At 41.1% G+C, this 238,211-nt stretch overlaps 4 protein-coding genes and 1 long non-coding RNA gene across 12 annotated transcripts; 3 read left to right on the plus strand and 2 right to left on the minus strand.

The window, feature by feature from the left end:
* The first annotated feature begins 44,602 nt into the window (after nucleotides 1-44,602).
* EDNRA (endothelin receptor type A) lies at nucleotides 44,603-74,078 on the plus strand. Its single transcript, XM_083520099.1, has 8 exons — nucleotides 44,603-45,094; nucleotides 48,683-49,132; nucleotides 57,631-57,755; nucleotides 59,302-59,500; nucleotides 64,181-64,333; nucleotides 65,977-66,110; nucleotides 68,346-68,454; nucleotides 70,413-74,078. Exons 2-8 carry the CDS (start codon nucleotides 48,746-48,748, stop codon nucleotides 70,551-70,553), a joined length of 1,248 nt encoding a protein of 415 aa, XP_083376225.1. The 5' UTR covers nucleotides 44,603-45,094; nucleotides 48,683-48,745; the 3' UTR covers nucleotides 70,554-74,078.
* Nucleotides 74,079-95,262: 21,184 nt separating this feature from the next.
* Nucleotides 95,263-108,061, plus strand: TMEM184C (transmembrane protein 184C). Of its 2 annotated transcripts, none has more exons than XM_083520089.1 (10): nucleotides 95,263-95,629; nucleotides 98,173-98,303; nucleotides 98,390-98,426; nucleotides 99,410-99,615; nucleotides 100,991-101,065; nucleotides 103,118-103,211; nucleotides 103,934-104,046; nucleotides 105,020-105,119; nucleotides 106,093-106,264; nucleotides 106,422-108,061. In XM_083520089.1, exons 1-10 carry the CDS (start codon nucleotides 95,513-95,515, stop codon nucleotides 106,682-106,684), a joined length of 1,308 nt encoding a protein of 435 aa, XP_083376215.1. In that variant the 5' UTR covers nucleotides 95,263-95,512; the 3' UTR covers nucleotides 106,685-108,061. The 2 variants fall into 2 exon arrangements, with proteins under 2 accessions (XP_083376215.1, XP_083376216.1); XM_083520090.1 differs by lacking the exon at nucleotides 95,263-95,629 and adding an exon at nucleotides 96,339-96,460.
* On the minus strand, nucleotides 105,019-106,086 carry LOC310714667. The gene is made up of 2 exons (XR_014529945.1): nucleotides 105,627-106,086; nucleotides 105,019-105,270 (listed from the first exon to the last, which is right to left on the minus strand). It is a non-coding gene; the product is annotated as an uncharacterized lncRNA (long non-coding RNA).
* A 1,934-nt stretch (nucleotides 108,062-109,995) lies between the features above and the next one.
* On the minus strand, nucleotides 109,996-128,046 carry PRMT9 (protein arginine methyltransferase 9). 5 transcript variants are annotated; one of them, XM_083519981.1, is made up of 14 exons: nucleotides 127,864-128,046; nucleotides 125,260-125,375; nucleotides 123,628-123,819; nucleotides 123,298-123,446; nucleotides 122,281-122,517; nucleotides 121,769-121,936; nucleotides 120,384-120,486; nucleotides 118,323-118,429; nucleotides 117,060-117,252; nucleotides 114,670-114,853; nucleotides 112,641-113,325; nucleotides 111,883-112,036; nucleotides 111,196-111,318; nucleotides 109,996-110,533 (listed from the first exon to the last, which is right to left on the minus strand). In XM_083519981.1, the coding sequence occupies exons 3-14, from the start codon at nucleotides 123,811-123,813 to the stop codon at nucleotides 110,318-110,320; spliced, it is 2,505 nt and encodes an 834-aa protein (XP_083376107.1). In that variant the 5' UTR covers nucleotides 123,814-123,819; nucleotides 125,260-125,375; nucleotides 127,864-128,046; the 3' UTR covers nucleotides 109,996-110,317. The 5 variants fall into 5 exon arrangements, with proteins under 5 accessions (XP_083376107.1, XP_083376105.1, XP_083376109.1 ...); XM_083519979.1 differs by lacking the exon at nucleotides 127,864-128,046 and adding an exon at nucleotides 125,611-125,793; XM_083519983.1 differs by lacking the exon at nucleotides 127,864-128,046 and adding an exon at nucleotides 125,611-125,780 and having other exon boundaries at nucleotides 120,384-121,033; nucleotides 121,625-121,936.
* On the plus strand, nucleotides 126,016-235,775 carry ARHGAP10 (Rho GTPase activating protein 10). 3 transcript variants are annotated; one of them, XM_083519986.1, is made up of 23 exons: nucleotides 126,016-127,981; nucleotides 160,296-160,391; nucleotides 160,489-160,550; nucleotides 166,076-166,147; nucleotides 167,791-167,892; nucleotides 168,257-168,367; nucleotides 169,001-169,105; nucleotides 170,566-170,695; nucleotides 172,061-172,167; nucleotides 173,694-173,788; nucleotides 175,641-175,722; nucleotides 176,672-176,714; nucleotides 176,890-176,955; nucleotides 183,467-183,541; nucleotides 187,518-187,605; nucleotides 188,166-188,224; nucleotides 189,902-190,007; nucleotides 190,520-190,679; nucleotides 203,976-204,126; nucleotides 211,980-212,139; nucleotides 222,440-222,574; nucleotides 223,623-223,702; nucleotides 234,391-235,775. In XM_083519986.1, the coding sequence occupies exons 1-23, from the start codon at nucleotides 127,828-127,830 to the stop codon at nucleotides 234,477-234,479; spliced, it is 2,328 nt and encodes a 775-aa protein (XP_083376112.1). In that variant the 5' UTR covers nucleotides 126,016-127,827; the 3' UTR covers nucleotides 234,480-235,775. The 3 variants fall into 3 exon arrangements, 2 of the variants coding, with proteins under 2 accessions (XP_083376112.1, XP_083376111.1); XM_083519985.1 differs by having other exon boundaries at nucleotides 234,396-235,775; XR_014529899.1 differs by lacking the exons at nucleotides 211,980-212,139; nucleotides 222,440-222,574; nucleotides 223,623-223,702; nucleotides 234,391-235,775 and adding an exon at nucleotides 206,566-209,712 and having other exon boundaries at nucleotides 203,976-204,585.
* Nucleotides 235,776-238,211: the final 2,436 nt, after the last annotated feature.

Raw genomic sequence — 238,211 nt, forward strand, 5'->3', positions numbered from 1 at the left:
CCTTTTACCAGCTTTGGTTGGTTGTGCAATTTTTTTGTAGTTTTCTTTTTATCGTGAAACTGTTATGAGGTATTTTATGGGAACCAATTCATAAATGGAATTGAATGGATAGAAAGATAGATACATTCTGTAAAAGGAACACCGTTGCAGATAAGCCTCTCTCTCTCTCTCTCTCTCTCTCTCTCTCTCTCTCTCTCTCCCTCTCTCCTCTGGTCACCATTTAACTATTCTCCTCTTGAAAGTGGTACCCAGAAAAGAAGAGGCTCCTTGGAAGACCTCAGAGCACAGGCAGACTGTGACATTGAGAGAAGCTCTCCTTCAGACATTTGGGTCACAAGCCGTTTCAGGCTTTAAAAGTTCAACACATTTTCAACAGTGTCCCCTTTAGAGTTCAATAAATCCATTTTTTAATACAGTTCCATGCTTCTTAACATCACTTTCCCCCTACGAGTATAAAAATAATGTCACATTTCCTCCCTAATGATTGGTGGCTTAGGATTTATTAATATTTTATTCATTAAATAGGCGGCTGCTTTGTGAATTAGGTTTGAGTAATAGCTTCCATTTCATCCACACAAATGTTTTTTGATGTGAGCTTCCCTGCCCCTTTTCAAGTTCTTAAGGGTGACTAATGAATCATGCTTGGAAAACAGGAGTTAGAGCAGAATGATAATTTTCTGTAGCCAGCCTCCCTCTAATTTCATTCTGTGCAGTCCATTCATCCCCATCCCTACATACAAACCCGGGTTACAGCTCTTGGTTAATCTGGGGATAGCTAAACCATGAGCCCAGGTCCAGGCAGCCCCTCAAGCCAAGTCATGGGTCAACAGCTTAGAGACCAGGGGCGGCACAACTCTGCAGGCAAGGGGTGACATAACTGGGTTCATGAGCCCCACAAGGGTGCTGCAGAAAGAATGTAGTTGGTCAAGGGAGCCGTGGACTCAAAAAGGTTGAAAACCTCTGTATTAGGTGATTCACAGTGTTACCACAAACCCCCGAAGCCCTATCCTGATAGTCCTTTTCTTTCTCTTCTTCCAAACTTACCTGGTGTCAGGGCCAGGGTAGCAACTGTGGCAGCAAGCTCTCTCATTATAGGCCTCTGTCTCTTTTTTGCTCTCTCCCTCTCTCTACAGTGCTTAGAATGCCACAACAGCAATGCTCCAAGGACAAGGAACCATGGGAAATGGTTCCTCACAAGGACTGCTGCATTCTGCTGCCCAGGAGGACTCTCCTGTGTGAGTGTCTGAGGGCCCTGCTCCTTCCTGCCACTTACCATCTGGCCCGGGGCGGGGCCTGAAGCCTCAGAAGGACTGCTGCGCTCTGCTGCCCAGGACGACTCTCCTGTGTGAGTGTCTGAGGGCCCTGCTCTTGCCACTTACCACCTGGCCCGGGGCGGGGCCTGAAGTCTCACAAGGACTGCTGCGTTCTGCTGCCCAGGAGGACTCTCCTGTGTGAGTGTCTGGGGGCCCTGCTCCTTCCTGCCACTTACCATCTGGCCCAGGGCGGGGCCTGAAGCCTCACAAGGACTGCTGTGCTCTGCTGCCCAGGAGGACTCTCCTGTGTGAGTGTCTGAGGGCCCTGCTCTTGCCACTTACCACCTGGCCCGGGGCGGGGCCTGAAGCCTCACAAGGACTGCTGCGTTCTGCTGCCCAGGAGGACTCTCCTGTGTGAGTGTCTGGGGGCCCTGCTCCTTCCTGCCACTTACCACCTGGCCCATGGCAGGGCCTGACGGACCTCACTAGGACAGTTGCTGTTACTGCTGGAGGGGTGCAGAGTGCTTTTAAAATGTTTTTTTAAAAAATTCTTTTGAATTTTTTGTAAGTGGGGGGTGGGATGGATGCTTATTGGGCCTGGGAATTTGTTTGATATTATGTTTTTGTAATTTTTACTGTTTTTTGTTTGTATTGTTTTATTGGTGTGTTTTTTAAGGTGTTATTTTGTTCTTAAGGGGAGGGGTCAGGGCTACCGGGGAGTGGGTCCCAGCCAACAAAATGGCTGGGGCATGTTCCACAGGGGGGGATGCACTGGGACAACCGATCTCAGTGATCATGGGTAGGAGGAGGAGTTACGCTAAGACCAGACCATGTCATTACAGAGGAGGCAGGTTTAGTCGTTGTCTGAGGACTATCCCTGCCTCTGGGTCTGGTCCTGACCGGATGGATACTAGAATCAGCAAGGGATACCCACATGACCTGAAGGTGCTGCTGTGCAATGCCAGGTCAATGATTCATAAGACCACTGTCATCCATGACTTGATCATGGATGGAGGACTTGACCTGGCATGTGTGACAGAGACTTGGTTGGATGAAGCAGATGGGCCTGTCCTTGCCGCTGTTTGTCCACCAGGTTTCTCTTACGCACAGCAACCCAGGTCATGTGGGCGGGGAGGGGGGGTTGCAGTGATTTTTAGGAAGTCATTAGTTTGCACCAGGCATCCTATTGGGAAGACCCAGTTTTCCGAGTGCATGTTCTGGAAGTTGGGCAATAGGGGCAGTACAGGATTCATTTTGGTGTACCGACCTCCCCGCTGCACCAAGGATTCCCTGCCTGAGCTGCTTCAGGTCGTGGCGGATGTTCTCCTGGAGACACCTAGTTTGGTTGTCCTAGGGGATTTTAACATCCATGCCGCACGACCTTACAAGGGGCTGCTCGGGACTTCGTGGAAAGCATGGCCTCCATGGGGCTGTCCCTGAATAAGTCTGGCCCAACCCATAGCCACAGGCATGCCTTAGACCTGGTGTTCACCTCTATGGATGTTGGTGATCTGACACTAAGTAAAAGCGAAACGAAAGAAGTGCCATGGTCAGATCACTTCCTGGTGCAACTGGACTTCTCTGCGACCCATCCCCTCTGCAGGGAGGTGGGACCAATTCGGATGGTCTGCCCCCACCACTTAATGGATCCAAATGGTTTCCAGAGAGTGGTAGGGGATGCTTTATCCCATGTTGATGGCCTTTCAGCCGATTCCCTGGTGGCCCGCTGGAATGTGGAGTTAACCAGGGCTATTGACTGTTTGGCTCTGAAGCGCCCTCTCCGATTGCATGGAGCCCGGACAGCCCCGTGGTTTTCCACGGATCTGAGGGCAATGAAACAATCGTTGAGACGGCTAGAGCGCCAGTGGCGGATAACTCATTCCGAATCTGACCGGACACAGGTTAGAGCTCAACGTCGAGCCTACCAAGTGGCGATAGCGACGGCGAAGAAGACTTTCTTCGCCGCCTCTATTGCATCTGCAGAAAACAGCAGCAGGAGACTTTTTCAGGTGGTTCACAATTTAGCGGAACCACCTGCGACATCTGGGCCCAGTACGGGCCACATGATCTCCTGCAATGATTTTGCAAAGTTTTTTGCAGATAAAATCGCTCAGATTCGGGAAGAAGTAGACTCCACCGTGGGAGCAGGGCCAGGGCAGGAGAGTGCTAGAGTCCTGTCTAGTCAAGTTGTGTGGGATCAATTCCAATCTGTTACCTCCGAGGATGTGGACAGGCTGCTTGGACGAGTGAAGCCAACCACCTGTCTCCTGGATCCTTGCCCATCCTGGCTTATAAAAGCTAGCCGGGAAGGACTGGGCGATGGGCTTCGTGGGGTGGTGAATGCTTCCCTCCGTGAGGGAGCCTTCCCAGACCCGCTGAAAGAGGCGATTATTAAACCGCTTCTTAAAAAACCATCTTTAGATGCGGCCACAATGGCCAATTATCGCCCAGTCTCAAATCTTCCATTCTTGGGCAAGGTGATTGAGCGAGTGGTTGCTGAACAACTCCAGGTACGCCTGGAAGAAGCGGACCATTTGGATCCCTTCCAGTCGGGATTCAGGTCTCATCATGGGACTGAAACTGCCTTGGTCGCACTGGTTGATGATCTCCGGCGGGCTAGGGACAAAGGTGAGAGCTGTTTCCTAGTTCTGCTGGATCTCTCAGCGGCGTTTGATACCATCGACCATAACATCCTTCTGGACCGTCTTGAGGGGCTGGGAGCTGGGGGCACTGTCATACAGTGGTTCCGCTCCTTCCTCCTGGGCCGTGTTCAGAAAGTGGTGGTGGGGGATTAGTGTTCAGACCCCTGGGCTCTCACTTGTGGGGTGCCTCAGGGTTCTGTTCTCTCCCCCATGCTTTTCAACATTTACATGCAGCCACTGGGAGAGATCATCAGGAGGTTTGGGCTGGGTGTTCATCAGTATGCGGATGATACCCAGCTCTACCTCTCTTTTAAATCAGAACCAGTGAAGGCGGTGAAGGTCCTGTGTGAGTGCCTGGAGGCGGTTGGAGGATGGATGGCGGCTAACAGATTGAGGTTGAATCCTGACAAGACAGAAGTGCTGTTTTGGGGGGACAGGAGGCGGGCAGGTGTGGAGGATTCCCTGGTCCTGAATGGGGTAACTGTGCCCCTGAAGGACCAGGTGCGCAGTCTGGGAGTCATTTTGGACTCACAGCTGTCCATGGAGGCACAGGTCAAATCTGTATCCAGGGCAGCTGTTTACCAGCTCCATCTGGTACGTAGGCTGAGACCCTATCTGCCTGCAGACTGTCTCGCCAGAGTGGTGCATGCTCTGGTTATCTCCCGCTTGTACTATTGCAATGCGCTCTACGTGGGGCTACCTTTGAAGGTGACCCGGAAACTACAACTAATCCAGAATGCGGCAGCTAGACTGGTGACTGGGAGCGGCCGCCGAGACCATATAACACCGGTCTTGAAAGACCTACATTGGCTCCCAGTATGTTTCCGAGCACAATTCAAAGTGTTGGTGCTGACCTTTAAAGCCCTAAACGGCCTCGGTCCAGTATATCTGAAGGAGCGTCTCCACCCCCATCGTTCTGCCCGGACACTGAGGTCCAGCGCCGAGGGCCTTCTGGTGGTTCCCTCACTGCGAGAGGCCAAGTTACAGGGAACCAGGCAGAGGGCCTTCTCGGTAGTGGCGCCCGCCCTGTGGAACGCCATCCCATCAGATCTCAAAGCGATAAACAACTACCTGACATTCAGAAGACATCTGAAGGCAGCCCTGTTCAGGGAAGTTTTTTATATGTGACATTTTAGTGTATTTTTCATCTTTGTTGGAAGCCGCCCAGAGTGGCTGGGGAAACCCAGCCAGATGGGCGGGGTACAAATAATAAATTGTTGTTGTTGTTGTTGTTGTTGTTGTTGTTGTTGTTGTTGTTGTTGTTGTTTTTCAGGCTCATAAGACTCGGGCTGGATCTAGACACACCAAAGAAGTGTTTCAGTTAAACACTTTGCAAACTTTGTATGATAAATCGGGTTGGCAAAAATGGAACTCCACAGCGCCATCTGGTGTCACAGTGTTAGAATGCATAAACAATGCATATAAAGTGCTTTTTCTTTGCTGATGTAGCTGAGTCCCTGGTGAATGGTATGTAAGGTTAGACTAGAACATCTATGTCCATGGACAGCTCTCCACCATACATGGCTAATTTCTGGAATGCATGATCTTCTCAAACATGAGGAAGCTGAATGCATTTTATAAGTGCTAAAAATGGAGCATAATTATGTGACTGCAACATAATGAACGCTCACTGATCAAGATCATTATCATTACACAATATGAAGAGCTGGTAACGTTATTCTGGGATCATCCAGCACAAATATCTGGCCAAGATAAGATAAAGGCAGGACAGGAATGGCAATGAGAATCACTACCTGAGTCTTACCAATCACTACCAAAGAGTACATTTAAGGCCCTGGAGTGTATGACACATGGCACAATCTGTTATAATTGCATTGAACCTGGCATGAAACATAGAAGGAAGAACTGGTGCAATTTGCTAGAAATACATTGATTCGTGCCCCTTTGTATATCACTGAAACTATATAAATATTTAAGGACAAAGTGCCCTTCAATTATTTTTCTTATTAATTAAGCAGGGTAGATAGGATCAACCCCCCTCCCAAGTCTTTGCATGAATTTGGATGAATGCTGTAGTATAGAATTTAGAAGTATAGCTCCTGCTAAAAAGACAGGAATAAGGCCTCTTCCTTCTATTTTTTCTACAGATATAGAGATGTGTTGATTTATCAGAATAATTGTTCCCAGGCTTTCATAGTCAACAGTGGTCTAAGCTGGCTCTTCTGTTCACTCATTACTGAAGTCAGAGCTCATGAGTGAATTTATTGGGGCTTGGAAGATAACTCATTTATCCATAGTTAATAATTTTTAAAAAGATTCTGTGGGGAAAAAGAGCTTATGATTAAATGATTTGTAACCAAAGTTATTGAATAGGCATGCCAGTCAACACAAACAATTTGTCTTCTATCATAGAACATGTTAGGTCTGCTCAGGAGTCATCCCACTGAAATCCATAGTATGATGAAACCAGAGTCAAAATTCACTGGATATCTGTCAACACTTACTCATCATAAGTAATGCAATTTTAATATGTTGTTGGAAGCCACCCAGAGTGGCTGGGGAAACCCAGCCAGATGGGAGGGGTATAAATAAATTATTATTATTATTATTATTATTATTATTATTATTATTATCACAAAGGAATACAATGCACACATCACTTTTTTATTCCTGATTGTGGTCTTACTTCTCACACTAGGTTAAAACTCAAGTAACAATAAGAGCTCCAGTTTCACTTCCATGATTTGATTTCCCAACCATCCTGTGGTTTGCCACAGTACAGATGGAGTAGTTATCTTCCACCTAGCCTGTCTAGTTCACAAATCACTGCAAAATAATCTTTTCACACACTATCGCTGACTCTGAGTCTTAACTATAAATGCAAAAGTTTTGGCAGAAACCTAGCCTGGCCCTAAAGTCCTTGTTGAGTTATGTTGTCAAAACAACCTCTAGTTTAGAGGAGATTTGTTCTTCCAATAAAACTATTTACTATTGGACAAAGTCCAGAAAATACAAAAAAAGGCCATCTATTTCCACAGAATAAAATAATGAAATGTTTCAATGAATTTATTGAAGTACTCCAGTGATAAAGACCTTTGCAAACAGAGTCAAGGGCACCAGCTATAGGAGTTGTATGTAGCCATAGAATGTGCTGCCATGTTTTATTTACCGTATTTTTCGCTCTATAACACGCACCCGACCATAACACGCACATAGTTTTTAGAGGAGGAAAATCCGTAGGCATGCCACCCGTAGGCATTTCCTCCATAACACGCACAGACATTTCCCCTTACTTTTTAGGAGGAAAAAAGTGAGTGTTATGGTGCAAAAAATACGGTACTTTACGCCAGCGTATCTTTGGCTGGAACAGGGTTGGCGACTTAACACCATCTGAGTCTGCCTGAGCCTGGAATAAGCTGGCTGAGCCAGAGATCTGTTGCATTCTGAACTGCTCGTCACAGCAGATCTTGCCATAGGATTTCCCCCTTTATCATGTAAATGGCCTTGCATGACTTGGCAGAAAAGTGGTTTATGAATGCAATAATCAGCCAAAGCAGACCATAACCCAGACTCTTAATAACCAAGCTGTCCTCCGTCTACAAAACCAACAGGGACATTGGCAACGTTATTTTGACAGCAATGGCCAAGTCAGTTAGCAACTAACAGTTTCCCATATATTTAAGCATTAGACATCATTCGGAGAAGAACTGGGGTAGAATTAGACTGTATAAATGGACTTGATCAAAAGTCTTTTTAAAAGCAAACAAATATCCCAAATGCAAACTAAACTGAAATAAAGAACAACCACATAGGAAGCAGCTGTGTCAGCCACCTCAACAAGGCCCTTTTGTGTGTGTGTTTTTGTCTATTATTTTCTTTGTGAGAAGCTGCCCTGGGAAACCAACTTACAGAATGATGAACATCAGAACCCATACATCAGGTTCAGCCAAGTTGGAAGGGGAAGAGGTAGATCAGAGACAGACTAATTCTTTCTCTATTTTGAATGGGAAGAGGGATGGCAAAGGGGAAAGGGATACTTTTTGGATTGAAAGAGGCGTCAAGTTCTTGCCATTCAACTGATACTGAAGAGTCTGCCAAATGTAGGCAAGGACGAAAAAACCACAGCATCTACAGATGTATCTCTCACTAGCCCAAATTCTGGTCCCCAGCTATTACAGAATTGATAGCACAATTGTGGAGGAGACCAACTTGGGGAGAAAATGTTAGGCAAGATGCTGGCATAGAGGAGACACTGCTGTCCCTCCTCACCACCTCCTGCAACGTAAAGTTGAGCGAATCTGTCAATTTCAGTTTCTCTCATTTTCACAATCTTAAGTTCAATTTCTCTGTCAGTTTGTGAATTCTTTTTGAAGTCCTCATGAAAGCTCTCCAGCATTCTTAAATACATTTCTCCTAAAATACAGATTTTTAATGCAATGCTGGCTAATATACATTTTTTTTGCAAGTCAATTTCCCCTAATATAAAGATATTTTTTGTATGTCACTGCCACTAAAATATGCATTTTACGCACACTTCCCCGTGTATATTCATTTTTGTACACAATACTGAGCTGGAGAACTGCATTGCAAAATTCAGAGACATTTCAAAAGATGGCTTTGTTTTGTTTTGTGTCTTGTTTTGGGAAATGTGAACTAGGTAGATCCAACTTTAAATGCTGACTGAATCTAATCCCCCCCCCCCTCCATGCAAGTGTAGTTTTCTTCTCTCCCCATTTCTTGGGAAGCGGGGGGGGGGGTGCTTTGTTGCTTGTGAAGCTTCTTAAGGGGTGCAGTAACGCTGAAAAGTGTGTGTGTGTGTGTGTGTGTGTGTGTGTGTGTGTGTGTGTTGGGTTTTCCATCATGTGGAAAGGCACTTAATTGAGGAACAATATGAGACAAACCTTAGATGGATGCAGTAAATTGGCATATATAAGGAAGCACATATGGTTTTAATACACCAATGCAATGTAAGATTAAACTAGTGATAAAGAATCTAACATTCAGCAATTTTGTATCTGCCACAGACCTGCTTATAGAGAAATTTCTTCTGTTTCAGACATAACTATAAACAGATGCCTGGTGATGGATGGAGGGGAAGAAAGACTAGCCTTTAACCCTTCACTACTACATTTTTTTACAGGAGCTAAAGAAAGAGGCGGATGGGGGGGGAAGTGCAACGGAAGATAAAAGCAAGCAAAAAAGTTGTATAGGTTTTTGAGGGTTTTGTGATTCAGGAAGAGAGTATAAGCACAAAGATACACATCGAAACTCTCTAACTGGAAATCCTATATGATTCAATGAGAGCATTGTTAGGTAAATTAGATTTCTACTGTATGTTATTCTGTGATCTTAGATGTGGGGTCTAAGAACATAAGGTCTGAAGCATAGAAGGTCTTTAAGGGGTGGCAACTAGAGTGCTACCAATGATGGAATCAACTAAATAATCCAAGAAACAACCCAGACGGATCAAGTGTCATTTGTGTTAGGCCAGAAGAATAAATCCACAACGGCAAAAAAATAAAAATAAAATCCTGATGGGGAAAGGATAAGGGCAGGAGTTGGGCTAGATCAGGTGTGGGGAACCTCTAGGTAAAGGTAAAGGGACCGCTGACCATTAGGTCAAATCGTGGCCAACTCTGGGGTTGCGGCCCTCATCTCGCTTTATTGGCCGAGGGAGCCGGTGTACAGCTTCCGGGTCATGTGGCCAGCATGACTCAGCCGTTTCTGGAGAACCAGAGCAGCGCACAGAAGTGCCATTTACCTTCCCGCTGGAGCGGTACCTATTTATCTACTTGCACTTTGATGTGCTTTCAAACTGCTAGGTTGACAGGAGCAGGGACTGAGCAACGGGAGCTCACCCCGTCGTGGGGATTCGGACCGCCAACCTTCTGATCAGCAAGTCCTAGGTTCTGTGGTTTAACCCACAGCGCCACCCACGTCCCCTGTGGGGAACTTCTAGGGGTTGCTAAACTGCAACTACCATCAGCCAGCAAAGGTGGCCAATGACACATTCCTGCCAGGCCAAAACACTTGAGGGGATCTTGGAGCAAGACAGGTGAAGTGTGTGGTTTGAGAAGGCAGGGTATGACCTAGGGAGGGCCCGATACAGCCCTTCAAGCCTCCCCATTTGAGCCATGGCATTGTCCCCACACTGCATCCCCTCCACAACCACCCATCTCTCCCTAGGCCACACCCTTTACCGGCCATGTTTGCACTCACCTTGAGTCCAGGTTGTGATGTGTCCTTGAGCTCTGATAATGCTCACCTAGATGGAAGACAGAGGGGAGTGAGTGAGTGAGTGAGTGAGTGAGTGAGTGAGAACTAGCCTATTGCACCAGGAGTGGAGGATCTCAATCCTGGGGGCCAAATGTGCCCACCCCAAACCTCTCTGCAGGCCATACCTCTCCCCAGTCACACACCTTGCTAGCCCTGCCTCACACCACCCTTGATTGATTGTCCCTGGCTGTCCTTGAACTCTGACAATGCTGCTTACTTCCCTGGATGGAGAAAACACAGGCGGAGGTGTATGGCTACTAACCTGTTGTACAAAGGTAAACTTTACAGCCCACTTTTGCCTCTGGGAACACCCAAAGTGGGTCCTGAAAAAGATTCCTCGCCCCTTTAAAATAGCAGCCATCAATAACCAACCCAACTTTAAATATCCCCCACAACTGTCTATGAGTCAAGAATATCTATTTGTCTTGTGGTCAAGTTCTCAGAATCACCATTTGGCTTTTGTCTGCACTTTTCCTTCTCATTTACTACCACAGAACAATATTCCATTGTTTTACTGACCAGGAATTAAGAGACTTGGACCTACCACCAACATTTCATTTCAACTACATTTGTTGGGAAAGTTCTTTAATGAAAGCAATGCGAGGGGGGAGCAGGGAGAAAAAGTAAACAAGAATACGGCCTCTCACCAGATGATAGGCATAGAGTAAATTAAAACCAACCTTAACCCAAAAGGATCCAGTTACATCAGCAGCAACATTGAAAAACCAAAAGTCAGTATACAGTTTCCTAGGGGTGGGTGTGGGTGTTTTCTAGGGGAAAGGTTATATCTGAAATGAACTTCAGATGAGGTTGCCTAAACTATAAATTATTTGCAGCAAAATAAATTTCTCAAAGTGGACTGTGATTTTTGTTGTAAGTAAATCAGATAGAAAAAGATTACTCTTTTGCTCCACCATGCAGCTCAAAATACGCTTATGTGCCATGCAGTGGGTCTGTGGCATCTTAAAGAAGAACAACATAGTACTTGTAGTTTCTTGATTCTTTTTGTTCCTTATACAAATTGCTGAACCTGCAATTTGAAGTGACAGATTAGGGGAAGAGGGACTTCTTGTCCACTTTCTTCTCACGCCACTTTTCTACTGCAACTCTAGCTCACTGAGGAAGAGATGTTAAGTAGCAACTTATTCTGATGACAACTTCTACAGTAAAGTGCTTCATTTCTGTACTGTCTACACTGCTCAACTTACTTTGCTCTGAGTTTGCAGTGCTAAGAAAACAGTGATGGAAAACTTTGGTACAGTCATACCTTAGTTCTTGAATGCCCCAGAACTCATACGTTTCGGCTCCCGAACAATCAAAAACCAGAGCGCGTGTTCCGGTTTTCAAATGATTTTCGGAAGCTGAACATCTGGTGCAGATTCTGATTGGCTGCAGGATGCTCCTGCAGCCAATTGGAAGCCGTGTCTTGGTTTTCAAACAGTTCTGGAAGTCAAACAGACTCCTGGAATGCATTCTGTTCTCGACTGTACTAGAAAAGACTACTGTTGTTTGATAGTGTATGTGCAAACATAAGGCTACCCCAAGTGTGGGAAAGTTTCAGATTGTAAAATACAAGGTGGGACAAGCACAGGCAAGATATCTTAATCATATGGAGCAAAGCAAAATACACAAAGCGAATTTTTACTTAGGGAGATGTACATGTTTGCTTTAAGGAGAAATGGTTACTGAGATGCTAGAATTATCACTTGCAGTGTGCTTCCACCATTATGCAATAGGCAAAGTGATAAGAGATTGCCTATTCTTACTCATCACATGATAACTGATAGCTGCAACTATCATATGGACATTTTGGGAAGTCACTTTGGCCTCTTCACTACATCACTTTGTTTACATGAATTTTTACATAAATATTTACCGGTATCTAGTCATACTTATGCACCGGTCACAAAGTCAGAAAGCAATTTCCCCAAAGCCATGTTTTGCTTCCCTGGAGCCCAGTTGTGTTCCTTAGTAGCAAAGACATGTTGGGGCAGGAGATGGCATATGGTCTTCAGTACCAAATCATAGAACCTTTGACAATCAACCGGAGTGTTTAAAAATTTGCTATTTCAATTATCCTACTTTCAGCTTTTATTTTACCTTCAGGCAGTTGCCAGAAATACAAAGATCAAGGTTCTCTCTCTCTCTCTCTCTCTCTCTCTCTCTCTCTCTCTCTCACACACACACACACACACACACACACACACACTCCCCCACACCCACCCATACCCACAGAAACTTCTCTTCTTCTTTTAGATCAACATCTTAGATGAACTTACATATTTTACTATGCACTTTCCCCATGCACCCACCAAATTTCCCCGAGTTCCAACAGCAGACCTCATCTCAGTACCCAAATTCTGGATTTTGACAACTTTCTTTCAGTCTGGTAGGGATGGATGAATCTGTTCAATATTGGTTTCTCTTGGTTTCTCATTTTCCAAGTTTTCAATTCAGCATGCCACATTTCCACAGCAATTTGTGAAATTTTCAAAAAGCAATTCCAGCATGTGCACGCTTTCCACACTTTCCCCTAGTATAGCCACGCTTGCACTCCTTGTTTTGGTCAGAAAACTGCATCACAAAGTTTGGAGAAGTGTGAATTTCAAATGACACGTGTGTATCGGTTCAAGAAGAATGAATTAGGCAGTTTCTTATCTAAATGCATATAAATTTAATTCTTCCCCTGTTCCTAGCTTCAGAGACTTACTGACTTTTAGCAATGCTAGAATTTCACATTCTGAGGTTGTGTTGTGTGAAATGCCAGCAAATCAGAGCAGCTAATGTTTTCACTCTCAACTACAACAGCAGCTTTTAAGGCTGAAATACAGGGTCTCAAGCCAATCTATACTGAGTTCAGCACATTTTCATCTGTCACATTGGAAGGCTCAGTCTCTAACAATGAAGCAAAATATTACCCTGAGCTCATGAAAACAAACACCACAGAAGGTATAACTCAATGAGTTGTGAGTAGGCTCATGGGAGAATAACAGCCAATGCAAAATAATTAATGTTATTATTTCCAGGTTTATCTTGTTTTACAGGATTATTCTATTACTTCCATATTTCAGTAAGTGTATAAAAATTATTTGACCTTGTCTTATACCAAATTTGGCTTCAGGGGATGATTTATTTATTTTTTTTAATCCAGGAAATGAAGGTCCTCTGTAATGATGAGAGAGTGCAAGAAGCCATTGACGGTCAGTGATAGCTTTGGGTTAAATCCACATCTCACTGTGTCCAGATGTGATTTCAATTATGAATATTTATCTAAGCTCAGATAGAATGACCATGTGATAATGGATAGATAAATATGTTCCTAAATCAGTTCTGAGAAGAGTTCTGGGACGTTTACTAAAAAAGCAATTGTTCTGTGGCTTTACAACCCCAGATTCTTTTCTAAAGGGATTATTCCCCTGAACTCTGGTTTCTTAAGAAAACTTAAATAATTATTTACCATCTAAATCTGTGATAATGTATTAGTGCATTGTGCAAGCTTTCTTGGTTCCATATCGAGCATGTGAACTACAGGAGCATAATCTTACCTGTGCCTTCTAGAATTGGTGCTTACGGTCACTTCACCACAAGTGCACCGGCAGCCAACACTTTGGGCAAAGGTCTTTTGTCAAAAAGTCACTGCAGTGCACTGTGGAGAAGATCCCGTGGTTCCCAGGGGTGCTGGTAGGACAATGGTGGGCGTGGGAAGACAAGCACTAGCTTACGTGTGGATTCATGTTGTTGAAATATCTGAAAGCGGGATTTTGCAACCACAGTTTGTTTGTGTTTTCTTAAATCCTCTCTTGAGATGTACTGGTTAAGGAATGGTTATTGTGCAGAGGTCACAGAGCTCTCTCTGTATTGCCTTTTAAATCACACTGAATCAGGCTGCCCCCAGCTGCCCCCATAGCAGAGCTGGTCTGGGGATTCACAATGTTTCTGACTTGGGTAATAACCTCACTGGTTTAAGGGGGGAAAACAGTTTGGGGTCACAAGAGGGGTTCAAGTGCATTACTGTGGCAAACAGGGCAGTGACTGAGAATCTGGGTGCCTCAATCTCATTTTTTTAAGAGGCCCATTTTTCAGAATCCCATGACCCTTGACAGTGAGAGAGGCAGGCAAAATATATCAAATATAATTAGGACAACAATTGATTAGTAAACATATTGCACACTTCCTCTGTAGACATTATGCAAATACATACACACAAACTTTATAGGGCCTACTGCAAGATTCTGTGAAATACAAAATTTCAGCATCAGCAAAAAAATAAATATATCATTTGATATATACTTCCTGCACAGATGTATTTGTGGCTATAAAATTTGTTATTGTATGCAATCTTACTTTGGGACTAGGTTCCATTGAACCAACTGGAACTTACTAGGTAGAGACATATTGTAGGGATTCCTAAAGATCCTTAGCCATAGCTGAAATGTTTTGTCTTGATAACGAATCTTGGAAGATGGGCATTACAAAATATTGCAGCAAAGACCATGTCTGCCTTTTGACATAAGTAATGAAAACCACAAAGTAGGAGTTTACACGCAACCCTGCTTATTGCAAAACTACAAAAGCCTGGGACTTTCGTTTCTGTGTTGAATTACGGTGCTTAACTAGCTCCAAATGTGTAGGAGTCATGACTCAGTTCTCACTAATGTTTCACACACAGACACAAACCAAAGGAAAGCAGTATGAATCCTGAAAGCTAAAAAGTGAAGGAGAGGCTATTGTAAAGCAGATGTATTTGACATTATACCTTGAGGTCCTATTCTTTATCAGTGATAAAAGAAGCATGAAGGTTTTACAGATCTCATCAAAGACTGTACTTTTGATTACTATGCATGGAAGTATGGCAAAGCACAATGTACTGTTTATGTTGTTGGCATCTGTGTGTCTCAAGAGACAATGGAGTGTTAGAACACACTTTTTAAACATAGAAATCTCTGCAAGATGAATCCGTTCTTGGGAAGTCAGACTGGAACAAAGACTTAGGTCGTAACTAAAGTTCATGTAGCATTAAAGAACTGAAAGGGAGTCTGAGTCATCTATATAAAAATCCCATTGAAAGGAAGGATCATCTTACCATAGGCAGTCTCACAGATTAAGTTTCTCTATCTAGACCACAAGTGTGGCATATGTGGCAATCCAATGTGCGACAGACAGATATTGGTAGAGTAAGGAATTTGAGTTGACATGAGCATGAGGGTTATGAATGAAGATAAATTCATTCAGGAAAGCAAACCATCTAAGTCCAGTTCTACCTAAGAGGTGGTGGTGGTATTCAGTCAAGTTATCTGTCAAGACCTCATAATGAGTAAAATCTGCCCTCCCCATCAATACAAGGAATATTATACTGTGTGCAACTGCATGCTTTCTAAAAGTCCCTTATGTTGTAGAAAGGAAGGGAGCGGAAATTGGAAAGTGTGTGTGTGTACTTTTGCATGCATACTCAAGCAGCAGAGTCACCCTATTCTTCCTGTAATCCAGATTCTACTAGAAGTACAAATCCTTCTGGAAGATTGTCACAAACCATGACCTTATACCTGCATTACAGGAGCGTGATAACAATATTATAACTGGAAATACCAATGCAGCTGATTAGGATTAAGGTGCAAGGGTGAACTGGCCCTTCTTCACATTCATTTTAAGGGCTGCTTATATAATAAGATTTACCAAAAGGATCAGAATAGTTATAAACATTTGACATTTTATTAGATAAGCATCCTAATCAGGACTTTTTGTGCTCACCCCATTAACATTCATTGAAAGTTTCCATTTCATCAGGACTTTGATTTCTATTACAGTGGTACCTCAGGTTACATACACTTCAGGTGACATACGCTTCAGGTTACAGACTCCGCTAACCCAGAAATAGTGCTTCAGGTTAAGAACTTTGCTTCAGGATGAGAACAGAAATCGTGCTCCGGCAGTACGGCGGCAGCAGGAGGCCCCATTAGCTAAAGTGGTGCTTCAGGTTAAGAACAGTTCCAGGTTAAGAACGGACCTCTGGAACGAATTAAGTACTTAACCTGAGGTACCACTGTAGTTGATTTTTTTTTTACTTTGCATTTTTATGTAGACTTTTAACCAATATCTAACTTTTCAACTTAAAATGATATTGAGGAAATGCATTTTGCCATTACGTGATATGTTGAGAGGTAGTTTTCACATTTCTGTTAATTTCCATTAGAATGAATATGGCCAATTAATTCTCATGATCCCGGCTTAAATCAAATAAACATTGCACCTTATAAAATTAGTAACACATGACCTACCAATCAATATTGGGGTTGTACTGTGTGTGTGTGTGGGGGGGGGCTTTAGATAAAGTCCCAAATCCTTCAGTCTTATTGTCCCTGAGAGAGCCATGCTTAGCAAACAAAATCTTAGCATTGCAATATTGGGGGAAGGATCATTAACATCCAGAGATAAATCTCTCAAAGCTAAAGTCTGAAAGGAAATTAGGCAGGAAGCTCCTAAGGAAAGATCAAGAAATGAGGGTTATATGTTCCCAGGACCTAGGGTGACTCTGAAATCTGACAGCTAAATTGTAAATAGCTATGTTAAATGTGAACAGAGTGGCTATAGAAGAACAGGAGACAGATAGTGCAGTTGCCCTGGCAAGAAAAAGAAAAGCACTGTTTCAGTGCCATTATAAAGAAGAGCTAAACTGGCTATCTTCAAGTTAAAAAGAAGATTGTTTATGAAGACAGACAAGAAGAAATTATGGTCTGAGATCCGTATCAACAGTACTCCCCATTTTTCACTGATTGATGAGTTAATGTTACAGACTCCCATCATTTCTCTTCTCTATGGACTTTTAGATGTGTATTCCATCTTTCCAATCCCCTCAGAAATATGGTATGCAAGTACAAAGGGTAGATCAAAAGGGATTTATGGAAGCTTTGCCATGCCTGGAAACCTCATTAGTGCCCTGTGTGAGAATCGTTTATAAATGGTCATAAACCTTTGAAGACACCTTCCATTCTTCATCAAGATGGGAAGATCAGAGCACTGCCTGTCCACGTCACTTTTGCATGTGCCCATTCTTAAGACTCTTCCATCCTGTTCTGCATTAATCTGCAAAAATAAATATATAGCATTTAATCTACACACAAAAATAGCATTTAAATACATATTGAGTGTATTTTATCCAAAAAGAGACATTTTAAAAGACATTTTGATATGTTTTTTGAGCCAAGAAGTGCATTGCAAAGTTCAAAAGTAGTAAGAAATCAAAGGAATAACTACATTACAATCTGCACATTGGTTTGGAAAATATAGCTTAGTACATATTGGAAAACACAAATTCCAAATTCCTCAGGCATCCCTAATAATGTTGAACTTATGTACTTATGTGTGGAATTATGATGATGATGATGAAATGTGTTTTATTACCTTCACCGAGTGCTCTCAGGTGTAATTGACATAAAATATTAACAGTATTTCCTGCTCTTCTTCCCATAAGAGCCTAGGGCAGGCTTCCTCAACCCTGGCCCTCCAGATGTTTTGAGACTACAATTCCCATCATCCCTGACCACTGGTCCTGCTAGCTAGGGATCATGGGAGTTGTAAGCCAAAAACATCTGGAGGGCCGAGGTTGAGGAAGCCTGGCCTAGGGCATCTAACAGTAGCCAAATATAAAATCTACATAAGACAGTTATTAAAACCAATATAATAGTAAAAATGTAGTTGAGCAGATAGCAGGAGGAGGATCTATTTTGCATGCAGAAAGTTTTGAGAGAGAACTTCATGTGAAGGCAGCCCTGTTTAGGGAAGTTTTTAATGATTGATGTTTTAATGTATTTTTAATCTTTTATTGGAAGCCGCCCAGAGTGGCTGGGGAAACCCCGCCAGATGGGCGGGGTAGAAATAATAAATTACTAGTAGTAGTAGTAGTAGTAGTAATCATCATAGTAGTACTGCTTTGTTTTTTTATTTGAAATTTGCATTGTATTTCTTATGTTGATTCCTTTTCGTTGGTTTGCAAAATGTTGAAATATCAAGCAGTATATAAGTTAACCAAACAATAAAATATATATATATTTTTTACCAATGGCAACTAAAGCAGTTACTCCACCATATTTGTACTGTTCTGCACATCCCCCAAAATAAACAAATACGGTAACAAAGATGGATGAAAAGGTATGATATCCATTGTTAGTCATACTAGAAGCAGACACAAATCTATCAGCCTCTTAAATCCATTCATTTCAATGGATCTGCCTTGAGTATGACTTAGTAGGCTATCACCCAATGAGTCTAAAATATAGTAAGAGGCCTTTACAATTCAGTGCAAGATTATAAAGAATAAAATAATAGTAAAAAGAGCAAATAAGAAGGTAGTTTTGCAGCCCAGTATTCTGTAAGATTAAATCCTTTCCTTTTGGAAAAAAAATGCATGCATGCTGCTGCTTGTTTTATAGGCCGTTTTATGGTTACTTGGGGCGCTGTGGGTTGTACCACAGAGCCTAGGACTTGCTGATCAGAAGGTCGGCGGTCCGAATCCTCACGACAGGGTGAGCTCCCATTGCTCGGTCCCTGATCCTGCCAACCTGGCAGTTTGAAAGCACATCAAAGTGCAAGTGGATAAATAGGTACCCCTCTGGCGGGAAGGTAAACGGCATTTCCGTGCGCTGCTCTGGTTCGCCAGAAGCGGCTTAGTCATGCTGGCCACATGACTAAGCGGCTTAGTCATGCTGGCCACATGTACGCTAACCTATGTACATTACAGGATTATGGTAAGAATTACTAAGATGGTACCCACAGAATAGGGAGGGGGAGTAAGTTCTATAAATTCTACACATTATTACACATGCTCAACCCTTTGAGGAAAATATTGGGAGAGCTAGTACATCTTTTGTTTATCTTTATGTAAGTCGTATATTTATATTAGAAAATGTCTTTCGTGAAGTTCTCAGACTTAAAGTGCCAATTGGAAACCTGAAAAGCAGTGAATGGGGGAAAATATAAATGGGCCATTTCCCACATAGCACTAGAATTTCCCAAAGGAGTCTTAAACATGTGTTGGCTATAGTAAATTATGTGTCAAGTTACAGGCCAGAGATTTTCACAAAGCGTTCCTATGGACCACCAGCTGCAAAAATTACTGTGTTCATCGGATTCACAATTAACTAATAAAAGCACTGGCCATTCCCAGAAATCCAATAAGAGAAAATTACTTTGGTTGTTGTTTTTAAAGTAAAAAACCCGAACATCAAAATCTAAGGAACCATTTGCAAAATGTGTTTTAAGGCACATAGCAAGCAGACTTGCACTGAGTCAAACCATTCTCCCCTCTAGCTCAGTCATACCTGTCACTCTCAAGGATTTCAGATGGGACCCTTTCCCAGAGCTTCATGGTGATGCCAGATTGGGATCTTTTTCATGTAGTGAGTTACAGCTCTTCCCACAGTGCTCTATGTGTTGCGTATTTACATTGAGGAATGGAGAAAATAGAATCTATCATGCCTCAGCAGCCCCCAAACCAGCCTGCAAGCAGTCTGACTTTCTGAGATCGCCCCTCATGCCTTCCCAGAGGATGTAGGAGTCAGCAGAAAGGGAAGAGAAACTGTTGCGATGGAAATCTTCATAATCTGCTTCCTTGCAAAATTGTGCAATTATGATTTGCACATGCTCTTATACCATGGAAGTTGTTTGTCACATAGTATAAAAAGTGGCTCTGATCTGAAATGAGGGAAGGGACACATACTATCTATCAGCTCCAACAACATCCCCCCCCCCCACAGAGAGCTGTGGAAAGTGCATCACAAGTCACCTATACCCCTGACAGATAGACATCAGAAACAGATTGCGTGACTTATCAGAAGTACAGAAGTCAGCTGTTGGAGGCTGGGGGCAGTTGGAGGAAGGAGTGCAGAAGATAGTGGGGGTGGGGTGGAGGATGCTGAAGAGGGAAGTTTTTGAAATTTGCTGGTGTAAATCACGTTTCTGCATATGCCTTTGCAATGTGAGGCTGTTTATCGCGCATTATAAAAGTGAAGCCCCAAACGGCACTCGGGACTCAGCCTTTGACAGCTATCTCGCTGAGACACTGTGCAGTTAAAAAAACAAATTCTGACTTTCCTCAGAAGAACCCATCTGCCAGTGGTGTCGCAAAGGGGGGACGGGGGGCGCCCCATGTGCCATGTGCCATGTCTGGGGGGGGTGACAGGAAGGCACCCCGCGGGGGCGCGCCCCGCCGCGGCAACACAAGCAGCCATCACGCCGCCACAGCCGCATGTGGAGAATCCTCTGTTCACAGCTGCTGCTGAAAGTAGAGGATCCTGGCGCCAGCAGCAAACCGCTATGTACAGTACATGTGCGGTGTCGCACGCATGCGCTGTATGTAACGACGCTGCACATGTGCTGTACATAGTGGTTTTACGCCGGCGCCACTCGAGCGCCGTACGGATGGTGGTGGGATCCCTCCGTCGCCACTACAGCCACATGTAGAGGATTGTCCGTTCGTGACTGCAGCTGCGAGCAGAGGGTCCCGGCACCGTCCATACAGCGCATGACCCGCCTGGCGGCAAACCGCTATGTACAGCTCATGTGCGGCAGTGCTATGTACGGCGCATGCATCATACGTAGCAGCGCTGCACATGTGCCCTACATAGTGACACCCCACCCCGGGTGTCACGACGCCTTCGTTCGCCCCTGTGTCTGTCGTTACAGACTAGGGAAAATCTGCAACAACATAATTGTGATGCTATTGAGCACAAATTAAGATAACTTTCAGGACTCAAAATATCCAGGAAGAGGCAGAACTTCCAGGTATCCATGGAACCTTGGAAGAATATAGTATATAGGAAAAGGTCAGACTTCAGTGATGACAGCAAAGCAGTGGCTTTTAGTCTGAAGATAGACAGTAGTTGTTTAAGAGGTGGGATGAGCCATCATTTCCTGGGGTGTACGCATTATATTAGAAGGATGTTGGTGGCGCTGTGGTCTAAAACCACTGAGCTTAGGGTTTGCTGATCAGAAGGTCAGCGGTTCGAATCCCCACAACGGGGTGAACTCCCATTGCTTGGTCCCAGCTCCTGCCAACCTAGCAGTTTGAAAGCATACCAGTGCGAGTAAATAAATAGGTACTGCTCCGGTGGGAAGGTAAACAGCGTTTCCGGGCGCTGCTCTGGTTTGCCAGAAGCGGCTTAGTCATGCTGGCCACATGACCCGAAAGCTGTCTGCGGACAAAACGCCAGCTCCCTCGGCCAGTAAAGCGAGATAAGCGCCGCAATCCCAGAGTTGCCCACGACTGGACTTAACGGTCAGGGTCCCTTTACCTTACACATTATATTATAAACCTTCAGCCTGTAATATTTTTCTTTTAAAAGTGGTGCCTGAATTCACCATGAATATCTCCCTCGTTCTCTTAGAATGGCAATGGCGCCCACTTGAGAGGTGCCAGAACTGAGTTCCGGAGAGTTCCGGCTGAAAAAAAGCCCTGTCTTCAGCTATCTGAAAAAAACATGGCCTCTCTCCAGCTGCAGTTATATGTCTTCAGTGCTTTTTTGCCCACTAGTCTTTCTTTACAATCCGTCAAATCACGCCATGGTCCTATTTTAGCTTTTATGATAATTCCGTAAGTTTATTTTTCAATGGAATGGCACACTATCCCAACTCCATTTATAAAAGGTTGTGGTTGTGATGTGTGACTTTACCTTTAAAAAGCCCACTCTCCCTCCTGAATCTTTCTGGCTTTGTTTCTCTCCTTGTTGACTTGTTGGCTTTCAACTTTCAACCATGTTCTGATATTGCCTCCAGACTGTCAGCATTTTGCAGCAGAGATTCAAGTGCATAGCAGAAATTCAGGCTTCTGTAATTAGGGTGGGTCAAAGAACTCACTTGTCCTGGTGGAACAAATCCACTTAAAAAGAAAAAGGACTTATCATGGTTAGGAAAGTGGAGGGGAAATGTGTGGGAAGAATGAATGATTAAGAGGAATATGAATAAACACCTCAGAAGAAATTAAAATGAATTAGGGATGAATTCTCATTGTTTTATAACTTCCCTGCAAACAAATCAGAAAAAATGTCCAGTAAAGACCACATAGAGTCAAACCTGTGATGTTATCAGAATCTGCTACTTCCACCCCAGTTCCTCCAATCTAACTCTCCAAGCTCTTCCCACTTCTCATCTGAGTCTAGCCTCCACCCATGACTCCTGTCGAAAACTCGTAACAGGAGGTGATGATCAAGTGTGCTCAAGATGTCGGACACCCCATCCAGATGGATGAATGGGGGAAATTGTGGGAAAAGGATATAAGGTTCACAGCTTGCTACACAATAAGGGAAAACTTATTGAAGATGATGTATAGGTGGTACATGACCCCAAGTAAGCTATCTAAAATCTATAAATTAAAATCTAATACTTGCTGGAGATGCAACATAGGGGAAGGAACAATGTTTCACATGTGGTGGGGATGTGAGAAAATCAAAACGTTTTGGAACACCGTATATGATGAACTCAAAAAGATGCTTAAGATCACATCTGAGAAAAAACCAGAAACATTCTTATTAGGAATATTGTCAGAATGTTAATTGCCAGGAATTGGAAAGAGGACATAGTCCCTGTTGATTTAAAGCAGAGTCTCGTGCCCAGCGGAAGGATGAGGAGTACGTGCTGCATACTCTATATTGCTTTATTTACAGTTCAAAGCTGGTATATTACAGAAAGACATCTTGCCTCTGCCGGAGCAGATAATTGCATCCTCTCTCCTCAACAGCTCGGAGAGAATCACACAGTGAAAAACAGGAAACCAGTGTACGTCACATCCAGCCTCCCTTTCCCGTGAGAAAACTCCAACAGTACAGACTGTGGAATGTAAACACCTGTCTCGTGACAAGCCCTTTCGCTGCACAGTGAAGGAAAGCAGAAACCAACATCCTCCCCCTTTCTGTGAACATCACTGGGCAGCGTGTTCGTACATTATCAGTACAAACCCAATTTCTGCACATAGGTACAGTGTTGATCCCTTGATACAATCTTGGACAATATATCAGCAGGAATTTCATTACCTGGCATATAGGACACCGTTACGAGTCCCTTCTGAATACATTCCCTAGCATGCTGCAACTTTAATTGCAAGTGCTTCGTGCTTTGCTTACAACCTTCAGACTTCAGCAAAGCCAAACATGCTTTGTTGTCCTGGTAAACCTGGATTGGACATTTGACAGGAATTTTCATATCTTTGCACAATTGTACTAACCATTCACAATCCTTAAGTGAATAAGACAGTGCATTCAGTTCAGCTTCACAAGTACTTAAGCTAACTGTTGTTTGCTTCTTGCATGACCAATCAAACAGACCCTGATTGTACATGTAGCAAACTCCAGACGTACTTTTCCTGTCTGTAGTGTCACTTCCAAAACTTGCATCTGCAAATATTTCAAGACCACCAGACTTCTGATTGTTAAATCTCAGTCTGTAATGCATAGTGCCTTTCAAATACCGCGCTATGCGTTTCAGAGCTTTCCAATCCTTGACACTAGGATTGTTGACTTGTCTGCTTAGCAAATTACAGCTAACAGCAATGTCTGGTCTTGAACATCTGGCAATGAAGTTTAGCTTGCCTAGCACACTTCTGTACAGTGTAGTGTCAGAAAATGCTTCTTCACTGTCATCTACCTGATAACCTGTTGTCATCGGTGTGTCTACAGGGTTAGCATCCATCAGGTTTAGTTTGCTTAACACATCAGCAATTTTCCGTGACTGGTGTACTAGAATGTTACCATCTTGATCTTTCTCTATTTCCAGAGATAGGTAGTTGTTTACCTCACCAAGATCTTTCATGTCAAAGTGCTCTTTCAGTTGAGCTAGGGCGCTATTGTACATTGCGACATCTTTCCAAAAGAATAATAAATCATCAACATAAAACAAACAGTACAGTTTCTTTTGCCCCTCCTCTTTGACAAATACACATGGATCAGCTTTCCCTTGCTGAAAACCTAGAGAAAACAATACTTCAGTGAGTTTTGTGCGCCAACACCGTGCACTTTGTTTGAGACCATAAAGGGATTTCTTCAGAGCACAAACAAATCCCTGTTTTACCTGTACGCCATCAGGTGGAAGCATATAAAGTGATTCATCTAGAGATCCGTACAGAAAAGCTGTATTAATATCATGGTGACTAATGTGTAGATTTTCCTCTGCAGCTAGCTTGAGCATAAGCCTAATGCTCTCATATCTCACTGTGGGTGAGTAGGTCTCGTGATAGTCTTCACCTGGTACCTGTGCAAAACCTCTGGCTACCAATCTGGCTTTGTGTCTGACTATCTTGCCATTTTGATCTGTCTTCGCTTTGAAGACCCATTTACTTCCAAGCAGTTTCATTCCTGGAACTACTGGAACTAGTTCCCATGTTTTGTTCCTTTCTAAGGAATCAAGCTCAGCCTTCATGGCATTTAACCATGGCTCAGCTTCCTTTGAATCCAAACCCTGGATTTCTTGGAAACTTGAAGGTTCAAATACCTTCTTGGAGCTTTTAACAGCTGTTACTGCTATCGTGGCAAACTCATCAGCAAATCTCTTTGGAGGTTTGCCTTTTGTGGCTCTTTGTGACCTACGAATTAGCCTTAAGTCTTCAACACTCTCCTCTTCCTTCTTAGGAGAAAAACGACCTATTGTGAACAATGGTTCCTCCAATTCCTGATCAGAGCTTTCAGAGGGTCGCATAGAGGCTTTCGCACTCTTGAAATCCTCTGAATCACCCGATTCAATTTCAGATTCAGACTCAGAACCTTCATCAGTGGGTGTGGGTTGTTGTGGTTGCTTTTGACTATCCTCAGTCTCATCACCGTCATCAGGATAACATTGGAAAATTCCCACATTCTCCCCCCACTTTGCATTGTACTCAACACTTCTCGTGAGCTTAATTGTCTTAGAGTCAGTCATCATTATTCTGTAAGACCCTTTCTGATAACCTAGAAAGATACCATGCAATCCACGCTTGTCTAACTTGGAGTTTTGTGGTGAGTGAACCCACATGTCAGAACCAAAAATCTTCATGTGTTTGATGTATGGCTTCTTGCCAAACATCTTCTCATAGGGGGTACAACCAATCGCTGAAGATAACCTGCGATTATAACTGTAAACAAAACACGAGAGAGCTTCGGCCCAATAACTCTCTGGAAGATTGGCATCATGCAGCAAGGTTTTTAACCCTTGAAGCAATGTCTGATTTGCCCGTTCCGCAAGTCCATTCTGCCATGGCGAGCGAGGACTAGACAAATCGTGTTGAATTCCTTTCTCAGTCAGAAAAGCTTCAAACTGCTGAGAAGTGAATTCTCCCCCGCGATCACTGAAAAGAGTCTTTATCTTCTTACCATGCACATTTTCCAACCAAGCACAGAATTCCTTGAACCTAGGAAAAGCCTCTGATTTCTGCTTGAGATTGTACACAAAAATATATCTAGAAAATGCATCAATGAGAACCATGAAGTACCTATTTCCACCCAAAGAGGGCGCTAGTGGTCCAACCAAATCAGCATGAACAACCTGGTATGGTTCTGTAGTTTGCCTACTAGACACCTTACCTTTCGCAGCCATTTTCACCTTGTTTGCTGCGCATGCTTTGCACTTCATGTGGTACCTGCAGGGTTTAATAGTCATACCTTCAACCAAGGCAGGCATTTTAGATACTGCCTCAAAATGCAAATGACCAAATTTTCGGTGAAAATCATGAATACATTCTGCATGCAAACTTTTGTTAGAACCTGCAATGCAACAAGTGTCATCCTGCACAACATCATCATAATACAAAACAAACAAACGACCAACATATTCAGCATGCAATACATAATCATTTTTCTTTGTGATGATGCACTTCTTGTTCCTGAAGGACACGTCAATGTTCCGCTCATTCAGCTGTCCAACGCTGAGCAGATTATGTTTGGCGTCTGGCACGTAAAGCACATTCTGTATCGATAAGTCCAAACTGTGAAGAACAACAGTTCCGTAGCCTTTACTCGGAATAGTGTGGTCATCCGCCTGGTGAATCGCACCTTCCTGCGGTGTAAAAGACACAAACAGTCTCTTATCGTTGCACATGTGGTGAGTTGCCGCTGAATCAACAACGAAGAAAGATCTAGACGTCTTCTGGACCTCTGCAACCTTTGGAGTGAAGCGTGAAACCATAGCCTTGTGCTGCGTTGTCCTAGACACCGGACCTTTGCCTTTACCTCGGCCTTTTCCGCGCGATGAGCTTTCGCTGCGCTGCTCTGTCTTGGCCCTGGGATATCTGCATTCCCTCTTCATATGGCCTAGACGTCCACACGAGTAGCATTTCACTGCCTTCAAAGCTTTGGCGCCATCTGGTGGTTCCACTGCACTATGGGACGACGTCTGTGAAGACTCCCCCTTGCCCATGCAGCTAGCACCCCGGCGATCTGCTTCATTTAATATCACGGCAGTTACAAAGTCCACTGTCAGCTGAGCGGTTGGCTGCACAGCAATCTGGGTTGCAACAGACTCCCAACCTGAACCCAAAGATTGTAGTACCATGAAAGAATACACAGCCTCTGGAAAGTTGAGTCCTCTCTGTTGCAGCTCATGTCTCAGATTTTGCATCTCCATCAGATGTAAACGCACATCTCCACCTTCAGCAAGAACCATATTATGCAGCTTGTTAAAGTAAAACATAGTAGATCCAGCTTCTGTCCTTAAGTGAGCCTCTCTCAAAGCGTCCCAAATTTCTCTGGCTGAGGTCTTATCACGCAATAGACAGAGCTCTTCCGGGGATACTATCAATGTAAGAGTTCCCCTTGCTTTGGAATCTTTAGCTTCCCATGCATCTGTAACTGGAACTGGGGGGGTGTCTGTAATCACCTCAAACAAACCCTCTTTCCGCAGAATTGCCTCTGCATACAGAACCCAGTCGGCATAGTTTTTCTTGTTGAGCTTAGGAATCCCACAAGCATCCTGAAGGGCCATCATGACTCTGGCATTAGCCTTCAGCGTCATATATGCTGCTTTAAATCTTGCTGCGTCACTGCTGCAGCTGCTTTATTCCAAAAGCGCACTTAAAAGTTACTTTCGATTTCCCCAGCATAGTGACTTGTGCCTGGGAGCCTTTTGCCTGTTCCCGGCAAAACGGCTTTAAAAGTTCAAAGACCAGCCATAAAGCAATTAACTAGAAGCTGGCAGGCTGCCCGGAGCAGTAGCACATACCTCATCAATCACTTTTACGCGCAGAGCAGATTCCGTTCCGATCTGTCCCTCTGCATTCCGATCCTTTGCCGGCACTCCGATTCGACTTCTGGGCCCATAACCACGTGTTGATTTAAAGCAGAGTCTCGTGCCCAGCGGAAGGATGAGGAGTACGTGCTGCATACTCTATATTGCTTTATTTACAGTTCAAAGCTGGTATATTACAGAAAGACATCTTGCCTCTGCCGGAGCAGATAATTGCATCCTCTCTCCTCAACAGCTCGGAGAGAATCACACAGTGAAAAACAGGAAACCAGTGTACGTCACATCCAGCCTCCCTTTCCCATGAGAAAACTCCAACAGTACAGACTGTGGAATGTAAACACCTGTCTCGTGACAAGCCCTTTCGCTGCACAGTGAAGGAAAGCAGAAACCAACAGTCCCCTCTAAGGTAGGCTGGCAAAACAAGGTATGTGAGCACGTTGAACTGGCTAAGATGACAGAGGTAATTAGAAAACAATCAAACCAGAAACTTAGAAAAGAATGGGAAAATGTAGAAGAATATATGATAAAACATTTTTCCAAATTTAAACCCTTGGTATGTATTGCCTAAACTTCGCAAAGTAAGTTATTTATTTGGTACAAAAATGATAACAAGATATACAACACAATAGAAAATGAAATGTAAATACAAGAAGCTGCAATGTGGTGGTGGGAAGTCACTGGGGAAGAAAAGGTAAACAGGATATGGATTAAATATACATTAAATATACATTAAATATAAGTGAAAATATGGATGTGAATTTGTAATTGTATAATGAAAGAAAACTTAGTTAAAAAATAAAATAAACTAAAACTCATAACAGACAGTCCCATTTAAACTTTCTGTCTGCAGGTGTGTTTTGGATTCAATTTGTCGCTCTGCATCAATGAGGCACTTACTGCTTTCATAATTTCCATAACATAGACCCCAAGGAACATTAGCTGTGGGGTCATCTGCTCCCAAGTGGGAGGTCTTCAACTTGCCGTAGCAGTGGGCAAGCTGAAGTCCTCCTTCTCATTAATAGTTCACTGGTAGGGGGTGGGGAAATGTCTCTCAGCAACCATTTAGCAATACGGGGTCATAATTATTTTGACCCTAATGAGACAACAACAAAGGCCTCTTTAATGGTAGGCATGTTTGTTTCTTGTCTTTTTAAAAACCTCTTTGAAATAAGGGATACTCCCCTTCCAGCTGTGTAAAATTCTGTGTGCATCTGTACAGGAAACCTTTGAAATATTAAAATATTACCACATGGAATAAATAACACTTGTTTCTTTCCCAGTGTCTAAATATTTGTCTTCTATCTCTCAGAAAAATTAGGGAGGATTGCCTTCTGAATGCTTAGGTAATTCTAACAGTGTCTTACTTAATTCCATGTTTCCTAGATTCATCTTAATACGACGACTACTACTACTAACAATAGTAGTAATATTAACCACATTTTAAACCCTCTCAACTGAAGAGGTTATCTGCATGGTTCAAGCCTCTCAGTTCAATCAGCTATTACAAATTATAAAAGTGGAGGAATTGCTATATAATTAAGATGGCTGTTTATGGTTGCTGCTGCTTGGTTTTTTGTTTGTTTTCTTCCATTATGAAGACTGAAAATTCAGATCTTCCTAAATCAGGGGTCTGCAACCCGCGGCTCTGGAGCCGCATGCGGCTCTTTTACATCTTTGCTGTGGCTCCGGGGTGGATACTAGCGAGGGGAGGAGGCGCATTGTGCGCCCCGACACTCCTCACTGTGGCGGGCGCTGTACTGGCTGTGACGTCGCATGGAGGCGGTGTGTGCGTTAGTCACGCACCGTCCCGACATCACCTTTCCGCCCGCTGTCAGATTGTGGCTCCGGAGATATACCGTATTTTTTGCACCATAACACTCACTTTTTTCCTCCTAAAAAGTAAGGGGAAATGTCTGTGCGTGTTATGGAGGGAATGCCTACGGGTGGCATGCCTATGGATTTTCCTCCTCTAAAAACTACGTGCGTGTTATGGTCGGGTGCGTGTTATAGAGCGAAAAATATGGTATTTGTTTTAAATGTCGCAATGGTTTTGCGGCTCCCAGGTGTTGTTTTTTCTTCGGAAACGGGTCCAAGTGGCTCTTTTTGTCTTAAAGGTTGCAGACCCCTGTCCTAAATCAAGAAGATCTGTATTGTCGGTATAAAATCTGGGCAGGAGAATGTGCTTGGTGCAAGGTATGATCTGGACAAATTCCAGAAAAATCTGATAAAGTATGCTTGAGAACCATGAAGAAGCGATGTATGAATTTTTTGCTCTGAGGTGCAGAAGTCTCTTATTGTAATCCATTGTGTGCCTACTTTTTAAGATTATGTTTAAAAATAAATAAATCAAGGATATTGCAGAAGTCTAGAAGCCAGCCAGCCAGCCAGTCTTAATTGTTTCAACCATGAGTCACAAATGAGAATAAGGAAATCAAATAGTAAATGACTAGTAATAATTGCAAAACAAAATATTCACAATAGCAATACGATCTAATTAATTAATCATACTACTCCTGTTGAAATAGGTAGTAGAAGAAATTAAGGGGGGCACTTTAATTTTCATGCTTTTTTGTGCATGAGTGAACAAGCAAGCTCCTTCGGCCTTCACTTAACCCCAAGGGGTTTTGACCATTGAGTATTTGTTTTAAGAGCTTTTACACGCACTGCCCCCCCCCCAACTCATGTTGTTCTCTCGGAGATTTATTTTCTGTTTGAAAGCCAGACAAATTAAATTGTACCGAGTCCAAAGCACAATAAATTGTGGGAGAGTACAGGATACACATGGGTGAGCACTGCAAATTTACCCACCATTAATGGTCACTGTCAGGCCCATGCCCCTTCACAGGCCCTCTACAGCGCACTGACAGTGTGAGTTTTATTTTGCTTGACTGTCTGCCAGAATAACAAAAATAGCAGTGCGCAAAATGTTTTTACTGCTGTCAAGAAGACAGGGTTAGGGAGGTGATGAAGCCAAAGAAGAAGCTTGTCCAAAACAGATATTTGTCCTGAATCTTGATCAGAGGATTGAAGGAACAAAGAGTCAACAGGCAAATACAATGGTACCTCTGGTTAAGAACTTAATTCGTTCTGGAGGTCCGTTCTTAACCTGAAACTGTTCTTAACCTGAGGTACCACTTCAGCTTATGGGGCCTCCCACTGCTGCTGCACCGTCATCTTGTGATTTCTGTTCTCATCCTGAAGCAAAGTTCTTAACCTGAAGCACTATTTCTGGGTTAGCGGAGTCTGTATCCTGAAGCGTCTTTAACCTAAAGCGTCTGTAACCCGAGGTTACAGTTGCCTGTATACAGTTGCCTCTTGATGGCTTTTCTTTCCCAGTTTCCCCAAAGCATCTCTAGGAAACCTGGCATCATGTCAGGCCCCCTCAATCAACAAGAGAAGATGGTGCCTCTGGTTGCCAGTCAAAGTAGACCACGCTGAGCTGTATAGAGCAAGAGTGCAATTTAGTACAAAGCCATGTGTGAGCTTCTGTTTGTCTCATGACAAACGGTGGTGGGGTGTGCTTCTTATATCAAACTACAATATGGTCATACCCAGGTGGGTCACATGGGCAGGCAAGTATCTATAGTCAGAGCTTTTATCCCCAGCCAGAACCTCTCAGGTGGGCGCCATTACCATTATAAGGGAACAAGGGAGGCGTTCATGGGGAGTTCCAGCACTTCTTTTTTCTAGAAAAACAGCACTGCAGCCATGTATGTATAGTAAGGAGTTCCCCCAGAGACAATTTCAGAGTTGGTTATCTTCTCCTTCTTTCACAATCACTCGTAGCTGAGTGATCACTTGTAGCTGAGTAAGTGTGATGCCTAGGATTCGAACTCGGATGCTGAACCTGAGGGACCCCAGCCTGCACAGGATTCCCCGCCTCCAGAACCAGCTGAGCCGGGGCTGGGGCATGAGCCTGAAGGGTCCTCACCTGTGCTGGATCCACAGGTGCAGGCATCAGCTGAGTCTGCTCTGGCTCCCGAGGTGATGGAGGACCCATTGCCTGCAGGTGCTCCACTCTCAGCCCCGTCAGAGGAAGCTGAGGTTGCCTCTGGGTCTGGTAACCCTCCAGCCTCTCCTGACCTGCAGAGGCTCAGGGCAGAGAGGCGGAGGGAACTAAGTTCCTGCAAGAGGAGTGCTCATCTCCGGGCCAGGAGAGGAGAGTCATCAGAGGATCGGGGCCGCCCTATGCCTCGTGGCAGATAAAAGCCGGCCAGCCCCAGTCCCAAGTTGCGGACACAACATTGTTGGTTGCTAGTTCCTGCCTGAGCACCTGACCTGGCTCCCTGCCTGCAAGCCTGTTTCTGACTTCACCCGTCTCCCTGCCCTGCACCCAGCTTCAGCTACTATGGACTGCCTCCACGTTGCACCTTTGACCATGGACCAGACTTGGACCTCGCCTCTTGGGTAACCAACAGGACCAGCACAGTAAGATTGTCTTCCACAAGCATGGTTTTTACAATGAGTCTGTAAGTGACTGTGGAGGCCAATTCTGGATCCACACGTCCTTACACATTGGGGACATTGGTTTCTGGGCAGGAGTTGATCATGGTGTATATTTGCCAAGCGTGCCTTCCTCTTAGCATGTTTCTCCCTTGTGTCCTGAGTTCGAGTGTCTTCAAAGCCCATGACACCTTTGGTAAAGGGTGTTCTCCAGTTGGAGCGCTTGCAGGCAAATGTTTCCCAATTGTTGGTGTTTATACTATATTTTTAAAAAATTGCCTCTGACAGACTTTAAACCTCTTTTGTTGACCACCAGCATTACATTTTCCATTTTTAAGTTCAGAATAGAGTAGTTGCTTTGGAAGACGATCATCAGGCATCTGCACAACATGATCAGTCCAACAAAGTTGAAGTGGAGGAATCATTGCTTCAGCACTGGTGATCTTTGCTTCTCCCAGTACACTGGTATTAATTTGCCTATCTTCCCAAGTGATGTATAAAATATTTTTGGAGACATTGTTGGTGGAATCTTTCAAGGAGTTGGAGATGGTGTTTATAAGTGGTCTCTGTTTCACAAGTATACAGTAAGGTTGGTAGTACAATAGCTTTGTAAACAAGCATTTTGGTTTCCCTGCGAATGTCCCAGTCCTCAAACACTCTGCACTTCAATTGGGAGAAAGCTGCACTCGCAGAGTTCAGGCGGTGCTGGATTTCGGCATCAATGTCGGTCCTTGTGCAAAGATAACTGCCCCATCATAAGGACGGTGCATAAGGGACAAGATAAGATTTATAGCAGGCTGTGGTCAAGAATTCTTGGGACACCCTTTAAAATACAAATGCTCTGTAAAAAAAGAGAAGATGCTCTGTTAATGTCGAAGATGGCAGAACTTTTAGCCTCTCTGAACCAAAGCTGGACTTCCTCATCCTCCCACTGAGTCTGCATGTATGTCTGTTGGTGGGCTATCGCAGGTGACTAATAACACAAAACCACAGACAACCTTCTTTATTTAAAGCAGCCTGACTAAGATTAAATGAGCCTGCTGAGGGATATCATAAGCCCCAACCACTTAGTCACTTTGGGTGGATTGTCTCAACATGTATGAAAAAAAGCAGAGTATATCCATTGTAGTCAACATTTAATGGGGACGTTAACAGTAGTAATAATTTCTGGCCACTCAAAGCTATATACTTCCCAGAAGTGTGTTCACATCCTGAATGATAACATTATTTGTTGTTACTCTCTATTTGTCTTTAAAAAAATACTTGTCCTATTAAAGTCTAGCTCTCTTAATACAAGCACAAGGGAAAGGGTCATGAGCCAGCATAGAGGAGGGCAAAAGCATGTTTATTCTCATTCCAGACCATCATATGTACAGTTTACAAGTGTAAAGGAGAGAAAGCTTCATTTGACATGAGTTTGAGCTGCAGCCTGTAGCTGGGCAAAGCAAATCAAACTTCCTATTTTGAAATAAAGGTGGATTGTTCACACTGACACCAGTAGTCTGTTCATTATAGAACATTATTGAACTCATTTATGCATATGAGAGTTCATAAACTTATGATCAAGTTAATCCATGCAAACTATTCTGAATAAAATACCCCCCCCCCCAGACCTATGCCTGGTTTTTAAAACTAACCAAAACTTCTGAAAAGGAGCTGTGAAATGGCTAGGAAAGTGTCCAGGGCTGGGTCATGGTTGGGCTCAAAACTCTGTGGGAAAACGCGTCTGGATTCAAATAAATATACAAATACAAATTGCAAAGCTTGAGAGCTTCCCCCATGAGAAGGAAATCCAGGTCAATGTCAAGTAAAATGAATGAGTGAATGTGCTTAGGAGAAGTATCAAAATCCTGAAATGCATTTAAATCCATTCCAAGGTTGTTCTACTGATCTAATGTAAGGAAAGATGTAAAATAAGGATGAAGACATGACATGGTGACAATAGAACGATTCTTCCCAAGCCTACTATGTGTATGTGTGTGGGGAGGTGGATTTTGGAGGGTTGAAGAGCATTGTTGTTGTTGTTGTTGTTCCACCTTTTCCCCAGTTTGGGAATCAAGACTGCTTACAGATAAATATACATAAGCACAGATAAAATAGAAAAAGCTAAAAACATAGGAAAGATAACCATTAAAAAGTAATTAAGCACCAATAGAATTTAAACAATATTTTTTAAAATATATTAAAAATACAGGTCATAACAATAAAACTTAACAATACCAGCCTTTTCCTTTAAAAAGTTAGTTTCTAAAGGCAGTGGCGTAGCGTGGGAGGTGCAGGGGGGGCTGGCCGCACCAGGCGCAGCATCTGGGGGTTAGGGTTAGGGGGCGCAAATCCACGGGTTAGGGGGTGCAAATCCATGGGTTAGGGGGCGCAAATTACTTGCCTTGCCCCGGGTGCTGACAACCCACGCTACACCACTGTCTAAAGGCCAGTTGGAATAAAAAGGTCTTCACCTGCCAGCAGAAAGACACAAAGGAGGGACCAGCCCAACTTCTCTAGGGAGGGAGTTCCGAAGTCTGGGAACAGCCACTTGAGAAGGCCATTTTCCACATCCCCACCAAGCGTACCTGTGAGGGCTGGAGAACCAAGATCTTCCCCGAAGATCTCAAAGCCTGGTCAGGTTTGTATGAGTGAATGCAGTCTTTCAGATAGCCTAGACCTAAGCCATATAGGGCTTTATAGATTATAACCAGCACTTTGAATTGTGCCTGGAAACAAAATGGTAGCCAATGGAGCTGTTGGAACAAGGAAGTTGTATGCTCCCTATAACCAGCCCCATTCAACAGTCTGGCTGCAGCTCTTTGAGCCAGTTGAATTTTCTGATAACTTTTCATAGGCTGCCCCACGTAGAGTATGTTATCGTAATCCAAATAGCATTTGTCTCACAGAGACAAGCACCACCTGACTTACTGGAATATTTCATTCCAAGTAAACATAGATAGGTTTACGGAGCCTAGGACAAAAACAGAATTAAGGTGCCAGATTTTGCAATCCAAAAATGCAACTTATCTGGGATGTAAGTTTTGAATTCTGGGTTCTATGACAGCTATGGCAAGTCTATCTAGGTAAGAAATTAACAAAATCGGTGAGAAATGCAAAGGTCTGTGTAGAGTTATGACTTTGTTCATTTAACACATATACATGCCTGCTGGATGAAAAAGTAAAAAAAAATAATTAATCAGAGCACAATTCAGCCAAGAAGACTGGAACGCTTATGTTTTGTCTGAGAATTTAAGGATAAAGATATTGCACTACTCATGCCATACATCTGTAGCAATAAGCAGGCCCAAAGGTCAAACAACACAGCCAACTTTTAATATGCATTATATTCATCAGAGTTGTGGTCTGTTTTGTATTTCTCTAGCACACCAATCCAAAATGTTGAACTATATATCACAATGCAGATACGTAAACACTTTTCTTTCATTTTAATTTCCCCCATCAAAAAACAGTTAATGGAAGAGAGGACAATCAGGACTGAGATCACAGCAGAGGGATGGAGTTAACCTTTTTCTCTGTATCTTTATCCCAATAAAAATTGTGTATGCGTTGCTTTTATTTTTCCCAGCAAGAAAATGAACATGCATATACTTTTGCTGCGCTGGGGTGTGTGTGTCTGATTTTAACCAGGAAAATAGTGTGAGGGTGGCTACTCCTCACTGTGCATTATGGTCCTGATCAGGGATCCCAGTGGATATTGTATTGCATTGTATTTTTGAGAGAGAGATACGTTTAAACGTATTTGTTTTGTGTTATTTGGCTTTAAGTACAACTACTCTGAAGTAAACTCCATGAGAACTTCCTTCAACTAAATGTGTTTTGGATGAGGGCGTAAAACTGGGAGTCTGAAGACAGATACAGTTTCAGACCTGCTTAAGTGTTAATCTTAAAAGCAAATTACATAACCCTTAAGACTGCGAGTCTTTCTTGAAACTTGGCTGGTCCTGTGGGACACTATGCTTTTTACAAAAACCACAAGCTTGAACTGGTAACGAATGACAAGAAAATGCAATGATAATCTCCAGGGAGAGTGTGACTGTTATCCTCCTTCTCCTGGTTCCTGGAATATGAAATTCTCTCCACCAGTCCAGACACATGAAATCAGACAGAAATTGCACAATTAATGTGAAATTTAACAGGAAGAGGCAAACTTTTCTGATACAGGATTGGAAAGCTTGAATCAAAATGTAACACGCCTCTATCGCCATTGTTTTAAACCTCATAAAGTGAAAACCACATAGGTAATTCAGGCTGGTTATATGACATCTGTTGTGTGCATTACTAAAAAGGCTACTCAATACTGGACAATGGAGTCCCAAACATAAGTTTTTTATTCTCCAAGCTATATGGCCACTATCTTAAATCACCTTATGAAGCCATGTGCAATAATATTGGTTTCCTGTAGGGCTGTACAAATTTCATTTTCTCAATTTTCCAGTTTCCATTTACACATCAAATAATATACATGTTATACAATATCAGGAAAGCTGCTGATGAAAATTTAATGGAGCTAGAGTCCACTATCCCCACCACCTGAGGAAAGTCTGTTCCACTGTCTAACAGCTTGGTACCATCAGGAAGTTATTCCAACTGCGAAGTGGAAATCCCCTTTCTGGGAATTTGAGTCAATTTGTTTGGATTCTGCCATCTGGAGCAGTAGAAAACAATTTGTTTTGTTATCTGTTTTGAAATGTTTAAATTAATTTAAATGGCCGCAATTAATTTTTAAAAAATTAATTACACTGCCTGAAGAGCTTTAGGATTTAGTGTAAGAAAGCCTGTGCTGGTTGGGTCTTGGAGCTATCCTGCTGCCAAGATCTTGACACTGAGATCAGAGATACCCTGACGGAATGTTTTCTCAGTGAATTACTGCTACTGAACCATTTCACCAGCACAAGAGTGGTAGAAACGGGCATGATCAAGAGTGTATCTGGGGAAGAGCAGCGTTAGTCTGAATCCTGTACTCTCTTGCACTTGACTCCTGACACTTCTGCTGATATAAAATTATTCTGGAAAAAGAGGTGGTGTAAGTTACACTCAATAGGGAGTCAAAACATGCTGTGAAGCAGGAAGAGTCTAGCTAACTCTGTACCCAACAACACCATCCCCCCCCCCCTCCACAGAATATAAACCCATGCCAGGGAGCCCTTTATGTATATGACACGTAGGGCTGGATTTAGGTTTGATGAGGCCCTAAGCTACTGAAGGTAATGGGGCCCTTTATATGTCCAGCGGTCCTTTGTCAACAACAACTTGTCGCTGTTTTTGTGTTAAATATATGCTATATGGTAATTTATGGACCTAATAGGTATCTAAAGCCATTTGCACGTAACAAAATACAGTGGTACCTCGCAAGACGAATACTTCTCAAGACGAAAAACTCGCAAGACGAAAGAGTTTTTCATTTTTTAAGTTGCTTCGCGAGACGAATTTCCCTATGGGCTTGCTTGGCAAGACGGAAACGTCTCGCAAGTTTGTTTCCTTTTTCTTAAAACCATTACAGTAATACAGGGTGCATTGCTTGAAGAGGTGCAGTTGCGACTTGACTTTGGGGAGCAACTCATAGCACGCGGTGTGGTAGCCCTTTTTGAGGTTTTTGAAGATTTTTTTTGAAAAAATTGAAACCGTGCTTCGCAAGACGAAAAAACTCGCAGAATGAATTAATTTCATCTTGCGAGGCACCACTGTATGTACATCATAGGAGCCTACACAACACAAAACAATCGCTGTATGTAGTTTTTATTTTGTTTATTTTTTATCTTATATTTGGAAATGTACATCCAGTTGTTTTTTCCTTTAATTTTTGGGGGGCCCCCAAGAAAGTGGGGCCCTAAGCTATAGCTTGTTTAGCTTATACGTAAATCCGGCACTAATGACAGGGTGCATGGCATGAGGCTATTTCTCTTTTGTCTCATGCCACAGAAAGTACTTACGTGGTGCAAATTGTGGAGAAATGAGACTTTGCATAAGAAGAGGGCACTTTGCATGAACAGCCCGGCCTCAAAACATGTTCATAACAGCCATCTTCTCAGAACTTTCCCAGTCACTCTTTCTCTGACTCCACATGCATGCTTGTGCACACAGCTTTCTGCTTTTGCATATGTTACAGCATGCCTCCCTGTGAAAAGCAACAGAGGAGAGCACACAATCCAGGGGTTGCAGAGCAATGCACTTCCTACATGAGAAAATGCCTCATTTAAGGCAGCGCCCACCAGGAGAGGGTCCTTCACTAATCTTAATGTGCAGGCAGGTTGATACTTTAAAAAGACTACTTCTGTTCACCCAACAGTCTTCAGTTATATCCAGGCATGAGTTGATCAAGCTTGGAAGAAAGGAAGACAAGCTTTTATAGAGAAATTCCTGGAGGATAAGACTAATGGGGACCATTAGTCATTGTGCCCCTGAATACTAGCTGCTGAGCATCCTGAGGAGGAGAATGTTATTTCATTCAGGTCCTGCTTGCCTCTGCCCTTTGGCATCTGGTTCACAGTGTGAGAACAGGATGCTGCAGGCCTTTGGTCTGGTACAGGAAGGCTCTTTTTATGCATCTTTAAAAAACCACATTGGAATAATTGGTCTGAAAAAGACCTTTTCTGCTCTTCAAATGTTTGCTTTTTCTCAAGACAACCAGCTCACTATTGAATAAAGAGGTTTTGACTTTTTCCATCAGTTCATGCCAGGAGCCAGTTGTAGAACATATCCTAATAATAGCAATTGTAAGGCTGCTGGTGTGTGTGTGTGTGGTCATTTTGCATTTCTAAGAAAACAAAGCTATTTTCCCAATGTTATAAATATTTGATGTCAATTCAGTATATCTATATTTTGGGCAATGTGCTGCGAAGCATGCCAACCCTGGTCACGAAATATGAAAATCCTTATGATGATGAGGGGGAGGAGAAGAAGAGGAAAACCCATAAAGACAACATCGAGGAGAGAGGGGCCTGATCTTGCATGTGATACAAAATGTTTCTTACAGTTTTATAATTCATTTCCCCCAGGGTTTCTTTGTTGTTGTTTTTTTAAGTAACCAAGAGAAAGAGATTATTCCCGTTCCCCACTTTTCATTTAAAAATGTGGTTGATATTAACAGGAGATGCCAACCCCTGATTTCTACAAAACAAAAAGTAATTTGTTTTGTTGAAATCAGGGGTTGGCATCTCCTGTTAATATTTGGTTTTGTTGATACTGTACTTTCTCCAAGGACTTCAGGATAGTATATGTGATTCTCTTCTTCCCACCCACAACCCTGTAGGATATGATAGGCTGAGAGATAATGGCTGATTGGTTCAAGGTTACTAACTCATGGCTAGATGAGATTATTTGCCTTGTGTATATGGGACAACAGGAGGAAAGCAACCCTTGCAAACCCATATGATGGGTTCCATATGACTTGGATTTCAGAATGTATTTGGAAGTGGGGGGAGGGAGTTGCTTCCCTCTGTGTGTGCTGAAAGGGGACTCCTCTGCAAGGTGACAGACACACATAAGCAGCTTTGATTTTAGTTTTCTTCTGTTTTATTTGAATCTATCAAACCCACACTTTCTGAAGCAATAGGTTAACTAAAACTCCAGCTGTCCTTCAACTGTTGCAGCTTATCTGAATTTTTGTATTGTCGTTCCCCAACTAACTTTGTTTGCAAAATACACATATTAGGGGAAAGTGTGCATAAAAATGAAGATATTAGCGAAAATAACATACAAAAATTCTAAGGGGAAATTGCTTGCAACAATGCACACATTGCTCAAAACTACATATATAAAAATGTGCTTATTAAGATAAATGTGAGTTAAAAATTGTAAATTGCTGTAAAATGGGGAGAACTGAATTTAAGTTTGCGAAAATAAGAAACCAAGAGAACCAAAATGGACAGGTTCTTTCTTCCCTAGTGACCACATATGCATGTCCAAAAGAGAGAGTTGTAACTAGCATCTCGTAGGTAGGGATGGGACAGTTCAACCTGGAGAGCTGCTACCAGTCAGTGTAAACAATACTGAGCTGGATGGACTATAGATTGTCTTATGTTAGCTCATAAGACAAAGAAGAGACTTTAAGATATAAGTAATTTAAGTACTCTTGGGAGAAAAGCAATGACAAACGTAGACAGCATGTTAAAAAGCAGAGACATCACCTTGCCAACAAAGGTCCGTATAGTTAAAGCTATGGTTTTCCCAGTAGTGATGTATGGAACCATAAAGAAGGCTGATCGCCGAAGAATTGATGCTTTTGAATGATGGTGCTGGAGGAGACTCTTGAGAGTCCCATGGACTGCAAGAAGATCAAACCTATCCATTCTTAAGGAAATCAGCCCTGAGTGCCCACTGGAAGGACAGATCCTGAAGCTGAGGCTCTCATGAGGCCACCTCATGAGAAGAGAAGACTCCCTGGAAAAGACCCTGATGTTGGGAAAGATGGAGGGCACAAGGAGAAGGGGACAACAGAGGACGAGATGGTTGGACAGTGTTCTCGAAGCTACCAACATGAGTTTGACCAAACTGTGGGAGGCAGTGGAAGACAGAAGTGCCTGGCATGCTCTGGTCCATGGAGTCACGAAGAGTTGGACACGACTAAACGACTAAACAACAACAAAATTTAAGTACTTGTGTGTTACCTTAACAATTGGCTACATGGAAATGAGCGGTAACAAGAATCAACATCAGATTTCTACACTCCAGTCTTTGATCGCTGAAAATAAAAAGTGTATACCACATGGAATTCACTTTAAAACCCATGCCAGAATATGAACCGTGATCTGCCAACAAAAACTGAGTGGGGGAAAAAATATGTAGAGGAAGCAATAAAAATAACAGCGTCTTCTGCCCAGATGGTTGCTCCCCCACCCCACCAACTCTTTAACACAAAGGAATTAAGATGTTATTAATTGAAGCAAATTTTATCTCCCTGTCTCATAGAGAGTGAAGGCACGCTTTCAAGTTTCAACAAACCATTAGGGTCAGAGGCAGGGAACCTGTGGCCCTCCAGATGCTGTTAGACTACAACTCCCATCATCCCTGGCCATTAGCCATGGTGGCTGTGGTTGATGGCAGTTCTGGTCCAACAACATCTGAAGGGGCACAGGTTCCCCATCCCTTCTTTAGACCATATCCTGGGGCCTTCAAGTGAATGAGCAGTTTAAGGAAAATATATGTGGAGCTTCAGCACAACCAGCAGCAAAAATGACAGCAGTTAAAAAGTATCAGCAGCACTTACAGCACAATGTCAGCAACAGATGGGTGGAGCTGAAGCCAGATACGGCAACTGCTGGTCCATCTTAATGATAATCAGACTAGTACCATCACTTGGCACATGTGAAATTCTGCGATGTATTTTGCCCAAGCTTCTGTTTGCTGCCCCCTCACATCAGTTAAAGTGGAAGCTAAAATATAGCCCCCTCTTTCCTTTCTCTCCTGCTGTAACCCACAGGCCACATGCTTCTAGGCAATTCAATTAAAGCCCCAATTAAATTCATAAGGCAATTGTAAAATGACTTTTGTGTGGTTCGTGACTCACTTCTTCTCTGACATGAAAATGTTTTATAATATCCACTTTTTAAAAAAAAATCAGGCACAAACTATGGAAAATGTTTTACAATACCTTTTTTATTTCTTTATTTCAGGCTGCCTGGTTTTAACCAGTTGAAGGACAGTGCTAATGTGGAAAATTGCTTAACAAGCCATTCCATCCACATACTTCTACCTTCACCTTATATTTAATCACATCTGTCCTTTAAATGCTGTGAAACAGTGTTTTAAGACCATACGATTAGCTGTGCAAGATCAATACAGTGACGCTGTCCAGTCTAGCCTCCAGTTCTCATAATGGCCAAGCGGATGCCCATGGGAAGCCTTGGAAAACCAGCCTATAAATATTTTGAATAAATAAATAGAATTTCAAAAGGCATTTATTGTGTGTGAAAACTATTAACATCAATCACTCGCAAATATTGTGTTGTTTACATGGCTCTTGATGGGTGACATGTTTAGTCACATTTTAACAGCTCGGAATTAACGTATGTCACTAAATTGCTGCTGGAACACGGGTGGCGCTGTGGGTAAAACCTCAGTGCCTAGGACTTGCCGATCGCATGGTCGGCGGTTCGAATCCCCGCGGCGGGGTGCGCTCCCGTCATTCGGTCCCAGCGCCTGCCAACCTAGCAGTTCAAAAGCACCTCCGGGTGCAAGTAGATAAATAGGGACCGCTTACCAGCGGGAAGATAAACGGCGTTCCGTGTGCTGCGCTGGCTCACCAGATGCAGCTTGTCACGCTAGCCACGTGACCCGGAAGTGTCTGCGGACAGCGCTGGCTCCCACCCTATAGAGTGAGATGAGCGCACAACCCTAGAGTCTGGCAAGACTGGCCTGTATGGGCAGGGGTACCTTTACCTTTACTAAATTGCTGGAAAATTCCAAGTCATAGCTTGGAAAAAAGCCGTGTTTTGTTTTTGAACTAAACCACATTACTCATCTCTGAGCATTCCACGTGGACAAAAAGACAACATACATTTCAGGCACCACAGACAGGCCTTATGCAGAGAGGCAGTACACTTTCCCTTGCTTTCCTAATTCTACATTTAATATTTGCACTCTATAGAAGTTCCAAGATGATAGTTTCATTAATGGCTTGGGAAAAATCTATCCCCTGGAAGAAAGAAGGACAGCTCAAATTTTATCGTGAGAAAAATATTAGAATACATCTATCCTTCAGCAGGTTTGTAACGTAATTTACACTGCAGCCCCAACCAACAGAAACAGGATCGTTAACTTTCGATGTAATGTATGACCTACTGAAGATTTATTTTCATTTAGAGATGGATTAAGGAAGCAGTTTATGAGGAACTTGAAATGTCCCCCCTCCCCCCATTTCTCTTTAAGGAAGTGCAATGTGATGTATAAACCAAGTCCTTCAAAGAACATATACCCATTCTTATTTATGGAGCATCTAGTGCAGGCACCCCCAGACTCAGCCCTTCAGATGTTTTGGGACTACAACTCCCATCATCCCTAGCTAGCAGGACCAGTGGTCAGGGATGATGGGAATTGTAGTCCCAAAACATCTGGAGGGCCGAGTTTGGGGTGCCTGATCTAGTGCATACCCATACTAAGTACTGCATCAGAGAACAAATGGCCTCTGGACATTTCCTGAAAACACTGAAGTTGCTGACTGAGCACCACCTGCCATTATTATGCCTGACAATGTAAGAAGTTGAAAGAAGTGAACAATCAACAGAGGTGGTGGTGGTGGTGCCATTCCTTTCCCAACTCATTTTAGTGAAAATGTTTCTGAGAGTTCTTCAGATTAGAAAATGGATGCAGAAGATTCTGCAGGATCATTCTTATGAAGGGTGACTCAGGCACCAAAAAGATGCAAACAAAACATCATTCTACTTCCAGGGTCATCATTCCAGTTTCTCAAGGTCTTCTATTGCTATTCCCCATCACTTGTTGTCTCTGTTAATGTGGTCTATCTCTTTTAGATCACAGTATTGCTTTTTGTATTCATAGGCAGGGCCTGGATCGGGTAAATTCATGTTGGCTGGTGTGGGAAACAAAGGATTCTGATTGGCTGGAGAGCCTAGTCAGTGGGCAGTCAACTGTGTTAGAATAATGTCACTTGGGAAAACCGGTGATACAGTTGTCCTTGTCATAGGCGCCAACTAGGGGCTTTGCTCCCCCCCCATAAAATACTTGAGGGGACCCCCGCCTGGTTGATGAGCATTGTCATTCAAATGGCATACTTGCACTGTGTCATGTGATCAATTACAGTGGTACCTCGGGTTAAGTACTTAATTCGTTCCGGAGGTCTGTACTTAACCTGAAACTGTGCTTAACCTGAAGCACCACGTTAGCTAATGGGGCCTCCCGCTGCCACCGCGCCGCCAGAGCACGATTTCTGTTCTCAACCTGAAGCAAAGTTCTTAACCTGAAGCACTATTTCTGGGTTAGTGGAGTCTGTAAGCTGAAGCATATGTAACCTGAAGCGTATGTAACCCGAGGTACCACTGTACGTGGTGCAGGGCTTACCTGCCTCCTTCCAATATTTTATTCAAGTTGGCACCCCTGATCCTTGGTGTGACAACTTTAATTCCTGGTGAAGGTCAGAAGAAGGAAGCCGGCGACTGTGTTCGGCTAGGAGGCTGCCCTGTGTAAAAGTCTTACAGCAAGGTTACATGAGCAAGTTTTTAAAATCGTCTTAGTACAACTGGGAGAGCTTTGGAATCAAAGGCAGATTCTACCAAGTAGCTGGACCACGTTGTAGCGCGAATAAATTTGGTCCGGGTGGCAGTTTAAGGAATTTGGCCTGAGGTAAAAACCACTTAGCAGTTGGTGTCAGAGGCTCTTGAGTCCTTACAAAGGGTTTGTCAAGCACATGTTGGACCCCAAAGTAAATTTCAGTGTTCCTTTAATCAACAAAACCTAATCTTTAATGAACAGTCTTTGTTAATAGTTCATGCTGTCTCTCCGGTGTGGGTGTCAATCTGATACCTAAGTCTTATTACTGAAAGCTACAGTACTAGGCTTTAAAAGCATTCTTGGGGGGGGGGGCTGCGAAAGAAGGTCACATTGCAGAACTGCTGTGGCAGGGAGCCCCACAGACCCTGAAACATAACTAAAGAAGTACAACTATGAACACTTGTATTTATAATTCCCTCTATTTCCCTTTCCCACTCAGGATCCACTCCTTGCTTTTTATTTCTAGTGCATTTGCGGCTCACTTTTGTTTCAGTGAAGCCCATTCACAGCTCCCAAGCTTTCCTCATGGGCAGATCCCTAAAGTGGTGGGATGCCTCATCCTGGTTTCTCAAGAGAAGCAGCCCCAGCCCCTCCTCCTGTCCAGGGAGGAACCGCTTAAAAAAAACACCACCCTTAGCGTCCCCCCCCCCACTGATTATTTTCCTTTTCTTTTTGCTGGGGGCGGAGGAGGCTGTCTTTGAGGTTGCATGCTCTTCTTCTGAACATTACAAGCGTCTGGCTTTGGGGGAGAGAGAGAGAGAGAGAAAGTCGTCCCCCCTCCTCGGAAACGGGGGGGGGGTGGGTAAAGGAGGGGGCTGATCCGACTTCCCTCTGCCCGGAGGTGGAGAGTCGGAATCCCACCCAACCAGACGGAGCCTGGAGGATTTGGGAAGCCTTCTCTAGGAAAGGGATCTCAGAGAGGGAAAGCAGCCAGGGAGCCGCTTCCTTCCAACTTTCGCTGCGCGGCTCTTACAAAGAGCTTCCCATGCGCCCCGCTGGACTCGCGGCGGCGGCGTGTTCCTCGCCTCGTCCTTCTTCTCCCGGGCGGGAGCCACGCCAGACGTCGCGGGCGCGCAGATTCCGCGGGACAAAACGGTGGGTGGACCGACGCCGCGTGGCTCACCGTCGGGGATACTGTACTTTTTTGTTGTCTCTCTCTGCGAGGGAAGAAGGGAGTTTGGAAAACCCGGCGTCCGGGGACGGGGAGGAGGGTTGAGAGTTGGCCTCGGGTTCTTGGGTGTAGGAAGCAAGCGGTGCTCGTCTGTTCCGCTCCCTCCTCTCTCGTGTGCGCGCCCTCTCTCTTTCTCTATGTGTAGGGGAAAGCTCCCCTACACAAGCAAGTGCGGGGTCTTTGCCCGAAATAAGGCAGGGAACCGGCGGCTTCCTGGCCAAACTCAAGGGACGCGCGATTAATCTCTCCCCCCGACGGTGAAATGAAAAGCAACAGCTCGTGGGAAGCTGCTGTTTTGCAGGATGAACAGACACGGAAAAGGGGAGGGGGCTGCTGCTGCGGCTGAACCCTTCTCCCTTCTCCCTCCTGCTGCTTTTCTTTTTAAAACATCGCTCCCTGCCAAGGGTGCCAACTGGAATAAAATATGGGGAGGGCAGGTAAGCCCCGCTCCGCATAGTCGATCACATGATCACACTATTTGAATGCCAGTGCCCATCAACTTCTTTTGGAGGGGATCCAGTTCCCTCAAATATTTGGGGGGGGCGAAGGGACCTCAACCCCTAAGAGTTGGCTCCTACGCTCCCTGCTGCTTTCTCACCTGCAGGTGTGCGATCCCGGGTCCCGTCTGCTATCGGCGGACACCGCCATCGCTTGGAAAAATCTCCACGTAAATCCTTCCAAGTAAATCCAAGTTTAGCACGAGTAGATCATAAATTCTCGTGTGTGTGTGTGTGTTCCATTCAGGGCACATACTGTGGCAGAAACTTCGGTTCCTTTGAACTCAATGTTGGATGTGTCTAGGCTTGGTTGTATCACTGATGTCAGTGTTAGTCATGTCAAAAGTAATGCTGTGATCCTAACACACTTAATAATAATAGTAATGCTGAATTCTGTTAATAGGGTTTGTTTCTGATTTGCAGAAAGCTTACAAGGGGATTATATAACGTCAGCTACTTGTTGAGCTTTCATCCTAATATGTTTTCTAGGAAGTTGGTGTTATTGTTATCTTACACGTTTCAGTGCATTTTCCTATAACTTTCCTTATTGCAAAAGTTTAAAAAAAGAAGATAAAGGAATCAAGTTTGTTGTGCGAGAGCACCAAATCCAGTTTAATCGCACAGCCTGCATTTGCTGATATGTGATTGAATCTCACCCTCAAAATAGCAACAATCTGAAGTCCCCTTTGCCATAATGTACCCAGACCTGTAGTGCTATCCATTTTTACTTAGAAGTGAGTTTCATTCAGCTTGCAGGTACCTGTCCTCCTCCTCACTGCCTGCTTTGTGTACAGTCTGCCTGGTGAAAAGTTCTGCAGAACTTGAAAACTTGCCCAACTTTTGGGACATTCCAGTTGGTCCTAATAAAAGTATTGCCTAACTGTAAATTTGGGGGAGTCTTTTTTTTTTTAAATGAGTCAATAGATGTAGTTTCACTTTGAGCTAGTTGAAATTCTAAAACTTTCATAAAATCACAGAATTGAAAGGGGCCTGGGAGGTATCCAGTCCGCCACCTGCTCTGTGTGAGTATGCAGCGCAGAATACAACTACACGATCTCTGAGAAGCGGCTATCCAGACTCTACTTATACCCATCAAGTGAATGAGAGATCATCACCTCCCAAGGCAGCCTTTTCCATTGCCAAACAGCTGTTAACAATTAGGAAGTTTATCTCCATGTTGAGATGAAATCTGCCTCCTCGCCATTTCCAGCAATTTCAGCTATGACCCTGATCTGGATTGGGGTCCTACTCTGACTGTTTGTGAAAGAAAAACACAATTAGTGCAAAGTGTAGTTTTGAGCCACAGTCTAGCGGAAATTTAGCACTTAACGTCCCCCAGCTCCTTAATACTTTTTTAAAAAGGTAATTAAAAGACTATTGAAATGAAGGCAATGTGGAGAGTGAACCTATGTATGTTTACATGTTAGTAAGCCCTGCTAAATTCAGTGGGACTCAATTTCAAGTAAACGTGGCTGACCTGGTTAGATTGGACACTGAGCTTCTCCCCTCCATATTATATTCTGCGTTAGTTACAGAGGCAGTTCTAGTTCTACTGGTAGATCTTACAGACTGGTGGCAGTGGCGGTGAGATTTGAAGTAGATTAGCAAAGATTTTGATTCCCAATTTTTTAACAATGGCAGCAAGAAATTACCACCACCACCCCGCTGAATATGTTGCCACTGCTGCTGTTGTTATTCATACTCTTACTGCCTTCATCATATAGTCTCAGGATGGGCTATAGTAATAATAGGTGGCGGGAATGGATGCCTCCAAGGCCCCTTTCAATTCTGTGATTTTATCAGAGTAATAATAAAAATCCATTAAAGTCATAAAATTAAAACCACAATGCCCATCAATAATAACATTAACAGAATAGCAGTACTGTACAGAGAAAATGAAGAAAGTGGGTGTGGATGTGTTTTTTGTGTTGGAGGACTGTGAGTTCAGTTCAGTTCTGGGTCTCAGGGGCAGAATCCTGGGCTCCAAAGTCCTCAATTTGAAGACTATATCAATTGCACCATTCTCCAGCTGGAAGAGCTTGGGGTTCTATTAACAAACAAAGTCATTCCTAGAAGCCTAAATTCCCAGAGGCTGGAGAGTCCTGTCACTACTTCCCCCAGATGAGGCATCATGACACATAGGATGGGAATTACTTGGTTTACGTGCTTCTGATCAGGACTTTGCAGCAGCCTTTATGGCTTGCAGTAGCTTTATTGCTTTGGTGATTGTTGACCCTGTAGAAAAGAGACTTGGGTATTTCCAATAATAATAATAATAAAGTAGTAGTAGTCATTTTAAATTTTAAGGAAAGTAGTCTTGCTTATGTTCCAACGACCAAACATTTTTCAGCATCCAGTATACACTCTATTAATTTTATAGCTGCAAGTTCTCTAAAAATCTCTAATCATACATATTTGGATTTTCCTTACTGATATCAAAGCAATTTATTTCCAAAGAAATATGCTTAGGGTTTAGCAAAAGCAAATGGAAGTTGTGTAAATAAACAGAGACTGATTTTAAAGGAACAGAATTTACCTTCACAAACCTTTGTTTAAAATCAACCATTTAAATAATAAACAACCCCCCGTTCTGAATGTATTGAGCTGGATCCAAAAGTGGTACGATTAAGATAGATCTGTCTGCTTCTGCTTTTTATTTTTTAATACCTTTCAATACTATTTTATGTCACTGTATTTTATTGTACATTTGTTGCCCTTTCTCCTTCTTTGCTGCTTTGCTTATAGTTTTATAGGCTGGATATAAGTTTGCAAATGAATGAATAAATTTAAAAGTTTAATTTGGATTTCTGTCTAGAATTAAAAGTTCATGAGGCTCTTAATCTCAGGGTTGTGGGTTTCAAGCCCCACCTTGGGCAAAAGATTCCTGCATTGCAGAGAGTTGTACTAGACGACGCTTGTGGTTCCTTCCAGCTCTGCAATTCTATGAAAATATACAAATAAATGTTTCAGTTTGCCAATATTGCAACATAAATATTGCCTTCTTTTTTATTGTAGGTGAAATAAGTCCATCAGCTACTATTGAAATACAGAAGATTTCCCAATACAGAAGATTTGAAGATGGAAGTGTTTCATTTTGAGATGGTCTTGGTGCTTCTCATAACTGGATTTGTCATCATTGATGGTTCTGACATCTACCAGTCAAACCTGACTAACCCTGTCACAACTTCCTCTGAAACAGAATCTAAGCTGTCCTTCCCTACCCATAAACCCAACCGCACCTATATCTATTGTTCACAACGTCCTAAAATTATGGACACTTTCAAATACATCAATACTGCAATATCCTGTGCAGTGTTCATCATTGGGCTTGTTGGCAATGCAACCCTGCTGCGGATTATCTACCAGAACAAGTGTATGAGGAATGGCCCCAATGCATTGATAGCTAGCCTGGCCCTGGGAGACCTCATCTATATCATCATAGATATCCCTATCAACATATATAAGGTAAAACACCACAATGTTTACAGTTTGTGCACTCATTTTACAGTATGCAGAAGCTGACTTGTGGAGGGCAGCTGAAACACTGATGTGTAGGAAGGGGTGGGCCAGACAGATGATGCCCCTCACTCCTTGCAGCATATAAATATGTTCTTGTTGTTGTAATCCATTAACTGTAATGGCTTGGGGAGGACAGGTGAGCATCGACAGCTAAGCTCCAGGCATTCATAGATAATATAAATCACCCAAAACTATGGAGCTAGACAGTGGAAGCATGTTTCTCCTGGATCTCTGTGGGTGATCATCTGTACACAGTAGGGGATGGAGGCATTGTTTAATGGTCAACCCATTCCCCCCCCCCCACACACAACTTGGCAATCAGATTCTAGAAGGTGTTGCTGAGGGGCTGCTATTGTTGTGCCATTTGTGTTGCAGTATTCGCTTGCTGTTGCATTTCTCCCTTGTGCTATTTAAAAACCTTTGTCAGATGGCATCTGTAGTGTTGAAGTTGAGTGCTGTCATTATGTGGATGACATTCAGCTCTGTCTTACCAGATCCAGATGCAGTTGTGGACATCACAAACCAGTGCTTAAAACCAGTGATGGACTAGCTAAGGGAGGCCGTCCTACTCTCTTTCTCTCACACAAGGCACACAACCCCTCTATTCAGCTGATCTTCCCAGAGTAGCTGAAGAGGGTTATTGCCCAGCTTTAATTTTGTTTTCCTCTTTGCTGTCACTGTCAAAGCTGGTCTTTGGGCCAGAACAGTGCTGTTTTTCCAGAAAAAAAGGTGCCGGAGCTCACCATAAACACCTCCCTCTTTCTATTAGAATGGTAATGGCGCCCACCTGAGAAATGCTGGAACTCACCTGAGAGGTGCTGAACTGAGTTCCAGCGAGTTCTGGCTGAAAAAAAAGTCCTGGGCCAAAACAAAATGGCTGCCACACTGGAGGCTAGCTGCTTCTGCTCTACAGAATTTGAGGTGGAGGTCTTCCACATCAGATGTTCCCTGACCCTTTTAACTAGAGATGTTAAAATATCTAGAGATGTTTTAGCCAGAATCTGGGACCTTATGCTATTTGCCCTCACACTAAATGTTAGCATTTAGGCACTTTGTGAATTCTGTCCTGCTCTCCTGAGTGTTTAATGGCTCTTTACTTCCTCATTTTATCTGCTATTTTTATGTTTTTATTTGCCTCTTTATCTTTTTCATCTGAATTGTATTTAGTATAGTAAATTATTGTAAGCTGCCTCCTTGATCTTTTATGGTGAAAACCGGGGAAGAAATGCCACCAACAAATAAATAAAATTCCTGCATGGTGCCTATTTAAGAAACATCACATCTATGTGGAGAGCAAACCTGCTCTGTTTTCTATGCTGGGCTACTATGAGATCCCACACTAAATGAGAACATAGTGAGAACACAGGGGGGAAACCAGCATACTCCCACTTGTGTAAAGCAATGTAAAAACTGGGATAACGAGAAGATTTAGCCTCTCGCTATACTGGGCCAAATTTTCGAGATGGGGATCAATTGTATTTCTGCGGATAAGGGAGACTATATAGTGTGCCACTGAGGTTGAAAATACCATGATGGTCAAAACAACAACAATAAATGAAGAGTGGTTTAGAAATATTATTATTATTATTATTATTATTATTATTATTATTATTATTATTAATACCACCGCTGGGAGATTCATTTCATGGTATCTTTTTCAGACACTTGGCCAAGTAAACTATAGCTATGCATGATGAGAATATTCTCCACAAGACAAAGTAACACTTCCAGACTGTCAGAATGAATGTGTTGGAGTTCTGATTTATGATGTGGTGTTGGCCATGACTCAAGTTTAAAACTGTAGGGAGTGCTGGGATCAGTCTTAGTCACTTTGGATTATGTGACAGAATAATAAACCCGAATAAACCACTTTCCCCACTCCTTTTAGTCTTCACTGAAGTTCATGAACCTAATGGTTTTCCTACCAACCTTCCCAGTATTGCAAAATGATGGTTATATCTGTGTGTAATATGGTGTCTGTTCTTGATGAGCTTTTAGTTGAAATGAAACTACAGTTTCTATACATGGTGTGCAGATGCCTGGCAATAATCAATCTCCGGGCTTTTTTAACTTGGTTATGAGTGTGACATCTTGAACTCCTTTAAAGGCATGTTACAGTTATGGCACTGTATACCATTGTTTAAGTTTCTTTTGCCCCATATGCAGAACATCAGAGGTAGTAGCCTCAGGGCCCTGCTCATACACACATGCTGACAAGTAGATAATTGAATGTGTGAATTGACTCCACTGAAAAACAGTGTGCGCTTGGGTTATGTGAGATGCCACGTTCAAACATGCCAATTGTCTCTCAACAGTGTGGTCAGCATGCTTGTGTGAACCAGCCTGTGGGACGAAAATAGATGTGATAGGGGGAGCCACATGTGTTTTATGCATGTGTCTGATCCATTCATATATGAGTGGGAGGGTGGCAATCTTTAAGAGAACAAAACACACACACACACACTTTCCTTGCCTTATCTCACTGCACTCCATTGCTTTAAGCAATTTCCTCCCTGCCTGGCTTATGTCCAGTTATCAGAGATGGGCTGAGAGAAAGCTGCTGAAAGCAGCAGAGTGCAATAAAGTAAAGCAGGGGAGAGGGGTGGAGTGGGGTTCACTTCTCTCCTACCCATGTTCCTGCCCATAGAAAAAGGAACCTTTCATACCCTTGCTCTAAATGTCCCATGTTGCATGCAGGGATGAGGGAACTGAAAATAAAACTGCCAATATAATAATGCAATTATACAATGCTATTGTAGAGTTGGAAAAAAAGTTCATAAAAGGGCAACCAAAATTATCAAAGGGATGGAGCAACTCCCCTGTGAAGAAAGATGGACGCAGAAGAGGCCCAGGTTCAGTTCTTGGCTTTCCAAGTAGGGCTTTGAAAGCCCTTGCCTGAATTCATGGAGCAGCCCTGCTGCTCAGTGCCATATTGAGCTTGATGAACCAACGGTCTGACTTGGTACAGGCAACTTCCCCTGTTTCCCTAATTTACCACAGTATCATATACATGTTTATTTGGAAGTAAGTCTCACTGTGTTAAGTGAGACTTTCTCCCTAGCAAGTGTGTTTTGGAGCCTTTTCTCCTTAAAGCATTCAAGTTTTAGAGGCTGGTGTATGCATTTTATGAGCTGCTTTGCAAGTTGTCCAGCAATCGAAAGATTGACACGTTAGCCAGGAACAATCAGCCCATGCGTGATGCTGCCTTATATATATTCCCAATTTAGCCCAGTATGGACTACTCTCATCAGCAACACCTCTTGAAAGATTCAGATAAAAAAAATATTTCTAGCCCAGCAGACTTTTTTGTTTTTAAGTGGAGTTGTGAAGAATTAAATCTAGGAGCTTCTGCTGGAGAAGCATATGCTCTATCACTGTCCTCTTGCCTCTTAAACGCAGGACTCTTTGGGTGGTGGAAGCATTTTTTAAAAAACAAAAAAACTATGAACTTTCACATTTTAGTTGAGATTTTATGTTGGAAAAACAGACTTGTCTTTCCTAAAAACTGGATTAAAATCTTTCTGTCATTATTCCAGAATTGTTTCTCTCTTCAGTCCAATGGATCTGGTTATAAAACCATTTTTTTTGCTTAGCGTTCTTTGAAGATGAATTGAGTCCTAACAGACGGATGCTCTGGCATTAGTACAAAGTTTTGGTTTTGTTTTGAATAAAATTTAGCTGTAAATGGTTTGGGCCAGACTTCCTCCCACACGGTCTCAACCACAAGCCATGCCGATCGCTCACAGATCACTCCCTGTCACTTTCTCTGAAGTTGTGAGAGATAGAGATTGTCTGCATGTACATACACATAGTGCACATGTATGCCCAAGCCTTAATTTTCTTTAGTTAGTTTAGTTTAGTTTGTGTGTACATATATACATTTAAAAAAAAAATAAACAGGATTCTAAGAAAACAAATTGTGGGCCCTATTTATCTTCTAAAGAAATAAGGCACAGAATAGAGCTCTGTAAGTGGAACCTGAAACAAAATTTTGTTCAGCCAGCCATGCGGTTTTCCATGATACTTCATTCTGTGTCCCACTTCTATGGTTTTCCATTTTTTCACACTCAGCATTCTACAACCACTGACTATTCTTGTGCCTCAATGGGGTTTTTGGAGGTTTTTTCATTCCCCCCTCCATACAGTATTTTCCTCCTAAAGCTTACTTGTACTTTTGCAAACCCTGGAGTTCCTCCAAGCTTACTGAAACCCCCTCTTTGGAAGTTGTATGTGGATGATGTTGTTTTGGCTACATAAAGATAAGCACTTGATTAATCTGCTATTAGTATATAGGAAGACCATATCGGTCAAGCGTCAGCCATCATGCATCACTATTAGTATACAGGGTTGCTGCTATCAATCAGCTTGTTCTTTCAATGTAACATTTGCATGTTCCTTTAATCCAGCCAGTATGTGAGCTACTATGAATGTATAATTCATTAATCAGTATCTCTGCTTCCATGCAAGGGTTATATGGCCCCTTCATAGTTACACAGTGCTGTTCAACTGGGGTGGGGTGGGAAATTGGATAAATGCAAGAATGTTAATTGCTTAGCCTCTACTACAAAATGCAGGTGGGGACAGAAGCTGTGCCAAGACAGCCATAGCTAGTAGCACTGCAGAGTCTGCAATATACACTTTTAGGATGTTTGCATTTCCTGTTGAAACATTCCCCTGATCACTTCCTCCAGCTCTCAAATTGCTGGTCAGCCATAAATTCCACTTGGGAATATTTTAACTGATTCCAAGAACAAGATATAGTCCACCTTTACACCAGCTGATAAACATATCGGGAAGAAGGATGGATTTGCAATCATTCTAAATACGTGTGTGTGTGTGTGTGTGTGTGCGTGCGCGCGTGCACAAGTGTAATGTTGCATGAGCAGAATCATTAGTCAGTGGGGTAGAGTAGACATTTGGATCCCAGCCCAAAAACAGTTACATGGAAACAATACAAATCCAGGTGAATTCCTTGGTTGAATGTGCCTGTTTCCATTGCCACATGGCTAGAAATGTGCTCCCTGGTCCACACTATGTACCACCAGTTTGGTTTGTGCATTCGAAATGTACACTGTTGTTATGCCTTCCACGCAAATCACCCATGTTGGATCATTGCCAGTAGCTACCTCATATAAAAGCCTCCTGAGTGGGTCGGGGCATAATCGTTACATTTTTTGTAATATATTCCAAGGGAATCGAGATTGCCATGATTGGGAACTGAATCCAGGACTAAGTGGTTCAGTCCAGCGAGAGAACTCCTATGTTCCTTAAATCCATACCATCTTAATACCAGCAGAGTTTGGAAGGTGGCTGTGTTCCAAAGCCAGAAGCTCCCCCCCCTTTCCCCCCCAAATTTTTAATTGATTTTCCAGAATTTTAGACAAACAAACAAACAAACAAACATACATCTTAACTATACTTAGTCCAACCTTAGTAACATTGTTAAAAGACTTCCTCAAACCCCCCTGGCTGAGTTTCATTGTATATCATTGTAACAGTTTTCCAAAACAAATTTTCTCATAAAATTAACTTAATCACTTAACATCTTTTTTCCTTTTCATTTTAACTTTAAACATATTATTCTCTAACATCACATATTTAAATCCTAAGCCTATCTGGTATTTGTAAGTTTTTCCAATTAATATATCTTAGCATTTTTAACTAAATAGTCTTTGAATTTCATCCAATCGTCCTGGTACTCCTCCTCCTCCTGGTTGCGGACTCTTCCAGTCAGGTTAGCTAGCTCCGAAAAGTCCATCATCTTCATCTGCCATTCCTCCACTGTTGGGACTTCTTGTGTTTTCCAAAGCCAGAAGCCTTAACCGACCATGTTCAAAAGTAGCATGCACCTTCCAAAGCATGGTTGGAAATTGATTTCCCTCCTCTGGATCTTACGGTTCATTTTTAATCAGCATGCTTGCATAGATGTTAAAAGCATCTTCCACAAAAGCATCTTCTATATAGCAGTGCAAGAACGGTGCCAAAAAAAATTATAAATACCACCAAGTAAACTGAAGCCCACTTGGTGACATTTAGAAATCATCCAAATGGAATGTTCTGTCTTGTTTATTACGGCTTCACAGGGTTGAGGCGTGGAAAACACAAGATTAGAGGGAGGGGATATTCAGGAAGTTGTGGCTGTCTGGTTAGTTTTCTTGGATTCCAGCAGCAGCGTATTGAAATCTTTCAAAAGTTTCTGATTTTAGCATACAAATATGTGGACAGAATTCCACTCTTGTCAGACATTGCACTGCAGATTTGCCTTGAAAGAGAATAGCTTTGAAATCACAGTAAGGCTGGACAGTACTGGTCAGTAAACCTTCCTCCCTTGTGAAGCTTTTGAAAGACCAGGCCCCAAGGAGCTGTTCACAAGAGAACTCTGCATCCATTTCGCATACACATGGAGTGTGCAGCTGAACTGGCCCTGTATCTGCCATCTGCACAAGGAATATTTGGGAAGAAGAAGAGCGTATACATGTACAGCTGTAAGCATAGAGCTCCTTGCCCTGTTGTGAATCCTGCACATTCACAGAATCACAGAATTGTAGAGTTGGAAGGGACCCTAAGGATCACCTAGTCCAGACCCCTGCAATCTTGGAATATTCAGCTGTCCCACCTGGGGATCGAACCTACAACCTTGGCATTATCAGCACCACGCTCTAACCAACTGAGCTATCCAGTGAGCTCAGTTAAGGCTTCCCTTCCCAAGGTTCCACTCAGTGAGTGAACAAAGCAGGTTGAGCCAGAAGGTGCACTCATATAATTAGCTGGGAGCCTGGCATAAATATACTGTACTGCCTTGTATACATGGGCAATGTCTTCTATACCAGGGTTTAGGATGACTGTAACCACACAGGCTGCGGAATGTATCATCTGTAAAATGTCTTTGATACATCCAACAATTCAAATGTGACATCTGGATGGATCTAGAAAGCCAACAGTTTGAAGGCATAGGATCTGACATCTGTTTGAGGACTAAATCAGATGTTATCATTGAATGAATGGAAAAGCAGACTACAGAAATGTATGTGATCTCTGTTGTCAAAAAGAACCAAATCAGATGTTTCTTTAATAGTGGGATTAGTAACCCTATCTGTATTTTATAAAAATTAAATTCCAGGACTGAGAGGGCACATTTTTCATTAGAACTGCAACCTACAAGCATCTTTCAAATTATTTCTTTGTGCCAGTCGTGGTGCCCATATTGTTCCAGCAGGGGCCCCTTCGTGGCAGATCTATCTATGGTGGGATTACAGTCAAATTTAACATTGTCTCCCAGCATGGTATGTCACTCTGCAAATCAATGCAGTATATGTGTGTGTGTGATTTTTAACATTTTAGCCACAAATGTATGTTGCCCCACATTGGAGCGTTATATTGAGGCCAAGGTGCACTGTTTGAGCTTCATCCCAAAGTACTGGAAGTTCAGGAGAAAGAGGACGTGTGCTGCCTTCTTTGTCACTGCTCTGTGTAATATGCCATCTCCATTTTCTAATGATATTGGATCCTTTTAGCCTGCATAAGCATATCTGTTGACATCTGGGAGCAATTCTTCCCACCTTTAAGAAACTGATCATATCCTTCCCATCAACAGATTTTTTTCCAGACCTCTTATGCAAATATTCCTTCTTTGCCTGTCTTTCCAAATAATAAAACTGAAGCTCCGTTACTTTGTAAGCTTTGATCACTGTTTACACTTATCTCTAAGGATACAATAACTTTAGAATCCATTTCCCCCACTTCATTATTGAAGGTGCTGATGTGAGCTTCTAATTTTTTTAAGCCCCCTGCCTTTTTTTAATAGCAGAGCCCTCAATGACTGTTTATGTGTGTGGGGGGGGGGTCATTTCCTTCAGTTTCTCTATGGTGAAGCAGGCAGCATCAAACCTGGCAACTTTTGAGTGTCTTTGCAGCTGTCATTGTGGAGGCCAGATTTAAAACTGTTTCCTTGCTCACTGAAAGTAATCAGTGAGGTTGTGTTCCTTAGCTGGCTGCACTTCCTCCGTCATTCCCTGTCTACCAACTCCTGGACACCTGATTGGTGGTACAGGGTTTCAGTAGCTAAGACTTAATAGAGTGAGAGACAGAGCAGCTAGATTATTCAGCCATTCTCTGCTGCACACACTTATGTGTGCCCCAGTTTTACATGATTTCACACTGTTTCTCTTAAAGCAATTAAGCTGTTTTTAATGTCACTTTTTATATGATGAATTCTTAATGTTAAATAGAAAAGTATATACACGTTTCAAATCAATAAATGTAGGTGAATCCCCCTTTTTATTGGCACAATCTGGGATCACCTGATGACTTTGGAAAAATGTACACTTTGATATGGAGAATGTTAACTGGTTGCGAGGACAGGCAAGGTGAGATTCAGGTATATGTTCATTTTTTTCTACACTGCCATTTAACATTTCCCATTATTTTTCTTATCCATCCTTTAGCTTCATGGTCAGTGGCCCTTTGGGATGTCTCCTTTTGGGCAGTTTCTTTGCAGCTGTTTTCCCTTTCTTCAGAAAGCATCAGTGGGGATCACAGTCCTTAACCTCTGTGCTCTAAGCGTGGACAGGTAAATAGTTCTACAATTTCATTCTATGAACAATTTCTCCTAGAACAAGAACGAAGAGAGTCAAAAAGTAGTGTAATGACTCTGGATTTTGAAAGCTACAGAACTAATGGCTGTTTATGATATTAAGGCTGGATTGCTAATCCCATGTACCTGGGAGAAAGCTCCATTGAATTCAGTAGGACTTACTTCTGAGTAGACAGGATTGCACTGTGGCTGCTTGGTTTTATTTTAAGGTTAAAGCTTTCATCCTGTGTTGTAATCGCATGTGATAATTTTCTTAATAGCTTCTAGACAAAGTAATAGTGTGGAAATGATCAGGTCCTCTTAATTGAGTGAAGCATTTTTAAGATGACATGATATCTAGACTTCTTAAACCAAGCGTCAAAGATGTCCTGCCTGAAGGCAGCATGCACCAGAGTCTCAAATGCCCATACCAATCCTATGTATGGGTCTCTCCCTTGATTGGACCCCAATGGGCTGATGGGCAGCCTCTTTCCATATGATCTTTGGATTAAGAGCAGAGTATACATTTCATAAATAATAATGATGTTTGGCAAAGGAATGGAGCAAAGCCATTAGCCAAGGCCTGCATTGTTGGGCACCTGTCAAGACCCCTGCCCCGTGAGGTTGCCCCAATGGTTCTGCTCCTCCTTTTCTTCTTTTCATTGCTGCCGGCTTGCCTGGTCTCTCCTTTTTGCTTCTTTGGGGGGGGCATACCTTCTGAAATTAGACATTGGGGGAAAATGTGGCACCTCAGCTGCGGAACACTCTCTACAGAACACTCTCATCTGATCTACTTACACTTCTGCCTTTTGTATCCCAGACACAAGCTTTTTTTAAAAAAATCCTTAGGACTGAAAAACATCCGTTGAGTCATTTCCAAACAGCATTGATTATTATTATTATTATTATTCTGATGCAGCTGCTGGTTTCTTGTCCTATCGTTTTATCAAATTGCTTAATTTTATTGTTAAATTGCTTTGTTTTGTTTTTAAAATGTTAGTAATTGCTCCCCTGGGAAAACTGTACCATAAACAAACAAACAAATTAACCCACATCATGTGAATTAATTCCTCTTGTTTATCTTGCTGTGGTGTGGGATTATGTCCACAATTGTCTGTATATTATAGAAAGTTGTCTATTCACTATGCATTTGGACACCTTAAGAAATTGTAACCAAACATTGATTGCATAATGGTCTTGAGATCAAGTAGCAGTTTTTTTCAATATGATTGGATTCCATTTTAAATCAAGATGCACTGATTCAAAACTGATTTTTATTATGAGACGCCAAATAATGCTGTTAAGCGAAAACCATTCAAATCTAATGATTAGATGGAGACCCTTTCTTCCACAAACTTGCATGATGATAATACCAAGATTACAAAACATGAATCCACTCATTTATTGCCATTTTATGGGTAATTAAGTATCTCATATTGTAAAGAATCATGAGATGCGCCTATTATGTTAAGCTTTCCTTTAAAACTCCACCTTTTAATAAAGAATTGAAGCTTGCAATTAATGCCTCTGTGTTTTATTTTAGGTACCGGGCAGTTGCCTCCTGGAGTCGTGTTCAAGGAATTGGAGTCCCCTTGATCACCGCTATTGAAATCATTACAATTTGGATTCTTTCATTTGTCCTGGCTATCCCAGAAGCAATTGGTTTTACCACTGTTGAATTTGAATACAACGGCAACTTCTACGTTTCCTGTATGCTCCTAACTAATACCACATTTTTGTCCGTATGTATCAAAATACAGCCACAGTTGTTATCTTTCCATTTGCAATGGGGCAGTCTGGAGTGGTGGGATAAAAGGACTAAGAACGGGAGAAGAGGCAAGAGCTGAGTGGGTGGAGGGAAACATTGGCTCAAATGGAGATGGAAATATGGGAAAGGTTAGGACAACACCCCAGGTGCCCAAGCATAGCACAGTGGGAGAAATCCAGAATGTTCCCATCATTTTTTAATAAAATTATTCAAAACCCTTTAAATGTTAGCTGGTTTGCATCAGCTGGTTCCTGACCATGGTTTAGCCACTAGAGATGTCCTTCCAGCTCATAGACAGCCATGAAAGGTTATAGCGGCCTCACTCTGTTTACCTCTTTCTACTAAAATCATGTTAATGACACCATTCTCTTTCCTGAACACTTTCCCCTGGTTCCTGAAAATGTTCACATCTAGGGACTGCAAGTTTCAGTGGAAGGAAGGGCTGTTTATAACTTTGTTTTCTTACCTTTCCCCTCCCTCAAGCCTGTTTGTTTCTACAGGGATCCAGTATCTTTTTCCCTGCAGAAGGAATAACATTGTGTGTGGCGGGGAGGGGGAAAGGTTTTGAGTGGGGGCAAATGTAGGTAGGGAAAGTGTTAAATAGCCTCTTCCTCTGTTATCCCTCTGCTGAAACTCATGGCCAGTGAAACTCAGAGGCTGCTATTGTTTAGCCGAATAAAACACTGTGCAAAAGACATGTGCAACTGCTTATAATCTGTTTTTATTAAATACATAAGGAAATCCCACCCCACCCCCTTTCTCCCTAAGAAAAATAGTCTGCCATTCTGCCTTTCCAAAACATTATAAAAGCAAACTTTCAATTGCAACAGGGTTCCTCCCCCTTGTATTTTGGTGACGTCCAATACCAGAATGTTAATTTTTGTGTAGCTGAAGAAGTTAATGTAGAGCAGAGAGAAGACATAGTCACGTAAGCTCCAAATAAATGAATGGAGGATTAAAAGGGAAAGCCTCTCCTTAAGTCTAGTAGCAAATGTTACCATAAATCATGTCAGCTGACTTTAGTAGAACTTTATGGTTATCTCATTTTGAGTGGTCTTAGAAACCTCTTAGCTATTATTGTTTTTGATAGCCCTTCTTTCAAATATTTGTGCTAGGATGTAAATCCCAAAAGGCCAAGTGCTTTAGGGAACATGTGAAAGAGCACGTTTCCTGTAGAAGACTAGTTCCATGTGTACTCGTACGGCAAACAAAAGAATGCCTGTGTCACTTACATCAAAGTACAAAACTTGATGGAAGATCCGTGTAAGCTTAATTGCCATAATTAATCATTTGCAGACATCTTAGTTTAGCTTTTACAGCTTTAAAATGCCCAAAGTGTCACCCCTTTAAAATTCTAAATTGGTTGGATGCAGCCTTTGGTATTCTCTCAAGCATTGCTCCCCCCCCCGCCCCCCCCCCCATAGCACAGCAATTTAGCATTAGTGGGAGAAGATAGATTTGTTGTATCTACATGAGGTGTACTGTTTTGATAGAACCAAGGAAAATTCCTTCTTCCTATGAATTTTCATGCTTTGTATGATGACGAAGGTCCCAGGTCCAATTCCCTGCTGGCTTCTCCTGTTTAGAGGACTAGGAAAGTAAATGTAAGCAGTTGTGGTTTGGAAAGACCAATTGCCTGATTTATTGTAAAGCATTTTCATATGTTCATATGAAGTCAAGTGGGAAAGGATCCAACAGCATAAAAATATGGAGGGTGGGGCTATTGATGGCTACTAGACAAAATGTCTGTGTTCTACTTTCCATTGTTGGATGCAGTAAGCCTCTGAATACCAGTTTCTGGGAAGTCCATGTGAAGAGATTGCTGTTGCCCTCAGGTCCTGCTTGCTGGCTTCTCACAGGCATCTGGTTGGCCACTGTGATAACACGATGCTGGACTAGCCAAGCCACTGGCCCGATTCAGCATGCTTTTCTTTTATTCACTGGAACACAGGAAGAAGCCGCCTTATATCCAGTTAGGCCACTGGTCCATCTAGCTCAGTATTGTCCACTTTGACTGGCAACAGCTCTCTAGAGTCCCTGACTTCTTCTCAGCTTGCAAGCTTACATTGAATATCGCATGTACTAGGCACTTGCCAACAAAGGTCCGTATAGTTAAAGCTATGGTTTTCCCAGTAGTGATGTATGGAACCATAAAGAAGGCTGATCGCCGAAGAATGGATGCTTCTGAATTATGGTGCTGGAGGAGACCCTTGAGAGTCCCATGGACTGCAAGAAGATCAAACCTATTCATTCTGAAGGAAATCAGCCCTGAGTGCTCACTGGAAGGACAGATCCTGAAGCTGAGGCTCTCATGAGGCCACCTCCATGGAAAAGACCCTGATGTTGGGAAAGATTGAGGGCACAAGGAGAAGGGGACATTAGAGGACGAGATGGTTGGACAGTGTTCTCGAAGCTACCAGCATGAGTTTGACCAAACTGTGGGAGGCAGTGGAAGACAGGAGTGCCTGGCGTGCTCTGGTCCATGGGGTCACAAGGAGTCGGACATGACTAAACGACTAAACAACAACAACAACAAAAGGCACTTGTAGATGATTGCATGGGCAGATGTTTTATACATGGTTGCTGTATTATCGGTGGCTGTGTGAAGAGGCCTTGAAACGTGCAAAAGAGCCAGAAGGTTTGAAGTTTTTTTGTTGCATAGAGAAAGAGAAATAGTGACCAAGCCAACAAACTCAGACCAGTTCCTAGAGCCCTCTCAAGAGTAATAAAAAGATCTGGTGTAGTTACACCTTTAGGAATCCACAAAAGCACAGTGACCACTTTCCTGCTTTGTAGTGCAGAAATACATTTAATCCTGGCCTTGCAAGGTGGTTGTCACCTCCAACTTCTTCAAGCACCTTATAACAGCGTTCCATGAAACAACATGAAAGCGAGAGGAGGACAGTTTTAAGGAAGGAGTTGTCTGGACAATAGAGGTCTAAACTGAGGCAATTCCCTCTTCTCTGAGGCTAAATTTGACCTGACAATCTTTCGGTGTTATTGTTTCTAATTTGCTATTTTTATTGTTTTGATTCCATCTAAATAGCTGAAAGAAGCAAACAGATAAGAATCCATTTTGGTCTAAACTTTGCCCTACTTTAACGTGAAATATCTCAAGGGAAGCATTTCCTTCAGTTCCATGGCTGCCAACAGTTAGCTAACTAGCACTTTCTCACAGCGTTGCCATTGATTCAGTGGCATCATCTGTGAAAGATCTTTGAAATGAGAAAGTTTTACATTCAGGCCCCAGGCTAAAGGGCCTGAAGTAAATTGCTCTCCTGTGCAACTCCCTCCTTCCCTCACCCCCCCCGTCCCTCTTTTTCTCTCCTCCCCCCTCCATATAGCCAAAGCCTGCAATTATAAAATGGCTAAAAATATTGCTTCATTAAGAATATATTAATTTGTGGTAAAAGCTTTAATCTTCCTCTTCCAAAGCTAGCTCTGCCGTTGAAATATGCATAAACAGAACGGCAGACTTCTGACTCCTTTGAACAGTAGCAAAGAACCACATGTAATCCTCAGCTATTAACATCATCATATTCCAGTGTGGGAACAAGGAAAATGACATCTGCTAAGAATTAACAACCGATGGGAAAATATTGTGAGAAAACAAGGATTCCCCTTTATACACATACCTTCCAGTGACCAATAATCAAGAGATAGGATTATGTTTGTGCATGTGTGTTATCTCTAGAAATGGCAAATAAATGTTTATAGTTATTAGCAAAACTGTGAAGTGTTTTGTGAAAGATACTCGCCCAAAATCTCCAGCAGCCTTTAACTTTAATTGGGAAATGTACTGGGATGTCCCAGCCACCCGCTGCTTCTTGTCACATAGTAAACATACCATGGAAAGGGTTACATTCTGGCCAGGGGGGTTAGAGAAACCGTACATTGAAAGTCACTGGAAACAGCAATCTGGACTCCACATTTTCCAGACTAGTGCATGCTTAAGTGGCCTCTTTCTGCCTGGTACATGAGCAAGACAGTTAATCTTGCTACTGATAGCAGAGCACGATTACACTTACAAGACATTCTTAACCTGGACCTTTTGGAATCAAAGCCATTCGCAAAAGCCTTAAAAGGTAACAAAGCAGAGTTTTCACTGGGACAAGCTATTTAGCAAGACTTCTATTGCCCTTTGATTTTAGCACAAATGTTAGTAACCATGTCACGGTTCCCTGGGATTCGAAAGTTGAGATTTGGGTCAGTTTTGCCTAGTTGCTTTCTTTCTGCACATGCTTTCACGTCTACAAAGGGTCCCAAGTCCCAAGCCAAAACAGATTGGAAGGTGCCTTGACCTGAGTAAACAGGGCTGCCTCTAGTCTTAGGCAGAGCACTTCAGGGGAGATGTTAGGGAGCAAAAGTAGCTTTCCTAAGCCCCCCTCTAGATATTCTTTTCTGGGACCACATGGCCTATTTTAGAGGACCTAATCTTGTCTGCTGCCTCAGGTACGGTAGAAGACACTATCTTGTCACAACTGGCAGTTGTATTTGTGTGTACCCACATACATGTAAACAGGGCAGTCGAACTGTAATGAAACAGAACGTTCTCCTACCGCTTGATTTCTGAATGTTGCCCTTGGCGGGTGTCAATGCAAGAAGGCATTGCATTGAGCAATAAGTTGTTTCGTTTTGGGTCTCTCCTCTGCAGTTTTATGCCAAAGCAAAGGACTGGTGGCTCTTTGGTTTCTACTTTTGCATGCCGCTTGCGTGCACTGCCTTCTTCTACACCCTCATGACCTGTGAAATGCTGAACAGGAGGAAGAGCAATCTGAGAATAGCTCTCAGTGAACATCTGAAGCAGGTAAGGAAGGGAGGGAAATGCCTAGGAAGCATTTTCTGACGTGTATTTTCCGTGCGTTATCTTTCCAAACTTTTTAGAGCGAGCTGTAATCAAAGGCATTCCCAAAATAGAAGCTATGGCGAAAGATGAGTTTTGACCCAGAGGTATTCAGGCAAACTCAGAACAGAAGGGTAATCTCAAGTGCAAGCAGCTGATGCAGACGCAATGCTTCAGAGGCCAGACAGGGTTGCTGGCTTTTTTATAACAAGTGTGACAGCTTTGCTCACTCACTTTCTAACCTCAAAATCCTGCTTTCTGGATTCCTTGAACTCTAGTTAACAATGTGCCAAAGATACATTCCTACATTTTTGCTTCTCAACATATTATCATTTCTACTTTAGCCAAGTCTGAGTAACAATACATTTCTAGCAGTGATAGGGGATGATTAATGTAGTTATGAGCGTTTTGCAAATCCTGTTTGGAACTTTTTTTAATGTTCACCTGGCTCCTGAGATTGATGTACATCAGAAATCCACTGATGACCGTTCTGAAGCTGTACACAATAAGAAGAGTTGTTGAGAAGGCTGCAGCAGCTGGCCATTAGAATGAGAGTGTTTCCAAACAGTTTATTGTGGACTCAGCTTTGGTCAAGCGTGCATGTTTTGTGCAGAGTCCACACAATTCCATCCTCAACAAAATGCAGCCCCATACTATTTCCCCACTTAAACTGGATGCATAATTTCTGCAGAAAATCCAATAAATTGCCGCTGCTAGCACTATCAGAGAAATGGTAAATCCTGAATGGGGGGGGGGAGGGGACATAATATGGGACGCAGGAAAAACATGAGGTCTCATTTTACTTTTATTGTTTATCATTACCTTTATATCCCACCTTTACATAAAGGAGCTCAAAGATGTGTTTTATCACAATAACCCTGCAAGGAAGGTTAAGTTGAAAGACAGTCGCTGGCCCAATATTGCTCAGGGAGTTTCATGACTTGAATGAGGATATGAACTTGGGTACTAAGCCCAGCTTGGATGAGTATGACATCATGTGGATGCTGTGAAAATCCTACATGCATGAGCTGCACCAAGTCCACAGTAATCTGTGGTGTGGAAGGGCCCTGAGTGAAAGCTCCCCATGCATATGGCTATTTCCCCTAAGTAATCATTGAAATATCAGTCACTAGCTGCATGCCTTCATAAAGGTAAAGGGACTCCTGACCATTAGGTCCAGTCGTGGCCGACTCTGGGGTTGCGGCGCTCATCTCGCTTTATTGGCCGAGGCAGCCGGTGTACAGCTTCCAGGTCATGTGGCCAGCATGACCAAGCCGCTTCTGGCAAACTAGAGCAGTGCACAGATACGCCGTTTACCTTCCCATTGGAGCGGCACCTATTTATCTACTTGCACTTTGACGTGCTTTCGAACTGCTAGGTGGGCAGGAGCTGAGACCGAGCAACAGGAGCTCACCCCGTCGCAGGGATTCGAACCACCGACCTTCTGATCGGCAAGTCCTAGGCTCTGCAGTTTAACCCACAGCACCACCCACGTCCTTCATAGTCAAGCTTTTCTTATATTTGGACAGCTTCCATTTTATTCCCAGTAGTTTTGCACTTTGCTTGTCCCACATCTGTGAATTCATACATGTCCTTTCGTCCTCCAGAGACGAGAAGTTGCAAAGACGGTTTTCTGCTTAGTTGTCATCTTTGCCCTTTGCTGGTTTCCTCTCCATTTGAGCCGGATCTTGAAGCAAATGTTGTATTCCGAAAAAGACCCTAAAAGATGTGAATTGCTCAGGTATGGTTTTAAATTTGGGTTGTATATAATGTGCCGAGGGGTCAGGTGAACAGAGTAGCCAGAGAAGCCAATTGGCATCAGCGCATGTGCAACTGTGGAAATGGGTATTTGAAAGCTACTTGTTTTACATTTTATGCAAGATGGCTGGTGGGGCATTATTGGTTCGGCTCCATATTGCTTGCCCACTTGTCTCTACTTCTTTATTGCTTCTAGTCAAACAATTGAATCGATTCCTCCCTGATTAGCTATGTCAGCAGGATTTAGTGCAGACTGTAAAAAAGCAGACATCTCTTTTCCACAGATCATTATCCAGGTCACACAGAAGCATTTCTTATTATTCCTAGTATTATTTATAGAGCCATCAGTGTACATCGCGCTTTGTAATGTGGCACATTTGGATGTCAAAATGCCGCTGTGTGTAGCCGAACCTGAAGCTCATCATATCCAGGAAAAAATGTGGAAAGCGCTCCATCTATGAAGTGCTTGAAGACACGCACAATATTGTGGCTCTAGACACACATTTCGTGAAAGGAAACATAAAAGCACATAATAATATTACATCGCAATTGGCCTTCAACTACTTGCAGTCAGACACTGAAAAATAAAGGCACACCCAAGGGATCACTGCATTCCTTTGCAGTCGCCAAGATGCTTGCATGAACTTGTCCTGTTCAAATAGTTTATTTTAAAATACCCTCTTTTTATCTTATAATAATGGTGATTAAAAGGCTAGGTCAGGTTTTCACATCCCAGAGCATACTTTATCTGGCCCTGTTTTATTTCTTAATTATTTCACGTATTTATATACAACTTGATATTCAGGATTTCTAAGTGGTATACAGATTTAAAAAACCCAGCCCCAAACTCTGAGCTCTTGCTGTTGCCGATGCTCCATCTTTCTCTTCTAACCCCTTACTGTGGTTAGCACAGGGTTACAGTGGTACCTTGGGGTACATACACTTCAGGTTACATACGCTTCAGGTTACAGACTCTGCTAACCCAGAAATAGTACCTCGGGTTAAGATCTTTGCTTCAGGATGAGAACAGAAATCGCGCGGCAGCAGTGGGAGGCCCCATTAGCTAAAGTGGTGCTTCAGGTTAAGAACAGTTTCAGGTTAAGGACTGACCTCCGGAATGAATTAAGTGCGTAATCAGAAGTACCACTGTATTTATCTAATGAGGGTTGTAGCCAATAGTTATGCACAGAAAAGGCAACTTGCACAAGCTTTCCCTTCTCTTCCCCTTTTGTAGGCCTGAAAAGCCTCTCCAGGGTGTTGGGTTACCTGCTGAAGAGCATGGACTGTTTTACATGGCGCTGTGGACCGGGGGCATGCCTGAGTGGGCTCTACTAGTGCATGATCCCTCTACTTGGTTTTGTACAACAAGACCCGCTTGTTTATTTATTTATTTATTATCTGACTTATTTGTTGCTACGAAAACATCTCCGAGTGACTTTAAAAATATCATAACATAACATAACATAATGACATTACATAAGACATTAGGTACCCCATAACAAAGGGTACGCGGGGGGCGCTGTGGCTTAAACCACAGAGTCTAGGGCTTGCCGATAAGGTTGGCGGTTCGAATCCCCGCGACGGGGTGAGCTCCCATTGCTCGGTCCCTGCTCCTGCCAACCTAGCAGTTTGAAAGCACATCAAAGTGCAAGTAGATAAATAGGGAAGGTAAACCTTCTCCAATGGGAAGGTAAACAGCGTTTCCGTGTGCTGCTATGGTTCGCCAGAAGTGGCTTAGTCATGCTGGCCACATGACCCAGAAGCTGTACGCCAGCTCCCTCGGCCAATAAAGCGAGATGAGCACCGCAACCCCAGAGTCGGTTACAACTGGACCTAATGGTCAGGGGTCCCTTTACCTTTACCCCATAACAGGCCCAGAAAAACTGCAATAAAACTTTCATAGCACATTGCATTTCACCAATACACAGCAACCTTTATTATAGTCCACCAAATGCCTGGGAGAAGAAATATGCTTTTACCTAGTACTGAAAGGTTTTAAATGCTGGCACCAAGCTCTGTGCAAGTTCTCCACAGCTGACAGACACTTCTTAATACTAATTTATGCATGTGTCACAGTCTAATTTCAAACAGTACACATATTCTGTATGATCATATTTTTTGCTAGGTAGGTACCCAAGAACGGATTTCACAAAGCTATATGTAATATGCTCCCAGAATGAAAAAGATTGTAATGTTTTGCTTTCTTTTTTAACCCTAGCTTTTTGTTGACACTCGATTATATCGGCATGAATTTAGCGACCATAAATTCCTGCATAAACCCTATAGCACTCTATTTTGTCAGCAAGAAGTTCAAAAACTGTTTCCAGGTAAGGATTGTGATTATAAAAAAGGAAATTAAGCTGTCAAAATATGCATCTAAGGGAGAAAATGTGAAAGAGTAGCATTATTTCTTCCCACCCACTGATTGGTCACATCACCAATGGGAGACCCATGAGAATCTTTTAGTCATAACGCATGAAACGATCCACTCATGCAACATTCAGCAACATTGGCCCATACTTGTTATTGTTTGCCTATATGTTATTCCTGAAAGACATTTAGCAAAATTTAGAATACCGTGTCTCCCTTTTAGGCATTTGATTGGGGAGGGGAGTGTATTTATTCCACAGGGCAATAGAATTTTGTGGTTTTATGAATTCTGTGCTCACTTCATAGATTATTACTTCTGGTGCAGAAATTTATGGTAAAAAAAGTTGTTGCATGGCTCTCAGTTGGCTCTTCAGTAAATGAGCAGGAGTTAAGAACTTGAGCTTCTTGATTCCACACTACAGATTTTGACCTCAGCTTTACACTGGAGGGTTGTAAATTCACCCACATCCTTTCCTTTGTAAGATACAGCTTCCCATAGAGAAAATCCACTCCCGAGCTTTTCATAAAGAGCTAAAGCGAAGGAGACCCCAGGAATGTTGCACTATCATGTCCAGACTGTGCCCAGTGTAATCAAGTCAGTCTTTGCCTATTTCTTCTGCAATTTAGTCCGCTTGACTTGTCCGCCTGATTCCTTCTGCTGTCAGATTTCATAACAAAGAGGATAATCCTCTTTTCACCAACCACTTACTTCTGTTCAAATAAGCCAGCCTCCTCAATCTTGAGGAACCTGTTTCATTTGGTGGGGAGAGAATTAGCTGAAATGCTAATCACATTTGTGCATGTTGTTGTTTGTGAAAGTATCCCTTGTGCTTTGATTGGTAGTTAACTGTTCACAAGGGCCATATTTTCACATCTTCCCACTACAACAAAGCCATAGCTGTCAACTTTTTCCTTTTTTTAAGGGAAATTATCTTATTCCGAATAGGATTCCTCGCAAGAAAAGGGAAAAGTTGACAGCTATGAACAAAGCTCTCTAGGATGAACAGCAACAGGGGTTGATATAGAAGTATAGGAAGGATGAGTAAATAACAGCATGCATGTTTTATATCTATATGAATATGGTGAAACAGATAAGATACAAAGTTAGGTGGACTAAAGCTCACTGAAACCAATGAGCTTAAATGTGGCCTAATCTCTATTCAGTTTATGGCATTAATTCTTTGGTATGCTTATTTGGAGATCTTTTAATAGTAAACGAATAAATATTGGTCCAGCTGGTATGCAGGAATGTCTTGAACAGCTTACTCAGGAAAAACTAATATTGAATTCAATACTTTGATCAAATTGGGACTGTAGAATCCAGGCCCTGATGTACTTACAGAGAGACTCAATTCAGACATTGCACCAAACCATGTCTAAGGAAGCTTACTTATGATATGATGTGATATTTGTATTGACATATCATGGTCTATGGTTGACTAGCAAACCAGAAACAGACACCATATTCTGAAGTAGTTTTGCAAACCATGGTTTGTGCTAACTGTGATTTGGTGTAATGTACTAAATTAGACTTTTCTAACCTGTTGTTTTTGACTACAACACCCTGATTGTAATCCTTGACTTCTGGTCCTGTTAGCTTGGGCTGGTGGAGCTTTTGTCTAAAACATCTACAGAGCATGAGGTTGGGGAAGGTTGCTCTAAACCATGGTTTGCATGCTGTATATTTAGAAGTTGAAGCCATGGTTTGGGTTCCAAACTATGGTTGGTGCAAACCATGGTTTAGCATGTTGTCTGAAATATGCCTATATTTAGTATCATAAGAAAAAACAATCCAGTATTTTAGAAATCTAATTCTGCCCCTGCCCTGGAAGCTTCTGCTCTCCACTAAAGACAGGGGATGATCCTTCATAAAGGAATGGAGTATTAACATGGTTTGGAATCTTTCTCTTGCCAGTCATGCTTTGGCTGTAAGTGCTACCAGACAGGGAGTCAAGTATCATCTGTTCCTATGAACGGAACAAGTATTCAGTGGAAAAACAACGAACTGAACAATCACTACACAGAACGGAGCATCCACAAAGACAGCTTAAACTGACGTTTGGTGGAGACTGCACTTTGCGATGGGCGAAAGCAAAAACGGTATACTGCAGCTTTATAAACAGAAAAACGATCTGGGATTCAATAAGCACATTTCATTTGAAGGCTCAGTGCCCTAGCACTTAAGTCCAAAGATGACCAAAGCGTCCACAAGTGAAGCTCTGTACAGATTTCTAAATGGTAGCAAGAAAGCTTTGCCCTCCCCCTTACAAATAAAATCATATTTTGGTGAAAACAAGAAGAATCTGCACAGCATCCTGCAAACTATCTGCAGACTCCAGGTGGACATTCTCAGTAAGTGTATTGTGCATGCTGCCGTTTTGAAGAATTTTGTAAGTCACTGTGAGTCATGATGGAATTGTTTTGAAAGACTGACAAAATGTAGGACCTAGAGATGTTCCTATTCTCTTGACATGAGATAGTTTAGTAAGTGTATTCCACATTTTAAAGCATGTTCAGCCAGAAGCCTTTTTAATAGCAGGGGCCACTGAGGCAGGGCAGGCTTCCTGGCTTTCCAACACAGCAGGTCACTAGGAATGAGGCAAAAAGAGCTTGGTCAGTACAATGCCTGGCAATGGGGGCGTCAGATTGGCTCCACTGTCACACACAACACTGCAGCAATCTCCCCATGCCTTTCTCGTTCCCTCTCAGTAAGCTGGAAGAAATGACGCATTAACAGGATAATTGTCTTTTGTGTACATTGCTAGATGCATAGGACACAAACTGAGGGCCGAAAGGTACTGAAATGAAAGAGATATGCAGACTCCTTATGAACCAGGTATATTTGTATATATCACTCAGCATAAATGTGAAATCACATTTCAAGACCCATTTGCTAGCCATGTTTTCATTTTTCTTATTTGACGATGAGCCTTATGCTCTAATCATTCCCAAACTTGGGTCTCCAGCTGTTGTTGGACCCAGTGGTCAGGGATGAAGGAATTGTAGTTGAAAAACAGCTGGAGACTCACGTTTGGTAAGCCCTGCTCTAATCTGATAGAATCTGTTATAGGGGCAAATCAAAATGGGAATGCCACAGTACTTCTAATTTCTATCATGAAACAAGTGGAAGCGAGAGACCTTTGCTGAACTATTGCAAATCACCTCAGTCTGCTTTCTGTCCACCCCACCTAAAGAGTTCCAGAAGATTGTCTTCTGAGGCTGTGCTCTCTAGACTCTCATTAAATCAAATGTGATTTGCTAGTGCCAGAGAAGGGGCTTTTATTGTGGCAGCACCAATATGTGCTTTTAAGGTTGCAATCCTATGCACATTTGTGTTAAGAGTAAGTCTCCGTGGGACACCTCTGAATAGGTATGCATAGGACTGTGTAGTAAACATTTGAAAACATTTTAATTCTGTGAATAGCATTATGAAAACGTTTATTCAGGAGTTATTAACTTTTGTATGCTGCCCTGCTTACTTGTCTGAAACTGCTTTTTATCTTAATCTTTTTCTGCTTTCATGGTTGTATTTTTAAGTTGCCTTGTAATTATTTTTTTTAAGACAGGGAATTAAAGTTTAAATAACTATATACACATGAACTTTCCCTACACTGTTTTTCCTATTTAAATTAACTGCTTAAGGCTGCTCAGGCTGCTCTGGGGTTCCTGTACACTTCCCCCCATGGGTCAAAGAGCAGCATTGGAGCGTCTATTTAGATAGGGAAAACAGCTCAGGCAGGAAAGTTAAACCTCCCTTCTCCAAGACTGTGCTCCTGTTCTAGTTTGGTGCTGCCTATGTCTGCTCTGAACTTAAAAATCTGGAGGCCCTGATAGCAGCCGCCCCCATTTCATTTAGTTGCACCCTAATCCACCAGTTCAGCCCAGCTCGTATGAGTATCGTAACATGAATGGGGATGCATAATCCAAGCATGCCTTGGCAAAATATTGTGTTTGTGGCCAAATCCCTCATGGTGGAAAACCAGGGTGAATGCTTCTTGTGATGGTGGGGTTGATTTAGCCTAGATTGAAATTTGCACAAGGCTTCTTAATAAAAATTAAACAAGAAAAAATCCCCAGCAAATACAAGGAACTCCTGAAAGTAAGTCCATTGTAAAAGCATTTTCTATATCCTTCTTTGCTCCTGTTGTTTGTGCATCAAAATCCCCTTTTGAGTACAACAGTGATAGAAAAAAAATTGTTATCTCCACTTTGTTTTAGACCATCCAGTATTTCAGTTTTGCTACAAACCATTCTGCTCCCCTCGGTTTTGCAGTACATATCCAGCTCACAATGGCTCCAGATCTTATTGTCTGATATGTGAGTCCTATTAGCTTTAGTGGGATATACAAATAAGTAATGAAGGTTGCAACCAATATGTTCGGAATTGCACAGGGAAATCCTGAAATCAGTCCCAACTGTTATTACCTCTTCTGTACGTGAGTTGAGGGGGGGGGGTTGCTCACTTCAGGCATATTCCATTGTTCTGAATTCATTTGCAACAATTATAAATCAGCCAGACCACTGCTGTTGGCAATGTAGCATTTTAAAGGTGTTAAATTTTGATATCTTATCAGTTTTCCACTTTGAATTGATGTATGTTGCCTTGAGCATCTCCTGAAGGAACCGGCAACTCACAAATACAATAACAACAAAAAAGTGATATTTGAATCCATGTAACTGCATAATAACATCCTCATCATTGTCATAACCTCTACCATGTGGCAGGGGTTCTTTTTGGCTGCTATTGCCATACAGGTAGCATTTTATTAGCCATCAAAATGTATTACATCTAGCAGTGTAGTATACAATATGCATGCTACAGGAAAACTGCCAGGAGATTCATAGCACCTGTGATGCCTAGCTGAGGAAAATAGCCATGTGAATCTGAACATTCAGCTGTATTTCAAGTGGAAGACACAATTCTGTGCATAATTTACTAAGTCAGATGCAAATCAATGGCTGGCCTAACTTTGTGTTGGGTTTAGGCCAAAGTGCCTACAGTTAAATCTGCTAAACAATTCCAAAAAGCTTTACAGATAGAGTGTAATATTGTAATATGTATGTATGTATATATATATATTTAACTATCCTATGTAAATGTCTATGTATTTTTATGAGTGCTTATTTTCATGGCTTCTGTCTGTTTGTATACATATGTATATGTTCATGATTTCAAGCAAAATAGTAATGTGTAATTTTTAATAGGAACAAACGTTTTTAAAAATTGTATTCTAAACAGCCTACGCATAACACTGTAGGAATATAAATATCCTTATATAGTGACATAAATAACTTTTTCTGGTTCCGAGACAGTGGAGTCAACTTCAGTGTCAATATGACAGGACGTGCAATGTGCTAACAATTTGATTTCTCTAGAGAGCCATTTATACTCCTGATTTTACCACTTCACATTGCAGTGGTTTACTAGAGCCATGAGTAGAGTGAAATATTTGATTTTTCATTCCCCCCTCCTCCTTTCCTCAGCCCTTTGAAAGCCTGCATTTCCATTACCACAATTCAGGAAACCATATTTCTATTACCACACTTCTAATTGTAATAAAAGGACTGTATATTCTTCGTGCTCCTTTCTCAGCAGCATAATTATTCTTATTATGAGCTGGCTTTGTCGCTGGGCAGAGAGAGGCAGCTGCCTCAAGTGAGGAATGCTGGAGTGCTGTTCCTCCTAGCTGTTTGCTTGAGTTAGTCTACCCTTTGGGCCCTAAGCAAAGCAGATGCCCTCAGTAGAGGATCACCAGTATTGAAGTAGGATTCAGCTGCTAGTCCGATTATCTTCTGTGCTTGGAATGGGGATGGGACACCAATCCGTCCTTTAGTGGAAAAATGTCTTGGTTCTACCCTGTTAAAATGCATTCTCTCTATTCCCAATATTCAAAGGTAAGTGCTATCAAATATGTAGCCAAAATGACAGTAGCCCCACACAAGAGAGTTGTAGCAGCAGGCTCAGGGAAACTTGAAGTACACAAAATATTTAATGAGGATGCTCATTGGCCATGGAATGCTACTAGATAAGAGTTACCGGTACTTCCTAATCACTCTCCCACTAGCTCGGCCTATGCCATAATCTTCTCTGCCCTGCCCATCTTGCTGCACACATGGTACCTAGGAAGCAGGGCCACAAAAATCAAAGCTAAATGTGTCCAATTTGCACCCATGGCTCAGCGGAAAAACACAAGCTTGGTATAGCATACACAAATAAACTTATATGAAGCCTTGACTCTGGTATCACAGTCGAAAGACACATATCTGAGGCAATACCACAATATATCCTTATTCAGATAACTGACACAATCATGCGCCAGAAAGTTTACCATATTAGTTTGGCTTGATTGCCATTGCCTACTGGTTTTATCTCACCTCATGCTAATACTATTCTGCTTAATTTATCACATCAGCACCAGTGAGGGATGAAGGGAAACAGAAAAACATTGACCTGTTAGGACCATCTCCCCTCACTTTTGTTTAGGATCTTAATTGTTAGTTGCAGACTCTCCCCCAATATGAGCAATGTGGAGAACCCACTAGCCCCCTACACTGTGTGTGCTTGGCCCACCGAAAACAACTAAGGTGAGTAACAAAGTGTGGCTGTTCCATCTACCAACCATGAGAAGAAGACAGCTGAAAGAGTCAGAGCATTTACTGAACATGGACAGTGGAAGAGAGATTTCTGCAAGCAACAAAAACAAAAATGGGGTTGTCATTCTTTATGTATATGTAAGTACAGGTTCTGAAATGGCTTTATTTATATTAATATCCATTATTTATTGTCCCACTTATCAATCAAGGATGGGTCTCCAAGTGGCTTGCAAAAATAAAGGAATGTGTGACATAGCCATACAATCTTCTCTGGTCCCTGGCAATGGAAGTCCAGCTTCCAGGCACCATATGTTGCTAGGCTTCAACTCCCATTAGCCTCAGCGAGCATGACCAGTGGGCAGAGAAAAGGGAATTTTAATCCAAAAACATCTAGAGGGCCACAGATTTCCCATTCCTGCTTTGGAGGGAGAAGAAGAAGAAGAGTTTGGATTTGATATCCCACTTTATCACTACCCGAAGGAGTCTCAAAGCGCTAACATTCTCCTTTCCCTTCCTCCCCCACAACAAACACTCTGTGAGGTGAGTGGGGCTGAGAGACTTCAGAGAAGTGTGACTGGCCCAAGGTCACCCAGCAGCTGCATGTGGAGGAGCGAGGACGCGAACCCAGTTCCACAGATTACGAGTCTATTGCTCTTAACCACTACACCACACTGGCTCTCAATGGAGGGAGAAGGCAGAAAGAATATGGGGCTGGCTGGTGGTAAAGATACTATCCCATGGAAGCAAACCTTACATTGATTTATTTAGGCTACTTAGGATCTATTTAGGCTAAGATATCTTCAAAAATATATTTAAAACAGTTGGTCTTGTACAAAAGAAGACTCCTTCTGCAATGTACTTTACCCAATGTACTTGGTTAAGGACCATATCTTAGTAATCTATGGGAAAGCTCCAAGTTCGGTCCCTGGCATCTCCAGTAGTGCTGGAGGAGACTCCAAAGCAAAACCTAGGAAAGCTACTGGCAGGCAGTGTGTATACAATACTGAGCTTGATGGTCCAATAGTCTGACTCAGCTTCCCTTTGTTCCTATGGTCTGACTCAGTAGTATAAGGCAGCTTCCCTTGTTCCTAACACATATTGACATTAAAAACAAAGACAGTCAAAGCATTAAAATCAAATATGATACCCAGCTCTACCTCTCTTTTAAATCAGTACCAGTGAAGGCGGTGAAGGTCCTGCGTGAGTGTCTGGAGACGGTTGGAAGATGGATGGCGGCTAACAGATTGAGGTTGAATCCTGACAAGACAGAAGTACTGTTTTTGGGGGACAGGAGGCGGGCAGGTGTGGAGGATTCCCTGGTCCTGAATGGGGTAACTGTGCCCCTGAAGGACCAGGTGCGCAGCCTGGGAGTCATTTTGGACTCACAGCTGTCCATGGAGGCACAGGTCAAATCTGTGTCCAGGGCAGCTGTTTACCAGCTCCATTTGGTACGTAGGCTGAGACCCTATCTGCCTGCGGACTGTCTCGCCAGAGTGGTGCATGCTCTGGTTATCTCCCGCTTGGACTACTGCAATGCACTCTACGTGGGGCTACCTTTGAAGGTGACCCGGAAACTACAACTAATCCAGAATGCGGCAGCTAGACTGGTGACTGGGGGCGGCCGCCAAGACCATATAACACCGGTCTTGAAAGACCTACATTGACTCCCAGTACGTTTCCGAGCACAATTCAAAGTGTTGGTGCTGACCTTTAAAGCCCTAAATGGCCTCGGTCCAGTATACCTGAAGGAGCGTCTCTAACCCCATCATTCTGCCCGGACGCTGAGGTCCAGCGCCGAGGGCCTTCTGGTGGTTCCCTCATTGCGAGAAGCAAAGCTACAGGGAACCAGGCAGAGGGCCTTCTCGGGAGTGGCGCCCGCCCTGTGGAACGCCCTTCCAGCAGATGTCAAAGTGATAAACAACTACCTGACATTCAGAAGACATCTTAAGGCAGCCCTGTTCAGGGAAGTTTTTAACGTGTGATATTTTACTGTATTTTTGGTTTTTATGGAAGCCGCCCAGAGTGGCTGGGGAGGCCCAGCCAGATGGGCGGGGTATAAATAAATTATTATTATTATTATTATTATTATTATTATTATTATTATTATAGAAGTACACTTTTTTGTAAGGTCAAATAGAGTGATATCTCCCAAAATGACACCATCTGTTAAGTGTCTACTTGCCTTGCCGCACATAATCCCACTAAGGGAACTGTACCATTGCAAACACGGATCAGCAGTTATCTCTTACTCTGCACCTTTTCGGCCTATTAAAAAGGGCGGATATTTTTACAATTGGTGGGACACACGTAAGACACCATAAAGAAGGGGCTTGACAAATCTTGATACAATACACAGATGCCATGTGTACCACTGAAGAAGCCGAAAGGGGGAGTGATCTAAAAATGTAGGTCAACTGCTTTTTCTCTAGAGAAAGATGAAAAGTGAACTGACCTCCGAAACCTCAGTCAACTGTCAGCAAGATTTCTCTCTCCCTCCATGTAGACATGATTGCTGTTGAAATCAATTGCTGCTTGATTCACACTTTCACAGCTTTATGCGTTACAGCAGTCACTGTTAGTCTCCAGTGGCTGTTCTGTACAAAAATATATCAAAATTCCACTTCCCACTGGAATTCTATGCACACTGCACAAATGCACTTGGCTATGCTGGAATTCCAAACCAACCTACTTTTTGAGGTTGCTGCTCCTTAAAGAGTTCTTTAGCATTCTTTCAGGGGGGGGGGAGAGTTTCAGAAAATTGCTCCATTGGCTTTCCCGCCATTTTTGACATTTTGAAATTGTTTCAGAAAGTGCCTCAAACAGCTGGAAAAAGCATAACGTTTAACCAAAGTTTGGTAAATTGTTGAGAAGTGAGTCTTGAGAAGAATATATTAACTTATCCTCTTTCAAAAGAAATGTATAATGGCCTCCAGTTTCATAGATAAAACATTTCTTGTCACTTATTTTACAATTTATACCCCCATGGTAGTAGACTGATACCTTTTCTTCTTATACCCTGTGTTGAGAAAGTAGTGAACTGTCCACACCCGGCTAGACATAGCATCCTGCCAGCAAACATCTCACAATCACAAACATCTGTTATGTAGCTATTTCACAATCCCCCTTCTTTTATGGTTTGCTTAACTACCAGAAGCAGTCTGCAGCTGTCCCTCGTCTTTCCAAAGCAGGCCAAACAGACATTTACTAGCTAGATAAAGAAAAACTCACAAACTCCCCCCCCCAATGATGCATAATCCCTTCTTTTGCCTCAAATGAAAAGCAGTTCTATCCAGAGATTTCTTTGTTTTAAGTCATTTTAAAAGCCCTACTCGATCTGCTTGCCTTTATTCACAATAGTGACTGTTCTGTATATTAATAGATCAGCATGCACAATAATGCCTTAACAAAACGATGTAAAATAAGACAGAGAATACAACATGTAGCACATATATATCTAAAGTCAACATTTGACATCATGTTACTTTTTTTCCACACTTCTCATACCACACCCTGTCCCTTAAAAAGAAGGATCTAGTTTTTTTGCCCTCTCTCTTAATCACATTACACTCCTCTCAGTCACGCTGCTGAGAGATAATGGATACATTTGAAATAATCAGGTCTGTCTTCATTCATTAAGCAGCTGCAGGCAGTTTCTTGACCCACAACCAACAGGACAGCACTTGTCATTGTCCTTCCCATAGAGTGAACACATGGGTTTGCATTCATTTGTTCTTCTTGCCTAGTATCATCCACAAAAGTTTTTTTTTTCTTTTAACTGCCTCAGTAATTTTATACTTGTTTATATTAATTCCCAGTTGGCATATTGCTGTCCCATTTATGCAGCTAAGAGCAATCCCTTTGGAGTTCTGTGCTTGAACTTTAGCCATCCTGAATGTTTTGGTGTGGTGTCATCTGTAAACTTTGCCACCCCATTGCTCACCCCTAACTCCAGATCATTTAGGACTGTTCTAGGTGACACTTGGCTGGCTGGCTGGCTGGCTGAAGTCATCTATTATGCTAATGGAGACAAAAGTGAGTCGCACCATGCAAAGCAGGCAAGAATCAAGTTCCAAAAACAGAAACTGAAGATCAGAAGGGCCAGGAACAAGTTGTGTAGCCGAGACAGGCAAGTAGTGTGAGTAAAGGAAGCAACAGCAAGGCAAGCTACTAAGTGTGAAGGATGGCTCTTAAGTTGTTTTTTTATCTGTTTTCATGGACCAGGATTGGTTCTTTGTCTCAGCTGACTGAATGCAGCCTAGGTGGTCCCTTTGAGGAACGTGGTTCAACCACCAGCTTGATAGCTCATACAGTAAAGCATCAGTATTCCAGACACTCTGAATAGCATTGGTTCCACTACAGATCCTTGGAAAAACCTGTTGCTTACTTTTGTCCATTGTGAGAAACGCCCATTTATTTTTCTCCATTGCTTCCTGTTTATTAACCAGCTACCACTCCCCTTTAGCATTTGTCCTTACTGTTTACCCAGGAGATTTTGGTAGGGGACTTCATCAAAGTTTTTTGAGAAGTCCAAGAAGTTTGTTTTGTTCTTGAATTTGTCTGCATTGATAACAACCCTGTACAGATCTTTCTGCTTTAAGCATAGCCATTAAAAAGAACCCCTTTTAAGAATTTTTACCTGAATCACACTACAGAACAATTCTGGAGAAATGAGTGGTTAGAAAGACGGGGGAGAATAAAATGGCTGATGTGGACATGTATTTTATATTAGCTTTGCAAAGATGTATTTAATTGCAGATAATACCACGAAAACTTGTGCATTTGATTAACTGTAAGCATTCATTATGGAATAAAATGATGAAACAGACATTTTTTAACAGAAGCATAGGCAAACATGGAGCTATCTGATGGTGAAAATAGACTTTGATCCTTTTAAATGTAGAAACAGCACTGTGGCTGGAAGACATTCATCTTACTAAGCATATCCCTAGAAGCTGCTTTTTCTGAGATTACTTACCGACTGAAAAATAGTTTTGAGCAATCAAGAAAAGAATTTTTAAAACCTTTCTCCAATAGCAGTGTTGATTAGCATACGAGGGTATTTGTGGGTGCCTGCATTGACATATTTGCTTTTGTGCTGGAGACTAAAGACATCTATAAAAGACACTAAAACTGGGCCTCCGGAAAAATAAATGTCTTTAATATTTTTAAGTGGCCTGTTGGGCCTCCTGAGTCTTTCTGACACATCATTCTCAGACCAAATACTGACTGGAATGCTGCCAAATAGCTCTTTTCCCACAAAACTTTAATAAACTTTGAGTGAAAACTGGAATTCAGTCATGCCGTTCCCAGAAGAAATCCTGACCTTGTTTCTCACTGAGGTGGCAAACTGTGCATGGGCTGTCCCATGTTAGGTATAGACTCCTATGACTGAACGTTGTTTCATACAAAAAGGTCCCTGTATGCAGGAAGATGGCATGTTACAGAGCAGGCAAAGGGAGAACCCTTCATCTTCCTGACATCTGGCTTTCTTTGGGAAGGAGCATTCAGTTAAATGATAGGAGTCCCAACCTGTAATATGATATAGTGCACCCCAGACACAGATTAACATCGCAGTGAAAACTCTTCTGGAAGCCATTTTCTTGTGGGGACAAGAGATGGGGTAGAGGTTTTATAAAATAAAACCACAAAAATAGTTGATATAGTTTTAAAACACCTCAGCTGAAAAAAATTCCAATTGAGCATCAGCATAAATAAAGAATATTCCCAGACACTTTAAGGTTTCCCAGATCAGAAGAAAACCAAACTAGTGGCTTTCACTGATCAGCATTTTACCATATTTTCTTTCTAATACTAAAAAAAAGTTCACTAGTTTTACATAATTGCTTTGCAAAGGTGTGAATGTAACTTCTATAGCTTCTTTATTTTAAAAGGTCATTAATCACATGAAAGACAGGATTACCTTCAATACCTTTAGATTTTTATACAGCAAGCAAAAGACATACTTTTCTTGTATTAAAACACTAGTAATGGCACTTGTATTAAAAATTGACCACAATTAAATATATCCAAAAGGCTATAATCAGCTTTAAAGTCTCACGGGCTTTTAAGTTTCTCTACAAGAGATAATTGAAGAACATTTTTTTCCCCTGAACTACTTTGATGTCAATTATTACAATAATCATTTACAGGTAATAAAAGTGAAAAAGGTATCATCCCCATGTATCTGGTGACTCAGGACTAGCCCAAGACATTTTGCTGTCTGAGGTGGAGCGACAAATGGCGTGCTTCCCCTCCCCCACTTACAAGCCAATGTCATGTATAGTATCCAAAGCTAGTCCATTTATTTTGGCACCTGAAGTAGAATGTTCCACAAACACCTCTTCCACTCCCAAAGCAAGCCCAATACATTTTGCTTCCTGAGCCAAAATGGCAATCCTGCCATTTTATGTATAGAATGTTTCCAGACTGCTAGCTGAATATTGCTTCAACACTGGTGGTGGGATACTCCATGGCAAATGAGTGCAGCAAGCTAGCTTGGGGGTCTTAGAATAGGTCACTTGCAACACACACCTCTCATCCAAAACTGGGCTGCTGCAACAGTAGCTTCCACATCAGTGGCATAGCGTGGGGGGTGCAGGGGGGGGCCGGCCGCACCGGGCACAATATCTGGGGGTTAGGGGGCGCAAATCCATGGGTTAGGGGGCGCAAATTACTTGCCTTGCCCCGGGTGCTGACAACCCACGCTACGCCACTGTTCCACATCACCAGAGGTGCCACCTTCTCTGGAGGACTGAGGGGGCCTGAAGCAACATCAAGATATCACATGCATGATGTCAGGACATCTGAACATTGAGGGGGCCCACACAGTGCCTCAGCCCCCAGGAGCTTGCGCCCTTGCACACCATCTAGCATCCACTTCCAGAGGTGGCTGCCTCACTGTCTAATAATGGGTAGGCAAACTAAGGCCCAGGGGCCGGATCCGGCCCAATCGCCTTCTAAATCCAGCCTGCGGACAGTCTGGGAATCAGTGTGTTTTTATATGAGTAGAATGTGCCCTTTTATTTAAAATGCATCTCTGGGTTATTTGTGGAGCCTAGGACTTCATTCATTTCCCCCCCAATCAAAATATAGTCCAGCCCCACACAAGGTCTGAGGGACAGTGGACCGGCCCCCTGCTAAAAAAGTTTGCTGACCCCTGGTCTAATAGTAGGGCCCTGGGAGTAAAAATGCAACAATAACAAGTACAGTCAAACCTCAGTTTTTGAACGTCTCATCTGCTGAACGTTTCTGAAGCTGAACACAAAAAAACCCGGAAGTGATTGCTTCCATTTTCAAACGCACTTCGGAAGTCAAACGGCTTCCGAGGCGTGTTTCTCAATTTTCCCCATTGAACTTGTTGACAGCCCTTTGATCCTCAGTTTTCTAACATTTTGAAAGTCGAAGGGACTTCCGGAACGGATTACGTTCGAAAACCAAGGTTCCACTGTAACTAACAATTTACTACCCTTTCATGAGGCAGCTGCCTCATGTAATGGTAGCTCTGACCCTGTGTACACTGAAGGAGGTTTCCACATATAGCCCTAGCTGTTGTGGTTACAAATGTGTGCTGCTCATGTGATTCTCCAATCTCATTCAACAGTTTGTGTGTGTGGGAAGGAGCACATATATAACGCTGTGAAATAAATTGCAAGTACTCAAATCATCTTTTGGAAAAGAAGATTTGGTTCGGCTATTGCCCATACCTCATAGCTGTCAAATTTCAGATTTGAAAATAAGGGATCAGCAGCCTTGAAAATAAGGGATCAGCAGCCTCACCTGTCCCGGGGACAGTCTACGGGATATCTAACAACCCGGGATAGCAGCAGGAAGCAGCGGGAAACAGCACTGGAATAAGGGAATTTCCCGCCAAAAAAAGGGAAGGTTGACAGCTGTGCCATACCTACCTAGCAGCTTATTTGGCAGGGCTTTGCACATGCATTGTTGAATGAGACCCTCCATCTTTAGTGATAAAAGATTCAAAAAGCTATCTTGGTGGATCCATGGTTAAGGATAAGGTGGTGAACAGGCAAGGCCGGAACCCCTGTAAATTTCCTGGACCTGTCACTGCAGAACATTTCTGAAGCCACCCTACTTTAGCTGCTTTACATGATAAAATAAAATCTTAAGCAGTTCTAACCAAATTAAAATGAATCTGTAGTTGCTCCCTTTAAGACACCTAATCCAGGATTAATAATTATGTAAAGCTTCCTTGCTTTCAATAGGCCATAAGTTGGCCCTGAAGATGTTGTGGGACACCAGCTCCCATCAGTCCCAGCCAATAGCAATAGATGATGAGAGTTGGTGGTTCAACAACATCTGGGGGATCAGAGCTTATCCATTTAAGCTCTACTTGTATATTTGTAGTCTCTCATCCAACGGAAACTTACCAAATCTATCTTGACCTAACATCAGTGTTTTCCACTACAAACATTAAGAGTAATCCCTGGAACTGGAACTGGAACTAATACAATGAGAAATGTGACAATCAGAACTTGTTTTTAGAAAGAAGACGCTATAATTTTCTTCCATCTGTATACAATAATTTCAATGTAATGTTACTTTTTTATCTTGATCCTTTTGGATAAAGGACATGACATACATACTGTCTCATGGCAGAGTAGGAATTACACAACATTTCAGTTTACATGCAATCTTTAGGTAACGTAAGCTGCATTTCCCCAAAGCATCCAGGATACATCTTTTGAAAGTGCTAAACAGGTAATTGGTCAGAGGAGATGAAACTTCCCAATAGTGTTGTATGTGTTTACTAGAGAAACTAAAAAGATTGGTCCCAGAGGCTGGTTGGTTTCTGCTAGTATGTAACAGCACTGAAAGAAATTTCACTTTCACCCAGCAAATTTAAAAAGTCTGTTAAACAGCATGCTCCCCACACCATTTAAACTAGAATTCTAGATTTACCCTAGAGGGTAAAATACAGAGAACATAAAGTACCAGTGGATGTGTTGAGTCATGAATTGGAGTTAAAAAACAACATTCAGTTTATTTTACTAGTATACTTATTTAGATTTTGAGGCCACTCATCTCCAAATCCAATACAGGTGAAGGTGAAAACGGGTGAAAATCAGGACTTGAGGTTGGAAAGGTGAAAAGCAAGCTTAGTGGTTGTATTGGGTAGGAAGAGGAGGGGGGTTAATTACATAAGGAATACAAATACCATTAATACAACAAAAGATAACAAGATCAAATATACTACACTCCTTCAATATCAACGATAATTATCTGACCATATAAAACAGCAACTGAGAAGCCTAGCCATAAAGAACATTAATCATGAATAGGCCACCTGAAAAAGAGGTGTTTTCAAGGCCTTCCAAAATGATTGTAGCATGGTAGCCTTCCTGAGACCAAGTGGCAAGGAGTTCCAAAGCCATGGGGTCACCATGGAAAAGGCCCTCTCCAGAAACATGGCTACCCATCTCAGCAATCTAGGTGACAGGCACAAAATCTCTTTGTTGTAGAGCTCAGCCTGTGGGCACATTGATATGCATGCATGCATTTTTTTCCAAGTAGCTTGGGCCTGAATTGTTTCAAGCTTTAAGGATCAAAATCAGCACCTTAAATTGGGTTCAGAAATGCCCCCACAACTTGAGCCGCTGGTACAATAATGTTGTTACAGAGCCCAGCAGCTTAACCTCAATCAAGACTCCGTTCTGAACCAGCTCTAGTTTCCAGGCCATGTTCAAATGCAGCCCCACACAGAGCACATTACAGTAGTCAAGCTTGGACATGACTAGATCAGGGATAGGCAACCTATGGGCTGGATCCGGCCCAATCACCTTCTAAATCCGGCCTGCGGACGGTCCGGGAATCAGTGTGTTTTTACATGAGTAGAATGTGTGCTTTTATTTAAAATGCATCTCTGGGTTATTTGTGGGGCATAGGAATTCGTTCATCCCCCCCCCCCCAAAAAAAATATAGTCTGGCCCACTGCATGGTCTGAGAGACGGTGGACCAGCCCATGGCTGAAAAAGGCTGCTGACCCCAGGACTAGATCGTGGATTACTGACCTTTTCACATAAGGCTGCAGTTGATACAGCAGCCCAAGCTGGTTAAACACACTCTTGCTATTACCACCACCTATTCCTCCCCTGTTAGCATAGAGACCTGAAGAACTCCCAGACTGTGTCCTTGGCCTCTCAGGTAGAACTGCAGCCCATCTAAGACCAGTTGTAAATCACCTTCTCTCAGACCACAGGACCTCAGTCATGTTTGGATTTAATCTCAGTTTGTTTTCCTCCGTCCATGCCCAAACCACCTCTGAGCACCAGTTACCACACAACGTATAAAGTGCTGAGGTATATCTGTGGAAACACAAATATACTTGGGAAAGAAGGAGAGATAGGATTTGTTTATATATGCAAGCACTATTCCCTACTAACATGTTCTTTTGTGTGAGTTGGAGCTCTGATAGATGGGGAAATGGCGAAAGAGATGGCCAGAATTATCAGACAGCAGTGTCAAAGAAGGCCAAACACTGTTCCTCCATACTGTTGTGTTCCCAGTAATTTTCTCTTCTATTGTGACATTATAACCGTGGAAAGCCTGAGCTTTGAGAATGCTTGAATTTGCAGCCTCTACTGAGGTTTACAGAATATCATGGTATCTGAAATGTTGTTGCAAACATATGTACTTTCAGTTCTGATCTATCCCTAGATATAGCATAAACATAATGTATTTTGACTGCATGCATCGTTTGATATAAAGATTTTTTTTTTTAAAAAAAATGCCCTCCTGCTAGTGATTTCCCATTTGTAAATTATTTTATTCAATGATGAATAAAACTATTTATGTAATTGAAACAGCCTATTTATCAAAGCTCAGAAACTGTTCTTTGTACAAAAAAGAAATGCACCCAGTGCTTCTTTTTAGGGAGAGCTGTAAAGGAACACAAGAATATTAATAGCTTGCTTGTATTCCTTGCTAATAGGTTGAATAGTTTCTATTTTTAGAACTGTAGCACACCCTAGTGGTCAGTAGCAGCATTTATCTTACATACCACTGACAGAGGCCAGAGTTTGCAATATAAATATAATATAAATATAATATAATATAATATATATAATATAAATATAAATTGCAGCATTATTTCATAGACCTACTTAAAGGTTCAAAACCATATGTATATAATAACAAGAGCTTAATATCTTGGAACAATCTCTTTAGGACAGTTTATATCAGTTATTGGGGTGGGGATCTCAAGAAGACTGAGTTGGGTGGAATTAAGGAAGATACCACATGATTTAAGTCAGTGATATCAGATAGGTGCAGAGACCCTGAAAGCAACCATCAGCATGGGCGTAGCCAGGATTTATGCTGGCAGGGGCCAGGGAACAGGACCGAGCTACCTGCGACATGATCGGTCAGTTCACAGAATCCAGGCCTATCACTCAGTTGGGTTGTCAGTTGCGTCGCTAGAATGCGCCAAGTGACCTCAGTGAGCATTTCAGTTTCAAATATTATTTCTACTTTTAGTTAAGTATTTTTATTTATTTACTTGACTGGGGAGGCAGCTGCCTCCCTGCCCCTCCTGGCCATCAGTCACAGCAAACTGTACTGAGTAAAATGGGCCAGTAGTCTTGACTTAGTATACAGCAGTTTACCGTAATATCTTCACAAACATACACTATGGTGACTATGGGGTTGCGGCGCTCATCTCTCTTTCAGGCCAAGGGAGCTGACATTTGTCCACAGACAGCTTTCCAGGTCATGTGGCCAGCATGACTAAACCGCTTCTGGCGCAACAGAACACCGTGACGGAAACCAGAGCGCACAGAAACGCCGTTTACAAACACACACGACACAATGGGAAATCCCACACTGTCCACCTTTCCAAGCGAAAGACAGAACATGAATTCTACTGAGGCAGCGAGGTCACAGAGGCAACTCCCCACCTCCCACTCCTCTGTCTGCATGTCTGCATGTCATCTCTCACCTTGAGATGCCATAGGGGGCTTTCCACATAGTCAGATTACAAAGCAATCTAAAAGTTTACTAATCGTGACTGGCTATCTGCAGCTTCCAGGAACAGTCAGATTATAAAGCCATCCAAAGGTTGACTAATCATGATTCACTATCTGCAATTTCTAGGATCAAAGGCAGCATGCCTCCAAATACCACTCATGGGGGGGGGGGACAAGAGCAGGTGGGAGCTTTTGCACTCATGTCCTGCTCTTGGGCTACCCAGAAGCCACTGTGGGGGACAGGATGCTGGACTAACAAGGTCTTTCGTCAGATCCAGCAGCAGAGCTCTTCATACGTTCTTAATACATAACTTCAGCATTTGCGAATTGGGTGTTGGAAGCAGTCCAGATGTCTTCACTCAAGGTTGCACTTCTGTTGCTGTGGTATTTTCTGAGCTATGATGAGAGCTGCCTTGGATGTGGTTGTGAAAGAGTTGTGGCTGTTTGTGCATATTTTCTGCAATGTGCAACGTATTGAGCAATATAACTCTTTAAACTCCTCTCCATATTTATGCTATTTTGTATGTGTGTATGGGAGGGAATTACTTCAAAAAGTCAGTGTGGTGTAGTGGTTAAGAGCGGTAGATTTGAAATCTGGGGAACCGGGTTTGCGTCTCCGCTCCTCCATATGCAGCTGCTGGGTGACCTTGGGCTAGTCATACTTCTCTGAAGTCTCTCAGCCCCACTCACCTCACAGAATGTTTGTTGTGGGGGAGGAAAGGAAAGGAGAATGTTAGCCGCTTTGAGACTCCTTTGGGTAGTGATAAAGCGGGATATTAAATCCAAACTCCTCCTCCTTCAAAAAGTATTGGACAAGTTAATGGAAGATTGGTTGGTCAGTAGGTAATTGCCTTGATAGCTAAAAAGGGCTCCATGTATGTAGGTAATATACCTAGCAACAACAAAAAAATGGAGCTATCATATCATTTGTGAGTATCCACAGGCCACTGTTAGGAACGTAATGCTAGACTGTATGGACTCTTCGTCTGATCCAAAGCTGGATGTATTTATTATGGAACTAAATGAGAGTACTAGTGGTAGTGTGAAGGGGCAATCTCACCCCCTTCCCCTTGTGTCAGTGCTAGTACCTAGATCTGAGAGTGGTACACCAGCAACCAATAGGAGCCAGAGAATTTGGAGCAACTTTGCTGCAAAAAAGTGGGAGGGATACAGGTTTATGGTTTCTTAGGAAGCAAAGCAGAGCCAAATGGCTCTCTTCTGTTCCACAGTCACCAGTGTGCATTTCAGAGTCAGTGTGGTAGACTGATTATCCGACTGTTGGACTTTGCCTCAGAGGTTCACTGGTTGGCTTTGGGTAGGTCACAATCTTTTGTACTAACTTAACATGTCTGTTGTGAGGATAAAATGTGGGGCAAGGGGAGAATTAACCATGTATCCCACTTTGAGAGGAAATGCAATTCTAATGTAATTCTTTAAAAAGCATAAAGACATAGCTAGTTATGTCTGCAAAATAAAGAGATTCATTGGATATGAATACCATGATCTAACTCAGGACAACACTCTGTGCATCTCATGAAGTACACTGTAATCCACAAAAGTTTATGCTATAATAAATTTGGTGGTTTTCAAAGTGCCACAGTACTCCTTGTTTCACTTTGCAAGCAATAGCCTAACACAGCTTCCCCAGAAACATTTTCTTTGTCAGTTTAGAGGAGCACTGTGAGCATCTTCACAGACTCAAACAGAACAACTTTGACTGTAATTTAAATTCTGAAGGCTTTCAGAAAATGTCATTTCTCTTTGTGACACATTTCCTAATGATGTTCTAAGTAACCACCTAGGTACCAGTAAACATTTACCTGTGTCACCATGGGCAGGATTTCACTTTTTTAAAATATTACTTACAAACTTTTCCACAGCTCTTTGCAAAAAGAAAAGAACACACATATCCCGTCCAGCGTTCTATGAAGCAGTCTGTGTCTCTCTCCACCCCCCGCTTAGTGAACTACGTGGCTCTTGAGACTGTAGCTGGGATTTATCACATTTTAGTGAACAGTTGGTGCAGTCATTTATCCTATACTGCCAGGCATATATGATGAAACTTTGGAGAGATTCATATTCCTGGACTCAACAAAACTAGGCCAATGCATCCTTGGAGCACCTTGTGGACAGACTTCAAAATCAGCTCGTTGCACAGCAGAGCAGTTGTGCTCATTCTCTGAACATTTTAACAAGTCAGAGTAATGACAGATGAGCCCTTTAAAGGACTTCTTGCTTGTGAGTTATTTATATTTGATTGTTTTATGGCCAGCATTTTTATGTTGCACAGCCTCTGGACTTCTGACTGCATAATACACTTTGTGTCCCCTGAACTTCAAATAAATAAACAAAATGGAGCCAGCACCATATCAAGAAAATAGAGACGATAATTTACTATGTCAGGAATTCATGATTAAAAGGCCACTCCGTTTAGAAACAGCAAGAGTAGAATGTCCCCAATTTCCCCCTAGTGACAGTTACAGAGATCAGAGTAATTCTATATACAACGGAGACATGATTCTGGAAGAGTGAGCGGGTAGAGAAGCCACTACCCAATAAACAGACATGGAATAAACAAGCTTGAATGGCAGCCTAGGAACATGTCAAAGGAAACACTATGCTGTTCTGAACTGGTATCTGTATTCATGCCCTCAGATATGACAGATACTGGCAGTAAGAAAAGAAGTTGTTGTACACCTTGTGTGAGAGAGCTTCAACCCTCCTGCTATAGATCCCAAGTGTCTTCAGAGCCCCAGGCATTCTCTTGTTTCAGAAAAACCCTGAGCTCTTCACTCTGAACCCTTTGGAGAACTGTTCATTTACAGTCTTAAGGTAAAGGTAAAGGGACCCCTGATCATTAGGTCCAGTCGTGGCCGACTCTGGAGTTGCGGCGCTCATCTCGCTTTATTGGCCGAGGGAGCCGGCATACAGCTTCCAGGTCATGTGGCCAGCATGACTAAGCAGCTTCTAGTGAACCAGAGCAGTGTGCAGAAACACTGTTTACCTTCCTGCCGGAGCGGTACCTATTTATCTACTTGCACTTTGACATACTTTCGAACTGCTAGGTGGGCAGGAGCAGGGACCGAGCAACGGGAGCTCACCCCGTCACAGGGATTTGAAACGCCAACCTTCTGATCGGCAAGTCCTAGGCTCTGTGGTTTAACCCACAGCACCACCCGCATCTTACTTCCCCATTAATCCTTCTATCAACTGGTGTGCAAGGAGTCTCTCCCTTCAGATAACCCTTTCCCTCACAGAGTCACCACTGGGGTAACAAGGCTCCAGAAAAGCTGCCTTCTTTCTCCCTCCTGGACTGCGTCCTAAGTCGCTGTGGCAAGGCTTGCCCACTGCCTAGCTCTTTCCTCTTTCTGTTACTTCTTTCCCCATCCCGGCTTGGAACCCCCTCTAAATGTGCTGCCCGCCACACCTTTATCCTCCAGCTGGTTAAGCATCTCTCCTTCTCCAATGGGGCCACCCTGCTCAGTCTCTTCTGGTCCATTTGACCCACCTCTGTGCGTGACCATTGAAGTGACAGTGTGAGCAGGGACCTGCTGTGCTAGCTGCTCCTAGCATTGGGCTGCAAAAGAAGTAACTTTGATCCTAACGTCAGTATACTTTTCAAAGAGTGTATTCATTTTTATTACTTCTAATACTTTTACATGTATTAATATAAAGCAGAGCTGGCCCATCCATGAGGCGGATTGAGGCAGCAACCTTGGGCAACAGAAATCACGAGAGTAGCAGTGGTGGTGGCGGCTTCCAGGTTGCATCAAGATCATACAGACCTCTCGCAAGATCTAGCCGGAACCCGGAAGCTGCCACTGCATGACCCAGGTAAGCGAGGCTTTGGTGTGGGGCGCCTTCCTTTTTGCCTCAGGTGGCAAAATGGGACAGGCCACCCTTTATATACTGCCTAAATGCCAAGGTTTCCAGCAGTTTTCTAAGCGGTTTGCAAAGTATAAAAACCTTTTAAACAGACATTACAATATAAACTTTCATAATCACAATACACAATAAAACAACACAATAAAAAAACAATGCAATTAAAACTGGAAGCTCCAGTCAAAATATCAATGGAATGACCTGTATAAACAGATATATCTCCAGAAGCTGGTGGAATGCCAGTATAGATGGGGCCCCTCATACTTCAGCAGGTAGTGGATTCCATAATACTGGTGCTACCAGTAAAAACAGTTGTTGTGGGGAAATGGTACAGTGGCTGCTATGTCTAAAAAGAAGAGAAGACATAGGGCCACAAAATGGGGCAGGCATGCCCTTCATTAGGGGTGGGGGGTGGGGAGGACACACAGAGAGCAGCTCATTGCAGCTCTCCTGTGTTCAGAACAGAAAGGAGGATGGGTGTCCAGTCCTGGCATACAATGAAATGATAGCATTGTTGCATACCACCCCAATCTCTGAGCGGTGTGATATCCCAGGTATCCCAAGGTCTGTGTTTCCTTTTGGAAATGAGGCACAGCGGAGACTGTGAGGTCTTTATGATATATGGTTTATTTACACGTATGTACAACCTGAGCCTGCAATGGAGGGGTTCACAGCAATAACACCCCAAAAGGATCTTGTTTCTCCCATTTTTGCAGCCTTGGATTCAAGCAGAAAGCCACCATGCCTCTCTCTCTGCCTTTCCCAGCCTACAACCCTTTTTCTTTCTTTTTTTACCTCTAGGTCACATCACATAAAGCTCTCAACTCTAGCTTTGTCTTCTAAATAACTCTGAGTTGAGGGAGGTGCCAGAACCATTTGCCGTCTGGCCCAGAGCCTTTGCTTTCCTTGTGATTCATGTACTTCCACGGTTATATAACCCAAATGTACATGATTATGGATACATTACAAACAGGAATAAAAACATTGCTGTTATGACTCCAGCGTTAAGTCATGTTTGGGTAGATCAGTATCAAGAGGAATGAAGCAAGCAGGGAAAAGGATGGTGTCATATTCATTTAACTCTGGTATCAGAAAGGCTTCATCTGATTCAAGAATCTGGGTAAACAATTGCACAGAAATTGGAGCCAGAATGTTCTGAGCTATTGGATGGAGAGATGGGACAACACACGGAGGTGTCTCTAATCTGGCAGCTGGGAAAGAAAGTGGCAGCTGGCTGTTGGGGTAGGCAGCTGCTGAGACTGTATAAACAGAATTTCATAATATGTAAATGTAACCACTGTCAGAGTCTATTTTGAGTTTCAACTATTCATAAGGTGTTTGTACTTCCTGCATAAGCAATGAGGCCATAACTTTTGTATATGAATATGAATTTTATATATATTATGCAGCATTAAAATTAGCAAATGCAAAGGTTTTGATCCTGCAAACACTTAAGTGCAAGCAGAAGCTTTTTTTTAAAAAAATGTAGTGCAGTTTCAAGGCCTCTCATATGCAACATATTATTAATTTTTCAATACACAACATTCTGATGCTTAAAATTCATGAATTTATGTTAGAAGTGGATTAGTGTAGTACACAATCTATGCTTTATGGAAATGAACAAAAGGAAATTAGTGTCTACAATAATTATTATCAGGACTCGAATGCACATTTCTCCATATGTCTCTGGCCTTCTGCATAAACAACTACCGGACATTTAGAAGACATTTGAAGGCAGCCCTGTTCAGGGAAGTTTTTAATGTGTGACATTTTAATGTATTTTTGATCTTTGTTGGAAGCCGCCTACAGTGGCTGGGGTACAAATAAATAAATAATAATATTAATAATATTTTTATTTGTTCAACAGCACCTAAAGTGGGAGGGCAACTAGACTGACTTTGATGCTAGATTCTAGAATGATGATAAAGGAGTCTGTTTTTAAGCATCTTGATAACATTGTAGTAATTGGTAGAACTCAGCATGGATTTGTCAATAATAGATTATTCCAGACTAATCTTATCAGTTTTCCAAGTTGTTATTATTATTGGGTTACTAATTTAGTGGATTGTGGGACTGTGAACAAATTTATCTTGAGTTCCACAAAATATTTGACAAAGTTCTCTGTAATATCTGGGCTAGGGAACTGATTAAATGAAGGTTAGATGATAATACTGGTGGATTTCCAGCTGGTTTGGAAAACTATCCTCAGAGCATTCTCTTCAAATATTCATCAAACAGGATAGAGGTTCTGAGTGGGGTGCTGCAGAGCAGTGTCCACTGACAAAAGCCCCCCTAGACTTGTGGAGTGAGGAGGAAGACTCCAGAGAAGAAAGCCCCATGCAGTGTGTCTTGCACAAGAGCATTCCCAAACCTAGTACCGATAGCACACCCTCCAACATTTCTGATGAAAATAGGGACGTCCCATTCCATAATGATAATTCCATTATTTATACCCCCACTGGGTTGCCACTCTGGGCAGCTTCCAACATATTTAAATACATATATATAAAACAGTAAACAATAAAAAACTTCCCTATACAGGATTGCCGTCAGACGGCTCTGGGGTTGGATAACTCCATACACTCCAACGTTTCTCCAGTGAAAACAGGGACATCCTAAGGAAAAGCGAGACATTCCAGGATTAAATCAGAAACTGGGACAGAAACTGGGAAGTCCCTGTAAAATAGGAACACTTGGAGGGTCTGTGATACTGGTTGCCATGGAATGTACATCCAAGATTTTCTAGGAGTGTCCTCTTACATTGCAAACAGCAATACTTTCTTCCAAGTATATGCTGAGATTGCAGATACAAGCCTGATGCTTGTAATGCTTGTAAATGCTTATAACATTTTGTCTATTACTAATCTGTTATGTATTTATACATTTTGAGAAGTATTTTTTGGAAGGAGATTTAAGACAGATGTATTTATACTTTTGGATTTGAGATACTTATAAACAATATATTAGAAATGTTATGTATAAGATAGATACTTGTTATTTATAAATAGTGTATATATGAAACTCAGTGCAAATAAAAGTGTTGTATGGGAACCCCTTTTGGCTAGAGAAAGGAGCCTTTGCTATGTCCAAGGGCCAAGATTAAGCCTCTGCAGAATAGTGGGTGGGAGGAAAGAAACAACGAAATGCAGAAAGTCAAGGTCTAATGAACATGATATATTTCTCTTACATAGGTATGCAAGAATTAAAATAGATTACCAAACATAGGTCTATGCCAATTGAATGCCAATTGTTATATATTCTATGAACAGAAAGTAAAATTTGGCAGGGTGCAGTGTACATGAAATATTATTTAACAGAAAGCAAAGGAAGCGGCTTTGGTCCATAAGGAAAGAAACCCTCCAACATCCAGCTAGGCAATACCTTTACAGTATTAGGACTAACACACTAACCAACATGTCACAAAAGTGTGTAGAGCTTTCGAGGCCTCCAGAACTCTTCCTCAGGCAAAATGTTACACAAAGCAAGTGGCGGTGGTGGGGTGGAGGGAAAACTAAAAACAAAAAAGTACGAAAACTGGGCTAATATTGTAACCATCCGTTCAGTTTGCAGACGCAGTTCCGAGGTGGAGGTTGCAGGATTAAGGAAGCCCCCCCCCCAATGTGCCACAGGTATCAGGGGGATCCTTGTGCACGCCCGTACTCATTGGCAACTCCCAAGGGGTTCACTGGGGCTTAGTCCTACGGACGTGGGCGAGGACTTCAGCCTTGCACATCTAGAATGGGTGTAAAGAAGCAAGGGCTGCTCCCCATTTATGAGGAGTTACAATTCCGGCTTGCAAGCCTGAAACGAAACACAAAAGGCTCCTTCTTGTCCCAACTCTGGCGTTTATCATTCTCAGGTAGCGGGAAAGTAAAAAGTAGAGCCCGAGACTTAAGAATCGTGTTTTTTTATCGTGCTCAGCAACGTGTTTTTGTAAACCCCTTCTCTTGTGACTGCTTTCCTAGTGCAAACGCTGCTTAACTAAACACCGTATTTAAATGCTGCTTCTCCAACGCTCAGCAATGCGCAGGCTTGCACCATTCGCACAAAGAGAAGGCATAGAGGCTCGCGGCTGCGATGCAAACGCCCAAAAGTCCCTCGCATTTACCTAACCTTCCCCTGTCGAGACGCACTTGCGTCGATGTATAGTGCAAGAGAGAAGCGCTTGATTGCCACCTCGCGGTTTACCCAATCCAGCGTCGGTTCCGGCAAGGGGCAGGTTGTTTACTTTGAGGCGCCGGAAGCAGCGCTTGGTCTTTTCTGCCTGATGCTGCGGCGGTGGGCGTGGCTCCGCTCACCCTGCGGCTTTGGGTAGGGGAAGAGGGGCGGGGCGTGGCCGGCGAGGCTGCTGCTGACGTGCGTCCTTCCTCCTGCCTCCCCCCTCCTCTCTTGGCTTCGCCCGCCAGGGGTGGCTGCGGAGGGAGGGAGGGGCGTCCGTCCGTGAGGGCGGCAGCGATGCTCTCCGCTCCGCGGCGCCGGCGGTGTGGGGCGGGCCCGTCGGGTCCTTGAGGAGGCGCCGAGAGACACCTTCCGCAGCGCCGCCGCCGCCGCCGCCACCATGCCGTGCACCTGCGGGAACTGGCGGCGCTGGATCCGGCCTCTGGTGGCCACGATCTACGTCGTGGGGCTGCTGCTGGCCGTGCCGCTCTGCGTGTGGGAGCTGCAGAAGCTGGAGGTGAGGGCGGAGCGGCGCCGGGGGGCGGAGAGAGGCGGCCCAGGGGCGCCTCCAGGGTGGGAGTGGGGGGAAGAGGGGCGAACGCAGACCCCGCTCCCTCGGGTCTCCCACATTCGCCGGCCCGCGTTCACTTCCTGAAGCGCGCTTCTTCCGCGCACAACACGGAACGTGCGTCATGTAGGAATGCGCTTCGCGCTCTAGGCTTAGAAGGGACACGCAAAAGAAACAACGGACGGTGCTTGAGGTGAATGTGTCACGTGTCTCCCCCCTGCTCTCCATCCCGATGGTTTCTGGCCTTGAGGGATGATGATGATGAATCACCCGCCATTGTAGGCCCCAGCTGCCCATCCAAGATAAAGCCAGACGTGTCACCGTGGGCATTATTCTAGGTATGTTTGGCAAGCATCCTTTGCCCTTTCAGAAAGGAAAAAGAGAACCTCCAGCAAGTTTTGCCTGGTTCAGAGGTGAGGGTTGTTCTATCAATTGTTTTCTCAAAAGTTATATTCCGCACCGTGAAAATAAATAACAGCAGCAATTAAAATGAGAAAAAGGAAGAGGGTTGACACATCCTCTCAAAACTCTGCAGCCCAACTCGCTTCTGGAAGGGCATATGTATCCTAGGGTCATCTTGCGTTGCAGAGCTCAAGTAAGAATGGTTAGCTTGCTTGACCCCAGGTAACCTAAATGTGATGTTTGCTACATAGGGAGCAAGTAGGCGGAAGTCCAGAAATACAGATATCTACATAAATACTCATCTGGAGCGGTTGCGAAGGCCAGCACCCTATAGTGAGACAGCAAGAGCATCAGTGGAGAGGACTAGAGTGTCAGCAGGTGAAGGGGATTTCTCTTGTCTGTACGATGTACTAAAGATTACAACAAATTCAGGTTTTCATGGGGGTAGGCGTTGCCTCATAGAAAGATGCTATATTCATGTTTTTAGTTCATTACCATCCCACTCAGAGCAGTTCATATGAGGCTAAAGGAGTTTATGAAAACACACAAACAGATGAACAGGGTTCATCTTTCAAAAACAGGATTCAAAAACAGCAACCAAACAGTAGCTCCCACGCTTAAAGAACAATTTGTTTCTTAGTACATGGACAAGTTGGCCGGGGAGGGGAAGGTAGTTAGAAGGAGTAACTTCAAGCTAATCCAGAAGCCAGGGGTGTGTATACTCCTGTCTTCCATTTCCAGAATCTCTCACAAGAGAGACTTACTTGACATAAGATCATTATGACAGGGAAGGGTTTAATCCAAAGAGACAGGCAGGTAGATGGTGCATTTGCCTCTAAAGGAAATCATTTGGTTGGTGTGGGTCTTACTCTGAGGCAGACAATGTAGTGCTCTCCAGATGTGTTGGACTACATCTCTCATCATCCTTTGCCATTGGTCAAGCTGGCTGGGACTGATGGGAGTGTAGTCTGGAAATCTGGAGGGCACCACATTGTCTAACTTGTGGCACTAAGTGATGGATGCAAAGTGATGCCTTCTGCAAATGAAAGAATACAGAATAATGAATCTCAACACCTTCAATCTACATGTGAGTTATGGTAATTTCGGTCTTCACATTTGCTAGTCCATGTGGACTGGCACTTAAGTAAAACACACCTGTGCTTTACTTAACACCCCTTCCTGTACCACAAAACATTCTTTGAATCTCTGTGCTCCTGCCTCCCCCTTTAGTATTTCCATATTTAAAGTAGGCAACTACCAGGGAATCCCTGTTATGTTACTCTTATGTAAGGCTTGGAAGTTTAATTAATTGTTTAGTGAACTATTGCAGATATTTCTGTGCCTTCAAATAACAAGGTTGCTCACAGGCTGGATCTGTAAGTATAAAGGTTTCTGGTGATGCTAACTATTCCCAATCATCTGTTGCTTAGACAGAAAGGTATAAAGAATAAACAGGCTGTAGGTGTCTTTATGCACCCTGTCCTTGTGGCTGCTTTACATGACACAAGGAAAAATGGCTCCTCACATTTAAATGTTTACAGTAACATTTAAGAAGATGCATACATAAAACACACACTAAAATAAGCACTCTAATGTTGCATATTAGAGCTGCCCATTGCAAACAAGATGGTATACATGCATTTTCCCTTAAACTACTAAGAAGTGTGTTATGGAAAGATCTGGACCAGGTTCTTGGCATTTAGCAGTATGTGTATTACTAACCTACCTACCTGTAATTAAATCTTAGTGTAGACGCGAAGGAACCTCTTATGCTGCAAGTTGCTCTTCTAAGTGTTCCTAACTTGATTCTTGGTTAGAACTGTGTGTGTTAGATATTTGGATCTAAAAGAAGTTGTAGCAGCTGTTGTAGCTAACCACACTTTAAATTTTGAGTCTAATAATGCAAAAATACTATATGTTTTAATTATTAACGCATGTTCTGCTCTTGGAAGAGAAGAGCCATTAAATATAGTACTGCTGCTTCAGAGAAAGCGATTTATGGACTGCTTTATCGGTTTTACTGTCATTGTTTCTCAAATTTCCTACTGTAATTTCTTGTGCTTGTGCTCTTCTTTTTTGTGTTGTTCAAGGTTGGAATCCATACCAAGGCATGGTTTATTGCTGGGATATTTTTATTGATGACAATACCAATATCTCTTTGGGGAATATTGCAGCATTTAGTTCATTATACTCAGCCTGAATTACAGAAACCAATAATAAGGTAACCTATCATATATGCTTCTGCTGGTTATTCCATATTAGCAATACAAACACTTGGTTAATTGAGAATGTGTTTTCTTATGACAGGATTCTATGGATGGTGCCAATTTACAGCCTAGACAGCGTAAGTATTTTTTCTTTCTTTTGGGGATTATTGAATTCTTGCTCTAGAAACCAGTTGAATAATCTATTGAACTTCTCATACTGCTGATTTTTCACACGATACAACCTTTTTGTAAAATTGTAACCTCATTTCCATTAAGGTTTCCTGGCAGAAGCCCAGGTGTGTGTGATTGAGGCATTTGTTAATACAGTATGTTGCTTTTCTGGAGTTTCATCCAGTAAGTCATACTCTGTGTTGATGGTTTGAAGCACGTTGATTTCAGTGGGTCTACTCTGAGAATGATATAAGTCAAGTACAGTCATACCTCATGTTACGTTTGCTTCAGGTTGCATCCTGCGGCAACCCGGAAGTACCAGGTAGGGTTACTTCCGGGTTTCGCTGCTCTCGCATGCGCAGTAGTGCCAAATCGTGCTTCGCGCATGCGCACAAGCTCCAAATCGCGCCACATACCTGCACAGATATGGTGCTTCAGGTTGCGGGCTTTTCACGTTGCAAACGGGCCTACGGAACGGATCCCGTTTGCAAACAGAGGTACCACTGTACAACTCACTGAGCATTAATTCACTGGAAAATAAGACGTAATGCAACTGAAAGTAGACATGTACATATTTGTATCTAATGTGAACCATAAGGCCTATATGCAGAACATGTTGCTTCTCTGTTTTGCAGAGTACTAGCTCATTGTTTGCTTTGTATTGTAACACTGTTTGCCTTGTTTGCAACAGCAAATACAGGCTCTTAAGGATATCTTGGGAAGTACTTCCCATTTAGCTCAATTGGATTTAATTTAGTTAAACCATAGGATTGAGCTATAAGCCTTTCTTAATTATTGAATGTTTAACTGCAGTACAGAGTTCTGTAAATTATTTATTTAATTTTTATACTGGCAAACAATAATATTTCGAAAGAAAATGTAATAGAATGGAATCTCAGTGTAAACTGCAGTGCGTGTGTGTCTAATCTAATGTCTTTTTCTTTGATAGTGGATAGCATTGAAATATCCCAGTATTGCAATATATGTGGATACTTGTAGAGAATGCTATGAAGCGTACGTCATCTATAACTTCATGGTCTTCCTTTCAAATTACCTGACCAATCGGTATCCAAATCTAGTGTTAATCCTAGAAGCCAAAGATCAGCAAAGGCACCTACCACCATTGTGTTGCTGTCCACCATGGGCTATGGGAGAGTGAGTACAACATACCGTTCTTTTCTCAAAGCTTATGTTCATGTCATTATAGATATTGCCTCTTGGATTCTTGTAAGATTTAACACACTTTTTTGCTATATGTGGCACTAGTTTCCATTGATGCTCCAAAGAGTTCTTGAAAAACACATTTTAAAAAATACTTTGGGAAATTCTTTCCTGAAAATAGGACTTGTTAGTGAATCAAAAGGATTTGTTTTTCCCAGAAGCAGTTGGTAGCTTCATTGACTGCTCTAAAAGAATGAGTGAATGCTGTAGGGTAGTACTGTACAGCAGTTAGATTTCAGGGATTGACGCTCACTTAGCTTCTCCCCCTGACTTGTAGTAGCTTTCTGTGGGGGCTGCTGCTTTCTCTATTCCAGAATGCAGCAGGATGGAGAATGCACCTTTGTAGTGCCATCATATGGCAGCCTGCCTTAGGAAGGAACAAAATGACCCAAGTTTCCTTGTTGGTGCAGTCTCTCTCCCAGCAAGGTAGCCTTCCAATGATGATTAATGTCTGGACTCTTTGATTGAAAGGACACAACAGGATATGAAGAAATAAGACAGAATGTCTTGACTACAATTAAGATGAAGGTTTTGCCAAAGTTTCTATTCTAGTTTTAACCCTTCCAATAAAAGGTGTGCAGTTGAAATTCAGGTCTTGTAACAAGTTTATTTGAAACTATAAATGCCAAAAGTTAATGTGTATTATGCTGCTGTGTCTTTGAAAGGTGAGATACTATTAACATACTTTGATAAATAGCAGCATACAGCTCATTGAATATCTATGTGATGGTTAGAACCTAAAGGTAATAATTATTAGTTGGGCAGGGATGTAGCCATCCTGTTACCTTGCTGGATCTGGCTGCAAAACAGTATCTCTGCAATTTGTATAGGATACTGATAAGATAGAACTCTACAGGTGCCCGTATTTTTCCACATGGTAGAGCTGTAGAAGTGGGAAAATATATTGAAATAATGTAAGAGAAAGTGTTAGAAATATTCCTGTATGAAATGGTGATTCTTAAATCCGTCAGTTATAGTTTAGTCTATAAAGATGTTGCAAGAAGAAAATGTCTAGGATGCAGTATTAACTATGACTTAACATTTTAAAAGTGTTTTGATTGAAAAGCACAATGGTATGTAAATGTTAGGGTATTCTTGCTAGCAGTTGTATTTAACTCTGTAAGTTTCCCCCCAGAATATATTACATAAAGAGTTTCAGCTATATTCTGAGTTAGTCTTTGTGATATACAGGAACTTTGTTGTGTGAAATGAGAGTTCTGGATGCTAATATTTACAGTAAAAGTAGACTATATGGTTTTCTGTGTTGCAGCTTTGAATGAACTGAACTCACTCTGTGTCTTTTTCATAGGGTGCTGTTGTTCAGGTGCAAGCTTGGTGTTTTGCAGTATACAGTGGTCAGACCATTCACCACTATTATTGCTTTGTAAGTATGAAGAAATATTTTAGCCTCAAAATGCTATATATAGATGTATCACTTTGCTGGTGATGTGAGGTGAGAATATTCTCTGCTAGAAAATTCTCCGGAAAATATTCTCCACAAACTGTAAATTCTAATGTAAGAACCAGTTTTACAACCCACGTTAAAAAAATCTAGTAAATAATGAGTCAAGCTGTGATATTGCCAGTGTAAGTAATGAATAATGTTTTTTTTTTTTGATCCAGCTATATTACTGGGCATTGTGTCATTCACCATTGACAGTTCTGAAATGTGAGCTACAGAAAACATTTTTAATTTTTTTTTAGTTTTAAAAATGTTATTCATTTAATTTGATGAACATTTGAATTTGTATGTATTTCAACTATATGTAATAACCTTTTTTTCTATTTTGGTGTGAGCTTATTCTTAGCAATTTTATACCCTTGGCCATACAGTGTGATTTTTTTTTACAGAAAGTAGCTTTAATGCTTTATACACTTAAAGTACCTAGGCCTACATAATTATGTGTAACAGCATGTGAGGTGACCTTGATTTAAACAGTTGACATTTCTATATTTTTATTTAGTGCCAGTAACTGGTTTTTGCAGTGCCATTCAGTGGTACACAATGCCATTTACCAGAGATTGACATATGGAAATATGGTATCATATAATGATAATATATTTAATGTTAATGGCTTCTTTTTTATATGTATGCATATAGTTTTGTTTATCAAGCTGTGTTTTAGTCACATGCATATGGTTATTAAGTGTTAGAGCTATTTGAAGCACAAGATAGCCTATTACTGAATTTACTTGAATTTTCAATTTCAAGTTTGGTGCAAAAAATCAAAGAATGTGAATTCACTGCATTGCCCCATTGAATAAAAGTATCTGTACAGTTTTTGGTTGCCATCTGAACAAGTTTACCCATGAATAAACATGTATATTAACTAATTATCCCAAGTCGCAAGGTGATTAGATTGGTCTCAACTAGGGCCAGGGCCTTTTCAGTACTGGCCCCAACTTGGTGGAATGCTCTGTCACAAGAGACTAGGACCCTGCGGGACTTGACATTTTTCCGCAGGGCCTGCAAGACAGAGCTGTTCCGCCTGTCCTTTGGTTTGGACTCCGTCTGACCCTTAAGTTTTCCTCCCCTTATGTTCTTGATTTATCGGCTACTTTTAAAATGAGCCTGCATTGTAAATTGCATTTTAACCTGTATTTTAAATTGGTCCCCCCCCCCCCCATTATGTTTTTACTGTGATTTTATTGGTGTTAGCCGCCATGAGCCCAGCTCACCTTGCGACCTGGGATAATTAGTTAGTAAAATTGTTGTTGTTGTTGTTGTTGTTGTTGTTATATTTTAAATGAAAATTCTCTAATATCTCAGTAATCGAGAATATTCTCAAGAATATTCTCCAAAAGATTATTCTTGAGAATTTAACACCACTACTTTGCTCTTCTTTTCACTCTTTTTTTGGTTTGGATAGCTGTGCTGTTACACCGGTCTCTGTTTTCTAACCTTAAAGACAATTGCTCATATAGACAATCAACTATAAACTGTTTCTAAAGTGGAGCTTAAGTAATTTAAAAGATGGTGTTTCCTCCCATGCTTTACTATGCGTAACCACCCCCAAAGTAATTTTTCTCTAATACAGTAATTTATATTAATCAGGTTTTAATTCTTTGAGTGATATCCAATTGTTGTGTCCTTCTTCTCTTTCTGCTGCATATCCATAAGGTCTACCAAAGTTTGTTCTTGGCTTACCACTCATGGTATGTTTGGCAGAAGCAAACTGTTGTCCAGGTTCAGGTAACATGCCGAACACTGGCTTTTTTAATCTGCATTGTAGCAGCAACAGGAGGATAACTGTGGGAACTTCAGAGCAGTATGCACTAGTGCACTGCTTGTTCACATTAACCCATAGTTAGTTTTAAATGATGGTTTAACATGACATTTGAACTGGACAATTGAATAGAATAGGACTCCTGTGCGGAGGATTGCAGCCATAGCTCCTGAATTTTCTGAGCAATGTTTTGTATTAAACTCTTTCAGAATATGTGAATTGGTTGGTGTATACGATGAAGGAAACTTTAGCTTCAAAAATGCTTGGACCTATTTGGTTTTTTTCAACAATATCTCCCAGCTTGTGAGTAACACAATTTGAGTTTTCTTTCTCTTTGGAGTGATATTTAAGTGTTTTATTTTTAAAAAATTAAAGATCTTAACAATTGTGGTATGCAGAATATATTTTTGATTAGGTGCTTTTATCTTTACATACATTACACATAGAAAATTAAGATTATGTGAGAACTAATCCTTAACTTTGGTTCTAAATATGGTGCTATGGATTTTATTGTGTTATTGTACATCTATTTAATCGGTTTTAGAGGCTACCCTGAGGACTCTGAAAGGTGGGATGATACTGCTTAATATTTATATCCCATGTATTTTCCATCATGAAACCCACAATGATATACATGTGGTTCCCCAGTGGTCACCCATCTAGGCACTGATCAGACCAAGATGTGCTTAGCTTCAACAAAGTAGTGGCTTCCTTCTCTTTGCAGAAATAAACAGAGAAATATACTTGGGAATAAAGGAAGCTTATGGCAGCAGCATTCTGGGGTTTCAGACAGGTGTCCTTCCCAGGTCTAGATGGAGAAGTCAGTGATTATACCTGTGATCTTTTGCATGCTATGCATGTGCTTTGGCACTGAGCTTTGACCGCCTAGCCATAGATGTTTTTAAATGTTTGGAACAAGAATTGAATTGGCTTGATATGTTCTGGGGGATTATTGGTATTGATGAAATGTAGGAGTTCTGTGTTCCCATTGCAAATTGCTAAACATTTCTATCCCTCTGTTCTAGTTTGCCATGTACTGCCTTGTGTTGTTCTATAAAGTACTGCGGGAAGAACTAAACCCAATCAAACCCGTAGGGAAATTTCTGTGTGTAAAGATGGTGGTTTTTGTTTCTTTTTGGTAAGTGGAGTGTTGTAAGCTTTTTTGTGTAAAACCTGTTATGCACATGTCTAAATGCATATGGATACTTAAGTGTTTGTCAGAAAACAAATAGTAATATAATAAGTCTTGTTTCTGTTTTTATTTAAATTGCTTAACAGCACAATCCTGTTCATGTTTGCTTGGAAGTAAATCTCTTTGGGGCTTACTTCCAAATAAGTGTGTGCATTTATAGCCACCTTTATCATTCCCAGGGAGCTCAATATGATGTACGTGGTTCTCCCCCTCCCCATTTTATCCTTCCAACTACCCTGTGAGGTAGGCTAGGATGTGAGACACTGACTGGCCCAAGGTCACTCAGTGAGCTTCATAACTGAGCAGGGATTTGAACCCTGGGTTCCTGGATCCTCGTTTGACACTCTAAACACTGCACCATATTGGCTCTCTATAGCAAACTGGATTCACCTATGCAACGTGTTGTACGATAGTGAAAAGACCAGCCTTCTTCTGTGCTTAAAATTGCCGTGGTGTTTTTTTTAAAAAGTTTGGTGTTTAAAAACATTTTCATGTAACTTCAAAATAGCTAAGGGTACAACCAAAGTTTTAGCTCTCTTTTATCTAATTCATTCTAAAGTTTTAGCACAGATTTCCAGTTTACGCTGAAACCTTTCTCCATACTGACAGATCATCTTTGATCTCTTTCCAGAGACACCTTTTAGCCTAGCACTACAGTCTGTGTGGAAGTTCCTTTTTTGTGGATGATGCACATTTACTGTTCCTGTGTGAGCATAATGGCCACAGGGCTTGCAAGTTCATATTTCTAGCATTTTATTGATCTGCTTTGTGATCTTAGTATCTTTCACAGATTGTTTTTGTTTTTTTCTAACCTTACAATAATAGCTCACTAGAACTTTAGACCAGAACCTGTCTCTCAGCTGTGTAGCTTCTGTGTGGTGATAACCCAATCTCTTCTAAGAATGTCAATTTTGTATAGGCAAGCTGCACTTATTGCATTGTTGGTGAAAGTCGGTGTTATCTCTGAAACACACACATGGGAATGGAAAAGTGTTGAAGCAGTGGCAACTGGTCTACAGGTAAGTTGGAACTGCTGTTGTAAACATAAGCCTTCCAGCACCCCACATCCTTTGGAATAGATAAAAGGGGCAGATTGGTCTTTGAAGCCAAAGCATTATAGATACATGTAGCTACTTTTTTCACTGAGAGTGAGCAATAGTTATCAGGTAACTAGCCTACCGAGGGACGCGGGTGGCGCTGTGGGTTAAACCACAGAGCCTAGGACTTGCCGATCAGAAGGCCGACGGTTCGAATCCCTGCGATGGGGTGAGCTCCCGTTGCTTGGTCCCTGCTCCTGCCAACCTAGCAGTTCGAAAGCACGTCAAAGTGCAAGTAGATAAATAGGTACTGCTCCGGCGGGAAGGTAAACGGCATTTCCGTGTGCTGCTCCGTGTGCGGCTTAGTCTTGCTGCCACATGACCCGGAAGCTGTATGCTGGCTCCCTCGGCCAATAAAGCGAGATGAGCGCCACAATACCAGAGTCGGTCACGACTGGACCTAATGGTCAGGGGTCCCTTTACCTTTACCTAGCCTACCAGCTGCATTGATCAAATTGTCCTACAACACATATCTGTAAAGATGCAGGTAAATTTAACGCTTAAAACTAGTTTTCTAATGGTGTGACTAGTATACTCTTAATAGCTATGCTATCTGCATTGGCCTGCATGAGCACAGTCCTTTCAGTATCATGTTTTGCTTTTTGTCTTCTCTACTAGGTGCGAGAAGGCAATATTTAAATTAAATATTTAGTTGGTTGCCTGGGGCTTGCTGTCCTAATTTAACCAAAGTACGAGAATAAACTTGGCTGATGGTCCCACTGTATGTTTAAGCTGGTGTAAAACACATGAAGTTTCTGGAAAACTATTATTCCGTAAAGGGTAGTTTGTGGTTAATTGGCCTTCAAGTAAGTCTAAAGGAGCTGCTGCGAGGAATACATTACATGGTTGCATATGTGGGGCTGAATAGGACTGAATTTGGATTTTGTTGTTTCAGGATTTTATTATCTGCGTGGAGATGTTCTTTGCTGCAATTGCTCATCACTACAGTTTTTCCTACAAACCTTATGTGCAGCAAGCTGAAGAAGGATCATGCTTTGATTCTTTTCTTGCAATGTGGGATATTTCTGATATCAGGGCAGATGTAACTGAACAAGTTCGCAATGTTGGTAAGTGAGAAGGATAAAAATGCACCCCTAAGGAAAAACTGATGTAAACATTTGAGTTTTCTGAAGATGCCACATGAGCTGCATTGCTAGGTCATTTTTCTATTAACTGCAGTGCCAGACCTATGAGAATAATTTGTTTTAAATACCTTCCTTTTAGGAAGAACAGTTTTTGGTCAGCCAAGGAAAATGTTTTTTGGTGAAGATTATGATCAGAATGAACATACAAGTTTGCTGTCATCATCCACCCAGGATCCAATTTCTACTGCTTCTTCAATACCATCATCACCTGTGGGCCACTATCAAGGGTTTGGGCATACGTTGACTCCAACAATGCCTCCTGAACCAATATCTGATGTCTTGTGTAAATCAGCAGAAGAGAGTGAGAATCCTCCAACAGAGAAGCCTCTGGATGAAAGTTAGACAACTCTTTTCTCAAATGTCTTGGGATTTGCCTGGATGATGCTCCTATGTTTGTTTGTTTTTGGCCTTGGGGACCTCATTCTTCCCAGAAGAATGTCAGCTGCACCAAGAGGCACATAAAACAAAACAGATAATGGAATTTAATTTTAAATGGGGAATTTATGAACTATCATTGAAAGAGCCTATTGGTGCCAGACATATAATTAAATTATTACAGGAAGTTGAGTAGCCAATGCTGCTTGGTTCAAAAACCTCCCTCTGTAATTGGAGTGAGGTAGATAGTTCATGATGTTGACTCTCCTCTCAAAGTAATTGCACCATCCCAGAATACCGTCTCATCAGCATGCCAGAATTGCTGCTGGAGACCTTAGCTGGAGCAGTAAATGAAATCATTCTTTTAACAATACTGGCATATATGTGCCACAGTCCAGTTAAGCAGAAGTTCTTGGATTTGAGCATTATATGCTGCATTGGCTCTAAATTTTGTTGTTAATGTATTAAGTGTATCTTGGCCTTTCGCATACTGGAAGTTGCTCTGGAGGGTAGTAATCTACTACTGCTTCCTGTTAGCATAGAGATTACCACTAGAGCAACAGAACTCCTCCCCACACCCTCCCCAGATGTGTCACAGAGGATTGAAGAAACAGATTTGGGGGATGCACGGGGTGAGGTAGGGAATTCCTGTTGTTTGTGGTAGTTCTTGTTCTAATAGAACTACTTGATGCTAAACTGAATACAAGTCGAGTCTAAAGGCATTCTGATTAGGGAGTTAAAATGAAACAAGGCTTTTTACTGAAAAACTGATCAGTGTTCCTGTATTTTTGTCTCAAAAAACTCATAGGATTACCAATGGTTCGTCAATTAATCTGTGCTCCTCTTATCATGCGGATACCATTTTAATGCCTACTATTCTTGAATTTATAGTATATTTGCCTTCCAAAAATGTATCTAGAATCAAGTAAGCTTTGAAATACTAATACAGAATGTAACAACTTACTGTTTTAAGGACTTGCACATCTGGTCAACAAAAGGGACTTGTTACCCATTCTCACATTTGTATCTGCATTGCATGCTTGCTGTCTTACCTTCATATAAAATGCTGCAGCAAGGTTTACATTAAGTGGCATCTTCAGAGAGAACTCAAGCTATTTTTAGCATTCAGGTGCCCTTTACAGGAATTGAGTTTTTAACTGTTTTGTGGCTGCTACGGTGAACTCATCCTACAAGTGCTTTTGCAGTACTAGTGTGTTATCTAAATACTTGGCCTTATTCACTAGGCTGCATATTTTATGGATAAATTGGTGTGTCCTTAAAGTGGTTAAAGGGCAAATCATTGCCTTTATTGTACATAATCAAATAAAATTTTATTAACTCTTACTTTGCACACCTTCAGTGTCGAGCTCCTTTCCATAGGTTTTTTTTTTTAATGGTTAACTATTGACTGATGGGAGAGGCATCTCAACGCCCCCACCCCCATGCCTAGATCACACAAATCAAGGGAAGACCAAAAGATAATGCTCACCAAAGTTTAGTTCCTATGCTTAATTTCAAAGGGGCAAAAATTCTCTTGAGTGTAAACAATGTCTTCCTTAACCTGGGTTTACTCCAGGAAGAAAGAACAAAGACTAGGCTATAGAGGTACATTGTCTTTTAGCAATTAGAATTTTCTGGTGCTTCCCAGTCTTGCTTTTCATCCTGTGGTTTGTTGCCATTTGGGAATACTACCTGTAAGCTTGATTTAGGCATCATCTTAACAATGAACATGGGCTTCAGCAAAAGGATGGTGGGGTAATCTGTGGTGAGCCATTTTTGGCTCCTTCGAGGAGGTGGTATCTTCCCTCCAGGTGGCGCTGTGGGTAAAACCTCAGCGCCTAGGACTTGCCGATTGCATGGTCCAGGAAGAAAGGACAAAGACTAGGCTATAGAGGTACATTGTCTTTTAGCAATTAGAATTTTCTGGTGCTTCCCAGTCTTGCTTTTCATCCTGTGGTTTGTTGCCATTTGGGAATACTACCTGTAAGCTTGATTTAGGCATCATCTTAACAATGAACATGGGCTTCAGCAAAAGGATGGTGGGGTAATCTGTGGTGAGCCATTTTTGGCTCCTTCGAGGAGGTGGTATCTTCGCTCCAGGTGGCGCTGTGGGTAAAACCTCAGCGCCTAGGACTTGCCGATTGCATGGTCGGGGTGCGCTCCCGTCGTCCAGTCCCAGCGCCTGCCAACCTAGCAGTTCAAAAGCACCCCCGGGTGCAAGTAGATAAATAGGGACCGCTTACCAGCGGGAAGGTAAACGGTGTTCCATGTGCTGCGCTGGCTCGCCAGATGCAGCTTGTCACACTGGCCACGTGACCCAGAAGTGTCTGCGGACAGCGCTGGCTCCCGGCCTATAGTGTGAGATGAGCGCACAACCCTAGAGTCTGGCAAGACTGGCCCGTATGGGCAGGGGTACCTTTACCTTTACCCAACTATGCATTAATGGCTGTCCCAGGAGTGGGGCGGGAACATTAAAACTAAACTGATTCATGCTTCTTGCCTCTTCCTAACGTTTGTTTATGGTGCCTTGTTTCTGGTTGACTAGCTACTGCAGCTCCAGCCGTTTGGAGCTGCAGGCTAGGGTTATTCTGTGTGCCTTTTCTTTCCCCACTGCCCTTTTTTGGTCTGGTAACTTCCACTCTGGGGCTTTGTTCATTTTTCTCCGTCGTCTTTGTTTTCCTCTTGTCCTTTTCTCCCTATCTCATTTCAGTCTTTCCAGGGCTGTTCCTTCTTTATACTCATTACTCGTCTTTCTGCTTTGTGTGACCGCTATTGGTTAGCTAGCTGCTTGTTAGATGGACACTGCTTTCATACTGCAGTCACTGCAAGTGATGCTACTTCAGTGCTCCCAGCACAGGGGAAAGGAAGTTCATGCTGGCCAAGATACTTCGGTAGACAGTAGTAACATCTGTGTTACTATGGTATTTTACATGCAGAAACAGAACTACATCCCATGATTTAAAAAAAAGCTGTTTGTCTTCTAGATCACAATTAGATACAGCCAAACCATACCTGAAATATTTTTCTTACCCATTAAGGATTTTTCATCCTTCCTGAAACTAGCGTTACTGGATCTGTTATCTGCTAGTTTTCACAAAAAAATGTTTAGCATGTTGTAATTCATGTTTAGGCATTTATAACAAAAAGGTTCTCACCACTACCACCTCTCAAGAAACTTCTGTAGTAGTCAATGAGTAGTCAATCTGTACAACACTGTTGCTGCCCAGCACATTCATTTTTACTCTATTAACCTTCAAAATAAGATGTGAACAGGCATGTTGTGGCATTCCATTTCATTTTACTTTTTTTACTCAAATTCATATAGTTCTCCAAAACGCAAGTAAGAATACAAATATTAAGTTATTCAGCATTGTAGACATCTTACATAAACTTCTAGGCAGAAATGCATGCTTTCTCCACTCTTTATGGTCCATGGCTTTATTGCTAAACAAGTTGTGCTGAATTGCACAATAGTTCAGTCGATGTTTAGACCTTCAAATAGACTCAAAAGTGTGACCCTAAGACATGATTAACAAGAATAAATAACTAAGCTACTGTAGGCTTTTTAAAACAGTAAAAACACTTGTAGCTGATGGCAGTTCACTGTTTTACTGTAATGCTAACGTTACTGTTGCGATACTGAACGTCGAGCACAAGTTCATCTCCTGCTTGAACTTGAATGGGCTTATCTAACACAATAGCAGCTTGTTTCCAGTGGGATGACTCGCTTGATGTATCTAAAACAGTGTCTTCATCGAGGTACACGTGATACCAAAATGGAATACCAGTCACATGACCTGCTTTACAAACTTCGACCTACAAAAGTAAGATTTTTTTGTTACTATATAGCAATCAACTTTCCCCCACAATACAACAACAACAAAATTTGTATTCTTTAAATTCAAGCTTGCTTGAGGAAGATTTCTCTATTGCCAATTTGCATCTTGCTTTTTCAGACACCCAAGAGTTTATCTTCAAGGATTTTGTGTATCAGTTTTGCGAGAGAGCTAGGGAAGATAGGGTTAGCCACTCTGGTGCTTCCAATATGTTTTGAATGACTACTCTCATTCCTGATTAGTGCCCATATTGTCTAGGAGTGATGGAAGGTGGAGGGCAAAACGTTAGCTCTCTCTGCATAGTACAATCCCAGTGTATCTCTAGGTTTCAGATACAATGCCCCACTATAATTTGGTAATTGGTATCCCAGCTAGAATGCAATGAGACTTAATTCTGACTGCAGGCAGTAAACTCCACACAAGCCAGAATCAAATGAACAAGAATAGAAATGGTATGATTTCTTCCTCTAATGTGATTTTCTGCTTTAAAAGGGGGTAATGTTTTAGTGAAGCACTAGTACCAAAAGTCTTAAGCGCAGAACATGTCAGTTATTTGTGCAATTCCATAAATGCAACATTGATACTAAAGAATGACAGAGTAATAAACTAAAGCATGCAATATCTACCATCTCCTAGATTTACCTTAACTTCTCTACTAGAGCAATTCAAGTACGGATTCATGAGATCCACTCGCAGAAGTTCTACTGATTTGCTCAAAGGTATGTGTGGAAGTGTGGACATATCCAAAAAAACACGGACAGGAACCTGAAATGGAATATACCATGTTTTGAGATTAATTGTTCTGTTGCCAGGGCATATATTTCTAGGTCTTGTCCCACTTTAGGCAAAAGGATGTCTGTACCACAGCATCAGGATAGCTCAAATAATCCTACTTTCTTAACATATTCCTTGCAAATGCTGGTCATCAGTTTTGCTCTGCACCAAACTATTGGAATTAACAGTTCCCCTGCTTTCAATAAATGCTGGTTCTTCCAAGTCTTAAATCAGATGTCCTTATTGTTACTGTAAAATAGTGAATACTAGCAAAACATTACATGAAGAAATTAATTCGGCTTTGATAAATATTTGACAGCTGCATATCCAGTGAGACGGATGTTTTTCTTTGATCAGCAGTTCACCATGTCACACTGCAAACCTCCATTTTAATTTTTTTAAGAAAAGGGAAAGGCCTTCCCCTGGGAATACAGGGTTGAAGCTGCTGTTCTCTGGATTGTGGCCTTAATAAAACAATGACACTTTTTTTCTGGCACCCTAATCTTTGAGACAGCATGCTAAACTGAATATAGATGAATATAACACATTTCATACCTTAAACTGGTTGATAAAAGGTGCAATCTTGAAACCGAGGGTGGGATCTGTCCCTTGAACTGTGGTCTCAAGTAGCAATGACCTAGATTCCACAAGCATTCCATACATCTTCACATGCTGTGGGAATATCTTCCCTCCAGAGTGAAGCAAACATCTATAAAAAAATATAAAGTATTAACATTCACAACCAGTGCTTTTTTCTAAAAAAAAAAAAAAAAAGTTTAGGGGTACTCTCACTTTCCTACTCATATTGAAATACTGCCCCTCAATGAGGTCAAACTTAGATTCACAAACTGTTTAGGGGTATGCATACCCCTGCATCCCCCCCAGAAAAAAGCACTGTTCACAACTATTCTCTCCACTGTCCTCATGCTTCCTTTAACAAATCAAGATTTAGACCATCAATCAGAAGCATTCTGTTTAAAATACTTTGGCGTGTTTATGCTTGTTTTTGTTTTTTGCAAAGAAGCATGACCAAACAGTAAGAGCCAACTCCATCTTCTTTTAATTTTATATGCCTAATTTTAAAAAGGTTTATTCTCAGTCTTACACGAAACTACATTGCTATGACCCATAAAGCTACAACAGCCTCATTAATTTGAAAAGTTCTGACCACATATGGATTCAATGTAGAACAAACTGTTTTCCAAGAGTCTTTTGGCTAAGTATCATTCCAAATTATATTACGTTGGGCTAAGGTTTTATGCATAAATGCAACAGTAAAATATAGTCCAGGAAAATTTCATGTCATACAATACCTGGATATTGCAGCCTTTTCCATCACGTCCTGCTGAATTAGACCAGAAGTCTCTATGACATCCAAAATTATAATACTCCATAACTTGTCAGATTTTGGTCTCTGTAATACCGTATTTTCATCCTGTAGGTGGTTGAGCCAAAACTCTAAAGTTTCCTTAGGAAATTTGTTAGCTTCTGAAATCAGGCTGAGAGCTACTTGGTGCTGTTCTTTTTCAACAGAACTGTAGGCCTTAACTGGCCCAAATTTGCCTGCAATTACTGGCAAAATTGAAAAGCCCTCTGATACGTCCAACACATACAAAGGATCAGGAGTCACTGAGTCCTTGCTTTGGTTCTTTTCAAGATTCAGTTCATTACTGTGGCTGTCCACATCCATGGAGTGCTCACGGAGGCTTAAGGATGACAGCACTTTGCCTATTGCAGCTTTAAAACATTCGTGGTATCTCCTATTGTTCAGTAAAGCAATCTCAGTAGATTCCAGCATGCATTCTTGTCCCAGTGCATTTGTTGTTTGAAGGCTGGCCAGAGCACTGCAGAGCTCAGCCTCACTATTCTTCTCCTTGAAATTTCTTTCCACATCCATTCCATATTCTGAGGTCACAAGAGAAATCTTCTGGATCCTTAGATAGCAGTCCGAACATGATATTTCCATTGTAACCAAGTCCCCAGATCTCAGAGAGTAATCTGCAAATTGCACAAGGATGAAGAATGAAATACATTATTCACTGTGCCTTCGCTACTTTTCCAGTCTTCCTAAAACATGCACTACTTTAACAGCTCCTTTGATCAGCCTCTGCTGCTGCAACACGTGCCAAGCAGATTTTATTAGAGTGGAGGCAAAAGAGGCCCAGCGGTTGTCTTAATGCAGAGCACAACTGACTACAGCTTTCACAAATTTATCAATGTTAGCGGCTTACACTGTAAAAACAAAGTTTCTATTTAAAAATGACTCGAACTATCTGTCAGTGATGCACAATAGAAAGGAAATATGAGAAAATGTTAGAAAGGAGGTGGTGGTGGGGAAAGTGGGTATCAACAGGAACATGGATTAACTGCTTAGATCCTGTAAAACTTCACAATTTTGTTCTCTATCCTGTGTCCAGAGATAAACTTTAAAATACAAACATATTATCTGTCAAAATTCTGAGACTAGGTTGAAATAGTTGAAGATATAGATATTAGAAATTAAATTGGAAATTAACCATGTGTTCCTAAGCATGTTTCCCACTGAAATGCTGCTGTACTAAATGGGATTAACTTTGAGTAAGCATTTGTTTTAAACTGTGTTTTAAACTGTGAAAATATAGGAACTTGCTTAGGATAAATGAGGTTTGCCACTTTTACAGCTCCCTATTTACATCCCCACTTACTCCTAATTCCTACTCCCAGCTGCCAAATTTTACTAGTCCTTGCTTTCAATTTATTCTGCTAAGCCTTTTTTGTTTGGGAATCCTGATTATGCATGGCTGGTATCGTCTCAGTTGGCACTTCTATTTAAGGATTCCATTCAAGTAAATTTGACTGATTTATTAATCATGTAATGCAATTTAAAGTGTGCTTCCACTTGTTTAATGTGGGGCTCATTGAGAGCAGCTGCACAAGAGACTGTCTCATAAGCAGAGGGAAGATGCCTATTTGCTGGCACAGTTTGAATCCCTCTGCAAACTAACTTCAAGTTGCAGTTGATTGGCTGTTACAGCAAGCCCCTTTGACATTGCCCCTTGACACCAGGCATTTGACACCCACCCATCAAAGTTGACTTGTGCGGGAAGGTAAGGATTCCATCAGAATTCAGTTCCCCACCCCAGATATACTGAAATGACATTTCCATAAAGTGTAAGCTTTCAGTGTTGAGGACCTTCACTTTTCTCAGTATGATAAATAGTTCCTAAGAATGCTACCTGCAAACTCTTTTTGCTTATTAGAAATCCCACCTCTCATCTCAAACGTACAAAACAATCCAGACAGATATCCTAGAAAGAAAATGCATTTTAATGTCATTGTAAAAATAAAACCCTGAAGACATACCAAGGAGGCCTTCTACGGGGTACACTGCTTGTTCCCAACAGGTGTCCTCACTTGGACTTGTAGAGAGTGTGTGCTCATCATCAAGCTGTAACGTAAACCAGACCACAATGGCATCTAGTATTCCTGCTTTAATAACAGGCATGTTGATCTTGGATGGCTTACGAGTTGCAAAGCTTTTCAGCTCCTAACCAAGAATGGTAAAAAAGAAGCAAAATATGTTGGAGAGCATTAGAAGAGCCCTTCTGAATAGGAACAAAAGATCCCTGATGAATAACACTAAAAACTTATCTGATCCAGCATTCTGTTCCTCAATGGCCAACCAGATCTCTGAAGCAGGTCAAGGGCATAACAGCACTTTCCTATTGACGTTTCCTAGCACACTGCCTCCAATATTGGATGTAATATATAGCCATAATGATTATGAGCCATTGATGGCCATGAATTTGATTGATCCCTTTTTAAAGCCATCCAAATTGATAGGCATCATCACATCTTGCTCTTCAGTCAACTCCCCACTGCTGTCTGAGCCCCTCCAATTGTCTTCCTGACTGCCTTATAGGTAAAGGTAAAGGGACCCCTGACTGTTAAGTCCAGTCGCGGATGACACTGGGGTTGCGGCTCTCATCTTGCTTTACTGGCCAAGAGAGCTGGCGTTTGTCTGCAGACAGCTTCCGGGTCATGTGGCCAGCATGACTAAGCCGCTTCTGGCGAACCAGATCAGCACACGGAAACGCCGTTTACCTTCCTGCCGGAGCAGTACCTATTTATCTCCTTGCACTTTGACGTGCTTTCAAACTGCTAGGTTGGCAGGAGCTGGGACCGAACAACAGACGCTCACCCCATCTTGGGGATTCAAACTGCCTTATAATCCATCTTAATACTAAAAATATACAGAATGTAAATGGTTTTAAGAAAATGGTAGCTAAAAATAACAGTCTTTTTTGAATGAAAGAAAAATATAAAAGTAATAATATTTATTGTACAGTCTTCCTAACATTTGGCAGTAGATATATTATGATTACATATTTTAGGACCCAATATTGAAATCACACTAAATGGGGATGCCTTTCTTTCCAGAAGAATCATAGCCTGCTGAGCCCAGACAAATACTAGTCATAATTGGGTTCCAAGGAGTAAGGAAAACCAAAATAAAAAAGAATGTCATGCTCCAAAACTTTCCTTTCTTACGTAAACCACTCTTGAGATTATTTATTTTAATTCTTTGTTTTCAAAGGATGGGGGGTTTTCACCACCACCAATTAATAGCAAATTTATATGCAGATGTCAAGTAGAGAGCACTGAAGTCCAGTTTCATTGTTCAACAATGGAGTCTTCCTGCCCTCCCTGGTACCCACCCTTTTCTACATTTCCCAAGATGGCCTTTTTACTCTTTATATGCTTCTCCTTTGCAAGACACTGATATTTTAGGATTCAATGGCAGCTCAAGTTCAGCATACAACAGTTTTGCCCAGAAGTATTAAAAAATTAAACATATAATATTAAGTATTTAAATCTTGATGGAACATACCACAGATCACTGCATTATAGTTTCTATTAAAGTACAGCTAAGTGCTTTGCTGTACTCTGCCTATTAATCTCAGATGCCAGATAAAGTGAAGGTGAAAACAGAGTTATTGATTCAGAGCATGGCAATAATTGCCTGTATACAAGGGGGTTTATTTTAAGATCTTGCTTGCAAACATTTTCCCATGGGTCAAAAATCAAAGAGGCATGCTTGCATGACCGACGAAACACATTACCCTCTCAGGCTTAACTGGTACTAGCTCAGAGCCTATCTAGAATGACTATAGCTGCTTGCAATATCCAATGCTGACTGCTCCTAAAAGAAATAGTTTATAGAACTGTATGGCAAAGCTGTCTTCCTAATCCACTGATGGAAAACCTATTGCCTTTCAGATGTCGACATACTACAACTCTGAACATCCATGACCAATACCTCTGCTAGATGGGGCTGATGGAAGTTCAACTACATCTTATTTATTTATTTTTTAAATATTTTTTATTAAATTTCCATTTAACAAACCAATCATATCACATTAATTCCAAATTATACCAATACACAATAAATTCCAAATATTTAGCCGAATTTTAAATTTCTGTTGGGGGTACCAATGCTTCGAGTTCAGAAAGGGTCCAATCATCTGTTCAACTACATCTTAAGGGCCACAGGCTCCCCATCTCAGGTCTCACCTTTCTGTCCTTTCTTAATCCCACTCTGGGGTTGTAGAATACACTCAGTCATCTTTTTATCTTCTGTGCACCTCCATCTCACCATACAGAATAAAATCCAAATGAACCTCTCTTTTACCTCTGCCTTAATCCTTTTGCAATTGATAAACGTTTCATTCACCCTGTGATCCAAAAGTTACCTGCAGGTTGTTAAAGTTGGCTGTCAAAATCTGGAAGTGTTCTGTGAGGGCCGTATAGCCACCAGGAACTCTGCTGAGTTTTTCAGTGGTGTAAGGTTCAAGACTTTCATCCGAGTTTACAGAAGCGTACACTGGACTGTGGAACTCCAATGTTTCTGGCAAGCACACACCAGCAATTTCTTTTGCACCCACCCTGAGAAAACAAAGGAACAGACAGAAATTAGGTTTGACAAGACAAAAATCATGCAATTCATTAATAATAATAATAATAATAATAATAATAATAATAATAATAATAATGATTTTATTTATACCCCGCCCTTCTGGTTGAATTTCTCCAGCCAGTCTGGGTAGCTCCCAATCGAGTGTTAAAAACAATACAGCATTAAATATTAAAAACTTCCCTAAACAGGGCTGCCTTCAGATGTCTTTTAAAAATAGGATAGTTGCTTATTTCCTTGACATCTGAAGGGAGGGCGTTCTACAGGCTGGGCGCCATTACCGAGAAGGCCCTCTGCCTGGTTCCCTGTAACCTCACTTCTCGCAATGAGGGAACCGCCAGAAGGTCCTTGGTGCTGGATCTCAGTGTCCAGGCAGAACGATGTGGGTGGAGACACTCCTTCAGGTATACAGGACTGAGGTTGTTTACGGCTTTAAAGGTCAGCAACAACACTTTGAATGTGTTGAACTCAGCATCGGTTCTCGGCACATTAAGGAGAGGCTCACAACAAAAGATTTGCTGAGCTTAAAGACATATGTAACGATTGTGTTCTATTTTAACATGTATATCCCTTTCTTTCCAACCATAAGAAAGGCAGGGTTGTTTTGCTGATAACATACAATGTAAAAACACCGTCAATTAAACTAACAGCATAGAATAAATTGTATTAATCTAACAGCCTTCCCACATTCTAGTATTTATACCCTGAAAGTTTTACTCCCTTCTTTAAAAATTATGTTGGGCTCTTGCACATGAAGAGAGGATTCTATAAAAACAGAACGTAAGTGGAAACTGATGACCAAATTGAAAATGGGTTGACATCTTCCATGTGGGATGAGCTTCGTTTTGGCAACAGGCTGATTTGAGTTTTCTGAATTTCAGTGCAGAAAACTCAAAATTATTGTTACTTCCACTTATGTGGAATCCAACCTAACAAGCAGGATGAGTAAAATAAAAATCTTATCTTTAAAAGGGAGACATTTCCTCTTCCCTGTCCAAGTTTAAACATGCTTTCCCAACATATATCAGCAGCACAAACATACCTATGATGTCTGCGTATCTCTCCGCATTCCACTGCCATGCCCCATACAATAGCTCCTGCTGGTATAACTTTACCATAGTTTTCAGCATTAACTCTGCCATCATTGGGCTGATTGATAGATAAATAGATAGATAGATAGATAGATAAAGTTGCAAAGCTACAAAACTATACAACAAGACTACTATTCACAAAACTTATTCCATTATCATTAAATTTATATACTGCTTAATCGTATAATATCTAAGTGGTTAGCAATAAAAAAGTTAAAAACCATTAAAAACACTTAAAACTGATAAAATTAACATTACGCTAAAAATAGATTAACATACAATTAAAACACAAAATTAATATAAACTGTTCAGTCACTGTACACAGATTAAGTTAGGGTTTGGCTGGGTCAAGTTAAGTATAAATATTTGGATTTCAGCTGAGTGGAAAAAAGGTCTGTCTTAATTGTTTTTCAATCTGCTCTATTCACTGTGCAAAATGAGAGATTGTTGCCAAGCCAACCTTCAGTCTAGAACACATTTTGACTTGAATTAAAAATAAAGATATTATGGTATAACACATATGGCTATTTGAAAAGCATGTTAGATAACTTTCAGCACTAGCGATATCAGAAACAGTATCTATATCAGTTGTTTAAAAGAGAAAACATTTCAGCCATTTATTACCGTATTTTTCGCCCTATAGGACGCATCGTCCCATAAGGTGCACCTAGTTTTTTTGGGGGGAAATAAAGGGGAAAAAATTATTTCCCCCCCAGGTGCGGGAAGCCCGAGCTTCCCCCGACCCCAGCCCCCAGAACAGGCAACTCTCCGCAAGCCGTGGGAGCCCAACGCTGGACTCCCGCGCCTTGCGGAGAGCTGCGCGAAGCCTGGAGAGCGGGAGGGGTCAGTGCGCACCGACCCCTCTCGCTCTCCAGGCTTCAGCGAAAGCCTGCATTCGCCCCATCGGACGCACACACATTTCCCCTTCATTTTTGGAGGGGAAAAAGTGCATCCTAAGGGGCGAAAAATAGGGTAGATTTATTGAAGAATAATCTTCCACAACCATAACTATTTTGTCTTCTGTTGTAATATGTAACATCATCTCATAAATTCCTACAATGGAAGACCCTTAATGAGCTTTTTGAGGTAAGGAATTAATCACTATGAGAAGGGGAAATCTTTCATTTTTAAAAAAATACAGTAAGCAGTACTATGAGCAGAGGGGTAAGAAACATGCCCTCATTGGTTTTGAATCTAGAACTTCAAGACACATTCAACAAATTAAATTGTGAATACAATTCATTTTTATTTTGCAACAACTGCGCACTCTTAAGTCATGGCATTTTCCTCGCATTACATTCAATGTGTGGAATTCAATGTAGTGCTAAGGAGACTGATTCGTTAGTGCAAGCATTTCTGCTTGCCTGATGGAACCATCTCCCATCTCCTCTCCCTGTGCATTGTTTTGGGGGTTCTCCTGACCCCCCATAGTGGATATGGGAGAGGTGGGGGGCGGGCAGCGCCAGGAGAAGAAGGGGAAAGCCCCACAGCGCTAGCAGGAGGTTTTGCAGTGGCTTCCACTAGCAGAATGGGTTAGCTGAATCCAGCCCAAAACTTTAAAACATGTTCTATATATAGAGTTGGCCTGAGGTTAGTACTTCAACAAACTCTCTCACACACTTGTCTAATCTCTCACTCCATCCTGAAATAATGGTACAGTCTACCGCAATTGACTTTCCCAGCCTTAAGGGTCCACTTAACTGTGAGGACACTTAAATGTTCTTTCCCATGTGCTCTTTCTGGATCGCATGGGAAGTCTCCTTGCCAATGCTACTAGACTCTAGGGAGCTGCAGTGCTGGCAAGCAAACTTTCTTATGTGATCTGGAAGACCTGTGAAAGCAATGTTTACATTTCACGTTTCTAGTTCGCTGTTTATGGGAACTAATAAAAGAAAAATGTTAAAACATTACTGCAAGGCTGCAAAGCCTTGATCTCATTGCTATCCGTAGCAGTCATAGTGCAAAATCATCTTTACAGTGTATCAGGCCTTAAGACACCCATAGATACTTGCCTTTGGCGGTAAAAGCAAATGCTCCCAAGCATGGATCAAGCTTTCCACAATTCCTTCTCCAAATAAACCAGAATCTACCGTTTCAGTGACAACCAGGGAAACTCTATTAAATATACAGTTATAAAAAGAAAGCAGTAGTTCAGAGCCACTATAATCAGCAATGGAAGAAAATTATAAAACCTGAAGCAGGACTTAAAATCTACTAACGTGAAATCAGTAGTCTGTTCTTGTGTTGAGTAATCAAATTTTATTCTGGGTTTTTGGGCTCTGCTTAAGATAAGCCAGCATCCTTTCTGACCTCCTGGCCCTAAAACTACCTTTCACAGTTCTTAGTTATTCTATTATACCAGAAAAGTTTATGATCGGGGGTTTTTTTTGGAGGGGGGGTGAGTGGAATGGCAGAGAAGAGAGTGTCCGCAGTTATTTGGAATGTTGCACTGCAGGCCATAGGCAACTATTTCCCTATTACACCTCAGTTCTGGAAAAGCCCCTTGCAGGCACTTCTGTTCAGCTACTATCTTGATAAAGGAAGTAGGATCAGCTTCCAGAGCAAGGAGATGACATTTCGACTGGTCCTGGGGATGCAGCATATGATTCTATGCTTTGCCACCACTGTTAGCTGTGCTAGAGTAGCCATCGCCATGTGATGCCTGCAGATGCTTTAGACTACCGCCCCAATCTGCTGTGGCTGGCATAGCCATGCTGGCTTGGGCTAAAGGGAATTGCAATTCAAAGCATGTGGAGAATACCAGGCTGGCAAAGTTTTTTTCCTAGATCGTAAGGTATTTACTGAAATTAATTCTGAAGAAGGTTTTGCTCTTCTAAAATAAAATAAAAACATTCTGGACAGATGTTCTGAGTTATTCAGGAAATAAATAAGTACAGTGGTGCCTCGCAAGATGAAATTAATCCGTTCCGCGAGTCTCTTCGTCTTGTGGTTTTTTCGTCTTGCGAAGCACGGCTATTAGCAGCTTAGCGGCTTTAAGAAAAAGGAAACAAACTCGCAAGATGTTTTGTCTTGCGAAGCAAGCCCATAGGGAAATTCGTCTTGCGGAACGACTCAAAAACCGGAAAACTCTTTCGTCTAGTGAGTTTTTCGTCTTGCGAGGCATTCATCTTGCGGGGCACCACTGTAACAGTATATAGGGAATATAAATGAATGCAGTTTATAACTGCATTCAGCTGCACACTGTTTAATGGAAGCTTATTTGGATGGCTTAAAGATGAAAGAAATGTGCCACAAAGATAAAAAAACAAAATGTTTAGCACCTGGAGTGTGGGAGGTCAATTCTGTTAAAAATAAGACAAGATTACAATTTGTCAGTGCAAATTGTCAATTCTGTTAGAAAAATAAGTAAGATGTCACAACAAAATATAAGAGTAACCTTTCAGGTATGTGCTTTGGGATTTCTATATCAAGAGATTTCATGTGAAGTAGTTTGATTTTTCCATCCAAATCGTTTGCAGCTAGAACTTCACAAGCCACTTCATACATGGTCTTCGATAACTCACACGCATAGACGGAAGGTGCACCAGCCTTTTTGGCAAACATGCTGAAACATTAGAGGACATTACACAGAAATCATCAGAGATTCTTGTTTTGACAAAATATTAATATAACATTTTTCAAATCAAATATTAACTAAAACATTTTGATAACCTTAAATGGGCCGTCTGTATCAAATTGGGACTGAGGAGACTTTTAATTTATTTAACCTTTCAGACCACCCTTTGTTACATAGTAATTACAGGGCACTTTCAACGTAATTTAGAAGAGTACATAAAATAAGTTAACACAACACACAGAAAACCCCCTAGCAAAGCAAATTTATTATCTGTTTCACAATATCCAGAAAAAAAAATCAACACATTTACATTAACTAAATTCACAACAAACCTGAGAATTCCTGTTCCTGTTCCAATGTCAAGAACACTTCTGCACCCTGAACAGACAGCCTTTTCAATTGCTTTTTGATACAGCAAATTCCTATTGGCGTCATTAAGCATAATGAAGTGCCATCGTTCTACCACCCAGTTAGCAACACGATAAAAATTCTCTTTTGCATCCGGAAAGTCAGGGTTTAGCTTCACAGCTTTATGGAAATATGCGGCTGCTTCATCCCTAAAGCCCATTCTGTGAAGAAAGTGACACAATCAAAATGAAACTTAAACTAGCAAGCAGATCGTTCAACCATAAATATTATACAAAAATCTACACTTACATTTTGAGAACACATCACCAATGACTGCAAAGAGAACAAATCTGGACTGCATTGTGTAAATGAAAAAGGCACCTACTGCAACTTGTCAAACTACTAATCAACTAAAACTAAGATTTGCTGTGACCAAATCATAAGAACATAACAAGAATCATGATGGATCAGACCAAAGGTCTATGTAGTCCAGCATCATTCTCAAAGTGCCCAATCAGATGCATATGGGAAACCTGGAAGGAGGACCAAAGTGCAACACTCTCCTGCTCATGTTTCCCAGCAATTTATATTCAGAGGCATTGCACCTCTGATTCTGGACACAGTACACAGCCATCATGACTAGTAGCCAAGAATTTGCCTTATCTCCTTTTTTAAAACTATCCAGGTTTGCAGCCACTACTCATATTGTGGTAGTGAATTAAACAGTTTAACTATATGGTGTGTGGAGAACTTTCAGACCAAAAAATAAAGCACATTGTACATTAAACAGTACTGTGGATGCGAAAAGTATTATAACACATCTTAGTTGTGCAAGACTTTTCCCTTCTGAGCCCTACACTAAGAAGTAATCACAACACTGTTAGATACCTGTGCATTTCGGATTAAGTATTTAATGGAATGTGTGAGATTAATGGAAATTTAAGAAGCACTATGCTAGAATTCTTAGTTAAAATACAACACAACCAAGGGCATCTACAAACCTGAAGAGATGTTCCCCCATGCTGTTACATATAACTTCATCATTAGGAAATAATTCCAGGGCATGCTCATAGCAATCAAATAAATCTTGAAATCGTGTGAGAGAATTCAGCTCTTCTGCCCATTTACAAAGGGTATACTGAAATGTTTCCTAAGGGAAAGTGATAGTTTAGTCGCAAAAATTAATTTATTCATGCTAATAAAATGTTTTTATTGGTAAATAGATATATGGCATGCAATGGCCTATTTGCATGTTATTTTCTGTCTCTAAACTTGTACACAAATAAACCTATTTGTCAGAGAGAATGACTGAACAAAGAACAACTGCTTACCTTGACATCATTTTTAAGCTCAGGAGCTAGATTCAATACCAAGAGATAGTGGGCATATGCAGTTCCAAAGTCCTGATTTTCCAGACAGTGTTGAGCACTTTGCAAGGATCTAGACACTAATTCATGCCTCCCAGCTTCCTGACCAACATTGCGCCTATGCCGAGATCTCCTTTTAGAGTTAGGCATTCTGAACTGCCAAAACAAAAACATTTATTGCAGTGTTACAAAAAGTTGCAAACAAAATGTTTGTATCAACATTTCTGCACTCATTATAGCCCAATTGCTACAAAAGTGAAAGAGACATTTCTTGCAAATGCACTTACCATTTTTCATGTTAGAGTTCCAGCAAAGCGCTTATGAATGCAACACCTATAGATTCATTTGCAGCGTTTTGCAAATTGGATGCATGCTGGTTCCCAATTGTGGGAGTAGAGGACACCGTGTGATTGTTGTTGTGAGTGCAACACAAACTGCAGATTAGGACACTGAACTTCACTCTTTTCTAACCTGGAACCCGCCTTTATCCCAAAGATAAATTATGGGACCCACTCCTTAATGTATATTTTTTTTACCATATATATATATATGAATTATGGGACCCATGCTATGCCAGACCAAGACAAAATTGCAGATTCTGATCTGTCAGTTCAAGCTAGGAATAGTGTTCAGTACCACATGGTTAATGTTTTTGTTTTTTTAAAGTTCTGTTCCTTGTGATCCTGCTGGAAGCAAAACATGGGAAGCTGCACTTTAAAACAACTTATTATAGATAATTGAATGTTGTGCGATTCCAAAATACAGTGGTGCCCCGCAAGACGAATGCCTCGCAAGACGAAAAACTCGCTAGACGAAAGGGTTTTTCGGTTTTGCGTTGCTTCGCTAGACGAATTTCCCTATGGGCTTGCTTCACAAGACAAAAACGTCTTGCGCTTTTTTAAAAAAGCCGCTTGAAGAGGCGCAGTTGCGACGGACCGTGCTTCGCAAGACGAAAAACATCGCAAGACGAAAAGACTTGCGGAACGAATTCTTTTTGTCTTGCAATGCACCACTGTACACATATTATCAAGGGGCCTGGTTAACATCTTTATAATGAGACATGATCAGGCAAGGCTCATTTATTTTGTGCCCTAGTGACTATTACTGGTCATAGGAGTTTGCTAATGAGAATTTTATATATCATGTGTTATTAAAACATTTTGTAATGCAGATGCCCATGTGATTGATAAAATCATTCTAAGAACAGAGGTGAACATTAACATATGCTGGAGGAATTTCACTCAGCTTAAAAAAACACTAAAGGAGTAGGAAGGCAGTAACAGTAATATTTTAACTGATTAGTGTAAACCAAACAGATCACGGTAACAGTGAAGGGAAATGGGCAGGCATAAACAATTGTACACATGCAGCTTGTCTTTAACAAAATATGGCATTAGTATGTGAGAGGTTGGTGAATCTATTCCTTCCAGACAAAGGGACATATATAGGGGGATATATTTCTATTCGCTTTGGAGTGAGGACAAAGGGGAGTGGAGGCGAATCAAAGCTGTAATGAACTAGTGCAGGAAGGAGCCAACAAAAACTATCCAACAAAAAGCAACTGCAATCTTGCTTTACATTAACAGGCACACTTACTTGGGAGTAAGTCCTATTGGAATGAGTGGGGTTTACTTCTGAATAAACATGAGTGGATCACGCCGTATGGTAACCACTGCTGCACGTCATCCAAGCAAGCAAACCAGGCATTTCCTCTAAAAACACAAGACATTTCGATGTTAAAGGTTTTTGGACCTATTTTATTAGTCGCCCAGCTTCCCAATTTCTCAGAACAATAATGAGGGCCCAGGGCAGGCGGAGATGCGCACTTGGCAGAACGTCGGGATGGATGCGGGATGGATGCGGCTTGTTCGCAGGATGTGCAAAGCGAACCGGGGGAGGCCGAGACAAACAGGGCCAGCCAGCCAGCAAGAATGGCGAGTCAGTCACCTCGGCAATTCATCCAGGCGGTCTGGGGCTACCAGCCCGGACAACTCCAGGCAAACTCTCACACGCTCCAGCAGAAGCCTAGGGACGCCATCTTAGAGTAGGGCAACGGAAGTATCGCGAGAAAAGTACGGTAAACGGGATTAGCACCGATAGCGACGAGTTTCCAGAGCCGTCTGCTGACCTGGAAACCTCTCCGCCGAGATTGTGCAAACGAGAGTAGTAGAATTTTACGCATGCGCAAAATACACCGCCGCCTTACAATAAAGTTTGCGCATGAGCAGAAAGGAGGCGAAGAGGCTACTTCAACTCCATGAGTTGCTTAAACAACAAAAACAAAACAATAGCAAGGAAGCGGGGGGGGGGGTGTGTGAAAGAAACAATAGGGCTATAGTTTTATTAGGTCCACCTAAAACTTCATGAAGGAAACGAATTTATAAGTCCAGCAGAACTTTTTAGGCTGGATGCTAACAAAAAGGGAGCGAGAAAGGATGTTAGTGGGTGTGATTAGAAAAGCAATTTGTGACAGATTTTAGATGGAATGGATGCAGCGCTTTACAAAATGTTTGCAAGCAGCAGATGGGGCTTTTCCATCACACATCTTTTTTTTCTTCTGGCAGGGAGCCAAAAAAAAAAAAAAAAAAGGAGCGGAGAGAAAAGTGGACAGTTAATGGAAACATACTAGCTCAGCCCTATTTCACAAAATGCAAGATAGTGAACAGCTCAAACCATTTCCCAAACAGAACGAAAAGTTGTGCAACTTTTAGCTGGGGAAAACAAGAAGGTAGATTTTAGATAAGCTTGTTCCTAGGAAGTGTTGGTACTTCAAATGAATCTGTGGCCTGGGTTCAGAATAAATGAGGGGCACCTAGTCCTCATGTGTGCTGCCTGTTCATTGAGAACTAGTAGCAACAGTTTACTGCAAGACTAGGCTTTTTCTGATGAAGTGGGCTCTTATCAATGAAAGCTGATACTACAAATCTTCAAATCTTTAACAAGACACTTTTTTTGTTTTAGTTCCCAAACCATGGAACTATCTCCCATCCATCAGCGAGCTTGGCTCATTTAAGGCAAGCCCAACTTGCAACATGCCTTTTATCCATTTAACAAAAAGAATCCGAGCAATTACAGCCAAGAACCACACCCTTAACTAGACACATTATTTAAGTCAATATTGATATGGCAGAGTACAGTATCTTATTGTGGTTAGTTTCAGTTTCACCAACACCTTGGAGCTGGCTGCTAGTGTCAGAATGGTGGACCCAAGTCCCATATTTATCTCTTCACTGGAAGCCGCAAATTTCAAACACCCAACTGGAACAAATTCTCAAAAATTGTTAAGAGCAGAAAGGGACCTTTAAGGTAACCTTTGGGAGCAGAATATAAAGGTGCTAAAGCAGGAAAGGGTGGGCGAAACCCTCACCAATAAGAAATTATAAGCTGTTTCCTGCTCTGGGCAATCTTTTATCGAAACGAAGGTTAAAACGCCCCACTAAGTAAAGGCATGGCTTTAATGAGAGGATACGCGTAGATTTGAATGCATCCATAGGACAGGGCAAGAATAAACAACGTGTTGGTTGTAAGGCACGAGTTTCTGGCCTGAGGAGAGAAGCCGCCCCTGCTTCGAGTGGGGCCCGCAAAGGAGCGTGAGAGAAGCAAGACCCTGGGCAGCTGCGAGGGGAGGAGCCGACAGGCAAACGGCCGGCGCTGGAAAGAGCCCGAGCGGGAAGAAAGGAAGGTGGTGGAGGAGGAGAAGAAGGCCAGCGCTGGGTGGGAGCTTAGGGCTGTGGAAAAGGCGGCGCCGAGGCCACGCTGGGGCGGAGCCGCCTCTTTCGCCCAAGCGGGCTGGGATGCCGAAAGGAGCTGCTTGTTTTTCTTTTTCCCGCCGCAACCGGGCCGCGGCGAGAGGCTGCTTTTCCCCTTCCAGGAGCTGCTACGTTGGCAACCCCGCTAGCGCCGTATCCTAGTCCCGGGCGCTCGACTCCTCCTTCCCCTCGGCTCTTTCCAGGGGCGCGTTTTGCCGGAGCCGCGCGGGTCCCATGCTGCGCCGGGAGAGGCTCTGCCTCGCCGCCCCGCCGCCTGCTGCTGCTGCTTCGCCCTGCTGAGGAGGCGCTGCGCGGAGAGCAGAAAGAGAAGAGCGGGGCTCGGCTTGCTGGTGGTGCTTAGCCAAGAGGGATTTGCGAGGAGGAGGAGTGGTGCTCGGGTGCCGCCGCCGCCGCCATGGGGCTGCAGCCCTTGGAGTTCAGCGACTGCTACCTGGACAGCCCCTGGTTCCGCGAGAGGATCCGAGCCCACGAAGCCGAGCTGGAGAAAACCAACAAGTTCATCAAGGAGCTGCTGAAGGATGGCAAGAGCCTCATCGCCGCCACCAAGAGTGAGTGGGGAGAAGTTGGGCAAGCGGGGGCAGGAGGGCTGGTTGGGGCGGCATGAAAGCCGCTCGGCGAAGGGCGGCTCGAAGTTGCAAAGTCCGCTCTCCGGCATGCGGCGAGACGGGAGCCTTGCCTTGCCCCTACAAGGTCTGCGGGCGCTGCTGCCGCCGCCGCCGCCCGAGGCTGCTGCTGCTCCGCCGAATCTGGTTCCTCGGGCGGCGAAGGCGGGTAGCGGCGCATCTTGCAGAGAGTTTCGGGTTTCCTGGCTCTGGGGCGGCGGAGTTGCAGAAATGCGAAAAAGAGCATCTGCAAACGGTGCCGAGGCGTGCCCGTCTGAGGACAAGGGGAAAGTCTCAAACTTCTCTAGCTTGTGGCTTCTTCAGGTCGATGATGAAACACTTCAGGCTTTTCTGATACCTGACACCTAAAACCGCCAAAAGGTCCACTATACTTGGGAAAATACAAGTATACCGCCGCCCCCTTAGAGGTTCTCATAACTTTCAGGATGCAAACTGAATTTACTTGTGTGATTATAAATAATAATAGAAAAATCTGACACAGCACATATGCTAGCCGGATTATGAAACACAAGGTTTACAAACACTAGAAGGAATCCCCATACAAATAAATAACTTCCTGTTGACTGTATATCAAGCTTTTCTGTGACATCAGTTATTAGCCTTCTTGCAGATGATATTTCAAGCTTCTCTTCCTTTTAGGACAAGAAGCATTAAAAACATATTTGATTTTTAAAAATAAAATGAGCTTAAGGACAGCCAGTGACTTTCTAATATTAAATTTCTATGACCACCACAGTTCCTGGCTGTCATTCAGGCCTCTAATAACCAGAGTCTAAGACTAGTATGTATGCAAAATGTGGTTTCATTATGGGTTTTGTGGCTTTTTATTTTTTGAGCACTTCTGTTGTGCCACAAGTAGCCATGAAGCACTAGTGATTTAAATAAACTTTTGGGCATATACACATAATGTAACTTTTTGGAATTTAATTTGCATTGTTCACAAATCTATCTGCATGTGCACATATGGATATTAATATACTCTAGAACTGTGAACATGATATACCTCAGTCATGTTGTGGAGGAATTCAATTATATAAGTGCAATAAGTCATTAGGCTAGAATTCTGGTTTTCATAGTGCAATCCTATAAATGTTAAGAAGTAAGTCCCATTGTGTCCAGTGGGCCTTGCTTCCAGGTAAATGTGTTTAGGAGTGTTGGCTTCAGTTGCCTCAGTTGGCCTCAGTTGTTCCATTCTACTTGGGAACAAGTTCCATTGATTCAGTGTGCAAAATTTTGTGTTTCATGTTCAAATTAGTGTTTGTTTTGAGACGTCTTTATACCATAGTAAATTCAACTTGCATTATGTCAGCATACTGATTACATGTTCCTGGCAGCTGGTGGAAATTGACTTGGCTTCTTTGAACTAGTCTCTTATTATGACACAAACTACTACAAGGTTTCTATAGCAAGCGTGAAATGCCAGTATTAACTATTCTGAGTAACACTTCAGGTTTTCTGTTTGTGTGAGAGAGGAACATATTATGTAGAAATGTATCTTGGAATACATTTGTACCCCATTTCTGTTAGTACCTTTGGTGACTCTTTCATATCTTGATAACTGGATTCACCTAACCAGCCCTATCAGTGAAAGCCCTGCACAAGGACTTATGTTCTGCAGCAGGGCTCTGCTCTCTCTCTCTCTCCTTCCCCCATGTGCCCCTGCACCTGTCTGAAATTGGCTCTGTGTTGGCAGGAGAGCCCCCACCACAATGCAGAGGGAGAGGGAGTATTGGTCTATATTGCAAGCTGGAATGCTTGTGAAGTTGGTGACTGGAACAGGGCCATGGGCTTGTAGTGGATAGCTTGATGAAAATGTCAACCAGTGTGCGGCAATTGTGAAAATGACAAGTTTCATGCTAGGAATCATTAGGAAAGTGATTGAGGGGAAAGCCTGTGAATATCAATGCTGTTATATAAATCTATGGTGCAACCACACTTGGAATACTGTGCATAGTTCTGGTCACTGCACTTCAAAATATACATTGTAGAGCTGGAAAAGTTTCAGAAAAAGGCAACTTGAATAATCAAGATAGTGTGTATTATTATTACTATTCATTTCATTTCTATGCAGCTTTATATATATTTTTAAAAAGTCTAAAAGTGATTTACAACCTACATTAAAACGCCAGAAGAAAATCAAATGCAGGCGTCCCCTCACTTCCATGGGGGGTCACGCTCTGGGTCCCAACGTGCATAAGTGATATTGCGTAAAGTGGGGACTGCCCTGTAAAATGCTTCTAAATGCCTATTTCCCCCTGCTCTCCAGCTCTCTTCCACTCCTTCCCTAATCCAGACCAACATATTTAGAGTTGAAGCTCTGGGGAACGCTAGATAATGCGTAGGAAAGTGGTTGCTGCTGCTGTGCTACCCCGCACACCAGCTGTTAGTGGCAAGGCTGAGCCACCTAAACAAAGCCCTGCTGCACCTCAGGTCTCTTCAGGGCTTCCCCTGCCCTCACTGATGTCCTCTTTGGGCTTCAGGAAGGGTCTCATCGCAAGCCATGAGGACTCTCCGGCTCTCTCCTGCCATTTCCTGGGGTAATTCTATTTATTTATTTATTTACTTATTTATTTATTTCCAGCGCCGCACATATACACGGTCACACGCAAGCAGGGGTTGTTGTTGTTCCTGTATAAAATATACATTCAGAGCAACATAATTAACAGGAAACTGAAATATTATCTTCTATTTCAAAATAAGACATTGCAAAGGAGGTCAGGTATAGACTACACAACACAGCAAAGTTAACAAAAATATCACCTTAAACACTTCAAAATAAAACATTAGTAAAGGATGTCAAATATAGAATACTCATTCAAAACAGCATAATAATATGGCTCCAATTCAATTTCCTATGAGGATAAGTTGCAACATTTAGGGAGCTTTTAACTGCTTGAGGGGGCATGAGAGAGATGTATAAAATTATGCATAGTGTGGAGAAAGAAATGACCTCCCCCTGCCAATAATACTGGAACTCGCGGGCATCCAATGAAAACAAACGTTGGAAGATTCAGGGCAGACAAAAGAAAATACTTCTTCACACAATGCATAGTTAAATTATAGAATTCACTCCTAAAAGAAGTAGTGCTAGCCATCAAATTGGATGGTTTTAAAAGACAATTAATTAATTCATGGAGGACAAGGTCTGCTAGCCACAATGATTATGTTCTAACTCCTTTGTCAGAGGTGGCAAACCTCTGAATACCATATCACAAGTCGGTGACTCCTGTTGCACTCAAGTCCTTCTTACTGGCTTCCCACAGGCAGCTGGATGGCTACTGTGAGAGCAGAATGCTGGACTAATAGGGCCATAGTCCTGATCTAGCAGGGCTCTTCTTATGTCTTCAGGCAAGGCTCATGGCATTTTTAAATGGCTGCTAATTAGAGCAAGCTTTGCATTTTTAGCAGTCATTAATATTCTCAAGAGAGCTGCATTGGCATCTGTATTTGCACCAGCCCAAGTTAAGCTTGTTGATATTGTATTCCTAGTTGTCATAGAGTTCCTTGGTGACATTGTGTTTTATTTGTAGGTTCTTTGTGCAGTGTCCTTTCTCCTTGCTATTTTCCTCCTTTACAATTTCTCTTTCTAGTCCGTGGATGTGTGGGCGTCTTGGGTCGGTATCAGTATGTGTATGACGTATGATTGTTAGACTGTGTGTACGAGACAAAGAAATGGTATACTGTGAGATATCAAGTTTATGATACTCTCGGATAATAATTATGTTCTCTGGTTACAACATTGCAACAATTTAAGTGATGGGGGAGGGCCTGACCCCTGCTGATGTCACCAGTGTTAGAAACTGAGATATGACAGCTAAGAGCTAAATGGAACTAGGTTATGGGCGTTGCAATTGAGTGTCCAGGTGTGCTATTTATAACAAGAATACAAAGGTGAAAATGAATAAACTGCAACTAAAATCTTACGTTCATTTTTCACATGGTCTAGTCCTCATCAGAAGACTGCAAAAAATAAAGTCATACTCCCCCTGCCCACCCCCTAGTATTCTTTTGAGGGTCCCTTCTCCAGTCCTCAGAGAGTGGCAGAAAAAGCTCCTCCTTTTCTTCCAGCAGTGGCAGTTTTAATCTAAAAGCTTAGGCTCAGTACTGCGCCCAGAGCTCAGAAACTGCTGGCATTAATGAAATTCCCTGTCACAAAACATGCTTAGAACAATGGGAATTTCGAGCGCTGGATGTGACTAGGGCTGTGCTTTAGTGTTGTCTCTCCTCTGTCATGCCTTCCTACCACACCTCTTCCTGCCCACATCTGAGCTGTGTGAGGCCTTGTATGACACAACTGCAGTATTGCTGCTGCACTCGGTTGCTGCACTGGTTTAACACCCTGGGTATTATGTTGAATTGATTCAGCACCAGAACTTGTTGTCCTGTTCTAGCATCCAAATCTCTTCATTTGCATGCACTGGCATTAAAATGAAAATATAATTTCACTGTATCATTACTCCAGTTGTTCTAAATACGTTGGGTGATATCTGAGCAGTGGACTCAATAATACAGTATTTTGAATATTGACAGTGTTTTCCACATTATCTTGTTTGCTGCACAATAATGAAGGAATGTGGTTTGTTGTTGTTTGAATTGCCCAAACAAGAAGAGCCTATAACATGCCCTTCCAGATTCCTTCTGTTTCTTACTGAATGTGTCCTGGACTCATGATTTCCTCCCCAGTAATACTTCCTTTTTAGTAGCATGGTAACTGCACGCTAATGTTCATAATAAGTCCTGGGAATGATAACATTACATTCTGTGGGCAATAAAAACTGATCCCTGGTGCCTTATTAGTAGACATAATCTCTTATTCCTCTTGGGGTTTTGACTTATTCTGTTTGGTCTTTTTTCACAATTCATCTTTGTTTCTAAATCAAAGTCTGCTCTGCGTTTATGAGCCATTGGAGTGGTGTGGTTGGCAAGTGGCACAGCAAAGCAGTATGCATTAGACCAAGGGTTTCCAAAGTGTGACCTGTGGACCACCAGTGGTCCATGAGCTACGGTCAGGTGGTCAGCAGTCTCTCTGTGAACTGCAGGTGCAGCAGCTCCTCCTGGATGGGTGTGGGGTGAGGAAGCCCTGAACAGGGAAAAAGCAGCTGAGAAGGTACTTGAAAGGAGTGCAGAGCCAGTACTGTAGTATATGGGAATGAAAGAAGCAGCAGTTACATGCAAGAAAAAGAGAGTGACTCAGAGTGGGTATTGTTGACTGACAAATCTATCAAACATCAAAGAACTTTATCACAATAGGCCCAGCTGTTGAGTTACAATAGTTGTATTACTTATTTTATTTCTTACTCTATATTTTGTTGTATTAAGATGTTGATTCCATACATTTTTTAAAAAACCACCTATTATCATTTAGCACAGCACATTAAGTGGTGCACAAAGACCTTCAGCTATTTTCATAGGATCTGGGAGAGGGGGTGAGCTTGGAACTCTGTGCTTGACTGAGAAGCTAGGAAACAAATCTTGAGTATCCTTGACTGCTACAATATTGTGGCAGGCCCGTCTTTCATGTGGGGGGTGGGGACAACTGTTTTTGGATACAGCGTTGCTACTGTACCAGCATAATCTGATGTATTGAAACAGCTGGTTTTCAGCATGGTTTAGATGCAGGTAATAGGGTCCCCTCCATTTTCATGAAGAAGGCTTTGTCTACAGCTAATATAGTCAAAGTGCTTAGGTTGAAGCAAAAAAAGAAAGTAGTAACCAGAAATTTACTATTTAAGTAGCGGCAGGTAAAAATAAAAAATAAAATATTAATCTAACTGGTATGTCTGTATTTAAAAATCTGTCTCCTACTAGGAAGGTCTCCTTTTATTCTTGGGTTAGAGATTGTGAAGATACAGTAGCTGGAATTGTTCATCACGCTTTTCCTTAAATGTGTATTTTTAAAAATTGAATTGTTTTGCTGCTTTCTGCCCTGGGTTCCTTTGTGAGGAAGGAAAGGATATAAATTTAATAATAATAAAAAAACATTTCCTTTAGTGCATTCAGCTTGGAGTGGTGTTGCATCTGTGGTTAAGTGGCATGTATAACAGGAAGTAAAGCTATTGTTTTGGCTTTCGAAGACTTACCAAAGGAAGTAGTAAAGGAAACTATACTTGTTCCAATAGAACTTCTTTGCAAAATGCTGTGACATGAAATCTGCACATATCTTAGATCGCTGTACAGCATGATCCTAAGCATGTGTAGTTGGAAGCAAGCCCCTCTATGCTCCTTGAGGATTTGCTGGTTTCAACAACTTATGGAACCTACTGAACCTTTGAATTCTGCAAATCAAAGTCTTGTTTAGCAGGGTGACTTCTACTGAGCTTTACTCAGTAAGGCTGAAGAAAGTGTTCCACTTCAGATGTTACATATATAGTTGTTAATAATAAATCCAAATAAATTCTAGCAGAGAGAAGCAGGCAGGATCATATTCACTAAATCATTACAGTTTTTTGTTGTTTTTTAAAAAAACACATTATGCTTTCTGGTAATTGAGCGTTGATATATAGTGCAGAAGAGTTTTTTTAAAAATAATAATTGGAAATGAAAAGGGATAGGCACTGAAACTTTTTCACTTTCAAAACAACGAAATTGTTATTTAAAGAGTCCAAAAATAGGGGAAAAATTGCTTTATTTTACAGTCCCTTTTTATGATATTCCTAGTAACTCAAACAGAATTCATAAACCCTTCCAGCCATTTGCCATTGCTATTACAAATACTAATGAAAGAGAGATGATATAAGGTGATAGGATGCATGAATTTGTTGCAATAGTAGTTCAGTACTTTATTTTTTGAGACAGCATTAGGTACTGTATATGATTATTGTCCCTACAATTCTGTAATGCTATGTCCTTTCTTTTTCAAGGTACTGCGTATTGTGACTTTCATGCAACTCAGGTTAATCATGACTAATGTGAGCTCCATACCTTCAGAGGGACTTAGCCAAGACTGACTTTAATTGGCTTGAAGTCAGTATCTTTTTTTCCTTATGCTCATTTACTCACCCCCCCCCGGAAAATAACCCACAATTTCTGGCTGTTAGCAGTGTTTCCCAACCTTTTATTGACCGTGGCCCCCTTCCAACCTTGTTTTCTTCCTATGGCCGTCCCATGAGCATAGCGGGGGGGGGGCAGCTGCCCACCGAAATAAGTAAAAATCAATACAAATCTGAGGTTCTGCCCCGTCCACAAAAGCTTGTCCCCTAACAAAAAATCTGGTTATGCCTATGCCCCTCTCTACTGGTAGAAAGGTAGCTATTTAAATGTTTTGTTTGTAAATAGAACATTTTTTATAATTTTTTAAATTTCTATAAAATACAGTTACATAAAATGATTGGAACATAATGCAAAACATAGAATCATGGAGCAGAAAAACAGAATTATGGAGCTGAAAAGGACCTCAAGGGTCATCTTTCTAGTGCAACCCACTAGTGCAACTTCTAGGAAACTCAGCCAAAGCATCCATGACAGATGGCCATCCAACCTCTGCTTAGAAACCTTCAAGGAAGGAGATTCCAGAACCTCCCAAAGGAGATTCATCTTCCATGTACTATAAAAAGTAGACAACACTTATTTGACCCCACTTATTTGACACAGAGGGTGAAACCTAAAGATAGAGTCCAAAAGGTGCACAGGGAGTTCCTGTACATATGGGAGAATTTTAAAAAGCAAGTGGTCCTCACTGACCTGGTGCAAAAAGGTCTTTTCTTTCAGAGGAGCCCTGGCTGCCTAGATAAAACACTATAGCCCCATACACCTGGGAGTAAGGCCCCCTGAACTTAGTGCAGCTTTCCTCCGAGCAGATACTTAGTTTTTTACTAGATGCAAGTCTGCAGCACCAGACGACCCCGCTTGACTAGGCTCTGGGGTGGATTTCACCCCACACCTTGCAGAGCTGGGCAGACACTGCCGACGGGCCCTGCGCCCCTTGGCAACATCCGAAGTCCCTGATCCACTAGGCAAAAAGCAGCTCCGGCTCACCCAGCCCTACTCATTGCAACCCCATCACCACACTTACTTGACCTAGGGGTTCTGTTGATCAAAACCGGAGCCTCAGCAATTGCCCTCCCCTGTCGGAAACAAACCAGGACTGCTCCAAGAAAACACACATGGCAGAAAGGAGAGTTAGGGATTTTTTTCTTCACTTCTCACTTCCCTCTGTGGCCCCCTATCCTTGTGCTTTTTCACCTCTGGCCCCCTTTGAATATCCTGGGGCCTCCCAGGGGGCCCTATGCCCCCTGGCTGGGAAACACTGTGTTATAAAAGACCATGGTAGTTATCTAGAATATTCTCTAAGAGACAGACCTAATGTAAAGTCTATGGAATCATATTATCTTGTAATAAGTTTAATATTAACAGCACACTCCTTACAAAATCTCTTGTTTTAAACAAATCAGTGAAAAATAATCATTGTAGACTTTAGGGATTGCCCTGTAGTGTTTGTTTCCTATCTTGTTTCCTTTCCTTGAGAGCCAGAATACAAGTGTCAAGAAATGATTAACAGGCAAAATTCAGTAAATGCTAACAGTACTCCCTTGCTTACTCCATTTTAATAAGATCTGGTACTCCTCTTGAATCTGAATCAGAAATGCTCAGGGGTCTAATCAATATTTGTGGTTGCTGAGACCACAGGACAATTGGGGCTTGCAGCTGATGACACACAGAGCACCTTTGAAGTTCAGCACATGTCTAGGATTTCATTTCTGAAAGTGAATAGGACTAGATTGTGCCACTTGGAGTATGACTGAAGCATCGGACAGTGTGGACTAGCTTCCCATCTTCCTCCCACAGCAGGTGGAATTTCCCCAAGTATTTTCAGCATCTTACATCCATATTTGGGTATGCACCTTTTCCAAGGTCTCTCCCACGTTCACATTTTGTAGGATTCATTGAAGGTATTAGGATTTACCATTTCACACTGGTTTGATTGCAGGTTTGAATGGTTTCTTCTTCTTATAGGGCAGTACATTATACTACTGCTGGTATCATAAATCATAATGACACTTATCAGCCTCAGTCTTTCTCCTGAGTTAGTAGGTGAGGAGGCTCAGAGCGAGAGGATCATCTTCCACTTCTGCTGTGCTTTCAAGTGCATTGTAACTAAATGATGCTCCCTTTGTACAGCTCAAAAAATTACTTGGACTCAGGATGCTTACCATGGTGACCGCCATGCAAGGGTAGGCATAAATAGATAAATGGACTTGGAAATACATTGTTTGTGAAATTCTGGCCCTTTTAACCTAGAATGCAGTTATTGTTCAGGCAAAGAAGGCCCTGGCCAAGTGACAGGAGCAAGCAGCAGTAAATCACACCCAGCAAGATGGAGTTAACTATTTATTAGCAAAACAAGATCTGCGCAAGAGTGTCAGGCCTAGGGAGCACAGCAACTCAGGTCTTACCCCGAGGAACTAGTTGCTGAGACTAAAGGTTCCTGTCTTTGCTCATCCCGCTCCATGCCTCTCCTTGTTTTTGAGAGACCAGGGTAGGGAAGCTTTTCACAGCAGAGGGGGAGACACCTGTGCCTCTTCACAAGCCTGACCCATCTCTGGCTTCCCTCTTCTGCTGCTTCTGCTTCTACCTCTGATTCTGCACTTCTCTCTGCCACAGGCTCTCCTTGCTAACTAAGCCCTGTTACCTCTTCCGCTTCCAAGACCTCTTTCCCCCAGTCTGCTCCCTTATCTCCTTCTGACCACTCACTGTCATCCCACCACCAATCCCTGGGTTCTGAGCCTTCTTCCTTTGGGGGTTCCTCAGTGTCCAGCCAGTCTATGACACCTAGAGACAATGATTGTCATCATACGGCACTGTTTTTTTATGAAGGTGGCACTGAAATAAAACATTACTTTATCTAAAGTGGTTCATGACCCACAGTAATTTCTGAGTGGTCTACTGGGGATGGCAGGAGAGTATGAGAACCACTGTCTTAAGAGAGAACACAGTTTGGAGAAAAACATTGCTTCTAATTAGTATTTCTTGGAGAAAACTTATGTTAACAGGTATTGAGGTTTGCAACTTGATGTTCAGTGTTTTATAGAAAGTTATTATTTGAGAGCGAGGAAAGAAAGCCTGTTCAAAACATTGGGTATGTCATAAATACTATGAGAGGTTTGTGTGTTGCATTTGAAGATGCATCCCATGCGTGCAGAATCTGAATCTTCTCAACCTAATTTGTTTTCTTAAATTTCAGAAGAACTGGGTGGAAGTATGTGGGTCATTTCTGGTGAAGTCTCATGGCCTAGAACAAGTTTGCTGTGTAAAATCACATATTTGTTAAAGTTCCTCTCTTGCTGTTCTTCTGAAGAAAATACCTTTGGGAACAGTAATCTAAATAGGAAGTGATTTCAGAATCAAGGAGATAAAGCTTTGCTAGTGTTTAGTTTTGCTTAAAAATAAAATAAAAACCTGCAGCTTAACTTGTGGGGAATCCATGGAATTCATGGAATCAGTAAGGCTCCTGATTAGCAGGGGATGTATAACAGAGGTTTTACTGTGCATTTATATACTTGGGGAAATAGATAAAATGCCTTCCCTAAGAAAATGTTAACACTTCTGTTCTGATCAGCAATTCTATACAGCTCACTTGTATTCCAGAACTTATCTATTGGAGTTTCTCTTGCTCTTAAGAACAGCTGGTGATAAACAGATCTTTTTTATACATCCTTTTTTGCAGTTTATTATTGAAACTTTATAGATGCTGATACTAATGTGCACATACAGAGTTCTGAATTATTAAATATTACTTTTTTTAAAAAAAGGTTGTTTTTGAAAAAACATTTAACCTCCCTAAAGTGCAGAATGCATGGTCAGGATGCAAATAAGAATAAATTGTCAGGAAAATGACTCTGTTTAAATGATTGAACCTGTGAATAATAAACAGGGGCATTCTTTCCTTAGTCACAAGCTAATCACTAGGACATACATTTAAAATTCATGGGAGTGATTCTATCCTTTCATCAGAGAAGTGGGGTGGAAATATGCTAATTAAAGAATTTCCATTTAAAAAATGCACTGATACATAAAATCAATTAGTAATGTAACTAATGAAGACTAGTCAAATTAGGCAGTTTCAGAGTTGTAATTAACTATTTTACAGGTGACTACCCCTAAGAAGCGCATGGATCCTGCTCTTTGGGTGTGCTAAAATTTGTACATTATCAGGTTCCAGTGCCTTTATGATCCCCCCCCCAACCGAAATTAAAGCAACAGAGGTATAAGGTATCTGCTCGCATCTTTAAAATATTTACAAATAGTCCAGTAAAAATAATTTCCAAGTAAATCTTAGAATTTGTCTGAGTACACTAACCACTGTTTGGCTATAGGAAAATTTGACCACTGGAAAATCTTTTTGATATATAGGCATTGGAAAAATTTCCAATTAACACCCCCCCCCCCGAAAAGCCACATCTCTTCCCATAGAATTCTTTATATCTCTCTCATTGGTCTCCTTTACGTGCACCAAAGGCATGCAGTAGGGCTGGTTGTGAATGTTGCTGTGCCTAGAGGACCAACTGGATTATTCCATTAGTGTTTTATTGTGAAGCATGGACGACTTCACATTTTGTAACCCACAGATACTGCATATTGATATGGTATCTGTTCTGGCTAGGTATTTTGTAATGTAGTTTGTTTCACAACTAAGCCTTGCATGTATTGAAACAAAATACTGAAAACTATGAATTGCATATATACAATTGATTGGGGTGGTGGTGGAGTAGGCTACATTCAGAAAAGCAAGTTACAGAGTCAAGTCTGAATCTCTGTCCCAGTATCCCCTCTCATACATTTTCAATGGTATATTGAGTTTCCAAGTTCACTGAAGGGGCAAATGCTATTTTAAGAACAAGAAATTCTCAAACACACTTGGTTTCACAGTGGTCGTTGGATAATAACTGATGCATATTATTGAGGAAAGTACAGTATTCATAAATTCTACACTGGTTTTTTCTTGGTTTTTACCTATTAGTTGGGTACTAAATTGTTTCTCAAACCGTTGCACACTCAACCTACTGAAAGTCATCTTCCTGTTTCATCTTCCCACCTTCATGTTTCCAGTTCTTTGTGTCCCAACCTTATAATCTAGGAATAGAGCTGCGAAGGAATCCTGATACATCAGGTATTTTTTCCTCGTTGTTGGATGTCCAGGCTTTAATATGTTCAACTGAGAGGCGAATGGATTTAATTCTGAAGTTAGCTACGGATTTAAACATGTTAATTTGGGCTCCAATGATACACCAAACCTTAGCTTAGTTCAGAAAAGAGCAGGAATAAAAAAGATCTAGAATGAACAAAGTAGTTGTGAGCTTGGTTTACTATCATGTGCAAACAAGGCCTGTAACTAAAAGAAACCACCTGCCCAAAAATAGATTTAAACACAGTGGAAAATGAACACATAAAGCAGAGGCCATTTCATCCAGCTGGAAAAGCTTGACAAAGCAATTGTTTCCTGAAATAAATTGTTTCCTGAAAGAACTACAGATAGTGGGTGTCTGTCAAATCTCTTTGTTGTCTTTGATTATGTTTTGATTATGAGCTGCTTTTCTAGAAGACCTTTTTATTTTGAAAAATTGTCATGCAAGTTAAAACTATAAATATAAATAATATGAAGAAGAAGAAACAGAAGTAGCCCCTCCAGTGGTCTGCAGATTCTTCTGGTCTCCTAAACACCATGGAGACCAAGACGCACAGGAGTCACATGACTAGATCTTCCTGTTTTCCCTACACCCTACACTGGAAGCCTGTTACTCAGAAGTTTGTTCCACTCGGTTTTATGGGACTTCAACTTCCCCAGGGAAGCTTGTGCAGGATTTCAGACTGAGTCTCCAGAGGAAATGGGGAGGGGGAGCAGCTGTGTGTGTAGAAGCACAATAGTTCTTAAGTGGTGATTGAATGACATTGTTTCTCTAAGAACATTTTTTTCAGTTCTGCATGTTTGCATTTCTCTTTCTAGCAGGGGAGTAATGTTTCATAGTTATATTTAGAAATACCGCTGCTATTTTAAAAAAATGGGGAGAAAAGTCAAGCTTCAAATAAAAAAGAGAAGAAACAGTTCCCTCTAGATTTGTTTTCATTCTTGTTCTCATACTTCTGTAAACAAAGTTGCATGCGTGAACTTCTTGGTTTTATGCTTTCTATCCTGATCCAACTGCTTTGACACCAAAACCAGTGTTAAAAAATAACAACCTGCCAAAATCTAATATTCCCCTTAAAAAGGTATAATTTTAAGGAGAATATTAGATTTTGGCAGGTTATTATTTTTTAATACTGGTTTTGGTTTCTTCTAATACAGAAAGAAAATATGGGCTTTGTTACGCATTTGGTCTACCTAATAATTGATCTCCATGTCATGAGGTTATTAATCGCTGCTCTCGTTGGAATGCTGCTTCCTGAAAACTATTATTAGTGCCATGATTGAGAAAGATGTGAACAGCTGCTGAGTTTTCAGGCTGAGTTTTCTGACTGAGTCACTAGATGTGTGAGTCTGATTGGAATTTTAGAAGTGGAAGGGTAGGACCTTTGGTGGAACCATTCTTGAATTTACTTTGACCACAGTTGATGATAGTTAATACAGCCACGCTTCTCTCTTTCTTCCCTTTCTATTCTTCACCAGATATTTTGAGGACATAGATACCATTCAGGCACTATTAAATCAGAGTTTTAGCAGTTCGGATTACTTTTGTTTGAAAGTCTTTTGCATCATCTGTTTATTCAGTAGGTGTTGCTAGTGTGTTGTCAAGACGGAGGGTGGAGGAAACTTTTCTTAATCATAAAAAGCTGATGATTTGACAGGCTTGAGCATCTAGATCTTGGGGTTTGATGCATGTGTAAAGACTACATCTATGTGAGTTTTAGGAAATGGGTCTTCGCTCCATTGTTTTATTCCATAGGAAAGGATAGACTGTTGATGTACTACTGGATAGAAGTTTTACAGTTCCTGTAGAGCAGCATTTCCCAAACTTGGGTCTCCAGCTGTTTTTGAACTACAGTTCCCATCATCCCTGACCACTTGTCCTGCTGGCAAGGGATGATGGGAGTTGTAGTCCAAAAACAGCTGGAGAACCAAGTTTGGGATATCCTGCTGTAGAGCAATGGTTTTCTGTTTTTTTTGAGCTGGACCTAATTTAACCTTAACCTGCTAAATGGGACCGTTTTCATATTTTACTATATAAGCCTGACTTCCACTTTCTCACTGTCTTTGTCACCATTCCCCCCCCCCCCGCTTCTCTTTTTCTAAGAGGTTTGCCTACATTTCAGTTTTTAAAAATCCCAACATACTAGATCCCAACACACCCCTTAAGGAAAATAGAGAGAAGTATGCCACTGGTAATGGTGAGCCTTGCATCCAGGAGCTCATTTTCACTCAGCTGTAAAATTTACTTTTATGGGGAGTGCTGACCATTCCTCCCCAGCTGAGCTCCATTACCAGAATTGAGCCTATCTGGGGAGGTAGGAAGTGCCTCAGAAGAAAATGTCTAAGAAAAAAATCATGGGTGCACTTTTATGCATGTGCTCTCTTGACCCTTTAAACAGCACCCTACCATCCCCTTGCAAATAATGAGGAAACCTGGAATAAAACCGGTTACCGTATTTTTTGCACCATAACACTCACTTTTTTCCTCCTAGAAAGTAAGGGGAAATGTCTGTGCGTGTTATGGAGGAAATGCCTGCGGGTGGCGGGGGGGATCTGCTGCAGTCATGAGCAGAGGATCCATGGTTCCCCTTCCTTCCCTCCTCCGTGGTTACAAAGCATGGATCCACATGGATCCTCAGGATTTTTGCATTGGGCTACTCCAAACTTACTGTCAGATCACATGTCTGTGGCCACAGCATGAACCACAAAAATCATATATCCACTATTTCGTTTAGAATATTTTTTTTTCTTGTTTTCCTCCTCTAAAAACTACGTGCGTGTTATGGTCTGGTGCGTGTTATAGAGCAAAAAATACGGTACTTTCTGCCATCACATGTAGCCTGGGCTTGAGAGTCCCCATTGTAAAAAGTAGACAAGCCTTTAGAAACATAGATATGCATGCAGGGCATTTTGTGTTTTTCCTGTACCAGAGACACTGTTACTGAAAACGAGAATTGGAGTGTTCTCTGTATTAAATCCTGAATTAATTACAGCTCCCAGCAGGGTACAATAGGGGTGGAAAATATGATTTTCTGTTCTAATGCCTTTGTATTGTGTCTGAGTAAGTCCAAATTATATGAATACTCAAGGGGAGGATTGAGATGTTTGTTGGAAGGGAAGGCGTGGGGCTTATGTCTCATATCTATTTTCTGTTTTGTGTCATGTCTGAAGTTCCTCCAAAGCCCTGTGTGTTTGTTTTGACACATAGGCATGTGAATATTAATCTCTCTTGACCTCCTTGTGGACTGCTTATATAAGTACAGGTTACAGCAGAGTTGCTTTAGCTTAAAAAAACCCCAAATGTACTTCAGTTTGTTAGCATTCCAGAAATGTTTTTATATTTGCTGCAAGCAACTCAGAGTGGCTGGGGCAACCCAGTCAGATGGGCAGGGTACAAATAAATTATTATTATTATTATTATTATTATTATTATTATTATAAATTTTAAAAAGTTGATGCCATGTTCGCATGTGTTATAGATGTCCAACCCCAGCTGATCCATAAATGTGGCATTCATAGTCAGTCTTTGTGTGGTATTTAGTGCTAGTCATACTCAGAGTGAACGTCCATTGAAGTTAATGAACACGAGTCTGACTAACTCACGTTCATTAATTTCACTCTGAGTAGAACTTAGCTGAATTTAATTTAGAATAAAATGTAGAACAAAATAATGACCAACAATCACTAACCATATTTATAGTATAAGTAACAGTTCCTTTTTATATATATAATTAGCTGGTAGCTGAGTGATTCATATTCAGTGCCTAGTTCCAGTGAAGTAAATGGCATTTGTTGTAACATAGTGTTTTAGAACTAGTAAGTTGCTTTTATAAATTTTTGCCCATTCATGAAGTGGCAAACAAATTTCATTTGTTGGGAAAGCAATTAGTACTCTGAATATTACCCAACTAACTCACACATAGAATAGATTTGTTATCAGTTCATATTACTTGCCATTGGTTTTTATGGGTCTACTCTTGAGTATGTAATGCTGCTTATCACCCTCTATCAAAAGAAGAAATAAAGTTATTCAAAACTCAAGCTTTTCTCTAGCTTTGGCATGGTTTACTAACAAATGCTAATTCAATTCATCACACCAACCATTTTAGATGGTCATTTCACATCTACCTGCAGGGCGCTGTTAAAATTTGTCACATAATACAAGCGGCATTGAGTTCTTTAGGGATTTTGTCTGCACCCCTTATCTTATGATGCCAGGTAATTGACAGTAGGTGGCCTTACTCACTTGTCAGTGTGATCCCTGGATGGCTAGTTACTTTTGTATCCAACCTTCACCTTAGACCAGGAGTGTCTTTTGGGTTATTGGAAAATTTGGAAATTCAAAATTGTCCCAGAAAATCCAAATTACTACCACTAGCACAATTTCATGATCTTCAGGAAGAAGTCGTAAGGAAATTAATGGTATTGTCTTTTGGTTCCTAGCTGTTTCTGTATCCATTTTTTTTACTTATTTTGTCTTTCAAAGTTTTAATACTTTTGGTGTATGTGTTAATTAAAAAAATACCTCTTTTTTGTATATCTGTAGGAAGCTAACGTACTGGTACCTTTGTTTTCTTTGCTTGTAAGCTGCCAACCAGGTGGAACCCTTATCTGTATAGATATAGTTATTCAGTACTTTGCGAACAGTACACAAATCAACCCTCATAAAGTGGCAAAGTCATCTTATACTGCGTGAATGTTGGTTGTTACGCATTCGGCAAAGTATTTGTTCAGCATAGTAATCTCTTTTGAGTTTTTAAAAGAGAGTAGAGAAATATGTCTCATTCCTGTGGATACTTTCTCAGAAGTCTCAATGGATTTAACAGGATTTATTCCCAAGTAAATGTGCATAAGATTGAAGCCTAAATCAGAGTTATATCAAGCTGAGCTGGCTGCATGATGAATTGCTTGTGCATTTGTAAGCCCTGCATTCATGGAATCTTGCAAAGGATATTGTCAGGCTTGATGTGGTAATTAGTTCTGATGGAGCTAAGTCCTGAAAGTCAGATGGAGTCATGTGTCCGTGACTTAGATTAGTAACCGTGACTTGTTTGGCTCTACAAAGTACAATGTACAACCATTCAAGGAAGAAAGTAAGTTGCAGGAAGTCCACTATCCAAAGCCCTGCACGTATTGTGCAACAAATGCACATATTGAACAATTATAACTATATACTACATCTACTTTGTGATGATTGGTTGTTTATGTTCTTAACTGAGAAGTTGAACAGCCTGAAGCAAACCATTATTCATTCAGCATGCAACTGAGCATGTGCACACAGGGATTACAGGGAAGTCTGATGCACAGATGAGTAGGTATGCTGTTCACAGTTTCACATAAGCAAAAAGACATGTAGGAAATAAAACAGATGTCAAGGCTGTTGCTCTGTTTGCTGAGCATAACTTGTTTTCTCTGCTGTAATCACTCTTGACAACTTTTCATCAGTCAAAATGAAGGGCAATTCATCATTAGAAGGAAGTTATGTGTGAATAAGATAAAATAGGATTGTCTCTCTTTGTCTTACAATCATTTTTTGAGATGGGGGAAGGGAGAAAGCAGAGGACTAGGTCCAAAGTTTAAAATAAATCCATTATTTATTTTCTCAATATTCAGTGTTAGGAACATAATGTATACAGTATTTTGGGCCAATTGTTGTGCTCTGCTGCAATGAAAGTGAGGCAAGAACTAGTTGCTTTTCTGTCTTAGCCATTGAAGGCCTCTTAGAGGTGGAGTCTGCTCTGAAACCGAATTCTGATAGTTTGTTTCATAGCGCCTCTTGTTTTCGCTGATGAGTGCAATGTGCAGATTGTACTTATGCCAAAGGTGAAATGAGTCAAGTAAATGTGATAATTGAGGCTATAATTTATTGGCAGTTTGCTTTCTCAGAGATGGAGCAGTGATTCTGGCTGGAAGGATTTCATAAACAGCTATGTAAGAAGACATGCTTACAAGGTGATCCCAGCCTGGTTCACATGCCACATTAAACCATAGTTTAGAACAAACTATGGTTTAATGTGAATGAACAGCATGCCAGTGGATGTTTCTCAGAAGTGCTGCTCCCGTCCTGCTGCTGCTGCTGCATTGCAGATGAAAGAAGCCAGACCCCAGGTTTGCTTCCTCCAGCTAAACTATGAGTGTTAACAAAGCTTTGTTTCTGACTTATCCCACATTGCTTGTTTGGAGGAAACAAAACACAAGTCCAGTTTTCAGACACCTTGATGGGTCAGACTTGACTAGCTTTGTTTAAAGCATGGCAAGAGCAGGAAGACGAGTGCTGGGGGAACCCCAAAACAGCATGCACTAGCACTTTGCTTCTTCACATTAAATCATCGTTTCTTTTAAATTACGGTTTAATGTGCTGTGTAAACTGGGCTACTGAGAGGTGAAATACTTTGGACTAAATTAACACAAGTTATGAACAAAGTTTGGCAAGACCCAAGAACTTGAAACAGCTGCCAGTGTTGTTTCTTAACAACACTTCTACTCATCAAAGACACATTCAGCATTCTGTGGTCACTAATTATTGTGTTGTTTGACTTTCCCCCTTTTTGATCCCCCCAAAAGTTTTTTTATTTATTTATGTAAATTTGGGGTTATCCAACCCTGCTGATAAACCTCTTGTTTCTTCATGTCCTGTTTTAGATACCATTCTGTTGGCACTCAGCAAGTGAGTTTGCTATTAGAAGGAGTATCAAAAGCTCTTTTGTCACAAAGTTGAATTCCAAATCCCTCCCCTTCATTTTTTCCTCGCACTTCTTACCTCAGCAGTTGCAGAGTGCTGAATATACACAGAAAAATGAATATGGAATAGGAATAATCGCTTTCATTGTGTTTCTTATTTCTGAAGTTTATTTCCAAGCAAAGGCATTTTAGCAGGAATTCTGCAGTTCCTCTACCCAATCTTTAGGTGAATGGTGCCATTGTAGTCTTAAATGATTGCTTGCATAGCTATGGCCTGCTTTTGTAATCCCTGCATTCACATTGCTTTCTGTTCTCTGGGTGGTTTGAGAGCCAGGAGTTGTGCATGCAAAATTGCTTCATAACCTATTTATGAGAGTTGCAATGTAAGGGATTGGAAGAGGTCAAATGCTTTACCACTTGGCAATTGTTAAAGGGTTTGCTTTCTCTCTGACTCATTGCGTAAGGCTGGATTAATTTGTTCGGGCAAAACTCTTGCAAAAGTTACTCATATATTGCCTGACGGCATATGGATATATTTGTGTCTATGTGTGCAACAGGAAATACTACTGCAATAAAGGTTTCTATCTAAGCAGTTGTAACTTCAGTTACGTGGCAGTGAGAACTTCATAGGTGTGCTGGCAGATTTTACAGGTGAGGAAGCTGACCATAAACATAAACATTAATATTCACAACTGGAGGTAAAATTAGAATAAACTCCCCCTTGGGGGTGTCATTTATTTACTAATTTCCTTGGATCGTACCACTTTTTCATTTTGTGTAGTAGTGCCAGATTGCCTTTGGCTGTTGGATTGTCTGAATGGGGTTATCTTTCATCGCATATCCGTGCTACATGGAGGCATCTGTTGTATACATTATGTTGGTTTCATATCGTACACTGTATAAAAAAAGGATACATTTTCTCTCAAGGGCCCTCTCCCTTTTCATATTCTGATGGTAACAATGGAAATTGGGAGATACTGAATGAGCATGGTGGTATTTTTTCTTTTGGAATAAGAAAAATTCTTTTAAAGACCAGCTTTATTTTCTCAAAATGCTTTTATGTAAGATGATACACATGTCAAATAACTGGCCTGGTTCACACATTATGGTATACCATGGTTAATGCTGAGGCATCTAGCTGATCATCACGTAAACCTTGGTTTATTATGTCACATATCGAATAGCTGAATGCACTAGCGAGAATATCTGGGCCTTGAGACAAGTTTGATTTCCCCCCCTCACTCATAGTTTTGTAGCTTTCAGGTGGTGACAGAAGGAAGTTAAGGAAGAGGTCCAGATTTTGCGTATAAAGCTGACTGGTTAGTGCAAGCTAAGGTTTATAAACCAACAATGAACTTTGGTTGACAAATGACCTTTAACCATAGTTAATAAACCATAGTTCAGCTGCTGGGCTTGGTAAACAGATAACACTAATCTATGGTTTAATAAGCAATGGTTTGGTGTTACATGCAAATTAGGCCACGGACACATTTCTTCAAAACTAATAGTGCAGTTAGTTAGAAACAGGTCTCACTGTGTTCATTGTCTGTAGGGTAAGTGTATATAAGATGCCTCACACATTTATACGTTTAAGCCTCAAATCAAAATTACTCCATGGCAAATGTAATGCAAAGAAGGATTGACTTTGGGAAACAGGAGTTCAGGTCTCTGCTTGTCTAACATGTTTCTGTTTAGCCTCAAACAAGTCATCTCAGCATACTTCTGAAAGGAGATAAGAATGATAAATATTATTAAGTGTTCTCAGTTTTAGAGGCTGTAATTTCAGAGAAAGTTGCATACAAACCCTGTAGAATATAAATGTAATGTAAAAATGTAATGAATTGGGGTGTGAACTTCAAACTGCCTGGCTGTGAACTATTTTTCATCAGGATCTGCAGCATCATAAGGCTCCATTGAAAAAGGATAAATAAGGCAAATGTATTGTTTCCTGCTTGGAGAAAATGTGTTTGTTTTCAAATAGATAAATGGGTCAAGTTTCTGTGAGTTCTCTATAAGATAATTAGCAGGATGGTTTACAATGACACATAAAATAGATAATTATTGTTATACAGAATAGACGTCTAAGTAGGTATGAATACAACAGGAAGGGAAGGGTAAATTTCTATTGCAACATTGGCTTATTTTTTATCACAGGTTAGAGCTGCAGGAGTAGAAATGTAAGGGCTGCAGAAGGATTGGGCAAGTTCTCTTCCAAAAGCTTAAAGCGAGACTTCTAAAAATTAGTCAGTGCCTGATTTTCACAGATTTGGGGATCCAGATGCCAGTGTGCATAGCCTGTGAAGCAGGCACTGATGCTCCTTAGGACTAGTTAGTATCCCTGGTCCAGGATATGCCTGAGATTTGCCAGCACTTGACTGCTGGCATCGGCAGCAGAAGAGGTGACCAACCCTGTGCAGTGAAGTAGATCGCACATTGTATCTGTCATGCAATTATCTTTTAGTGAAAATGCTGATTAGTTATGGAAATATCAACCTGTTCAGCCTGCTTGTGGTAACATCGGTCAATATAATAAAGTTGTGTTTGTATCCATAGTTCTCAAGCAGCAGCGTGGGGCAAGTACTGTATGGTAGGAAAAGTTCACTTTGGCTGCCTGCAACTCCACATGTGGAATTTCAGAGGGACATTGCTGTTTTCATTCTTTTTGAGACATTAACACCTTTCCTATACACAGTGTGAACAGGGATGGGCCTTGGTCTTACATGCCTTCCCCCCAGATTCATAGTTAACATTTGCAAGTAGCGAGGAACGGGAGTTGGGCAGGACCAAGCCATTAAGGGTTCGAGGACTGCATCTGATTTCTCTGCAGATGGCGTTAGTGGTAATTGGGAAAATGCTTCAACATAAGCATATGTACCCAAACATTATGTTTATTCTTCTAGTTATTCCCTCCCCCAACCGATATGGAAAGTTGTTGAGTTGTTTGGAGCAACAATCTAGCAGGAAAGACTCCTGTGAAAACTTTTGAAAACTTTGCAAATACAATTGAAGTTTTTGTTTTTAAAATATTAAGTTAGAGAAGTAAAATATTGTCCTTTGAAAAAGTGCAAGTCTGTGAAAAGCACTGTTATTGGGCTAGCTAAAACGTGATTTGAAGTAAGATAGCATTTGGCTAAAACTTGCAATGTGGGTAAGTTGAGTAAAATGTGGTTAACCACCTTGAGAATTGGGCCAGCTGTTATGACCTGACGGACAACCTCCTACAATTACTGTTTGTTCTACTTTAGTGTGCATGCAGAACATTCTTTATTTAGCTCCTACTACAACTTCAGCACAGCATATACTGCCCTCTTCTTTAAAGTAAGAAGCACTGACATCAGATCATCAGGGGGAAATGAAGCCAGTTTTTATTCTACTTGGCTAGGAATATGAAGCAGCTTGTATACAAATATGATTATAACTTGACTGAAAAGTGGTGTGAGCTTGCAACCTCTATTTCATTTGCAAGTTTTAACATAAAGACATTTATACAAATTTAACAAATAGTAAAAGAAGTGTGACACAAGGACTATTAATATTTGGGTTTCAACGTTGCAAGCGGAGCCCTAGGAAAAGCGGTCATAGAATCATAGAATGGTAGAGTTGGAAGGGACCATGAGGATCATCTACTCCAACCCCCTGCAATTCAGTGGGGGGAGGGAGAATCAGAACAAGAGATGCAGAAAGATGGGGGGCCACTAGGGGCGCATCAGAAGATGGCTGACAGTAACATCTCTCCGACCCACACGAGGTAATTTGGAGGCTGTGATGGGAGTAAATAGCCTCCCTACCCCCCCCCAGGATTGGGGGGGCTGCCCTTGCCTGCAGTGCCCTATACCACCCCCGAATTTGTGGGGATGGGGGCACTAGGCAGTATGCCCTCCTGTGGATTTCGGCGCTCCTGGACACTGCCTCTGATCCACTCCTCTAGCTGCAAGAACTTCAAAAGAAACGATTAGGATGAAGCAAATGCACATATTTTAAGGAAGGAGGGGGAGTAAAGACTGCTAACAGAAGAGATCTCTGATAAATAAGACGAGTCGGAGGAACAAGAATTAATCAGATGAAGATACACCAAGACTCGGTATGGCAAAGGGACTGGATGGGGGAGGGGGGAAAACTTTCCTTTCTTTCCTCTATGTGATTAAACAAGAATCCCCCCCCTCACAAGTCAGAAATGTCGTTTGAAGGATTTAAGCTGTGGATTTATGACTGTGTGGAGATAAACTCTCTAACCAAAGCATGCTTTAAGAAGAGCGTGGAATGTATAAGGGCTTTGGAATGACGCAGTTAAAAATACCGTCGCCATATTGGGAAGTTCTGTCGGAGGACTTAAGTCTGGGAGGAGAAATAGAGAAATAGAGCTGTTTTTATATTGTGGGTGAAACTCCTCAGAGGGACTTAAGAACGACAGTTCTGTGATTAATGATGGAAAGAGCGATGTTATCTATGAATGCGATGATATATGGAAACCATTTCGATGTGAGGATTGGACGAACGGAAAAATTCACACAGGATTATTATTGGTGTTTATCGGCTTAAGGAGATTATCAGAAGAGATCATAAAGAAAAAGAAAATATACGAACAAGATGAGATGTGGAAACAGCAAGATAAGACTGGATAGAATTATGAACTTTGTTTGGACTGATTTGGACATTAACGCAGTAGCAAGAAGATGATTAGAATCCCCCTTCAGATCTTAAAATATGGGTCCCCTCAACAAAATTTTAAATTCAGCTTTGTAATTCAGAATTTATGTGATTTGATGTGATTTGATTGGCCGGTTAATAATTTTTTATTTTTTTTTAAAGAGATGCAGAAAGATGAGTTCTGAGCAGTGCAGGACAAAAAGGAAGTGGAATGTGTCGAGTGTTTGTGTTTTTACACTTTTAGTCAGAGTATTTAGAGCTTTACAAGTATAAATATACTTCGTATGACTAAGTGATAAAAGTCCGCAATGATGCAATAAAAAGATAGATCATACCTTTTAGACACACGCTGACAAAAATGTGGTTTGACAAAACTTGTTTACACCAACCTATTGTTGGCAGCAGATTCTCAGCTTCTGTGATTGAAACTAATTACGACTTGTATATTGTCAGTTTTGGAAAAACTAACGTGGGGTGTGTGTATATGACAGGCACTCATGTTAATAATAAGCAAAATAAATTGATTGACAGGACAAGAGTCTCTTAATGCAGACACTGAATCTGCTTATAGATGAGTCGTCTTGTTAATCTTGATGTTACAACAGGTTCAAAGTAGTAAATGCAAATATATATTCCAAGAGTGGTATACCCATTATATTGTGGGATCTTTGTTCTTCTCTCCATCGCCTGAAATATTTTTTTTCTATCCACTGCCTTGCCTATTTCATATTGTTTTAATTATGGGCTGCTACATTTTTATTTGTTACTATCGCTTGTTTTTCCAAAGTGTTTTCACAAAACCTTTATTAAAGTATCAGCCAGAGTTAGATCAGTGATCTCACTGTAGCTTATAGATGCCTGTTTGAATAAAGTTGTCTTAGTTTTAATCTCTTGTTGTTCTTGTTTAGTGCTTGAAATGTTTTAGTAACAAAGTTAAATTATACAGTTTGGATGAAGCCACCCATATCTCAGATCTCTTAGATATGAAGAAAAATATATACTTTTCTAAGTTCTGCTATAATATTAAACAATAGTGCCTTCCGTGACTGGTAAATTTACCGTGACTGGTAAGCATTTCAAATGGGATAACTTGCTCATTTTTTGTAATAGGTCCCCCCCTAAATAGTAGCCTTTATAAGAGGCTTGCAAAGATGGATAAATCTCAATTTAATTACTAGACCTAAAATCCTATCCAAGCTTACCTGTGAGTAAGCCTAGTTGAACATATAGGACTTATTTCTGAGTAAACGTGTAAGCCTCAGAGTATTATTATTATTTTAAATTGGGGGATCTGACAGTGGGCTCTGGCTTTCTGGCTCTCATGAGCACATGCCACATTTGTTAGTCTTAAATGTGCCACAACAGTTTGAGGTTTGTGCATGACACAAAAGTACATGCCTATGCTGTGGAATGTGGTTTACGATGAGCATCCGTCAGTTGCGCTCCTACTGGCACAAGGACATCGAACATCCTCTTGTAAATGTTCAGCAGCTGAGTCATAGGATTCTAACTGTGAATATGAAAAAAATGAATACAGTATGTGTTCTGGCATGTGTATTTATCTAAATATCTTTACTGTGTGTTCCAAATTTTGTCTCTTTTTCTGCCCACCCCACCCCTTTTTCCATTGCATGCAACAGGTTAATTGCTAATGGCTCCATTTAAAGGAAAAGGAATATATTCTTTAAAATATTTTAATTCATGTACAAACTTGAATATTCAAATTCACTGCTTTTTAGTACCTTTCATACCAGTTATATGGTACAGGGTTGATGGGTGGGGTATAAATAATAAAATTATTATTATTAAATACTATATTTATGTTGACATACTTTTATGCTGCATGTTTCAGAGTGATGTAATCATATACTTTGAACTCGACTTGTGGCATATTTGCCAAAAATGACCAACATGGTAATCATTGCCCCCATCAATTAGTCTAGGATCATTCTTTCATTCTCTAGAATTAAGCTTTGTTAGATAAAAGCAAATGAAAACAAATTAGAATGTGTTTCCTGGATGGATTCTTGCTGCTAGATGGAAGCTGACATTCAGCAACATGTAAACTGTTTCACACCCATCTTTCAGCTTTATGAATGACAACTTAGCATAGCACAGGTTCATCTTGCTACCATATTATTCATAAGGTAGTATAATCATGTCTTAATCTTCTGCTTGTATTCTGTTAAAATATAGGTTGTAAGTAGAACCCTGAGACCTACTTTCCTTTATAATGAGATGTTTGGGTACAAATCCAGGCATTTACCTTTAGGACCTAATCCAGCATTTATCTTTAGTTAACCTAATTTAAAGTTTTGGTTGCCTTAATTGCTTTATGTAGCAGAAGCACCTGGATCTAAGAGGACTGATTTTGTACCTCCAACCTAAGTAAAATTACTTTGATTCTTAGTTTGGCCAGCAAACTGACGATTACGTGGTACAATCTGCATTTTGGGCTGGAGAGAAACTAATTTAGCCAGTAGAAAACTGGAGGGTGGAGGCATTTATGTAGTTTCTTTTAATAGTTGCGGTCCTTGCTAATCTATGAGGAGAATATTTCTAACACTTCTGAGTTTTAAACCCCAGTTTGTGATCACTAGCTGATGTCAATGTAGATTCCTAGTTAACATTTATTCATTTCCCCCCCCCCACCTCTCCCCCAAAGATCTCAGGATGGTGTACACATGTTTCCCCCTTTAATAATAAATCTACATTATATCATGGTTTATGAAGCTGGCATATTAAACTAGCTAGTGTTTGTTTTAAACCAGGCTTCCTAGATCAAATGTAACACTAATCTAGGATTCAGTAAAAGTGACTATACAGGAGGAGGAGAGGGAGAGGCGAATGTGTGAGCAGGGAAAGGTGAAATTTGTCCATAAAGCAGGAAGCCATGTTTTAGTGCTAAATGTGAATACAGCCAGCCATAGTTAATTGCAACAGTGGGAAGGTAGGGGCACATTCACATGGGAAAGGGAACACACTGGAAGGAGGAGAACATAACTTTATGGCCTCCTTTAATCTCTTCCACGGATTTAAGGGATATTCTGTACTGGCTCTTTTAAAAAATTATTTTTATTAAAGATTTTCTTGGTTTACAAAAGTCTTGTCTCTTTTTCAGGTTGTACAGTCTTTCTTACAAATGAGTTACATTTGTTGTGAGACGCTAGTGTTGAGTACAGTGTAAGGTGGGAGAAGAAGAGGGAAAAGGTGGGTTGGGTTGGTGAGGCTTATATTCTTTTATATAGCATACGTGTGGGGGTTTGTGTCAGCGTCAACTGGGTAGATTGTCTTTCTATTCATTTCTTACATTTCCTTGGTAGTGAGAGGTATTGCAGGGCAGGGTATGGTTGGCTGTCTGTGGTTGGCTGCAGTGGGGTTTGTTTGCATTTGTGGGGGGGTGCTTGTTGGGTCAGGTAAGCCAGACTGATTCGTAAGCTGTTGGTGGATTCTTGTTGTCTTGTTGGGCTGTATATGTGATAAAGGGAAGCCATACTGGGATGAAGGCGTCCTCTTCTATTTGTCCCCATGTCAGTTTCAATTTATTGGTTCGCTTTTCTAGTAAGGTCATTTCCCATACAATTTGATACCATTGGTCCATGTTTACTCCTGACAGGTCTCTCCAGTGTCTGGCTATGAGGCTTCTGGTTGCTGAGAGTAGGTGGATTATAAGATCTGTATAATGTGAGTGGTCATTATGACCTTCGAAGGTGTTCAGTAGGGCCAGTTCTGGGGTGAGTTCTAATACTTGTTTAGTTATTTTGCATATCTCCTATAGGACTGCTGTCCAGAAGGGTTGGGTTTTAGGGCATTCCCACCACATGTGGAGGTTTGTGCCTGTGGAGATGCAGCCTCTCCAGCATCTTGGTGAGGTTCCTGGGCGTATCAGCGCCAGTTTCCTTGGTGTTGAGCACTGCCTGTAAGTGAGTTTCAGAGTGAGTTCCCTTTGTTTGGCTGATATGAACTTAAAAGGAGGTTTAGACCACATTCCGGTCCATTGGGTGGGGTTAATTTCATAGCCTGTGTCATGCTCCCATGTTCTTTGATTGTGTCAAGGGGGGTTATGGAATTTTAGGAGCAATCTTTTATATATTGTGGATACCATCCCTTTGCCATTTCCTTCTGCTGTCAGGAGAAGGTTTTCAAAGGTGGTCAAGGGCCTAGTGGTTGCTGATTTTACTGTTGGATTGTTTAAGAAGGCATGTAGTTGATGGTGTGTTAGCCCAAGGTATTTGGGCTGTACTGGCCCTTTGAGATGGATAGACACAAAATGAAATCCTGAAATAGTGAGCATGCTGTATTTTAGTCTGCCACCTGCTTTGTTGTTCTCCTTGAAAGAACTACCCCATAAATCGTCCATTTCCCCATAATCGATCAGTTATAGTGCTAGTTTGCCTACCATCCTTTCTGTTACGTACTTCAAAATGTCTGCGGTCTGCTTTTATAACAGGAAGAAAACTCTGTACTTCCAGCCAAACTCTTGAAAATACTTGTATATGTGAATCTAAATAAGCATTCCCATTTCCAGGAATGTTTTGCAGTGAGATACCTGCAGGCTGCAAATTGTATTCTGTGGTGCTATATTAAAAATACAAGGGTACCTAGGGTGGTTACTATATTTTTTTGAAAAATATGATGTGATAAGATCAGAAGAATTTATATGAAAGCATGTTTTAAGATTATCCTCTCAATGTGATTTGAGTACAAATAAATAGGGGATTCAGTGAACTAAACTAGGCCTTGTGTAGTTCTTGTCTGTCCTAAGCCCACTTCATAATAAAGTCTATAACTATTTATTAGCTTAGTAATTACATGGTAATTAAAACTGTGTGTGCATACATATAATTATGAGGAAACTGGCAGAAATTAACACTTTGAAGAAGTTGACTCAACTTAATTTGAAAGCAAACATGCTGGAAGGAAGAAGGAAGAAGTAAACTAAGTTTGCATCCAGAATCTATTTCTTTATTATCACCATATGACCCATCCAGGTTAAAGTGCAGAGCAAATAAAGGAGAGGAACTTATACATTCAACTAATTAGCTTCTTATACATATATCATACTATGTCCTGGCATAAAAGTGTATTTGAATACCCTGATCCTAAACATACTATATTAATATATAGTGTACACTGCAGACATTTATCTCTGCTGATTTAGCATTGGAGTGAAAGATGAATCACAGAATTGTAGAGTTGGAAGGGACCCCAAGGGTCATCTAGTTCAACCCGCTGTAATGCAGGAATTTCAACTAGATCATGCATGACAGAAGGCTATCCAACCTCTGCTTAAAAACCTCCAAGGAAAGAGAGTCTACCACCTCTTGTGGGAGTCTGTTCCAACAGCTTTTACTGTCAGAACGTTCTTCCTGATGTTTTGTTAGAATCTCCTTTATTGTAACTTGAATCCATTGGTTCAGGTCCTAGACTTTGGAGCAAGAGAAAAGAAGCTTGCTCCATCCTCCAGGTGAAAGCCCTTTAAGATATTCGAAGATGGCTATCATACCTTTTCTCAGTCCTTTCTTTACCAGGCTAAAGCTACCCAGTTTCCTCAACCTTTCCTCATAAGACATGGTTTCCAGACCCTTGATCATCTTGGTCGCCCTCTCCTCTACACACATTCCAGCTTGTCAATATACTCCTCAAATTGTGGTGCCAAGACTGGGACACAGTACTCCAGGTATGGTCTGACCCAAGGCAGAATAGAGTGGAATTATTACTTCTCTTGATCTAGAAATTATACTTCTGTTGATGCAGCCTAGAATAGCTTTAGCTTGTTTTGCTGCTTGATGAACTGTTGATTCATATTAAGTTAGTGATATACTAAGACCCCTAAATCCATTACACATGTACTACTGGCAAGCCAGGTGTCCCCCAACTTATATTTGTGCAGCTGGTTCTTCCTGCCTAAGTGTAGAACCTTACATTTGTTGAAATTCATTTTGTTTGTTTGGGCCCAGTTCTGTTAAGGTCATATTGAATCCCGATTCTGCCTGCCACAGCATTGGCTACCCCTCCCAGTTTGGTGTCATCTGCTAGTTACAAACAAACTTCTATGGGATATGGCCTTATGTGGAAAATTGACTCATGAGTCAAAGTTGTCAAGAAATGTGTACAAACTTGACAATTTTTATACAATGTACCATTCTCATCACCAGTGTGAATGATAAACTATGTATGCTTAGGCCACCTCAAGCTAGACAGATACTTTTAAAATAAAAATCCCATGGACATTTTGTCTGTGGAGATGCTATGTGCTGTGTGCTGTTTACACTCAGTTATCTCTTTATTTGTATGTTGCTTTTTGTTAACTGTCACCATTTCACAAATTGAATAAGTCACTGGTATAACGTTTAAAGAGTGAAATGTTCACATGATATTGTATTTGTTTTCATAAATTTAATTTTGACAGCTAAGAGCATATACAATTGAAGCTGAGATGATGACAATGAGGTACTTTCCCCCTTTGCCTTCACTGAAAGGAATGCAACAGCTCTGGGGTCAAGGAAATTTGTTGTTGTTTAGTCGTGTCCGACTCTTCTTGACCCCATGGACCAGAGCACGCCAGGCACTCCTGTCCTCCACTGCCTCCCGCAATTTGGTCAAACTCATGATAGTAGCTTCGAGAACACTATCCAACCATCTCGTCCTCTGTCGCCCCCTTCTCCTTGTGCCCTCAATCTTTCCCAACGTCGGGGTCTTTTCCAGTGAGACTTTTCTTCTCATGAGGTAGCCAAAGTATTGGAGTCTCAGCTTCAGGATATGTCCTTCCAGTGAGCACTCAGGGCTGATTTCCTTAAGAATGGATAGGTTTGATCTTGCAGTCCATGGGACTCTCAAGGACATTAGATCAGAAAAACACTGTAGAAGTCAGGGTCAAACACGCCCTACTCAAGTATCGCTGCTTCAGTTGAATTTGAACCTGTCACAGTTGCTTTTATATAGAAATAAAGACATTAAGGTCTCTAATCATGGATCTCCTGTGAAGGGTCAAACTTCCATTGTGCAGAAGTGGCTTTATTTAGTATTTGTGTGGTGTGTGCATGTTAAGCAGTGGAAACAGCTTCCTTCCTCCCGGTTTCATTGTTAGACTCAAGTGCTGTTTATTTTGTAAAAATATTTTTGTTGTAGTTCCGTTATCATAGCAATTGCTTTTAGGACGCGTTGCCTCTGTTCTTATTGCTGGTTTCTTTTCTTTCTCAGCAATCCACAATGAGAGGACAGAATGAATACATTATATTTTTTTCTCTTGCTAATGCATCATCAGTTGGCTGCTAAACTCTTAACCTCTACCTGTTGCCCCTCCCCACAATATTATTTTCATTTCAGATGTTCTTTGTGGATGGCCTTTGTATTGGTAGGTGGTGAATTTAAGTGCACCAATTAATTATAAAAGCCAACAGTCTTAAGTGGGCAGAAAATCTGTATGGGTGTAATTGGCATGTCAGCATGGAATCTGAAACTGTACTGTGGAATATGATGGTTTGGCAGAATTGTTGCTTTTAGTGTGGGTGGGGGGAGCCAATGCAGTCCCTTTTTTCTTTCATTGTTGAGACAATACTCAGTCCTCACAGTTTTAAAATCATATTAGATCATATAAGGATGTAATGGGATATCTGGCTTTTATAGGAATTACGGTAATATGTAGCTACACTTTGATAACTTTGTCGTTATTATAGCATCCATGTTAAAAAGGGAAGATAGTAATTCCAATTGCCTTCTAGCTTTCAGACAGGATTAAAATTTTTGTGTCTGCATATCTGTAAAGCGTCTCCATTTCAGCCATGTCTGTTGAACTATAAATAACTTGAATATGCGATTCTGGGAGCCTAGCCTTTATCCTGGGCCTGTCTTTTCCATACTTCAGGTGAATATATCTCATTTCCATTATTCAAAGGGAATCATTTTCCCTATGTCCACAACATTAAGAGTTTTTCTATCACTAGTTTTCATATTAGGTGTTTCTGTCTTGGGGAAAAGTTGATCCGTGGCTGCCATACTTTAGGAGAAGATATTCTTGAAGGGAAATAGAAAATAAGCAATTGACTAATGCAATATCCTTTATCTGTCCAAATGAGTATGGATATTATGAATTATTAGGCCTATGCATAAGCACCACTGACAATTTATATTTATCTTACCTAGTTAGGTAAGCTGGTTGAAGGTTGTTGTGGATGTGGACTGTGAAGTGTTATGAGCAGGTCCGTGTGGCAGGTCCAGTTTGTAGGTCCATCACAAGTTATATTCACCAAAATCTTAACCAACCAGTACCTTGGTTGCCCTCATATGACATATGCTTTTTTAGTTGTCTAACCAGTGTTAATGACTGTATCAATCACTTTGTTTGCATTGGTTAGAAAATATTTGAACTGCGAATGTAAAATTTTATTTTATCAGTGATTTAAGTATGTTTTCTCCTAGTGATTTAAAATGCAGATGAGCTGAGTTTAGCATTGTGTGATCTACATTTTTTTTAAAAAATAGTGCAATCCTGAGCCATATAAAACTGGCAGAAATGGTGCTGAATTCATAATACAGCCAAGCTCAATTCATAATACATTTGGATAATTATGAATGGTTTCATTGCTAGTTAAAGGATTTGAAAGTGTAGCTTTAAGAAGCATAAAATTACAGAAACGTGTATTACAGTTTAATCTTTTGTGCATTTGCGGCATGATCTACAAGCCTCTTCACGGGAAAATTTCAATTTAAGTTGAATTAAACGTAAATATTGTACTCTGTTTCTTCTATGTTCTTGATTTGAAATTTATGTTTTTTCTTTCTTTACAGATCTCTCAGCTGCCCAAAGAAAGTTTGCCCATTCACTGAGAGACTTTAAATTTGAGTTTATTGGTGATGCAGAAACAGATGATGAACGATGTATAGGTATGTTAATGAGGGGCAATGAGCATGTAATATTCTTTAGTTTTTCCTATTTTTTTATAGTATACCATGTGTCTTGATGTTTTTATTCCTGTTGCAGATGCATCCCTCCATGAATTCTCTAACTTTCTGAAAAATCTAGAAGAACAAAGAGAAATACTGGTAAGTTCTTGGTGGCATTGAGAAGTGAGATCAGCTCATGCTGCCCTTCTGGCCACTACTGAATATAGACAACATTGGGCTAGATGGTCTAGTGGTCTGACTCTGAACACAGCAGTTTCTTATCATTGAAGTGTTCCGTTTGGGGCAGTAGTAGAAGACTCCATTTGAAACTGTTTTTAGCAGGCACAAACTTTTGAATTCTTCAGAACACTAAGAATACACTTGGTTCTAGCTTTTGTTTTCTGTCACTGTATCGACCAGACTCCTCATTTTCATGGCACTTTCCACTGTTCTTCAAAGCTTCCATACGAGGAAATTGCATGAACACACATGCAAAGGATCACCAGCTTTTTGGAATTAAAGGACACAGTTTTTTCAGTTTGAAAGTTGAAGGAATTAGTGCAGAAAACGAAATTCTTCATTACCTTTTTTGCTGTGAGTTTCTGCTTTCAGGGTGCTATAGCAAATATTTTGACTTTCCTGTGTGTATGTCACCTTAGTGCTGGCAGATGGAATAAAATGAGACTATATTTCATCTTGCCTATGTTTTCAGCTCACTGTACATTTTAGCAGTGCCAACATTCCACAGATGTTCCATTGAAACCAATGGAATGTTAGGATATATAGCACCACACAACATTTGGATTCGGGCCAAAGCTATAAAAGTCTCTCTCAGATGTTTTTATTTTTTTAAGTCAAAATTACAAAGTCTTCCCAGAGGAACTCCTCCAACTCTGGCCACTCTTTAACAGCTCGTTCTTCTTGCAACCTTAAAAAAAAAAAAGGTGACGTAGAGTCTTGGGATTAGCTGCATCACTGACTTCTCTTTTTACAATCTGTTGAAGACACCGTAGGCTGATGTGAAGTTTTATTGATTTTTCTGTGCCATAATGCATCTGTTCACAGACATTCCTCTTCAGTACAACATTCTGTACATAAGATGCCTTGTAAAACACCTGCTTTTGTGGTGTAAACTGGCCTTAAAACTATTACTGCCAAAATGTTTTGAAAACTTGGAAGTATATGCCACAAATATGTCTTACTCTGAGTAGCTGCACAGAAGTATGGTAATGGAATTTGCTGGTAGAGTTCCTCAACATATGGCAGCCCTTTCTTTATTTGCTGTCTTGCCATATAGAATGCCCAAAGTGGCTAACAACAATAAAAATTCTTTTGATATATAGCCCACCCTTCAACAGATTTCCAGAGTAGCTTATAAAAAGTTAAAATAACAATAAAACTAAGCAACTTTAAAAGAACAACTGCTTAGTGTTATCTGTGATCAAAAGAAGTATGAAGGGAAAAACTGGAAACAAGGTTGGGGCAGCAGCGCACTGCAGAAACTGAAGAAAAGATGGCAAGGAAAGTAAATGTTTGGTTTTTGAGTAATGACAGAAGTGGCAAAAGCATTGGGGCAAATTTGGTAGCAAGACAGTAGTAGAAGGAAGAGTAAATTTGCTTGCAGGTGTGCAAGGGCAACTAGTGGGCTTCACAGGACATGGACATCTGAGCTTTGCCACTATATGACAGAGCCTAACCTCCTTCTGGGCTTGTGCAGTTGAGAGAAGGAGCTTGGAAGCATTTGTTTTCCATTGATATTGGCTTCTGTAGTTTGAACCAGGGCTTGTGCAAACTCTGGTTAGTTTCAAAACAAATCCAGCTTGAAACCATGAGTTCGTAATGTTCCCATTCTCTTTTCTCTCCCCCTTTTCCCTGTTTGCCAGCAAAGGCACTCAGTGACCTATTCATCATACTCTCTTCAGGCATATGTATGAAAATATAGACTATTTTTTAAATTTAAAAGACCCGTTTCCTTCCTTAAGACCTCATTACAATAATATTCACAAATTCAAAAGCAGGTTGCTGATTAGGAAATATGTGCTTGTAGTGTTGACATCCTGCCTGTTCTCTTAGTTCAGTGAATGTGGAACATTTTATCAGTAGCCCATTTACTTTTTTCTTAATGTTGTTTTTTTCCATAGGGATGTGAAATAAATGAGTCATTTTTTGAAAGAAAACATGGGGCTTTAAAAAAATTCCCACAAGCTATTATTGGGTATTTCTGATAAAACCACACTCTTCTGTAACTTGGTTAAATTCCCCAAGGCTGATATTGAGAGAGATTTTTCTTTTGGTCACTTGGGGATATTTTGGGTGGTGTCCAAAAATACAAGTCCAGCTGGTTAGGCATTACAAGTGTATTTGTTGATACCCTTAAAGGAGTGCAGTCGTTCTAATTAAGAATTACAATTGGGGAAAACCTTTTTCTTTGCAGCTGTGAAAATACTTCATAAGATTATATTCCGTTAGATAATAAACTCATTTACAACACTATTCTTATTTGACAATGTTTGACAAACAGACAGTGGCGTAGCGTGAGGGGTGCAGGGGGGGCCGGCCGCAACATCTGGGGGTTAGGGTTAGGGGGCGCAAATCCACGGGTTAGGGGGCGCAAATCCATGGGTTAGGGGGCGCAAATTACTTGCCTTGCCCCGGGTGCTGACAACCCACGCTACGCCACTGCAAACAGACAATGGTCAATAATTTAACATTCTACTTTCAGGGATGTGGGTGGCGCTGTGGGTTAAGCCACAGAGCCTAGGACTTGCCGATCAGAAGGTCGGCGGTTCGAATCCCCGCAACAGGGTGAGCTCCCGTTGCTTGGTCCCTTCTCCTGCCAACTTAGCAGTTCGAAAGCATGTCAAAGTGCAAGTAGATAAATAGGTACCGCTCCAGCGGGAAGGTAAACGGCATTTCCGTGCGCTGCTCTGGTTCGCCAGAAGCGGCTTAGTCATGCTGGCCACATGACCTGGAAGCTGTACATCAGCTCCCTCGGCCAGTAAAGCGAGATGAGCGCCGCAACACCAGAGTTGGCCACGACTGGACCTAATGGTCAGGGGTCCTTTTACCTTTACCTTACTTTCAGCTACTAAAAATAGTATTTGAAACCGAATGTATTTGCAACCAATGAAAATTGTAAATACGTTACCCTTCTGAATCTGTGTTCCCTTACTCACACATATTTGTACTTCCTTACAGGCTTCTTTCTGATGTAACATTGAGCCATGGCTTAGCATGGTGTAGGCAGCATGGTACTATTCAGATGTTCTGGATCACAACTCCCATAATCTCTTATCAGAGGCTATGTTGCCTAATGCTGATGGAAGTTGGAAGTCCACATCATCTGGAGTGTACCACATTGTCTAGCCTAGCATTTCGAAAAAGGAGTATTGGATTTGCACACAACCCTCCTCTTTTGGTATGGCTGTGAGCATGAGTTTGGAAGCTTTTGTTTACAGTTTAGATTAACCACAGCTTGTTGTGTTCTCTCAACAATTGTGGTTAATCTTAACTAGAAATCATGGTTTGAAGCTGTCTAGTTTCAACTCGCTGTAGTTAAGATTAGCCACAGTTTTAGGGTTCAGATGACAAATTAAACTGTATTTAATCTAAAATGCTAGTGGAAGCATCTGAACTCCTTTTTGCTCATTTGCTGAAGGGGGGGTCATGCAAGTCTTAGGGTTGTTGAAGTCCATGCTATTAATTCTAAATCATGACTTAGCATTGTATCCAGTTAAAGCCATCACATGTAAAGGTGGTAGAGCAGGCAAGTCTCACGTGCTCATTCATGCTTTTTTGTATATTTCGTAATGTCCCTCCCCAATTTATAAAGATTGTGCTGAGTCTAATTTTCATGTCAAAATGTGCATGCTGGAGTTAGAAGTTTCCTTGAACGTTTCCATGAATAGCCAAGCAAATTGCACGAATCTTGAAAATACTTCTCCAACTCCTGAAGACTAATCACACTTTAGGCAGAACTCTGTAAATGCCTTCAAAGGCTGACACCTTTTACAGACTCGTTTTACAGATTTATTTCATAAAAAGATGGGGAAGAAGATACTTCCCCTAGCTTTTGTAGGTGCATATAGGAAATGGGCTGTTACCAGTCATGTGGGCTGATGAAAGGCCTCATAGAAATAATATAAAGGCATATACCTAAACTTTAGCTCAGTCAGGTTGAGAAACTTTCCTGAGTTTGATCAGACCAACTCAAATTTTGCACAGTCCTTTCTACTAAGGAACTTACATGTGACCTGTCTTGTGAGGCTATATTGGAAAGAGGGATGGGAGCTGTCTAAACTGAAAACTTGGAAGTAAAAAACAGATTATATTTTGATAGGGCGCTTGAAAATGATTTAGGTATGTTTTGACAACAACAAAAGGGAAAATGAAAACGAATAAGACTTTTAAGTCCTGCTCTAAAAGATTGTTTTATCTATGTATAAGTTACTATAGTTCTGTGTATTTCAAGCAGTAGGTAAATAAATAATTTTTTCAGCATCTGAGAAGCTTGTTTTCTCTGCTACAATAAATCATAAATTTTTTAAAAATGTGTTCCCTTTTTTAAAAAAGAAAAAATATGCTAACCAACTAAAGGTCAGCTGTTCCTTTGCCAGTGGAATGAGTGCAAAATGTTCTTTCAGACTGGAACTCGGAGTAGTTAGTATGTGGGTCGTGGGAGACTCTTCGAAGAATGCCTTTAGAACAGACACCATGTTCTTAATATCTATTCTGAAATGAGCCCAGAACAGTACTTTTTTCTTATATGGACAAATACTGAAGGTATTAATAATTTAGGCAACAAAGAACACATCCTTCTTCCACTGTAGCATATGAAAGCAAGTTTAGGCTTTTCATTCGCTCTTGAAGGGTATGCATAGAGTATTATCAACTTCTTGCATCCTATAGACTTTTAAATGTCAGTCATAATTTAGTATAATTTTCTGACTGTATCATAATGCAGAAGTTAATATTCTTTCAATTGATATAGTTGAAGTTTTTTTTAAAAAAAATGACATTATTGGCTTTTTGTTTCCATTAAATCCTTTCTTTAGCTGTCTAGCATGCAACTTGCTTTGTTCACGTGTATCTGGAGTCTCTGCTGAAGGAGGAAAGCAGAAATCCCCTACTAAAATGCATGCTAACTTTCAAAGTTTGCTGGTGTAGTACATATACTATGTGTGCATTGTGGTGCAATGGGTCAGTGTGTGTGGCTGTTAACCAGAAGGTTGGTTGTTCAAGCCCACCTAGGAATGGCTGTGGGCAGGATTCCTGCATTGCAGAAGGTTGGGCAAGATGATATTCAGGGTCCTTTCCAACTCTACAATTCTATGATTCTATATACAAGGAAAGCAGAATTCTGAAAATGAGCCTGGTTGTGTATATGGGTCTAGTGCATGCATTCACCTTCATGTACCAGTACCCATAATGACCTTGGCACAGAAGGTGTGTACTCTGGCAAGACTCTTCCAACCCCTTTAACAAATATTTATGACTGATAAAACAATGTACACGTACAATTGGAGCATTTTCTAATGTCAAAGTAGCTGTTGGCCTGAGAGAAAGGTTGACCTCGGCTTTGAAATTATGGAAACAGGTCTACAATAATTCTGCAAATTGAAATATTTGTAAGTACGCAGTGTAAGCTTGTAAGACTAATATTTGTTTTTCTTCTTCCTTGGAAGGCCCTTAGTGTTACTGAAACTCTGATCAAACCTCTGGAAAGATTCAGAAAAGAGCAACTTGGAGCTGTAAAGGTTTGTTGGTAGCTTTTTGCCTTTGTAGTTAAATTTTTATTGTGTGTGTTAGTTTGGTAGGTAAAATTAGAGAACATTTAACTTTGAACAGATTGGGGAGTTTAAAAAAACAACCCTTTTGCAGGCCTAGCTCATAAGAAGTAGGGGCAAAAATGTACCAAAAGCATATAGAAATAGGGGCCATTTACAATCTACCAACACTAATTTTCAGTTCTTCTAGTTTCAGACAGGTATTGGATGCATTTAAGGTGAATGACCCCATTCTACTATTCTAGGTTTATGTAACCCAGAAGAAAGCACTTATAACCAACATTTAGCTGATCAGTCAATCAAGAATGCAGTCCTAAACACACTTACTCAGTGTAACCCCATTGAAAAAAGTGGGTTTTTTAGGTTTGACCAAACATAGGATTGCACTTTAAGAGTATGCTTGATTAAAACATGTGCCCCTGGTTAAATAAAGCTTCAGATATTTTTCATGTAAGTTTCTACAAATATATGAGGGAGAAGATGCCTTCTTAAGAGGCATTTCTCATTTTCTCCCATACAGGAGGGAGTGCCTCTTCTGAAAGGCTGTGAAATGGGTTCATCCTCTAAAATTGGAAGGGGCTTTTTCCTTTCGAACTATTGTTTCGTTCACTTGCACATTCACGCGGTTTTTATTAAATAATCAAATTAATTTAAACACGTTTCGTTTTCATTAATCAAGTGACTAGAACATAATGAGCGTAAGCCTGCATTGTGGAGTTCATCTATGTATCAGCTTGTCTGGGCCCTGAGATCCCCAGGTTAGACTGTCACTTGATTAAAGGAAAAGAAACATGTTTAATATTTTTCTGCTGATAGGACAGTGACATGGAATAGGGTCTTCTCTGTGGTGGAATCACATTTATTGAATTGTAGCCCTTTGGAGGTAGGTGCATGTGGTAAATTATTGTTGGGTTTCCCCAGCATTGTTTAAACAAATCAATTTTCCCAGTTGTTCAACAACTGGGAAAATTGATTTGTTTAAACAATGCTGGGGAAACCCAACAATAATTTACCACATGCACCTCCAAAGGGCTAAAATTCAGCAGTAATTTATGAAGTCTACTGGATACATTGCTATAGTGGTTTTACTTACTAATTTTAATGGATATATAATAAACCACCCTAGGATCTTAAGTAATGATAGGCATTTTAAAAATGGATTAAATAAATAAAAATACTCTTATCTTGTATGTTTAGGATCTTGGAACAAAATTGCACATTTTTGCTTTATAAATTAATAAATGATAGTGTAGCACTTAAGATTACAAGATTCAGTTCAGAAATGTTGAAGGGTGCACACACTTTGTTTTTGCTTTTCATATTTTAAGCAGAGCAGCACTGGACAAAATTGCAGAGGCTTCCCATGTAGAAAGCGAAAATGAATACGTTCCCTGTGCAAATGCGAGTTACATGTAACCATGTATTCCATTTATAAGCATATTTGTACATTTGTGATGTGAAAAACAACTTGGCATGTTACAACAATGGACATGTTGCAAAAATATGGTAGCTTTGCTTAAAATAATGAAATAGTCGGATAACAAAATAAAAGCAAATGTGTTGTCATATTTCACTGTTTAAATTTTCTTGTACTTTTAAAATTGTACTTACAGGAAGAAAAGAAGAAATTTGATAAAGAAACAGAAAAGAACTACAGTTTACTAGACAAGCATTTAAATATGTCAGCTAAGAAGAAAGAAACTCAGTTATTGGAGGTAATGCCTGTATTAACTTGTCAGAGATGTTTCCCCTCTTAAGTAAGAAAGTAAATATAATTTTCCTATCCACTTACCTATCTGCTTATTAGTTACATATGTGAGTTGGGGTTTTTTTAAACTGCAATGCACAGGCTAATCTAATGAACAATGTGGAATGAATCCTGGACCATGCGTAGAAGTTTGTCCTTTTTGTCATTTGAAATACTTGGGTCATAATCAGGTGTGCTTAAGTCCACTGAGCAGTTTACTTAGATGCACTCAACTGTGTTGGATTGTGGTGGTTCATGCAGAATATAGTTTGCATCAGTCTGAATAGGATGTGTGACTCTTTAAAAGCACTGCTTCATTGTTTTTTATCCAGGCAGACTACCAAGTGGAGGTAAACCGAAAACATTTTTATGAACTGTCACTTGAATATGTGTGTAAGCTACAAGAGATACAAGAACGAAAGAAATTTGAATTTGTAGAACCTGTAAGTACTGCGGTGTAAAATATTCTTTGTGAAATAAATTTTTGGATGTAAGAGTAAGTGTAATGGGTGTAGCAGAGAGCAAAACACGAAATTTGGTTAAACAGTGCAAGGCCCTGCACATGCTTTTTCTAAATCACTGTAGCTCATTTTCTTTTTCATTTGCATGCTGATCTGAAACGTCCAATATGTGGCCAAATAAGTTCTCCTTCACAGATGCACATAGTCATGTTTAAGGTGCTTCTATCTGGCAATTATCTCTCACTGTTGTGATCTCTCTGTGAATATCACAGCTTTGTGGACAGTGCTGGTTGTGTAGCTTTTAACACAGAGAAGTGAGTGAGTATGTATTCGATGGCTGCTAAGGCTTGGAAAAACCAGCTTAAGCTAAGGAGGCTGTCTTTCACAATTGTACTATTGTGTACTGTTTCCTTTTTGAGTTTTTTCTTGCTCAGGACATTTAGTTATGTTCCGCATTATGAGTATTGAATATCTGTATGGATTTTGACATTAATTTTAAATATCTCAGTGCATTGCTGTGAAATTCTACTAATAACTAGTTATTCAACTTGTATTCATTGGGGCTTACTCTCAGGAATTTGGGAATAATAATAATTATTATTATTTGTATTTCAGGTCCTGTCATTTTTTCAAGGAATGTTCACTTTCTACCATCAGGGTTATGAGCTTGCCAAAGATTTTAATCACTACAAAATGGCTCTGCAGATCAATATCCAGAATGTAAGTGAAGGTACTCTTTTAATTTAAGCTTTTTATATTTAGTTTAAATGTCCTTCCACACAAGTTGTCCATGCTATTGCTTTTTTTTTTTTTTTGTATTTCTGAAAAGTGAGGCGAATAAGCTTTAGGGAATACAATGCCATCTTCAGGCTAAAAGGCTGAATGACTTGTTAAGCCTCCGTACAGTAACCTGATTCAGTGTTTCTTCCAGCTATTTGATACTGAACTTGTGAAAAATAATTTCCTCTCTTGACTTACATGCTGTATACATGAAAATTGCTCATTTGGACTCTATTTTTTAAAAAATCATTCATTTTATTTGTATGCTGCTTTTCTCCCCAAAGATGATGCTCAAAGTGACTTAAAGCAAAGAAGGAAGGATACATTTCAAACAAACACTACATAAACAGTTTCATAGTAACATAGCAAAATAATAACACAGTAATAATTTCATAATAGCATAGCAACGCAAAAATATAATAACATACAAAAAGCCACATTTCAATACTATAAATAGAACAAGATTACTTAAACAACATGCAGCACCCAATAGCAAAAACAACAAGGGAGTGTCACTGTTTCACTTTAGTCCTAGAAACAACCCTACCATGATGTTGCTCACAGTCCCCTCTTCCTGCAGAAGCTTCTTACAGGGCTTCCAAGGACAAAAGGTGGGGTGTCTGGAAGCACCTTTCCTATGATGATATTATTACATGCATGCAGAATTATTTGAAATGTGAACTTTTGACAGTTCTCTGTATTGTATGGTTTGTGGTGACTTTGCTGAAGGTAGTAACCACAACTATAGGTTTCATCCTTTTCAAGGGCAATCCGTTCATTATGTACTATAATAAAATGTAACTTTATGTAATATAAATGTACTTGTTTTTACCAGCCCTAAATGTCTGTGTCCACTTAACAAAATTCCAATATAATGTTATTGGGATAAAGGGCTTGATCCAGTGAGACTTAGTAGTAGGTAAAGCTGCTACCAATTGTGCACACTGCCTTTCTAAACCGTGGGTCCCCAGATGATGATGGAATACAACTCCTATCAGCCCCAGCCGTCGTATCCTAAATGGTCAGGGATGGCGAACGTTAGGGGACCCAAGACCAGGAAAGCCTGGTCTATCATATATTATATGAACAATGAGGATCAGTTTCTGAAAGGGATATTGATCATTCCATCATTTGTTCCCCCTGCCCCTTGAAACAAGTCAACAGAGTCTTTAGGCACCACTTGCTGTTTTGCCAAACTTTCTTCTTGATGCTTAATGTAGCTTTGATTTTAAATCTTCTCTTGCTCATAAAAAGCAATAGAAACCTTCAATTAGTTTTTAGGGATGTTAGACACTCAAGAGGCGTGTTAATCATCCTGGCTTTTTTGGTTTTTTAAACAGGGATACTCCGTTTACCGTTTTCACTCTTAAAAACTGTTTCTAAAACCTTCTCTTATATAGACAAGAAATCGTTTTGAAGGGACAAGATCAGAAGTCGAAGATCTCATGAACAAAATCAAGCGAAATCCCCTGGAGCATAAAAGAGCAAACCAATTTTCAAAGGAAGGCTACCTTTATGTGCAGGAGAAAAGTAAGATACTTGCTTACTTTTGTGATGGGAATTTCGAAACTAATTGTGAAGGTTGCTCAGGGTGACCATACATTTGATGCTCAGGGGAAAGGATTTGGAATTGCCTTTTATTTTCTGTCAGTTGATAAGTATGTCTGGGCTTTGGGAGGGAAATCTCTGATGTTTAGTAATTGTTGTAATTTTGCTTTTTAAAGTGTGCTGTGATTTTACATATGGATTAGATAAGATACGCGAAATATTAAATACATTGTAAGTCATTTGAAGACCTTTTAGTGTTACAGGTGACTAACAAGTTCAGTAAATAATAATTTACTTTATTCACCCTGAGATCTTCTGATGAAGGATAGCAATTCCTTCTGATGAAGGAAAAGTAAATAACAAGTGATAACTATAGTATTCATTTTGATGCTCAGCTTGCACTTGGGGATTTTACCTTAGGTCACTACTGATTTCCTCCCCCCCTACTCCTGCTGTTCACCTATAGTTCCTTAGGATCCACAACAGTCAGGAGTAAAGTTAACATTGTTTTGTGTGCACATTTCTTATTTTAATTCTGTAGGTTTTCCATCCTATCTCTTTGTCCTTTGTAATTTAAGAGCTGTAATATGCTATAAGAAGTTGCCATAAGTTTTGCTGTTGAGCACTTTGAACAAACGCTGAAATAGTTAGGTCAGTGCAGGTGATAATGCTTGGGCATAATATGATCAATACAGTCCAGTTCCTGGTAGCAAACTTGCTGCCTTGTTTTGAACCATTAGCAGTTTCATACCATTTTCAATAGCCCCACATACAACATATTGTACTGATCCAACCATATAGACTACCATTGTGATTTTTTAAAAATGAAATTGCTGAATGCAAGGTGTGTGTTTTTTTAAAAAAATAAGCAAATAGGAATCACAAATGTGCAACAGGAAATGTATTTAAGAAAATTACGAATGTTAGTTAGGTTTAAGTTTCAGAACAATGGGTATCCAAAGAACTGTGAGCAAAAAAACGAGCTCCTTGAGTTCTGCAGCTCATGCATTTTTGCATGCAATGCTTTATTGTAAGATGTAGAACAGTGCCCTTTGGGAGTGGAAGGTGCCTTCCATATGTGAACGATTGCATAGTGTGTTTCCTTTTTACCACTGCAACCCCTTTAGAAACACTCCCACTTTTTAAGTCTCTGACCTCATTTCTCCAGATCTCCTGTTCTTACTTCTCACTATTGTTCGCAGATGGGTGAAGGATAACTCATAAGATTTTGCAGAGATCTTTTCAGTACAAAAGTTTGTAAAATAGATTCAGAGCAGAAATGCATGTAAATGGAAAAGTATGTATGTTTAAATACTTCTAAAGCTGAGCATTGCTGTTCTGTTGAAGGACCTGCACCATTTGGGTCCAGCTGGGTAAAACATTACTGCATGTACAAGAAGGAGACTAAGAAGTTTACAATGATACCCTTTGAGCACAGGTCAGGAGGAAAGATTGTGAGTACATTTCCCATATCATTGTACTTCATGCCCTATATCTAAATGAGAGTATGAGAGATAAGGCTTGCTCTATAGTTATTCTCTGTGTAGTTGACATTTTTTGTTTTAAGTATAGTAAGGTATAATAATGAAATGATAAGAATTCTGGAAAAGTTCTAGGGTTGGGTTGTAAAGAGCAGAGGAGATGCTATCCCAAAATGTTCTTATTTTATCTGCAATATTGCATTAATGCCAAAGGGATTAAAGTTTAGTTTGAGAATAACTAGCTAGGGAAATGCAAAAAAGAACATTCATCTGAAAAGTTTTTTAGTAGCTTCATGTTTACTTTATTTTGTAGGCTTTCTGTGTCTGTAACATCTGGAACATTTCAACAAATTCAAAAATTCAGATTAGGGCAATACATTCATAGGCCAGCCAAAATATCATGAAATATTTTGAAATCTTTTGAGTTCTGCAGAACTCTTCATCAGGCTAGATAGTAAACAGGATAGAGGGAAAGGAAAAGTTGTCATATGGTGAAGATATGGAGTCTGCATCTGGTCACAGTCTTAAGACACAATGTGTGGTAATAATAGGAGTAGCAGACAATCAAATGAATGTCTGCAGGCATCAGGTTGTACTTAGGGCTGCTGGGAAGAAAGAACATACAGTGGCTGATTTTCCCCATATTTGAAACCGTAAACCAAGCACACCTGGCATATCACTTAGTAGAGCCTCATTTGAATGTCTACTACCTTGTGCCTTGTACCACCTTAAGACTGTGACCAGATGCAAACTCCATGGGTTGTATCCAGTGAACTTGCAAAAATTATATAACAGAATTTCCCCTGCCTCTTCACTCTTCATGCCCCCTCCACACCAGCTCTAAAGGGTTAGGGGGATCCCCAAAACAGATCTATGAGTGCATAGGGGAGGAGAGGGAGGAGAAGTCCTTTCATTAATGAAACAACTTTGTTGGATACAACCACGTGATTCTCCTTGGCCTTCTGATAGCAACAGTCTTTCTTTCTGTGCCTAGTATTCCGAAGGCTTACAGTACTTGTAAGAAATTGTGGCCCTCCAGGTAGGACTCTTATCTGATCCTCAAAACTGTCTCCAGGCCATACCCCTCACCAGTCCTATTCTGTAACCATGTGTGTTTGCCTGGTTGCAACTCGAATTGTAGTCAAACGGCCCACCCACACTTGCATATGCTCCTGGGTAAAACACTAAAAAGGGAATGCAGCCCTTGGTCTAAAAAGTGTTACCCAACCGTGATATACTTACAGACAACCCAAGTTGGAGGTTCACCTGATAGTGTATTTTGTGTGTGTGTGTAAAGCATGTTTGAGTCCAAGAGGTCGTCAATACTGAAGAAGACTTGCATAAGGAAACTAAATGACAAGAATAAGTAAATTTCTGTGCACATCAGAATCTAGAAATTGCAATATTAAATAAACACATGCTACCTGATTTATGATTTTACCTTACGTTTTTAATAATGCTTCCTATATTAAAGTTTTCATATAATGAAATGTTTTCAGGGTGAGCTGGAAGTCCTTCTCCTTAAGTACTGTACCAAAAGGAATACTGATACTATAGATAGGCGCTTCTGTTTTGACATGGAAGCACTAGATCGGTAAGTTGGTCAGGTAAATATTAATATTATGTTCCCATAGAATTCATTTAATCTCAAGTTTTTCAAATGCACAGAAGTAAAACAGGGAAGTTATGGCTACCAACTAGGAAAAAATGATAGTTGTCCTGTGAGCATTTCTAGCCTCCAAGCAATTTTTCGCGGTCCATAAGATTGTCCGCAATTTGATGGCATATTTCTTTCTTTAATGACCTGGTGTTGATTCCATTTTTTCATGCTGAGCTGGGCAAGGAGGTTTCAACCTCTCTGCAAACCCCAGTGTGACAGGAGATAACGATATCACCCCTGTTCATGAACAAGACAAAGCTGAGGAAGTAGGCTGGGAGGCACCTTCTGTGTATTTCTTTTTGTGTGAGCAAGAGAGACATGTGTCTTGTGTAGCAGTGAGTGCAAGGTGCCTATGGCAACTTTGGGCATACATTCGTACCTCAGAAGTCGATCAGAATCTGTTCTGGAAGTCCGTTCAACTCCCGAAACATTCAACTTCCGAAGCGCAGCTTCTGATTGGCTGCAGGAAGCTCCTGCAGCCAATCAGAAGCCGCAGAAGCCCCGTTGGATGTTCGGTTTCCAAAAGAATGTTCAAAAACTGGAACAGTCGTTCGGGAGCCGAAACATTTGACCTACTTGCTTTGACCATACCTAATGCTGGCATGAAGCCCTCGGTGCCTCCCCACTCCCTAAATAGACATATCAGTTTTATGGCCGTAAAGGACAGCTGAATTCATTTATTCCAGTTTTTGTGTATTTGTGTTTTGGGTTTGTGAATACGAGAGAGGAATCTCTGTGAAAAAGACTTACTTGAACCATAACACCAAACAAGTTTAAAGCATGCCAGTCCTGCATGCCTGCTCACCTTTTCACCCGGTTCACCTTGTAGCAACTTACATATTTATTTAGAAAGTTTATAGGCTGCTCTTTAGCAAGAAAGCTATAAAATCACAATAAAACATGTAGCTGCATCACCCAGCCATAAAATAAAATGCCAGCACAAAACCACGTCACTACAGCAAACACTGAAAAAGGCCTGAGCTAGTAAAAAGCTCCCCAAAAATGGTGCAATTCTGGGAGGGGAATTCAAAAAATGGGGTGCTTCAAGAGAGGAGGCCCTTAAAGCGGTCACCATCCAGTTCATGGGCAGGATCTAAGAGCAAGGCCAACAAGTCTGATCTTAATGTGCAGATTACATTTATGCAGGAAAAGGCAGTCCTTCAAGTAACCAGATCCTGAGCTGTTTAAAGATCAGAACCATAATTATGAATTGCATTCCAAAATGGTCAGGAAGTCTACTGTAACTCTCTAAGAACTAAAGTTGTGTTCTATGTCTAGTCCCACTTAATAACCAACCATGTTGCAGTATTTCACACTAACAGTTATTTCCAGATAGCCTGAAAGGAGCCCTATGCTCGTTGTAGCAGCGTCCAGGATTTCTAATATGTTTGTGTGAAATGTGATCAAAGGCTGCTCATTTGATCTTAAGCACTTTTTGGACTAAATTTAAACAAGTAAAACTGCTAGATTCTCTCTTGTGCCCCTGATCCACATAGAACCTAACACTAATACAACTAGAAATAATACTGCATAACAATTTTATGATCTATTGTCCTGCCTGTTCCCCAATCCTTTTTGGTTGACTATTGTATCTTCTCTTTAATACTTCTTTTAAAATAAGGGTTATAGTGGACTATATTACATGCCAACTTCAAGGATATTTGATGGTTTCAAACATGCCCATATTGCTTTTGTAGAGTGCCTATGATAATAATTTGGACAGGATTATTAATGCTCATTAGAGATTTTAAAAATTAATTTTTTACCTTCATTTGTGCTTTGGTAGACCTGGTATGCCTGTTACCATGCAAGCATTCTCAGAAGAGGACAGAAACCAGTGGTTCGAAGCCTTAGATGGAAAAGAAGCTGTAAGAAGAAAACTATGATTTTGTTGTTGTTGTTGTGATGGCAAAATATTACAACATAGACTAACCTCCTGTTTCTTTATGCTGTTAATATAGGTTGAGCATTGTCACAGCAACCTGGTTTGCACATCACATTAAAATCTAGTTAAAATGAAGCTGTGGTTTAATGTGAATCCACAGACAAGACAGAATCTGGCTGATCATGATGTCCAAACGTGGATTTGTGCTTTGTTTCTCTGCAAACAAACCACAAGCCCAGGTTTGGAATCACAACAAGCCAGACTTTGTCCTGCTCCCTGGTGAGGAAGTAGCAGCAGGACTCGGGAAGGAATGGAGTTTGAACTTCTCAGTGGTGTGCTCCAGTAACCTTAAGCCATAGTTTTCTTGTTTTTTAAAACTATGGTTAATGCAGTAGTTCTCAAAGGGTGTGGCATGCCATACTGATGTGGCAGGAGAGGATGGCAACTGTGTCAGAAATTTTCAAGGACAATTAGTATTACATTTTTGGGAATGATTTATGTTTCTTATGTAGCTGCATTGTTTTATACTCTCTTGATGACTCGTGATCGTATTAGAAAGTAGTTGTGTTCTATGTTTTAAATTAAGCACTGCTAGATGTTGTTTCTTTTTGTTTTCCAATGTATTTCTTATCGATAAAAAAACAAGTGTCGTGTGAGCAAAATTTTATTCTGAAAGTGTGGCCCAGAGAAAAAAGTTTGAGAACCACTGGTTTAATTTGACATGTGAATCAGGCCAGCATGGACTACAAGTGCTGGGTTGTCCAATCCTTAACTTCCAGTACTGATGCACCATAATTTTTTGTTGGCTATGATGGAACAGCCCACTTCTCCTGTTTAGTAGGGAAGATTTTGTTTGTTCGTTTTTCTCACCCCCCCCCAAAAAAAAGCCTGAATTTGAGTGTACTTATATTTTTTCTGTCTCTCTTTGCCAGGTGTTTCTCAATTTGAACAGGGCTAACATAAAAAAAGAAGGAAGTAAGTACTTGTCTTCAGTTGTAATTTTGTTAAAAATAACCTTGATTTTGAAGAAGCAACAGTTATATGTTTGAATAGGCTTAATTTTGCATTTCTTCCCATTGTTAGTCTTTATATTGTTGTAAGGGAAGTGTACTATAGACCTGAGATATTTTCAAACTGTTTCTCCTTCTAGGTGCCCAGTTGGATAAGCTTGGGTTCACAATTCTGAGAAGATGCATAAGTGCTGTTGAAACAAGAGGTAATGGCAAACTCAGTTCAAGGTAGCGTTTCATGAAGGCTTATTGGTTGAGCTTAGAGGCAGAGAGTGATTGTCAGAGCTTTGATAGGGATTCTGGTATTACGAGAGGGAAAGGACATTTCTGCACAACAGTGCTAGAAGACAAATGACAATACATTTTTGGGGGAATGGGTGTGAGTTTTACAGCATTTGTCTTAATGGATCATAGTATTCATATACCTTGGAATAGTCCTTACAAGAACCATGCACTGGCCCCAAAATTAGAAACAAGAGGTAAAACTGATAGGATCTGAAGCCAAGGTTTGTTCTTTGCTTACCAGCTATGATTTATTTTAACAGAACAAACCATGACCCTCAGTTAAAATGCAACACTAAGCCAACATTTGCAGTTTGTTACTCCCCCTCGCTAGTGAGGAGCCCATAGTGGCAGCAGCTGAGCATTCATGGTAAACCATTAGCCATGACTTACCATGAAATGTGAGTACAGCTAGTGAATTCATGGCTAAAATGAGATCTTGCTAGTTCGCAGGTCATGCAGTTAACTGCCATGGTATTGCCGCTCTTTGTAAAGGTGTGTGTGGTTTTTCACAAGGCTTCAGTCAAAATTAGAAAATATTTGGAAAAACTTGAAAGTGAGCCATCTTTATGTTGTACTACTTTTCAGTGCTGTTAATAATAATAATAGTATATAAAGTATCATGTGTAATAGAACTGGAGCTTTGTGCTTCTTACAAGGTAATGACTGTTCAGAATATATCTTCTAAATAAATTCTTACTGCAGGCTTTTTAAAAAAACAAACAAAAAACCTAAGGTTTTATTCCCAGATGTGGCAGCTTTGTTGTGATGGGAGATATGTGTGTGTGTATATATATATATATATATATATATATATATATATATATATACTTAACAGTTGTGTCTGCATATATTCTGATTATGGTTGCCAGATTGCAACCTGGAGATTCGCTCTTGAAATCCACTGGGAGGGGATACAGTGGGAGGGGATGCAGATAGCGGTCTTTGTTACTTGGGACCATGCATCAGAAAACTTAATATTTATTTTGGGGCTTAGTTAAACTAACGTTTCATGTGGCTTTACTGTCATTTTACTTTGCCATAGCTCTTGTCAATGCACCACCAATTTACATTTGAAGATGGGATAGAAGCACTAAATAGGATTTCTACATACCTAATGGAATATTGAGTTGACAAGCCTAACCAGGCAACTCTTTGGGCAACAGCAGGATAATTTTTAAGTGTTAATCCTGCATTTTTTAGATTATGTGGAACAGACCTTCTTACTTAAACATTTCTCTTTAGCTGCAGAAGCAAGCATTAACTTGAATTCAGTTATAAGAGCCAGGTATAATTAAAAAGTATTAAGTCAATTTGAGATCGGCATTAAATATTTCAGATACCTAGTCTTAACTTGGGGCCCAGTGAATCAATGTGAGATTCATTTATTTCACTGTACTTTTTGACATGCACTGTATATCTCATCACCTTCCCTTCATGAGGCTGCAGTATCTTCTGACCCTTTGAAATACTATAAGGGCATGAATAGTTAGACAGTTTAATTCCTCTTATTTGGATTTTCCAGTAACTTATCCAGATCAATTTTCAAGGGGGTGGGGGGAGCTTCAGTAACCATTGATCTAGTATATAGCGTGATGTGGCTTAACATCTGTAGGACACAACTATCACTTGCCCTTAAGCATGTAACACAGAACAGCTTCATAAGAATTCCATACTGATTTCTGTTATGTTTTTACGTAGGGAATAGTGGCAGTGGTAAAAGACACTGTTTATGCAGCTCGGTCTTACCTGTATCCACATTCATTATATATTTTATATGTTTGGTGTACATTTTCCCACCCCCCTCCTTTAGAATTCATTAAGTTTCTCTGAAAAACATCTAGTATGCATTTTGTGAAGATAGAGGGCAGCAGTAAGCTGTCGTTCTTTGTATTTCTGTAGCAAATGTATATCTGCTTCATTGGTGAGAAACTGGGGGGAAAGTTCCCCATGGAGAAAAAACACGATTTATCCAGCAGATAGGTGATCTTTTATGCAATGAATCATAAAAACCTTAAAGAATAGTTTTGTAGGATGCCAGTCATATAAACATTTTGATCTTCAAAATGTGCTTGTAGTATATTTAACTTTACTGTCACAAACTAATGCTCTTTTAAAAAATTAAATATACTACAGGTTTGCTGTGGTATCAGTGGAATGTTGTTTTTGATCCTCTAAATAAATATTAGAATATTCATATGTAAGCCTTTTGCCTCAAAGTTACCAGTGGTGCTTGGGAGATACAAGATAATAAAAGACCTCAAGCATATCTGTTAGGGAGAATTTACATCTGAGTCCACCAAATAAATGCTAAGGATTGTCACATTTTCACCAACCCTGCACCTTTGCTTTTACAGCAGTCTGAAACAGAGAAATTTATTAGGTGGAGGTTTTCTTCACACATAAGGACTGGTTTTAAAAAGAAGAAAGTGATAACTCCTACAAGTTGTAAGTGTGGTCTTGAAGCTGGAAACAAGGGTGCTACTGACCCTACTCTGTATTGTACAACTCTCTAGGAGATTTGTATAGAGTTGCATCAATGGCCATGAATTAGTTTTCTCAATGTTAGAAATACCTTGTTTCTAAAGAATGCTACTAGTAGCCGAACAAAAAATGTGCTGTCTTTTATACTAAGTTTCCTACTAATATTTCTGGCTGAGATAAAGTCAGCAACTGGTTCTTACAGCACCCCCATTTTTTTGAAAATAAGTTACCTTGTGATTAAGGTTCTTTTATTGCTGGAATAGATATGATAGATTCTCCCAATGCCTTTTACTTTAGGTAAGGGGGGGGAGGTGGCAAAGGACAGAATTTGATTGGGGGTGTGGTGCTTGTGGGGATTAATCCAGCATGCTGTTTCTCAATAGAAATCACTCCCCCAGCTGCTAAAAGATATATACACGTAGTGTACCTGCCTTCTATACCACCAGCCAACGATCTTAAGGGACCATTTCTATTGGGCTATAGTATGGTAAGAAAGGGTTAAAAATCCCCCCACCCCACCAATTAACATGGCCCTTCATGCCATTTTGGTAGATTTTTCAGCTGCTATAGTCAAAGAAAAATATGTTGGGAAAGTCCTTCATCTGTGTTTGGCTTTAATATTCAGCATATTAGGGAAGATATTTAATAGCTGCCGTCAGATACTGTTAGAAAATCTATTGGGTTTTTAGACAGTACCAAATTGTTGTGCCAGGTAATCATGTGAGGATGAATTAAAGAACCTTTTAATGAGGGTGAAAGAGGAGAGCACAAAATATGGTCTGAGGCTCAACATCAAAAAAACTTAGATCATGGCCATTGGTCCCATCACCACCTGGCAAATAGAAGGGGAAGAAATGGAGGCAGTGAGAGATTTTACTTTCTTGGGTTCCATGATCACTGCAGATGGTGACAGCAGTCACGAAATTAAAAGACGCCTGCTTCTTGGGAGAAAAGCAATGACAAACCTAGACAGCATCTTAAAAAGCAGAGACATCACCTTGCCAACAAAGGTCCGTTATAGTAAAAGCTATGGTTTTCCCAGTAGTGATGTATGGAAGTGAGAGCTGGACCATAAAGAAGGTTGATCACCGAAGAATGGATGCTTTTGAATTATGGTACTGGAGGAGACTTGAGAGTCCCATGGACTGCAAGAAGATCAAACCTATCCATTCTCACTGCTCACTGGAAGGACAGATCGTGAAGCTGAGGCTTCAATACTTTGGCCACCTCATGAGAAGAGAAGACTCCCTGGAAAAGACCCTGATGTTGGGAAAGATGGAGGGCACAAGGAGAAGGGGATGACAGAGGACGAGATGGTTGGACAGTGTTCTCAAAGCTACCAGCATGAGTTTGACCAAACTGCAGGAGACAGTGGAAGACAGGAGTGCCTGACGTGCTCTGGTCCATGGGGTCACAAAGAGTTGGACACAACTAAACAACTAAACAACAACAACAAAATCATGTATATTTTTTCCAAAAAAAAATTATCATTTGCTATTATGCCTTACCTATTGTAATTAATGGTTGAGGGGCAGCCATCTAGCCAATTATATAGTTACCTATTTATAGTTTTCAGTATAACTGTTGTGATATGGTTCTGTAGTAGTGCATGTTCATATGGTTCTTGAGGCTTGGCCTGGATCCTTACTGTGGTATCCACTGAAGTCACCAGTTTCTTGAGTCAGCATACTTTGTTCTTAATGTCTGTAATGTTAGCAACTCAGAAAATCAATACACAATCAGAGCTGCAACTTTTGAGACGTACACAAACAATAAGCTGAATTGGTTGTCAAGAATGTTTTCAGCTCTTTGAGATTCTTACTGTGCAGTTTTGTAGCATTAAACCTAGTGATGTAGCAAGCTCTGTATCAGCATCTAACTTTCCCTTATGCATTGAAAAAAGTTTTGGGTTGCAAATGACATGAAAAAGTGAAATATCTTCCTTTATCTCATGGTTTCCCTCCTTTATTTTATTAAATTTTAAACTGCCCTTGAGATCTTAGTTGAAGAGTTACACTTTCCTAACTGTTTACACGAGGCATGCAGAACCTATGGGCAACATGATATTTGCTGAACTACAACTCCCATCATTCCTGGCCATTGGCCATGCTTGCTGGGCTGGTGGGAGTTGTAGTTCAGCAACATCTAGACAGTCAAAGATCCCTCAGCCCTGATTTACACTACGTAATGCCATCAAAATTGTGATTAAATCTCAAGTTCTGCTTTGTGGTTTCATTATCACTTGGATTTATGACAGGAGCTGTATGCACACTACTGAGGGCTCATGAGCCAGTCATGGGCTTGGGGATCCTATAAAAGCCAGCCTGTTTTATTAAACTAATAGCACTAAAAGGAATGAGAGCGAGCATTCTGCAATGTAACCAAAATTCTGTCCAGGTTTCTGGGGTATGACATCTTGTAGACTTTACTTTGGAAATCATAGCTATGTGGATTTGGTGCATTTGACAAAGGTATGTTGATGAGCATATGTGTAGCAAGTGACCGTTTCAAGAGTTCATCTATAAAATGCAGCCTTAGGAATGGAGATGGTAGGGCTTGTATGATACTGCCCTGCACTGTGATAACTCCATTCCCCTAGATGGGGATGCTCAGATCTTTGCGTAAGTAACATTGATTAACAAAATCAGAGTCTGACGGTGATCAAGAATATGTACAAAAACATCTTGAAAGTACAAATAGCCTAGATTTCCAGTTTCGGTCTCTGGACTTCAGAGAAGGCTATTCACAACTGCTGCATAGAAATTGCAATTGTCCCATTGCTTGGTTCTTTGGGCACTTCATGCTGGATATACTAGAAAGAGGAATGTGATGATGTAAATTATACAAGTACTTGTACAAACTATCTCTGTGTGTGTGTGTGTGAGTGTGTGTGTGTGTGTGTGAGAGAGAGAGACTGATTGATTGATTTTCTACTGATTGAAAAGTGGTTATTGTGGTTTTGGTACACCCAATCACATCAGTGATAAAACAGTGTTTAATGGGGGGAAATGTAGTTTGATCCTACTCTTGTCTTCAGAATGTATCCACATAGTTAAAAGTACTTCCAGTCAGATCCTTCTGGGCTTTGTGTTGCATAATAATTTTCACGAAGGCATCAGACGTACTTGTAGATGAATATTTACACATGCCTCAGGCTTTTTATTCATATATGGGTGGTCGGTTTGCCACTAGTTTTGTTAGTACTGAAGTGACAGGAAGACAAATCCCACAGAAATTACTATTTTCTGTTAAAGTAGGCACTTTATAGTTAAGAGATGCCTGTTTCCTTGCTACTGGTATCCTTCTCTTTCCTTCTCGAATCTTCCCCCATTTTCCTTTTGTCACCTGGTTTGTGGGTGAGAATTCCAGCTCAGTTGGTGGCAGATTTGGAATAGGTGTTGAGAGAGAGCTGGTATGTTATAGGAAACAATGTGGTGTTAGCAGTTGGTGAACAGTGAGCCAAATCTGACCCAAAGCCTGCCAGTTGTTGACCACTGCCTTGTTCTTAGGAGCTTTCTCTGAACGCTCTGCTGTAACTGAGGACAAATTCCCTGTACATTACAGCCTAGACCATCCAGAGAGAAAGGCGTTGAACATATGAAAATATTTTCAGTGATGCATGTGTATGAGTGATGTTCCTGTTTAGAGACTCCAAAGCTGCCGTAGTCCCTCAACTTACCATATCCATGAAATGACATCTCAGTGTCTTTTCAGGACTTTCAAATTAAGGTGTGCATTCCTCTTACTCCAGATGAAAAAATTAATTCTCAATAGTTGTGTAAATAAATATATTAAGTCTAAATCATGTTTCCCACTTATCTTTCCTAGGTGTCTTGCATCCTTTTTATAGACGTTATGATAATGAATGCAGTTTTGAGATTGATTGTTCAGGAGACATTTCAAAGCTTACCTTTCTAATGCCTTTGGGTTGTGCTTTTGTATCCCCACCAGGTATAAATGACCAAGGACTGTACAGAGTTGTGGGGGTGAGTTCAAGGGTCCAGAGACTTCTGAATTTGTTGATGGGTATGCCTCTTATTTTTATATCCACTTTTTCTATCCTCTTCTACCATGCCATACTTAGCCCATTTGTACTGGATAAAAACTTACGCAAGGATTAAAGTGAATAGCATTTCGGTTTCTAGAATCTCGGTCCCTAACATGTTCAGGATACTCTTTTGGAGAAATCATAGATGGCACATAAACTAATTCTTAAAGTAGATCAAAGGAGCTTGTAGCTTCATATCCAGAGGAAAGGTGATGTAAGGAGTGATACAGAAGACTGACTGTAGTTGATAATAAATGAATGAATTATTTCAGATTAAATTTCCTAGCTGAATATTGTTGCACATCTATTAAGTGCACACCTTATATGTTAATATCCTTTCTTATTTTGATTGGTAGTGATCCTGTAAGAAGTTTTCTCCTAGTACCGTTTTTTGTGAAGTTTTAACTTTCTCTTTATCCCAACCCACAATTCTGGCTGCACCTCACCACCTTCCCCAAGGTATGGGTACTTAGATGAAATTCTTCACCTGCCTATCATCTAACCCCGCCACAGCAGTCAAAACTGCGTTATTTCCAGACTTCTTGTCCAGAGTGCTTGACAATACATGCAGTCAGATGAGACCACTGGGATTATTTCAGTTTTCTGAGTCTCCCAGACCTGTCACCTCACAGCAGCATGGGTCTGATTCTCAAGGATTCATTGATATTCAGAGAAGCTAGTTTGCAACAGGCTCCTCTCCAGAACCATGCATGCTCCATCTGTGCTGATAACACAGTGTTCTTTGGCAGAGAAAACTAGAGGAAACCAGCAAGTGAATTCATTTCATTACCCCAGACATTATGTGAATGGCAAAGCACTTTTATATTATATGCTGCTGTCAAATCCTTGCCACCTGTATGGCTCTGTTTTAACAGGCTGTCTATTAGGAGTTACGATAGCATGTCAGGCTTGAGATCTTGTATCCCATGTCATGTCAGTTTGTCATAATGATGTTGCTAAATATTAATTTACATGATATCTTTAATCACTGTTAGCAATTTTGTGGTGTTCAAAGACGGCATATAAACCTCCCTGAATCTTGAAGCATCGGGAAGTATTGGGAACTGAAAAAGAAGATTATCAAAAGCCAGTGAAACAAAATAGATGTGGGTGGTTGCTCTGGAATTCAGAGTTTTCATAAGGAAGTTGTGTAGCTATTAACAATGCACTTGGGATATTTAAAATAGCAAAGAAACAACTGAAGGCAGTTCCATGTTCATTTAGAATGAATAAAATAAAGTGAATTATTGCATTCACATGAAATGATAACTACCTTAAAAGGAGGTTTGCTGATCTAGGTCCGTGATATTATGAAAATAATTTTAGCTAAATAAATACTTTGAGAGTTTAGATAGTCACATATTCTTATGCAGTTGTGCTTTCTTTCTTTAGCTCTGCACTGCTGCATAAGTTGCTTGGAGGCAAAGGTGTTTTTCAGCCAAGCATGTACTGTCATATAATTCCACAATATAATGCAATTAGAATGGAGCTTTCAACTTTGGGGAATCTTCAGACATATAATCCCTCACCTGTGGTCTAAAGTGATACTTGAGTTAATTCACTCAAGTATCACATTCTGTTTTATGAGTAGGCCAGGGGCTGCCAATCTCTTTGAACCAGCTGTCACATTTTGAGTTTTGAAAAAGTGCTATACGCACCAGTCACAAAACTGGTCTTGACTGTGGATATCACACAATATAGATTCACTACCCCAACAAACACACAATGGTGCTGTTGCTGTCTATTTATATCCCACTTGTCTTTCATCATTAACCCAAGGTAGTTTACGTGTAGTTCCAAGCTTGTCATACATTCAAGCACGACCAGGTTAGCTTCAGCAAAGTAGTGGCTTCATGTTCCTTCAGATCATATACTGAGCTTATAGATCTCTTAATGGAAGGAATTCATTGTCAACAGTTGGAAGTCTGGACCCAACCCATGGTATGGTAACAGAACAAACAAAAATCTGATCCAGTTTGTTTTGTTCAAATACATTTTTTTCCTTACCTGCAGAACATTACTGGGCATTGGGTAAAGATCTCTGTACTAATCCCTAAATAACAATCAACACATCATCTTCATATGTAACTATATAATATATCAACTAGCAAAATGCCCAGCAAATTTGTTGGGTATGTGTATAGGGAAATGGAGGGCTCTAACTAACACCCAACTCTTTCCCCATTTGTCCCCCTTTCAGCTCACTTCCTGGGTTCAAGTTCTGGATCATTTTGGTTCAGAGCACCAGTTTTGGCTTAGTTCTTGGTGAGAATGGTTGGATACAAAGCCCCATCAGCTTTCTGTCTTGAGAGAGCTTATCCAGATAGCTACAGAGGAGTAGAAGGGAGTTCTCTTCTTTTCTCAGCCTTCACCCCCTCCCTTTCCCCAGGCTCTGCTCTGTTCAGACGTTTCAAGATTTGGAAGAGGATAGCATGCTGAAAGACAAGAACAAAATTAGGCATGCCTTTTGGATAGTAGTTAATGCTTGCAAGTTGGTCGAAAATGTTACTTGATTTGTATTATTTAAATGAAGTTTAAATAATTGACATAATTAGACAGAATATTCAGTTATAAGAATTAATTGGTTGGCATAGCTTTTAGAAGAGAATTACTTGGTTTCTGTTCGAAAGGACTACACCTTTAATAAAGAGACCTAATTTGATTTGTTGCTGCTCTGGCAAGCCCAGTTATATGTGAAATCTAAAATGTATTAGTGTCAGTTACTACTGCTTTAGTTTTTGTTAAATTTTCTATCACTCACCATAAGAAAAAACAAATTGACATGTATATATTTTTTAAATCACAAAGTTCCTCAGTCAATTTGTGATGCATTGGACTGTGACATGCTATCTTTAAGATAAAACAGGACTATATTTTAAAGAAATCGTCAATGCAGTTTCATTTCTTTGTCAAGAAGAATCTGTGGTGTTTGATCATTCAGGCATTTTAGAGCTCAGTTTTACTGAGCCACTTCCTACTTACAGGAAATGAAATTGATATGGTGGCCAATGTATTGTGTAACATTGACTGAGTTGTTTGATGGTAAAAGAAGAAATGTGGAAGTATAACTCACTCATTACTTCACTCCCTTTAATTATAGATTCATTCTGCAGCATACTCCCCCGTGTTCTGGTTAGATGCCATAGCTTTAGTGAATATTTTCTAGCAATCTCTTGCACAGAAGCAGGCATTACATGTGAATATGTTTTTACTATATTGCTCTTGAGCAGCAAGGTTTATTATTACTATAAAAGAAAATATTTGCCCCCTGCAGCCTTAAGAAATTGTTTGTGCAGTGACACTTTGGGAAGGCTGGGGGGGGGGGCGAGTATTCAAAGTGTCACTGCACAAACAATTTCTTAAGTTTCTTTTTAATGAGGTAATGAAATAAAATTAGCTTAATTTTCTTACTGCGTAAAAGTCTGTTTTCCATTAGTTGAATATGTGATCTGTATGCTGGGATGGTCACTTCTTTATTCAAACATTTGGGTGTTGATTGGAAGTATCAACATCTGAAACAGCACTTTCAAACAAAAGTTATTTTTATTTGATCACTGGACAATGATGTTGACCTTTTGCTCCCCTTTTTGATAGCACCTTGCACATTTTCTCTTGTTGAACACTTGCAAGAAAGTCAGCTTAGCTTCCCACTGCTTGCCTAGATGTCCCTCCCCACCCCATTTCCTTTAACAACAAACAATTACACTTCATGGGAGCAACATGGAATAACATAATTCGGTCTAGTTTATTGTGGTGTTTTTTGTGGTGCACAGCCTATCAACAAGATATGCATTAAGTTGGGAGAGGGAGTTGGCTGTTTGCATTGCAAGAGATGCCATGTTTGAAAGAGTAATATTAGATTAGTGCCTGCTTGTTCCCAATGGGATCAATGAATGTTTCAACCCATGTACAAATCTAATCTCCCCCCCCCCCTTTTTGTGGGTTATTTTCTAGATGCAAAAACAAGTAATGAAGTTGACTTGGAAAATTCCATGGAATGGGAAGTGAAGACAATAACAAGTGCAATGAAACTATACTTAAGGTAACATTAAGCTTTAAAGTTACTGTAATCTAACTTAGTTATGACATACTGAAGATCTAAATCGGGCATAAGCAAACTCGGCCCTCCAGATGTTTTGAGACTACAATTCCCTGACCACTAGGGATGATGGGAGTTGTAGTCCCAAAACATCTGGAGGGTCGAGTTTGCCTATGCCTGATTTAAATATTGTACTGTTCCACTGAAAAGTGCAAATTTATTATAGAAGGCTATGACACTGCAGTTTGTGGAAATATTAAAAATAAAACTCTCATAGTCTGCACCTATGGACTGTCCTGCAGAACACATGGGCTGTGGGGTAAGGATCCTGATTTCTTTACCCTGGTAAGAATACCCAACACTTCCCCCCACTTTTGTATACCAGGGGAATGATACCCAAGGGGATATCTGGTGAGATGGGGATTCATCCCACTGTTATAAAAAGTGCACCAAATGCGGTGGGAGAAAGTATATGGATTTTATTCTTTGGACGTGTTTGTACTTGGAATAGTAATACATATTAATAGGCATTCTTAATAATTCCACACCGTTTGTCTTAACAGAAGCCTTCCAGAGCCCCTGATGACGTATGATTTACACGGAGAGTTCATCGTTCCTGCCAGTAAATATTTGACTTACAAATACATCTTACTTCTTTTAAAACAGTTACGATAGAGATCAGGGAATAGTAGCCTCAATTAAATTTCTACTTTGAGTAAATTAACTCAAACATTTTTTACATGGAAATCATTTGAAAACTGTTTTTTCTTCCCTCCCCTCAATATATTATATACATAAAAATGATCTGCATATTAATAGCCTCGTGCAGTAAAATACTGACAGTCTTGGATATACTTAAAGTTTTAATATTACCTACAACATTGTTTAGCTTATTTTAAAACTAGTGCTAGCCTTACTGCGGAAGTACCTTTTCATGTCTCTGTTAATTCCTCCTCCCCCTGCAAAATAATATACCCCAGAAATGGTAGTGTTACATAAATCTATACATCTCAAAATCTCCTATTACCTGATACTTCTTTGCACTGAGATCCTTGTGAGGTCCATATCCCAAGCTCAGTTGGTTAGAGTGTGGTGCTTGATAGCATGAAGGTCATAGGTTCGAACCCTGTATGGACCACTTGCATATTCTTGCATTGCAAGGTGTTAGACTAAATGACTCTCAGGGTCCCTTCCAACTCTACAATTCTGTGATTCTTATGTATTCCTAGAAGTCATGAATGTACAGGTGGAGTTAAACTTTTATCAACTAAAAGGAAGACTTGGAGAAGGCAGCACATCAGCTGCAGAAATATAATTCATTTTAAGGTGAAAAAGACATTATGGGCAGCAGATTTTGGCAAAATATCAATGAGATACCTAGGCAAGTGAAAATATTCTGTAAAGCAATGAAGTAGCTTTTATTTTAAAAAAGATGTTCAACAGACAGTTTACCCTTTCATTGGTTAGCCTCGTTTATTCATAGATTATATTAAGTAGGCTGAACACACAAGGCACAATGGAGAACAGCCTGCAAAAGATTGGCTACCTAGTTCAAATCTGTGTACATGAGAGAGAAGTTCTGCCTCAACCCACCTGTGCTGCCTCTTCATTCTCATTACCACCTGTAGTTACGATGCAATGACATTAGATTCCACAACCGGCATCATTTCTCTTCTTTTCCAATATGAAGATTATAGCAACTATACTGTAGCTACTCAGCCTGAGCCTTTCTGGCCCATGTTTCCCCTTACTATTCCATTAGCACCTTCTATCCTTTGTTACCTGTTTCCTTACCCCATTTTTCTTACCCCTAAATGGTTTTTCCCTACTCCCTTCCCCTACTCCCTTCCCCTGCACCCCCTTGCCTCATCTTCCACACTGTTCCTGTGGGTCCTTCAACCCTCTGGAACAGATATTCAGGAAGACACAGTAGCAGGATGAGGGAATTGAAGAAAATTGCCTCGCCTTCTCTTACGTTAGCAGATGCCTCTGCTTGATTTGATTTCACTATGTCAAGAGAATAAAAAGGTCATTCTGCTACAGTAATATAATTTCTTACTCTGCAGTTTCTTTCTAGAGAAATGGAAGTGGCTAACCAAAATAATAGCATTGATCTAAAAAAAATATTGAGGGTAGAAAAGAAACGATAACTAAAATACCATACTTCCCCCCTCCAAAAAAAGGGAGAGAAAGCCAGGAATAAGGAGAAATGGGGAAATAGTTGGTTTTCTTTTTTTATCAATAATGTATATTGTGCCAAATGTATGACTAATAATTACTTCTTCATTCTTTTATGTAGAAAGTGGCACCCCCGAGTCCCGTGTTAACGCTATCCATTTCTTGGTTCATAAACTTCCAGACAAGAACAAAGAAATGCTCGATATTTTGGTGAAACACTTAGCAAAGTAAGCATCTTGTCTTCTAATTTAGTTCTCAGATGTTTAAAAAGTAGGCTTAATTATGTTCAGAGATGAATTCTGTTCTATACAGGAACATAATTTACAACACAGATGTGAAGCTTGCCTTGTTCTGTATGTTTCTTAGGAGAAATAAGCTGAAATGCAATCCATTGATGAAGTCATCCAAGTGTTTGCTTAACAGTGTTAGATGTTTATTGTGGGTTTGATCAAAGGTAAAGAGAGGGGGGGGGTTTTGTAGATCTTTGGAGATTCATTGGTAAATTTAAATTGGCTTCACACTGCTTCCTTGTGATAGTCTAATGTGTTAGTGTATCTTCAGATTCATTTGGTTTTAGAGTGTAACTATCAGGTTTTCTTCTGTTTCAAAACTTGGAAAGAAAAGTGGGGAAACCATTATACAAGTTCAGTAGGGAAATCTCCCACCCACCCACCTTGAAAGTTCTGCTTTATAACTTCATAATTTTGAATGTTCTCTTTTTCTTTTTGTTCTTCAAAAGCGTTTCAAAGCATGCCAAGAAGAATCTCATGACTGTAGCAAATTTAGGAGTAGTGTTTGGACCAACATTAATGCGACCACAGGAAGAAACTGTGGCTGCCCTCATGGACCTGAAGTTTCAGAATATTGTAGTGGAGATCCTAATTGAAAACCATGATAAGGTAAACTGGGAGAAGCAGGGAGGATTTTGCTTTTATTCCACAATATGTAATGTACAGTCTTTTTTTATATTTATATTTAGCAACATGAGATTTAACATGTTCCTATGTTCAGACTTATTGCTGTTAGTACTTTCTTGTCAAAATAATATCATCCACACAAAAGGTATCTGCTAGCTTGGGGAAAAGGTTTGCAGAAGTCCCAAAAAAAACTTTGGGGGGGGGTTGTTCAGTGAGCATTACAAATGATTAGTGGGCAAATTGTTTACAGACTGTTGGAGAGAAAACCCAGGAAACTGGTGGAATGGAATGTCTTGCAAAAGGAATTTCAGAAATAGACTGGAAAGAGAAGCTGCTGAATTGCAACTCATTACCAAACTTAAAACCATGGAGAGACCTGGTCTGAACAAAGACATTGGATTCTTATCTCATTATACATGACTAAGCCATTTTTCACCTTCTCACCCCTTGCCTTTTCCTGTAAGACCTATTGCAGTCGTTAAGAGTCGTCAACAGGCTCATCTCAGCTATCTGCCAATCACCCATTCCCACCACCCTTCTGAGTAATACCCCTCCCCACCTTCTCACTATATAGAAGGATCTGGCAACTTCTGTTTCAGTGTATCTGAAGAAGTGTGCATGCACACGAAAGCTCATACCAAGAACTAACTTAGTTGGTCTTTAAGGTGCTACTGGAAGGAATTTTTTATTTTGCAAAAGGGTGTAATGGGCTTCTTGGACAGGTGCCTCACACTGATTTTATTCCATGCTCATGATATTGTCTTATTTCTTGTGTTACTTGTGTAAGACAGTAATACTAGCTCTTCAAATAATATGAAAATTTGAAAGAAGTCCAACACCATTAAATGCCACCCCCCCTTTTCAATAGGGTCTGTTCATGCCTAAAGCACTAAAGTTCTGCAACCTATCATTTACTCTAAACTGTTCACTTTCATTTTCTCCCTACCACACCCTCCCTACTACAATCTCCCATTTAACTCACATGTGACTTTATAGTATCTCATTCATTTCCAGCTCATTGGTTCTCAGTATCCACTGCTTCAGCTTTTCTCCCATGCTGCCCAATTGTACCCAATTGAATTTAGTGTCTTCTAGTTCTCAAGCGCGGGTGGCGCTGTGGTCTAAACCACAGAGCCTAGGGCTTGCTGATCGGAAGGTCGGCAGTTCGAATCCCCGCGACAGGGTGAGCTCCCGTTGTTCGGTCCCAGCTCCTGCCCACCTAGCAGTTCAAAAGCACGTCAAGTGCAAGTAGATTAATAGGTGGGAAGGTAAATGGCGTTTCCGTGCGCTGCTCTGGTTCGCCAGAAGCGGCTTAGTCATGCTGGCCACATGACCCGGAAGCTGTCTGCAGACAAATGCCGGCTCCCTCGGCCTATAGAGCAAGATGAGTGCGCAACCCCAGAGTTATCCACGACTGGACCTAACAGTCAGAGGTACCTTTACCTTTAGTGCTCAAGGCAGGAACATGCTCGCCTCTTAGGAACTTTTAAACTGCCCCTTTCCCCAGTATGGGCTTTGGAGTACATTGTGTGCCATTGCAATAACTCTTGATGCCTTCTCAGTATTTCATATGTCAGAAGCTTTGAGGGCAAGCGCTGAATTTCAGAAATATTCTCTATTGTCAAATTGACGAGAAACCTTTCCCTCATGTTAAAGGCAAGGAAACTTGTTGCCCGATTAGAAAGATGCCAGGGTATGGTCTGGAAGCCCTTGCTGCAATAACCTCGTTGAAGCTAAGTCTGGTTCTGATCAATGCCTAGATAGGAGAACCCCAGAGAACCCTGTGCACTGCTTGGAATTCCATGGACAAAAAAAGCAGCATATAAATGAAACAGAACTAAATAAAATAGTTGACTGAGGTGGCCAGGTTGATGCATGTTTACGTGCTTGAATTGGAGGTGTGTTTATTCAAAACACATACCAATCTATTCTAATTAATGCACAATAGAATAATGAATTGTGCAACAGCAAGTTTTACACCATTACTTAGTCCATTAAACATTTGTAAGCATTGCTTGAAAACTTTTGAGTGGCAGCTATAGCAAAGAAAGGACTCATAAGCCATCGCCATTGATCCCTTCGTATCCATTTTGCTGTCCTACCTCACCATTTATGTAAATGGCACCAGACTAGAGAGGGTCCCCCCCCCCGACTTCTTGCTTTTGCTTTAGGAAATTAATGTTGACTTTATGCTTAAGGTTGTAGTCAGTATTTTTATCTTCATTCCAAAAAATAAAAATCCAGGGCAATGAGAATCAAAAGTATTGACTTATATTGCTCAGTCTTCATACTTTCCTCAGGGTTCTGAGAAATATAAGTTATATTTAATATTTTTAATTGCTTTAATATTTCTACCACCACTTCTGCACTTGCCAGAAAGTGTCTGATTATTCGTCTGACTCTTCTCTCCCACACACACACTCCTGCTGCTTTCCAGACTGGCAAAAAGCTTGCTTTTGGTATGGTGGAGACTCAGCTAGATTCATTATAGGCAAACTGGCAGACAGATGTCTATAGAAGCACCACATCAATGCAGTCTAGAAATGTTTTCTTTTTAAAAATTAATTTTATTTTCCCAGACAGTAAAATCAGAGAGGTGGCAGTAGAGGCAAATGGATTTTTCAGAGGCTGCACTTTAGCTCCCATGCAAAAGGAACTCTACTTACTCTTGACATTCTAAGACAAGTCTCTTTTATTATTGGGAAAGATGCAAGAGACTAGCTAATAAATTCATGGTAGGAAAGAAATCTAGTTTATTATTAATCAACCTTCACATGCACCGTGTCACTAATGCTTATGACATCTACATGAGCTCAACAATATTATCTTCATATTACAGATAGGAACTGTTGAAGGGTTTAAGAAGTTATGGAGTGGGTTAACAGCCCAGATAAAATTTTAACCAAAGATATTTAACTTATCAGACATGTTGTTAACCACAGGGCTACACCAGTACTAAAGAGTGGCAAAAAGTATTTACGCCTGACTGAGTACGGATTGGTTGAAACGGAGATCATAATAGTTTATTCTGAAGTTTTCACCTTAAGATGATTTGTTAAATCCACAAATTCCATACCTCTTGTGTTAGATAGGAAAAAATAAGGGGGTGTGTATGCATTTATGTGTCAGGACTGGGCTATGGGCAGCAAATCTTGAGGCAAGCAAGAAGCCTTCAGACAAATCAGTTGTCAGCACTAAAGAAGGATCACCAAAGCTCATTAGAATTGAGCGAAGTATATGTTTTAAGAATACTTTGTGTTCACACCAGTGCTTATGTAGTGCTCATCTGAAGCCTTTTATACTTCCCAGGTGGGTCGCTTAGGTGGGTAGAGTCAGCCCACGCCCTGAAGGTACTTCACAGAGAAGCTGCCACCTGCAGTTCAGTAACTCTCCACATGGGGCAGCTGCCAATCCATCAACTTCTGACACTATCCTAAATTCTTTTGAAATACGATAGCCTTTTACTTAATCTTAGGTCTTTTCAGATATTTCCAAATTGTATAGACTATCCACATAACTTTGACTACTGAAGTAAATGAAAACTGAGACCGCAAAAAACAACAACACACCTTGTCTACACTTTCAGTTGCTTTTTGAATATTGAATACTGAATGTTAAAATTAGATCAAGGATACATTGTCTTGGTTTTCAATCATGCTTAGTATATTGGACCATCAGAGTCTGCAAAACCTGAGGGGCCATTGGAAAGGGAGAAAGAGATCACCTTTCTTCCTTTAAATATATGCATGCTACAGTATGTGGTGGTAATTATCTACAAAATGATCATGCACATAAAACACATTAACCAGGTTTTCCACATCCTCTTTATGTTAGACATTGTTACTATAATAGTTCCTTCATAAGGTAAGGACTTTACAGTATAAAACATCAGTATTCTTATATCTTCCTCATGTGGTTTCAGTATAATACTTTACAGCAGACATGCTGGGTCAAACCTGAAAGCTTAAAAGCGTGGTTAAGTAGTTTTAGAACGCTTTATCTGTTAAACCTTTTTCTGTAATACAAAAGCCCATTTGCTTTTATAAGAATACTGACATATTCTCAAAATAACTATGCAGGAAAGAAGGAATACCCCCCCCCCCTTTCCCACGTTTGAGGAAATTAGAGACAGGAAAGTCTCTCTCAATAGATCTGAAGACGGGTTCATATTTATTTATTTATATTAAAATGTATACATAACTTTACCACCAGAAATGCCCCTGGAAGCAGGTTGCAACAATAAGTAGCTTTTACAAAACAGCAATTTATTCATTTATAAATAAATTATTTACATTCTCCTCTTAAAAAGACTGTCAGTGTTAATAAAATCACAAATATTATATCAAAGTCATTGTGGACATCAGTTCACATTTCCGAATGCTTATGCAGAAAGCCATGTTTTAAGCTCAGGGTGCCATCATGGAGAAGTCCTGCTCACCACCAGATGTGCTGCTCGCAATGGTGGGTTGCAAAGGAGTTCCCCTGGCTGATCTTAACTCTCAGGCAGGACTACACAGGGAGAGATACTTCTTAAAGTACTTGCGTCCCAAGTGTTCAGGGCTTTGCAAGTCACCTACAGCATCTTTAATTCAGACCAAGAACACATTGACAGCCCATGTAGATTGTTAAGGACAAGTACAATATGGTTTGGGCTTGTGACTCCACTCAAAAGCCAAGCTGATGCATTTTGCTGCAGTTTTCGAGTCACCTTCAAGGGCATCCTGCATAGCCTGCATTAAAGTAATCTAACCAGAACATGAATGGCTTTGGCTATGGCTATCCCTGTCCAGGAACATCTGTATCTGGGAAAATGCACGCCATACCACTGCTGACACTTGGGTTTCCAAGGACAAGGTAGAGTCCACAAGTATCCTCAGACTTACAGACCTGTAATTTCAAGGGGAATTTAACAGTTTATAAGTATCTTGGTCTGACCAAACTGCGGGAGGCAGTGGAAGACAGGAGTGCTTGGCGTGCTCTGGTCCATGGGGTCACGAAGAGTCGGACACGACTAAACAACAACAACAAGAAGTATCTTGGTCTCTTAACAGGATTTAGCTTCCATTTATTAGCCCTCATTCAGCCAATACAGTGGCCAGACACCAATCCAGAATCTGCATTGCCTCATCTAATTCAGATGACAAGAGAATAGGTGTTGATGGCTCCCAACTCTTAAGTCTCCTGATGACTTCGCCCGGCAACTTAATATAAATGTTGGGGATAGAATGCATATCTGCGGGACTGCTGCAACATCATGTCTCCCAAGAGATCTAGCAGAATCAAAAGGGTTTTACTCATCCTATAGAGAAAATCATCTGTCAGAGTGAAGACCATTTTAGGACCTAAAATCAGACTGAAATTGATCAAGATAATGGGTCTCTTCTAAATGTCTAATACCTAAACTGCCTAGCCACCACTCTCAAGTACCTCATTCCAAAAAGGGGAGATTCATGACCAGCCAGAAGTTATCAGTACCAATGAATACAAAGAAGGCTTTTAAGGAATGACTGCCACTGTCTTTATCACCTAGCCGGATCTCCATATTATATGCTGGGACAGCTTTATTCCAGATCTGTATTGTGAATGATAGATGTTTGTTTTGAAGCGACATGACATTTCGAACGAGCCGAAGACAAATAAGCAGGAGGCTTTGTAAACAAAGAGCTAGGTGCAGAGGTGGAACAAGAGAAAGGTTACAGATATTTTAAGTCTACTTCCTCCAATACACTGTGCTACTCCCCAGTGCCTCCCCATATACTCCCTTACGCTACATCCATTTGAAATTAAGGGACAAAAAAAATCCTTGGCAATAAAACAGAATCTGGGAATAAAGTGTGGATTTCCACTAGAGGGTAGTACATGTCTAAGAACTCTGCCAACTGTGCTAATATACCAACTAGCTATATAGCCAGCATACTGACCAACTCATTCTCACTAGGCCAAATCATTACCTTATTTAGGTACATTCCCTGTGTGGGAGAAAATATTGTGCAAGACTGTCCTATAGCACCCCAGCACATCTCTAGCCAGTCTTCTTATTTAAAATAACAAAGAAGGTGATTCTTCAAATACATTTTAATTTTTTCTTAATTTAAGCCTTCTTGTAAAACCATTTCTATTTGTCCTTTCCACATATCCTCAGTGAGTAAGGTGAATTGTGCTCTGTTTCTTTCTTCTTCCAGTGAGTGGTATCATATAAATTCTAAGATGGTCGTGCACTTACCTTGTGTTTGAGAGCATCTGCCTCTCGCATAATACCGAGTAGATCTCAGATGTACATTTTTGAGAAACAAGAATAAATGTACGGTGTAAATCAACATGGTTTGAGAGAATCTTTCAGTTTCAAAACAAGCTGCCAAAACATTGCAATACAAATTATAAATTCTAACATCCACACACAGCATGCTTTCTCAATTCTCATATACCATAGATCATTTTGGAATACATCTTCTGGATTCAAATATAAAATTTCCAAATGGAATAGACAGCTGTTCTCCTGCTGTTTAAAACAGAGAACGTCATAGACTTTTTAGTAGACAAACGGAAGCAAGAATAAGAAAGTGAATACAGATTATTACTTCTCCCTTTTGTGCTGGCTGCTAAGACTCACTATGGTACTTTTTTCTTTTTTGCATATGTTTAGTCTTTGAAGACGGCACATGAAGACTCTGAGGAGAATTCTGTTATATACTTTTAAAAAGTAGGATGCAAACAATGCAACAGTATTTTTGAAAAATCTTACTGCATAATTCTTGGTATTGGGGGGAAATCGGCTATTCAGAACTCCTTTTCTGAACCTTCTGTATTTTGTAGCTTTTCTATGAACAAAAGAAAAATTGAACACATTGGGGTGGGAGGACTCCAATCTGAGTCCTCTGATGAAGACCTCCAAGGTAGATTAATCATTAGCTTCTGTTGCTCCAGCAAACACCCCTGTTTTCCTATTCCCAGTATCCGGTCTGCGGGGTGGGTTGTTGTCTCCACCTGCCATTTGAAGGCAGGTAGCAACCTTTTGGGAGGTAGGGCCTCTGTCATGCAGTTCCTGCCTTTGTCGAGTGCAGCCAGTCGCCATTTCGCATCAGCAAAGCCCCATGTACTCTAGATGGTTCCCCAAAATTTCACTCTGCACACACACATGTGTGTTTACACACATTTTCATTCAAAAACAGGTATGTGACCCATTCCTATGGTGGTTCTTAGAAGCTGTCAGTTGAGAGCTACATTATTAAATGTTTCAACCAAAGTTTTTATATTCCATAGATTTAGGTCAAGCCATGTGCTTAGATCTGTCCTTAAATTCAGGGGTCAGTGAAAATGCTTAGCTTTGGCTGGATTGTGCCCTTTGTTCATAATAATATGATGATGATGGCCCTTTTTAAAGTTTATAGTCTTGACTAGATGCATAAAGGAAATAATAAAGGAGATAATGCAATGACTAGGATGGATGGAACAGTCGGGGGGGGGGGATTAGACTAAGTGCATGAGCTTGAATAGCCCTCTTGCAACTGACTACTTTTAAGTAACTAAGAGAACACAATTTGTTTTCAATTCTCATGTTTGATTTTCTACAAAATGAAATATGGGCATCTCGGCAATGTGTATTTTCCCCATTTCCAGGTAACAAAGATAAAATAAGGGGGTTAAGCAAAATAATAGCTCATTTACTCTGTGTTAGCTATTCTTAGGTTTATCTGTACACAGCTAAAGGTTTGTTAAGCAGTATTTTTTCTTTTGCTTCCTTTGTAGGTAGAGGAAGAATGTAGCTACTACTTGTCTAAAATATATGTTTACTCATCTCTGACTTAATATAACACTGAACGTTTGTAGAATAGGATTGTGTACATTTCTTCATTAATTGCCAGGAAAAGCAGATTTGTTCTGTTCTGTCTGTGGCTTGACAGAACTGGCACTCTTTTTAATATTCTTGCTATTTAGGCAGCAGTGGAGAATACTGGATGACTCCATTGTATTTGCTCATGTCATTGACAGGTGTTTACATTTCAATCCCAGCATGCTTAACTCTGCCTCCTATTCTTTAAATGACAGCAGTCCAGCGCATACTATCGGGAATGTTCGTGTCATGAATTGTTAAATGTGGGACATGATCAGGATACAGAGGAAGTCGCTGCCTTTTTGCTAAGGGTGCTATTTTTAGAAAAGGCTGAGTTAACAAATGTGTAAAATACGCATGATAAAAGAGCAGACATTATGTTTTAACCTTGGTGTTGGGTTTTTTTAAAATACAGTTTTATAACTGACCATCCTGCTTCTAATGTCTTTTTCTAATGATAATGGGGAAAGTTATAGTGTATAGTTATAGTAGCTTTTCTGTACTTAAACCCATTCTGCACAAACATACACAGTGTAGTGGCACATGATGAACTCCACCTACATGTCATTCTACACATGCTTAGCACAGCATTCCTGAACCTCTTACTGTCCAGATGTTTTGGATTTCAACTCTCATCAGCCACAGCCAGTGCTGACAGAAGCTGTTGGGAGTTGTAGCCTAAAGCATCTGGAATGGACCAGATTGAGGAAAGCTTCTGTAATCTGTAGATTTTGGCAAGAGTTAAAATCAAAGGGTAGGAGACAGGAAAAAATGCTAGGGAAGTATTTTGAAGAATTGCTGGGAGTAATACATACTTTCTGAACTCCTGACTTTCCTGTGAGACATCTCTCTGACAGCTGGGGAGAACTGCATTAGAGCTGGAATGGTGTGCACCAGTGAACAGGATCTCTGTCCTGTTTCTATTTTTGCAGTCTTCTTAGAGAGAGAAAAGTAATCTGAAGGTACCTGGCAGGTTTTTCCCCTTTTCTTTTTAAATTAACTCTGTTGGTTTCTTCTTAATAATAATAATAATAAGAAGAAGAAGAAGAATACAGTGGTATCTCGGGTTAAGTACTTAATTCGTTCCAGAGGTCCGTTCTTAACCTGAAACTGTTCTTAACCTGAAGCACCACTTTAGCTAATGGGGCCTCCTGCTGCCGCTGCGCCGCCGGAGCCCGATTTCTGTTCTTATGCTGAAGCAAAGTTCTTAACCTGAAGCACTATTTCTGGGTTAGCAGAGTGTGTAACCTGAAGCGTATGTAACCTGAGATACCACTGTATTAATATTCCTTTCTCGGTATAGATTATCATTCTATAACCAGGTGAATTACTCCCCAAAACTCAGTTGCATGTTATGCAATCCTAACACACCAATCCCTCATCCTTCCTTCCTACAAAGACCTCAGGGTGGAATGCATGAGCCAATCCTTTATCCTCACAGCAACCCTCTGAGGTAGGTTTGCCTGAGAAAGAATAACTGGGCTAAGGTCACCTGGTATTTTTTGTGGCTGAGTGGGCATTTCAAGGTAGGTCTTCCTGGTGTTAATTCACCATTCTAACCACTATAATAATACATTGGCTCTCAGTTTACATGAGAAAATTAGAACAGATTTGGTAAATAACAAAACTTCTGCAGAGTTGATGGGCCCATGAATGCAAAGCCTCTGTCAGTTCCATAGCACCCTGGCAGCAATCCTATGCACATTTATGTGGGAGATGTTCCATTGAACCCAATAGCACTTACTGCTGAGTATACAATTGTGTGTATAGGACTTAGACATGAAACTCTTTTTTCTTTTCCTTAAACTTGGAACCATTAACTTCTGTTTCATTTTGTGGCCTTACACCTACTCACCTACTTACCACTGGAAGGCATAGAGGGGACAGCTGAGGGTTCTAACCAGGACTGGTTTGGATGACTGGCACAGCTGTGCGAGTGTGTGAATAAAAGGATGGGGTGGATTTCAAGCCATTGTGCAGGTGGGCAAGGTGAACTGTGGCTGAAGGGTCTGCAAGCACCAGGATCTTCAGGAAGATGAACAGCAGATTCCTTTTATATATTATGTCTAGAATGCTAAAATATCTATAGTTCGGTACACTAAACATAAACGACATAATTTTAGTAAATGTTGCAAGTCAGTTGTGTCTTAACATCTGACATAGCAATTTGATTGCATGCTAATAATAGTTATGCGGAATAAAATCTCACCTTGCAAGGGTTAAGAGACACTTCCATTGGAACATTTTATGCTGATCAAATACTCTAGGACAAAGTTGGGGGATCCCCTCTTCAAGATGTTGCTAGACTACAGTTCTCTCCATCCGTCACTATTGGTTGGGGCTGATAGGAGTTGGGAGTCCAACATTTGGAGGGCCACAGGCTCCCTACTCAAACTTCAAGCTTTTTGGGGGAAATTTTTTCATAATGTTTAAATTATTTCAGTTTGCCCTGATTGAATGAAACCTGCAATTTATGAGATATATTTAAATTACATTAGTGTCTAATGAAAGACGGTAGTAATGACTCCTTGAATAATTGAATTTTCAATTCAAGAGATCCTTGATGTACACAGGATGAGCAGTTTAAAGTACTGAACTGTAGGTAAAGCAACTTCACACATATCCCTGCTGGTCATTTTATGTAGAAACCAGTCTCTTGCATTTCTGTGGGCTAGCTCTTAATTTTTCATATTGATATCTCTTCTCCTGGGATATGGCTCTCAAGGCAGCTAACAAAACTGTAAGAATAAAAATGAAACCATTCAAAGCAATAAGAGTCAGTAAAATGCCATATCAAACCCAGTCTAAAACCATACAGCACCGAGCAGCAGCAATATAAATTGGACAGAGTCAAAGCAACAATCTCCTTCACTGTTGAAAATGTTGTTGGGAAATCATTTTTTCCTTTCAGTTCTGGAATGTGCGTGGGTTTTACTAACCTGAGGGGTTTCTATAAGTTCCAAAGAGGCTTTTAAGATAGCATGTGGAATGCATATTTTCTGTTTTGTTTCCTATGCTCCAGTGTGGATTGGACCTGGTTACAGTAGTACTCAACCAATACCTGTTGACTGAGTAGTACTCAATCAATACCACCTCCCAGCCAAGGGCTGTGAACCTTGTCAATACCAGCCTGTGCTGGCTGGAGCTGATGGTACTTGTAGTTCAAAATGTCAGGAGGCACCTGGTTGGCCTAGGCCCAAAGGAGACGTTCACCTCTTACTATTAACATGGCATCTCATAAGGAAAGCTAGTGTTTTACAAATTTGTGTCGGTCACAGGATATTGCTGTTGCTGCATTTCAGGTTGAGCTGCTCAGGGACTATGATTATACCAAAGTAGACCTGACGTGTGTTTATTTTTATCTTCTGTACTTTAAGGTCAAATATTGTGTGTTATTGCTATGATGCCTTTGGGAACCATGACGTGGCTCCTCACAGTAGCTAGGCTAGTGCTTTTCTTCCACTGTTCAACATAGTGGCGCATCTGAGCTATTATTAGGACAGTCATTTTGGACTTGCAAAGTAGTTTCACTGCTTTCTGATTATTTCCCAAGTTGGCATGTGGGTTTTTATTGAACTATTTTTTTTTACCCAACAGTTTTTGATAAACTCATTTGTTGCACCTCACCCTGCTGCCTTATTTGTTGTCCTTACATTTGTAATTCATTGTGCTGTGGTATTTATATTTTACTATTCATGGACTGCTTGTTTCAATTGCTTTTTAAAAAGAAATTCCATTCACCAGTATGAGATGTAATGAAATATTTGTAAACGCCTGAAAATAGAAAAACAACAACACAGAAATCTGATCAAGTGTATGCAGAAACAAAAATGTATATGTAAGTTCTGTCTACCGAGACTTGACAAAATGCCGTCTTTCCCCACTGATTTTATTGGAGAACAGTAACTTGATAATGTCATACATTTAATAGCTGCTTAGACCCCTTCCAGCAGACACTTACACACACTTACACACACACACTAAAAAGAAATGTTGATCTGCCTGCGTGCTACAGAAGAGAGGGCTAATGGGGGGGGGGACAGAATGGCCTAGCAAAATACAACCCTTTAACTCATAACACAGATTAGCTGGACGCCCCTTGGCTGCAGCTGGATTTTGAAACCTGTATCTCATGCTTGTGTGAAGCATTTACTTATTACGCTGTGGTTACAACACATGGAGAGCAAGGGAGAGAGAATGTGTGCTCCAATGTGTGTGAAAGGGCTCTGCATCACATGGCAAAAAGGCCAGTTGAAATTAGGGTCATTGCTACTATGTTTGCTAGAAGACATGAAATGTCTCTTGCAAGAGCTTAGCCACCTGTACCTGCACAACAAAAGCAAGCAGGTGTATTTATTGCTTTGTTGCAAATGGTAGGAAAGGCTGGCAGTACAAGTAGGTAAGGGTGGACAGAGTATCTGTAATTCAAAAAGGTTTAATTTTATTTATTTAATAAAATTTCTGTATTGCCCCTCAATTCAAAATTTCCAAGGCGGTTTACAATAACTAATAAAAACACAGTAAAAGGCAGTGATAAAAACAATTGCAGCTGGGCTAAAATACAGGGATCTCCCCACTTGTGTACAATCAGCACACACAAAAGGGGACAGAATGGAAGTGGAGCGAAATGGGGCTATCCCCACTTGTGTGCAACTCAGTGATGTGTGCAGGGGCCAGGAACGGAACCCCCACATAAGTGGAGATTTCCCTACACACCAGAGCTTGGAAGACTAAGAAAATAAGGTCTTCGTGCGGTGCCTAAAATATGTTAGTGTCAGTGCGACTTTCTGCAGAGAGAGTCCCACGGGCAAGATACAACAGCTGAAAAAGATCCTCTCCTCCATTCGTTAAAAGTTTTAGCAGTCAGTTACTGAAAATGTGCATAACCAAGGGTTATATTCATGTACGAATAGTTAATTAATATGTGTCTTGTATGATCCAATTTGAGAAAGTTTAGTAACTTGGTAGGTGTGGGAAATCATATTAAAGACATGATTCCAGAAATCATATTAAAGGCAAAATTATAAAGAAACTATTGTCACATGTTTCTATCATCCATTTTGATAATTATTATGAAAGACTTGGCTAAAATATATGGGCCAGTGAAATTTTTGAACCAGTGACCTTGCCTTTTGTGATTCATAAATCTTATTTCTGTGGGCCCTGCCAGCTGGCAAGAACAATTGCACATACTTAGGTTTGTGGATTAAATGATTTGCAGAACAGTTGATGTGTAGATGGTATTCATGCTTATTTATAAATTTGGTTTTGTTTTTAATTTTTTAAAAAGAATAATGGCACACTCCCCATGTTCAAAGAATAGTTTTGGCTTCTTCATGCCTGAATAGCATCCAAGACAAATGTTAGTTGATAATAGTTTACAGTTGCATTTTTACAGGTTGCTGTTCATAGCAGATAATTAATGCCCTTTGTGCTCTTCTTTGCAGATTTTTCAAACTCTGCCTGATGCCACTTTCCCCGAGCCAATTCCTGTGTCGGTATCTCCTCCAAATGCCCCACCACGACAATCAAGAAGACAAGGGCAACGTAATAAGAGGCCCATTGCTGTATATAATCTCTGTCTTGAGCTGGATGACAGTAAGATGTTAATTATATTTTCTATCTTGGCAGCAGAGTTGAGTTGCAGTATATCTTGTGTCATCAGGGCAATCTACAGTAGTTTTCCATTTCACAAATTCTATTATCTCTTTCTTTTTTTAAAATTGGAAAATGGAGAGAGGAGGCAGGGAGGGTACATTCTTATAACTTAGTACTGTATATATCTGGAACTTCAGGAGAACTTTCTCATTCCTCTTAACAAGGGATTCAGTTTTCTTTTAAGCTGAATCTCTTTGACCTCTGTCGACAATTATAAAATTGTAAGATAAACGGAAGATATGAACCAAAATGTTAAGCAGATTTGCTTGAATTAGGAGAATGAATGTACAGTACTTGAATGCTCAAATCTGGACCAGAATCCAGTCTGGCAAATAGTAGTAATATTGACAGCTACTAGCCAACAGGTAAACAGTTGACTACCAAGAGATAAAGCAGGATGTGTTGGATCACTGGGCAACAATTTTTTACTTTTTGAATGCTGTCTAGATTTCTACAACTGATTTAGGGTATTTTTGCACTGCTGAATCAGGAAATGGCATCCGTTTCTCTCCATCAGGTCAGGTTTTTGTCCTATGTTGATTTGAAAAAAATCAGATCTTGTGACAAAATTGATTACATTTTTGTGGCATTATCAGCTGATTTTTGTCCACACATAATATCCTAAATATGTTTTTAAGAGAAAAAAATGTTTTTCCAACAACATATATTGATTACCTGATAGAAACATCGATTACTGTAAACTGAATGGTGGGCATTGATAAAGGTAAGTACACGTAAATTGCATGTTGCTTCACCATTTTTCAAACTTCAGGGCTTGAACTTCTGTTTCTTGGAACTCCTGGAATGCTCAGTGGCAGGGAGGTCTCTCTTCAGAGTCCAACAGTAGTCAGCCATCATGACTGCGTCCCAGCGACCCTGATACCTGGTCTCCATCTCTTTCGTGTCGTGATGGAATCTCTCCCCCTGCTCGTCACTCATTGAACCCAGGTTCTCAGGAAACCGGTCCATATGTGAAAATAGGTAGTGCATCTTGACGCTCATGTTGCAGCCCAGGTTTCTGAAAGCAGTCAGCATGTTGTTGACAAGTTCTGCGTAGTTTCTGGCCTTATTGTTGCCAAGAAAGTTCTTCACTACCAGAACAAATGCCTTCCACGCTTCCAGTTCCAGTTCGTTCATTGAGTTTCCAAACTCTGGATCTCTGATGAGCTGACGGATCTGAGGACCGTCAAAGACACCAGCTTTCAACTTCTCCATAGTCAATCCTGGAAAAGCCTGGCACAAGTAAGTGAAGCAGTCACCATCCTTGTCCAGAGCCTTGGTGAACAGCTTGATGTGCAGCAGTGGGAAGAGTATTCTATCTCTGTCCACCAGAGGGTTGTTGATCACGTTCCTTTCTTTGCAAGACACCAATTCCTCCCGCACAGGCTAGTCCTTCTTCGTGTAACTCTGAGCACGGTCCCTACTATCCCACATGCACAGAAAACATGGGTACTTTGTGAAGCCAGACTGTTGTCCCAACAAAAAGTTCACTATCTTCAGGTCAACACAAATAAACCACTTATGCTGATCATAACCAATTTTCTCCAGCACATACTTCACCGCTTCATAGTTCTCCTTCAGTGTACTCGAGTGAGCCAGGGGTATAGAGGCAAACTGGTTGCCGTTGTGTAGCAGAACACATTTCAGTGATCGCTTGCTGCTGTCAATGAACAGTCTCCAATCTTTGGGTTCATACTGTGGCACTCCAAGCTTGAGCAGAAGCTGCACAATATCTGCACAGTACACCAAGTCCTTCTCTTCTGAGAAAAAACCGAGGTACTCTTGATGCCTGTTGCGGAAGTAGCTGATGCGAGCACTGTCAGAGAAGAGGTTTTTTTCCTTCAATCTGGGTGCCAACAGTTCGGCAGAGTCCTTTGACAAGCTGAGGTCGCGAACTAGATCATTCAACTCCTTTTGGGAAAATTGATGTGGAGCATCATCTTCAAGAACCACTTCTTCTTCTTCATGTCCTTCAACACTGGAGGCATCTTTGTCACTAATGTCAGGAAGTTCTCCGAAGATAGGCACTGGAATTTCATCACAATGAGCTACAGGACAACGTGCTGATTGAAGGGATCAAACTGATCCCTTTTCGACATAATCACCCAGAACTATCGGACCTGAATACTTCTTGTCATTAAAATAATCATTTCCAATCAAAACAATTATTCGAAATGGCATTTTACCCCCACCAACTTCTTCTAAAATGCTCCACACAAGCGTACATGTGAACAAAAACGTAAAAAAAACCCCGACATGTGGCCATAGCTCAAAAACTTGACCTGATTGAGCAAAGCCAATGTGATTTTTGGATTCAGCGCATCAGATTCGTCCTAAATCAACTGAAAAACCGCAGACAACAAATTTGTTGTTGACCAGTGTAATCTGTTGTGCAAGTCAGAAAGGATGACATTTTTGCTGTTTTCATACAGTCTTACCCATTTTCGTTTCTTTGTGGGCATGAGCTGTTCTTGACAGGTGTTTGAATGTTTAAATTATTGCATCCTCTTTGTCTTGTTTCTCCCTATATCATTGTTGAATTATATCTGTATTTAAAGTAAAATGAGCTTGGTGTACATGGTATTGTTTCTAGCATGGAGATGAAACTAGAGGGTTTTTAATTTTAGGATTTATGTAGACAGATGGAGCATATTGATAAACTTATTAAAATCAACTGCATTTATTGATGAATAAAAGGTGCAAACAAAAGTTGTGAACACAAATTCTAAGCACATGCAGAACAACTCTGTCAGACTGCTAGCTTTAAAATATAGATGCACATGATATTGCTTGCCTCCTGTACTTTTTCACTCTGTCTTAAAATAGCTGATTTCCCCCCTCTCAAAAAAATTATGGTTGTTTGTGTGTGCTTAGTTTTTTTAAAAAAACAAACAAACCACAATTGCCACATGCACACTGTAATATAAGATTGGGTGGGAAATTAGTATGTGCTTTGTTTATGTATATTATAGTGGCATAAGTTATTTTTTTAAAATCATGTTCTGTGTTGATTTTGTCAGAACTATCATTTTAAATTAATTTTAGACAGGTTAGAAATGTTAGCCTGTTGCAGCAGCAGCAGCATTGTTGTGGCACTTTAAAGGCTAACTGGTTCGTTGTCTTTAAGTTGCTAGCTAATTTTGAATTAAGGTATTGGGCTTTACAGCTTATGTTTACCAAGAGTTTCAAAACAATGACCTATTTTTAGACCATGATGTTAAACTACTGATATTTTGAGGATGCTATAAAAGCTCAGTAGTACCTTGAGAGCTGTAAATAGCCTACATGCTTGGCACCCCTGCTTATTAATATATTTAGGAATATTAAAACAGGAACAGGTTAAAGGTTCTCATTTGCCATTAAGAGAATGGTTAATAGCAGTTGCTGAAATTCTTGCTGAGTTGAGTAGCAGATTGAAGCCTTCATCCAGCTTTTTAAGGAAACTCCTCTCAGCCAGCTTCTGTCCTTGCCTGTCCCTACCCAGCTCACTGTGATAGCATTCATAGCCCTTCCTCTTGCTGAGTGAACCTTGCACCTCCCTACTGAAATAGAATTCTGGTCTCTACAGCTCTGAGGCAAAGTGGGGCATGTGCTTTGTTTCCCATTTAGGCAGTAGGTCAGACTAAAAGCTATTAGTAATACTGCATAATATTACAAGAAATCGCGAAATACCTTTGTTTTAACAAGTCACTGTCATTTTCCTCTTGTCTGAGATGATCAGGATTGTGTGCTCACCCTTCTGTTTGATAGTGTGTGTGTGTTTCTAATTGATAACGTCCCTGCATGCCATTTTAATCTCAACTTAAGCATGGCGTTCCTCTCCCTGCTCTGCTTGTATCTGATTTCTTTTTATACGGCAACCCTCGGATCTATCATATCTTGGCATTTTAATTATGAGGTCTAAATTAGCACCCTGGCACAATATCTGTGACTCTGCTGTGAACTCTCTTCAACAACTTGATGAGATTGTGATTTCTTGATCCTTTTATTTTTAGCTGCCTCGGTGAGAGGTTCACATAAGAGGAGGATGCACATCTGTAGGTTCTTTTTATTTGAAGATGCTAGGCGTGGCTAGGTCTTCTTCCAGCCAGCCAATTGCCTTGTAATGCAATTCCTTCCTGCTCTAGGACAGAGGTTCTTAGTGAGCAAACATGCCTTAGAGTGAAACATTTCAGGAGATGAAGCAAGTGCTTTTGTGAAGCACCGAGGAACATGCAGAGCATTCTTCTTGTGGGAAATGAGTGGTTTTAGCACCCAAGCTTCCAGCCCCTGCCCCGTTACCATGTACTCCTGTGAAGTGGGCTGAGGCAAGTTTGGGGTGGAGATGGGAATATCAGGTAACAGATGGCTGGCTGCAGGAAGCTGATGTTGTATATGAGGAACAAGCAGGAATGTGTATAAGCAGATACAAGAGGGCAACCTGAAGCTCTGCCATAGTTTTAAGGTGAGGTCTTTATCTTCACAGCTGAATGGGAATTTCTCTATCAAGAACAGGACTTTTATCTGGTCCTGTTCAGGCAACAGGACTCATACAATGAGTACAATGGGAGGTTGCCACCTGCCCTCTCCGGATGGCTACCTGGTCACTTTACCAGACTCAGGTGATTGCTTTGAGGATACTATGTTCCTTTGAGTCCCATGGATAAAGGCTGGGAGAAAAGTGCAACAGAACCTTCTTTTCATCCATGGCTTTGCATATCAAAGAAGTAAAACAGGCATTGCTAATTAAGCTAAAATATGTACTGCAGATACTAAGCCCATTAGTCCCATATTTGGGAAGAATTTTTTGTCTTGATGAAGGAATTAGATATCTGGTGCCCTCTTCAGCCCTAAGACTTGCAAGGGAAGTTCCTAACTCACCAAAGGTTTGAGACCCATTGGCTACCCTCAGCCGGTTAAGCTGGCCAGTTGAAACCATTTCCCTGGGTTGTCACTGCTGTCGCATGCTGACAGCTGCTAGGAGCTACAGGTGAGAGCTGACTGCAGGATTGGGACCAAAGGTGGACAAAACTACCCCAGAAGGAGCACCACATGTCCTTCACCAGTGGTACTAACTCTCCCTTAACACTCCATGCACCCCTGAATCAATGTAGGGTTTTTATTCCTGCCATAATGATTATCCGAGTTACACATGGTTGCTTTCCGACAATCCTCTTTGGAAAAAAGGTAGCAAAGGAAATATTGACGAGAAGTTATCTGCTTTTGCTGTTGTTCCTCTCCAGACCTGAATTGCAAGCTGGTTATTGAGTGAATGGTACAGCCCCTATGCAGTTTTTCTTTTCTTTTGAAGGATTTGAGAATGCTTTGCAAGAGAGAGGGACTTCGCTTTTGATGTCTGCTGCTGTTATGATATAACCATGCTGCTTCACACTGTAAATTAATTTGCTTTGACTTGTATCGACACTCTAACCTAATTTGTCTTTCTTGCTTCTCAATCTAATTCATGTTGTCTGTCTTCTGTTGACCTTTTGGAAGAGGTTTTTGTTCTTGGCATCATAATGTCACTTAATAAAGGGACATAAATTTCATACTCTGTGACTTCTTTTCTTAAGCTTTTCCAAATATCTCAATGCAGCTGATTCTGACATTCACAGTTGTAACATATTATTATCAACCTGCACACTCAAAACCTGCAATTGTATCTCTTTTGCCACTGGTCTGGAAAATATTTGTGAAATTTTGCATTTTTTTAAAAAAAGAGCTTTTCACAAGTTCACGTTGTTATGACTACATTCCGTTTACATACTTCGCTTAATGAAAATTAGGGTTAAATGACAAGTGTCTGCCACCCCGTTTGAAGCCAAAATAACCAGGGTCTCAATCCTGCTCTACTCGTGTCAATACTGCAGTCTATTACTGTCTACTCTGAAGTCCTGTTAAGTTAATTGGGAATTTGTTTCATCTAAGAATGCTTGCAACCCCTGGTCATATGCACTAGCTAGTTGCCTCAGATAGGGTGAATGTCTCTATCCGCATCAGAAGATGTGGTTCTGGATTACTATCATAATGGCAGTGCATGTGGAAGACTGCTCTCCCTTGCTGGAATGGGGCCTTGGGTGCTAGTTTCATTGAGCTGAATCCAAGGGCGGACTTCGGCAATATGGCGCCCTGAGCAAGGACAAATTTTGGTGCCCCCCCCAAAATATTTCTTCTCTTCACAATGATTCCTTTCACTAGGTGCCCATATAAATATAGGTTTTATTGTTTTTGTTTTGTGACCCCTTGGCTTGGCGCCCTGTGGGGGGGAACAGCCCACAGTTCCCTAAATCTGATGCTGCTGTGAACAGAAGGAAGCTCACACCTCTCCCTTTCAAGAATTAACAGTGTGGGGTGTGGCATGTGGGCTGCTGGACCAGGAGAGAAGGGAATCACATAAATTGCCCTATGTGACAAATGGCACCACCAGATTTTAGACCATTCCTCCTTTCTCAGCCGTCTGCACCCCACCTTACTTTGAGTCCCCCAATCCCTTTAGAGAGACTTTTCAAGGGGGCAGGATAAGACATTTAATAAAGAGTTTCAGCCGCTATACCCCCTATAGGTGGCACTGAGTCTGAACTGAGGCAGCCACCTATGCTACTATTTTAGATTTTTCTTGGAAATAAAGTGGTCTGTTATGCATCCATTTTTGGCCTGGTCTCTCTTCTGACAGTTCTCTTCCACGAGCTGTCTTCCACACGTGGTAGTTAGAATGCAGCTCTTTGTTTCCAGTGTGCGTTTCCAGGATGAAAAAAGCAATCTTGTGCTGCCATTTGCACATTAACATGATTTTAAGATAGGAATATTAATCTCTGTGTTGGAAAAAAATAATAATGAGCAAATTACTCTAAAAGATTAGTGTATTGCTGCTTAATCTCCTAGAATATGTTTCGTATTGTGACATGTGTACCTGCAAATTAGATGTTGGAATATCACACAATCTAATTTACTAGAAGAGCTCTTGTCATGCCATGCAAATGGGAACTTAAGCATCTAAAAATCAGCAGCTCAGAGCGTATGATGCACAAAAGCAAAGTAATGGATCTGATGTGCCATAGTGTGATTAGGCTAGAAATTGAATGCAGCATTTCAGAAACTATTGTTCTACTCCTCAAAGTTACCTTGAAGTACAAGCTAATTTTGCTTATCAGCTACTCTAGGGTGACATATTCAGATCATTTTCCCTCCATCAGTGTGTTTGGTTTTGTGTTATTGTAAGTAGTTACATAGTTACTGTGTTTCTTGGAAATTACCAGGAAGATTGGCGCTGGTGTAAGGGATATATATATGTGGAACAAATAGAATGACCTCTTGATTGCCCTTAAATGCCTTCAGACACTGCCTCAGAATCCTGTCAGTGCAGCCTGTTCACTCAGGGTACTGAAATAATTGACCAAAGAATGATCAAGTAATGTACCTGCGTGTGTGCTGGCTTGTAGCTCCTATTTAATGTTGCATGTCTGATATTTGCTGGATATTAAATATTAAATTTAAGTTGTTTGGTGACAGCCATTATGAACATTACTCATTTTTCTCCAGATGATGCCACAGTTATGTCAGTGGCATGTGCTATCATTATGGGTGAAAAGCTGACACGTGATTTTCCTCCAGTTTTAGTGAGCAGGGGTTTCATGAATAGTTAAATTTACATTTCGCCTGAAGCCAATTCTAAGCCAGGGTCGTAAGTCATTCACTAGAATGTGTTTCAAAAAGAGTCCTAGATTTCTGTGCAAGTATTCTGTGTGTTGTGTTTTGCCTTCATTTAGCATCCTTTCTGTATATTTCAGTATCTATATTTCTCACTCATTCTTCAGGTGACAGTCTTAGCCCTCCAAAAGAATGCACACCCACTGGTAGCATGGATTCCTTGTCTTCTCAGTCTCCTACGACTGCTGCCCCCAGCAGCCCTCCAGAGGCAGAGAAAAATCAACTTGTAGCTGACAGTGGTGACATAGCAGACGGGACAACCAGTCTGTAAGTATTCGTCATTTCAAAATTTCCCGGCATACTGATTTCTTGTATTCACAAACCCTAAATAAATTGGAAAGCAATATTTTCCTATTTTTAAAATCTTTTTTGGGGAAGCAGATTTTCTGTTCTTTCTAATGAAAATAAAAGGAAAAGCATGACAATAGTGCAGCTGCTCATGTTACTTTTGATTATTAAAGCTCATGTTGCAAGACATACATATATACATGCATAATTATATTTATATGCTGCCTTTCCATAGTTAAAACCATGCTCAAGGTGGTTTACAACACGAAATGGCTTACAACATGGAAAAAATACACAATTACAAACATAGCAAAAGTAGTCATAAACAAAAAATAAAACATCAAAAACTACACAACTAAATTAAACAGTTTCCACATAAATCACAACACAATTTAAAAGATACCAAAAGTTAATATGAAAAGCAGCAACAGCCCCCCCCAAAAACCCCTAAACAACATGCAAACCCAAGACAAACACTTGTACTGCATGGTGTCTCCTATAAGGTACACTTACAAATAATAAACGCTTATGGTGCAAGTTCTGATTGTTGTAAAGTATATCAGCCAACAGCATCTGAAATGAGGTTGGACCATTTTAGAGAACAATAGTGACCTTGTATGAAACGAATCCTAGTAGAACTCACTATATCCCTGTTCCTCCCTGCCTTCCTTCTTGGCAAAACAGTTCAGGGATTCAGGCAGTCTGTGCAGTTTCCATCAAGACACAAACACACACACACACACACACACACACACACACACACCAGCTTAGTAAAGTTCCTCTCTCCCCCCCCCCTTTTCCAAACTCCTTTTTCAGTTCTTTGTGCACATAAAGTGGGAAAACGCTTGGCCCTAAGTTTGTTTTGCATTTGGGAAAATGCATCAGTATGTTAGTATTTTGGAATAAGAAGTGCAAAACATTTTTGTAATTAACCTAGAATTATTATAAAGGCAAGCAGTTGAGGCAGTGCAGCGTCTCCCTTGTCCCCCAATAATATGGCATCTAAAAGTTCAACCCTCTGTGCAATCATTTGGAAAAGAGAAATGTGGAATCACAGTGGCAGTCACAGTAGAAGATTGAAGACTGGTGCAGTCGCAATAGCATTTCTGTGCTTTGTAGCCCAGGGAAACATTCTATTCTGGGCTAAACCTTTTGTAGAAAGTGAATAATACTAAGCCTTTTTAAAGAAGTGAATCTTTTACTGCAATTCAAAGCACCCAGAAGGAAGCCTATATGGCTGATTGCTTGTTAAAAAGTTGCTGCTATGGCTTTTGCTCTTTCTTGTGTTACGACAAAGACTTTAGCTGATCACACAATCAGATTGGACTGGTTTTAATGCCTCTAAAAATTTCTATACAGCCAGTGGCCTCATTCACCATGGTAAAATGGCTTACCAAAAACATCTAGTCTTGGGCACAGTATGTCACAATCCAAAGTCCCTCCATAAGGTCTTCACTCAAGGTGGAATTTTGAAGAAATTGGTAGGCAAGCCCCTTAAACTGTGTGACAATACTTTGAAAGTAGGGGCTGGATTTGAGAGCTCAGTACTGACCTTGCTTTCCTTGTGGGTAGATCTGGCACCAGTGTTAGAAACTGAGATATGAAAGCTAGGAGCTAAATGGCACCTTAAACCTAGGTTATGGGTGCAACAACGTAATGTCTAGGCACGCTTTTTTAATAAGCTGAAAATGAATGAACTGCCGGTAAAATATTGCGCTCATTTTTCACATGGCCCAATCCTTCCCCTGCCCACCCCTCTAATATTCTTAAGAGGGTCTATTCTCCAGTCTTCAGAGAGTAGCTGGAAGTGGGGTGGCAGAAAGTGGGGAGTCCTTTTCTTCCACTCTGCAGTTTTAATCTGAAATCTTAGGCACAGTACCCCATCTAGAGCTCAGAAACTACTTGCGTTGATGAAATTCCCTGTTGCAAAATGTGTCTAGAACAGTGGGAGTTTCGAACACTGTCTGGCACTTAATAGTCTTCTTATGGGGTTGGTTTGTCTTGGTGGGCAGCAGAGCTATGCCATACTGCAGCTCATCATTGATTGAATTGGAGAGATGCTTAGGGAATTAAATCTGTATTTTTTAAAACATGCATGACTCTTTGGGCAGGAGGGGGAATAGTAGAGAAATTAGGCCTTCCCATGAGCGCAAATAGGTTTGAATTGCTGGCTCTTACAGGAACATAAGAAGTTGCCTTATACCAAGACACATCACTGCTCCATTTAGCTCATTATGGTCTGTACTGACTGGCAATGATTCTCAGAATTTCAGAAAGGTGGAGGTGCCAGGCACTGAACTTGGGACCTTCTGCATTCAAAGAATGTGCTGTACCACAGCCTTTCCCCTAAGCAAATATTTTTGTTTATCCTATAAGCTACCCTGTATTTTTATAGCCCTTGTATTTTTGAAGCACCTATATAAATCCATTCATGTTGTGCAGTTAATAAAGCTAACATTTAATTCTTAAATTGTATATTGCTGCGGAAACAATGGCATTTTCGTGGGGGAAGGCAATTCTGTTCAAGGGTGCCAAACGTATTAGTTTCCTTACAAGATAGTTCTTTGGGAACTGAAAAACGTATCCCCCTGATTCTCAAATAAAGCAACTCATTTAGTTAGTAGTCTGCTGGATTAAATAACTTCTACTTTTATTTCTTTACAGCTAAATTATAATTTTCAAGTGCTTTAGTGTGGACAACTGCAGCAGAGTTACGCTTCAAATTTATCGCTAGACTGGCATGAAAGATCATTGTGCTAATGTGCTAGCTGATTCACTGAGGGGTTTACAGTCTACATTTAAAGAAAGTATAGCAGCCTAGGCTGCTATGCTTTTATCTACTGCAGTATTTTGTGCATGTCTCAAGCACTTCATGTGGTGGGAAGCCCTGTCTAATCCTGCTCCCAAGGGGGATTTCTCCTTTTCATCCAAGTAAAGAACTTCTGCCCTTGAGTCATGGTCAACCTGCTGCAAAATTCTAACAAGAGATTTAAGGATACAGTTCTTCCCTATCCTTATCCCCAGTCAACAGCAGAAGTTCACATACAGCATGGAATATTTAATATGCAAGACGCATCAATTTCTTGGTGCCTGTATAGTTCTTTCTGGATTGCAGATTGAATAGAAAGTGCATTATCTGAGTTTTTATAGTAACAGCATTTTAAAATCACATGAAGTTCCATGCCCATTGCGTGCCGACTTTGACAACTATGACAGTTCTGCTAAACAAGATGGATTTTTTACCGAAGAGTTGATGTAGATTCCTTCTATGGCCTCTCTCCCTTTTGCATCTTTGCTCACAGATTCTTGAGATAAGAGGTTTCTGTTTACCAGAGTTACCTTAGGAACGAGTCAGATAAACATCCAATAAAATCTTTTTTTCAGGAGTTGTTTCCTGAATATCAGTAAAGATCTGTAGCTTATTTTCTGCCAGGTTTCAAACCCCCACCCCCAGTGACTTTTCTTGTCAAGGAAAGATGATTGACAAGTGTGTGTGGTCCCCGCCCGTCCCCTTTTGAAGACAATGTTACTGCTTCCATTTCGGCCACCCTCTGCATTCATCAGTGATAGTTTTAAAATGTACATATGTGCTCCCACATTTCTAATTAAGAACTTTTAATATGTTCTTAACTTATTGTAACATTGGTAATCAAAGGGATCTGTCTTTTCAGGAATTGGTTTTACCATCACATATTCCAAATGAGTGTATTTAGAGAGTCGGCTTAGCTGCAAAAAGTCCATGTTGCTATTTCACAGACAGAGTCCTTTTCACTTGCATCCAAGAAGATTTCACTTCTTTCAGAAATAGAGCTTGTCTTTGCCGCATTGTAGTCTGTGAACCCTTCATATATATCCACAAGCTGTATCTGACAGGAGCACTGCAGTGATTTCTTCTACAGCAAGACTGAATTTCTCGTAAAGCTGGGGAGAAAGCAGCATGGAGCTCAAAGGTTTCTGCCCTTTTCAAGATTTATTTTGCCAGTTGGAAACTGTTCTAAATAATAATCAGTTTGTACTATACCCATTAGATAACATTTGGCATGCACTGTGTCACATGGCATACTGAATGTGTATGGCATGTGAATGTAAATACAATGAGTGGAATTCATCTAACACACCCTGTCAGAGAAGTCCTGCACAAGGACTTCTGCTTGTGCAATGGGGCTTACCCCCTCTCCTTCCATGTGTATCCCATGTGCCCCCTGAATTTGGCTTTTGGGGTTCAGAATAACCCCCAGAACAGCAATGGAGGGAGGAAAGAGCAGCAATCACTGTCACTTCTCCTTCTCACTTCAAAGATCTGGGCTAAAGTCAGTTTAGGGCAAATAAAGTTTTAATTACATGAAATATTGCTCTATTTTGGGAGGAGGGGTTATTTTTTAAAAAATCCAGTCTCTGGGAGGCTGTAGAAGTCTTTAAAAGGACCTGGTAAACCAACTGAGCCTAAGAGACTAAATACTAGGATTTGGATGGCATCTCATCACTCTCATGGTTACTTTCTCCTCTCCTTGCCACTGCCATGCAACTGAGTGTAGTTTCTGTAGAAAGAGAAGGGAATCTCTTTTTTGAAAGGAAAAAAAAAAGGTCAAACTGGGCTGATGGACTGTTAACGTCCATCATGGCCCCCAAGCCGGAGTTCGGAGATTCCATCAGCCTCCCGTAGTCACGCAGATCCAACAGTTAGGGGCACAAAGCCTTAGAAATTCCTAGCATCATTCCAGGCTTGTGTACACTGTTTATCAGCAGAAGCACAGCCAAAAGCTTGCACCGCAGAAGAGCATAATTTACAGACTTTATTAGCGTTTAACAGAACAAAAGAAAACGTGACCGTTCTGTGTCAGCATCTCTGGCCAACTGAGAAAACGAAAGGAAAAACAGCAAGCATAAACATCCTGTGAATAGGACATGCGCAGACTCTGTTGCTTACAAAAGCCTGCTCCCTTTTAAGGTGGAACGGAAATATCCTAACATCCTCCCCCTTTCCGTGTAACCTGTTGTACCTGTGGTTCACCCAATTGCAACTTTTGTACATAAACCTTTAGTTGTTCTTTGTTAACAACCTTAGACAACAGATCAGCAGGATTTTCATTTCCTGCCATGTAGGACACCTGAATCAGTCCTTTCTGAATATACTCTCTTGCACGATGTAGCTTAATCTGCAAGTACTTGGTTCTCTGCTTGCAACTCTCCGAGTTCAGCAAAGCCAAACACGATCTATTGTCTTGATACACTTGTATAGGACATTTCACAGACACCCTGATGTCCTTAAACAGTTGCATCAACCATTCACAATCCATGAGTGAAAATGACAGAGCATTGAGTTCTGCTTCACAGGAACTTAGGCTCACTGTGGTCTGCTTCTTGCACAACCAGTCAAACAGGCAGTGGTTGTACATGTAGCACACACCAGAAGTGCTTGTACCATCCGTGGTGTCACTTCCAAAACTTGCATCAGCGAAGATTTCAAGACCTCCAGTCTTCTGACTGGTGAACCTCAGCCTGTAGTGCATAGTCCCTTTCAAATAGCGGGCTATGCGCTTCAGAGCTTTCCAATCCTGAACCGTAGGATTGTTGGCATGTCTGCTAAGCAGATTACAGCTTACAGCTATGTCAGGTCTTGAACATCTGGCAATGAAATTCAGCTTGCCTAGAATGCATCTGTATAGCGTTGTGTCAGAAAACGCTTCAGCAGTACTGTCTACCTGGTAACCTGTCACCATCGGTGTGTCTGCTGGGTTTGCATCAACCAAATTCAACCTGGTTAATACATCAGCAATTTTCTGTGTTTGGTGTACCAGAAAATTACCTGCTTGGTCCTTCTCCACTTGCAGAGAAAGATAGTTGGATACCTCACCAAGATCCTTCATGTCAAAGTGCTCCTTCAGTTGAGCTAGGGTGCTTTGGTAAAAAGCCTGATTCTTCCAAAACATCAGAAGATCATCAACAAAACATAAACAATACAGTTTGTTTTGCCCCTCCTCCTTGACAAACACACATGGATCAGCTTTGCCCTGTTGAAAACCTAGAGAAAGCAATGTCTCAGTGAGTTTTGTGTTCCAACACCTGGCACTCTGCTTGAGACCATATAAGGATTTCCGCAGTTTACAGACCATTCCCTTCTGTATCTCCATCCCATCAGGTGGAAGCATGAACAGCTCCTCCCCCAAAATCCCGTACAAAAAAGCTGTATTAATGTCATGGTGGGAAACATGCAGTTTCTCCTCCGCAGCGACCTTGAGCATCAGCCGAATGCTCTCATATTTGACTGTGGGTGAGTAGGTCTCGTGGTAATCCTGTCCTGGTACCTGTGAAAAACCTCTGGCAACCAATCTGGCTTTGTGTCTGACTACCTTGCCATTCTGGTCTGTCTTGGCCTTGAAGACCCATTTGCTGCCAACCAGTCTCATTCCTGGGACTACCGGTACCAATTCCCAAGTTTGGTTCCTGTTCAAGGAATCAACTTCAGCCTTCATGGCATTAAGCCAAGGCTCAGCATCTTTAGAGGTCAACTCCTGAACCTCTTTGAAGCTTGAAGGTTCCCACACCTTCTCTGAGCTACTAAGAACAGCAGTTGCTGTCTTAGCAAACTCATCAGCATACCTCTTTGGAGGTCTGCCCTTGGTCGCCCTTTCAGACCTACGTACTAGACGCAAGTCTTCTGGACTCATCTCCTCTTTCTTAGGAGAAAAATGACCAATGGTGAACAGTGGTTCTTCCCGTTCATTGTCAGACGCATCAGATGGTCTGACTGAGGCCTTTGCGCTCTGGTAGTCTGCTGTGTCATCACTTTCACTGACATCAGCAGCAGCGCCGCCCACTGAACTGGAATCCGAACTCTGATCATCATCATCATCAGCAGCAGCAGCAGCAGCTTCCTCAGCTTTAGCTGCTTGCTTGACATCACCTTCTTCCTCCTCTGGGTAACACTGGAAAATTCCCACATTTTCCCCCCACTTAGGATTGTACTCAACACTCCTTGTGAACTTAATGGACTCAGAGTCAGTCATCCATACCCTGTATGCACCTTTTTCGTACCCCATGAACAAACCATGTGCCCCACGCTTCCCAAGCTTGTTGGTTTGTTGTGTGCGTACCCACATGTCCGAACCAAAGATTCTCATGTGTTTGGTGTTGGGTTTCTTGCCAAACATCTTCTCATAGGGGGTACAACCAATGGGTGATGACAATCTGCGATTATAGGAATAAACCAAATTCCCCAAAGCCTCCCCCCAAAACTTATCAGGGAGATTGGCATCATGCAACAAGGTTTTGATTCCTTGCAGCAATGTTTGATTTGCTCTCTCCGCAAGACCATTCATCCATGGCGATCTGGGCGTTGACATGTCATGCTGGATTCCCTTCTCAGTCAGGAAAGCTTCAAACTGCTGAGAAGTAAACTCCCCGCCCCGATCAGTAAAAAAACAAGAAATACGTTTACCGTGCACATTCTCCAACCAAGCACAGAATGCCTTAAACTTTGGAAACGCTTGCGATTTCTGTTCGAGCAAATACACATGAATGTACCTGGAAAAAGAATCAATCAGAATCATGAAGTACCTTGCTCCTCCTAAAGAGGGCGCAAGTGGCCCAACCAGGTCCGCATGCACTAGCTGGTAGGGTTTGGAAGCCTGCCTGCTAGACTCCTTGCCTTTTGGAGCAACCTTCACCTTGTTCTCTGCACAAGATACACATTTCATGTGAAATTTACAAGGTTTGATGTTCAAACCCTCAACCACCTCTGGCATCTTGGCCAGTGCCTTCCAAGAGAGGTGACAAAACCGGCGATGCGCATCGTGAATGCAACCTGCATGAAGAACTTTGTTAGTTTGTGCAACACAACAAGAATCAGCATTTGACACAACAGCAGTGTCCTCATAAGTTATATGGAACAAACCATCCATAAACTTTGCATGCAAATAGTCCTCTTTGCCTTTACTGATGACACAGACGCTCCTCTTGAAGGAAATCTGAAAACCACGTCCAGTAAGCTGTGGGACGCTCAACAAGTTGCTTGCAGCGCCTGGAACAAAAAGTACATTACTGATGGTTGTGTGCAGACTTGCAAGTTTCACAGTCCCTTCTCCTGCAATTTGCAACGTCCTCCCATCAGCCAGGTGGATCTCACCTTCTTGGGGCTTGAAGGAGATAAAGAGATGCCTGTCCTTGGAAATATGGCGGCTGGCACCTGAGTCCACAATAAACCTGCCTTTGGCTGTTGGAGCAGTCTTTATAGCAAGCAAACCCTTTTGCAGCTTGCCCCCCTGCTGCTCCTGGCCAGCAGACGTGCCTTTAGCCTTTGGTGAAGCTGTGCCAGCAAGCAAAACCTTGCTTTCCACTGGCGTGGGCTTTTGCAGCTTGCCCCCCTGCTTCTGGTCAGCAGACGTGCCTTTAGCCTTTGGTGAAGCTGTGCCAGCAAACATCGCTTTGTTTTTCCCTGGCGCCGCGGGCTCTTCACCCTCCCTCTGCTCCTGGCCATCTGTAGGCATCTGTTTACTTTTGCCTTTCCGGCCTCTGCAAAGGCGATGACCTTGGTTCTCACGAGAAACAGAGCTCTCAGCTGCCGACTCCTTGGCTCCCCCTGGAGGCTGGAATGCTGTCTGGGATGACGTGACGGTCAGCTCCCCCTGCAGCTTGCAACCGGTGCCCTCAGCATCCCTGCACTCAATCGCATTCTGGGAAACAGCTAGGACCTCCGATGCAGTCAAACTCTGGGCTGGGATTATTGGCAAATGAGCTTTTTTTAAAGCAGACCACATTCCACGTGCAGTGGTGTTGCCAGCCAGCGTCTTAATTTCCTCAAGAGATACGGATAGGACTATTACGTCCATCGCTCTCGAATCAGCTGATTTCCATCCCTCTGTCAGAGGAACTGGGGGGGGCTTCAGAAACAACATGCCACACCCCAAACTGACGCAGTAAACTCTCACACCATTTTGCCCAGGGTTCATAATTCTGCCCATCCAACTTAGGACACGGAGCAGTTTCTGAGGTCTGTAAGAGATCCATCTCAGCTTTTTACTTGAGCCGTGAGCCCTATGCCTTCAAAGACTCCTTATCTTGGCAGCCCATTAATCACGAAGCCTTTCTGGCTCAGCTCCCAGGCCAATTTAGCCTTGCCGGAGATCAAAGGCTGTTTGCCGAGGTAAAACAGAAAAAGCGTCCGTTTTGCTTTTTCCCCCTTCATACCTCTCAAACGCAGTCTGTTGCAGCTTTACTCTCCTGTAGGTGCCGTGAATCTGGGCCCGAAACCTTGTTGTTGGGAAACTGCCAGGGAGATAACGTCCATCATGGCCCCCAAGCCGGAGTTCGGAGATTCCATCGGCCTCCCGTAGTCACGCAGATCCAACAGTTAGGGGCACAAAGCCTTAGAAATTCCTAGCATCATTCCAGGCTTGTGTACACTGTTTATCAGCAGAAGCACAGCCAAAAGCTTGCACCGCAGAAGAGCATAATTTACAGACTTTATTAGCGTTTAACAGAACAAAAGAAAACGTGACCGTTCTGTGTCAGCATCTCTGGCCAACTGAGAAAACGAAAGGAAAAACAGCAAGCATAAACATCCTGTGAATAGGACATGCGCAGACTCTGTTGCTTACAAAAGCCTGCTCCCTTTTAAGGTGGAACGGAAATATCTTAACAGGCATCTCATCACTCTCATGGTTACTTTCTCCTCTCCTTGCCACTGCCATGCAACTGAGTGTAGTTTCTGTAGAAAGAGAAGGGAATCTCTTTTTTGAAAGGAAAAAAAAAAAGGTCAAACTGGGCTGATGGACTGTTAAAGTTATTCATATCTCCTTGAGGGATATTAACCAGTGTTCATGGCACTATAACAGCCTGTAACTCCTTGTTAGACAAGCTATTAGCAATTGTTTGATGTTCTCAGGCTTTCATTAGAACACACTGGCTGCCAACTAACCCTGTTCAGTATAAATGTCAGTATTTAACTCAGCCTCTTTATTTTATTTTGTCTAAGAGCATTATATGGTTCACACACAGCAATAAAGCTCAGTAAAGAGTAAAATCATATTTGCCTTCATGATACAAACAGAAATGTTTCATTTATTAGGAGGGTTGCTATGATTACAAGCTTTTTGTACAGACTTGGTGGCATATTTTAAAAGATACTATAAGGGCAAAAAAAAAATGTAGTGGGCAAATGATGTTAATGACTTCACGGGTCTAAAAACTTAAGCTTCCTATTCACAAAAATCCACTACTGAATGGTATGAAGCTGAAGATACAAATGATTAATGTATTGCTTGAAAATGTCTTCCTTCAGCTCCAGTGACATTCATTCATCAATGGTCTCCTGGATGAAGGCACAGACATGTACAGCATCTACCTTGGACGCACCAGCATCATCAACGTTCTCTTTTCCTTCCCCTGTAAGAGAGACTGACAGACCATCTGGAAGGTAATATTGTGCTACTTAGTTAATTTTCTGTTGCTAACTCTTGTGCTATAATAAAAGCAAAACATGGAGGTTTGTTTGTTCCCTTGTAAAGATGACTGTACGGGAGTCAGGCAGCATGCTAGCAACCAACTTTTAAATATTAAGTTCAGTAACTTACAGAGATAAACAAAAAAAAATTACCATTCATGATACAAGAATGATTTCTAGATTTTGGTGTGTGGGTGTGCATAAAGTGAAGCAGGAGAAAGAGTCTAAATAAATCTAAAGCCTAGACTGCCCCATTATGGGCCTTGACTGTGGCTCCACCCATAATGAGGTAATTGAATCGAACTGGTAGAGGCGAGAGGCAAAGTAATCTCCACTCACTTAAACTAGAATGTTCAAAGTGTGTCACACAATTGTGTCATGCTATCTTGGGCAGAACCTGTCCATGTTGTGTGAAGCAGTTGCATTGTGCATCATCTCTTTGGGTGGAAGAGCAGCTACCATGCAGCAGCTGAAGCTGCCATTTTCATCAGGTCCCTCTTTCCCTCTCCCTCAACGTTAATTTTGAACAGAACCGCTAGTAGTTGTAAAGGGAATATGTAATTTCTCCAGTTTTAATAGCCAAATTACTTACTTGTAATCTGTTAAGTACCAGTTTTGGTTTATGCCGATCAGCTGCTTTATGTGCAAACCAGAATGTAACTTCCTAACCTAAGGGTAGTAATATGTATTTGAACAGAGATGTAGTAGTAGTTATTGTCCAATAAAACATGTTGTGTTTTTGCATGATTGGAAACATAGACTTTTGCATGCCTATATTTTGTGTTAAATGCAAATTAGCACCATACATAGCCTGCATTAGTCAAGTTGTTGATCAGATGGCAGAGTAATATATTTCCCATAAAAGGTTTTTGCTGTCTTAGTACATTTGACTATTTGAGCACATAGAACTGCCCCCCATATAGCTGTATGCACAGTGTTGTGCAAAATTAAACAATTTTAAGCTTGCAAAAAATGTTTAATGCTGACAAAATCTTTGATATTCTTTCATTGTTGTCACTAGAAAAGCAAGAGCAGTGTATCCATGTGAGGCGGAGCATAGCTCTGAATTATCTTTTCAAATTGGGGCAGTTTTTGAAGATGGTAAGTATTATCGCTTTCGGGGCCAACTACAATCAAATCTGTTGAACTATGGCTTGCAAAGGAATGGTTTAAACATATATCTCCTGAGATATGGGGGGAAGTACCTGTGCCCTCTTTAAAAAATGGTGTCATAAGGAAGGCTACTGCCAAATCCAGGGCTGAGGTAGATTCTTTCAAAAACCAAGTCACTATTCATGGTGCGGCAGCAGGAGACAGCTCTGACAGCGACAGAAATATCCATTAGGTGTTCATTCCAACTTCAGTGTCTAAAGGCCAGAGTCTCAGGAGTAAAAAGGTAAAAACTACACAGAGGAATGCTTCACATACAATAGCCACAAGGAGCTGTGAACTGGCTCCTTGTTCATTTAATTCTGCTCTTCAGCTGCTGCTTGAAAGCTGCCACCTGCATGCTTTACAAGAGAACTCAGCTTTAACAGACAGCAGAATCTTCAGTGATAAGTTATGACCCAGAACACCTCTGTTCAAAGCCATTGCAGAAATGCCTTCTACACCCTTGCCCTCTCGTATAGAAAAATACCAATTCATTCTTTATTAATAGCTGCCCTCCAAGTCCTGAGAAATGAGAAGGTGAACCATTCCTAGGTTGTTTTACCTGTATCTTTCATTTGTTTATTTAAAATATTAATTACCTTCTCTTTGTTACCAGAGAGGTAATCCAAAAGAGGGTTATAAGCCTTAATAAGAGACGGTGCAATAAAACCTGGCTGAAAAGGAGTATCAGTCCATTTTTAACCACTAAGATAATTTCTTTAACACTAGAACAATAGGCTCCAGACTAGTGTCTTGCATATGCCCAGGTAGGAAGGTGTATGCTCAACTAGTGCCTAAGATGCATGTGGGTTGGTGCTAGCTGGGTTTCAGAAGGGAAAGTGTTCTGAGTCATGCTCCCTCTTCGTCTCCAATAGGAATATGGTTGTTCTCAGCCAGCATGGATCCTCAGTAAGAGGGCAAATCAAAAGGAATAACCAACAATCCCTTCACTCGTATTTTGAAAGAGAGCATTGAGCTCTCCATTTTAGGTTCATGGGAGCCAATAAAATGCGCTGTTGAAAAAAAGCTTTTTTATTTTTTTAAAAAATCATTTTTTAAAGAAGTCATCTAAATATGGCCTGTTTCTCCCATAGTGCTCCCTACTGGCATTTATATATTATCCCAAAAATACAAGTTGGGAAAGTTTCTCATGAACCTAATCTTTTCATCACCCCAAGGCTTGGCAATATATTCTTCTCATTTTTAAAACAGGCTGTGGCGTGTAAAGAATCCAGAAAAGGGGGCACAGAGGAAGGGAGGAAAGGAATAATTTAAACCAGAAATCTGCATTAAGTCCGTTGTTTGAATTTGCAGATATGCATTTAGTTGAACAAGATGTCCCTGGATTCTGTTATTTTTGTTGCAGCAGATAGGGGGGAAATGGACTTCTCCTATCATCTCCTCTCATTTCCCCCCTTTCTTCCTATGCACCTGGCCTGCATATTTACTATTAAGAAAACATGCCTGCTGTAGATGCTTCCTGTCAAAAGCTACCTTGCAGCCAGATTGTGTTTGAGTCAAGTGTGATAAAAGAGGAATTGGATAAATATATAGTTCTTCAAAGCTTTCTCTTGAAAGCAAGTTTAAATTTATTGTAGGGGTGGGGATCCTTAGCATATCTGTGAAGAACTCTTCTAATCAAATCTGAAGACAAGGCAGGTTCCTGCAGCACGTGGTTCACAGCACAGGAATTTTCAGGCATGTCACACCTTGTGTTTATTCCTCAAAAGGGGGAAAGCGAGATGCAGGTCCTGTTGAAGGAAATACTGTAGCAGCATGGGAGTTTCCATGTGTGTCTTTATTCCCAGAACACACTGAAACCTTCAAACCTGTGGCTCTGAACCACCACAGCAATGCCTTCCAGATCAGGTAGCTATCGTGGGAGTGCTTCAGAACCAGACAAGCTGCCCAAACTACATGTTCACGTGTCCATAGTAATGTAATGTGAGCACTGCTGTGTAATTTCTGCCATTACTCGAGCTGTGTCTCTGGGTGAAAGAGAAAGAGAAGGGAGACAGCTTTGCTCTCCTGGGCTTCTAACGCCTATTTTCTGGACAGGTTCCTGGAAAGGAGAAGATGACCTTCTTCTTACCTTCAAAAATGGTTTGTCCCATGTTTTCCTCTCGGACATTCTACGTCAGCTCAACCCAGCAGCCAAGGCTACTAGTGAAGCCTGTAATAAAAATCAGAGCATATATTGCAGCCCTTCTGCTTGTTCCGCTCAGGGTCTCCTTGGACCCATTCTGTGCTGAGAATTCTTTACTTACATCAAGCTGAAAGTCTAGCCCAGTCTTGACTGGCTGGAAGCTGTGCTAGGAGCTGCTCTGCTGCTGGACACAGTGTTGACATTTCCATTATGGTAGCTTATAGCCACTGATGAACCAATCCTCTGTGAATTTGGCAAGTCTTTTTCGGAAGGTGTCTGAACTAGTAGCCACGTCTAGTGGCAATGAATTATTCTGTAGCTTAATTATGCGTTGCGTAAAGTACTGCATTTGGTTTAATACAGAACCCCACAGCCATTCAAGTTTCCTTTATGGCCCTGTTGTAAGAACTCAGATCATTGAGTGTTGCAGGACCTGCACTTTGAAGCTTCCCACCTATTCAGATCAAGCAGGCACCTTCACTGTACTCTTCAGCGCCTGCTAAAAACATTATTGCTTAGGCAAGCCTCCCCAGATGCTTAGAGAGGTGAGGTAATTTTAATCTGTTGTAGTATTTTAACTTTTGTATGTTTTAAAGTAGGGTTGTAATTCTCTCCCCCTCCCCCAGTTTTATTGGTTTGTTTGTTGTTGTTGTTTGTAAACCACTTTGAGGATTTTTACATTCAGTGTATATATTTGATGAAGTAATAAGATGGCCCTGGATGATGATGATGTTGATAATGAGTGTGTGTGTGTGTGTCTGTCTGTCTGTCTGTCTGTCTGTCTGTCAGAGGGAGAGAGAGAGAGAGAGAGAATGTTTCCATTTTTCCAAATACAGTACAAGCTACATGGTACAGCACAAACCTATAAGAGCACAACAGCAACAAAACAAGAGAAGGGGTTGCTAAAAAGGGAGCGGTAAACAAAATAAAAATCTAATAAATCACGTCCAAGAGTTTTAACATTCCTTTGATTCACTGTATACACAGTGAGTAGATACCAAGTGCTTATAAACTAGTCTTTCACACCTCTTTTTATTCTGCTCACATCAGTTAATTTTTCTCTCAGGGCAATTTCCAAGACATTGGACCACCCATGCACCATTTATAAATTTTGTAAACCTCCTGCGTGCCACTCTTTATTCTAGGAGAGGGGACCCTCCAGGTGATGTTAGACTGCAGTTTCCATCAGCCAGCATGATGGGAGTTGTACTCCAACAGCAACTATAGGGTCCACCACTTCGGGGTTTGTCCTAAACTAAAATTTATTAGGCATGGGGAAGATGCTCCCCAGTCAGTAAATGGACAGCCCCTTTACACTTTTTCATATTCTTTCCCTCCGCATATGAGCTTCTGCGCCATGGCTTCTCCCCACTTTGCGAAGTTAAGATCAGAAAAACTCAAAACCACATATAAGATCAGGCTGCAGCTCTTCCCATACGACCTAAGGCTTCTGATTTTCCCTTCGCACTATAGGAAAGGAGATGTGCTCGTAGGGTAATGCAAGAAAGATTCCCATGTGCTCTGTTCTGCGCTGTTGCCAGTTCAGCAACTTCCTGTTCTTCTAAGATTTCTTTCCTGGGTGTCTTGGGGCGTGACTCTGGCTCATGGTAGGGCACCTGCTTTGCATGCAGAATCCCTGTGTTCCAATCCCTCATATCTGCAGTTTCAAAAATGGGTGACAAGTGATATGAAATACTTCTGCCAAAACCCTGGAAAGCCACTGCTGCTCAGGGTAGAAAATCTAGACTACATGGACAAATGATACCTACACATTGAAGTAACTTACACTGAATGTTACCCTTTTTTGCTGTTTTAAGTTCTTTACTTTTGCTCGAGATCTTAATATCCTGAATAATTAAGTGTTGTGTTCAAACTTGGCTGTCTTACAATTCTTCTGCCTCTAGTCTGGAACAAGTATGATCCTTTGCTCACTACCCTCCATTGTGAAAACCCATTTATTGTGGGTGGTTTCAGCTTTAAAAAGCACGGTAATTCCAAACACAGTGTAACAGAAGTTTTCATTACCGGAGAGAATGATTAGTTAAGCTCCCATATTTACTAAATCTGTAAAACCATCTTGTTCTCGTTTGCCCTTCAACAGTCCTCTGAATAAGTCACATCCCCTCCCTTCCTGATCTCCCTTCCTATCCCCTTGTGCACTTAGACTGCGTACCAGTTCCATGGAATCAATTCAAATTCATCACTCAGTTTAAATTCCCACATGCCTTAATAAGCCCTTAAATGAAGAATTAAGATAATAATACATCATTTCTGCTGCTCTACCAATAACTTTAACTATCAAAGTGACAGTGCATCAATCAAATTGACATACTGTTAGTATCAACCATTAAAATAACTGTTAAATTAGTGTCTGACATGAGGTGCCACTTCCATTAAGGGAAATTTTATATCTTTCTTACCCCTCCCTACCTCCATTTTATTTTTCCACTTGGCCCCCCCTCCATCTGTATTCCCCTCCCCTTTCTTTTTCATACTTTAAAGTGAGGAACCCTTAAGGTGGCTGTGGAATTAAGAGAGTTTCCCCATTCTCGCCTAGCTTCTTTCCCCTCCTGCTTGAACAGGGGTGGGGATAGAGGGGTCGGATATAGGCTAGACTTGGCTCAAAGTGAAAAAGTGAATGGCAGAGGCTGGATACAGCAGCAGATCCAGAATCTGCTGACTGGACCTCAGAGCTGTTGGTTCAGCCTGATGCTGCAGAAGGCAAATAGCAGGCCAGGGCACTGGACAGCCTTTCAGCAACTGATTAATGGTTTTTCCCAAGCAATTTTCCCCCCAAGGACAAAACTGCTGATTCAAAGCTTACAGTAAAGAGATCGCTCTTGCTTCCTTCCTTCCTAACCTGTTTTTACCTGCTATTCTGCCTCTTTAAAGAAGGGGATCCCATCTATGCATGCTTGTAGAGCAGGGGTGGGAAACATTTTTTCCCTCCTGAAAGCCATATTCCCTTCTGAGCAGTGAGCAGTGTTCCAAGGGGCATATGCAAAAGTGGGCAGAACCCATCTCTGGGAAGCTCAAGCTCCTTCCAGGGTCTCCCAGTGCCCATCTGCATAGCTGGCACTCGGTTTTAATGCATTGTGCATACATATGCAATGTTTAAAACAGAACCAGCCACAATAATGGTGGCACCACATATAAAGTGGAGTCTGTAGTGGTGAAGGGAGTGCAAGAAAGATCATTGCTATCCTTTCTAGCTACAGACACTTCTAAACATTGTCAGAATACTTTTAAAAGCAGCTTCTCTTCATTCATGGGTTTCTGAAAGGGGTGGAAGAACAGAGACCTCTAAATAAATAATTACCATGGTTATGTGACTCTGGCTGTAGGTGCCAGTAGTCCTTAACTTCTTAGTAATCTGAAACCAAATGAGGTGAAAATATATTGGAACTCTCTCACACATGCTAGATCTTGAAACTATAAGGATTGTTTTATTAGGGTGCAAGATTGGTAACTTTTGCGACAAGAACTGTTTTTTGGGGTGGAAACCACCGCCTGTTACTCAGACATACTCTACTTCCTGTGGCCTCTGTCCTAGTGGAAGCTACAACAAAGACATGGCATATGTATCTTTAAATTTCCTAAAAAATGAATAGCGTGCATTCCTTCTTACCTCAAGTAGCTACTGTCATCATTGAATGGGTACTACAAAAAAAAGAGGGAATTACCTCTTTGGTTGGCAGTCACTTTAAGATAGTTTATGGGGAACAATAACCTGAGAGGATCTAATAAGAGTTGTTCTTAACACCTTTTCCACTTTTTGTCTGGGAGTAAGGGGGGAAAAGCCAATGTGACAATGAGGTAACAGATAACTTAGTGAGAGTCTGGGCATCTCATTAATTATCATATGCATCTGTGAGCTAAGTTGCCCATGCAGTTTTAACCTTGGCAATGGAGGCAGAGGAGATTTAATCCAAGCACTACTGGCTAGTGCAGTACTCCACACAGTGCCAAGAGCAAAGGGTGCCCTCAAGATAGCTTCCCTTTCATGTGTCATGAGGTGTCCACTTCATTGCAGCTACTGCTGTCATAACTAACGCTTTCACCACCATACAAGTTGTGCATGCATGTGATGTGATGTGCTATGGTGCATTGTTAGCAAAAAGAAGGTCTCAGGTTCTATCGGTGTCACCTCCACTTAGAATAGCCTCAGAGTAACTTCCTTGAGAGACTAAAGGAAATGTGGCCCTGCAAACCCCTCTATCTGTTCCTTGGGACTCTGCTCTAACCACACACACCCAGATCTCACCCTGCCCTGTTCCACACTCTCCTCAAGTACTTTGGAGGGTGGGGTAGTGCAACTTCTGATGGGAGTGTTGCCTACTGCACAGAGTTAAGAGAGACATTCGTAGCTCAGCCACTTTTGCTTCTGGCCTCACCCACTATTGGCATGTGGCCCCAGGTTGTCCATGAAGGAATGGATTGGGGAAAGGGTCCTCACCACTGGGCTCAAGAAAGTAGATAGATGTCAGTCAGCTGGCTCACACACATGCCCCCTTATGAGACTTTTGGAGTGTGCAACATGGGAGAAGCAAATCTAAGGAATACTAGAATGGTGTGGGTAAGAGTGAGCATGGCAGGGGGAGAGAATGGGCATGTGTGGTGTGTATGAATGAAAGGTGACTTCGTCTCCCTGCACCACAACTGCTTTCTCTGTGATAAATATAGGGTTGATATTTATAGATTTAAAAATATACTGCCAGGAAATAGTACAGCTCACTGAAGTGAAAGGACATATTTATCTTCCCTCTGCAAATCAAAACTACACATGAAGGCAATTTGTATTTGTTTAAAAATATGTCAGTTTTGAGGGAAAGGCTGTATGTCTTAGTGAGTAGATTTTCTTTATCATGGTTAGCTGAAGGAAGATTGTTAAAACTTATAGAATTATAGCTACAGAGGAGCTGATTTGTCGTGTAAGCTAAAGTGGCGCAGTCCTAAAGCCATGTATTCCAGAGAGATCCCACAGACATCAAGCAGGATTATACCCTGCTTGCTTTGAAATTACTCCTGTGCCACCAATTTTAGTGGGACTAAAATAGCTTAAGTGATTCAAATGGAAGCCTAATAGACTCTGTGCAGTGCAAAGACATTTCAGTTAATGCCGCAGAAATTATGCATATAATTTGTTGCATACAGGCAGCCCCAATGCAGAAGTGTCCACGTAAGCTCATTGATTTCAGTCTGTACGACCACAGTCTCTCACGTTTTAGTCTTTATGTTGTATGAGTCCAATTCTATTGTCATTAGCCAGACATAGTGCAGAAGAGATGCCTCATATAGGTTTGGGGTAGAGACAGCTCTTTTGGGAGAACTGAGAACTGATTCTGAGAAAGTTATCATCCAAGTTGAAGTTGAATGTGCCATGTTCAGAATTGCCTAAAATGGACCAGTAGGTATCCAAGCAAGCTCTACAGTAGCAAACTCTAGTCGGCATTAGTGATTCCCTAGCTCTCTTCCCTCACTAAAACTCAGTCTTAGTATGTGGAACTGAACTGAATGCATGCATACTCTTACCCTGGTCACCTATACCTCCTTCTGTTTGCTGTCTATTGCCTCCCCAGTTTCAAATTTTGGTATGTTGACATCTTACCGTAGAGACCTCTTTTTGATAGTCACTCTGTTAAGTACCATACCCTTGGTGGTACTAGATTCAGGCAGGTAGCTGTGTTGGTCTGACGCAGTCGGGAAAAATAAAAAAATTGTCCAGTAGAACCTTAGAGACCAACTAAGTTTCTTCTGAGTATAAGCTTTCATGTGCATGCACTCTTCTTCAGAAAGCTTATACCCAGAACAAACCTGGTGATACTGTTAAACATTGATAATGGGTTCAACAGGTATGAAATGATCTAGTATAGCTTTCTTGAGTTTAAATTTACTTCTGTGGACAAGAACTATTGAAGATGAGCACATGTTGTAGCTTCCATGTTGAAGTAGTATTTAAACTCTGAGCTTCAGATACTGGCTAATTCACAAGGCCTCTCTTTCGCATCTATGATGGCCTTTTCTTGGGGAACATGAGCATTCTGCTCTGCAACTGAGGACCAGTAGGGACGGGGGTGGCGCTATGGTCTAAACCACTGAGCCTAGGGCTTGCCAATCAGAAGGTTGGCAGTTCGAATCCCCGCGACAGGCTGAGCTCCTGTTTTTCGGTGCCAGCTCCTGCCAACCTAGCAGTTCAAAAGCACGTCAAAGTGCAAGTAGATAAATAGGTACTGCTCCGGCGGGAAGGTAAACAGCGTTTCCATGTGCTGCTCTAGTTTTCGCCAGAAGCAGCTTAGTCATGCTGGCCACATGACCCGGAAAAACTGTCTGTGGACAAACGTCGGCTCCCTCGGCCAGTGAAGCAAGATGAGCACTGCAACCCCAGAGTCATTCGTGACTGGACTTAACTGTCAGGGGTCCTTTACCTTTACCTTTTTATGTCACCAGTGCAAGCATTTTCAGCCATGCAGTGAACCGGGACATGTCTCAATGGCTTCACCACCGCATACATTTTCCAGTCTTAGTGCTAAGACAAAAGCACTACATGTGGGTAAAAAAAGCTGTTTTTTCTTCTTCTTTCTTTCAAAATTAAATGGCCAGTTGAACTGTAAACAATGTTGGTATATCCATTACCATCAGTTTGATCTATCGCCCTGTCACTGACAAGACTCCTGTGAGCTTTATAATGCAAAATAAAGGCTGCTTAGTATGGATAAAATAGGGCCAATTATAATTTAACCTTTAAGATAATTGCTGGCAGAAGTAGTCTGTCTAATATGTTTGTATCCCGATTAATGTGTATTCACCTGTACTGTCTCGGCAATCTTAATATGTATGTCGTCGTGTGTCAGCTGCTGTGAAGGAACTTTTTAGAGACCCAATTGCGGGGATGTGGAATCAGTCCATTTAAAACGTGTGCTTACCCTATGCAGTGAAAATTACAAAGGGTAAATATTATGCCAATTATAGTTTTTTTTAATCTTCCATTTGAGAGTGGTATTTTTCTAGGTATTGCTTTTGATATTCAAAACTTTCCATTGAGTTATGTTGTCCTCCTCCCCCCACCCCACCCCCAAAGGAGCATCAGTGTAAATATATATTTTGTGATTTTGAAGCTGTATGCATCAAACATTTGTAAAGACTTTGGTGCACCTTTTCAAGTGGGAGTGATAATGGCGTCACTATCCTCCTACAAGCCATTTGTAGTAGGTATCCAGTTACTGCAGTGTTTGCTGTGCTACCTATGGAATTGCATTGGTATTATTTGCAAAACTCTTAGTAACTTAATGTGTGGGATTAGAAAAAGTGGAGGCCAGCCCCAAAGATCTTTGGGAGAACCAGTGAGTTCCTGGGTGGACAAAGGGTTCCTGTTTGATTCAGTATTAAAAACAAGTCCATTTGAACATTCCTATGGCATCCTTGGTATTACTGAGAGTGAAGGAATATTTATTTATTTAGGTGCCTCCTGCATGAGGAAATGCTTCCCCAGTCACTTCAAGCAATTTTGGAGCAATGTAGGGACAGGTTGGGCAAAAGATTCCTTACCTTGCAGGGGGCTGGACTTCATGACCCTCATGGACCCTTCCAACTCTACAATTATGTGAAAAGATAATTAAAGAAAATTCATCCTGTGTGTGTGCTTAAATTTACTTTTCCCTCATGTGTTTCAGTATTCTGCACAAACGCAGAATTGAACATCCTCAGAATATCATACTTAAAAAAAATACAAATCTCTCCCTTTTGCCTGCAAAAATAGACTTGAAAGTGGAGGTAAAATCTCCCTCCTACCTCGCTAACTTTTTAAAGATATCCGCAATCATTTCTTCTCCCAAATACTGAAATTTCTTTAAATTGCCTGTTACAAGGTTTCATCGTCAGACTGGCTATTCTTGTGATCTGTTAGAAAACAAAAGACGGTGCCAATCTTACGTTAATAAGTTGGTGAAGCTTGGTTGGGGGGGGCATTTTTTAGACCCACGTTCCTACTTCTTTATCTCTAATAAGCCTTTAAAGGCAGTCTTACCTCTTTGCTCTGCTTGGAGTTTCATCTTCAAATAGAATAGTATTAAATGGTACAATGTCCTGTGTCTTTCCTTGCTGATGGTGGAGAAACATCAGAATGGGGTGGGGAACGCTGAGCAAATGATGGGTAGGGAAACATTGAAGCAGCCCTTTCGCTCCCACTGATCACCAGATCCTCTGCTCAAGATTCCACACTCCTTAAAGTACTGTCACTGAAGGGGGGGGCGGGAATCTATAATGAAAAAGACTCATGCAAGAGTTTGGCCCTCATACAAGTCTGTAATTAAATGAGCAGTAATTCTGGGAAAAATAGAGACTCAAAAGACTCCCTCTGTCTGTTTGTGATTGTGAGTAAAAGAGTTTCATGGACTTAAGCTGCATCGTTGACTTCCAGCTGTACAATTCTGTGACTTCTGTCATAAATAGTGGATTAATAGGAGTGTGTCTGTTTTCTCCCCTCTTTCAACAGTGCAGTTTTCTCGGGAACCCGGCTGGCTAGAAGGAACACTAAATGGGAAGAGAGGACTCATTCCCCAAAACTATGTCCAGTTTTTTTAGTTTTCTTCGTTGAATGCCTGGAAGGTGTACATGGTATCCATGGATTTTATGATTCAGTTGCTTCTCTTTGGCTTCACCTATTTTTAATCAGTTCAGGACCTGACAATGAGATGGAAGACCTTCGTCTGTATAAAGACTTAATATTTTGCCAAATAGGAATTGTGCAGTAATTTTATATGGGGAGGGGAAAGGGTGGGTAATTTTAAAAATAGTACTTTAGGTTTGTAAAGAGTCATAATTATGCATATGTATGTTTGTAAGATGAATGTTAAATCAAAAAAAGACTTGATTGTGCAGTATTTACTCCTACTCTTAACAATCTGAGACATTTGAATCTTTTCTGGTTCCAACCCAGTCCCCTGCCAGCCTGACCTACCCACCTTCTTGAAAAAGTTGGTAGTTCAGTGTAAGCTGGTATCTTTGTGAGGGTTACAGCAGGCTACTACAGTGTTAATTGACAATTTAGTTTTCCCTTATTTTGAAAGGGAGAAATTTAGCTGGCGGAAGCATTATTAATTTACACTCACAGGAAGGAAGAATAAAATACAGCTTTCAAATGTCCACAGTGGTGCAGATAAATTTATAACAAATTATATGGCTTCACTTATGATATATTTTAAAGGCACATATATGATCCTCTGAGTTCTGTAGGTTTCCTCCTACCTTCAACTTATTGGAATCAGGACATCTTGTTCTCTATTAATGCTGTGGAAAGTATGTTTACTGTTTTGATAATCTGTTGACGGAAGTTCACTTTTACATAGGCTCAGACTAGTAGTAGCATGCTGTTACTTTTTCTTTCCCTTGAGACAAGTCACAAAACTGACATGGAGGAATTGGAAGGAGAACTGCTTAACTCTTCTCCTACAACTATTTTCCTACCCCCCCAAGAAACCCTCCACCCTTCATCTTCAAGCAGCTGGGTGAAGGGGCCTTTTTTTACCAGGAAAAAAAAAACTGAAAGGGAAAGATTTAAGGAACCTGCTCTCCACAAGGCTGCTTTTGGATTTATTTATTTTTTTAAGTTTGATACACTTGACTACGTATCACATCTACTTTGAGTCTTAGTTGTCCATGTAACTTTGCGTACAATCAGGGATAATTTATGCACTGCTTATTTCCAACAGAATAATGGAAAGGCTGTCAACTGCCAGTTTCACATCACAGTTAATGTGAAAAGAAAGAAGCTTCACTTTACTGCAATATACTGTTCATTCATGATTGTAAGTTTTCACATGTATTATTAATTTGCTATGACCAGAGTTGTTTAAATACAACACACTTTTTTTATAAAAAGGATTTGTTTTCTTCTGCCTCCGGGTTCGATAGAGAGACGATGGAACTACTTAAACAGAAGTATTCAGATTATGCTTCCTATATCCAAACACATCACTTTGCTTGCCACGTAATTGATGACTCTCAGCCCAAAGTGCAAACTTGCAAAAAGTGCCAGGTCTGAATTGACTTTAAATGATATGACTAACAATTATATTATGGAGTAAGTATTTCTGGGCTACAGTCCACTTCAATGATAATTGTCTAATAAATTTGTTAGCCGCTAGAGTGCCACAAGACTCTTAAGTCTTTTGCAGCAAAAACAATAAATAGGTGATCCCTCTATTAACTGTTTTAATAGGGTGTCAGTTGAGGAACAGAAAGTGTCAGAAAGCCCAACCCCTGATTTCCCCCCTTAAAAATACTTGCATTAAATGTTTTAAAGTCCTTGGTCCCATTCAACAGATTCCCGATTATGCCAGGAAGCTGCCTGCTGGCAGACCAGCCTAAGAATGGGCTCCTGTCATCATCAGCTTTGACAAGGGTTTTCATGTGTTTGGGACAATTCACTTACCAACTTAAGCAGAGCAGCTATGGGTCCTAATTCAGCACCAGTTGCTATGCGTACATCCCGGAATGTTTTTTTTAGCCTTGTGGTGGTATGCTTTTGCACACACATGACCTGATAGAGCAAAGAAAGCTACAAGTAGAAGAAACTTAGATTTACAGCTGCTGAGGAGACCCTACCCACCCCAAATAACAATCATTTTTATTCTGAAAAACAACAGAGACAGAGCCCCATTAGATCTGTTTGGCCTTCCATATACCTTGCTTACCAGATACGTATTTGTGGGAATTTAACTCCTAAACCAAAATTGGTTCACGTAGGCTGTATATCAGGCATCCCTAAATGTGTACCTCCAGATGTTTTGGGACTACAACTCCCATCATCCCTAGCTAACAGGACCAGTGGTCAGGGGTGATGGGAACGGAAGTCCCAAAACAGCTGGAGGGCCGAGTTTGGGGGTGCCTGCTGTATATCTTACTGGCAGGGAGTGACTTAATCAACTGTTAATCTGCTTTAAAAGTACACTTACTACTAAATAAATAGACAGTAAATATTTTACCTGTGCAAACTCCCTAACTAATGGCAAAAAATAATAATCTTTTAAAAGAGCTGTCTACCTAAAGGTTGATTAAAAAAACACTTCACAGTTACTATACTTTCAGATTATTTTCTTTAATGAGCTTTAACTGACAATCATTGTCTGTTCTTTTGCCCAGAACTATAAGGCCCTCAGAGTGTTCACAAATCATTTCCAGATGGTGCAGTTGTGATCCAATGTACTTCCAGCTCCCTGGTCCAACTGGAACTCTCCCAGGCTGTGGGGCATTAATATACTTCTTTGTGTCTGAGGCTATAATCTTTGCCAGATAGCTTTAAGGTGATTCTACTTGGGAGATCATCAAGCAGTTAGGAAATGTGACCAAAAACAGTGCAGATGCTTGCGGAGTAATGTAATGGAAATCAGATTCTCTTCTTTTCCAACTGTTACAAGGGCACGGTGGGGGGAAGAGAGTGAGGCACACGTTATGGATGTAAGTCATTTCACTCTTTCTCACTACTGCTGTAAAGAATGTGCATAAACAGAATTGTACCTTGTGGCCTAGCCCTGAGCGTTCAGTGCAACCATGAAAGGGGCTGTTTGCAGAGTTTCTGTATGTTGAGAGTGACCTCTGCATGGAGAAGAACCCAGAACATCTTCCAGAGTTGCAGTGGGATTGGATGTGGGGAGCTGTCAACAAGCATCCTGCTGCTCCATACAAACGTATGTATGTGGGGCAGAAGGGGGGTCCCGATTTGAATGGGAAAGTGGAAAGTCGAGATAATAGACAACTTTTTGGTGCCAACTTGCTGCTTGGTCGTGCTACTTTGTGACAGTGCATAAACAACAAGGCTGAAATTATAGAGGGAGAGAGGCATAGGTGATTCTTAAGTGTTTTAGGGAGGATATGTATATGTGCAGATGAAACAATCAGACTGGAACAGTTTTGGTTCTGACTCCAATATTATTCCTTTTACTTTTGCCACCAAAAGGCTGGTGGTTAACTTTTTTTTTTTTGGGGGGGTGCATTTTGCCAGCATGAATTAAAAAACCAGCTGAGCCCTGTACTCTTGATTTGCATAGTGAGGCTCTGGTATTATATGGAGAGGTTGCATGGTAGCATTGCCACTTTCTGACAAGATGGTGGCCACATAGAAACTCTCCATGCCAGGTCAAAGAACATCACCCATTCAACCAATTAATGGCTGCCTTTCTCCCGCTTTGTCCCCATGATAAAGATTGTGGGTAGCTTGACCTTCAGTATTATCTGCAAAGGCAGAATTGCTTCCTTAGCATTCCAGTGAATATTATTTTAGAAACATGGTCCAATTTTCTCTTAAACCAATGGGTG

The sequence above is a fragment of the Podarcis liolepis genome (assembly GCF_965112155.1).
Source record: "Podarcis liolepis genome assembly, chromosome: 9".
NCBI lineage: Eukaryota > Metazoa > Chordata > Lepidosauria > Squamata > Lacertidae > Podarcis > Podarcis liolepis.

What these genes read in the sequence shown, in the direction of transcription:
- TMEM184C (XM_083520089.1), top strand. Translation starts at nt 95,513, where the DNA reads ATGCCGTGCACCTGCGGGAACTGGCGGCGCTGGATCCGGCCTCTGGTG. An exon ending in CAATTTACAGCCTAGACAGC is followed by an intron (nt 98,427 to 99,409) that starts GTAAGTATTTTT and finishes TTTCTTTGATAG; the next exon opens with TGGATAGCATTGAAATATCC. An exon ending in TCAACAATATCTCCCAGCTT is followed by an intron (nt 103,212 to 103,933) that starts GTGAGTAACACA and finishes CCTCTGTTCTAG; the next exon opens with TTTGCCATGTACTGCCTTGT.
- PRMT9 (XM_083519981.1), bottom strand. Translation starts at nt 123,813, where the DNA reads ATGCCTAACTCTAAAAGGAGATCTCGGCATAGGCGCAATGTTGGTCAG. An exon ending in CTTTTATCAACCAGTTTAAG is followed by an intron (nt 111,319 to 111,882) that starts GTATGAAATGTG and finishes ATTCCATTTCAG; the next exon opens with GTTCCTGTCCGTGTTTTTTT. An exon ending in GCTCTAGTAGAGAAGTTAAG is followed by an intron (nt 110,534 to 111,195) that starts GTAAATCTAGGA and finishes TTACTTTTGTAG; the next exon opens with GTCGAAGTTTGTAAAGCAGG.
- EDNRA (XM_083520099.1), top strand. Translation starts at nt 48,746, where the DNA reads ATGGAAGTGTTTCATTTTGAGATGGTCTTGGTGCTTCTCATAACTGGA. An exon ending in CTAATACCACATTTTTGTCC is followed by an intron (nt 59,501 to 64,180) that starts GTATGTATCAAA and finishes TCTCCTCTGCAG; the next exon opens with TTTTATGCCAAAGCAAAGGA. An exon ending in AAAAGATGTGAATTGCTCAG is followed by an intron (nt 66,111 to 68,345) that starts GTATGGTTTTAA and finishes TTTTAACCCTAG; the next exon opens with CTTTTTGTTGACACTCGATT.
- ARHGAP10 (XM_083519985.1), top strand. Translation starts at nt 127,828, where the DNA reads ATGGGGCTGCAGCCCTTGGAGTTCAGCGACTGCTACCTGGACAGCCCC. An exon ending in TAATTGAAAACCATGATAAG is followed by an intron (nt 190,680 to 203,975) that starts GTAAACTGGGAG and finishes TCTTCTTTGCAG; the next exon opens with ATTTTTCAAACTCTGCCTGA. An exon ending in CTGTCTTGAGCTGGATGACA is followed by an intron (nt 204,127 to 211,979) that starts GTAAGATGTTAA and finishes CTCATTCTTCAG; the next exon opens with GTGACAGTCTTAGCCCTCCA.